At 50.3% G+C, this 288,358-nt stretch overlaps 1 protein-coding gene and 1 long non-coding RNA gene across 4 annotated transcripts; one reads left to right on the forward strand and one right to left on the reverse strand.

The window, feature by feature from the left end:
- Positions 1–8,965: 8,965 nt before the first annotated feature.
- Positions 8,966–24,796, forward strand: LOC103091774 (zinc finger protein ZIC 1). Its single transcript, XM_032971864.2, has 3 exons — positions 8,966–11,613; positions 20,391–20,554; positions 22,835–24,796. The coding sequence occupies exons 1-3, from the start codon at positions 10,485–10,487 to the stop codon at positions 23,153–23,155; spliced, it is 1,614 nt and encodes a 537-aa protein (XP_032827755.2). The 5' UTR covers positions 8,966–10,484; the 3' UTR covers positions 23,156–24,796.
- Positions 24,797–42,267: 17,471 nt separating this feature from the next.
- On the reverse strand, positions 42,268–240,171 carry LOC142931049 (uncharacterized). 3 transcript variants are annotated; one of them, XR_012947039.1, is made up of 5 exons: positions 155,053–155,533; positions 150,923–151,080; positions 149,168–149,347; positions 114,525–115,074; positions 42,268–43,354 (listed from the first exon to the last, which is right to left on the reverse strand). It is a non-coding gene; the product is annotated as an uncharacterized LOC142931049 (long non-coding RNA). The 3 variants fall into 3 exon arrangements; XR_012947040.1 differs by lacking the exons at positions 42,268–43,354; positions 114,525–115,074; positions 155,053–155,533 and adding exons at positions 140,395–140,895; positions 239,089–240,171; XR_012947038.1 differs by lacking the exons at positions 42,268–43,354; positions 114,525–115,074 and adding an exon at positions 140,395–140,895.
- Positions 240,172–288,358: the final 48,187 nt, after the last annotated feature.

A 288,358-nucleotide genomic window follows, 5' to 3' on the forward strand; every position in this document is an offset into this window, starting at 1 on the left:
AGGCTATATGGGGGATCTTTGTCTTTATGTGTATGCAGAGCGGAGTCGTGCAGTGGTTAGCGCTTCTGCGCTTCGAACCCGACACAACCGCGAATTCGATTCGCGCTCACAGCCAACATCAGTAGCGAATAAATCTTAGCCGGTCCCGGTGTTTCTCCATCCGCATCGACTCGACCTCTTATTAGCATCTGGTTCGTTGCGTAAATATCCGGGGGAGACAAAGGCGGTCGGGCGTCATTGTCGGCCGCGTCGGGCGCGGCACGTGCCCTTCCGGCCTTCAACGCCGCCGCTCGCTCGTCGCACTTTCCTCCGCAGCACGACGAAGGCTATACGGACGATCTTTGTCTTTGTTACGTACGCGTGCACGCGCGCGCGCGCGGAGCGGTGCACGCGCGTGGCCGCGCACAAAGACAAAGATCCCCCGTAGAGCCTTAGCGAGCTGTTTGGGAGGGGAGGGGGAAGTGCTGTTCGCGAGCACCTATGAAGGCACGGGGCAGCACACGAGGGGGTGGGTGGGTGGCCAGCACCCCACGCCCGGCCGCCTTTGTCTTCCTAGTGCCGATGTCTACACGTCGCGCTCGGTGTTCGTTTGAGGCTGAGTCGACCTAGGTGGAGGTCCAGGAACCAGTTCACATTTTCGCTGCTTGTATTGTGCGTGAGCGGGACTCGAACTGGAGTCGCCGGGTTCGTAGCGCGGCGCTCTAACAGCCACATTACCGCTCCCCATAAGCGCAGACAGACACACACAGACACACACAGATACACACAGGCACAAAGATCCCCCGTATAACCTCAACAGACTGTAGGGGCAAGTGCTGTTAGCGAGCAGATATGAAGGCCGGAACGGTACACGAGGGGGTGGGTGGCCAGCAACCACGCCCGACCGCCTTTGTCTCCCCAGTGACGATGTTTTTACACACCGCACCAGGTACTCATTTGAGGCTAAGTCAATCTAGGAGAGGCCCAGAACCGGTTCAGATAATCGTCACCGTTGTTGGTGGCCGTGAGCGGGAATCGAACTCGGGTTTCGCTGGGTTCGTAGCGCAGCGTAGCGATAGCCGCTACACTACCGCTCCCCACACACACAGACACACACACAGACACACACACACAGATGCACGCACATCAGAACACATAGGTGCACGCTGACACGCACCCAAACATACAGACACGCTGACACACACGCACACACACTGACACACACACGCAAACACACTGACACAAGCGAACAGGCACACACACAAACACACTGACACACACACTAACACAATGATACACACGCGAAAACCCGAACACACACACACTGACCCACACATACTGACACACACGCAAACACACTGACACACACACACAAACACACTGACACACAAACACACTGACACACACACACGCAAACACACTGACACACACACACATTCGCAAACACACTGACACACACACACAAACACACTGACACACACACACGCAAACACACTGACACACACACAAACACACTGACAGACACACACGCAAACACACACACACACACAAACACACTGACACACACACACACACTGACACACACACACGCAAACACACTGACACACACACACACAAACACACTGACACACACACACAAACACACTTACACACACACACACACGCAAACACACTGACACACACACACAAACACACTGACACACACACACAAACACACTGACACACACACACGCAAACACACTGACAGACACACGCAAACACACTGACATACACACAAACACACTGACACACACACACAAACACTCTGACACACACACAAACACACTGACACACACACACAAACACACTGACACACACACACACAAACACACTGACACACACACACAAACACACTGACACACACACAAACACACTGACACACACACACAGACACACTGACACACACACAAACACACTGACACACACACACCAACACACTGACAGACACACGCAAACACACTGACACACACGCACGCACGAACATCCCAACAGCACGAGGAACTTTTGGTGAGGACAGAGATCCCAAAATATCAAGTGAAGACGGCCAAGTCAGAAGGTAAAATCTGTACCCAGAAGGGGACTCTCTCGCGTCGCCTCGCTGCAGATTCGCGTTTTTATTTTTAGGTGCATTGGGTAATGGTACACCGCTATAGTACACGGCTCATTGTATACGACTTATAGTACACGGCTCATAGTACACGATTATAGTACACGGCTTATAGTACACGGCTCATAGTACACGGCTTATAGTATACGGCTTATAGTACACGGCTCATAGTACACAGCTCATAGTACACGACTTATAGTACACGACTATAGTACACGGCTCATAGTACACGACAGTACACGACTATGGCACACGGCTCATAGTATACGACTATAGTACACGGCTCATAGTACACGACTTATAGTACACGACTATAGTACACGGCTCATAGTACACGACTATGGCACAAGGCTTATAGTACACGACTATAGTACAGGACTACGGCACACGGCTCATAGTACACGGCCTATAGTACACGACTATAGTACACGCGCTACGGTACACGCGCTACCGTGCGCATCGGCGAGGCCACAGTGGTGTCAGCAAATGCGCGCGCGTGAAGGCTGTGGGGTCCTGTGGGGTCCGCACGCGGTGCCTCTGCGTGTAGGGGGTGATCGCCTTCTGCGACGGCCCACCATTGATTTCACCGCTACAGTTCAGCGATGTAACGACGACAGACGCCGCGTGGCTCGGCAATCCACGGGTCCGCCGAGATCGACAACAATCCCCCTCTCGCGACTCGTGCGATGTCGCGATTGATATATTCACAACAACAACAAAAAACCCCAACACAGATCCACCACCACAACCGCCCCCCCCCCCGCCCCTGTCAGACTGCGTGTGTGTGCGTGTGTGTGTGTTGTTTGTGAGCACATGTTAAAGTGAAGGTCGGCACGGCGCACGTGGTGGTGGCGGTGGTGGTGGTGATGCGAGAATCGAGCCCGATGTGGGGGACACAGCGCACGTCGAGGTGCAACATTTTTTTTTAAGGCTGAGTCGACCTAGTTGTGGGAAGCGCTGTTGTGGCCGGGCAATGAACTCGCGTCGTGCCGGTTCGGTAAGCGCCGTGCGCTAACCGCTGCGCCACCGCTCCCTACGATATATAGGCAAAAGTTCATACGTATAGCCTGTAACAGACTGTTGGGGCAAGTGCTGTTGGCGAGCGCCTATGAAGGCCGGAACGGCACACGAAGGGGGTGGGTGGCCAGCACCACGCCCGGCCGCCTTTGTCTCCCTCGTAGCGATGTTTACACACTGCTCCAGGTACTCAATTTGAGGCTGAGTCGATCTATGGGAGGCCCAGGACCGGTTCAGATAATCGTCACCGGTGTTGGTGGCCGTGAGTCGGAATCAAACTCGGGTGGCCGGGGTTCATAGCGCAGCGCGCTAACCGCTACACTACCGCTACACACACACACATATACACCGATATAAAACACACAATCGCACACAAGTATAAATTACACACATAAGCGGTTGTTGTATTTTACGACCGAGCTATAATTCTATATTACGACTCACATATCGCTATCGTGTGGAACTGTTACGGCCGTAATAGTGCGCAGTAAATAAATCGTGCGTCAAATCCGCGTTACTCGGGACCAGTTCACACACATATACATATACACGGCTCTATGGTACGCGTGCGTGGTATAGTGGTGTACACGCTAATGGTATATGCATCCGTGAACATTGCGATTCTGATTTAATACCTTTCTGCGCGCAAGACGCAACAAAGATCCCCCGTATAGCCCTAGCAGACTGTTGGGGCAAGTGCTGTTGGCGAGTACGCGCAGGCAACGCACTCACCCAAACGTGCACACGCACGCAAACTTACATGCGCGGATACGTACACGCACGAATGCACACAACAAGAAACACAATTGCAAAAAACCTACAGATAAAAAACATATACACATCAATACGTACACAAAGACAAAGCCTCCACCCCCCCTGTATAACCTTTAACAGATTGTTGTGGCAAGTGCTGTTAGCGAGCGCCTCTGAACGCTGGAACGGCACACGAAAGTGGATGGGGTGGTTGGTCAGCACCACGCCCGACCGCCTTTGTCTCCCCCAGTGGCGATGTTAACACACCGCACCGGCTACTCATTTGAGGCTGAGTCGACCTCGGGGTGGCCCAGGACCGGATTCATATAATTGTCACCTGTTAGTGGTAATTGAACCTGGGTAGCCGGCTTCGTAGCCCCGCGCGCTAATCACCGCGCCACCCACTCCCCACACTGCCTTGCATGCACCCACGGTGGTACACACAGCAAGGCAGCGATGCCATCCTCCCGTTGTGGCCCTGCAGAGACAGTCGGGTGGGGCGAGTGCTGTTAGCGAGCACCTATTAACAAGGCCTGCTCGGAGCACGAGGATGTGGTGTGGCCATAGGAACGAAGCCACCGGCCGTGTTTGTCTTCCTATTGTTGAGTCGAGTCGGGAAGCGTGCGTGCACAATATTCGTGCGTGCACACATTCATGGGCACAGACGTAAATACGACACGTACGTTCGTACGTACACGTGTGCATGCACACATACACACACATAGAAAACTAACGATACACGAACACCACATACATTCATACACACGTACGTATACGCGTACCCTATGTGTGTGTGTGCAATGCACGTGCAATGGAATAATGTATATGTACGTAGTATTAGTCACCGACATTACACACATGAAGACAAAGATCCCCCGTGTTGGGGCGAGTGTGTTAGCGAGCACCTATGAACACCGGCACGGCACACGAAGGGGAGGATGGCCAATACCGCGCCCGACCGCCTTTGTCTCCCCAATGCTGATGCTTACACATCGCAACAGGTATTCATTTGAGGCTGAGTCGACCTAGAGGGGGTGGGGTCCCAGGACCGGTTCAAAATATTCGTCACTGTTATTGCTCGTGAGCCGGGGTGGGGGAAATTCTAAAAAAAAAATGTGTTCGCGGGGTTCGTAGCGCAATGCGCTAACCACTGCGCCACCGCTCTCCACACATCTCTCACAGAGACACACGCACTCGCGTACGCGCGCACGTACACCCACCCGTGCTTACACGGGGCCGACGTTGCGCATTACTCAAAATGCATTAGACTTGTAATAGGTTACGCAAATGTGAATGTCACGACTTTAAGTGGAACGATAACTCACGGGGGGGGGGGGGAGGTTACCGGCGGCGTTTGACGCTAAGCGCGGCAAAGTCGCTGCGTGTTTAATCGCCGACACGGCGGCGATGTTCGCCGCCCCGACATAAATAAAAACACAACATCCCGCCGCTATCGCCTTCAGCATACTTTAGGGGGGCAAGTGCTGCTTTGCGAGCAAAGCCACCTTATGAAGGCCGGCACAGAACACGACTCTGTGGCTTGGCCGGCATCACGCCCGGGCCGCCTTTGTCTCCCCCGTGGCGATGTTTGCACGCCGCACCAGGTACTCGTTTCAAGGCCGAGTCGACTTAGAGAGAGGCCAACGAAACCCCGTTCGGATAATCGTTACTGGTGTGGGTGGCCGTGATCGGAAATCGAACTCCGGGTAGCCGGGTTCGTAGCGCAGCGTAGCGCTCACGCGAATACGCACCACCCAGTACACAGCACGTGGGTATGCACCGCTCGGCACATACCACTCTCCAGCTAGGTACACGTCCCGAACCATCGTGTACGCACCAACAACAGCCGCTCGCCACTGAGTGGAGGTGACGCCACCACAGTGATTGTGCCAGGCTAGGTGCACACGCAGCGTAGCTGTCAGCAGGTCACGGAACTGACCTAGGTGCTACGGGTTGGCTGACTTGAGAAGACTGGCAGATGCATCGCATACAAACCACGAAAACACTACACACCCCTACACCACACACATATCACAAAGACAAAGATCCCTTGTACATCCTTGACAGACTGTTGGGGCAAGTGCTGTTAGCGAGCACCAATTAAGGCCGGCACACACCACACACATAAAACGCACACATACACACCACACACATATCACATTCACCTTATTCCACATTGCAAGACGCCCACGCTCTAGGCACGTGCGAATATTTATGTATCCAGTGCCTGTCTCTCTATGTTTAGCATTTGCGGACAATTAGCATCCTATTTGTGGCTACTTTCGAGAAAATGTGCACGATGGAGTTTGTTTTTGTTGGGGTTTTTTTTATCGTATCTTTAGCATCACTGCGGAAAATACGAAAAATTCTACGAGAGCCGCACACATCGGGCAAAATGAGAAGATTTCGCCTCGGAGAGAACTGATTTTTTGACAGCGGGGGCTAATTCTAATTTCCAGTGTGCTTTTCTGAACGGCGCAACATTTGGTTCGTAGATGAATAACAAACGTCTGTAATTGAAATAAAAAAATTGCCAACCTCAGTGCTGCGTCCTCCCCACGTACTTTTTTTTTTACACACCGGGTAACCACCGGTATGTCTCTGTATTGTACACTGCATTATGGGTAGCGTGACATACACACGCACAACACAAAGACCCCCCCCCCGCCGTATAGCATTTACAGACTGTTGGGGCAAGTGCTGTTAGCGAGCACCTATGAAGGCCGGAACGGCACACGAGGGGGTGGGTGGCCAGCACCGTGCCCGGCCGCCTTTGTCTCCCACTGTTTACACACAGCACCACGTGGTCATTTGAGGCTCAGTCGACCTAAGGGGGCTGGCCCGGAACCGGTAGAGCGCAACTACGCGACCGCTCCCCCGCACACGCGCGCGCATTTATAACGACAAAACACAACACGAAACGCCGCTCTATAAATCTAACGTCACAATGCATTTCACGTTGCCCTCCACGCAACACACACACACACACATGTATATATGTATACATACATGCTCGCTTCGTAATGTGCGCACGTATGTTGCCGATTGTGTATACGGTATGCATGTACGCGTGTGTAAATACGCTGGGCCGTGTACCCGTCGCTGCTGATAAATTTACGGTCAACCCGAAGTGCAAGATCGCGAAGAGACGGGGAAGGTTTTGTTTGATGCGAGGAGTGGTGATGGGGGGAGGTGGGTGGGCGGGACACTTGGTCCAGCAGTGGATTCATCTTGGCTGATGATGCATTGATGATGATGGCGAACTGGAGCTACATTCATTACCCGTGGTGCCAGGCTAAGTGGTGGGAAGCCATCGAAGGTCGTCTTCGTACAGCACCGCGCCCGCACACGGACGCGGCTGTGTTTCGCTCTGCGTGCATCTCCAACCGACGCGACCGCGTTCAGCGAATTCACAACGACGGCGGAGAGCGGCAGCAGCTGCCACAGCAGCGACTCATCAGCGCCCTGCCCAACGCGCTAAACGAGCAAATCGACTTTGACCGTCTCCACGATAGGGGCATTTCTCGATAGGGACATTTCTCGATAGGGGCATTTCTCTATGGGGGCCTTTCGCGTCTCGAACGGGCGGGCGAGCGAGCGAGTGAACGAGCGAGCGGGACCGGCTTACTGCGTTAAGTGCATCATGAACAAAAAAAAAACCCAACATCATCATCACTTTCGAGATGTCTCCTTCCTACGAGCAACGGGCGATGCAAAATTTGTGTTGCCCGCGATGTTCCAAACCGTATCGCCGCAAAAGCCCGGGCGACTTCGCTACAAGGGAGTGAGGGAGGGCGAGGGGAGGGGGGGGGGCCAGCAGTAGAGCCGTGATGCAAACTTTCGTGCGTGCGGGCAACGTTCAAACCCGAACCAAACCTGCGCAGGGCAACCGGGTAACTTCGACTCGCAAGCCGTCGTTGCGTGCGTGTTATTTAATGGACTATTCACTATCATCATTATTATCATCATCAGATTGTAATTGAAAGACGGGGAATGTTTCAAAATCCTAACAAATTAAAAATATCCCCACGACAAATCCCGTATCGTTAACGGCGGCGATGTAAATGCACCACAAAATCATGTTCTGTGTACGTACGCGCGTGCACACACCCCGCGCGTGCGCACACACCGCGCGCGCGCACACAGACCACGCGCGCGCACACACACCACGCGTGCACACACCCCCGTGTGCACACACCCCGCGCGTGCACACACGCCACGCGCACACACACCACGCGTGCACACACCACGTGCACACACCCCGCGCGTGCACACACACCACGCGTGCACACACCACGTACACACACCCCGCGCGTGCACACACGCCACGCGCACACACACCACGCGTGCACACACCACGTGCACACACGCCACGCGCACACACCACGCGTGCACACACACCACGTGCACACACGCCACGCGCACACACACCACGCGTGCACACACCACGTGCACACACGCCACGCGCACACACACCACGCGTGCACACACCACGTGCACACACGCCACGCGCACACACCACGCGTGCACACACACCACGTGCACACACCCCGCGCGTGCACACACACCACGCGTGCACACACCCCGCGCGTGCACACCCGTGCGCTGGCTCGCTCCTCGAGCGCGCTCTAGACGGTGTATACCTGTCAGCGAGGGCCAATCAGAAGCGGCGACCAAACTGCATGTTGAAGCCCCCCCCTTAGTCCCCCCTCACCAACACCACCCACCGCTCTTCGAATCACCCCCCCCCCCACCTCTCTCTCCCCCATTCTCCTCCCAATCCCCTCATCCTCACGTCCCCCCCTCCTCCTCCCCTCGCTTCTGCTCCCTCCCTCAATGCACCCCCCCCCCCCCGCCAAAAAAAAACACAAAAAAGCTCCACAAACCCCAACGCCCACTTTCGCAGGCATCCAGCCCAAGCCCGCCTCACTCCCTCCTCACCCTGCCTCGCCTCTCCCTCCAACTCCCCCATCACCCGCTCGCTCCCTCCTCCTCCTCCTCCTCCCTCCTCTTTCTCTCCCACCACCACCAGCACACCCCCCCCCCCCCTTGCTCCACTCCTCCGCGTCCTCGTTTTTCTCTCTCTCTCTCTCCCCCTCTCTCTCGCCACGTTTTTTGGACGAAGTGCGCCAATGGGAGAGCGGGGAGCGAGTCACGTGTCGCGGCGGAAATCGCTTTGAAGTGGCATACATCAGCGGGAGGCGCCTATCTGTCGCGCGCATTTATCTGTTGGAAGCGTCAAAGGCGATCATCCCCGAGACGTCGAGCTAACCACGGCTCTGCATCTCCACCGCTCTCCTCTCTCACTACTCCTCCTTCTCCGCTCTCTCTTCTTCTTCTTCTTACTCTCTCCTCCTCCTCGTCGTGCAGTGTGCGCTCTCTCTCTCTCGTTCGCTCGCTCTTTCTCTCTCTCTCTCTGCACGAGGCTCCGCGCCCTCTCGCCGCTTCTCGCCACCGCATCATCGCAGAGACTTCTCGGCGTCTCTTCACCACTCCGCTCGTACTTAACGGGGCGAGCGCCGGACTCGGTTAACCCATCGACAAAAAAAAGGGGAGGGGGGGGGGGTGGGAATTATTAGATAGGCAGGACGAATATATTATTTTAAATTTTTGTTTACTTACTGTTATTTGGTTTGTTGCAACAACAAAAAAACTATTTTGCGAACGGAGGCTCCCTTTTTATTTCCGTTGTCCCGCTCTCTCCTCTCTCCTCCGCGCGCTCGTCGCGAATTCATAGCAGATCGTCGTTGTCGTTGTTGTTGTTGTTTACTATTCTCAAGTTATTCTATTTTTTTTTAGAATCGATCTTCATTTGTGGTTTTTTTGCGCGTTTCCGTACGAGAGAAGTTTTATTCGTATTTTTATTTAGATAGATAAAGAAGGTGGGTGGGTGGGGGGGGGGGGTGAAGCTTTAGAGATTGCGAGAACAACACCACAGCGGTGTAAAGTCGACGTAGTTTCGTTAATGAAGAAGCCGCCGCGAGAGGGAACTTACCGAAGCGCCGTCTTTAAAGTGACTGCGAGACGCCGCGGTCTCTCTCCATTCTCGCACCGCTCCGAAGGTAGCGGATAGCCTCAAAGCGAGAGCTCTCGTGTATCTCTCCCCCCCCCTCCCTCCACCCACCTCTCCCGTTCTCTCTCTCTCTCCACTCTCCTCTCCAGTCCGTTCGCATCGACGGAAGGTTCAAACAGAAGATATATATCGAGTGCGGGGCTCACGCCACGCAGCCAGCCAGCATCGGCAGCCAGAGAACGAAGCGCTACCATAAGATACATCCCCCCCTCCCCTTGTTGCCCCTTACGCACACTCTCACACCACACACACACACACGCGTTCTCTCGCCACACATCACACACACCCACAACGCAGCACACACACACACACTAACCCGGGCTGCTCTCTCGTCACACATCACACACACACACGGACAACGCAGCGCGCACGGCAGCGCACACACACACACGCGTTCTCTCGCCACACATCACACACACACACACACGGACAACGCAGCGCGCACGGCAGCGCACACACACTCACTCACTCGGGCTGCTCGCGAGCGGCGCCGATCGAGCGCCTCCACCGCACGCGATGCTTCTGGAGGCGGCGCCCCAGTACCCGTCCTTGGGTCTCGGCTTCGGGCCGGCGTCCGTGCGCCATTACGCGGCGGCGTCCGGCGAGTCGTGCGAGCGCGACTCGGCGGCGATGGACGGCTACGGCGACACCGCGGCGCTCAAGCTGGGCTCGGAGCTCGGCGCCGGGCAGCCGTCGGCGTTCGTGTCGCAAGCGTCGGCCGGCTACTCCGCGGCCATCGGCGCCCACGGACCCCACGCGCACCCGGCGCCCGTGGGCTCGTACGGGGCGGCTGCGGCGGCCGCCGCTGCGGGCTTCGGCGCCTCGGCCGCCAATCGCTCCGACTTTCTCTTTCGCAACTGCGGCTTCGGAGACGCGGCGGCGGCGGCGGCGGGCGGCCCCGCTCAGCACGGCGTCTTCGCCCCCACGGGCAGCTTCTCCGGGCAGCAGGCTCTGGACGCGGCGGCGGCCGCAGCGGGACACCTCCTCTTCCCGGGACTGCACGAGCAAGCGAGCGCGGCTCAGCATCCCCACCACCCGCACCACCACCCGCACCACCACCACCACCCGCACCACCACCCGCACCACCACGCGCACCACCACTCCTCCAACGCCCACTTGCTCGGCGGGCAACTGCGCCTGGGCCTCGCCAATGACTCCTACGGACGGGCCGATCGCTTCGGACAAGTGGCCGGCGGACGAGGAGACCCCTACGCGGCTGCGGCTGGGGCGCCGCTGCACGGCTACGTGAATATGGCCGCGCATCATCACCACCATCACCATCACCCGGCGGCCGGAGCGGGCGCCTTCTTCCGCTACCTGCGCCCTCAGCTCAAGCAGGAGCTCGTGTGCAAGTGGATAGAGCCGGAGCTGGTGAAGAAACAACCCTGCAACCGCGTGTTCAGCACCATGCACGAGCTGGTGACGCACCTGAGCGTGGAGCACGTGGGTGGGCCCGAGCAGGCCAACCACGTGTGCCACTGGGACGAGTGTCCCCGCGAGGGGAAGCCCTTCAAGGCCAAGTACAAGCTGGTGAACCACATCAGGGTGCACACGGGCGAGAAGCCCTTCCCGTGCCCCTTCCCCGCCTGCGGCAAGGTGTTCGCTCGCTCCGAGAACCTCAAGATACACAAGAGGACGCACACAGGTAAACGACACTCCGCTCGCGAGTGTATGTGTGTGTGTGTGTGTTTTTAGGTGTGAGTGTGTGCACACGTGTGGACACGTTCATGCGTACGTGTCCGTAAGCATGCGTTGCGTTTGAGTGCGAATGTTCTACGAGCCGTGTTTTGAGTGTTTACACGCGTGCACGCGCCTATGTGTGCGTGTTTTTTTTACGCGTGAGAACGCATGTGTTTGTGTGTGTGTCTTTACCAGTGTGTACGTACATTTACGTGCGCGTGTGTGTTTGTTTACAAGTGTGTGGGCGTGCGTGCAATGTATGTGTTTGCTCGCAGTTGCAACTAGTGTGTCTCTACATGTGCGTGATTGTTTACGGGATGTGCGTGTGTGCACTCGTCTCTGTTCGTGTGTACGTGCGCTCACGTCTGTGCATTTACGGGTGTGTGTGTACACGTGAGTGTGCGCGCACGTGCTCACGAGAAATGTGCAAAAGTACTTAGCGAGTACGAGCGGAATTGGCGTTGTGCGCACAGCTTTTAAGTCAATGTGTTAACATACACACATACAAACACGCACACATGCCCACACTACATACATACACACGTAAACAGGCACAAACAATCGTATGTACATACACACAAATATACGTACATACATGCACACAATCATACGTACGTACACACATACACAACAAAATTTAATGTAAACATACACATTCGTACTCATATACATAACATACACAAACACACAATTATACAAACCACACATGACACTCACAAATACATACATAGTGTTGTACATACATAGAAATTACGTTTTCACGTTTAAGCCAAACATTATTTTGTTGGCTTCAAATTATAAACAATTGTGATTTCAATTATAATTATTGAAATGCTATTCGCTGTTACGTTCGCCGTCCTGTTATCATCGTGCAGAAACCAAAACATTTTTTTGTACAATTATTTTAATTTCCTTATGCGCTGTGCTTGCAGCTCGTGCGCTGTCAAACTTTTGTTGTTGTTGTTTGTTGCTGTTTGTTGCTGTTTGTTTTTGGGGCGGGGGGGGTGGAGAAAGTCTCCGGCCGTGGTGGTGGTGGTGGCTGGGGTTGTTTTGCTGTGTTCTTGTTTACAAACAATCTGGAGACGCGCGTTTACGGCTCTATCAGTGGCGGCATCGTCTGCTGCTGCTGCTGCTGCTGGCCCGGCAATCTTTGCGACGTGAAGTTGTCGTCGATTTTTGCTCGCCCCATTGGTACAATCTCGCGTTTCACGATCCACCCACGGTCAGCAGGCACCACCGCGACACTCTCTACTGCTAGCCTATAGCCTGGACCCTCCCCCCTAGTTGTGTACACAGCGCGGATGTGTATCACACCCCCCGATTATAATGCAAATACGGACATCAAGCGTGTAACAGACTGTTGGGCCAAGTGCTGTTGGCGAACAGCACCTGTGTATATGTATGTGTCTCTCTCTCTCTGTGTGTGTATATTTATACACAGAGACACGAGTGTACACAACGTGGCGACGTGAGCACGCGTGGTCGAGTGTGAGCCGCCGCTGTCCTCAATGTGTCGCTTCGAGTTATTCGTCACCGCCGCAGATAAATCTCTTTTTTTGTAGTTGTTGTTGTTGTTGTTGATGAAGAAGAAAGAAAATCGCCTTCGCGCATTGCTTACAAACTAACTAACCGCGGGACGTAAATAAGCGAGTCGTCTGCGAGAACTTCCAACAATAACAACAACAAGAACGTGGGCCCGATCCGATGCGGTGCTGGGATTCCTTTTGCGCTCTTCAGGGCCATGTGCCACGGTTCGAGTTGGGGTCCCGGGTGACGGACACTCAGAGAGGCGTGCGAGGAGGGGAGTTTGTGTGTGTGTGTGTCGAGGAGGGGAGGGTGATGAGTTAGAGAAGAGATCTCGGCTGAGTTGCGTGCCTGTGTGTGCAGATGGATGTTGGATGCTTGTGGAGGAGGCGGGGATTCGAGTGGCTGGTATCTCGCGGCACGCTTCGTGAGCGTGCCGCGAGTTGCCGTTCTGGATGAATTTACGGCGTCAAAATGGAAAGCAGATGTGCGGCCGATAGGTTTTTTTGGGCGCATGGGTTTGGGTGGGAGAAAGGTAGAGAAGTGGAGGAAGTAGAGCGGTGGTGGTGGCATGTGAGAAGTCGTGGACAGCACACGCTGCGTCTTTTTTTTATCAGCACCGTCGAAGCCATAATGGCGACCCGCTCTAAGTCCAAGGCGTGCCTCGTGTCGACAACGAACCTTAACCGCGCACAAGTCGAGGGGGTCGAGACTTGTTATTGAGGGATGATTGGGGGGAGTCGGTGTGGAGGTGTCGGAGGTGGTGGGGGGGGGGGCAGAGCTGGGACCGGTGTTCAACTCAGGCTAGGCACGTAGCGAGTGAGCGCGGAGGCGAGACAATAACGGGGGGCGGGGGGGGGTGTGGAGGGCACGAGGCTGGCTCGATCGTGGTTCGCGATCCGCTAACCCCTGGCGCTAACGTAACACAGCGCAGGGCTGCGTCTCGAGACGTGCACTCGGAGCAGCCGTAATTGGGGGTAGCTGATGTCTTTATCTTTGGACTAACGAGGTGGCGAGGGGGTGGCAAGGGGGACGGGCGGTCTGGTCCGCTGTGGGTGCCAGGGCATCCGTGAGTGGACTCTATAAGCACGAGCCCCCCCCCCCCCCCTATTTGTGAATGACAATTGTTTTGTTGTGGAGGTCGGAGTGGTGGGGGGGGGGGCATTATTTAGCGAGAATGTAGTGATGAAATTGCAGCATGCTTTAATATATATATGTATATATTATCGAAGTGGTAACATTTATTTTGGGAATTATTTGTTTTCGTAATTAGAGGACCGTGTTGTATTTAAAGTTTATTTATATATTTTTTAAAATTGCAAATTGTACAAAATACAGATATATATTTTGCGTAATTGTGTATTTAGTTTGCACTGAAAGAAAAAAGAATTAGGCGTTATATTATTTATTGACACAATTAAATCGCTTGTATTTTTGTACCGTGAATTTCATGTATTTAGTATATAGCGGATATTTGAAGAATATTAACCCATGATAATTTCACAACTATTGCCAATGTAACATCGTATAATTTCTACAAATTAAAAACAAACGCAATATAAGGGCAATATACTAATTACGCATATGCACTGTGTACATACTACGACGACTACTCTGTACATGCAAGTACATGCGCAAATTAACCTAACACTTTGGTGTAATTGTAAACGGTACCTACGAAACGAGTAATTAAAACTGTTGTTATTTAATTTTAGTCCGTAACAAGGCATTCTCAAGGGCTGCGTTAGATATCGCGTTGGGCAAGACAGCCAACTTTGAAATCTGCAGTTTGACCGCTCGTGAGTAGCTGCTTTATCGCCCCGGTCGATGCTTGTGCTTTTGAATGTCAATATACTAATAATAATACCATGACGGACTGCCTTGTTTGACTTGTAACTTACAACATGTGTAATGATAATTGATTATCATAGTAATTATATGAATAATAATTATCCATTTGATAATTTATTGATAGCGCGCGTTGACACTAAGACCCCCCTTCCCCGTATAGCCTCAACAGACGTTTCGGGCAAGTGATGTAAGCGAATAGCAGCGATGAAGGCAGGGCGGGTGGCCAGAACCACGCCCGGCCGCCTTTGTCTCCCCTAGTGACGATGTTTACACGTCGCACGTTACACCATCGCAGCGCACAGATTGTTCGTCTTATTAATAATCATATTATCCTGTCCTCCGTAAGTGTGTGCATGATTTAAAAAAACACACACACATGGCAAGCGAGCTTTGCTTAAAGTTGGCGAGATGGGGGGCTGAAATGGCCGATAATTGAGATCCAATTAAGGGGGGCGTCGGTAATCGAAAGAGAAAACTCAATTAACGTGTTTCAACCGCAACAGTTTTAATGAGCGTAAATGTTTCATAGTTAAGAGACGTCACCGCGTCCAGATTCGTTGTATTATATAGCAGTAACAGTTTATGTCAAATTTATTATATTTATATACGGACAAAAGATCACCCGTATAGCCCTAACATACTTTTGGGGCAAGTGCTGTTAGCGAGGACCGGCCGCCTTTGTCTCCCCAGTGACGATGTTTACACACAGCACCAGGTACTCATTTGAGGCTAAGTCGACCTAGGGGAGGCACAGGACCGGTTTAGATATCCGTCACCGGTGTTGGCCGTGAGCTGGAATCGAACTGGGGTCGTACCGCTAACCGCTACACTATCGTTCCACACATATACATACAGTACACACACACATATACACATGGGGGTTTGTTTAACCATATTTCACCACGCTGGTCAACGAGCCAGAGTCGACCTGTACAGAAAATCGTCACGGGTATTGGTGACCGTGAGCGAGAATCCTCCATATAGCCCGTAACAGACTGTAGGGGCAAGTGCTGTTAGCGAGCACCTACGAAGGCCGGCACGGCACACGAGGGGGTGGGTAGCCAGCACCAAGCCCGGCCGCCTTTGTCTCCCCAGTGACGATTGTTTATACACCGAACCAGGTACTCATTTGAGGCTGAATCGACCTAGAGGAGGCCCAGAACCGATTCAGATAATCGCTGGTTTGGTGGCCGTGAGCGGGACTCGAACTCGGTTTGGCTGGTTCGTAGCGCAGCGTAGCGCTCGACCACTGCACAAACTCCCTCCAGGCTCGCACACGCATGTGCTCTGATGTACGCATGTGCGCCGATTCGCCAGCTACACGTACACAAACACACGCATTCTCAGAGACTCGCACGGATGCACGCACCCACACACTCACCACACACGCGCACTCATATACACACACACACAGCCGTGTAGAAGATACCGTGCACACACGCACATTCACAAACCTGTACACGCGCACAAAGACACAGATACACATACAATCGTTGCAATCACACTCGCGCGCACACTGAGTCACATTTAAAAAAAAACAATGCGTACTGGCCGATACACACACAAACGCACACAACATGCACACGCCCCAACTCATACATCATTGCGTACATACATGCACGCACACGTGGGCACACACAGACACACGTGGGCACACACAGACCACACATACATGCGCAAAGACAAAAAGACACCCACGCATCGCCTTTGAACGGACTGTTGGGGCAAGTGCTCTATGCGAGCATCGACAATTGAGACACGCCAATACACCCACGTTTAACCTGAGCCGACTGCTGGGACATCAATACACAAAGACAACGTACGCAGTGCGTAAACAACAACAAACAACGCCCGCACGTTCGCCACTAAGTGGCGGTGACGTCACCACGGCGCTCGTGACGGGATGGGGGGGGGCGCGATGGCTAGGAGATGTTAACTACCTCGCCTGATGTACAGGAGGTCGTGGGTTCCATCCCGACCCTGACGATGCCTGCTGCTGTATATTTGGGGTTTGCGCGTCTCTCTCAACACAATCACGGTGGCTAGGAGATGTTAACTACCTCGCCTGGTGTACAGGAGGTCGTGGGCTCCATCCCGACCCTGACGATGCCTGCTGCTGTATATTTGGGGTTTGCGCGTCTCTCTCAACACAATCACGGTGGCTAGGAGATGTTAACTACCTCGCCTGGTGTACAGGAGGTCGTGGGTTCCATCCCGACCCTGTCGATGCCTGCTGTATATTTGGGGTTTGCGCGTCTCTCTCAACACAATCACGGTGGCTAGGAGTTGTTAACTACCTCGCCTGGTGTACAGGAGGTCGTGGGTTCCATCCCGACCCTGTCGATGCCTGCTGCTGTATATTTGGGGTTTGCGTGTCTCTCTCAACACAATCACGGTGGCTAGGAGATGTTAACTACCTCGCCTGGTGTACAGGAGGTCGTGGGTTCCATCCCGACCCTGACGATGCCTGCTGCTGTATATTGGGGGTTTGCGCGTCTCTCTCAACACAATCACGGTGGCTAGGAGATGTTAACTACCTCGCCTGGTGTACAGGAGGTCGTGGGTTCCATCCCGACCCTGTCGATGCCTGCTGCTGTATATTTGGGGTTTGCGTGTCTCTCTCAACACAATCACGGTGGCTAGGAGATGTTAACTACCTCGCCTGGTATACAGGAGGTCGTGGGTTCTATCCCGACCCTGACTATGCCTGCTGCTGTATATTTGGACTTTGCGTGTCTCCCGCAGTGGTGGCGTGAAATGTTCTCCGGGTCCTCCGGGTTTAACCTCCGTATATGAAATCAAACATCACGCGTTCAGAGATTTTGGCTGCTATATACATTGCGTTTTCCACGTGATAAGCCACTTCGTTGAGCTATCATTTGTGGCCAGGTGGTTTCTAAACAAAAGCAATACATTTTTATTTAAAGCTTTCGTGACTGCAGTGATTCATATTTTATTTTTTTATTGTTTCCCTTCAACGTGACTTTACCGAAAGAACCAATAATATAAAAAAAGCCATACAGCTCAGTGGGGCATTACCTGATAAAATATTTAAGACAAATATATAGTTTAGCTTGAGGTTCGGTTTGAGGACGTCACGGTAAGCGTCGAAGGCTCGCTGATGTCAAGAGGTCACGGGGACAGACCCCAGGTGCCATGGATGAAGACGCATTATTGACCCTTCCCGTAGGAGAGAGAGAGATAGAACCCCAAGTAGGACTAAGTACTGACAGGTTGTGAACTCTCCACTCAAACCGCTTCTGTCGACTCTTGCCCGGCCTACCCGGAGCGCGCACAGAATACCGCTCATCGACACAGCAATGCGTACTGGGTTTGCTGATGAGTGGCAATAGCCGCGCAGTGGACCGCCGATTGTGGTTTGGTTCATCACGATTGATGGGGGGGGGGGGAGGAGGCTTTTATCTTGGGTCGGAAAGGCGACGTAATTTATGTTTTTATGTTTATCAACTAGTGTGTGTGTGCGCGCGTCGAATCAGCCCCAATTGAGTGCGCGTGTGCATTAAACATCGCCATTAGGGAGACAAAGGCGGCCGGGCGTAGTGCTGATATAAACCCACCCACTCGTGTGCCACAGTGCCAGCCCTCATAGGTGCTCGCTAATAACAGCTTTTGCCCCTATAGCCTGTTAAGGCTACACGTAGGGAGATTTGTCTTTGTGCGTGATTGGTTTCGCGATCTGTCAATCATACTATTTGTGTCTATTTATTTAGATTGAAATACAAGTTTCTGAACGTTATTTTAGCGAACTTTGAAGAATTAAAAAAATAGATCTAACTTAATCAACATCCCCTACACGTTTCTTAAATCTAAAAATATAATCGGTGCTTGAACAATTGTGTGTCTGTGTATATGTGTGCGTGCGTGTGAAGGGCGTGGTGCTGGCCACCCACCCCCTCGTGTGCCGTGCCGGCCTTCATAGGCGCTCGCTAACAGCACTTGCCCCCAACAGTACGTTAAGGCTATACGGGGGTCTTTTTTCTTTGTTGTAGAAGTGCTTGCTCACAGCACTTGCAGCAACAGTTTTAAAGTCTATACGGAGTAATGTTTGTATTTTGTATGTACGTGTACATGTGCGCATGCATGTATGCGCGTGTTTAAATAAGAGACGCTGTTGATTTGCGTATGCACGTCGTACGCACCTATGTTAGCGGATTTATTGTTATTGTATGTGAGTAATACTCATGTATGTACGTCTTTGTACGTGTCTATCGTGTACAGTACAGTAATTTACGTGTGCTCATCGGTATATGTGTACGAGTGTATATATGTGTGTGTAACGAGGAGAGTGGGGTAGTTGTTAGTGATGAGCGAAACTATGCCACGGACTCAGAAAACCTGAGTTCGATTCCCGCTCACAGTCAACATCAGTGGCGAATACCTGAACCACATTGATACGAGAGGCCGCAAAAAAAAACTGGCGCTCGATCGACTAGAACCGGTGCTGGGCCTCCCCCCTATGTCGACTCAGCCTGAAATGGGTATAGCTGACGCATTGCCGGCTGCACGTTCACCATCGTGCGCCGTGCCGATCTTCACAAGCGCGCTCGCGAACAGCACTTGCCGCTATGGTCTCGTGAAGCTGTGAAGGGCCGAACTTTGTCGCCTTGTGCAGATTTGCGCGAGCGGCAGTGTCGTGGTGAGTTTTTGAGAATTTGGGGCGCACCGATGCAACAGATTTCGGTCGTCCCGAGTTCGAGATCCCGCTCACGGCCAACGCCAGCAAACCGAGCTCGCTCAGAGCACTTGCCCGTCCGTAAATTGTTTTATTGTCCTGTATATGAATGTGTGCGTGTCTATGCATGTGTATACTGTGTATATATGTATATTTGCATGTGCGTGGCAAGCTGTGGTGTAGTGATTACCGCCTTATGCCACGAGCCTCGGCTATCCGAGTTCGATTCCCGCTCACGGCCAACACCAGCTGGCGATTATCCGAACCGATGCTGGGCCTCCCTTAGGTCGACTCAGCCTTAAATTAGTACCCGGTCCGACGTGTAAACATCGCCGCGAGGGATAAAAAGACGGCCGGGCGTGCTGCCGGCCACCCCACCCCCTCGTGTGCCGTTCCGGCATTCACAGGCGCTCGCTAACAGCACTTGCCCCAACAGTCTGAAGGCTATCCGACTGGAGTCTTTGTACGCGCATGTGTGTGTTTTGTGTTTGCGTGCGTGTGTAGTCTTTGTGTCTTTGCGGGTCTTCAATGGTTGCTGCTACTCCCAGCACTTGCCCCCCACCCCCGAAGGCCTGTTTAAGGCTACACGGGAGAGCCTTCATCTGGTTCGTAACTCGAGTATTGCACCGCAACCCCCTCCGCTGACGCCCTTCCCCCCCCCCCCACCGACGCAGGCGAGAAGCCGTTCAAGTGCGAGTTCGAGGGCTGCGACCGCCGCTTCGCCAACAGCAGCGACCGCAAGAAGCACATGCACGTGCACACGTCGGACAAGCCCTACTTCTGCAAAGTGTGCGACAAGTCGTACACGCACCCCAGCTCGCTGCGCAAGCACCTCAAGGTTATTTTACGCACGCGCGCTCTCGCTCGCGCACGTGCACACGTGTGTGTGTACACGTGTACGCAAGCACACAAACGTGTACACACGCACACGTGTGTACACACATACACACGTGTATGCACTCACACACACACACGTGTGTACACACATACACACGTGTATACACTCACACACACACGTGTGAACACACACATGTATGCAACGCGCACACGTGTGTGTGCATATGCACGTGTGTACACACACACATACACACGTGTACGCACGCACACACGTGTATGCACACGCACACGTACACACACGTGTCTGTACGCACACGCAACTGAACCGGCCCTGAGGTCCACTCAGCCTTCAACGAGTGCCTGACGCGGCGTGCAAGCACAAAGATAAAGATCTCCCGTATAGCCTTTAACAAACCTTGGGCAAGTGCTGTCAGCGAGCACCTATGAAGGCCGGCACGGTACACGAGTGGGTGGGTGGCCAGCACCACGCCCAGTCGCCTTTATCTCCCTAGATACTATTTTAAGACTGAGTCGACCTAGGGGAGGCCCAGGACCGGTTCAGATAATCGCCACACGGATACATAACACGCGTACAGATGCACGAACACCCACGCCACGTGTATAGTGTAGTGTAAACGCAGACGTCTGTACACACACACACACAAACCCACGCGTGTACACAAAGACCCCCAGCTCCCTGCGCTATTCAGGTATCCACACGCGTGTACACAAAGACAAATATCCCCCGTGTAGCCTACATTGGCTTTCCGGTCGAGTAATGCCGCGGTACACGAACACACAACCACGCGGATACACATGTTGTTGACACACACACGTGTACACATACATGTGTACACATGCACACACACGTGTGCATACAAAGACACAACTGGACCGATTCTGGGGCTCTTTGAGGTCGACTCAGGCCTTCGACGAGCACCTGGTGTGGTGTGTAAAACATGTACGCGTGCGTGGGTGTGCACGCACGTGTACACACACACGTGTGTGTACACACACGCACGAGAGCGAGGGGGCAGGCGAGGAAGCGAGGGAGGAGTGGGGGAGGTCTGAGACGCGGGGAACAGTCGGTGAGGTTGGGGAAGATGGAGGGGACGGGTGATTGGGATGGGAGTGAAGGGGAGTGGTGGTGGGGGTTGAGGGGTGGTGGGGGGGGTGGGGGGGTACCTCCCCCCCTCCTGCCCCCTCCTCACCCCCCGACACCCTAAAAGTTGCTGCTGTTGCTGATCGCGCAGCTTAGCAGCGTGGCCATTTTGCAATGGAAAGGATTCGCGTGTCGCCGCCGAGTATTCCACTGCGGTGCAGCACGCACGCACGCGCGCGCACGCACGCGCTCGCACGTACAAAGATCCCCCGTGTAGCCTGCGTAGACAAGGGCGCGCTAGTTCGCGAGCGCCTATTGATGAGACCGTCACGGAGCCTACACGAGGTTCGTGGGTGGGTGCGGCCGCTTTCAAACATTACACACACACACACAAAAACCCATCAGCCCTTGTGCTCGCCAATGCCGATGTCTACGCTCGTTTTTTGTTTAGGGCGGAGTCGACCTAGGGGAGGGAGGCCGAGGCACCGTTTCTGATATCCACGCGCCACTAACGTTGGGCCGTTGGCCCTGAACGGAAATCAGGTCGGGCGCGGGTTTCCAAGTCGCTTTGCCTTAGCCACTGCGCCCACCGATCCACGTATACACATATATGTAGGTGCACAGACAAAGGTCCCCCGTATAGTCCCGGACGGGATTTTGGGTGCAAGTGTTGTTTGCGAGAACCTATGAAGGCCGACACGACGGAGGTTGGGGGGTGGCCAGCAAACAACACTCGGCCGCCTTTGTCTCCCCTGTACTGATGTTCACACACCCACACCAGGTACTCAGCCTTAAATGAATACGAATTTATATTATGTATATGGTAAAGTACTCACAATTGTGTGTGTGTGGGGGGGTGATGGGGGAGCGGTAGTGTGGTTTGCGCGCTGCGCTACGAACCCGGCGACCCAAGTTCGAATCCAGCTCACGGCCACCGACAACCATTGACGATTATTTGAACCAGCCCTGGGCCTCCCCTAGGTCGACTCAGCCGTCAAATGAGTGCCTCGTGGTGTGTATAACCACATATAGGGGACGTTTCGGGCAACGGCCCCTCTTCAAGACTAGAGCCTTGAGACTCAAATGACAATTATCAGTATTTACCAAACCGTTAAGCGCCAATGGTGATAACAAGCATTAAAAAAAAACAACGAATATGGTCTCCCTGTTTCTTTCCAGGTTCACGAATCAACCCCGCAGGGCTCGCAACCTTCCCCAGCCACCAGCTCGGGCTACGAGTCATCCACGCCGCCGTCCCTCGTGTCCCCCGCGGGCGGCGAGGGGGCCGCCGCCGCCGCCGCCGCCGCCGCAAGCGCCGGCGTGCAGCAGCAACCTCCCGGGGGAGTCGTGGGGGGAGGAGCAGGAGGAGGAGGAGGGGGGGGTCCGCTCCCCTCGCACCAGTCGACTCAGCCCACCCAGGTCCCTGGCACCCACACGGGGGCACCCCCTTGTCCCGCCACCCCCTTCTTTTCGGCCAACTTTAGCGAGTGGTACGTCTGATGCCGCTGCCGAACGTGGGGGGTTGAGAGAGAGAGAGGAGAGACGCGGAGGCTCCCCGGCCACGCGGCATCGCTCGCCGTGGGGTTTGCCCCGAGACACCGCCGCGCTGTTCCCCCGTTCTGCTTCGCTCGGGCTTTCTTTCTCTCCTACATAACCATCACCCCCCCCCCATCACGCTCCCCCGCCATCCCCCCCCCCATACTCCGTTCTCCTTCCCTACCCCCGATATTTGCTTTAACAAGGGCTCTGGGAATTGGACTGGGAACGCGCACGTAATGATCATTTGCAAACATGCCCGGCGCTCTGCAATTACCGCTACTAAGGCTGCCTCCTGCCTGATTACGTTTGCAATGAGTCCTTCGCCGCAGTTGTTGCGATTACTATTATGATTTTTCATTTTACGAGCCAAGTGAGAGAGAGAGATATTGGGGAGAGAGAAAGAGAGACACGGTAGGAGGAGGAGGAGGAGAAAGGGGGAAGCTAACCACGCCGCCGGGCAGTGATGCGGTGCGCGATGGGGTTGTGGGCAAGGATGGTGGCACATTGGCGGTGATTAAACGAGGAAATTCAACTCTGCCACCCCATACCCCCCCACCTCTCTCCAATCTCATCCGCTCAACTTCATGAGCCCCCCACCCCTCCCTGCCCCCCGAATTCTCACCACCACCCCCACCACCTTTTTCCCTTCACACGGAACACTGGAACTTATTAATTTAATCGACTGGAGTATTTATTTTTTCGAGTGTACATAACTGTGCTGTATATTGTCCGCGATGGGCATAACGCCCTATATACTATTGCAGTGACACAATTTGTTTGTTGTACTAAGGAGTTTTCTTTTTATTTGGGCCGGGGGTGGGGGCGGGGCGGAGATGGTTTAATTTGACGTTTAGAGGGTGCAGAGTTTGATTTCAAACGTCGTTAATGTCGCTGTTGTGTGTTGCTGTTGATTGTTGATGTTGCTGTTGATGTTCACGTTGCTATAATAATTATTAATATTATTTTTACGTGCGGATGTGAATATTTGATGTGCTTTTTTGGGGAGGGGGGCGGTGGGGTGGGTGGGTGGGGGGCGGATGGGTATACTTTTCCCCCAGGAATGGATCTTGACATTTTATTGTACCTTGTTTTGTAAAAGATAACTATATAACTGTAATGTTAAAGGAAACAAAAAAAAACACAACACAAACAAATTTACATCGTGCCAAAGTCATTCTCAGTACCACATGTCAGAGTATATTGTAATGTATATATTTAGATGTTGGAAAAAAAAATATCTCCTTTCATTGTCTGGTAACATTTTTATATATATAGGCATAGTGATTGTCATGGAATAGCGGACATTATCGTAGGCGTCATTGTTCGTGAATAACTTTTAAATGTGAAGAAAAAAATACATTACACGGTTATCCTATTTATTGGAATGTAACTTATTAGCTGGTATTAGTCAACACAATAGGTCAGTCAATATTTATATGTTTTTAAGGGCGGTGTGTGTGTGCGGGGGGGGGTCGGCGTTTGGTGGGGGACTTGGGTTGTAAGAGAGCAACGTGTGCAGTATTACTTGTCTTCATCACAACAAGAGGTGCATTGTAATTGGTAGTCTTTAGTCTACATGTCAATAAACATCGTACGATAAAACGCACCGTCCTGGAAGCTGGTTTTGTAGTTTGCATTCGCTTTGCTCATTGTTTCCCGTGTACGATCACGCTTCCCTCCCCCTCCCTGCTATATAAACACAACGCTGACGGTCGCAAACAAACAAACAACAACAACAACAACATTTATAATACTTGTGTTGGCAGTGTGTGTCCTCCCCTCCTCCTCCTCCTCTCCAAACCTGGGGGAACACGTGAGCGCGCACCGACCGAATTTTCAATCCCAGGGCCTCGGCCGTTCACGCGAGACAGAGAGAGAGAGAGGAGGAGGGCTGGAAAAATGAATCAACAAACGACCGCCACCTCGCGCGCACGGAAACACGTGTTTACAATTACGTTAACTATGTACCGCTCGTATCGCCGCTTAATTCGGAAGCATTTACAAGAGGCAGCACATTAATTACCGCTGTAATGTATTGAGGGGGGGGAGGGAAACGGAATGGGTTGCGTTGAGTTGGCTTGAGAAGCGAAGTGGGGTGGGGGGGAGGTCTAGCTATGATTAATCGCCCTGCTAAGTACATTGTACCTCCAAGCAATTCCATATTGCAGTCGCCTAAATTGCCTGCCGTCTTTAGCCGGTCAATTACCTTGTGGCATTAATTCTTTACGAAAATTTATTCGTCGTCTTTATTTCGTGTTATTATAAACGCGAGTGTTGCGTGCGAATGGTCTCGGCCTAAAACATCGACCGAGTCGTATCAATTCCGTCGCAGCGACACCGCAGCCGTGCGTTGCATGGAGTGAGGGGGGGGGGCGGGATTGGAAGTTGGGGGGGGGGGGAGATTGTGGGTTGAGAATCCATCTGGGATTTGGTTAGCGTTGACATCGGCATTACCCTATTCACCCGTAATTTTTAATTCACTTGTCCCGCACTCAAAACCTTAAGGGCCCTATGCATCACCCGTGACATGATCGCGTTATTTCGCCAACCCCCCCCCCGCCGCCACCTTTGTCTTTACGAGATTTGTTGGTGTTGAGTTGTGGGGAGTGTCGGGCTGTAATGGGTTACCTATACACCATATATATTGTACTCTACAATACAAATATATGTGCGTGTGTGCCCCTCTAAAACGTATGGGGGGGGGGCGAGGGGGTGGAGCTGTTCGTGCAAAAGGTTAACGCGCTGCGCCCCGAACGCTGCGAGCCGAGTTCCAATGTTATCTGAATCGGTTCTGGGCCTCTCCTAGGTCGACTCAGCCTCAAATGAGTACCCTTGTGCCGCGTGTTAACATCGCCACTGAGGGGTAGACAAAGGCGACCGGCCGTGGTGCTGGCAACCCACCCCCTCGTGCTCTCCCAGCAAACGCGTAACGAGATTGAGGGATCGCGAGCACGCCATTCATTGCGTTATTGCGTTGAACCGGTGGCTCCCCGTAGTGTATATGGAGTGTTCTCACCAACAACCCGTGTTCATCCGGCGGCGTTTCTTTAAAGAGCCTGGTTCTACTGATGAGACCCAGAAGGTCGAAGCCGGTCCAGAGTGACCTTGCCTGATCAAATGCTGCTATTTGATCATATTGTGTCCAACGAAAACGAATAGGTCTAATGGACTGCATGTAATGCGACTCCTAGATCTCGCAAATATGAATGTGTCGTTAAACCCGCCACCACCCGACACGGCCCGTTATTAAGGTTTGTCGCGTGAACAAAACACGCCAATTTCGCTGCGTTGGAGAGTAAAACCCACAACATTCACAATTCGAGTAAATGTTAGATTTGTTTAATTTGTGTACGAATACAGAACGGGGTACAGAGTGCTGTTCTGCAATAGCTGGCCGTCGTGTTCAACAGCTGACTACAAAATCGCGCGCGTATGTACGTGGTGTGTGTATGTACAATGCTAACCGTGTAAGATGTACACATAGCCGTTTCATTGCAACAATATCACCGGTGGTACGTGTGCAGTGCTGTGTGCATGCTGTGTGTATATGCTGTGCTGTGTGCATGCTGTGTGTATATGCCATTATGCGTTGTGTAAACACTATGCATGATATATGCTTTGTATATGGTGTGTGCATATACTGATGCTATTTTCTGTACATAGGGTAGGTGTATGCTATGCTGTGTACATGTGTGTGTTTCACGACCCACGTCAGTGGCGAATATTTGAAAGAGTCATGGTCAACCGTAAGGTCGACTCAGTCTTAAACGAGAAACCTGGTGTGATATGTATAAAATATCAACACTGGGGAGACAAAGGCGGCCATGTGTGGTGTTGGCCACCCAACCCCTGGTGTGCCGTGCCGGACTTGATAGGTGCTTGCTAAGAGCACTTGCCCCCAACATTCTGTTAAAGGCTATTCGGGGACATTTGTCTTTGTGTGTATGTTCAGCTTTGTATATGGGATGTGTGTATGTGATGTTCTACATAGACAGTGTCTGTATGTGCTGTGCTATTTACACATAGTGCAAGTGTTGTGCTGTATACATTGTGGGTACTGTATCTGATATGTCGTGTATATGGCGTGTTTGTGTATATGCTGTATTGCGAACATGTTGTGTTTTTATGCACTGTGTTACACGCACATATCTTGTGCGTAACAATAATGCGCATTTCTGCATATGAGTTATACACATTAAGATTGTGGAACACAGAATCATATTTACGCTGTTGGTAAATAATGCTTTGTGTCCCCCTTCAATGTATATACATATGCCCTGGGGTACATTGTATGTACACGTATGCACACACATAAAGATTCCCCGCATAGCCTTCACCGACTTTTGGGACAAGTGCTGTTAGCGAGCCCCCTTACACACACACACATACACACACACACCTCAACACGCACGTACTAATTTAGTACACACACTACAGTCCACATATATACTGTGGGTGTTACCCACGTTGTATGCTACTACGCGACATATTTTAACACGCACGAGTCGTGAAGATTGTCACCCTACCCAGACCTCCCGAAATCCTTCCACCCCTAACCACCACACAGAGACAAAGACACTGGTACAGTATAATACAAAAATAATCAATCCCACTCATCATCGTAGTACAGTCGTAATGCTATTAATAAAACAAAGGCATTATACGCGGGGATTACAGCTGGCGTTTGGGTCCGCTGTTATGTATAACCTCCCCGTGCGATATTTATAAATCGATCGTTAGCTTACGGCCAGTGTGAGAACACACACACACACCACCGCCGCAACAATACATATATACACAGTGATATATTTTTTCAAATAAATGAACTCAACACAATCGTCAATAAAACCGTGCGGCCTTCAAAATGAAAAGAATGCGAAGAAAGGGCATCACTCGAAACGCCACCTATTAAATATACGGGATTTTTAGTTTTACACTTCTGTGACCACACACACACACAGACAGTCGTCGTTTTTGATAGCATCGTGGGGCCCTCGTTTGTTCTTTGCTCTCTCCACTGCTGGCGTAGGGGGGCCCTCCCTTCGAGGGAGCTCTCAAGAGCTCATGGAGGAAGTATGCCTGTGAGGGTCTCTATGTACGTCAGTGGGTCTCTGACGTGAGGCTGCGCGCGTCTGTGTCTGTGTCTGAGTATCAGTATGCCAACGTACGTTTGTGTGTTTCTCGTGCGGTTGGCTACATGCGGTGCGAAAGAAGTTCAACATACGTACGTGAATGTGTGTGTGTGTGTCTCTCCTTCGCTGTGAGTCAACGGGTCTCTGTGTGATATTGTAAGTGTATCTATGCGAGTCTGTGGGTCTGTATGCGAGTCTATGATGGGTCTGTATGTGAGTCTACGCGCCTCTATGCGAGTCTACAGCTCTCTATGTGAGTCTATCGGTCTGTATGTCAGTAGATGGGTCTGTATGTGAGTCTGTGGGTCTCTATGTGCGGGACAGCGGATGTGACGAGGCGTTGAACAGAATTGAAAGAATCCGAACCGCTACGTGGGTAATGGGACTTCTGTTCTGGAAGAATATGCACGTTTGTATCAGTTAGTCTAGCGGCAGGTCGCGTGAGATGGGGTAAAATGTGGGTACTCCCATCTATTACAACGTGGAAGAGTAGGCCAAAAACGAGTGTGTGGGGGAGGGGGGGGGGTCTCATCTAGATCTCCGTCAAGTAGAGAGGCCTTGAAGCCATTGCAGGGCTGCGCCTTTATCTCTGCGCATGTGTGCGCGTGTGTTTATGAATTTGAGAACAGTCGCAATGGAACGCAATGTTAGCGAAGTCGCCTCCAGGCGGTTTATCATCGCCGTGGTGGGGAGAGAGAGAGGGAGAGGCGCTAAGCACGAGGGGGAAGGCGATTACCCGAGACTCGAGTTGACAATGCCACAAGCACCGATGGAACGACGGTTCGGAGCGACCCCTGGGTTCCGATGAGAGGTGGACACGCGTCGTTCAATGCCCCAACGCGCATTGTTCCCCGCTCTCTCTCTCTCTCTGTGTGTCTGTGTTCCGTCTCGGAATTGATGAGAAACACCCCTCGAGATGAACGGAATCAGGCGTTAACCAACGAGCAGTGAGCGTATTGCAACTGTGGGTGGATTTGCATGCGTGGTGGTGAGTTGGATGGAAGGGAGCGGTGGTGCAGCGGTGAGCGCGCTTCCCCGACAAACCCGGCGGGCAGGGTTCGATTCCCGCTTCACGCTCACGGCCCAACCAACACCGGTTGTCGATTTTGATTATTCTAATGTAAACCTGTCCTGGGTTGTCTCGCCTGGGTTGACTGAGCCTCACACGAGTACCTGGCTCGGAATGTGAACAATCGCCATTTCGAGAGACGAAGGCGGTCGGGCGTGATGCAGGCCACCCACCCACTCGTGTGCCGTGCTCGCTAACAGTACTTGCCCCAACAGCCTGTGAACGCTGTACGGGGGACCTTTGTCTTTGTGTGATAGCGAGAGAGATTGTATGTGTGATACCGACGAAGACGCGGAGTGTGTGTGTGTGTGATGGCGAGATACACAATGTGTGTAATAGAGACTGTGTGTGTGATGATGAGACACAATGTGTGTGATAGAGACTGTGTGTGTGTGTGTGATGGTGACACTGTGTGTGATAGACTGTGTGTGTGATAGTGAGACACAATGTGTGTGATAGACTGTGTGTGTGTGTGTGATGGTGACACAATGTGTGTGATAGAGACTGTGTGTGTGTGATGATGAGACACAATGTGTGTGATAGAGACTGTGTGTGTGTGATGGTGAGAGACAGTGTGAGTGATAGACTGTGTGTGATGATGAGACACAATGTGTGTGATAGAGACTGTGTGTGATGATGAGACACAATGTGTGTGATAGAGACTGTGTGTGATGATGAGAGACACAATGTGTGTGATAGAGACTGTGTGTGTGATGGTGAGACACACTCTGTGTGATAGACTGTGTGTGGTGGTGAGACACAATGTGTGTGATAGAGACTGTGTGTGTGTGTGATGGTGAGACACAATGTGTGTAATAGAGACTGTGTGTGATTATGAGACACAATGTGTCTGATAGAGACTGTGTGTGTGTGATGAGACACAATGTGTGTGATAGAGACTGTGTGTGTGATGATGAGACACAATGTGTGTGATAGAGACTGTGTGTGTGATGATGAGACACAATGTGTGTGATAGAGACTGTGTGTGTGATGATGAGACACAATGTGTCTGATAGAGACTGTGTGTGTGTGATGGTGAGACACAATGTGTGTGATAGAGACTGTGTGTGTGTGATGACGAGATATACAATGTGTGTAATAGAGACTGTGTGTGTGTGTGATGGTGAGACACAATGTGTGTGATAGACTGTGTGTGATGATGAGAGACACAATGTGTGTAATAGAGACTGTGTGTGATGGTGAGAGACACAGTGTGTGTGATAGACTGTGTGTGATGGTGTGAGACACAGTGTGTGTGATAGACTGTGTGTGATTGTGAGAGACACAGTGTGTGTGATAGACTGTGTGTGATGGTGAGAGAATGTGTGTGATAGAGACTGTGTGTGTGTGATGGCGACACAATGTGTGTGATAGACTGTGTGTGATGGTGAGAGACACAGTGTGTGTGATAGACTGTGTGTGATGGTGAGAGAATGTGTGTGATAGAGACTGTGTGTGTGTGATGGCGACACAATGTGTGTGATAGACTGTGTGTGATGGTGAGAGAATGTGTGTGATAGAGACTGTGTGTGTGTGATGGCGACACAATGTGTGTGATAGACTGTGTGTGTGTGATGGTGAGAGACACCTTGTGTGTGATAGACTGTGTGTGTGTGATGGTGACACAATGTGTGTGATAAACTGTGTGTGTGTGATAGTGAGATACACAATGTGTGTGATAGACTGTGTGTGATGGTGAGACACAATGTGTGTAATAGACTGTGTGTGATAGTGAGATACACAATGTGTGTGATAAACTGTGTGTGTGATAGTGAGACACAATGTGTGTGATAGACTGTGTGTGTGTGATGATGAGACACAATGTGTGTGACAGACTGTGTGTGTGTGTGATGGTGAGACACAATGTGTGTGATAGACTGTGTGTGATGGTGAGAGACACTGTGTGTGATAGACTGTGTGTGTGTGTGATGGTGACGCACATTGTGTGTGATAGAGACTGTGTGTGTGTGTGATAGTGAGACACAATGTGTGTGATAGACTGTGTGTGATGATGATGACACACAATGTGTGTGATAGACTGTGTGTGATGTTGAGCGACACAATGTGTGTGATAGAGACTGTGTGTGTGTGATGGTGAGACACAATGTGTGTGATAGACTGTGTGTGTGATAGTTAGATACACAATGTGTGTGATAGAGCCTGTGTGTGTGTGATGGTGAGACACACTCTGTGTGATAGAGACAGAGTGTTGTGATGGTGAGACACAATGTGTCTGATAGACTGTGTGTGTGATAGTTAGATACACAATGTGTGTGATAGACTGTGTGTGTGTGTGATGGTGAGACCCAATGTGTGTGATAGACTGTGTGTGTGCGATGGTGACGCGCATTGTGTGTGATAGACTGTGTGTGTATGATGGTGAGAGATACAATGTGTGTGATAGAGACAGAGAGTGTGTGTGTGTGTGATGGCGATAGACACATTTTATGTGTGAGAGAGAGAGAGAGATGCGGGGGAAGAGAGAGGGAGTCTCTCACAGCGAGTAAACAAACGGAGTTCAAGGTTACGGGAGCAAGTACGGAGTGATTAGATAATGGGGCTTTGGGTGTGCCGTGTGGAAACATCTCCCATTGAGTGGCGACATCGCGTGCCGTGCTGATGATGATGAGGAGAGAGGAAGAGAGAGGGGAGAGGGGAGAGAGAAGCGGTGGGTGCGGGGTGACTCGTGCAACCACCGGGAGAAGTGGAGGAAGAGGAGTCGCCATCGTCCTCGTGACCTCTCCAACATTCGACGAATGCCGCGAGCGATGACGCGGGTTTTGCTTGGGTTTGCATAGGCAACCACAACAACTACCACCACCTCCTCGACGCATTCGTCAACATACGCTGCACCAATATGACGATTTGTTACATTTATTTATTTAGAGGTTAGGCCACCGTGTCAAAATATATATACACGTGTGTCGTAAATACTCCACCACCCGACACAGACAATTATAGGCCCAATGTATCGTTTCTTCAGCAGCGCCACCAGTGTCGTGTCTTTTGTCCGAGTAATGTCAACAACATTGACGATGTTTCGCTGGAGGTCACATCCAGAAATCATCAGGTTAACAGATCTCGAAATATAACAGGCGACGTTTCGGGCAAAGACCCTTCTTCCTACAGCAGAAGGATTGCAGAACGGCGACGCCAGGAAGATTTGCATTGGATTGTTAATTCAGCGAGCACGTGCACAATGCTTTGAGCTGAAACGTTTGACGTTTCGGTCCACGGGCCCTCGTCAAGACGTCCACGCAGGTCCGTTTGCAAGCGGCTCGTCCGTGGGAAAGCCTCCATCCAGCAGTGGATTGACAATGAGCTTATAATTTGCGATTTAAGTGTGCGTATAATTGTACATATCGTCGCGTCCAGCATCATCACCATCATTAATCATCACCCATGATCAATCCACTGCTGGATGATTGTTTCCCCAATCTGCCCACCACCTCTCATTCCTCCATCGCGCCGTCTCCGTCCGTCGGACGCGTGTACACGCCGTGGTGCGCACACCAACGTAGCGTGGAGTCGGCAGGAATCTGATGACTGCGAAGCGAGCGCTGATTTAGACAGGGGAACAGCAGGGAGAAGGGTGTTACCCCCAAAGCAGAGCGTAGATAATAGCACTTAATAAGCCGCGCGCACACACAGCTCCGCATGCGCGTGAACGCACAGTACACCGATGATGTGAACACTTAGAGTGTATCATCACGTTGGTAAATGAGAAAAATCGCTAAATTAATCCATATATACGTGTATTTTTTTTTAGGTGTTCGTCAAAGTACGTACGGCGTGCAGAGGCCGCTGTGTTTCCCGTGAATGTTTCTCGAGCGCCTCGTGCTAGGGAATTGGCTGCAGGAGCTGCAGAATCCTCAGACGCACTGATGCGCGATTTACAATTAGGCGGACAGAGCGAGCGAGCGAGAGCGCTGCAGGGAGATGGAGGAGCACGCGGGTTCAGAGAACGCACGGCGCAAACTTTAAAACGGACATCATCTCACCGCGTTAAGAAAACAAATTAAAAAAAAAAAACCCAAAACGTTCAAGCGAGGGCTTTGTGCGTGGGGACACCGCGTTCGGGGCTAATTGGGGGGAACGATCATGACGTCCCCCGGGGGAATCGGTCGAGACTAACCAGGGAGTCGCGGCCAACGGGAGTGAAACGAGCGGGCGTCGTGCGCGGAGACGGAGCGATGAATGCGTGGATTCATACATTTGCTAGGCGGCGGCAGCGGCGTGGGAAGGAGGCCTGCATCCAGCAGAGGACTGATCATCGCTGATGATGATATAATTGATCATATAGATTCCAGGGACTGTATAGACAAAGCTCCCCTTTATCAAGGCCGAATCGGCACACGAGGAGGTCGGTGGCCAACACCACGCCCGGCCGCTTTTGTCTCCCCAGTGGCGATGTTTACGCACCGCACCAGGGTACTCATTTGAGGCTGAGTCGACCTAGGGGAGGCCCAGGACCGGTTCAGGCAATCGTCACCGGTGTTGGGCGAGAATCGAACCCGGGTGGCCAGGTTCGTAGCGCAGCGCGCTAACCGCTACGCTACCGCTCCCCACTAACCGCTACACTACAGCCGGGTCGACACACACGCGCACACGTGGCTACACAGACAGTTGTGACTTACTGCTCTATAAGCCTGCTAATGTTCTGGAAGGGCTGTAGTCCAGCCTGTGCGCGTAACGAGAAACATCCGAAAGCAATGTTGTGGAAATATTATATCAGCATATGGAGATCAATTGGGTTTTATTCAGATCGGGTGAGGGTCGGGCCTAGACTTATGCGCCGGGAGCGCCAAACGCTTTGCAAATGCACGACCTCTTTTGTTAGTGAACCGAGTAATTCGCCACCCGCGGAGTGTGACGGTAAAGGCGATAAAAAGCGGCTGAAGTGAACTACCGGTTTACTGGCGCACACTAATTTACACCCACACGCGTATTTTTACTTGCGCTATATGAACCTTACGGCGGGGACCCCGGGGTCCCGAATAAACTGAAGTCAAAATCGTAATGAATTAATGCATTTTTTGGTGACTCCGTCTCACCGAGCACACGAATTTGCTGCGACCCACCCAGAGCGGATCGTTCTGTTGCCGTGTCGTGTCCAAACGCAGCAGCGAAGACGGACGCGCAGAAGAGCTGAACAAGCGAATGCACTCCATGCTCGGGTATGGGCAGGATTACGAGTCTTATCCAAAGCTGCTCAAACTGCCGACACGACTTAAGTCCTTTATTTGTCATAACGGTATACATAATGCAGTGAAACTGCTCTCTTAGCTTAATTATTTTTTGTGACCTGCCAATGTCTTGTAGCCAGGACCAATCGATGACAATCCTATTACCTGCAGATATGTAACAGATGAGATGCGTTGCACCGTTAATTCCTCTTCTCTTCTCCGTATGCATCTGTGCAGATAGGTTTTTTTTGCGGTTAAGCCATAGTCCCCACATACCGCTCGTATCAATGCGGATAAGAGGAGCGGCGACCCACTACTCTGTAGAGTAACATTGGTATTAAGGCTTGTTACAATATGAACAGCGCATTGAAAACGCGTACTATTTTATGTACTGTTTACAAAGTGTGTTCACAAATCCACAAGTGATAAACACGATGATTCACAGAGGCGTGTAAATTATTTTTTCGATAGTGTATTTAAATAGAGGTACTGCAGGTAAGTAGTTGTCAGTTTTAAAGGCATTAACAAGACAACACTTGCCACCATCCTTCAAACCCATTGGTGAAAAAGGAGTAAAGTTTTTGTTTGCATTATAATAGAATGTTTATGCGAGAGCCGGGGGCTTATGGGACCCCGGGGTCCCGCCATAAGGTTCATATGTAAACCATAACAACCCACACACATATAGCCCTACACACTGAGACAAAGACCCCCCGTATAGCCTTAACGGACTCTTAGGGCAAGTGCTGTCAGCGAGCATCTATGAAGGCCGGAACGGCACACGAGGTTAGCAACCACGCCGGGCCGCCTTTGTCTCCTCAGTATTGATGTTTACACACCGCACCAGGTACTCATTTAAGGCTGAGTCGACTTAAAGGAGGCCCACGACCGGTTTAGATATTCGTCACCGATGTTGGCTGTGAGCGGGATTCGAACGCGGATCGCCAGGTTCGGAGTGCAGAGTGCTAACCACCGCGCCACCACTCCCTATATAAAAAATATTATTTATATACCCACATACACACGCTACGCAGTTCATATTCACACACAAGCGTCTCCCTTATTATAACCTTCGTATACTGTTTGGGCAAGTGTCTTTAGTGAGCACGTACATACATACACACTACACAACATTTATAGACGTTCCCACTGCGTAACACACAAAAGACAAAGACCCCCCGTGTAGCCTTAACAGACTGTTGGGGCAAGTGTTGTTAAGCAACACACATCCACCTACACACACGAGCAGACACACACACAAAAGTGTCTTAACAATTTTCACGAAAAAAATATTTTAAAACATTGTAAATTTTAGCTGAGAGCATCTTGAAAGTCAACTCGCATCTTTGCTGACCGTACAATGAATAAAACACGTTGGTGCCGCTGTGTAGGCTGTGGTGCACACGCACATACAGCAAAACACCGCCCCAAAAAAATCTAAATTATATAACAGGCGACGTTTCGGGCAATGGCCCTTTTATCAGAGCACAATTAATCGCGTTGTTTGTTGAGCCTCTGTATCGCCGGTCTAATCACGTATTTTCCGGATTATAAGACGCACTGTATTTTAAAGTAAAGGATGGGGGGAGGGGGGTTTGCATATTATCATCGGGTAGGTATGTATGTGCGTACGTGTGTACGGGGGTTGTGCGCTTGGTCCTTGGCCTCTCCTAGATCGACTCAGCCTAAAATGAGTACCTGGCGCGATGTGTTAAAAAAAATACAAAACACCGCCACTGGGGAGACAAAGGCGGCCCGGGCGTGGTGCTGGCCACCCAGACCCCCCTCGTGTGCCACAGTGCCTGTGGCCTTCGTAGGTGCTGCTCCTCGCTACTAGAAACTTGCCCCCGGCAGTCTGTTACAGTCTCGGGGTGCGTCTTACAATGCGGAGAATCCGTTACTCAACTTGCACACATCTCACACGCGCGTCATTTGCAATCACAGCGCAAATCCGGATTAAATCAAAGATTGTCGTTATTAATGCGGATATTGTTCCTGGATAGGATTTTGGAGATTTTTCCCGTCGGGGAAAGGGGGGGGATGAGAAAAACGTGGTTCCGAATTTATCCGGAATCCCGGTGAGTGACGTCACTGAGTCGCCGCCTCCCACGTGGCAATCGTGTGACGTCACTTTAGTGAGCACAGATATTAAGGGATCCTGAATCGTTAATAAACAAAATACGACGGATTATGCTGTGTAACCAATTTTTATTAATTTATTTTTGTTCCTGGGTAGTAAGTGTTATTTCCTAATTGCTTATGCTTCAAAAGTACAGAAAATGGCTATTATTCCCCACAAACTTTGCTTTTGTGAGGAGGACAGTGACTTTTTTTTTAAATTGACCTATTTTCAATGAGAAAACTGGCGAATTTGTTTATTTTCGTTCACGTCAAGTTAGAAAAAAAACAACATATGAATCAAAATGAACATGTATTTATACTAAAGTAATGCAAAAAAAAAACTACAAAAGATTCAGACACCAAGGCGCAGTACCACAGGCGTGACTGCCCACAGCGGACCGAGTTCTCTGTGGGGAGGAACAATCTCGACAAACTTACTCGCTTCTAAATCTCTTGTATCACTTTGGTATAAATACATGTTCATTTTTATTCACATGTAGATTTTTGTTTTTTTACTTTATGTGAACGAAAAGACACAAATTCGCCCATTTTCACATTGAAAATAGGTCTATTTAAACAAAAAAAAATCATTGTCCTGGTCACAAAAGCAAAGTTTGTGGGGAATAAGAGACATTTTGCTATACTCTAAATGCATAAGCAATTACGAAATAACACTTACTACCGCTCTCCCAGTAATAGTCCAGAATATTGGGAGAGTGGCTGCCGAGTAATGAAACGCGGCTAAGAGAATAACAACACCTAGGCGGAAATGGAGCGATTCAATCAATGCAAGGGCATGGATGGATCCGTGCATCGCAGGATTGAGAGATAGAGAGGTGGTGACGGTTTGGGGAGTGCTTTTAACGAGCAGTGGATTGAGCATGGCTGCTGCTGATTATTCATACTTACATCATGAATTACATTTTGAATCATCATCGGCAGCCATGATCAATCCACTGCTGGATGATTGCTTCCCCAATCCGCCCACCACCTCTCACTAATCCCCGCCACGTCTGTTTACGATCCACCTTACAAGCCACCTGCACTGTGTGATCTCGAGTCATCGCTCCGTCTCCCTCGGCGGACGGGTGTACACGCTGTGGTGCATTCCCGTCGACGCCCGGAATACAATTGAATAGAAATTCACGAGGACGATGTCGTCATCGTCGTCATTGTCGCCGTCGGCGATGGGCACGCGGACAGTCGCGTCGGCTCGAGACGGCGAACCGAGACGTGAGTCGCCCAACGTAAACTTTACGTCAAGTGCACGTTCTCTCCTCCCCCCCCCTTCAAGTCCCAAGACGTATTGTTACCCACACCCCCCAAACACACACCGCCTCCTCCCCCCACCCCCCTCCTCTCCAAAGACAAAGATCCCCCGCATAGCCTTAACAGACTGTGTGGACAAGTGATGTTGGCGAGCAGCACCTATGAAGGCCGTGACGGCACGCGAGCGTAGGAGCAGCACCCCTCCCGGCCCCCTTTGTCTCCCCAGTGGCAATTCCCCACCCGCCCCCCACCTCCCGCCCCCCATCGCGCGCGCCGGCGCAGCGATGCCGATCTAAAAACGCGACGGCGTTTTTGTTGAGAAGACGCGAAGCGGACACTGTGGGCGTCGGGTAACCGGAGAGATATTCTCCACGGATGGAGTCAGTCAGCACCATGTGTCTCTGCGTGAGCGCCAATGTCGGTCAGTAAGTCAGTTATCTGGATTCCCTTTATGCCCTTCCGTGGGTCTCTCTTGAGCGAGCATGCGGGTATGCCCCCGACGGAGATCCCTCGAAGGAACACGCGCAGCGCCAACAGTGGATGTGTGCCGGTGCCTGCCAAGCGCTTAAGACGCGCCGTCTCAAGACGCCGAGCGGAAGCGAGTGGGCGCGTTCCTGCGCATCGCTCGGCGTCTTCCCAGTCGGTTCGTGACGAGTGGAAAGCGGCGGGGGTAGGTAGCGGGAGTCCGGGGCTCGAGGGTGGACGGGGAAGTCGAAGCCTCGGGTGCAAGGAAGGGATTTACACACCGTGTGGGGGGAGGGGGGGGGTGTCTGTGTGTGTGTTATGTGGAAGATAATACGGACAATTGTTGTTTAGGCCGGAATGCATGCAAAAAGACAAAGACCCCCCCCTCCCACCCCCGCCTCCCGCATAGATACACAAACTGGTGAGGGGAGTGTTGTTAGCGAGCACCTATTAAGGTGAAGACGACACACGTGGTTGGAGAGTGTGGCCAGAACGACGCCCAGACCCGCCTTGGTTTAAATACCGCAAACAGGGCGCGTTAATTTAAGGCTGAGTCGACCTAAGGGAGGTCCAGAACCAACCAGTATACAACACACAGACCGCTGCTGCTGCACAGACCCATCAAGAGCGCGCACACACGCCTTCGTTGCGGTGAGAGTGTGGTGAGAGTGTGGTGAGAGTGTGGTGACAGTGTGGTGAGTGTGTGGTGAGAGTGTGGTGAGAGTGTGGTGAGTGTGTGGTGAGTGTGTGGTGAGAGTGTGGTGAGAGTGTGGTGAGTGTGTGGTGAGTGTGTGGTGAGAGTGTGGTGAGTGTGTGGTGAGAGTGTGAGAGTGTGGTGAGAGTGTGGTGAGAGTGTGGTGAGAGTGTGGTGAGTGTGTGGTGAGAGTGTGGTGAGAGTGTGAGTGTGTGGTGAGTGTGTGGTGAGAGTGTGAGAGTGTGGTGAGTGTGTGGTGAGAGTGTGGTGAGAGTGTGGTGAGAGTGTGGTGAGTGTGTCAGAGTGTGGTGAGAGTGTGGTGAGTGTGTGAGTGTGTGTGAGTGTGTGGTAAGTGTGTGAGAGTGTGGTGAGTGTGTGGTGAGAGTGTGAGTGTGTGAGAGTGTGGTGAGAGTGTGGTGAGTGTGGTGAGAGTGTGGTGAGAGTGTGGTGAGAGTGTGGTGAGTGTGTGTGAGTGTGTGGTGAGAGTGTGGTTAGTGTGGTGAGAGTGTGGTGAGTGTGTGGTGAGAGTGTGGTGAGAGTGTGGGTGGGAGTGTGTGGTGAGAGTGTGGTGAGAGTGTGGTGAGTGTGTGGTGAGAGTGTGGTGAGTGTGTGGTGGGAGTGTGGTGAGAGTGTGGTGAGAGTGTGGTGAGAGTGTGGTGAGTGTGTGGTGAGAGTGTGGTGAGAGTGTGATGTGTGGTGAGAGTGTGGTGAGAGTGTGTGAGTGTGGTGAGTGTGTGTGGTGAGAGTGTGGTGAGAGTGTGGTGAGAGTGTGGTGAGTGTGGTGAGAGTGTGGTGAGAGTGTGTGAGTGTGTGAGTGTGTGGTGTGGAGAGTGTGTGAGAGTGTGGTGAGTGTGTGGTGAGAGTGTGATGTGTGAGGTGGTGAGTGTGTGTGAGAGTGTGGTGAGAGTGTGGTGAGAGTGTGTGAGTGTGTGGTGAGAGTGTGGTGAGAGTGTGGTGAGTGTGGTGAGAGTGTGTGAGTGTGGAAGTTGTGGTGAGAGTGTGGTGAGAGTGTGAGTGTGTGTGAGTGTGTGGTGAGAGTGTGGTGAGAGTGTGGTGAGAAGTGGTGAGTGTGTGAGAGTGTGGTGAGAGTGTGAGTGTGTGGTGGTGGTGTGTGTGGTGGTGTGTGAGTGTGTGGTGAGTGTGGTGAGAGTGTGGTGAGAGTGTGGTGAGAGTGTGGTGAGTGTGTGGGGAGGGTTGAGAGTGTGGTGAGAGTGTGGTGAGATGTGGTGAGTGTGTGGTGAGAGTGTGGTGAGAGTGTGAGAGTGTGTGTGAGAGTGTGGTGAGAGTGTGGTGAGAGTGTGGTGAGTGTGTGAGAGTGTGGTGAGAGTGTGGTGAGTGTGGTGAGAGTGTGTGGTGGTGTAGTGTGTGAGAGTGTGTGGAGTGTGTGGTGAGAGTGTGGTGAGAGTGGGTGGAGTGTGTGGTGGAGAGTGTGGTGAGAGTGTGGTGAGAGTGTGGTGAGGTGTGTGTGAGAGTGTGAAGAGTGTGGTGAGAGTGTGGGAGTGTGGTGAGTGAGGTGTGTGTGTGAGAGTGTGGTGTGTGTGGTGAGAGTGTGGGTGAGTGTGTGGTGAAGAGTGTGGTGAGTGTGTGGTGAGAGTGTGGTGGAGAGTGTGGTGAGTGTGTGGTGTGTGTGGTGTGAGTGTGGTGAGGTGTGGTGAGAGTGTGGTGAGAGTGTGGTGAGTGTGGTGAGTGTGTGTGTGTGGTGAGAGTGTGGTGAGATGTGGGTGTAGTGGTGAGAGTGTGGTGAGAGTGTGGTGGGTGGTGTGAGTGTGTGTGTGTGAGGTGTGTGGTGAGTGTGTGGTGAGTGTGTGTGTGAGAGTGTGGGTGTGTGGTGATGAGTGTGGTGAGTGTGTGGTGTGTGTGTGGGTGAGTGTGTGGTGAGAGAGTGTGTGGAGTGTGGAGAGAGTGTGGTGAGGTGTGGTGAGAGTGTGGTGAGTGTGTGAGTGTGGAGAGTGTGGTGAGTGTGTGGTGAGTGTGTGAGTGTGGTGTTGAGTGTGGTGAGAGTGTGGTGAGTGTGTGGTGAGAGTGTGGTGAGTGTGGTGAGTGTGTGGTGAGAGTGTGGTGAGAGTGTGGTGAGTGTGTGAGTGTGGGTGGGAGTGTGGTGAGTGTGTGGTGAGAGTGTGGTGAGAGTGCGGTGAGAGTATGGTGAGTGTGGGAGTGTGTGGTGAGAGTGTGAGTGTGTGGAGGGGTGTGGGTGTGGTGTGTGTGGTGGGTGAGAGTGTGGTGAGTGTGTGTGGTGAGAGTGTGGTGAGTGTGTGGTGAGAGTGTGGTGAGAGTGTGGTGAGAGTGTGGTGAGTGTGGTGGTGTGGTGAGAGTGTGGTGAGAGTGTGGTGAGTGTGGTGAGTGTGTGGTGAGAGTGTGGTGAGAGTGTGGTGAGTGTGTGGTGAGAGTGTGAGTGTGTGGTGAGTGTGGTGAGAGTGTGAGTGTGTGGTGAGAGTGTGGTGAGAGTGTGGTGAGTGTGTGAGAGTGTGGTGAGAGTGTGGTGAGAGTGTGGTGAGTGTGTGGCGAGTGTGTGGTGAGAGTGTGTTGAGTGTGGTGAGTGTGTGGTGAGAGTGTGGTGAGTGTGTGGTGAGTGTGAGTTTGTGAGTGTGTGGTGAGAGTGTGGTGAGTGTGTGGTGAGAGTGTGGTGAGGGTGTGGTGAGGGTGGTGAGAGTGTGGTGAGTGTGTGAGAGTGTGGTGAGTGTGTGGTGAGAGTGTGGTGAGAGTGTGGTGAGAGTGTGAGTGTGTGGTGAGAGTGTGGTGAGAGTGTGGTGAGTGTGTGGTGAGAGTGTGGTGAATGTGTGGTGAGAGTGTGGTGAGTGTGTGGTGAGGGTGGTGAGCGTGTGGTGAGTGTGTGGTGAGAGTGTGGTGAGAGTGTGGTGAGTGTGTGGTGAGAGTGTGGTGAGGGTGGTGAGAGTGTGGTGAGTGTGTGAGTGCGTAGTGAGAGTGTGGTGATTGTGTGGTGAGAGTGTGGTGAGTGTGTGGTGAGAGTGTGGTGAGTGTAGTGAGAGTGTGGTGAGAGTGTGGTGAGAGTGTCGTGAGTGTGTGGTCAGAGTGTGGTGAGAATGTGAGTGTGTGGTGAGATTGTGGTGAGAGTGTGGTGAGTGTGTGGTGAGAGTGTGGTGAGAGTGTGGTGAGTGTGTGGTGAGAGTGTGGTGTGTGGTGAGAGTGTGGTGAGAATGTGAGTGTGTGGTGAGATTGTGGTGAGAGTGTGAGTGTGTGGTGAGAGTGTGGTGAGAGTGTGGTGAGAGTGTGGTGAGTGTGTGGTGAGTGTGTGAGTGTGTGGTGAGAGTGTGGTGAGTGTGTGGTGAGAGTGTGGTGAGAGTGTGGTGAGAGTGTGAGTGTGTGGTAAGAGTGTGGTGAGTGTGTGGTGAGAGTGTGGTGCGTGTGTGGTGAGAGTGTGTGAGAGTGTGTGCGCGTGCGGGGAGTCGTGGCGCAGCGGTTAGCGCGCTGCGCTACAAAGCCCAGCGAGCCGAATTCAATTCCCGTTCACGTCGAACACGCAGCGACGATTATTTGAACCGATCCTGGGCCTCCACGAGCTCGACTCGCCTTCAAATGAGTGCACGGTGCGACGTGTTAAGCATCGCCACTCGGGAGACAAAGGCGGCCGGGCGTGGTGCTGACACACCAACCGGGCCGCCTCTCGACAAAGGTGCTCGCTAACAGCACTTGACCCAACAGTCTGTCGAGGCTATACATGGCAGGGGGGGGGGGGGGTTGTGGATCTTTGTCTTTGTTGTGACCACAGCGAGGAGATGATATTCCCCAGACGTGTCCCGCACGTGTTTCACGTTAAGACGCGGGCGGATCCGCCGCGGCTTTTGACTTTTTGTAGCCGAGAACTCCGCGATTGTCGCGCAGTCCACTCGCTCAACGCCACTGATCGGCGTGATGAAGTATGGTCAAACACACCCCCCCCGCCACCCCAACCAGCCCGCTCCACCGACGCGACCAACGCTGGGAGGTCTTCATCCGCCCAGAGCATTGACTGACAAAGCGATGTCCATTGCAGAACTATTGTATGAGTGCGTGCACACGTGGTGGTGGTGGTGGGGGGGGTGTGGCTTGGTTCGTACCCGCAGTTGCGCGGATACTTGAGTTCGATCCCCGACTGAGGTTAACGGCAGTAGCGAGTGAGCATCCCTCTTCGTACTGACACCAGCAGGGTGAAGTATGGACAAACATCTCCCCAGTAGGACCGCCGCGATGTGGGGAGGCTTTCATCCAGTGTCTAATGACAAAGAGCTACACACACACACACGAACATATATACAAACACAGACACACGTGTGTGTGTGTGTAAGCGTGGGGAGCGGTGGTGCAGTGGTTAGCGCACCACACAAACGATCCCGGAGACCCGAGTTCTGCTGGTAATGGATCCACTCAGCCCCACAAATAGTAGCGGGCGCGGTGTGTAACTTTCAGCCATCGGGAAGACAAAGGCGGTCGGGCGTGGTTCTCATCACACCAGAAGCTCGTGTGCGGTGTCGATCTTCGTAGCTGCACGCTAACATCACTTGCCTGCAGACAGCCTCGTGGAGGCTACCTGGGGAATCTTTGTCCTTAAACGCGTAAGCGTGGCTAGCGCCACGCGCGTCCCTGCATTACGCAATGCGTTATACGAGTGTAAATAAAAAAAAATCACTAAATATCCACTATTAATTATAGCGTAGCACATTTTACGACCGATAAATAGACATCACAGCTATAGGGCACTTAGGTGTTTACGCCTGTAATTAAATACGCGTAGCCGTGCATGGAGAATTCGACGAATATGTGTTGAGATCGCAGAGTGAAACCGGTTAAAAACGCAAACGCGAGACCGCGTGCAATGTGCATTGTTACGCACAAAAAAATCAGATCCCCCGTAATAGCCTGTAACAGACTGTAGGGAAAAGTGCTGTTAGCGAGTAGCACCTATAAAGGCCGGCACGGCACACGTGGTGGTGGGTGACCAACACCACGCCCGGGCCGCCTTTGTCTCCCCAGCGGTGATGTTTACACACCAGGCACTAATTTGAGGCTGAGTCGACCTAGGGGAGGCCCAGGACTGGTTCAGATAATAGTCACCGGTGTTGGCCGTGAGCGGCAATTGAACTGGGGTCACCGGGTTCGTAGCGCACATTAATATATACAGTACAGTAGAGACATACGTGCATTATAAAAGACAAAGGTCTCCCGTATAGCATTCACGTAGTGTTTGGGCAAGTGTACCTACAAAAGCTGGAACAGCAACACGCAGTGTATGCATGTTGAACTTCTTTCGCACTGTACGTAGCCATCCGTGCTAACCGGTAGGCCGTCGCATCATGGTCGTACCACACGATGGTGTGACGATGTTCACACTCATTCAAGACGGAGCCTACCTAGGGGGGGAGGCTCGGGATCGGTTCATAAGTTCGCCACTTTCCACGGGGTCGTGAGCGGCAACTCGAACTCGGTTCGGCCGGGTTCGTGGCGCAAACCGCTGCGCGATCGCTCCCCACATCCGTTCACGATACAGAGCACGTGCGTGCGGCGCGCACACACGCGCGCTCACTCGCAAAATGCACGTTCGCAGTGAGATCGCCACACGCGATTTCAAACGCACCTTCGAGGTCATGACGAGCGGGAGCGTTTATCGCAACGACGACGACGACGACGAACAAAACAAAGGCGGGAGCGGGGGGGGGGCGGGGGGGGGGGCTTCAACTCAATTGCGTCGCCGTTTGAGCGACGGTACATGGCCCAGAAGGGAAACTGGGGTCGCGATGACCCCGAGTGACCTCAGCTGCACGGAATCTGAGCGCGCGTTTGCGATGTGCGGCACGCGTTCACTGCTCGGTGACCCGTGTTCGTGCTGGGACACACACGTGTGTGTGTGTATGGGACACACACACACACAGGTGTGTGTGTGTGGGACACAAACACACACACACACGCGTGCGCGCGCGCGCCCATGTGGGGGGAGCGGTGGTTGCATTGGTGAGGGCCATTCGCGCTGCGAATCCGCGTTCGATTTCCGCTTCCCTCTGTAGGTCGTCTCGGCCTTGAATGAGCACCTGAAGGCGGGATCGACGAGGCAAGAGGCGACCGGGCGTGGTGCTCACCGCACACGCCACACGCGTGTATACGTGTGCACGCTCGTGTGAATTATTGCACACACATGCGCACACAGATAAACGCGCTCGCACGCACAGAAAAAACAACAACCATAATTGTGTCATGCGGGAAATTATTAATAAATTAATGCGGAGATGAAATTGCGTGTGAGAATGCACTGGGGTATCGTACGCAGTGTGTGAATTATACACAAGCTTGTTTGCATGCATAGAACAAATACAAAGATCCCCTCCCTCCCCATAGCCTTAACATACTTTTAAGGCAAGTGCTGTTATCGAGCACCTATGAAGGCCGGCACGGCGCACGAGGGGATGGGTGGCCAGCACCACACTCAGCCGCCTTTGTCTCCCCAGTGGTGATGTTTGCACACATCACAAGGGTACTCGGTTCAGGCTGAGTCGAACTAAAGGAGGCTCAGGACCGGTTCATATATTCGCCAGTGTGTACTGGTCGCGAGTGGGAACCGAACTCGGGTCGCCGGTTTTGGGACGTAGCGCGCTAATCACTGCACCACCGCTCCCCACACAATCACACATACACACGCAGAGCAATGCAATGTAATTAAAGCCGCGCACACACGTACACTCTCACGTACACACACACGATAACTCTCACGTACACACACGTACACTCTCACGTACACACACGTACACACACGTACACGCTCACGTACACTCTCACGTACACACACATACACTCTCACGTACACACAAACACACACACGTACGTATGCAGTACACAGATGCACATACGGGCACACAAATATTTATGCACATACAAACACACACATATATGTAATACATTGCCACGTACAATAGCACACACACATTCATACTCTCACACGTACGCACACAATAACATGCACACACACACACGTATACACACACACGCGTGGATAGGCACACGTATGTTTACACACACAATTTCGCACGCGCCCATGTACACGCATTAATTTACACAAATGTTTTACGCAAATGCATTTGAAAACACACGCGTTAACACGAACAAGAACGTTCACTCGCACACAGAATTACACATTGACACACACCCATTCACAGTAACATTGCGCACGTGTTCAAATACACAATTACACTAACACACAGACGTACGAAATTATACACACACACATAAATACACACGCGTACTTGCATATATACACACGAACACACATTTACACGAACAAGTACACACTCAGTGTACGTGACGGACAGATATGCATATATGATCTCGCCCCGTATGTAATAATCATACAACAAAGACAAAGATCCCCGTATAGCCTTAACAGACTGTGAGGGCAAGGGCTGTTAGCGAGCACCTATGAAGGCTGGCACACGAGGGGGTGCGTGGCCAGCATCACGCCAGGCCGCCTTTGTCTCCCCAGTGGCGATGTTTACACACCGCACCAGGTACTTATTTAAGGCTGAGTCGACCTAAGGGAGGCCCAGGACCGATTCAGATAATCGTCACTGGTGTTGGGTGTGAGCGGGGAATCGAATTCGGGTCGCCGAGTTCGTAGCGCACACAAAGACACACAGACACACTAACACAAACAAAGACACACTAACACAAACAAAGACACACAAACACACTAACACAAACAAAGACACACAAACACACTAACACAAACAAAGACACACAGACACACTAACACAAACAAAGACACACAAACACACTAACACAAACAAAGACACACAAACACACTAACACAAACAAAGACACACAAACACACTAACACAAACAAAGACACACAGACACACTAACACAAACAAACACACACAAACACACTAACACAAACAAAGACACACAAACACACTAACACAAACAAAGACACACAAACACACTAACACAACCAAAGACACACAGACACACTAACACAAAGACACACAGACACACTAACACAAACAAAGACACAGACACACTAACACAAACAAAGACACACTAACACAAACAAAGACACACAAACACACTAACACAAACAAAGACACACAGACACACTAACACAAACAAAGACACACAGACACACTAACACAAACAAAGACACACAAACACACTAACACAAACAAAGACACACAGACACGCGAACACAAAGACACACAGACACACTAACACAAACACAGACACACAGACACACTAACACAAACAAAGACACACAAATACACTAACACAAACAAAAACACACAAATACACTAACACAAACAAAGACACACAGACACACTAACACAAACAAAGACACACAGACACACTAACACAAACAAAGACACACAAACACAAACAAAGACACACAAACACACGAACACAAACAACGACACACAAACACACTAACACAAACAAAGACACACAGACACACTAACACAAACAAAAACACACAGACACACTAACACAAACAAGACACACAGACACACTAACACAAACAAAGACACACTAACACAAAACAAAGACACACAAACACACTAACACAAAGAAAGACACACGAACACACTAACACAAAACAAAGACACACGAACACACTAACACAAACAAAGACACACAAACACACTAACACAAAACAAAGACACACAGACACACTAACACAAAACAAAGACACACAAACACACTAACACAAAACAAAGACACATAAACACACTAACACAAAACAAAGACACACTGACACAAAACAAAGACACACAAACACACTAACACAAAACAAAGACACACTAACGCACTGACACAAACAAAGACACACGAACACACATGCGGCGGCAAGTGACATCCACAGACAGACGTAGAGAGACGTCTCTTCCCGCTCGCCGCATCACTCCGCCTATGCACGCGCGTGTAGCTGTCCGGCGTCGTGACCCCCCTCCCCCAATCCCCCCTTCCCCTTGCCCCCCCCCCCACCGTGCCCCCCCCCCCAAATGTCGCTTGAATTCTCGGAGATTTCTCCAGGATTTTTTTTTTTAAACCACGCAACGCAAAACGTCGAGCGACAAAATTTGTTGTAATTATTTTTTTTCATGTTTCAATAAATCTGCTCGAAGAGCTACTACTGTACACGCGTGGACTCTACTGTGCTGTCACATGAACACAGTGAACATCGCGAAGCCATGAGCGTTATGCAGTGCTGCTCAGGCGTTACCTACACACAGTGGAGGTGGAGAGCGGTGGCGCAGCGGTTAGCGCACACGCGCTATCGACCCGGCCACCTGAGTTCGATTCCCAGGCCACGGCCAACATCAGTGATGGGTTATATCTGAATCCACCCCACCTCCTCCTCCTTTGAGACCTTGGTGGTGAAGTATGGTGAAAACAAACCTTCATGGCCGACACGGCATGGCGAGGATTTCATCCAGCAGTGGATTTCATAATCATAAATTAATAATAATAATCAATCACTATCAATCTGCTGCTGAACCAAGGGCCTCCCTACGCCTCGAGCGGCCATGGCGGCTGTTTGACCATACTTCACCACGCTGGTCAGTGCCCGGGCGAGTCAAATGTGGAAAGGAATGATATTATTGGGCGTCGAAACAGACATCGCACGCGCGTACATACACACACATATATATACATCGCAAAATATGTAGACATGTGTTTTTGATTATTGAGGGGGTTCGTCTGTTACTCACTCGCTACTATTAGTGCAGCTATTCGTGCGCCTATTTAAAAACCGCGGTCGTAAAAAAAAACTTTTCTAAAAATATAATCCCATCAAGCCCCCTCCCTCCCTCCCTCCTCCTCCGACTCCCGCCCACACCGTCTCTTATCATCCACTCCGTCTCTCTTAATCTTAATTTGAAGCTTTCGTGGCTGCAGGAATCCATACTCTTTGGTTCTTTCGGTAAAGTCACGTGGGTAGAAAAAAATAATCCATCTCTCTTCTTTGGCATCTGTGTTTACAAGCGACGAATACACAGGGCCATTGCGCGAAACGTCGCTTATTAGATTAGCTTTCATTTGAAGACAAACAACAACTACTACAAAACAACCACTCGTGCAGCCTTAACGGGCTGTTGGGGCAAGTGCTGTTCGCGAGTGACACACGTGAAGGTCACGGTAACACGTGGGGGTAGTTGGCCAGCACCAGGCCGCCTTTGGCTCCCCAGTGGCGATGCTTCCACATCGCAGCAGGTAACAACCATTTGAGGATGAGTCGACCGAGGGGAGGCTCAGGACCGGTTGAGATAATCATCACCGGTGGTGTTGGCCGTGAGTGGGAATCGAACTCGGGTAGCCGCGTTGGTAGCTCAGGGCGCGTTCCTGGCTTAGGCTCCGTCCAGGCACCCGTGGGCAGTGTTCACGTCGAAGGTGTTGAGTTCATTTTCGTTGGCAATCCTTGTGCACCGCTGCCAATGCAGCGGCAGCAGCGGCGGCGGCAGTGCCATCACCACCACCACCGCCACTTAAAGATCAATCTGTTTAAATATAAACGCGACTATAAATTTAGGACAAATGCCTCGGAATACTACCGTGAAGGTTATTGCCGAATTCAGTTAAAAGCCATTAAATTGAACAAAGAGATCCGTCAAATGTAATTTCGCTCTGAATAAACAATTTAATGAGTTTTTTTCTTTTTAAATATATATATTGTTGTTGGTGTTGCCGCAGGTGTATAGTGGTGGTGGTATTTATGTATTTACATATTATTTATTATTTTTTGACATGCGTCAAGGCAGAGAGAGGGGCCCACTGTTACCGCAACTCACCTGGACGTGATTTAAATTCTTAATGATTCACGTGGGGCGCTTCTCATGCTGGCAATGGAGTTCCACCCCCCCCCCCCCCCACTCGTAATGATGTCACAATTCGCAGCGTAAATTAATTAATCGTTTTCTCACGCTACATTTTGCTGTCTTGCGAGAGGGAATATATAATATATACACACACACACATATAAAATATATTTTAAATTAATTAACTTTGTGTTATATGCTTGGTTCTTTCGGTAATGTCACGTAAAAGGGAAATAATAAAAATATAAAAATATTTATCAAACAATAATATAAAATAAAAATATTTATTTTATTGTTTCCCTTCTACGTGACTTTACCGAAAGAACCAAGAATATGAATCACTGCAGTCACGAAAGCTTTAAATAAAATGTTAACTTTGTGTAGTCTTACACAGCGTTGTGAGGCAGCTTTGAATGAACGAGGCTATGTAAAACAAAAACATTCTTACTTTGCGGCAATGAAAAAAAAAGCCAGCACCGCTCGCATGACTATCAAAATACGTAAGTTGAATTATGACCATCGTTCATTGCCTGATTATTTTGCTGTCTGTCGTTGTTGCGTTGTTTTTAAAGTGCACATCACGTGTGCCATGCCCATGCAACGATGCGACCCAAAACGTCAAACGACCGGCAACAAACATAACCATTGTTAAAGTCGTACTTTGCAGATGAGCATTGAGACTTTATTTTTTTTAAGCGAGCAAAGTTATCATTGTTATTATTAATTAGATAACGGTTGCAGGGGGCAGGGGAGATCAGGGATCCTTCGTTACGAGGGAGAATTCCGAATTAAATTGACAATGGGAGAGTAGTAAGCTGCAGTGGAGGTAATTTATTAAACGCACTGGGAATTTTACAAAATTAACATTCAGTATAATAACAATATTCGTGAATGAGCGATCGACATTACACACACACACACGTATATATATAAAACGATAATATTTACAGTTGTTTCTCAATTCGCTGCTGGATGTAAGGTACATCCTCTACACTTCACCTAAATAATTCATCAGCGCAGGCTGGTTGAGGGTGCTGAATGAGTGAGAGTTCGAAGCCAGGAGTGATTGTATATATCGCTCGCAATTTCGGGTCAGCCGTGACTGGTAATCGAACTCAATCGATCCGGGTTCGCAGTGCAGTCGTCCAGTACTAGGACTACGCCACCTCGCCACGCTCAAATAAGGCGTGTGCGATCGATCACACACTCCCCCCCCCCCCCTCCCGATAGACGCACACAAATATATACATACATCATAAATAATCCACTTTTAATGTGTATGCTGTGTGCGATGTTAGACTCGATACATCTGTACATCGTGCACCCGTCATTGATCCACAACACCCGCACGGACCAGCGTGGTGAAGTATGGCGAACCAGTTACAGCATTGGCAGGAAATCATTCAGCAGTGGGTTGATAAAAAGAGGATGCAAATTGCAATTGTACGATTATTCGTAATCTTGTATTGTTAATTCGTACATACGTGCGGTTGGAGCGGTGGCGCAGCGGTTAGCCCAGTGCGCTCCGAGCTAGAGTTCGATTTCCGGTCACGGCTAACGTCAGTGGTGAGTGATATCTGAACCAGTCCAAAGATATACGACGATGATGATGATCGGACAAGCATCTTTCGTTATGCATGTTCCTCCTAAAATTAAACGACTTTATCATTATTAATAATAGCATCATATTACATCGCATCACCCTGACACGATACCATATATCAGCTGCAATCGAGCGAGATTATACTTCAAAGTATATATTGTAATCAGTGTGAATGTGGTTAATCCTTAACACACCGTACTTAAACATGCGACCGATCTTCGAACAGACAATACAAAAAAAAACATTAACACGGACGTGTCAGTGATTGCACGATAAATAACAGCAGAATAATTATTCACAGCCCTTCATCAATCCACTGCTGGATGAAGGCCTGCCGACGCTCTGTCGGTTTTAGTGGGGGGGGGGGGGGTGATGGGGGGGGGGTGTTTAGACCATACTTCACCACGTTGGTCAGTGTAGGGATGGGGGGGAGGTTCGGTTCATATTCATCACCTGATTTGTAGCCGTGGCCGAGAATCTAACCGAGGCTGCGTGGGATAATATCACGGTGCGCTAACCGCTGCGCCACCGCTCCCTCCGCCCTCACCAGCGCGTCGTGTGCGGACTGCAGCACCTGTACTGCCTGGCCACATCAAACGGACCGCGCCGCGAGACGCCGTATACGGAGGAACACGATGACCAACACCTCACTGTGTACATGTTATTTCACCAGTTCAAGCCCACCGAGCTGACGGGCTCTCTTCCAGAGATCGTCGATCACAACACGTGGCAATATTTGAGAATCGCAGCCAAATAATCGAAACGCGTGTTGATGCTCAATGTGGAGGGGGGGGGGGCAACACCGGAGGAACGATTCACGCGACCGACACGAAAGAGAGATGGAGAACACGCGGACTCCAAATATACAACAGGCATCGCCTGGGTTCAGAGATCGAACCCATGAACCTTCCTGCGTGCCAGGCGATGGAGCTAACATCTCCTCGCTACCGCGGAGACAACAGTATACAATGTTGACTGCTGTTGAAGATGGTACACCCACAACTGTACCGTATACAACACTGCACCTCCACATATCACTGTAGGATATATAGCATACAGACCACATATATATACTACACACAAAGATAACCCGTCTAGCCTGCTACGTATTGCAGGGGCAAGCGCTGTACGCGAGCACCCGTTGAGGCTGTTACGGTGCCCTCAAGGGGTGGCGTGACGTGCACCAAGCCCCGGCCGCCTTTGTATCCCCATCGCTGATGGCTTTTACACATGCCAGCGGGCAAGTTGTGTTAGGCTGAGTCGAACTGGAGCAGGACAAGTTTAAAGCTCTAAAGCGCCACTGACGTTAGCCGTGAACGGGAATCTAACACCACGTGAGCAGATTCCGTAGGCGCAGTGCGCCAACCGTTGCACCACTGCTCCCTACAGTAAACATATATACACACACACATACACTCGCATAGTATATGCGATTATTTCATGTTTTTGATAGCACATGCTGGAATAATATACATTGTAATGACATCCACCGTTGTTATCTTACACTTTAATTACAAATCATACACTGACGTTTCGGGCGATGCCCCTTCTTCAGGACAGTCGTATCAATAATGTCATATACACAGTGTGATGTTCATCCTAGACATCCGTACCATATCACAAATCACGAGGTATAAAACGTAAAATTCCCGATTCAACCTCTACCCGAATCTACTCATCCATTATTTTGGGCCGTTTGTCCATCGATGTTATGTTTACAATGACCTGAGTTCGATTACGGACCAAGGCGAACAGCAGGGGCGAGTGATATATATACACACACATATATACAGTATATGAACCTATCCCGACCCTCATTTACCCTCCTTCACCGACCCCACATTTACTGACCTGCACTGACCCACGTGGTGAAGTATGGTCAATCAGACACACACACACACAAATATTCCACGACCGACATGGTTCATGGAGGGCCTTGAACCATCATCAGTAAATCAGAATCATAATGTATTTATACTGGAGGAATCCGAGGAGCTATGAAGCTCTTTTTCACAATTGTCCAGTGGATTAACACAGGTCAGTTAATAATTTGTATTCTTATTTATATGATTATTTAAAAGTATATTTTTGACAGGCCATGCAATGTTGATAAGACTCGGAAAGTCGAAGCCGGTTCTCTATTAAAAAAAAATTGCTGCTGGGGAAAGAGAGCGAGAGAGAGAGAGAGGAGATCAAAGTTGCGTGTGCAGGTGGATTACGTTATCATATTTAGGTTTTTCATTTGCAGTTGTTTGCCAAATGAAACGAACGCTTCTGCTCTTCGTTACCGCGGATTTACAGCGGCAATTTTATTTTTACAAACCGTCAAAAGTAAAATGCATCGTGCTTTATTAACGATCCCATCGTGAAGCAAAAAAGGAGAGCGAAGGGGCCTTTCGCGAGCGAATTGTAAATCATACACTGCGCGCTCACATACAACCCAGAACGCGCACACATAACACTCACACACAACAGCCGTGCCAAAACACACACCACACACAATCCATCTCTCACACAAGGACAATGTCAAAGCCCCCCACCCCCCCCCCCCCCCGTGTAGCCTTTAACAGACTGTAGGGGCAAGTGCCGTTTGCGAGCACCGACGAAGGCCGTCACGGCACACGAGGGGATGGGTGGCCAGCACCACGCCCGGCCGCCTTTGACTCACCGGTGACGATGTTCACACACCGCACCAGGGTACTCATTTGTGGTTCAGTCGACCTAGTGGAGACCCAGGACCGGTTCAGATAATCGTCACTGGCGTTGGCCGTGAGCGGGAATCGAACCCGGGTGTCGCCGGGTTCGTAGCGCAGCGCTCTAGCTTAATACACTACCGCTCACCAAATACACCAGATACACACACACAATATCCATGCATACACAAACACAGACATGCACGCACAACAACAAAGATACCCGCATGATTGCCTGAACAGACTGTCGAAGACCAGTTATGTAATGGACAGCACGTATGAAGGCCGGCACGGCACACGAGGGGGTTCCGGTTTGCCAGCACCACGCCCGGCCGCCTTTATCTTCCCCGTGGCGATATTTACACACCACACCAGTTACAGTAAGTCATTTGAAGCTAAGTCGACATAGGGGAGGCTCGGAACCGGTTCTCACGATCGTCAAAGGTGTTTAGCGTGAGCGGGAATCGAAACTCGGGTTCGCAGAGCGCTAACCACTGCACCACCGCTCCCCCCCCCCCCCCACACACAACCAAAAACACGCCGATGAATCTGTACACTCGTTATTTCTCTCTCCTGCAGACTTATGAAAAGTATATCGTTTTTTTTATATATACACACATGTATTATTTATCCAGTAGTTATACATGCCCATTAAAATAAGAAAAGTTCCTAAACAACAAACAAAAAAACAACCAACACTGTCCTGGACTCGCACCCGTCTCTACTGAATGACGACACGTCCGAGTGTCGTTGGCGAGTGGCACTCGTGATACACACACACATACACACACATACATACACACACATACACACATACATACACACATACATACATACACATACATACACACACATACACGTACATACACACACATACATACACATACATACACACACATACACGTACACACACATACATACACACATACACACACATACACGTACATACACACACAAGACACACACACACACAAGACAACAACAACAACCGCCATTCGCCACTAAGTGGCGGTGACGTCACCACGACGCTTGTGCCAGGCCATGTGCACCTTGAGGCCACGTGAAGTGTCGAACGCCCGTCGGCAGGAGGTCACGGGGCAGACCCAGGTGCCACGGGTCCACTGACTGAGATGATTGGCTGGTGCACCACCTGTGCCCCCTACTGTGCCAACCTGTGTGCTTTAGCCACCCGGCGCTCCGCTCGTTGTTGTGAGCGTCGCTCCTCCGCCCTCCGTTGTTGGAGGGCGACTGCCTCCAACTGCCCAATAGCGTCCTTCACGAGCCTCCTCCACAGAGGCCGATCTTGACACCGCTGGTACCAGTCATCGGCAAGTCCACTCAGCTCCACGTCTTCCTGTACCACATCACTCCATCTCTTCTCTAGCCCATGCCGCGCCCGCTTAGCCCCCTCGATCCGGCCGAACAAAAGCTGTTTCGGCATGGGGTGGCTGGGCATGCGGGCTGCATGACCCAGCCAACGCAGCCTTGCCTGCCGGAGGAACTCACCGATGGGACCTTGCCCAGATCTTTTAAGGATTTGTGAGCTCCTCACACAATCCAGCCTGGTTAAACCCAGGATGGATCATAGGCAGGCCAGCCTCAATGTTTCCAACCGACGAAGATGCTCCATTAAGGGGGTCCACGTTTCGCAAGCGTAGAGAAGGGAGGGAATGACCGTGGCCGAGAAGACCTGAAGCTTAGTGCGGAGCGACAGACCAGGTAGCTTCCACTCAGCGTTACGCAACCAATGAAAAGATATTGCCGCTCGACTGATTCGGAGTGAGACCTCTGCTGTTAAACTGGAGCCAGTCATAAGCACACTGCCCAGGTATGGGAAACTCTCCACTCTCTCCACAACTGCCCCATCACCGATTGGGAGTTGTGGGGGTGGAGTGTCTGATGGTACAAAATACCCAGGCAGGTGCTTAGTTTTGGTGGGGCTGATGGTAAGGCCCCATCTCTTAGTGGCACGCTCCAGTCTCAGTAGCAGCGTCTCCAACTCCTCCTCTGAATGAGCAGCTATTACCAAATAATCGGCATACATAACGTGGTTGAGCAATAGGGAGCCATCCTTTGACCGCACCCGGGCATCGATCAGCCTCCCATTATATCTGTACCAAATGGAGATTCCCCCGGTACAGCTATTGAAGGCTTCACGAACTACGTGATCAAAATAGATGTTAAATAATGTGGGAGCCAGAGGACATCCCTGTCGCACCCCAAGGTGTACAGGGAATTGCTCTGACTCCCGGCCACGTAGTTTTACCCGGGCCCGCTCACCATCATGAAGGTCCTTAATGATCGTGAGCAGAGGGTCAGGGACTCCAAAAGCACGAAGAACAACCCAGAGCCCAGGCCTACTGATGGTATCATAGGCCTTGACCAGGTCAATAAAGCAGAGATGTAGATCTTGTTGGAATTCCCTACACCTCTGCTGTAGCAGATGGACAGAAAATATGGCATCTGTGCAGGACTGCCCTTTCCTGAAACCGCATTGGGGCTCCGCAAGCCTCTCCTCAGCGTGCCTGGCAAGGCGATGTTGAATAATCCTTGCCAGGACCTTTCCCGACACACTGAGGAGTGAGATCCCCCTGTAGTTGTCACAGTCTGTGCGGTCCCCCTTCTTAAAGAGGGGGACCACCAGGGCATCCTTCCAATCCTGCGGAACCCGTCCAGTGGTCCAGACTGTTGTTATGATGTCATATAGGGCAGTTTGTGCACAAACGCCACCCTCCCTCAGCATTTCTCTTGGGAGATCATCTCTGCCCGGTGCCTTTCCTGGTCTCAGACTCCGGATCGCCTTCAGTACTTCCTCAAACAGATGGCACCTCAGCCAGCCACTCACAGGGGGAGACTTCTTCCAATATTTGAGGCACCGCAGCCTCAGCAGGGTCAAATACACACACACATACACACACACATACACACACATACATATACACACGCATACACGCACCCAAACACACATACACACACAAAAAAGGGCAATCGATGGAGCGCACGCTGGGGGTGCTTTACATCGCGGACCGATGCCCCCTCCACCCCCATCTGACGTCCACTGGGGGACTGCGCGCGGGTATCGATATCAGTGGACCCAATCGATTTCCACCAAAACTCCGAAACATTCTTGAAACAAACATTTTGTTGGTTTGTTTTAATATTTGAGGTTTTTACCCTGCAGCATTTTGCGTAACCGTTTTTGTTTTTTTTTGTCCTTACTTCATACGGGAGCGACTGCGTGTGTGGACTTGCGCGCCTATGTGAGTCTATGGGAAATTCCACGTTACTATGACAGGGGCGAGTCTGTCCAAAAAGACAACCAAGCGCCGGTGACGTTGTGATATCGCGTCGGCAATGTTGCACGCGCACAATATATTAATTAGTACGACGTTTCAGGCAAAGCCCTTCTCAGCACACAGATGGTAAACTAATCTCCCACAACGGCCATCTAGCCCAGTTTCTTTAACCCGTTGACGGGCCATCATTGCCTGCTGTGCGCATTGATTACGGCTGATGATGCTGATTGATGCTGTTATTGATTAATCATGATTGTGGTGATTTACGATTCATGATGCCGATTAGCGATTGATGATGAATGTTGATGATGGGATGGTATTTATTGCGTCGTGATAATGTTGATTAGTGATGATTATGATGATGGGATTGTATTGATTGCGTCGTGATAATGGTGATGAATGATGATGGCGATCGATGATCAGTGGCGACGCTGATAATTATGGGGATGGTGGCGATTGATCGATGCACGATAACTCGTGCTGACTCAACCGCGTCGGCTATACCCGAGCGAGTGCGTGGTGAGTACGTCGCGCAATTTGACCCGGGAGTGAATCCAGACGATGGGACAAGGAGGGGGGGGGGGGGTTGGGGGGGGTAACTGTTGCGGAGAGGGGACGATTGGAAAGGAACTGCGCGCACGGAGAGGGGGGGGGTAAGTCGAGGGGGGCAGACCCCGTTAATTGGGGGATAATGGGCGCGAACGCGACACGGAGACCCCCCGTCGTGTACGAGACCCTGGGAGAGCCCCCCACCCCCTAACCCCACCCACCCCCTAACCCCCCCCCCCACCCCCTAACCCCCCCTCTGTCCCCTAGAGTCGCACGTGTCTGCATCGTGGGGGGTGACCCGATCAGTGTCAATTAAAGTCAGAGTGACTTCCCTGCTCAAGTGAGCATTTGGGGCATTGGTGCTCATCTCAAATTCACAGCCCGGCGCGAGTGGTGGAAATTCCACATTCCTATGGCAGGCGGAGGGGGAATCTCTCCAAAGAATGACAAAACTGCCGATTTCCTCACAAACGTGGTACCAATGTTATCGACTCTCCCGCCCCCACGACTCTCCGGAGGGATGATGGGCTGAGTAGATGACAGGTCACATATTTAGGACTTGATTTCTCGCTCGATATATTCCGTAATGCCGCTATGATGGCTTGGACGAGACATCATCGACGTTAGGTGCCACCACTAGGCTACAATGTAGGTACGCCTACCCACAAAAAAAAACGTTAATTTGCAATGCGTGTTCTAAGATAGAATTGCAGAGAAAATCGCTTCCTAATGATTAACACGATGCATTGTCACAGACATATATATACTGCACTAATAAACTCGGCGCTTCTTATGGGGAGCGGTGGTGCAGTGGTTAGCGCACGGCGCGATGAACCCAGCGATCCGAGTTCTATTCCTGGGCACGGCTAATATCAGTGATATCCGAATCAGTGCTGGGCACTCACCGAGGTCGACTCGCCCTTGAAGAGCACGTGGTGCAGTGTGTAAGCGTCAGCGCTCGGGTGGCAAAGGCGGCTGGGCGAACCGGTGCAGGGCACCCCCTAGGTTGACTCGGGCTTGAGACGGGAACTTTCTATCGATAGTACCATTCAAGAGTGGTGTAACGATTAGCTAGTGGGCCAATTGACGATTCATAACGGATCAATAATACATGTTTTTTTCGTCTCCAGTGTGCCCTTTCGTTTGTATCATTTGCCCGTGTCGTTCATAGCACGTGGAAGAAGGGCCCTTGCACGAAACGTCGCCTATTATTGTTTTGTGCTCATGGTACATGTGCACCACCGCTTGCACATGCAGCAGCAGCGTCAACAAGTCACGTGTCTCACCGATACGATCTTTAGGATCCATATCGATGGACAACATCGGCGGATGACGCATCCTTACACCCCCAAAGTGCAACGTGGATTTCTCAAGCGATGTCGCAGTGCGGTCGCATCTCAAGACGTTCCACAGGACAGGTTTGGGCATCTTTAGCTTTGTACGGAGAGTGTATCACGTTAGTTGAGCCAGTTGGCACAGGATTGGGCAAAACTTAGCACCCACTTTTCTCCCAGTGGCAGTTGTTCGCAGGTGTCCATCTACGTGAGTCTGTGGGTCTCTACGTGAGTCTGTGGGTCTCTATGAGAGTCTTTGGGTCTCTACGTGAATCTATGGGTCTCTACGTGAGTCTATGGGTTTCTACGTGTGTCTATGGGCTTTATGTGAGTCTATGTGTCCCTAAGTGAGTCTTTGGGTCTCTACGTGAGTCTATGGGTCTCTATGTGAGTCTATGGGTCTCTATGTGAGTCTATGGGTCTCTATGTGAGTCTATGGGTCTCTGTGAGTCTATGGGTCTCTATGTGAGTCTTTGGGTCTCTACGTGAATCTATGGGTCACTATGTAAGTCTATGGGTCTATACGTGTGTCTATGGGTCTCTATGTGAATCTATGGGTCACTATGCAAGTCTATGGGTCTCTACGTGAGTCTATGGGTCTCTGTGTGAGTCTATGGGTTTCTACGTGAATCTATGGGTCTCTATGTGAGTCTATGGGTCACTATGTGAATCTATCGGTCTCTATGTGAGTCTATGGGTCTCTATGTGAGTCTATGGGTCACTATGTGAATCTATGGGTCACTATGTGAGTCTATGGGAGCGTTCACGTGAAAGCGCCGACCGCTTTCCGTGGGCTTTAGCGTCACACTCCGCGGGGAGGCGAATTACTCAGTTCGCGGACGTGCGAGGTCGTACGCGTCCCAAGTGGTTCAGACGCGAGACGTGGAGCTCGAGGCTGACCCTCGCCCCGAAAAGATTGACCCCAATTAACCCCCGTGGCCTCATTTGCAGAGACCGGATACCGATCTTGTCTTTTTTTTTCCTCCTCTCTCTCCCTCTCTCGTTAAGATTATCCGCGGTTTACCAAACCTCGTACCTCTTCACAACCTCCGACTCATCTTCCAGTGGGCATTGATTCTTAAGCGCATTCATTAGGGCATTTAGGCACTCGACCCCCACCCCTTCCCCCCACTACCTCCCTCCTACAGGGAAATCGGACCTTAGGAAGCCACCGACGTTGTAGAGTTTATGGAAATCGTTGATTGAAAGATGCGGGTTTAGACAGGTCTCCATTGCACCGTGATCCGTAATGTGCGGTTGTGCTGGAGTCAACCCACATCCGTATGTCCTCTGTGTTGTGTACCTGAAATGTCTTGTTAATAAATAAAAAAAACTTTTAGAGATCAAAACAAATATTTTCCGAGGTTACTAGCCCTTCAAATTCGTACTTAGACGCTTTAATTATACACATTTATGTTGGGGGACTCGCTAACCTTTTCTCAATTTTGCCCTCCTGTCGGTTTTTGCTTGTTTCTTTTTTATTGTTGTGGTAATTTACTGACCGGCCCCTAGTGGACACCTGTGAAAAAGAGCTTAATAGCTCATCGGATTCCTCCAGGATGAATACAGAATCTGATTGTAGAACGTCATTGTAAATGTGCACAGTGCCAACCAATCACCATCGTCTATAAGTGCATCGTCGTCATCAGCGGCAGCCATGATTTCTCCGCTGCTGAATGAACGCCGCCACGAAGCCGTCGCTGAATCGCACGATCCTGCGATTCAGCGGCAATCCGGGCGAACTCAATTGCATCGCTCCATCTCATCGAAACACATCCTCTAAAATCGCGTTCCATTCCTTGGCTCTAAATATATAGCTTGTATATTTGCGAATTTAAAGATTACTCACCCACAATGGCAGCTGTCTGGTGATAGCGATATGATTGGAAACGACTGGACTACACGGCTTCCCTTATCAAGATTATTTTTTTTTCAAAAGATAACAGCCCCCCCCCCCCCGTCTGCCTCTACACCTCACCCACAACCACCGTCAATACTCCTCGGCTCACGAGTGATCGTGATTGGCGTGCCACGGAAACCGTCATCACTTCTTCAGTGTTAGAGGCTGGGAGACGGTGTTAGAGATAGGAGTCAGTGATAGAGATATGAGTCAGTGTTAGAGATAGGAGACAGTGTTAGAGATAGGAGACAGTGTTAGAGATAGGAGACAGTGATAGAGATAGGAGTCAGTGACAGAGATAGGAGTCAGTGATAGAGATAGGAGTCAGTGTTAGATATAGGAGACAGTGATAGAGATAGGAGACAGTGTTAGAGATAGGAGACAGTGTTAGAGTTAGGAGTCAGTGATAGAGATATGAGCCCGTTTTAAAGCTTTCGTGACTGCAATGATTCATGTTCTTTGGTTCTTTCGGTAAAGTCACGTAGAATGAGAATAAAATAATAAATTGATAAAATAAAATAACGCAATAATATTCTCACGACGTTTCGGCCGCTTGAGTTGTGGCCGAAACGTCGTGAGAATATTACTGTGTTATTTTATTTAATCAATTTATTATTTTATTCTCATTCTACGTGACTTTACCGAAAGAACCAAAGAATATGAGTCAGTGTTAGAGATAGGAGACAGTGATAGAGATAGGAGACAGTGTTAGAGATAGGAGACAGTGATAGAGATAGGAGACAGTGTTAGAGATAGGAGACAGTGTTAGAGATAGGAGACAGTGATAGAGATATGAGTCAGTGTTAGAGATAGGAGACAGTGTTAGAGATAGGAGTCAGTGATAGAGATAGGAGACAGTGATAGAGATAGGAGTCAGTGACAGAGATAGGAGTCAGTGATAGAGATAGGAGTCAGTGTTAGATATAGGAGACAGTGATAGAGATAGGAGACAGTGTTAGAGATAGGAGACAGTGTTAGAGTTAGGAGTCAGTGATAGAGATATGAGCCCGTTTAAACGCTTTCGTGACTGCAATGATTCATGTTCTTTGGTTCTTTCGGTAAAGTCACGTAGAATGAGAATAAAATAATAAATTGATAAAATAAAATAACGCAATAATATTCTCACGACGTTTCGGCCGCTTGAGTTGTGGCCGAAACGTCGTGAGAATATTACTGTGTTATTTTATTTAATCAATTTATTATTTTATTCTCATTCTACGTGACTTTACCGAAAGAACCAAAGAATATGAGTCAGTGTTAGAGATAGGAGACAGTGATAGAGATAGGAGACAGTGTTAGAGATAGGAGACAGTGATAGAGATAGGAGACAGTGTTAGAGATAGGAGACAGTGTTAGAGATAGGAGACAGTGATAGCGATAGGAGTCAGTGTTAGAGATAGGAGACAGTGTTAGAGATAGGAGTCAGTGATAGAGATAGGAGACAGTGATAGAGATAGGAGTCAGTGTTAGAGATAGGAGTCAGTGTTAAATATAGGAGTCAGTGTTGGAGACAGGAGACCGTGATAGAGATAGCAGTAAGTGTTAAGGATAGGAGTTAGTGTTGGAGATAGGAGACAGTGTTAGAGATAGGAGTCAGTTTAGGAGAAAGGAGTCAATGTTAGAGATAGCAGTCATTGTTGGAGATAGAAGTCAGTGTTAGAGATAAGAGACAGTGATAGAGATAGGAGTCAGTGATAGAGATAGGAGACAGTGATAGTGAAAGGAGACAGTGTTAGAGATAGGAGACAGTGATACAGATGGGAGTCAGTGTTGGAGATAGGAGACAGTGTTAGAGATAGGAGTCAGTGTTGGAGATATGAGTCAGTATTAGAGATAGGAGTCTGTGTTAGAGATAGCAGACAGTGAAAGGAGACAGTGATAGAGATAGAAAACAGTGTTAGAGATGGGAGACAGTGTTAGAGATAGGAGACAGTGTTATATATAGGAGTCAGTGATATGAGACAGCGACAGAGATAGGAGACAGTGTTAGAGATAGGAGACACTGCTAGATATAAGAGTCAGTGTTTGAGATAGGAGACAGTGATAGAGATAGGAGTCAATGTTAGAGATAGGAGACAGTGATAGAGATAGGAGACAGTGATAGAGATAGGAGTCAGTGTTAGAGATAGGAGTCAGTGTTAAAGAAAGGAGACAGTGTTGGAAATAGAAGTCCGTGATAGAGATATGAGTCAGTGTTGGAGATAGGAGACAGGGATAGGGATAGGAGACAGTGATAGAGATAGGAGTCAGTGTTAGATATAGCAGTCAGTGTTGGAGATAGAAGTCAGTGTTAGAGATAAGAGACAGTGTTAGAAATAGGAGTCAGTGATAGAGATAGGAGACAGTCATAGAGAAAGTAGACAGTGTTAGAGATAGGATACAGTGAAACAGATGGCAGTCAGTGTTGGAGATAGGAGACAGTGTTAGAGATACGAGTCAGTGTTGGAGATATGAGTCAGTATTAGAGATAGGAGTCAGTGTTAGAGATAGGAGACAGTGAAAGGAGACAGTGATAGAGATAGGAAACAGTGTTAGAGATGGGAGACAGTGATAGAGATAGGGGACAGTGTTAGAGATAAGAGACAGTGCTAGAGATAGGAGTCAGTGTTAGAGATAGGAGTCAGTGATAGGAGACAGCGATAGAGATAGGAAACAGTGTTAGAGATGGGAGACAGTGATAGAGATAGGAGTCAGTGTTAGAGATAGCAGTCAGTGTTTGAGATAGGAGACAGTGATAGAGATAGGAGACAGTGATAGAGATAGGAGTCAGTGTTAAAGATAGGAGTCAGAGTTAGAGATAGGAGACAGTGATAGAGATAGGAGTCAGTGATAGAGATAGGAGTCAGTGATAGAGATAGGAGTCAGTGTTAGAGATAGGAGACAGTGATAGAGATAGGAGACAGCGTTAGAGATAGGAGACAGTGTTAGAGTTAGGAGTCAGTGATAGAGATATGAGTCAGTGTTAGAGATAGGAGACAGTGATAGAGATACGAGACAGTGTTCAAGATAGGAGACAGTGATAGAGATAGGAGACAGTGATAGAGATAGGAATTAGTGTTAGAGTTAGGAGTCAGTGATAGAGATATGAGTCAGTGTTAGAGATAGGAGACAGTGATAGAGATACAAGACAGTGTTCGAGATAGGAGACAGTGATAGAGATAGGAGACAGTGTTAGAGATAGGAGACAGTGATAGAGATAGGAGACAGTGATAGAGATGGGAGACAGTGTTAGAAATAGGAGGCAGTGTTAGAGATAGGAGTCAGTGAAAGGAGAAAGTGTTAGAGGTAGGACACAGTGTTAGAGATGGGAGATAGTGATAGAGATAGGAGACAGTGATAGAGATACGAGACAGTGATAGAGATAAGAGACAGTGTTAGAGATAGGAGACATTGTTAGAGATAGGAGACAGTGTTAGAGATAGGAGACAGTGATAGAGATACGAGACAGTGATAGAGATAAGAGACAGTGTTAGAGATAGGAGACAGTCTTAGAGATAAGAGTCAGGGATAGGAGACAGCGACAGAGATAGGAGACAGTGTTAGAGATAGGAGACACTGCTAGATATAAGAGTCAGTGTTAGAGATAGGAGACAGTGTTAGAGATAGGAGACGGTGTTAGAGAAAGGAGACAGTGATAGAGATAGGAGTCAGTGTTAGAGATAGCAGTCAGTGTTGGAGATAGGAGTCAGTGTTAGAGATAAGAGACAGTGTTAGAAATAGGAGTCAGTGATAGAGATAGGAGACAGTGATAGAGAAAGGAGACAGTGTTAGAGATAGGATACAGTGATACAGATGGCAGTCAGTGTTGGAGATAGGAGACAGTGTTAGAGATAGGAGTCAGTGTTGGAGATATGAGTCAGTATTATAGATAGGAGTCAGTGTTAGAGATAGCAGACAGTGAAAGGAGACAGTGATAGAGATAGGAAACAGTGTTAGAGATGGGAGACAGTGATAGAGATAGGAGACATTGTTAGAGATAGGAGACAGTGTTAGAGATAGGAGTCAGTGTTAGAGATAGGAGTCAGTGATAGGAGACAGTGATAGAGATAGGAGTCAGTGTTAGAGATAACAGTCAGTGTTCGAGATAGGAGTCCGTGTTAGAGATAAGAGACAGTGTTAGAGATAGGAGACAGTGTTTTAGATAGGAGTCAGTGTTAGAGATAGGAGACAGTGTTAGAGATAGGAGACAGTGTTAGAGATAAGTGACAGTGTTCGAGATAGGAGACAGTGATAGAGATAGGTGACAGTGTTAGAGATAGGGGACAGTGATAGAGATAGGAGTCAGTGTTGGAGATAGAAGACAGTGTTAGAGATAGGAGTCAGTGTTGGAGATGGGAGAGCGTGTTAGAGATAGGAGTCAGTGTTAGAGATAGGAGTCAGTGTTAGATATAGAAGTCAGTGATGGAGATAGGAGTCAGTCTTAGAGATAAGAGACAGAATTAGAGATAGGAGTCAGTGTTAGAGATAGGAGACAGTGTTAGAGATAGGAGTCAGTATTGGAGATAGGATTCAGTGTTAGAGATAGGAGACAGTGTTAGAGATAGGAGTCAGTGTTGGAGATAGGAGTCAGTGTTAGAGAAAGGAGACAGTGATAGAGATAGGAGTCAGTGTTAGAGATAGGAGTCAGTGTTGGAGATAGGAGACAGTGTTAGAGATAGGAGACAGTGATAGAGATTGGAGACAGTGTTAGAGATAGGATTCAGTGATAGACATAGGAGACAGTGTTAGAGATAGGAGACAGCGACAGAGATAGGAGACAGTGTTAGAGATAGGAGACACTGCTAGATATAAGAGTCAGTGTTAGAGATAGGAGACAGTGTTAGAGATAGGAGACGGTGTTAGAGAAAGGAGACAGTGATAGAGATAGGAGTCAGTGTTAGAGATAGCAGTCGGTGTTGGAGATAGGAGTCAGTATTAGAGATAAGAGACAGTGTTAGAAATAGGAGTCAGTGATAGAGATAGGAGACAGTGATAGAGAAAGGAGACAGTGTTAGAGATAGGATACAGTGATACAGATGGCAGTCAGTGTTGGAGATAGGAGACAGTGTTAGAGATAGGAGTCAGTGTTGGACATATGAGTCAGTATTATAGATAGGAGTCAGTGTTAGAGATAGCAGACAGTGAAAGGAGACAGTGATAGAGATAGGAAACAGTGTTAGAGATGGGAGACAGTGATAGAGATAGGAGACATTGTTAGAGATAGGAGACAGTGTTAGAGATAGGAGTCAGTGTTAGAGATAGGAGTCAGTGATAGGAGACAGTGATAGAGATAGGAGTCAGTGTTAGAGATAACAGTCAGTGTTCGAGATAGGAGTCCGTGTTAGAGATAAGAGACAGTGTTAGAGATAGGAGACAGTGTTTTAGATAGGAGTCAGTGTTAGAGATAGGAGACAGTGTTAGAGATAGGAGACAGTGTTAGAGATAAGTGACAGTGTTAGAGATAGGAGACAGTGATAGAGATAGGTGACAGTGTTAGAGATAGGGGACAGTGATAGAGATAGGAGTCAGTGTTGGAGATAGGAGACAGTGTTAGAGATAGGAGTCAGTGTTGGAGATGGGAGAGAGTGTTAGAGATAGGAGTCAGTGTTAGAGATAGGAGTCAGTGTTAGATATAGAAGTCAGTGATGGAGATAGGAGTCAGTCTTAGAGATAAGAGACAGAATTAGAGATAGGAGTCAGTGTTAGAGATAGGAGACAGTGTTAGAGATAGGAGTCAGTATTGGAGATAGGATTCAGTGTTAGAGATAGGAGACAGTGTTAGAGATAGGAGTCAGTGTTGGAGATAGGAGTCAGTGTTAGAGAAAGGAGACAGTGATAGAGATAGGAGTCAGTGTTAGAGATAGGAGTCAGTGTTGGAGATAGGAGACAGTGTTAGAGATAGGAGACAGTGATAGAGATTGGAGACAGTGTTAGAGATAGGATTCAGTGATAGACATAGGAGACAGTGTTAGAGATAGGAGACAGTATTGGAGATAGGAGTCAGTGTAAGAGATAGGAGACAGTGTTAAGGATAGGAGTCAGTGTTAGAGATAGGAGTCAGTGTAAGAGATAGAAGACAGTGTTAAGGATAGGAGTCAGGGTTAAAGAAAAGAGTCAGTGTTAAAGATACGAGTCAGTGTTAAAGATAGGAGTCAGTGTTGGAAATAGGAGACCGTGATAGAGATAGGAGTCAGTGTTGGAGATAGGAGTCAGTGTGAGAGATAGGAGACAGTGTTAAGGATAGGAGACAGTGTTGGAGATAGGAGACAGTGTTGGAGATAGGATAAAGTGTTAGAGATAGGAGTCAGTGTTAGAGATAGGAGACAATGTTAGAGATAGGAGTCAGTGTTAGAGATAGGAGTCAGTGTTAGAGATAGGAGACAATGGTAGAGATAGCAGAAGTGTTAGAGATAGGAGACAGTGTTAGAGATAGGAGTCAGTGTTTGAGATAGAAGTCAGTGTTAGAGATAGGAGACAGCGATAGGAGACAGTGATAGAGATAGGAGACAGTGATAGAGATAGGAGACTGTTAGAGATAGGAGACAGTGTTAGATATAGGAGTCAGTGTTTGAGATAGGAGTCAGTGTTAGAGATAGGAGACAGTGTTAGAGATAGGAGACTGTGTTAGAGATAGGAGACAGTGATAGAGATAGGAGTCAGTGTTAGAGATAGGAGAAAGTGATAGGAGACAGTGATAGAGATAGAAGACAGTGTTAGAGATAGGAGTCAGTGTTAGAGATAGGAGACAGTGATAGGAGACAGTGATAGAGATAGGAGACAGTGTTAGAGATGGGAGACAGTGTTAGAGATAGGAGACAGTGATAGAGATAGGAGACAGTGTTAGAGATAGGAGTCAGTGTTAGAGATAGGAGACAGTGATAGGAGACAGCGATAGAGATAGGAAACAGTGTTAGAGATGCGAGACAGTGATAGAGATAGGAGTCAGTGTTAGAGATAGCAGTCAGTGTTCGAGAGAGGAGTCAGTGTTAGAGAAAAGAGACAGTGTTAGAGATAGGAGACAGTGTTTGAGATAGGAGTCAGTGTTAGAGATAGGAGACAGTGTTAGAGATAGGAGACAATGTTAGAGATAGGTGACAGTGTTAGAGATAGGAGACAGTGATAGGAGACAGCGATAGAGATAGGAGACAGTGTTTGAGATAGGAGACAGTGTTAGAGATAGGAGTCAGTGTTGGAGATAGGAGTCAGTGTTAGAGAAAGGAGACATTGATAGAGATAGGAGTCAGTGTTAAAGATAGGAGTCAGTGTTGGAGATAGGAGACAGTGTTAGAGATAGGAGACAGTGATTGAGATAGGAGACAGTGTTAGAGATAGGAGTCAGTGATAGAGATAGGAGACAGTGTTAGAGATAGGAGACAGTATTGGAGATAGGAGTCAGTGTAAGAGATAGGAGACAGTGTTAAGGATAGGAGTCAGTGTTAGAGATAGGAGTCAGTGTAAGAGATAGGAGACAGTGTTAAGGATAGGAGTCAGTGTTAGAGATAGGAGTCAGTGTTAAAGATAGGAGTCAGTGTTAAAGGTAGGTGTCAGTGTTAAAGATAGGAGCCGGTGTTAAAGATAGGAGTCAGTGATAGAGATAGGAGTCAGTGTAAGAGATAGGAGACAGTGTTAAGGATAGGAGACAGTGTTGGAGATAGGAGACAGTGTTGGAGATAGGAGAAAGTGTTAGAGATAGGAGTCAGTGTTAGAGATAGGAGACAATGTTAGAGATAGGAGTCAGTGTTAGAGATAGGAGTCAGTGTTAGAGATAGGAGACAATGGTAGAGATAGCAGATGTGTTAGAGATAGGAGACAGTGTTAGAGATAGGAGTCAGTGTTTGAGATAGAAGTCAGTGTTAGAGATAGGAGACAGCGATAGGAGACAGTGATAGAGATAGGAGACAGTGATAGAGATAGGAGACTGTTAGAGATAGGAGACAGTGTTAGATATAGGAGTCAGTGTTTGAGATAGGAGTCAGTGTTAGAGATAGGAGACAGTGTTAGAGATAGGAGACTGTGTTAGAGATAGGAGACAGTGTTAGAGATAGGAGTCAGTATTGGAGATAGGATTCAGTGTTAGAGATAGGAGACAGTGTTAGAGATAGGAGTCAGTGTTGGAGATAGGCGTCAGTGTTAGAGAAAGGAGACATTGATAGAGATAGGAGTCAGTGTTAAAGATAGGAGTCAGTGTTGGAGATAGGAGACAGTGTTAGAGATAGGAGACAGTGATAGAGATAGGAGACAGTGTTAGAGATAGGAGACAATGTTAGAGATAGGTGACAGTGTTAGAGATAGGAGACAGTGATAGGAGACAGCGATAGAGATAGGAGACAGTGTTTGAGATAGGAGACAGTGTTAGAGATAGGAGTCAGTGTTGGAGATAGGAGTCAGTGTTAGAGAAAGGAGACATTGATAGAGATAGGAGTCAGTGTTAAAGATAGGAGTCAGTGTTGGAGATAGGAGACAGTGTTAGAGATAGGAGACAGTGATAGAGATAGGAGACAGTGTTAGAGATAGGAGTCAGTGATAGAGATAGGAGACAGTGTTAGAGATAGGAGACAGTATTGGAGATAGGAGTCAGTGTAAGAGATAGGAGACAGTGTTAAGGATAGGAGTCAGTGTTAGAGATAGGAGTCAGTGTAAGAGATAGGAGACAGTGTTAAGGATAGGAGTCAGTGTTAGAGATAGGAGTCAGTGTTAAAGATAGGAGTCAGTGTTAAAGGTAGGTGTCAGTGTTAAAGATAGGAGCCGGTGTTAAAGATAGGAGTCAGTGATAGAGATAGGAGTCAGTGTAAGAGATAGGAGACAGTGTTAAGGATAGGAGACAGTGTTGGAGATAGAAGACAATGTTGGAGATAGGAGAAAGTGTTAGAGATAGGAGTCAGTGTTAGAGATAGGAGACAATGTTAGAGATAGGAGTCAGTGTTAGAGATAGGAGTCAGTGTTAGAGATAGGAGACAATAGTAGAGATAGCAGATGTGTTAGAGATAGGAGACAGTGTTAGAGATAGGAGTCAGTGTTTGAGATAGAAGTCAGTGTTAGAGATAGGAGACAGCGATAGGAGACAGTGATAGAGATAGGAGACAGTGATAGAGATAGGAGACTGTTAGAGATAGGAGACAGTGTTAGATATAGGAGTCAGTGTTTGAGATAGGAGTCAGTGTTAGAGATAGGAGACAGTGTTAGAGATAGGAGACTGTGTTAGAGATAGGAGACAGTGATAGAGATAGGAGTCAGTGTTAGAGATAGGAGAAAGTGATAGGAGACAGTGATAGAGATAGAAGACAGTGTTAGAGATAGGAGTCAGTGTTAGAGATAGGAGACAGTGATAGGAGACAGTGATAGAGATAGGAGACAGTGTTAGAGATGGGAGACAGTGTTAGAGATAGGAGACAGTGATAGAGATAGGAGACAGTGTTAGAGATAGGAGTCAGTGTTAGAGATAGGAGACAGTGATAGGAGACAGCGATAGAGATAGGAAACAGTGTTAGAGATGCGAGACAGTGATAGAGATAGGAGTCAGTGTTAGAGATAGCAGTCAGTGTTCGAGAGAGGAGTCAGTGTTAGAGAAAAGAGACAGTGTTAGAGATAGGAGACAGTGTTTGAGATAGGAGTCAGTGTTAGAGATAGGAGACAGTGTTAGAGATAGGAGACAATGTTAGAGATAGGTGACAGTGTTAGAGATAGGAGACAGTGATAGGAGACAGCGATAGAGATAGGAGACAGTGTTTGAGATAGGAGACAGTGTTAGAGATAGGAGTCAGTGTTGGAGATAGGAGTCAGTGTTAGAGAAAGGAGACATTGATAGAGATAGGAGTCAGTGTTAAAGATAGGAGTCAGTGTTGGAGATAGGAGACAGTGTTAGAGATAGGAGACAGTGATTGAGATAGGAGACAGTGTTAGAGATAGGAGTCAGTGATAGAGATAGGAGACAGTGTTAGAGATAGGAGACAGTATTGGAGATAGGAGTCAGTGTAAGAGATAGGAGACAGTGTTAAGGATAGGAGTCAGTGTTAGAGATAGGAGTCAGTGTAAGAGATAGGAGACAGTGTTAAGGATAGGAGTCAGTGTTAGAGATAGGAGTCAGTGTTAAAGATAGGAGTCAGTGTTAAAGGTAGGTGTCAGTGTTAAAGATAGGAGCCGGTGTTAAAGATAGGAGTCAGTGATAGAGATAGGAGTCAGTGTAAGAGATAGGAGACAGTGTTAAGGATAGGAGACAGTGTTGGAGATAGGAGACAGTGTTGGAGATAGGAGAAAGTGTTAGAGATAGGAGTCAGTGTTAGAGATAGGAGACAATGTTAGAGATAGGAGTCAGTGTTAGAGATAGGAGTCAGTGTTAGAGATAGGAGACAATGGTAGAGATAGCAGATGTGTTAGAGATAGGAGACAGTGTTAGAGATAGGAGTCAGTGTTTGAGATAGAAGTCAGTGTTAGAGATAGGAGACAGCGATAGGAGACAGTGATAGAGATAGGAGACAGTGATAGAGATAGGAGACTGTTAGAGATAGGAGACAGTGTTAGATATAGGAGTCAGTGTTTGAGATAGGAGTCAGTGTTAGAGATAGGAGACAGTGTTAGAGATAGGAGACTGTGTTAGAGATAGGAGACAGTGTTAGAGATAGGAGTCAGTATTGGAGATAGGATTCAGTGTTAGAGATAGGAGACAGTGTTAGAGATAGGAGTCAGTGTTGGAGATAGGAGTCAGTGTTAGAGAAAGGAGACATTGATAGAGATAGGAGTCAGTGTTAAAGATAGGAGACAGTGTTGGAGATAGGAGACAGTGTTAGAGATAGGAGACAGTGATAGAGATAGGAGACAGTGTTAGAGATAGGAGACAATGTTAGAGATAGGTGACAGTGTTAGAGATAGGAGACAGTGATAGGAGACAGCGATAGAGATAGGAGACAGTGTTTGAGATAGGAGACAGTGTTAGAGATAGGAGTCAGTGTTGGAGATAGGAGTCAGTGTTAGAGAAAGGAGACATTGATAGAGATAGGAGTCAGTGTTAAAGATAGGAGTCAGTGTTGGAGATAGGAGACAGTGTTAGAGATAGGAGACAGTGATAGAGATAGGAGACAGTGTTAGAGATAAGAGTCAGTGATAGAGATAGGAGACAGTGTTAGAGATGCGAGACAGTGATAGAGATAGGAGTCAGTGTTAGAGATAGCAGTCAGTGTTCGAGAGAGGAGTCAGTGTTAGAGATAGGAGACAGTGTTAGAGATAGGAGACAGTGTTAGAGATAGGTGACAGTGTTAGAGATAGGAGACAGTGATAGGAGACAGCGATAGAGATAGGAGACAGTGTTTGAGATAGGAGACAGTGTTAGAAATAGGAGTCAGTATTGGAGATAGGATTCAGTGTTAGAGATAGGAGACAGTGTTAGAGATAGGAGTCAGTGTTGGAGATAGGCGTCAGTGTTAGAGAAAGGAGACATTGATAGAGATAGGAGTCAGTGTTAAAGATAGGAGTCAGTGTTGGAGATAGGAGACAGTGTTAGAGATAGGAGACAGTGATAGAGATAGGAGACAGTGTTAGAGATAGGAGACAATGTTAGAGATAGGTGACAGTGTTAGAGATAGGAGACAGTGATAGGAGACAGCGATAGAGATAGGAGACAGTGTTTGAGATAGGAGACAGTGTTAGAGATAGGAGTCAGTGTTGGAGATAGGAGTCAGTGTTAGAGAAAGGAGACATTGATAGAGATAGGAGTCAGTGTTAAAGATAGGAGTCAGTGTTGGAGATAGGAGACAGTGTTAGAGATAGGAGACAGTGATAGAGATAGGAGACAGTGTTAGAGATAGGAGTCAGTGATAGAGATAGGAGACAGTGTTAGAGATAGGAGACAGTATTGGAGATAGGAGTCAGTGTAAGAGATAGGAGACAGTGTTAAGGATAGGAGTCAGTGTTAGAGATAGGAGTCAGTGTAAGAGATAGGAGACAGTGTTAAGGATAGGAGTCAGTGTTAGAGATAGGAGTCAGTGTTAAAGATAGGAGTCAGTGTTAAAGGTAGGTGTCAGTGTTAAAGATAGGAGCCGGTGTTAAAGATAGGAGTCAGTGATAGAGATAGGAGTCAGTGTAAGAGATAGGAGACAGTGTTAAGGATAGGAGACAGTGTTGGAGATAGAAGACAATGTTGGAGATAGGAGAAAGTGTTAGAGATAGGAGTCAGTGTTAGAGATAGGAGACAATGTTAGAGATAGGAGTCAGTGTTAGAGATAGGAGTCAGTGTTAGAGATAGGAGACAATAGTAGAGATAGCAGATGTGTTAGAGATAGGAGACAGTGTTAGAGATAGGAGTCAGTGTTTGAGATAGAAGTCAGTGTTAGAGATAGGAGACAGCGATAGGAGACAGTGATAGAGATAGGAGACAGTGATAGAGATAGGAGACTGTTAGAGATAGGAGACAGTGTTAGATATAGGAGTCAGTGTTTGAGATAGGAGTCAGTGTTAGAGATAGGAGACAGTGTTAGAGATAGGAGACTGTGTTAGAGATAGAAGACAGTGATAGAGATAGGAGTCAGTGTTAGAGATAGGAGAAAGTGATAGGAGACAGTGATAGAGATAGGAGACAGTGTTAGAGATAGGAGTCAGTGTTAGAGATAGGAGACAGTGATAGGAGACAGTGATAGAGATAGGAGACAGTGTTAGAGATGGGAGACAGTGTTAGAGATAGGAGACAGTGATAGAGATAGGAGACAGTGTTAGAGATAGGAGTCAGTGTTAGAGATAGGAGACAGTGATAGGAGACAGCGATAGAGATAGGAAACAGTGTTAGAGATGCGAGACAGTGATAGAGATAGGAGTCAGTGTTAGAGATAGCAGTCAGTGTTCGAGAGAGGAGTCAGTGTTAGAGAAAAGAGACAGTGTTAGAGATAGGAGACAGTGTTTGAGATAGGAGTCAGTGTTAGAGATAGGAGACAGTGTTAGAGATAGGAGACAGTGTTAGAGATAGGCGACAGTGTTAGAGATAGGAGACAGTGATAGGAGACAGCGATAGAGATAGGAGACAGTGTTTGAGATAGGAGACAGTGTTAGAGATAGGAGTCAGTATTGGAGATAGGATTCAGTGTTAGAGATAGGAGACAGTGTTAGAGATAGGAGTCAGTGTTGGAGATAGGAGTCAGTGTTAGAGAAAGGAGACATTGATAGAGATAGGAGTCAGTATTAAAGATAGGAGTCAGTGTTGGAGATAGGAGACAGTGTTAGAGATAGGAGACAGTGATAGAGATAGGAGACAGTGTTAGAGATAGGAGTCAGTGATAGAGATAGGAGACAGTGTTAGAGATAGGAGACAGTATTGGAGATAGGAGTCAGTGTAAGAGATAGGAGACAGTGTTAAGGATAGGAGTCAGTGTTAGAGATAGGAGTCAGTGTAAGAGATAGGAGACAGTGTTAAGGTTAGGAGTCAGTGTTAGAGATAGGAGTCAGTGTTAAAGATAGGAGTCAGTGTTAAAGGTAGGTGTCAGTGTTAAAGATAGGAGCCGGTGTTAAAGATAGGAGTCAGTGATAGAGATAGGAGTCAGTGTAAGAGATAGGAGACAGTGTTAAGGATAGGAGACAGTGTTGGAGATAGGAGACAGTGTTGGAGATAGGAGAAAGTGTTAGAGATAGGAGTCAGTGTTAGAGATAGGAGACAATGTTAGAGATAGGAGTCAGTGTTAGAGATAGGAGTCAGTGTTAGAGATAGGAGACAATGGTAGAGATAGCAGATGTGTTAGAGATAGGAGACAGTGTTAGAGATAGGAGTCAGTGTTTGAGATAAAAGTCAGTGTTAGAGATAGGAGACAGCGATAGGAGACAGTGATAGAGATAGGAGACAGTGATAGAGATAGGAGACTGTTAGAGATAGGAGACAGTGTTAGATATAGGAGTCAGTGTTTGAGATAGGAGTCAGTGTTAGAGATAGGAGACAGTGTTAGAGATAGGAGACTGTGTTAGAGATAGGAGACAGTGATAGAGATAGGAGTCAGTGTTAGAGATAGGAGAAAGTGATAGGAGACAGTGATAGAGATAGAAGACAGTGTTAGAGATAGGAGTCAGTGTTAGAGATAGGAGACAGTGATAGGAGACAGTGATAGAGATAGGAGACAGTGTTAGAGATGGGAGACAGTGTTAGAGATAGGAGACAGTGATAGAGATAGGAGACAGTGTTAGAGATAGGAGTCAGTGTTAGAGATAGGAGACAGTGATAGGAGACAGCGATAGAGATAGGAAACAGTGTTAGAGATGCGAGACAGTGATAGAGATAGGAGTCAGTGTTAGAGATAGGAGACAGTGTTTGAGAAAGGAGTCAGTGTTAGAGATAGGAGACAGTGTTAGAGATAGGAGACAATGTTAGAGATAGGTGACAGTGTTAGAGATAGGAGACAGTGATAGGAGACAGCGATAGAGATAGGAGACAGTGTTTGAGATAGGAGACAGTGTTAGAGATAGGAGTCAGTGTTGGAGATAGGAGTCAGTGTTAGAGAAAGGAGACATTGATAGAGATAGGAGTCAGTGTTAAAGATAGGAGTCAGTGTTGGAGATAGGAGACAGTGTTAGAGATAGGAGACAGTGATAGAGATAGGAGACAGTGTTAGAGATAGGAGTCAGTGATAGAGATAGGAGACAGTGTTAGAGATAGGAGACAGTATTGGAGATAGGAGTCAGTGTTAGAGATAGCAGTCAGTGTTCGAGAGAGGAGTCAGTGTTAGAGAAAAGAGACAGTGTTAGAGATAGGAGACAGTGTTTGAGATAGGAGTCAGTGTTAGAGATAGGAGACAGTGTTAGAGATAGGAGACAGTGTTAGAGATAGGCGACAGTGTTAGAGATAGGAGACAGTGATAGGAGACAGCGATAGAGATAGGAGACAGTGTTTGAGATAGGAGACAGTGTTAGAGATAGGAGTCAGTATTGGAGATAGGATTCAGTGTTAGAGATAGGAGACAGTGTTAGAGATAGGAGTCAGTGTTGGAGATAGGAGTCAGTGTTAGAGAAAGGAGACATTGATAGAGATAGGAGTCAGTGTTAAAGATAGGAGTCAGTGTTGGAGATAGGAGACAGTGTTAGAGATAGGAGACAGTGATAGAGATAGGAGACAGTGTTAGAGATAGGAGTCAGTGATAGAGATAGGAGACAGTGTTAGAGATAGGAGACAGTATTGGAGATAGGAGTCAGTGTAAGAGATAGGAGACAGTGTTAAGGATAGGAGTCAGTGTTAGAGATAGGAGTCAGTGTAAGAGATAGGAGACAGTGTTAAGGTTAGGAGTCAGTGTTAGAGATAGGAGTCAGTGTTAAAGATAGGAGTCAGTGTTAAAGGTAGGTGTCAGTGTTAAAGATAGGAGCCGGTGTTAAAGATAGGAGTCAGTGATAGAGATAGGAGTCAGTGTAAGAGATAGGAGACAGTGTTAAGGATAGGAGACAGTGTTGGAGATAGGAGACAGTGTTGGAGATAGGAGAAAGTGTTAGAGATAGGAGTCAGTGTTAGAGATAGGAGACAATGTTAGAGATAGGAGTCAGTGTTAGAGATAGGAGTCAGTGTTAGAGATAGGAGACAATGGTAGAGATAGCAGATGTGTTAGAGATAGGAGACAGTGTTAGAGATAGGAGTCAGTGTTTGAGATAGAAGTCAGTGTTAGAGATAGGAGACAGCGATAGGAGACAGTGATAGAGATAGGAGACAGTGATAGAGATAGGAGACTGTTAGAGATAGGAGACAGTGTTAGATATAGGAGTCAGTGTTTGAGATAGGAGTCAGTATTAGAGATAGGAGACAGTGTTAGAGATAGGAGACTGTGTTAGAGATAGGAGACAGTGATAGAGATAGGAGTCAGTGTTAGAGATAGGAGAAAGTGATAGGAGACAGTGATAGAGATAGAAGACAGTGTTAGAGATTGGAGTCAGTGTTAGAGATAGGAGACAGTGATAGGAGACAGTGATAGAGATAGGAGACAGTGTTAGAGATGGGAGACAGTGTTAGAGATAGGAGATAGTGATAGAGATAGGAGACAGTGTTAGAGATAGGAGTCAGTGTTAGAGATAGGAGACAGTGATAGGAGACAGCGATAGAGATAGGAAACAGTGTTAGAGATGCGAGACAGTGATAGAGATAGGAGTCAGTGTTAGAGATAGGAGACAGTGTTTGAGAGAGGAGTCAGTGTTAGAGATAGGAGACAGTGTTAGAGATAGGAGACAATGTTAGAGATAGGTGACAGTGTTAGAGATAGGAGACAGTGATAGGAGACAGCGATAGAGATAGGAGACAGTGTTTGAGATAGGAGACAGTGTTAGAGATAGGAGTCAGTGTTGGAGATAGGAGTCAGTGTTAGAGAAAGGAGACATTGATAGAGATAGGAGTCAGTGTTAAAGATAGGAGTCAGTGTTGGAGATAGGAGACAGTGTTAGAGATAGGAGACAGTGATAGAGATAGGAGACAGTGTTAGAGATAGGAGACAGTGTTAGAGATAGGAGACAGTGATAGAGATAGGAGACAGTGTTAGAGATAGGAGTCAGTGATAGAGATAGGAGACAGTGTTAGAGATAGGAGACAGTATTGGAGATAGGAGTCAGTGTAACAGATAGGAGACAGTGTTAAGGATAGGAGTCAGTGTTAGAGATAGGAGTCAGTGTAAGAGATAGGAGACAGTGTTAAGGATAGGAGACAGTGATAGAGATAGGAGACAGTGTTAGAGATAGGAGTCAGTGATAGAGATAGGAGACAGTGGTAGAGATAGGAGACAGTATTGGAGATAGGAGTCAGTGTAACAGATAGGAGACAGTGTTAAGGATAGGAGTCAGTGTTAGAGATAGGAGTCAGTGTTAGAGATAGGAGACAGTGATAGGAGACAGTGATAGAGATAGGAGACAGTGTTAGAGATGGGAGACAGTGTTAGAGATAGGAGACAGTGATAGAGATAGGAGACAGTGTTAGAGATAGGAGTCAGTGTTATAGATAGGAGACAGTGATAGGAGACAGCGATAGAGATAGGAAACAGTGTTAGAGATGCGAGACAGTGATAGAGATAGGAGTCAGTGTTAGAGATAGGAGACAGTGTTTGAGATAGGAGTCAGTGTTAGAGATAGGAGACAGTGTTAGAGATAGGAGACAATGTTAGAGATAGGTGACAGTGTTAGAGATAGGAGACAGTGATAGGAGACAGCGATAGAGATAGGAGACAGTGTTTGAGATAGGAGACAGTGTTAGAGATAGGAGTCAGTGTTGGAGATAGGAGTCAGTGTTAGAGAAAGGAGACATTGATAGAGATAGGAGTCAGTGTTAAAGATAGGAGTCAGTGTTGGAGATAGGAGACAGTGTTAGAGATAGGAGACAGTGATAGAGATAGGAGACAGTGTTAGAGATAGGAGTCAGTGATAGAGATAGGAGACAGTGTTTGAGATAGGAGACAGTGTTAGAGATAGGAGTCAGTGTTGGAGATAGGAGTCAGTGTTAGAGAAAGGAGACATTGATAGAGATAGGAGTCAGTGTTAAAGATAGGAGTCAGTGTTGGAGATAGGAGACAGTGTTAGAGATAGGAGACAGTGATAGAGATAGGAGACAGTGATAGAGATAGGAGACAGTGTTAGAGATGGGAGACAGTGTTAGACATAGGAGACAGTGATAGAGATAGGAGACAGTGTTAGAGATAGGAGTCAGTGTTAGAGATAGGAGACAGTGATAGGAGACAGCGATAGAGATAGGAAACAGTGTTAGAGATGCGAGACAGTGATAGAGATAGGAGTCAGTGTTAGAGATAGGAGACAGTGTTTGAGAGAGGAGTCAGTGTTAGAGATAGGAGACAGTGTTAGAGATAGGAGACAATGTTAGAGATAGGTGACAGTGTTAGAGATAGGAGACAGTGATAGGAGACAGCGATAGAGATAGGAGACAGTGTTTGAGATAGGAGACAGTGTTAGAGATAGGAGTCAGTGTTGGAGATAGGAGTCAGTGTTAGAGAAAGGAGACATTGATAGAGATAGGAGTCAGTGTTAAAGATAGGAGTCAGTGTTGGAGATAGGAGACAGTGTTAGAGATAGGAGACAGTGATAGAGATAGGAGACAGTGTTAGAGATAGGAGTCAGTGATAGAGATAGGAGACAGTGTTAGAGATAGGAGACAGTATTGGAGATAGGAGTCAGTGTAACAGATAGGAGACAGTGTTAAGGATAGGAGTCAGTGTTAGAGATAGGAGTCAGTGTAAGAGATAGGAGACAGTGTTAAGGATAGGAGACAGTGATAGAGATAGGAGACAGTGTTAGAGATAGGAGTCAGTGATAGAGATAGGAGACAGTGGTAGAGATAGGAGACAGTATTGGAGATAGGAGTCAGTGTAACAGATAGGAGACAGTGTTAAGGATAGGAGTCAGTGTTAGAGATAGGAGTCAGTGTTAGAGATAGGAGACAGTGATAGGAGACAGTGATAGAGATAGGAGACAGTGTTAGAGATGGGAGACAGTGTTAGAGATAGGAGACAGTGATAGAGATAGGAGACAGTGTTAGAGATAGGAGTCAGTGTTAGAGATAGGAGACAGTGATAGGAGACAGCGATAGAGATAGGAAACAGTGTTAGAGATGCGAGACAGTGATAGAGATAGGAGTCAGTGTTAGAGATAGGAGACAGTGTTTGAGATAGGAGTCAGTGTTAGAGATAGGAGACAGTGTTAGAGATAGGAGACAATGTTAGAGATAGGTGACAGTGTTAGAGATAGGAGACAGTGATAGGAGACAGCGATAGAGATAGGAGACAGTGTTTGAGATAGAGAACAGTGTTAGAGATAGGAGTCAGTGTTGGAGATAGGAGTCAGTGTTAGAGAAAGGAGACATTGATAGAGATAGGAGTCAGTGTTAAAGATAGGAGTCAGTGTTGGAGATAGGAGACAGTGTTAGAGATAGGAGACAGTGATAGAGATAGGAGACAGTGTTAGAGATAGGAGTCAGTGATAGAGATAGGAGACAGTGTTAGAGATAGGAGACAGTATTGGAGATAGGAGTCAGTGTAAGAGATAGGAGACAGTGTTAAGGATAGGAGTCAGTGTTAGAGATAGGAGTCAGTGTAAGAGATAGGAGACAGTGTTAAGGATAGGAGTCAGTGTTAGAGATAGGAGTCAGTGTTAAAGATAGGAGTCAGTGTTAAAGGTAGGTGTCAGTGTTAAAGATAGGAGCCGGTGTTAAAGATAGGAGTCAGTGATAGAGATAGGAGTCAGTGTAAGAGATAGGAGACAGTGTTGAGGATAGGAGACAGTGTTGGAGATAGGAGACAGTGTTGGAGATAGGAGAAAGTGTTAGAGATAGGAGTCAGTGTTAGAGATAGGAGACAATGTTAGAGATAGGAGTCAGAGTTAGAGATAGGAGTCAGTGTTAGAGATAGGAGACAATGGTAGAGATAGCAGATGTGTTAGAGATAGGAGACAGTGTTAGAGATAGGAGTCAGTGTTTGAGATAGAAGTCAGTGTTAGAGATAGGAGACAGCGATAGGAGACAGTGATAGAGATAGGAGACAGTGATAGAGATAGGAGACTGTTAGAGATAGGAGACAGTGTTAGATATAGGAGTCAGTGTTTGAGATAGGAGTCAGTGTTAGAGATAGGAGACAGTGTTAGAGATAGGAGACTGTGTTAGAGATAGAAGACAGTGAGAGAGATAGGAGTCAGTGTTAGAGATAGGAGAAAGTGATAGGAGACAGTGATAGAGATAGGAGACAGTGTTAGAGATAGGAGTCAGTGTTAGAGATAGGAGACAGTGATAGGAGACAGTGATAGAGATAGGAGACAGTGTTAGAGATGGGAGACAGTGTTAGAGATAGGAGACAGTGATAGAGATAGGAGACAGTGTTAGAGATAGGAGTCAGTGTTAGAGATAGGAGACAGTGATAGGAGACAGCGATAGAGATAGGAAACAGTGTTAGAGATGCGAGACAGTGATAGAGATAGGAGTCAGTGTTAGAGATAGCAGTCAGTGTTCGAGAGAGGAGTCAGTGTTAGAGAAAAGAGACAGTGTTAGAGATAGGAGACAGTGTTTGAGATAGGAGTCAGTGTTAGAGATAGGAGACAGTGTTAGAGATAGGAGACAGTGTTAGAGATAGGTGACAGTGTTAGAGATAGGAGACAGTGATAGGAGACAGCGATAGAGATAGGAGACAGTGTTTGAGATAGGAGACAGTGTTAGAGATAGGAGTCAGTATTGGAGATAGGATTCAGTGTTAGAGATAGGAGACAGTGTTAGAGATAGGAGTCAGTGTTGGAGATAGGAGTCAGTGTTAGAGAAAGGAGACATTGATAGAGATAGGAGTCAGTGTTAAAGATAGGAGTCAGTGTTGGAGATAGGAGACAGTGTTAGAGATAGGAGACAGTGATAGAGATGGGAGACAGTGTTAGAGATAGGAGTCAGTGATAGAGATAGGAGACAGTGTTAGAGATAGGAGACAGTATTGGAGATAGGAGTCAGTGTAAGAGATAGGAGACAGTGTTAAGGATAGGAGTCAGTGTTAGAGATAGGAGTCAGTGCAAGAGATAGGAGACAGTGTTAAGGATAGGAGTCAGTGTTAGAGATAGGAGTCAGTGTTAAAGATAGGAGTCAGTGTTAAAGGTAGGTGTCAGTGTTAAAGATAGGAGCCGGTGTTAAAGATAGGAGTCAGTGATAGAGATAGGAGTCAGTGTAAGAGATAGGAGACAGTGTTAAGGATAGGAGACAGTGTTGGAGATAGGAGACAGTGTTGGAGATAGGAGAAAGAGTTAGAGATAGGAGTCAGTGTTAGAGATAGGAGACAATGTTAGAGATAGGAGTCAGTGTTAGAGATAGGAGTCAGTGTTAGAGATAGGAGACAATGGTAGAGATAGCAGATGTGTTAGAGATAGGAGACAGTGTTAGAGATAGGAGTCAGTGTTTGAGATAGAAGTCAGTGTTAGAGATAGGAGACAGCGATAGGAGACAGTGATAGAGATAGGAGACAGTGATAGAGATAGGAGGCTGTTAGAGATAGGAGACAGTGTTAGATATAGGAGTCAGTGTTTGAGATAGGAGTCAGTGTTAGAGATAGGAGACAGTGTTAGAGATAGGAGACTGTGTTAGAGATAGGAGACAGTGATAGAGATAGGAGTCAGTGTTAGAGATAGGAGAAAGTGATAGGAGACAGTGATAGAGATAGGAGACAGTGTTAGAGATAGGAGTCAGTGTTAGAGATAGGAGACAGTGATAGGAGACAGTGATAGAGATAGGAGACAGTGTTAGAGATGGGAGACAGTGTTAGAGATAGGAGACAGTGATAGAGATAGGAGACAGTGTTAGAGATAGGAGTCAGTGTTAGAGATAGGAGACAGCGATAGAGATAGGAAACAGTTTTAGAGATGCGAGACAGTGATAGAGATAGGAGTCAGTGTTAGAGATAGCAGTCAGTGTTCGAGAGAGGAGTCAGTGTTAGAGAAAAGAGACAGTGTTAGAGATAGGAGACAGTGTTTGAGATAGGAGTCAGTGTTAGAGATAGGAGACAGTGTTAGAGATAGGAGACAGTGTTAGAGATAGGTGACAGTGTTAGAGATAGGAGACAGTGATAGGAGACAGCGATAGAGATAGGAGACAGTGTTAGAGATAGGAGTCAGTGTTGGAGATAGGAGTCAGTGTTAGAGAAAGGAGACATTGATAGAGATAGGAGTCAGTGTTAAAGATAGGAGTCAGTGTTGGAGATAGGAGACAGTGTTAGAGATAGGAGACAGTGATAGAGATAGGAGACAGTGTTAGAGATAGGAGTCAGTGATAGAGATAGGAGACAGTGTTAGAGATAGGAGACAGTATTGGAGATAGGAGTCAGTGTAAGAGATAGGAGACAGTGTTAAGGATAGGAGTCAGTGTTAGAGATAGGAGTCAGTGTAAGAGATAGGAGACAGTGTTAAGGATAGGAGTCAGTGTTAGAGATAGAAGTCAGTGTTAAAGATAGGAGTCAGTGTTAAAGGTAGGTGTCAGTGTTAAAGATAGGAGCGGGTGTTAAAGATAGGAGTCAGTGATAGAGATAGGAGTCAGTGTAAGAGATAGGAGACAGTGTTAAGGATAGGAGACAGTGTTGGAGATAGGAGACAGTGTTGGAGATAGGAGAAAGTGTTAGAGATAGGAGTCAGTGTTAGAGATAGGAGACAATGTTAGAGATAGGAGTCAGTGTTAGAGATAGGAGTCAGTGTTAGAGATAGGAGACAATGGTAGAGATAGCAGTTGGTGTTAGAGATAGGAGACAGTGTTAGAGATAGGAGTCAGTGTTTGAGATAGAAGTCAGTGTTAGAGATAGGAGACAGCGATAGGAGACAGTGATAGAGATAGGAGACAGTGATAGAGATAGGAGACTGTTAGAGATAGGAGACAATGTTAGATATAGGAGTCAGTGTTTGAGATAGGAGTCAGTGTTAGAGATAGGAGACAGTGTTAGAGATAGGAGACTGTGTTAGAGATAGGAGAGAGTGATAGAGATAGGAGTCAGTGTTAGAGATAGGAGAAAGTGATAGGAGACAGTGATAGAGATAGGAGACAGTGTTAGAGATACGAGTCAGTCTTAGAGATAGGAGACAGTGATAGGAGACAGTGATAGAGATAGGAGACAGTGTTAGAGATGGGAGACAGTGTTAGAGAATAGGAGACAGTGATAGAGATAGGAGACAGTGTTAGAGATAGGAGTCAGTGTTAGAGATAGGAGACAGTGATAGGAGACAGTGATAGAGATAGGAGACAGTGAAAGAGATAAGAGACAATGTTAGAGATGGGAGACAGTGATAGAGATAGGAGACAGTGATAGAGATAGGAGACAGTGATAGAGATAGGAGTCAGTGTTAGAGATAGGAGAGAGTGTTAGAGATAGGAGACAGTGTTAGAGATAGGAGTCGGTATTGGAGATAGGTGACAGTGTTAGAGATAGGAGACATTGTTAGAGATAGGAGACAGTGTTGGAGATAGGAGTCAGTGTTAAAGATAGGAGACAGTGATAGGAGACAGTGTTAGAGATAGGAGTCAGTGTTGGAGATAGGAGTCAGTGTTAGAGATAGGAGACTGATAGAGATAGGAGTCAGTGTTAGAGATAGAAGTCAGTGTTTGAGATAGGAGACAGTGTTAGAGATAGGAGTCAGTGTTAGAGATAGGAGACAGTGTTAGAGATAGGCGACAGTGTTGGAGATAGGAGTCAGTGTTAGAGATAGTAGACAGTGATAGGAAACAGTGATAGAGATAGGAGACAGTGTTAGAGATGGGAGACAGTGATGGAGATAGGAGACAGTGATAGAGATAGGAGACAGTGATAGGAGACTGTTAGAGATACGAGACAGTGTTAGATATAGGAGTCAGTGTTTGATATAGGAGTCAGTGTTAGAGATAGGAGTCAGTGTTGGAGATAGGAGACAGTGTTAGAGATAGGAGACAGTGATAGAGATAGGAGACAGTGTTAGAGATAGGAGTCAGTGATAGAGATAGGAGACAGTGTTAGAGATAGGAGACAGTATTGGAGATAGGAGTCAGTGTAAGAGATAGGAGACAGTGTTAAGGATAGGAGTCAGTGTTAGAGATAGGAGTCAGTGTAAGAGATAGGAGACAGTGTTAAGGATAGGAGTCAGTGTTAGAGATAAGAGTCAGTGTTAAAGATAGGAGTCAGTGTTAAAGGTAGGTGTCAGTGTTAAAGATAGGAGCCGGTGTTAAAGATAGGAGTCAGTGATAGAGATAGGAGTCAGTGTAAGAGATAGGAGACAGTGTTAAGGATAGGAGACAGTGTTGGAGATAGGAGACAGTGTTGGAGATAGGAGAAAGTGTTAGAGATAGGAGTCAGTGTTAGAGATAGGAGACAATGTTAGAGATAGTAGTCAGTGTTAGAGATAGGAGTCAGTGTTAGAGATAGGAGACAATGGTAGAGATAGCAGATGTGTTAGAGATAGGAGACAGTGTTAGAGATAGGAGTCAGTGTTTGAGATAGAAGTCAGTGTTAGAGATAGGAGACAGCGATAGGAGACAGTGATAGAGATAGGAGACAGTGATAGAGATAGGAGACTGTTCGAGATAGGAGACAGTGTTAGATATAGGAGTCAGTGTTTGAGATAGGAGTCAGTGTTAGAGATAGGAGACAGTGTTAGAGATAGGAGACTGTGTTAGAGATAGGAGACAGTGATAGAGATAGGAGTCAGTGTTAGAGATAGGAGAAAGTGATAGGAGACAGTGATAGAGATAGGAGACAGTGTTAGAGATAGGAGTCAGTGTTAGAGATAGGAGACAGTGATTGGAGACAGTGATAGAGATAGGAGACAGTGTTAGAGATGGGAGACAGTGTTAGAGATAGGAGACAGTGATAGAGATAGGAGACAGTGTTAGAGATAGGAGTCAGTGTTAGAGATAGGAGACAGTGATAGGAGACAGCGATAGAGATAGGAAACAGTGTTAGAGATGCGAGACAGTGATAGAGATAGGAGTCAGTGTTAGAGATAGCAGTCAGTGTTCGAGAGAGGAGTCAGTGTTAGAGAAAAGAGACAGTGTTAGAGATAGGAGACAGTGTTTGAGATAGGAGTCAGTGTTAGAGATAGGAGACAGTGTTAGAGATAGGAGACAGTGTTAGAGATAGGTGACAGTGTTAGAGATAGGAGACAGTGATAGGAGACAGCGATAGAGATAGGAGACAGTGTTTGAGATAGGAGACAGTGTTAGAGATAGGAGTCAGTATTGGAGATAGGATTCAGTGTTAGAGATAGGAGACAGTGTTAGAGATAGGAGTCAGTGTTGGAGATAGGAGTCAGTGTTAGAGAAAGGAGACATTGATAGAGATAGGAGTCAGTGTTAAAGATAGGAGTCAGTGTTGGAGATAGGAGACAGTGTTAGAGATAGGAGACAGTGATAGAGATAGGAGACAGTGTTAGAGATAGGAGTCAGTGATAGAGATAGGAGACAGTGTTAGAGATAGGAGACAGTATTGGAGATAGGAGTCAGTGTAACAGATAGGAGACAGTGTTAAGGATAGGAGTCAGTGTTAGAGATAGGAGTCAGTGTAAGAGATAGGAGACAGAGTTAAGGATAGGAGTCAGTGTTAGAGATAGGAGTCAGTGTTAAAGATAGGAGTCAGTGTTAAAGGTAGGTGTCAGTGTTAAAGATAGGAGCCGGTGTTAAAGATAGGAGTCAGTGATAGAGATAGGCGTCAGTGTAAGAGATAGGAGACAGTGTTAAGGATAGGAGACAGTGTTGGAGATAGGAGACAGTGTTGGAGATAGGAGAAAGTGTTAGAGATAGGAGTCAGTGTTAGAGATAGGAGACAATTTTAGAGATAGGAGTCAGTGTTAGAGATAGGAGTCAGTGTTAGAGATAGGAGACAATGGTAGAGATAGCAGATGGTGTTAGAGATAGGAGACAGTGTTAGAGATAGGAGTCAGTGTTTGAGATAGAAGTCAGTGTTAGAGATAGGAGACAGCGATAGGAGACAGTGATAGAGATAGGAGACAGTGATAGAGATAGGAGACTGTTAGAGATAGGAGACAGTGTTAGATATAGGAGTCAGTGTTTGAGATAGGAGTCAGTGTTAGAGATAGGAGACAGTGTTAGAGATAGGAGACTGTGTTAGAGATAGGAGACAGTGATAGAGATAGGAGTCAGTGTTAGAGATAGGAGAAAGTGATAGGAGACAGTGATAGAGATAGGAGACAGTGTTAGAGATACGAGTCAGTGTTAGAGATAGGAGACAGTGATAGGAGACAGTGATAGAGATAGGAGACAGTGTTAGAGATGGGAGACAGTGTTAGAGATAGGAGACAGTGATAGAGATAGGAGACAGTGTTAGAGATAGGAGTCAGTGTTAGAGATAGGAGACAGTGATAGGAGACAGTGATAGAGATAGGAGACAGTGAAATAGATAAGAGACAGTGTTAAAGATGGGAGACAGTGATAGAGATAGGAGACAGTGATAGAGATAGGAGACAGTGATAGAGATAGGAGTCAGTGTTAGAGATAGGAGTCAGTGTTAGAGATAGAAGTCAGTGATGTAGATAGGAGTCAGTGTTAGAGATAAGAGACAGTGTTAGAGATAGGAGACAGTGTTAGAGATAGGAGTCAGTATTGGAGATAGGTGACAGTGTTAGAGATAGGAGACATTGTTAGAGATAGGAGACAGTGTTGGAGATAGCAGTCAGTGTTAGAGATAGGAGACAGTGATAGGAGACAGTGTTAGAGATAGGAGTCAGTGTTGGAGATAGGAGTCAGTGTTAGAGATAGGAGACTGTGATAGAGATAGGAGTCAGTGTTAGAGATAGGAGTCAGTGTTGGAGATAGGAGACAGTGTTAGAGATAGGAGTCAGTGTTAGAGATAGGAGACAGTGTTAGAAATAGGCGACAGTGTTGGAGATAGGAGTCAGTGTTAGAGATAGGAGACAGTGATAGGAAACAGTGATAGAGATAGGAGACAGTGTTAGAGATGGGAGACAGTGATAGAGATAGGAGACAGTGATAGAGATAGGAGACAGTGATAGGAGACTGTTAGAGATACGAGACAGTGTTAGATATAGGAGTCAGTGTTTGATATAGGAGTCAGTGTTAGAGATAGGAGACAGTGTTAGAGATAGGAGACGGTGTTAGAGAAAGGAGACAGTGATAGAGATAGGAGACAGTGTTAGAGATAGGAGTCAGTGTTAGAGATAGGAGACAGTGATAGCAGACAGTGTTAGAGATAGGAGACAGTGTTAGATATAGGAGTCAGTGTTAGAGATAGGAGACAGTGATAGGAGACAGTGTTAGAGATAGGAGACAGTGTTAGAGATAGGAGTCAGTGTTAGAGATAGGAGACAGTGATAGAGATAGGAGGCAGTGATAGGAGACAGTGATAGAGATTGGAGACAGTGTTAGAGATAGGAGTCAGTGTTAGAGATAGGAGACAGTGATAGGAGACAGTGTTAAAGATAGCATTCAGTGTTGGAGATAGGAGTCAGTGTTAGAGATAAGAGACAGTGTTAGAAATAGGAGTCAGTGATAGAGATAGGAGACAGTGATAGAGAAGGGAGACAGTGTTAGACATAGGATACAGTGATACAGATGGCAGTCAGTGTTGGAGAAAGGAGATAGTGTTAGAGATAGGAGTCAGTGTTGGAGATATGAGTCAGTATTAGAGATAGGAGTCAGTGTTAGAGATAGCAGACAGTGAAAGTAGACAGTGAAAGCGATAGTAGACAGTGTTAGAGATAGGAGTGAGTGTTAGAGATAGGAGTCAGTGATATGAGACAGCGATAAAGATAGGAAACAGTGTTAGAGATGCTAGACAGTGAGAGAGATAGGAGTCAGTGTTAGGGATAGCAGTCAGTTTTCGAGATAGGAGTCAGTGTTAGAGATAGGAGTCAGTGTTGGAGATAGGAGACAGTGTTAGAGATAGGAGACAATGTTGGAGATAGGAGTCAGTGTTAGAGATAGGAGACAGTGATAGGAGACAGTGATAGAGATAGGAGACAGTGTTAGAAATGTGAGACAGTGATAGAGATAGGAGACAATGATAGAGATGAGACAGTGATAGGAGACTGTTAGAGATACGAGACAGTGTGAGATATAGGAGTAAGTGTTAGAGATAGCAGACAGTGAAAAGAGACAGTGATAGAGATAGGAAACAGTGTTAGAGATGGGAGACAGTGATAGAGATAGGAGACAGTGTTAGAGATAGGAGTCAGTATTGGAGATAGGATTCAGTGTTAGAGATAGGAGACATTGTTAGAGATAAGAGTCAGTGTTGGAGATAGGAGTCAGTGTTAGAGAAAGGAGACAGTGATAGAGATAGGAGTCAGTGTTAGAGATAGGAGTCAGTATTGGAGATAGGTGACAGTGTTAGAGATAGGAGACATTGTTAGAGATAGGAGACAGTGTTGGAGATAGGAGTCAGTGTTAGAGATAGGAGACAGTGATAGGAGACAGTGTTAGAGATAGGAGTCAGTGTTGGAGATAGGAGTCAGTGTTAGAGATAGGAGACAGTGATAGAGATAGGAGTCAGTGTTAGAGAGAGGAGTCAGTGTTGGAGATAGGAGACAGTGTTAGAGATAGGAGTCAGTGTTAGAGATAGGAGACAGTGTTAGAGATAGGCGACAGTGTTGGAGATAGGAGTCAGTGTTAGAGATAGGAGACAGTGATAGGAAATAGTGATAGAGATAGGAGACAGTGTTAGAGATGGGAGACAGTCATAGACATAGGAGACAGTGATAGAGATAGGAGACAGTGATAGGAGACTGTTAGAGATACGAGACAGTGTTAGATATAGGAGTCAGTGTTTGATATAGGAGTCAGTGTTAGAGATAGCAGTCAGTGTTCGAGATAGGAGTCAGTGTTAGAGAAAAGAGACAGTGTTAGAGATAGGAGACAGTGTTTGAGATAGGAGTCAGTGTTAAAGATAGGAGACAGTGTTAGAGATAGGAGACATTGTTAGAGATAGGTGACAGTGTTAGAGATAGGAGACAGTGATAGGAGACAGCAATAGAGATAGGAAACAGTTTTAGAGATGGCAGACAATGATGGAGATAGCAGACAGTGTTAGAGATAAGAGACAGTGTTAGAGATAGGAGTCAGTGTTAGAGATATGAGAAAGTGATAGAGATAGGTGACAGTGTTAGAGATAGGGGACAGTGATAGAGATAGGAGTCAGTTTTGGAGATAGGAGACAGTGTTAGAGATAGGAGTCAGTGTTAGAGATAGGAGTTAGTGTTAGAGATAGGAGACAGTGATAGCAGACAGTGTTAGAGATAGGAGACAGTGTTAGATATAGGAGTCAGTGTTAGAGATAGGAGACAGTGATAGGAGACAGTGTTAGAGATAGGAGACAGTGTTAGAGATAGGAGTCAGTGTTAGAGATAGGAGACAGTGATAGAGATAGGAGGCAGTGATAGGAGACAGTGATAGAGATTGGAGACAGTGTTAGAGATAGGAGTCAGTGTTAGAGATAGGAGACAGTGATAGGAGACAGTGTTAAAGATAGCATTCAGTGTTGGAGATAGGAGTCAGTGTTAGAGATAAGAGACAGTGTTAGAAATAGGAGTCAGTGATAGAGATAGGAGACAGTGATAGAGAAGGGAGACAGTGTTAGACATAGGATACAGTGATACAGATGGCAGTCAGTGTTGGAGAAAGGAGATAGTGTTAGAGATAGGAGTCAGTGTTGGAGATATGAGTCAGTATTAGAGATAGGAGTCAGTGTTAGAGATAGCAGACAGTGAAAGTAGACAGTGATAGCGATAGTAGACAGTGTTAGAGATAGGAGTGAGTGTTAGAGATAGGAGTCAGTGATATGAGACAGCGATAAAGATAGGAAACAGTGTTAGAGATGCTAGACAGTGAGAGAGATAGGAGTCAGTGTTAGGGATAGCAGTCAGTGTTCGAGATAGGAGTCAGTGTTAGAGATAGGAGTCAGTGTTGGAGATAGGAGACAGTGTTAGAGATAGGAGACAATGTTGGAGATAGGAGTCAGTGTTAGAGATAGGAGACAGTGATAGGAGACAGTGATAGAGATAGGAGACAGTGTTAGAAATGTGAGACAGTGATAGAGATAGGAGACAATGATAGAGATGAGACAGTGATAGGAGACTGTTAGAGATACGAGACAGTGTGAGATATAGGAGTCAGTGTTAGAGATAGCAGACAGTGAAAAGAGACAGTGATAGAGATAGGAAACAGTGTTAGAGATGGGAGACAGTGATAGAGATAGGAGACAGTGTTAGAGATAGGAGTCAGTATTGGAGATAGGATTCAGTGTTAGAGATAGGAGACATTGTTAGAGATAAGAGTCAGTGTTGGAGATAGGAGTCAGTGTTAGAGAAAGGAGACAGTGATAGAGATAGGAGTCAGTGTTAGAGATAGGAGTCAGTATTGGAGATAGGTGACAGTGTTAGAGATAGGAGACATTGTTAGAGATAGGAGACAGTGTTGGAGATAGGAGTCAGTGTTAGAGATAGGAGACAGTGATAGGAGACAGTGTTAGAGATAGGAGTCAGTGTTGGAGATAGGAGTCAGTGTTAGAGATAGGAGACAGTGATAGAGATAGGAGTCAGTGTTAGAGAGAGGAGTCAGTGTTGGAGATAGGAGACAGTGTTAGAGATAGGAGTCAGTGTTAGAGATAGGAGACAGTGTTAGAGATAGGCGACAGTGTTGGAGATAGGAGTCAGTGTTAGAGATAGGAGACAGTGATAGGAAATAGTGATAGAGATAGGAGACAGTGTTAGAGATGGGAGACAGTCATAGACATAGGAGACAGTGATAGAGATAGGAGACAGTGATAGGAGACTGTTAGAGATACGAGACAGTGTTAGATATAGGAGTCAGTGTTAGAGATAGCAGTCAGTGTTCGAGATAGGAGTCAGTGTTAGAGAAAAGAGACAGTGTTAGAGATAGGAGACAGTGTTTGAGATAGGAGTCAGTGTTAAAGATAGGAGACAGTGTTAGAGATAGGAGACATTGTTAGAGATAGGTGACAGTGTTAGAGATAGGAGACAGTGATAGGAGACAGCAATAGAGATAGGAAACAGTTTTAGAGATGGCAGACAATGATGGAGATAGCAGACAGTGTTAGAGATAAGAGACAGTGTTAGAGATAGGAGTCAGTGTTAGAGATAGGAGAAAGTGATAGAGATAGGTGACATTGTTAGAGATAGGGGACAGTGATAGAGATAGGAGTCAGTTTTGGAGATAGGAGACAGTGTTAGAGATAGGAGTCAGTGTTAGAGATAGGAGTCAGTGTTAGAAATAGGAGACAGTGTTAAAGATAGGAGTCAGTATTGGAGATAGGAGTCAGTGTTAGAGATAGGAGACAGTGTTAGAGATAGGAGTCAGTGTTGGAGATAGGAGTCAGTGTTAGAGAAAGGAGACAGTGATAGAGATATGAGTCAGTGTTAGAGATAGGAGTCAGTGTTGGAGATAGGAGACAGTGTTAGAGATAGGAGACAGTGATAGAGATAGGAGACAGTGTTATAGATAGGAGTCAGTGATAGAGATAGGAGACAGTGTTAGAGATAGGAGACAGTATTGGAGATAGCAGTCAGTGATAGAGATCGGAGTCAGTGTTAGTGATAGGAGACAGTGTTAGAGATAGGAGTCAGTGTTAGAGATAGGAGACAGTTTTAGAGATAGGAGACAGTGTTGGAGATAGGAGTCAGTGATAGAGATAGGAGATCGTGTAAGAGATAGGAGACAGTTTTAAGTATAGGAGTCAGTGTTAGAGATAGGAGTCAGTGTTAAAGATAGGAGTCAGTGTTAAAGATAGGAGTCAGTGATAGAGATAGGAGACAGTGTAAGAGAAAGGAGACAGTGTTAAGGATAGGAGACAGTGTTAGAGATAGGAGACAGTGTTGGAGATAGGAGACAGTATTATAGATAGGAGTCAGTGTTAGAGATAGGAGACAATGTTAGAGATAGGAGTCAGTGTTAGAGATAGGAGACAGTGTTAGAGATAGGAGTCAGTATTAGAGATAGGAGTCAGTGTTAGAGATAGGAGACAGTGATAGGAGACAGTGATAGATATAGGAGACAGTGTTAGAGATGGGAGACAGTGATAGAGATAGGAGACAGTGATAGAGATAGGAGTCAGTGTAAGAGAAAGGAGACAGTGTTAAGGATAGGAGACAGTGTTAGAGATAGGAGACATTGATGGAGATAGGAGACAGTGTTAGAGATAGGAGTCAGTGTTAGAAATAGGAGACAATGTTAGAGATAGCAGACGGTGTTAGAGATCGGAGACAGTGTTAGAGATAGGAGTCAGTATTAGAGATAGGAGTCAGTGTTAGAGATAGGAGACAGTGATAGGAGACAGTGATAGATATAGGAGACAGTGTTAGAGATGGGAGACAGTGATAGAGATAGGAGACTGTGATAGAGATAGGAGTCAGTATTGGAGATAGGAGTCAGTGTTAGAGATAGGAGACAGTGTTAGAGATAGGAGTCAGTGTTTGAGATAGGAGTCAGTGTTAGAGAAAGGAGACAGTGATAGAGATAGGGGTCAGTGATAGAGATAGGAGTCAGTGTTGGAGATAGGAGTCAGTGTTAGAGAAAGGAGACAGTGATAGAGATAGGAGTCAGTGTTAGAGATAGGAGTCAGTGTTGGAGATAGGAGACAGTGTTAGAGATAGGAGACAGTGATAGAGATAGGAGACAGTGTTAGAGATGGGAGTCAGTGATAGAGATAGGAGACAGTGTTAGAGATAGGAGACAGTATTGGAGATAGGAGTCAGTGATAGAGATAGGATTCATTATTAGAGATAGGAGACAGTGTTAGAGATAGGAGTCAGTGTTAGAGATAGGAGTCAGTGTAAGAGATAGGAGACAGTGTTAAGGATAGAAGTCAGTGTTAAAGATAGGAGTCAGTGTTAAAGATAGGAGTCAGTGTTAAAGATAGGAGTCAGTGATAGAGATAGGAGTCAGTGTAAGAGAAAGGAGACAGTGTTAAGGATAGGAGACAGTGTTAGAAATAGGAGACAGTGTTGGAGATAGGAGACAGTGTTAGAGATAGGAGTCAGTGTTAGAGATAGGAGACAATGTTAGAGATAGGAGTCAGTGTTAGAGATAGGAGTCAGTGTTAGAAATAGGAGACAATGTTAGAGATAGCAGACGTAGTTAGAGATAGGAGACAGTGTTAGAGATAGGAGTCAGTATTAGAGATAGGAGTCAGTGTTAGAGATAGGAGACAGTGTTAAAGATAGGAGTCAGTATTGGAGATAGGAGTCAGTGTTAGAGATAGGAGACAGTGTTAGAGATAGGAGTCAGTGTTGGAGATAGGAGTCAGTGTTAGAGAAAGGAGACAGTGATAGAGATAGGAGTCAGTGTTAGAGATAGGAGTCAGTGTTGGAGATAGGAGACAGTGTTAGAGATAGGAGACAGTGATAGAGATAGGAGACAGTGTTATAGATAGGAGTCAGTGATAGAGATAGGAGACAGTGTTAGAGATAGGAGACAGTATTGGAGATAGCAGTCAGTGATAGAGATCGGAGTCAGTGTTAGTGATAGGAGACAGTGTTAGAGATAGGAGTCAGTGTTAGAGATAGGAGACAGTTTTAGAGATAGGAGACAGTGTTGGAGATAGGAGTCAGTGATAGAGATAGGAGATCGTGTAAGAGATAGGAGACAGTTTTAAGTATAGGAGTCAGTGTTAGAGATAGGAGTCAGTGTTAAAGATAGGAGTCAGTGTTAAAGATAGGAGTCAGTGATAGAGATAGGAGACAGTGTAAGAGAAAGGAGACAGTGTTAAGGATAGGAGACAGTGTTAGAGATAGGAGACAGTGTTGGAGATAGGAGACAGTATTATAGATAGGAGTCAGTGTTAGAGATAGGAGACAATGTTAGAGATAGGAGTCAGTGTTAGAGATAGGAGACAGTGTTAGAGATAGGAGTCAGTATTAGAGATAGGAGTCAGTGTTAGAGATAGGAGACAGTGATAGGAGACAGTGATAGATATAGGAGACAGTGTTAGAGATGGGAGACAGTGATAGAGATAGGAGACAGTGATAGAGATAGGAGTCAGTGTAAGAGAAAGGAGACAGTGTTAAGGATAGGAGACAGTGTTAGAGATAGGAGACATTGATGGAGATAGGAGACAGTGTTAGAGATAGGAGTCAGTGTTAGAAATAGGAGACAATGTTAGAGATAGCAGACGGTGTTAGAGATCGGAGACAGTGTTAGAGATAGGAGTCAGTATTAGAGATAGGAGTCAGTGTTAGAGATAGGAGACAGTGATAGGAGACAGTGATAGATATAGGAGACAGTGTTAGAGATGGGAGACAGTGATAGAGATAGGAGACTGTGATAGAGATAGGAGTCAGTATTGGAGATAGGAGTCAGTGTTAGAGATAGGAGACAGTGTTAGAGATAGGAGTCAGTGTTGGAGATAGGAGTCAGTGTTAGAGAAAGGAGACAGTGATAGAGATAGGGGTCAGTGATAGAGATAGGAGTCAGTGTTGGAGATAGGAGTCAGTGTTAGAGAAAGGAGACAGTGATAGAGATAGGAGTCAGTGTTAGAGATAGGAGTCAGTGTTGGAGATAGGAGACAGTGTTAGAGATAGGAGACAGTGATAGAGATAGGAGACAGTGTTAGAGATGGGAGTCAGTGATAGAGATAGGAGACAGTGTTAGAGATAGGAGACAGTATTGGAGATAGGAGTCAGTGATAGAGATAGGAGTCATTATTAGAGATAGGAGACAGTGTTAGAGATAGGAGTCAGTGTTAGAGATAGGAGTCAGTGTAAGAGATAGGAGACAGTGTTAAGGATAGGAGTCAGTGTTAAAGATAGGAGTCAGTGTTAAAGATAGGAGTCAGTGTTAAAGATAGGAGTCAGTGATAGAGATAGGAGTCAGTGTAAGAGAAAGGAGACAGTGTTAAGGATAGGAGACAGTGTTAGAGATAGGAGACAGTGTTGGAGATAGGAGACAGTGTTAGAGATAGGAGTCAGTGTTAGAGATAGGAGACAATGTTAGAGATAGGAGTCAGTGTTAGAGATAGGAGTCAGTGTTAGAAATAGGAGACAATGTTAGAGATAGCAGACGTAGTTAGAGATAGGAGACAGTGTTAGAGATAGGAGTCAGTATTAGAGATAGGAGTCAGTGTTAGAGATAGGAGACAGTGATAGGAGACAGTGATAGATATAGGAGACAGTGTTAGAGATGGGAGACAGTGATAGAGATAGGAGACAGTGATACAGATAGGAGACAGTGATAGAGATAGGAGACTGTTAGAGATAGGAGACAGTGTTAGATATAGGAGTCAGTGTTTGAGATAGGAGTCAGTGTTAGAGATAGGAGACAGTGTTAGAGATAGGAGACTGTGTTAGAGATAGGAGACAGTGATAGAAATAGGAGACAGTGTTAGAGATAGGAGTCAGTGTTAGAGATAGGAGACAGTGATAGGAGACAGTGATAGAGATAGGAGACAGTGTTAGAGATGGGAGACAGTGTTAGAGATGCGAGACAGTGAGAGAGATAGGAGTCAGTGTTAGGGATAGCAGTCATTGTTCGAGATAGGAGTCAGTGTTAGAGATAGGAGTCAGTGTTGGAGATAGGAGACAGTGTTAGAGATAGGAGTCAGTGTTAGAGATAGGAGACAGTGTTAGAGATAGGAGACAGTGTTGGAGATAGGAGTCAGTGTTAGAGATAGGAGGCAGTGATAGGAGACAGTGATAGAGATAGGAGACAGTGTTAGAAATGGGAGACAGTGATAGAGATAGGAGACAATGATAGAGATGAAACAGTGATAGGAGACTGTTAGAGATACGAGACAGTGTTAGATATAGGAGTCAGTGTTAGAGATAGCATACAGTGAAAGGAGTAGTGATAGAGATAGGAAACAGTGTTAGAGATGGGAGACGGTGATAGAGATAGGAGACAGTGTTAGAGATAGGAGACAGTGTTAGAGATAGGAGTCAGTGTTAGAGATAGGAGTCAGTGATAGGAGACAGCGATAGAGATAGGAAACAGTGTTAGAGATGCGAGGCAGTGTTAGAGATAGGAGTCAGTATTAGAGATAGGAGTCAGTGTTAGAGATAGGAGACAGTGATAGGAGACAGTGATAGATATAGGAGACAGTGTTAGAGATGGGAGACAGTGATAGAGATAGGAGACAGTGATACAGATAGGAGACAGTGATAGAGATAGGAGACTGTTAGAGATAGGAGACAGTGTTAGATATAGGAGTCAGTGTTTGAGATAGGAGTCAGTGTTAGAGATAGGAGACAGTGTTAGAGATAGGAGACTGTGTTAGAGATAGGAGACAGTGATAGAAATAGGAGACAGTGTTAGAGATAGGAGTCAGTGTTAGAGATAGGAGACAGTGATAGGAGACAGTGATAGAGATAGGAGACAGTGTTAGAGATGGGAGACAGTGTTAGAGATGCGAGACAGTGAGAGAGATAGGAGTCAGTGTTAGGGATAGCAGTCATTGTTCGAGATAGGAGTCAGTGTTAGAGATAGGAGTCAGTGTTGGAGATAGGAGACAGTGTTAGAGATAGGAGTCAGTGTTAGAGATAGGAGACAGTGTTAGAGATAGGAGACAGTGTTGGAGATAGGAGTCAGTGTTAGAGATAGGAGGCAGTGATAGGAGACAGTGATAGAGATAGGAGACAGTGTTAGAAATGGGAGACAGTGATAGAGATAGGAGACAATGATAGAGATGAAACAGTGATAGGAGACTGTTAGAGATACGAGACAGTGTTAGATATAGGAGTCAGTGTTAGAGATAGCATACAGTGAAAGGAGTAGTGATAGAGATAGGAAACAGTGTTAGAGATGGGAGACGGTGATAGAGATAGGAGACAGTGTTAGAGATAGGAGACAGTGTTAGAGATAGGAGTCAGTGTTAGAGATAGGAGTCAGTGATAGGAGACAGCGATAGAGATAGGAAACAGTGTTAGAGATGCGAGGCAGTGATAGAGATAGGAGTCAGTGTTAGAGATAGCAGTCAGTGTTCGAGATAGGAGTCAGTGTTAGAGAAAAGAGACAGTGTTAGAGATAGGAGACAGTGTTTGAGATAGGAGGCAGTGTTAGAGATAGGAGACAGTGTTAGAGATAGGAGACAGTGTTAGAGATAGGTGACAGTGTTAGAGATAGGAGACAGTGATAGGAGACAGCGATAGAGATAGGAAACAGTGTTAGAGATGGCAGACAGTGATGGAGATAGCAGACAGTGTTAGAGATAAGAGACAGTGTTAGAGATAGGAGTCAGTGTTAGAGATAGGAGAAAGTGATAGTGATAGGTGACAGTGTTAGAGATAGCGGACAGTGATAGAGATAGGAGTCAGTTTTGGAGATAGGAGACAGTGTTAGAGATAGGAGTCAGTGTGAGAGATGGGAGACAATGTTAGAGATAGGAGTCAGTGTTAGAGATAGGAGTCAGTGTTAGAGATAGGAGACAGTGTTAGAGATAGGAGTCACTATTGGAGATGGGAGTCAGTGTTAGAGATAGGAGACAGTGTTAGAGATAGGAGACTGTGTTAGAGATAGGAGACAGTGATAGAAATAGGAGACAGTGTTAGAGATAGGAGTCAGTGTTAGAGATAGGAGACAGTGATAGGAGACAGTGATAGAGATAGGAGACAGTGTTAGAGATGGGAGACAGTGTTAGAGATGCGAGACAGTGAGAGAGATAGGAGTCAGTGTTAGGGATAGCAGTCATTGTTCGAGATAGGAGTCAGTGTTAGAGATAGGAGTCATTGTTGGAGATAGGAGACAGTGTTAGAGATAGGAGTCAGTGTTAGAGATAGGAGACAGTGTTAGAGATAGGAGACAGTGTTGGAGTTTGGAGTCAGTGTTAGAGATAGGAGACAGTGATAGGAGACAGTGATAGAGATAGGAGACAGTGTTAGAAATGGGAGACAGTGATAGAGATAGGAGACAATGATAGAGATGAAACAGTGATAGGAGACTGTTAGAGATACGAGACAGTGTTAGATATAGGAGTCAGTGTTAGAGATAGCATACAGTGAAAGGAGTAGTGATAGAGATAGGAAACAGTGTTAGAGATGGGAGACAGTGATAGAGATAGGAGACAGTGTTAGAGATAGCAGTCAGTGTTCGAGATAGGAGTCAGTGTTAGAGAAAAGAGACAGTGTTAGAGATAGGAGACAGTGTTTGAGATAGGAGGCAGTGTTAGAGATAGGAGACAGTGTTAGAGATAGGAGACAGTGTTAGAGATAGGTGACAGTGTTAGAGATAGGAGACAGTGATAGGAGACAGCGATAGAGATAGGAAACAGTGTTAGAGATGCGAGGCAGTGATAGAGATAGGAGTCAGTGTTAGAGATAGCAGTCAGTGTTCGAGATAGGAGTCAGTGTTAGAGAAAAGAGACAGTGTTAGAGATAGGAGACAGTGTTTGAGATAGGAGGCAGTGTTAGAGATAGGAGACAGTGTTAGAGATAGGAGACAGTGTTAGAGATAGGTGACAGTGTTAGAGATAGGAGACAGTGATAGGAGACAGCGATAGAGATAGGAAACAGTGTTAGAGATGTCAGACAGTGATGGAGATAGCAGACAGTGTTAGAGATAAGAGACAGTGATAGAGATAGGAGACAGTGATAGAGATAGGAGACAGTGTTAGAGATAACAGACAGTGTTAGAGATAGGAGTCAGTGTTAGAGATAGGAGAAAGTGATAGAGATAGGTGACAGTGTTAGAGATAGCGGACAGTGATAGAGATAGGAGTCAGTTTTGGAGATAGGAGACAGTGTTAGAGATAGGAGTCAGTGTGAGAGATGGGAGACAATGTTAGAGATAGGAGTCAGTGTTAGAGATAGGAGTCAGTGTTAGAGATAGGAGACAGTGTTAGAGATAGGAGTCACTATTGGAGATGGGAGTCAGTGTTAGAGATAGGAGACAGTGTTAGAGATAGGAGACTGTGTTAGAGATAGGAGACAGTGATAGAAATAGGAGACAGTGTTAGAGATAGGAGTCAGTGTTAGAGATAGGAGACAGTGATAGGAGACAGTGATAGAGATAGGAGACAGTGTTAGAGATGGGAGACAGTGTTAGAGATGCGAGACAGTGAGAGAGATAGGAGTCAGTGTTAGGGATAGCAGTCATTGTTCGAGATAGGAGTCAGTGTTAGAGATAGGAGTCAGTGTTGGAGATAGGAGACAGTGTTAGAGATAGGAGTCAGTGTTAGAGATAGGAGACAGTGTTAGAGATAGGAGACAGTGTTGGAGATAGGAGTCAGTGTTAGATATAGGAGACAGTGATAGGAGACAGTGATAGAGATAGGAGACAGTGTTAGAAATGGGAGACAGTGATAGAGATAGGAGACAATGATAGAGATGAAACAGTGATAGGAGACTGTTAGAGATACGAGACAGTGTTCGATATAGGAGTCAGTGTTAGAGATAGCATACAGTGAAAGGAGTAGTGATAGAGATAGGAAACAGTGTTAGAGATGGGAGACAGTGATAGAGATAGGAGACAGTGTTAGAGATAGGAGACAGTGTTAGAGATAGGAGTGAGTGTTAGAGATAGGAGTCAGTGATAGGAGACAGCGATAGAGATAGGAAACAGTGTTAGAGATGCGAGGCAGTGATAGAGATAGGAGTCAGTGTTAGAGATAGCAGTCAGTGTTCGAGATAGGAGTCAGTGTTAGAGAAAAGAGACAGTGTTAGAGATAGGAGACAGTGTTTGAGATAGGAGGCAGTGTTAGAGATAGGAGACAGTGTTAGAGATAGGAGACAGTGTTAGAGATAGGTGACAGTGTTAGAGATAGGAGACAGTGATAGGAGACAGCGATAGAGATAGGAAACAGTGTTAGAGATGGCAGACAGTGATGGAGATAGCAGACAGTGTTAGAGATAAGAGACAGTGTTAGAGATAGGAGTCAGTGTTAGAGATAGGAGAAAGTGATAGAGATAGGTGACAGTGTTAGAGATAGCGGACAGTGATAGAGATAGGAGTCAGTTTTGGAGATAGGAGACAGTGTTAGAGATAGGAGTCAGTGTGAGAGATGGGAGACAATGTTAGAGATAGGAGTCAGTGTTAGAGATAGGAGTCAGTGTTAGAGATAGGAGACAGTGTTAGAGATAGGAGTCAGTATTGGAGATGGGAGTCAGTGTTAGAGAAAAGAGACAGTGTTAGAGATAGGAGTCAGTGTTGGAGATAGGAGTCAGTGTTAGAGAAAGGAGACAGTGATAGAGATAGGAGTCAGTGTTAGAGATAGGAGTCAGTGTTGGAGATAGGAGACAGTGTTAGAGATAGGAGACAGTATTGGAGAAAGGAGTCAGTGATAGAGATACGAGTCAGTGTTAGAGATAGGAGACAGTGTTAGAGATAGGAGTCAGTGTTAGAGATAGCAGACAGTTTTAGAGATAGGAGACAGTGTTGGAGATAGGAGTCAGTGATAGAGATAGGAGATCGTGTAAGAGATAGGAGACAGTGTTAAGGATAGGAGTCAGTGTTAGAGATAGAAGTAAGTGTTAAAGATATTAGTCAGTGTTAAAGATAGGAGTCAGTGATAGAGATAGGAGTCAGTGTAAGAGAAAGGAGACAGTGTTAAGGATATGAGGCAGTGTTAGAGATAGGAGACAGTGTTGGAGATAGGAGACAGTGTTAGAGAAAGGAGTCAGTGTTAGAGATAGGAGACAATGTTAGAGATAGGAGTCAGTGTTAGAGATAGGAGTCAGTGTTAGAGATAGGAGACAGTGATAGGAGACAGTGATAGATATAGGAGACAGTGTTAGAGATGGGAGACAGTGTTAGAGATAGGAGTCAGTGTTAAAAATAGGAGAAAATGTTAGAGATAGCAGACCGTGTTAGAGATCGGAGACAGTGTAAGAGATAGGAGTCAGTATTAGAGATAGGAGTCAGTGTTAGAGATAGGAGACAGTGATAGGAGACAGTGATAGATATAGGAGACAGTGTTAGAGATGGGAGACAGTAATAGAGATAGGAGACAGTGATAGAGATAGGAGTCAGTATTGGAGATAGGAGTCAGTGTTGGAGATAGGAGACAGTAGTAGAGATAGGAGACAGTGATAGAGATAGGAGACAGTGATAGAGATAGGAGACAGTGATAGAGATAGGAGTCAGTATTGGAGATAGGAGTCAGTGTTAGAAATAGGAGACAGTGTTAGAGATAGGAGTCAGTGTTGGAGATAGGAGTCAGTGTTAGAGAAAGGAGACAGTGATAGAGATAGGTGTCAGTGTTAGAGATAGGAGACAGTGATAGAGATAGGAGACAGTGTTAGAGATAGGAGACAGTATTGGAGATAGGAGTGAGTGATAGAGATAGGAGTCAGTGTTAGAGATAGGAGACAGTGTTAGAGATAGGAGTCAGTGTTAGAGATAGGAGACAGTTTTAGAGATAGGAGTCAGTGTTAGAGATAGGAGTCAGTGTTAGAGATAGGAGACAGTGATAGGAGACAGTGATAGATATAGGAGACAGTGTTAGAGATGGGAGACAGTGATAGAGATAGGAGACAGTGATAGAGATAGGAGTCAGTGTAAGAGAAAGGAGACAGTGTTAAGGATAGGAGACAGTGTTAGAGATAGGAGACAGTGTTGGAGATAGGAGACAGTGATAGAAATAGGAGACAGTGTTAGAGATAGGAGTCAGTGTTAGAGATAGGAGACAGTGATAGGAGACAGTGATAGAGATAGGAGACAGTGTTAGAGATGGGAGACAGTGTTAGAGATGCGAGACAGTGAGAGAGATAGGAGTCAGTGTTAGGGATAGCAGTCATTGTTCGAGATAGGAGTCAGTGTTAGAGATAAGAGTCAGTGTTGGAGATAGGAGACAGTGTTAGAGATAGGAGTCAGTGTTAGAGATAGGAGACAGTGTTAGAGATAGGAGACAGTGTTGGAGATAGGAGTCAGTGTTAGAGATAGGAGACAGTGATAGGAGACAGTGATAGAGATAGGAGACAGTGTTAGAAATGGGAGACAGTGATAGAGATAGGAGACAATGATAGAGATGAAACAGTGATAGGAGACTGTTAGAGATACGAGACAGTGTTAGATATAGGAGTCAGTGTTAGAGATAGCATACAGTGAAAGGAGTAGTGATAGAGATAGGAAACAGTGTTAGAGATGGGAGACGGTGATAGAGATAGGAGACAGTGTTAGAGATAGGAGACAGTGTTAGAGATAGGAGTCAGTGTTAGAGATAGGAGTCAGTGATAGGAGACAGCGATAGAGATAGGAAACAGTGTTAGAGATGCGAGGCAGTGATAGAGATAGGAGTCAGTGTTAGAGATAGCAGTCAGTGTTCGAGATAGGAGTCAGTGTTAGAGAAAAGAGACAGTGTTAGAGATAGGAGACAGTGTTTGAGATAGGAGGCAGTGTTAGAGATAGGAGACAGTGTTAGAGATAGGAGACAGTGTTAGAGATAGGTGACAGTGTTAGAGATAGGAGACAGTGATAGGAGACAGCGATAGAGATAGGAAACAGTGTTAGAGATGGCAGACAGTGATGGAGATAGCAGACAGTGTTAGAGATAAGAGACAGTGTTAGAGATAGGAGTCAGTGTTAGAGATAGGAGAAAGTGATAGAGATAGGTGACAGTGTTAGAGATAGCGGACAGTGATAGAGATAGGAGTCAGTTTTGGAGATAGGAGACAGTGTTAGAGATAGGAGTCAGTGTGAGAGATGGGAGACAATGTTAGAGATAGGAGTCAGTGTTAGAGATAGGAGTCAGTGTTAGAGATAGGAGACAGTGTTAGAGATAGGAGTCACTATTGGAGATGGGAGTCAGTGTTAGAGATAGGAGACAGTGTTAGAGATAGGAGACTGTGTTAGAGATAGGAGACAGTGATAGAAATAGGAGACAGTGTTAGAGATAGGAGTCAGTGTTAGAGATAGGAGACAGTGATAGGAGACAGTGATAGAGATAGGAGACAGTGTTAGAGATGGGAGACAGTGTTAGAGATGCGAGACAGTGAGAGAGATAGGAGTCAGTGTTAGGGATAGCAGTCATTGTTCGAGATAGGAGTCAGTGTTAGAGATAGGAGTCAGTGTTGGAGATAGGAGACAGTGTTAGAGATAGGAGTCAGTGTTAGAGATAGGAGACAGTGTTAGAGATAGGAGACAGTGTTGGAGATAGGAGTCAGTGTTAGAGATAGGAGACAGTGATAGGAGACAGTGATAGAGATAGGAGACAGTGTTAGAAATGGGAGACAGTGATAGAGATAGGAGACAATGATAGAGATGAAACAGTGATAGGAGACTGTTAGAGATACGAGACAGTGTTAGATATAGGAGTCAGTGTTAGAGATAGCATACAGTGAAAGGAGTAGTGATAGAGATAGGAAACAGTGTTAGAGATGGGAGACAGTGATAGAGATAGGATACAGTGTTAGAGATAGGAGACAGTGTTAGAGATAGGAGTCAGTGTTAGAGATAGGAGTCAGTGATAGGAGACAGCGATAGAGATAGGAAACAGTGTTAGAGATGCGAGGCAGTGATAGAGATAGGAGTCAGTGTTAGAGATAGCAGTCAGTGTTCGAGATAGGAGTCAGTGTTAGAGAAAAGAGACAGTGTTAGAGATAGGAGACAGTGTTTGAGATAGGAGGCAGTGTTAGAGATAGGAGACAGTGTTAGAGATAGGAGACAGTGTTAGAGATAGGTGACAGTGTTAGAGATAGGAGACAGTGATAGGAGACAGCGATAGAGATAGGAAACAGTGTTAGAGATGGCAGACAGTGATGGAGATAGCAGACAGTGTTAGAGATAAGAGACAGTGTTAGAGATAGGAGTCAGTGTTAGAGATAGGAGAAAGTGATAGAGATAGGTGACAGTGTTAGAGATAGCGGACAGTGATAGAGATAGGAGTCAGTTTTGGAGATAGGAGACAGTGTTAGAGATAGGAGTCAGTGTGAGAGATGGGAGACAATGTTAGAGATAGGAGTCAGTGTTAGAGATAGGAGTCAGTGTTAGAGATAGGAGACAGTGTTAGAGATAGGAGTCAGTATTGGAGATGGGAGTCAGTGTTAGAGATAGGAGACAGTGTTAGAGATAGGAGTCAGTGTTGGAGATAGGAGTCAGTGTTAGAGAAAGGAGACAGTGATAGAGATAGGAGTCAGTGTTAGAGATAGGAGTCAGTGTTGGAGATAGGAGACAATGTTAGAGATAGGAGACAGTATTAGAGAAAGGAGTCAGTGATAGAGATACGAGTCAGTGTTAGAGATAGGAGACAGTGTTAGAGATAGGAGTCAGTGTTAGAGATAGCAGACAGTTTTAGAGATAGGAGACAGTGTTGGAGATAGGAGTCAGTGATAGAGATAGGAGATCGTGTAAGAGATAGGAGACAGTGTTAAGGATAGGAGTCAGTGATAGAGATAGGAGTCAGTGTAAGAGAAAGGAGACAGTGTTAAGGATATGAGGCAGTGTTAGAGATAGGAGACAGTGTTGGAGATAGGAGACAGTGTTAGAGAAAGGAGTCAGTGTTAGAGATTGGAGACAATGTTAGAGATAGGAGTCAGTGTTAGAGATAGGAGTCAGTGTTAGAGATAGGAGACAGTGATAGGAGACAGTGATAGATATAGGAGACAGTGTTAGAGATGGGAGACAGTGTTAGAGATAGGAGTCAGTGTTAAAAATAGGAGAAAATGTTAGAGATAGCAGACGGTGTTAGAGATCGGAGACAGTGTAAGAGATAGGAGTCAGTATTAGAGATAGGAGTCAGTGTTAGAGATAGGAGACAGTGATAGGAGACAGTGATAGATATAGGAGACAGTGTTAGAGATGGGAGACAGTAATAGAGATAGGAGACAGTGATAGAGATAGGAGTCAGTATTGGAGATAGGAGTCAGTGTTAGAAATAGAAGACAGTGTTAGAGATAGGAGTCAGTGTTGGAGATAGGAGTCAGTGTTAGAGAAAGGAGACAGTGATAGAGATAGGAGTCAGTGTTAGAGATAGGAGTCAGTGTTGGAGATAGGAGACAGTATTAGAGATAGGAGACAGTGATAGAGATAGGAGACAGTGATATAGATAGGAGACAGTGATAGAGATAGGAGTCAGTATTGGAGATAGGAGTCAGTGTTAGAAATAGGAGACAGTGTTAGAGATAGGAGTCAGTGTTGGAGATAGGAGTCAGTGTTAGAGAAAGGAGACAGTGATAGAGATAGGTGTCAGTGTTAGAGATAGGAGTCAGTGTTGGAGATAGGAGACAGTGTTAGAGATAGGAGACAGTGATAGAGATAGGAGACAGTGTTAGAGATAGGAGACAGTATTGGAGATAGGAGTGAGTGATAGAGATAGGAGTCAGTGTTAGAGATAGGAGACAGTGTTAGAGATAGGAGTCAGTGTTAGAGATAGGAGACAGTTTTAGAGATAGGAGTCAGTGTTAGAGATAGGAGACAATGTTAGAGATAGGAGTCAGTGTTAGAGATAGGAGACAGTGTTAGAGATAGGAGTCAGTATTAGAGATAGGAGTCAGTGTTAGAGATAGGAGACAGTGATAGGAGACAGTGATAGATATAGGAGACAGTGTTAGAGATGGGAGACAGTGATAGAGATAGGAGACAGTGATAGAGATAGGAGTCAGTGTAAGAGAAAGGAGACAGTGTTAAGGATAGGAGACAGTGTTGGAGATAGGAGACAGTGTTAGAGATAGGAGTCAGTGTTAGAAATAGGAGACAATGTTAGAGATAGCAGACGGTGTTAGAGATCGGAGACAGTGTTAGAGATAGGAGTCAGTATTAGAGATAGGAGTCAGTGTTAGAGATAGGAGACAGTGATAGGAGACAGTGATAGATATAGGAGACAGTGTTAGAGATGGGAGACAGTGATAGAGATAGGAGACAGTGATAGAGATAGGAGTCAGTGTAAGAGAAAGGAGACAGTGTTAAGGATAGGAGACAGTGTTAGAGATAGGAGACAGTGTTTGAGATAGGAGACAGTGTTAGAGATAGGAGTCAGTGTTAGAAATAGGAGACAATGTTAGAGATAGCAGACGGTGTTAGAGATCGGAGACAGTGTTAGAGATAGGAGTCAGTATTAGAGATAGGAGTCAGTGTTAGAGATAGGAGACAGTGATAGGAGACAGTGATAGATATAGGAGACAGTGTTAGAGATGGGAGACAGTGATAGAGATAGGAGACAGTGATAGAGATAGGAGTCAGTATTGGAGATAGGAGTCAGTGTTAGAAATAGGAGACAGTGTTAGAGATAGGAGTCAGTGTTGGAGATAGGAGTCAGTGTTAGAGAAAGGAGACAGTGATAGAGATAGGAGTCAGTGTTAGAGATAGGAGTCAGTGTTGGAGATAGGAGACAGTGTTAGAGATAGGAGACAGTGAGAGATAGGAGACAGTGATAGAGATAGGAGTCAGTATTGGAGATAGGAGTCAGTGTTAGAAATAGGAGACAGTGTTAGAGATAGGAGTCAGTGTTGGAGATAGGAGTCAGTGTTAGAGAAAGGAGACAGTGATAGAGATAAGAGTCAGTGTTAGAGATAGGAGTCAGTGTTGGAGATAGGAGACAGTGTTAGAGATAGGAGACAGTGATAGAGATAGGAGACAGTGTTAGAGATAGGAGTCAGTGATAGAGATAGGAGACAGTGTTAGAGATAGGAGACAGTATTGGAGATAGGAGTCAGTGATAGAGATAGGAGTCAGTGTTAGAGATCGGAGACAGTGTTAGAGATAGGAGTCAGTGTTAGGGATAGGAGACAGTTTTAGAGATAGGAGTCAGTGTTAGAGATAGGAGACAATGTTAGAGATAGGAGTCAGTGTTAGAAATAGGAGACAGTGTTAGAGATAGGAGTCAGTATTAGAGATAGGAGTCAGTGTTAGAGATAGGAGACAGTGTTAGAGATAGGCGACAGTGTTCGAGATAGGAGTCAGGGTTAGAGATAGGAGTCAGTGTTAGAGATAGGAGACAATGTTAGAGATAGGAGTCAGCGTTAGAGATAGGAGACAGTGTTAGAGACAGGAGTCAGTATTAGAGATAGGAGTCAGTGTTAGAGATAGGAGACAGTGATAGGAGACAGTGATAGATATAGGAGACAGTGTTAGAGATGGGAGACAGTGATAGAGATAGGAGACAGTGATAGAGATAGGAGTCAGTGTAAGAGAAAGGAGACAGTGTTAAGGATAGGAGACAGTGTTAGAGATAGGAGACAGTGTTGGAGATAGGAGACAGTGTTAGAAATGGGAGACAGTGATAGAGATAGGAGACAGTGATAGAGATAGGAGTCAGTATTGGAGATAGGAGTCAGTGTTAGAAATAGGAGACAGTGTTAGAGATAGGAGTCAGTGTTGGAGATAGGAGTCAGTGTTAGAGAAAGGAGACAGTGATAGAGATAGGAGTCAGTGTTAGAGATAGGAGTCAGTGTTGGAGATAGGAGACAGTGTTAGAGATAGGAGACAGTGATAGAGATAGGAGACAGTGATAGAGATAGGAGACAGTGATAGAGATAGGAGTCAGTATTGGAGATAGGATTCAGTGTTAGAAATAGGAGACAGTGTTAGAGATAGGAGTCAGTGTTGGAGATAGGAGTCAGTGTTAGAGAAAGGAGACAGTGATAGAGATAGGAGTCAGTGTTAGAGATAGGCGTCAGTGTTGGTGATAGGAGACAGTGTTAGAGATAGGAGACAGTGATAGAGATAGGAGACAGTGTTAGAGATAGGAGTCAGTGATAGAGATAGGAGACAGTGTTAGAGATAGGAGACAGTATTGGAGATAGGAGTCAGTGATAGCGATAGGAGTCAGTGTTAGAGATAGGAGACAGTGTTAGAGATAGGAGACAGTTTTAGAGATAGGAGTCAGTGTTAGAGATAGGATACAATGTTAGAGATAGGAGTCAGTGTTAGAAATAGGAGACAGTGTTAGAGATAGGAGTCAGTATTAGAGATAGAAGTCAGTGTTAGAGATAGGAGACAGTGATAGGAGACAGTGATAGATATAGGAGACAGTGTTAGAGATGGGAGACAGTGATAGAGATAGGAGACAGTGATAGAGATAGGAGTCAGTGTAAGAGAAAGGAGACAGTGTTAAGGATAGGAGACAGTGTTAGAGATAGGAGACAGTGTTGGAGATAGTAGACAGTGTTAGAGATAGGAGTCAGTGTTAGAAATAGGAGACAATGTTAGAGATAGCAGACGGTGTTAGAGATCGGAGACAGTGTTAGAGATAGGAGTCAGTATTAGAGATAGGAGTCAGTGTTAGAGATAGGAGAAAGTGATAGGAGACAGTGATAGATATAGGAGACAGTGTTAAAGATGGGAGACAGTGATAGAGATAGGAGACAGTGATAGAGATAGGAGTCAGTATTGGAGATAAGAGACAGTGTTAGAGATAGGAGACAGTGATATAGATAGGAGACAGTGATAGAGATAGGAGTCAGTGTTGGAGATAGGAGTCAGTGTTAGAGAAAGGAGACAGTGATAGAGATAGGAGTCAGTGTTAGAGATAGGAGTCAGTGTTGGAGATAGGAGACAGTGTTAGAGATAGGAGACAGTGATAGAGATAGGAGACAGTGATAGAGAAAGGAGACAGTGATAGAGATAGGAGTCAGTATTGGAGATAGGAGTCAGTGTTAGAAATAGGAGACAGTGTTAGAGATAGGAGTCAGTGTTGGAGATAGGAGTCAGTGTTAGAGAAAGGAGACAGTGATAGAGATAGGAGTCAGTGTTAGAGATAGGAGTCAGTGTTGGAGATAGGAGTCAGTGTTAGAGAAAGGAGACAGTGATAGAGATAGGAGTCAGTGTTAGAGATAGGAGTCAGTGTTGGAGATAGGAGACAGTGTTAGAGATAGGAGACAGTGATAGAGATAGGAGACAGTGTTAGAGATAGGAGTCAGTGATAGAGATAGGAGACAGTGTTAGAGATAGGAGACAGTATTGGAGATAGGAGTTAGTGATAGAGATAGGAGTCAGTGTTAGAGATAGGAGACAGTGTTAGAGATAGGAGTCATTGTTAGAGATAGGAGACAGTTTTAGAGATAGGAGACAGTGTTTGAGATAGGAGTCAGTGTTAAGGATAAGAGTCAGTGTTAGAGATAGGAGTCAGTGTTAAAGATAGGAGTCAGTGTTAAAGATAGGAGTCAGTGATAGAGATAGGAGTCAGTGCAAGAGAAAGGAGACAGTGTTAAGGATAGGAGACAGTGTTAGAGATAGGAGACAGTGTTAGAGATAGGAATCAGTGTTAGAGATAAGAGACAGTGTTAGAGATAGGAGACAGTGTTAGAGATAGGAGTCAGTGTTAGAGATAGGAGACAGTGTTAGAGATAGAAGTCAGTGTTAGATATAGGAGTCAGTGCTAGACATAGGAGTCAGTGTTAGAGATAAGAGACAGTGTTAGAGATAGGAGTCAGTGTTAGAGATAGGAGACAGTGTTAGAGATAGAAGACAGTGTTAGAGAAAGGAGAGTGATAGAGATAGGAGATAGTGATAGAGATGGGAGTCAGTGATAGAGATAGGAGACGGTGTTAGAGATAGGAGTCAGTGTTAGAGATAGGAGTCAGCGTAGGAGATAGGAGTCAGTGTTAGAGATAAGAGACAGTGTTAGAGATATGAGTCACGGTTAGAGATAGGAGTCAGTGTTAGAGATAGGAGACAGTATTAGAGATAGTAGACGGTGTTAGAGATAGGAGTCAGTGTTAGAGATAGGAGACAGTGATAGGAGACAGTGTTAGAGATAGGAGTCAGTGTTAAAGATAGGAGTCAGTGTTAGAGATAGGAGACAGTGTTAGAGATAGGAGTTAGTATTGGAGATAGGAGTCAGTGTTCGAGATAGGAGACAGTGTTAGAGATAGGAGACAGTGTTAGAGATAGTAGTCAGTGTCAGAGATAGGACTCAGTGTTAGAGATAGGAGACAGTGATAGAGATAGGAAACAGTGTTAGAGATAGGAGACAGTGTTAGAGATAGGAGTCAGTGTTAGAGATAGGAGACAGTGTTAGAGATAGAAGACAGTGTTAGAGAAAGGAGAGTGATAGAGATAGGAGACAGTGATAGAGATGGGAGTCAGTGATAGAGATAGGAGACGGTGTTAGAGATAGGAGTCAGTGTTAGAGATAGGAGTCAGCGTGGGAGATAGGAGTCAGCGTTGGAGATAGGAGTCAGTGTTAGAGATAAGAGACAGTGTTAGAGATATGAGTCAGTGTTAGAGATAGGAGTCAGTGTTAGAGATAGGAGACAGTATTAGAGATAGGAGACAGTGTTAGAGATAGGAGTCAGTGTTAGAGATAGGAGACAGTGTTAGAGATAGGAGTCAGTGTTAAAGATAGGAGTCAGTGTTAGAGATAGGAGACAGTGTTAGAGATAGGAGTTAGTATTGGAGATAGGAGTCAGTGTTCGAGATAGGAGACAGTGTTAGAGATAGGAGACAGTGTTAGAGATAGGAGTCAGTGTCAGAGATAGGAGTCAGTGTTAAAGATAGGAGTCAGTGTTAGAGTTAGGAGACAGTGATAGAGATAGGAGACAGTGATAGAGATAGGAGACAGTGATATAAATAGGAGACAGTGTTAGACATAGTAGTCAGTGTTAGAGATAGGAGACAGTGTTAGAGATAGGAGTCCGTGTTAGAGATAGGATACACTGTTAGAGATAGGAGTCAGTGTTAAAGATAGGAGTCAGTGTTAGAGATAGGAGACAGTGATAGAGATAGGAGACAGTGATAGAGATAGGAGACAGTGATAGAAATAGGAGACAGTGTTAGAGATAGTAGTCAGTGTTAGAGATAGGAGACAGTGTTAGAGATAGGAGTCCGTGTTAGAGATAGGAGACAGTGTTAGAGATAGGAGTCAGTGTTAAAGATAGGAGTTAGTGTTAGAGATAGGAGACAGTGATAGAGATTGGAGACAGTGATAGAGATGGGAGTCAGTGTTGGAGATAGCAGTGAGTGATAGAGATAGGAGACAGTGCTAGACATAGGAGTCAACGTTGAGAATATAAAAGCCAGGAGTCCGTGTGAGAAAACGCTTTTCCACACAGCACCAGGTACTCATTCAAAGTTGATTTGACCTCGAGGAGGCACATGATCGGTTCAAATAGTCACCGCCGATGCAAGTCGCATTGAGTTACCGCTCTCGTACACATGTGCAAAGACAAAGATCCCCCGTGTAGCATATAGTAGACTGTTGAGTCAAGTGCTGTAAGCAAGCAGATATGAAGGCCAGGATGGCGCAATAGTGGTGTGGCTGTGGCGTGGTCAGCACCACGCCCGGCCGCCTTTGTCTCCCCAGCGCCGATGTTTACACCCCGCATCAGGTACTAATTTGAGGCTGGGTCAACCTAGGGTGAGGTCGCTGCACCACCGCACATGTAGACACAGACACACACTCTCATAAGTCTAGCGCGCTGGGCTACGAACCCGGCGACCCGAGTTCGAGTCCCGCTCACGGCCAACACCAGTGACGATTATCTCAACCGGTCCTGGGCCTCCTCTAGGTCGACTCAGCCTGAAATTAGTACCTGGTGTGGTGTGTGAACATCGCCACTGTGCAGACAAAGGCGGTCGCGTGTGGTGCAGGCCACCCACCCGCTCGTGTGCCGTGCCGGCCTTAATAGGTGCTCGCTAACAGTACCTGCCCCAACAGTTTGTTAAGACTATACGGTGGAACTTTGTCTTTGTACACATGCTGGTGGTATTCAAAGCGATAAACAGGCTTAGTGGGAAAGATTTTCCGGAGTTCAGCCCAAGACGGCACCGGCTAATTTTAAGCCCTGGGTATAGGTACACGATATACAAAACTGGTAAATATAGGTAGTGTACCCACAGGCAGATATGTATTTATGTACACACAGGTATAGGTGTCTGCACACAAAGGTAGTGATGAGTATCAATGCACGGGTGCATGCACATGTATGGATATATGCACAAACAGATTGCCGTCGGTACGTACCCACATAGGTGTATGCATGTGCATATACAGGTTCCGATATATCGTGTACACACAGGTAAAACAGGTGTATGCATACACAGGTGGTATAGGTAAGCACACAGGTGGGGTTAAGTGTCTGCACACATAGGCAGTATAAGTGTGTGTGCACCGAGGCGCATACACACACGTCAGTCTATGTGTACACGCACAGGTGGTATAGATACACAAAGATACGTGTTGGTGTACACCCAGGTAGGTATAGATGTACACACACACACACACACAGGTGGTATAGGTGTACACACACACAGGTGGTATAGGTGTACACACACAGGTAGGTATAGGTGTACACACACAAGTATGTATCAGTGTACACACACAGGTGGTATAGGTGTACACACACACAGGTAGGTATAGGTGTACACACACACACAGGTGGTATAGGTGTACACACAGGAGGAATAGGTGTACACACACACAGGTGGTATAGGTGTACACACAGGTGGTATAGGTGTACACACACACACACACACATGTAGGCATAGGTGTACACACACAGGTGGTATAGGTGTACACACACAGGTAGATATAGGTGTAAATACACAGGTAGGTATAGATGTACATACACAGGTGGTATAGATGTACACATACAGGTAGGTATAGATGTACACACACAGGTGGTATAGATGTACACACACAGGTGGTATAGGTGTACACACATACAGGTGGTATAGGTGTACACACACACAGGTAGGTATAGGTGTACACACACACAGGTAGGTATAGGTGTACACACACAGGTGGTATAGGTGTACACACATAGAGGTGCTATAGGTGTACACACACACAGGTAGGTATAGGTGTACACACACACAGGTGGTATAGGTGTACACACATAGAGGTGCTATAGGTGTACACACACAGGTAGGTATAGGTGTACACACACAGGTGGAATAGGTGTACACACACAGGTAGGTATAGATGTACACACAGGTATGTATAGGTGTACACACACAGGTGGTATAGGTGTACACACACAGGTGGTATAGGTGTACACACACAGGTAGGTATAGGTGTACACACACAGGTATGTATAGGTGTACACACACAGGTAGGTATAGGTGTACACACACAAGTATGTATCAGTGTACACACACAGGTGGTATAGGTGTACACACACACAGGTAGGTATAGGTGTACACACACACACAGGTGGTATAGGTGTACACACAGGAGGAATAGGTGTACACACACACAGGTGGTATAGGTGTACACACAGGTGGTATAGGTGTACACACACACAGGTGGTATAGGTGTACACACACAGGTGGTATAGGTGTACACACACAGGTGGTATAGGTGTACACACACAGGTGGTATAGGTGTACACACACACAGGTGGTATAGGTGTGTACACACACACACAGGTAGGTATAGGTGTACACACACAGGTAGGTATAGATGTACACACACAGGTTGTATAGGTGTACACACACACAGGTGGAATAGGTGTACACACAGGTGGTATAGATGTACACACACAGGTGGTATAGGTGTACACACAGGTGGTATGGATGTGCACACACACAGGTGGTATAGATGTACATACACAGGTGGTATAGGTGCACACACACACAGGTGGTATAGGTGTATACACAGGTGGTATAGATGTACACACACAGGTGGTATAGGTGTACACACACACAGATAGGTATCGAGGTAGGCGGGCCACTAAGCACGACCTCTCACTCAGCTGCTTGTTGCTGACCGCGTGGCGTTTTGGGCCCCATGTGCTCGGCAAACCGCGCGATTGAACAACAACAACAACAACAACCACAAGAAAAACAACAACAACAACAACAACGACGACAACGACTCGATTCGCGGGACAGCGGTGGGGTGGGGCAGGGAGTGGGGGAGGAGGGCCGTGGGGGGGTCTGTGGCTGTGTGGGGGTTGGGGGTGGCTGCAGAGACAAGAACAACAACAACGACGATCATCACCATCACCGCCGTCGTCACCAACGAATCAACAATTAGCGGGAGAGGACGCATTTACCCGAGGCTTGCGCGTGGCGTCCTCCCGGAGTCCCCGCGCACAACAATCATCATCATCGTCATCATCACATCTTCGCGGTTCCGCATTTTATCCGTGAGCAGAGTCCGCAGGGCCTCCGAGTTCAAGGTCAGCGCAGTTCAAGCGAGGGCGAGCTGAGAGGAGCTTCTTGATATTTAAATCCTGGCCGAACCCCCTCGTTGACACGCGCCAGTGTCTCGCCTTCAAAACCCCAAGAGCGACTCCGTTGTACTCCATTCGTTACAACTCCTTCTCGCGCCCTCCAACAACAACAAGGACAACTAACTCGCTGCAGTATTCTCTCCTCCTCCTCCTCCTCCCATGTCATCATGATCGTGCTTTTCCTGTTCAGCTGAGCTTCTTTCGCACCGTACGTAGCCAAGCGCGCTAATCGTAGGCACAGATCGGTCATCGTTCCTCTTCGCTCTCTCACTCGTCCTTCGCGTCCTTCGCGTCCTTCTCATCATTCTCATCCTCCTCCTTCTGTTCCGCCACCGTCGTCTTTATTAGGCTCAATCGCGCTGTGTTGCAGCTGTCGAACAAAAGATTAAAGTGCGCTTAGAGACTTGAGCCGTTTCCTTCTTCTGTAAAACGATTATTACATTCCTCCAGCTAAGCCCGGCCGTCGTGTTTGACACTTACCGCGAGAATAATTACGACTGTTCAAACACACACACACGCTCACAGACTCACTCAGTCACACACACACTCACTCAGTCACACACACACGCTCACACTCACTCAGTCACACACTCACTCACTCAGTCACACACTCACTCAGTCACACACACACACACGCTCACACACTCCCTCAGTCACACACACACTCAGTCAGTCACACACACACACTCACGCAATCACACACACACAAGCTCACACACTCCCTCAATCACACACTCACTCACTCAGTCACACACACTCAGTCACACTCACTCAGTCACACACTCACTCAGTCACACACGCACTGACTCAGTCACACACTCACTCACTCAGTCACACACTCACTCAGTCACACACACACACACGCTCACACACTCCCTCAGTCACACACACACTCAGTCAGTCACACACACACTCACGCAATCACACACACACAAGCTCACACACTCCCTCAATCACACACTCACTCAGTCACACACACTCAGTCACACTCACTCAGTCACACACTCACTCAGTCACACACGCACTCACTCAGTCACACACTCAGTCACATACTCACTCAATCAGTTACACACAAACTCATTCACTCACACTCGCTCAGTCACACACACTCACTCAGTCACACACATACTCACTCACACACTCACTCAGTAACACACTCACTCACACACACACTCACTCACACACTCAGTCACACACACACTCACTCAGTCACACACACAGTCACACACTCTCTCACACGCTCACTCATTTACACACTCACTCAATCACACACACTCACTCAGTCACACACACACACGCTCACACACTCCCTCAGGCACACACTCACTCACTCAGTCACACACACACACTCAGTCACACACACACACGCTCACACACTCACTCAGTCACACACTCATTCACTCAGTCACACACACTCACTCAGTCACACACACACACGCTCACACACACTCTCACACGCTCACTCACTCATTCACACACTCACTCAGTCACACACACACGCTCACACACTCACTCAGTCACACACTCAGTCACACACACACTCACTCAGTCACACACTGAGTCACACACTCTCTCACACGCTCACTCATTTACACACTCACTCAATCACACACACTCACTCAGTCACACACACACACGCTCACACACTCACTCAGGCACACACTCACTCACTCAGTCACACACACACACTCAGTCACACACACACACGCTCACACGCTCACACACTCACTCAGTCACACACTCATTCACTTAGTTACACACACACACTCACTCAGTCACACACACACACGCTCACACACTCCCTCAGTCACACACACACTCAGTCAGTCACACACACACTCACTCAGTCACACACACACACACGCTCACACACTCTCAGACGCTCACTCACTCATTCACACACTCACTCAGTCACACACACACGCTCACACGCTCACACACTCACTCAGTTACACACCCACTCACTCAGTTACACACTCAGTCACACACACTCACTCAGTCACACACACGCTAACACACTCACTCAGTCACACACACACACGCTCACACACTCACTCAGTCACACACGCACTCAGTCACACACGCACTCACTCAATCACACACTCACTCAGTCACACACTCACTCAATTAGTCACACACACTCATTCACTCACACTCGCTCAGTCACACACACACTCAGTCACACACACACTCACTCAGTCACACACTCACTCACACACTCACTCACACACTCAGTCACACACACACTCACTCAGTCACACACTCACTCACACACTCACTCACACACTCAGTCACACACACACTCACTCAGTCACACACTCACTCACACACTCACTCACACACTCAGTCACATACACACTCACTCAGTCACATACTCACTCAATCAGTCACACACACACTCATTCACTCACACTCGCTCAGTCACACACACACACACATTCAGTCACACACACTCACACACTCACTCAGTCACACACTCACTCACACACTCACTCACACACTCAGTCACACACACACTCACTCAGTCACACACACTCACTCACACAGTCAGTCACACAACACTCAGTCACACACTCAGTCGCACACATACTCAGTCACACACTCACTCAGTCACACACTCTCTCACACGCTCACTCATTCACACACTCACTCAATCACGCACACTGACTCAGTCACACACGCTCACTCGCAAACGCGCACGCACATTCACTCAGTCACACACACACACAGACTCGTTCACACACAAACACTCACACGCATACTCACTAAGTCACACACGCTGACTCACAGACGCGCGCACACACTCACTCACGCGCATTCAGGCGCATTCACATTCACTCAGTCACACACACACAGACTCACACGCGCACACTCACACACACTCGCTCACTCACATTCACTCAGTCACACACACACACACAAACTCACACGCGCGCACACACACACATACGCTCACTCACACACTCGCTCACTCACATTCACTCCGTCGCACACACACAAACTCACACGCACACACTTACACACACTCGTTCATTCACGCGCAATCACATTCACTCAGTCACACACACACACTCTGACTCACACTCACTCACTCACACACGCGCACACTCACTCGCGCACACTCTCGAGCACACATACACACTCACTCATACACACACACACACTGCCTTGCACGCGTAGACACACGGGCACAACACACAGACAAACCCGCATAGACTCGCATCATCCCAAAGCGTATAGACAGGCGTAGTCACACGCGCAAACGCAGTCCACACACACATTATAGCGATATACGCAGTCCCATGCAATAAACTGAAGCACCCACCCCCATGCCCGCCTCGGACTTTAAACGACACTTCTACGACGATGACGATGGCGGCAGTGAAGTCACCGGCGGCTGTAGCAACGAGTGGAGTGCATCACGGGACACTGGGAGAAACGTGGACGGTTGATCACAACGCACGCACGTGTGTGTGTGTGTGTGCGTGCCTGTGTGTGTGTGTGTGCAGACGGACACAGATCAGACTGAAAGCTGATATAGGTGCACTCACACCGCGTCAGCGGGGTGCTTGAGTGAGGGGGTCTAAGGCTCACTAAGGATTTGCAGATGGTATCCCCTTTGGTATCCCCTTAATGCCAGCGAGACCACCTCCTGTTTGTAGTTTTTTTTTTGTGTGTGTGCGTCTCTCCCCCCTTTCAACCCGCTCCCTTTCTCTCTCCAAGTCCCTTCCATCTCTCTTCTTCTCTCACTGCCCTTCGTGTCTGGCCCGAGTACAAAGACGCCCCCCCCCCCCCGGTGTGGCCCGCATAGACTGCTGGGCCAAGTGCTGTTAGCGAGCACCTGTCCAAGGCGGGCGCTGCGCACAAAGCGAGTGACTTTGTGGCCAGAACCACAGCCGCTCAATTTGACCACCCCCCCCCCCCCGACCAACGTAATCATTTAAGGCCGAGTCGATCCCGATAAGCACCAACACAGGATCATATATCGCCCACCACTGATGGTAGTTATCGCCGTATAATTATCCGACGGTCGTGGTGTGTGTGTGTATATGTAATGTGTAAAGTGTAAAAATAGGTGCTCGCTAGCAGCGCTTGCCCCCACAGGCTATGAAAGGCTATATGGGAGGAGAGGGTTTTTGGCTTCGTCGCGTGTTAAAGAAATAATCTTGGACTTGAACTTAGGATTCGGGTTTCTGGCACGTAGCAGTAAAATGAGTTAACCACTGCGCCACCGCTCCTCCGGCTGGGGCACACTCGTGCATAAGTCGTGGTCGGCTATGATCGCCACTGATGTCATCCGTGTGCAAGGATTCCACTCAGGTGGCCAGGTCCGCGGTGCAGGGCGCTATCCACTACATCACAGCTCCCCACGCATGCGTAAAACACACACACATACACACACAAAGACAAAGACCCCCCCCCCCCCCGTGTAGCCTTAACAGACTTTAGGGGCAAGTGCTGTCAGCGAGCACCTGTGAAGGCCGAGTGGAGATGTTGACACATCGCACCGGGTACTCAATTGTAGGCTGAGCCGATCTAGGGGAGGCCCAGGTGACTCGGAACCGGCCCAGAACCGCTTCAGAAGATCGTCACTGGGTGTTGGTGGCCGTGAGCGGGAATCGAACTCGGGTCCGCCCATTTCTTAGCGCAGCGCGCTGACCGTTACACCTCTTCCCCCCCCCGCCGCACACCCACACAAAGACCACCCGTATAGCCTTTATAGACTGTTGGGGCAAGTGCTGTCAGCGAGCACCTATGAAGGCAGGCGCACGAGGCGGTGGGTGGCCAGCCACCGCCTTTGTCTCCCCCAGCGGTGGCGATGTTTACGCACCGCATCCGGTGCTCATTTGAGGCCGAGTCGACCTAGGGGGGGACGCCCAGGACCGGTGCAGACAATCGTCACTTGGCGTTGTTCGCGAGCGGGAATCGAACCTCGTGTCCCCGTATCCCCGGGTTCGTAGCGCAGCGCGCGCGAACCCGCTCAGACACGAACGTCGCTCACCTCCACCCACACGCGCACACTGGCCCGGGCGGTGTGAGCACGGGTACAGTGGAACGTAATCTGCACGAAGCGAGCGGGGGGGGGGAGGGGGTAAGGGGGGGGGGGCAAGGATAAATGCGCGGCGTGCATCTCAATTGATGACGGGGCCGGGCTCCTCCGCGACTCGGCGAGCGCCTCTTCACGAGACGACGCGGGGGTTTTCGGTTTCGTGAGCCCGAGACCAAAGGGAACCGCTTCACAAAGGCGGCTTTCTCCACGGGCTCTGCCCTCCCCCTCGCCACGCCGATTACACGCACCCTCATCGCCTGTACTGTATACCTCCTCCAATACCTCCTCCATCACCTCCTCCATCACCTCCTTCCTCCGGCCCTTTCTCTGTTGTCCCTCGCGCGCGCGCGCTCGCTAACGCGCTCGCCCCCGTTCGCTCTCTCGCTCGCTCGCCGTCCAACCAAGTTGCCTCGTTCGCCCTCTGCTCTCTCCATATTTTCACTTTGTGCGCCCAGTCTCCAGGATACTGGGATTATGGCTTTGTGTGTGTAGTGGAGTGTGTGGGTGGGTGAAGGGGGGGGAGGGCAGCGTAAGCTAACAGCGCTTGCCCCAACAGTCTGTTAAGGCTATACGGATGGGGCGGGGACTTTTGGCTTTCGAGCGGTAGCGTAGCGGATAGCGCTGCGGCGCTACGCAACCGGTGTCCCGGGTTCGACTCCCGCTCACGACCAACACCAGTGACGATTGTCTGAGCCGGTCCTGGGTCTCGCCTAGGTCCACTCAGCCTCGAATTAATACTACCTGGTGCGATGTATGTGCATCGCTACTCGGGAGACAAAGGCGGTCGGGCGTGGCGCTGGCCACCCACGACCTCGTGTGCCGTGCCGGCCTTCATAGGTGCTCATTAACAGCACTAGTCCCAACAGTCTGTTAAAGGCTATGCGGGGGATCTCTGTCTTTATTTTTCGTAGCACGTGGTGTCGCGGAGTGGTGTAAATGTATTGTGTATGAGGGTGTGAGTTTGTGTGTCCGTGTGTATTATGAATTATGCAAGCGTGTTTTGAATGCGCGTACAGTTACGTATATTGTATATCTCTCTGTACACACGTATGCAAATACTTGTCGTCTGTGTATTTATAGTGCACTCATGAATTAGGTGTGGAAGAAGGCGTTGCGTGCGTATATGAGCACATTCAATGTGTATCTGTGCACGCATGGATATGCATACATGTGTATGCATTTATGAATGCGCTGTGTGTCAACGTATGTAGCATATTGTGTTATGAATGCATTGTGCGTAAATGTATTGCATTTAAATGATGTATGCATTGTGTATGAATGCATAGCGAATGCATGCACAGGGTGCACATTCATTATGTATGTATTCTGTACACATGCATTATGCATGTATGCATAGTGTACACGTGCATTGCAGATCAATGTATTATGTATCGTGTACGCATGCATTGTTGATGCATGTGTTGTGTAAGCGTGCATTATGTACAGAGTATACGCATCGTTCATGTATTCTGCGCATGTGTATTGCGTGGGTATGTATGTATTGTGTACCTATGTTTGTGCACGTATGCAACGCTGTGTATGCGTTGCCACTGAAGGCCGCGTGCGCGTATTCCGCACACTGCATTGTGTACACAATGCATTGGCCACCCACCCCCTCGTGCGCTGTGTACACACTGCATTGTGTACACACGCACGTGGCATGTCGATCCCGAGTGACTCCCACCGTCGTTCAAGCAACGTCACAAACACGGCCGCGCTCTATCCACTGCTGGCCTAATGCCGACCACGAGCCCATATCTCCTGGGCTCCGACGCGCCAGCTACTTTCGCGAGCTCCATCTAAGCAACGACCTCCCCCCCACCCCTCCCCCACCTTTTTTATTCTTTAAAAAACAAAATCAGCAAACGTCTTTCTCTCCCGCCAGCTATTTCTGTTGATATTCCGTCACCGCGACTTTGTCCCTCGGCCGTCATTCGCTCGCTGTTTCTTGTTTGTTTCCTGACGTGTCCGTGGCCACGTGGCCACGTTGCGTTCTCGGAAGACGTCATTGACGATGTCCGTAACTTTGGACAGTTATTGTCCGATCCCAATGTGTTGTGGGCAGGCATCGCCCCACGCTCACTTGGATCGAGCCTCCAGGTTTATACTCACGTCGATGATTTGAAACCTTCTGCGATGTCCACGTGAGAGGCAAAGGTGTTTATTCTCAAATAACTCTCACCTGATATCAAGGTGTTCGTAACCTAAAACAAAGATATATATGTCAAAATGACAACACATTCGTAGAGAGAATGCAAAAAGTATTAGTCGTAGAATATACCGATAATTTACAGCCATTTGTCAGCAAATGCATCCACCCGCCCATCCACCCTCTCACCCACCAACCAGGACCCATGCCGTGTCAGTCTTTGGCCAGCTGTAGAGGGGCAAAGGATGCACACGACCGCTTCGCCCGCCGCTGGCGGTCGGCCGTGACTGGAAATCAAAGTCACGTGTTCTAAGTTTCAGTGCAGTGCGCTAAGCACTGCGCCAGCCACCGCTCCCGCCGAGGAGAGAAGCACCAACTCGGCAGAGGGGTCTGGCAAGGGGGGGGGGGGGGTTATGACGCTCTTTGCCCGGGCGGTTCACAGCAGTGCAGAGCCAAATACATTAAAGCGACGGAGCGAATGATCCACGTCTCAGATGTTCCGAATGGCATGGTCATTACAATCAACCAAAATGGACAGATGAGCACACACAATGCATGGGCCCAGCGGAGAGAGCCAAAGGAGCAAGGTGGGAACGACAGAGAGGGAGATGGAGAGCGTGGGAGCGAGAGAAAGAAGTGCGTTGTAAATACGACGAGGCGACAGAGAGAGAGAGAGAGAAAGAGGTGATAAAGAGAGAGAAAGAGAGAGAAAGGAGAGATGCAGGCGAAGATAGGGTGATAGATATGGAGGGGAGCAGAAGAAGATCAATGAATGGAGACATGGGCAGAGAAGAGGGAAGGCGGGAGTCGGGATTCGTTTAAAGAGGGAGAGAGGCGAGACAGAATAAGAGAGAAAGACACATTCACGACCCCTGTCTCGAGGTTAAAGGTCAAAGTCACGTTCAAATTCAAGGCTCGAATTCGCTGGAGGGGGCATTGGGGAGGAGGTGAGGGGTGGGGGTGAGGGATGGGGTGAGGGGGGAGGTGTGAGAAGGGTGAAGGGGTGATGGGGGAGGGGTGATGGGGTAAGAGGACGCGGCTCTAAGAGCCATTCACGCTAAGTAAGAAAAATGATGCGAGTGAAACCACATGCACGGAGCCACTAACGCGAAGCAGTGCGGCACGAAGAGGAAAATATGTAGCGGAGAGAGGGAGGGAGGGAGACTCGGGGAGAGGGAGACTTGGGGAGAGGGAGACTCGGGGGGAGGGAGACTGGGGGAGAGGGAGACTGGGGGAGAGGGAGACACGGGGGGAAGGAGACACGGGGAGAGAGTTTGGGTGGGAAAGTGCTCGACCTTGCAGTCACATCCAGGCACGACTCCACGACGCTCGAGAGAAGATTCGCGAATTGTAAGTTTAGAAAAGCTTCCTCTACATTTTCTGGAAGCTTCTCCCAAATTCAATCAGGGCTGGAATAATGACCCGTCGGCATAAACTATAAACCATTTATTTTTATTTTACCAGGTGAAGTCCACTGAGCTAAAATATCTCCTTCTCAGAAGGGACCTGGCTGCCAAATATGATATAGCCCTTCGAAGTGACATCATCACGTGGAACATATTCTAGTAGCCAAATACTCTAAACGCGCGACGTCCTTTCTAAATGTGTAGGGGAACTACTGGGCACTAGACTCTAGGTACGGACAGAGAGGGCCCAATGCCCAGAAATGTCAAATAAAGGTTTCCTCTGCTTCCGGGCAGCCCTGTAAAGGTTGACTTGGGGGGGTTGGGGGTGGGGGACTACATTTGTCCGGAGCCTCATACAAAAGAGGGCCCCCACAGCAGCCCTGTGTGATGGCGAGATTTAAACTAAACTCAACTATTAAACTATTTTATTTCTTTTAGCAGGTGTGAGACCCACTGAGATATTTAAGCTCGACATTGCACAAGCGACCTGGCCATCACAAATGAGAACTCGACCGAAGTGGCTTATCATGGCGTGAAGATGTATTCGCAGCCAATGCCCATTAAACGCGTGATTGTCGATTATAAAAGTGGAGGAGGGAGAAACCCGGAGGACCCGGAGAAAAATCCACGCGACCGCGGTGGAGAGAGAAAGAGTCGCACAAACTCCAAATATACAGCAGGCGTCTGGGTCGAACCCACAAACCTCCTGCACACCAGGAGAGGTAGTCAACATCTCCTAGCCACCGCGGCGCCCCTATAAGCGGAGTGGGTGCCTGGGATTGCGACCCGGGCCTCCAGGCGCCTCTGGGTTGGGTCATGAGTTCACACAAACGCAGATGCATCGGCGAATTCGTGCCATCGCTCTTCTCACAGTGCACAGGAACCACGTGCAGCTGTCGCTGTCACTGCTGTCGGTGCTGTTCGGATCCAATGGGGGGAGCGGGAAGGGGGGAAGGTGGGGGGGGGATTCCCCCATCACCCACCCCCCCCCCCCCACACACACACACACTGGCCTGTCTCTGTGAGATCTCAAATTTGACATATCATTGGACAGTGTATACTCATTCAAAAAAACGGTACTTTGAATATGTTTTTTGTTTAAAATGTAAGGGGGCCCCACTTTAAAAAAGCTTAGATTTTCGGATCGCACTCCCCTCCCTCCCTCCTCGCCCCCACTCCCCCTCGCTCCTCTCCCCTCGCCCCCTTGGGAAGGTTTTCTCGATGCTCCCGTCTGCATGGGGGTGCTGCGATGAATTTGGAACGGTAAACGAGATGCATCAACACAGAAACAACAACGGCAGCAACAACAACAACAACGGGCAGTCTTAAAGCCGCCACCGCCACCACGTTGGGGGGACACCCCGGGCTGTGTTGAATGCGCGACACACCACAGGCGAGGGATACTAAACAAAAATGACGCACGAACGTAAAAAACACGCAGTGAGAATTATCGATAAAAAATAAAATAACAGCAGCAGCAGCGGCGACGGCGGCGGCGGCGGCGGCGGGGTTCACAAATATCACTGCAGACAGAGGCAAGGCAGCGCTTAGATTGGCAGGTCTGTCTAGTTGCCAAACGTTTGGAGCAGCAGCAGCAACAGCAGCAACAACAATAACAACAGACTAAATTATGTAAAACTATACTGTTTTTTGTATTTTACCAGGTGTGATGCCCACTGAGCTGGATACTGTAGCTCTTTTTTCCGAAGCGACCTCGCTATCACAAATTTAATTATATGCCAACGAAGTGGCTTTTCGTGCGGAAATATGTAGCAGCCAAATTCTCTAAACTAGGGCTGAATGTATATTCTTGGTTCTTTCGGTAAAGTCACGTAGAGGGGAAACAATCATTGGAAGGATTTGATGAACCATTTCGAGTCTTAATTGATTGATCACGCTTACGGTGGCTTTCAGACCGCATCCATTATTTTCGTCTCCCCCCTCCTCTTTTCCGAACATAGATGGACTCGTCCATCTGAACAAACTGTCAAATCGCTCTCCGTGGTGCTAACGTTAAAATAACCGCCACTTTTTTCATTTTCTTGCTGTGGGTTTCACACCTGATGATGATGGCTTGTGTTGCAGTCGAAACGTCGTGAGAATGTTATTGTTTTATATTTTTTTGTATTTTATTGTTTCCCTTCTACGTGAATTTACCGAAAGAACCAAGAATATGAATCCCTGCAGTCACGAAAGCTTTAAATCAAAATTTAGGGCTGAATTATTTTTCTGACAGATATTGCGATTTGATTTGCGATTAAATTTTTTAAATTCAAGCTTCAGTTCAATATTCACTGTGTAATAGTTTTAAAACATGTGATGGAGCATTACCACGCGATACCATCAACAATATGAACTGCTCTAAATATTCTAAAGCAAGGATGAGAACTTAAAAAAAATGAATCGCTTCCAACATGTATTTGTTAAAATGTTTTCATTGAAATAGAACAATCAAACAAAGAACAATTGTTAAGTAAAATAAAGTTATAATAATAAATATAACAATTCCAACAAAGTAATAGGACTTTTCAAATAGCAAATAATCGCAGCCTTTGCGATTTGCTAATCGAATTGTTTCAAATTGCGATTTCCATTTGAAATCGATTCATCGTTCAGCCCGACTCCAAACGCGTGTTGTTCATTCTACACGTGGAGGAGAGAAAAACCTGGAGGGCTAGGAGAAAAATCCACACAACCACGGGAAGAGAGAGACAGAGAGAGAGAGAGACACGCAAACTCCAAATATACAGCAGGCATCAGGGTCGGGATCGAACCCACGGGATCGAACCTACGAACCTCTTCCGCAGGCGAGGTTAAATTAACATCTCATAGCCACCGCGGCGCCCAATACCAAACCCAGCAAGTCACGTGGATGCGTGGAGTGCTGCTGCTGGGTTGGCGGTGGTGCACGAGCACGGACAACAGTGAAAGAAAGATAACTCTCCCGTACGTTCGTCAATAAGAACACACAGTGCATCTATAGGGGAGGAAGGAGGGGCCTTAAACATAATATATAATGCGTGACGTTTCGGGCAATGGGGCCCTTCTCCGAGGAAGGGCCCCCTTGCCCGAATACAATCACCGCCGGTGAAGAATTACCGTTTCAACAAGAGAGAAAAAAACGATAATTAGGAGACTAATTGGGACTTTTAACGCCGCCGCAGTAGTATCCGCTGTCAGTAGTATCCACAGGCGAGCGGGAAGGTAGCCCCAGCAGCAGCAGCAGCAGCAGCCACGTGACACAACGATTTCCCGAACTCTGCCGTCCTCTATGTATTAAGGTGTTATCGGCCAACTTAACGCTCCACATGCGAGGGGACAACACTTGATATCCCAGACGGACGGATCAGGCGAGTTTCACACTGTGCCGTCCCGCCTTCTCCTGGAAAGCCAGGGCACGGCTCCTCCTCGACGCCCACGGGGGGAAGGGAGAGTTTGGCAACATTCGTGCGGTGATCGACAAATCCCCTCGCCGCTGCTGTTGCATGTACGTTGAACTTCTTTCGCACCGTACGTAGCCTAATCGGAGGTGCTGTCTCCACAGTGCTGCATCACAGGCAGCAGCCACGTGCAGCGTACTGGATATCTGTGCAACTAGTTGACATCTATAAGATGTAGCTGCTCACCCCGAGCTATGAATGCTCTGATACGTGCAGTGTCCTTGTACTGTTCGCCTTTTTCGGTGATTCTGGTCTGACACTGGTGGTGAGACTAGGCCATGAAGAAGGCTGTCTCTGGTGGAGGCCAAGCAGTTTAAAAAACAATGCCATATACTATCCGAGCATGCTTGTTTGCATGTTCACGACAAGCATCGTGTGTGGTTAATGTAGTAACTTGTTGCCTTGCGAAAGTTATCCATTTGGTGTATGAACATCTGAACGCACCTGTTGCATTTCCAGGAAGGGTAAAACAAAAAACTATTGTTATTTTCTCAAACCGGACATCTGTAAAAAATAGAAAAAAGCGCTTCGTAGCTCATCGGATTCCTCCAGCATAAAACCACTTTCTAATGCTGAATCTGCGAAGTAACCGCTGCCATCATCACCACCTCCACCGCCGCCCGGCTGAATCATCGACGGATGGCAAGGCGAGCAAGATGAGTCGCCGCATGAACGTAAAGTATGATGGGGCCCAATGGCATTTGGCACGCTGTTTGGTCAGAATCAGCACCAACAGCAGAACAAATATTTGCCAATCTGGATGGCTGGTGGTGGGTCGGTGGGGGGTAGGAGATGTGGGGGGTCTTTGAAGGGGGGGGAACGGTGGGGGGGGGGGGGGTAGCAGGCCAACGTCGCTCGCACAAACAGCTTTAAAAAAAAAACAATTTGATCAGCAACAGGCGTAATCAAATACGTGGCGGTGATTGAATCAATTGCAGCGATCCCTCGTAAGATGATGAATGTGCGAGTCGTTAATTCTGTACAGCGGAGCGCCGGTGGCGCGCGGGGCGCAAAGTGGGACACCTAATCCCGTGGTCTCGGTGTGTTGCTGATTTATATTTAACAATTTATTATTATTTTAAAAAAAAAATCTTAACAGACACACGCATTGAACGTCACTTAATAAACATCATCACGCTAAACGAATTACGATGGTTATTTATTTACGCGCCAGAATAACGCATTCGTCATTACTGAAATGCCAGTAATAACTATTTAACTATTTATATTTTTACCAGGTAATGCCCCACTGAGCGACGTAGCTCTTTTTCAGAAGCGACCTTGCGATGACAAATGATAGCTGAACGAAGCGGCTTATCACGCGGGCATTTATTGCAGCCAAATAATCTAAAGGCGTGCTTCTAAATGTGTGAGAGAAAACTCGGAGGACCCGCAGAATATCCACGCGACCACGGAGATAGAGAGAGAGCACGCAAACTCCGGTTGTCCCACCTGATGACGGACGACGCTTGTGTTGCGCCCGAAACGTCGTGATTTAATTTATTTTATTTTATACATACGTGACTTTACCGAAAGAACCAAAGAGTCCGAATATACAGCAGGCGTCGGGATCGAACCCACGGCCTCCTCCATATCAGGAAAAGTAGTTAACGTCTCACCACCGTGGCGCACCAGAGTGCTTAGATTTGCATAATTATAACAACAATATAACCAAGAAGTGAAATAGCATCAACCCCACCCACCTCGCTACCCGTTAACACGCAAGACTTTGTAGCCGCTTGTTACGCCCAAATGTGATTCTGTACGGATCGGGCTGCGTGTTTAGAAACGCCGCAATGAGATTATTCAGATTAATCTAGGATTGAAGCTTTCGTGACTGCAGGAATTACTATACTCATTGGTTCTTTCGGTAAAGTCAACGTATGTAGAAATACAATACATTGTTTTTATTTTTTATCAGTTTTCCGTTCTTTGTGTGCTCTGTGTGTGATGTCCCTCTGCGTGTTCCCTCGCTGTGTGGTTTACGAGATTTTCACCTGAGGACGAGCGCTTGTGTTGCGTTCGAAACATCGTGATTTCTTTTAATTATATATTTTATATTATATTATTTTATTTTATTATTTTATTCTCATTCCACGTGACTTTACCGAAAGAACCAAAGAAGATGAATCCTTGCAGTCACGAAAGCTTTAAATCGAAATATATATTTTTATTTAATTTCTACAGACGTGACTTTACAGATAGAACCAATGGGTATTATTTAGGTTAGTTTGCTGAAATAAATGTCCAAGTAATAAGCCGCTTTGTTGAGCTGTCACTTGTGGCCGGGTTGCAACTGCAAAATAAGTTCATACCTCAGCTGGGCTTTACCTGGAAATAAACAACACAGTTTGAGACGAGGCTCAAAAGAAAGCTGTCTCTGGCGTGGACCAATCAGTTTCAAGGATAATGCATCATATTATCAGTGTGTCTTTTGTTTTCATTCTGACCACAAGCATTGTGGCTAATGCAGACATGATTCCTTGTAAAAAGGTTTCAGTTTGGTGTTTTAACATCTTAACACCTCTATGGTTATTTCGGTAAAGTCACGTAGAAAGAAAATAACGTGACTTTACCGAAAGCACCGTAGAGTAATTCCTGCAGTCACGAAAGCTTCAAATCTAATCTTAACACCTGTTTTGTTGCCAGAAAAAAGGAGGGAAAAACTATTATCATAATTTAGTTTTATTTGTATATTTGTAAATGATTTGTTCACTTGTATTTTTCTCTGCACTCCTATCGTGTTTGTTGTGGTAGCGTTCTGACCCGCTCCGACTGGACATGTGAAAAAGAGCTTTACAGCTCATCGGATTCCTCCAGAAAAAATACATATTCTGTTCAGTATTTTCTCCTCTCGAGAATTATTTTCATTCCGGATTCCTGGAGAGACCTTCACGAGTTGAGCAACAACGCTCTCCGTCTCTCGCTCTCCGTCTCCCCGTCTCTCAATCTCCGTCTCTCCATCTCCGTCTCCCCGTCTCTCCGTCTCTCCGTTTCTCCCTCTCCGTCTCCCCCTCTCTCCGTTTCTCCCTCTCTCCGTCTCTCTCTCCCTCTGCGTGCAGTGCTCCATGTCCTTCCTCACAGATGTTGGCGATCCATTGGCTCTGCGCATGATATTTACTCAAGATAATGCTCGTCTATGAGCAATGTGAGTCTACGGCCAATGGAAATCCAGAGGCAATGTTAATCTGTGGGCGATATTAGTCGAAGGGCGATATCAGTTTATGGGCAGCGTTAGTCTATGAGCAATGCAAATGTATGGATCTATAAATAATGTCAGTCAGTGGAAAATGTTAGTTCATGGGCAGTGTTAGTTTATAGCCAATGTGGGTCTATGGGCAGTATTAGTTTATGGCCAATGTTCGTCTGTGGGCAATATTAGTCTCGAGGCAATGCTAGTCTTTGAACAATGTTAGTCTATGGGCAATGTTAGTCTATGGGCAATGTTAGTTTATGGGCAGTATTAGTCGATGGGCAGTGTTAGTTTATGTGCAGTGTTAGTCTATGAGCAATGTAAATCTATAGGCAACGTTAGTCTGTGGGCAATGTTAGTTTATGGGCAGTATTAGTCTACGGGCAGTGTAAGTCTAGAGACAATGCTAGTCCCACGGTTGGCTACGCACGGTGCGAAAGAAGTTCAACGTACACACGCTGCTTAATAAAGCAACCCTCACGAATAAAATCGTCACAGAGCGCTTCGCATGCGAACATAACTTGACATCGTGAAAATGTAAGATACACAATGCTGTATAGCATAGTAAAAAAAAAGTACACACAGCTCTGTACCAAAATATTACTCAGGAATTAAGTAAATCCTCAACACCGGATCAAACCTGAAACCAAAAAAAGAACCTAAACACACTCGGATTATAATAGCCCTACGTATTTATTTTGTTATATATAAGTCAGTTGAGTCACAAGTGCCGCTTGACACTCCGCACCTTCGTTCTGAAAGTGAAACATTAAACTAAATAATCGTGATCTCACCCGTTCGACCAAAAAAGAACATAAGACAAACACCGGGATTTGAGATCAGAATCTTCATTTATACTGAATGAATCCAATGAGCTATAAAGCTCTTTTGTTTACAGATGGCCATTCGGTGCACGGGGTCAGAATGTCACAACAACAAACAATACGAAAATACGATCGGAGTCCAAAGTATAGGAAAGGTAAACAAATATTTTTTTAAAATATGTTTATTAAGCTCCGTGGGCTTTACCTGGTAATGTTAGTTCACGGGTAGTGTGGCTTTTACATTCTAGATTCGAAGCTTTCGTGACTGCAAGGATCCATACTCTTTGGTTCTATTCGGTAAAGTCACGTAGGTACAAAAATAAACAAAAATCACGACGTTTCGGCCACGACACATTGTAAAGTCAGAATGTCAACTTTAGATTTCATACAAATATTTTATTTTGCTACCGAGCTATATCAATTTCTTTTTCAGAAGCGACCTGGCCACAAATGACAGGGTTAAGGATGCAAAGCCGGCGTCCGATTTGATGTCAACACTCCACACACGGCGTTATAGCGTGAAGGGGGGGGGGGCTAAAGCGATTCACTCAGCCCGCTGTGTCGGAAGGAGGGCGACAAGGGATACCCCCCACCCTGACCCCCCGCCATCCCCCTTCTCGTCTTTTAGTCCGATCCGGACTTTTGTTGTTGTTGTTGTTTAAACCATCCTCCCATCGTCGCGGCGAGTTTGCGTTTTGGAGAATTGAGAGGCAAATTAAACATCGCGAGGGTTGTTGATGGCGAGCGAGCGAGGAGCAGGCGAGGAGCGGGCGAGCGGGCAAGGAGGGGGCGAGGAGCGGGCGAGCGAGTAGCGAGCGAGGAGCAGGCGAGGAGCAGGCGAGGAGCGAGCGAGGAGCGAGCGAGCGGGCGGGCGAGGAGCGAGCGAGGAGCGGGCGAGTAGCGAGCGAGAAAACGGCGCCGTCGCTTTGAGCAGCAGCGCGCCTACGGCTCGACGCGATCGATCCACGCGAGGAACTCGCCGCACTGATTGTCGAACAACACTGGGATGGTGGGTGGGTGGGGGGGCGCAGCCAAACACACACAACACGAGAATGATTATAAACGGCGTCTCGTTTCCTTGCTATCGGCCGATCGGGCGGGGCGATAGAGACGCTCAACATCGATAAATACGGTGACCCCTGCCACGCTTTGGGTTTTTAGAGCCCCCCCCCCCGACCCAGCCCCCTCTCCCCCCTCCAAGCGCAGTGGTAATTTTACTGGCCACTTCGGGCGCGTTTAAGTCGGTGTAAATGTAAAAAAAAATCTTTTATTATTTTTTTTGAACGGATGAAATGGAAAGGTGCTCTCTTTCCAAATTAGTTTCTGCCTCTCCCCCCCACCACTCCCCACCTCTGCCCAACGACGAAAACTAAGACGACGGTATCATTATTATTTTTATTATGAAAATCTAAAATAAAAACATCGTGGCGGATCAAATGCGTCTCTCCTGTAATGCAATTGTAATTCTCTCTAAGTGTGCACTTGCGAGTGCGGGGGGTTCCCCTCTCCCTCTCTCTCTCTCCTTCAATCGTAGATATTACACACGAGGAAAAATAGAAATAGGAGACTCTTTGGGAGTGCATTTCACAACCTGCCAGACACCTTCAAAGGGGGCTGTGATAATGTAATAAAGATCTTCTTAAGTGATAACCAAAAGCAAACGGCCTTGCCGTGGCTCCTTTTACGTTTTCGCCCCCTCCACCCCCAAGCCCCCCCCCCAACTGACCCCCACCACCCCGGTCCACCCTCCCCCCCCCCAAACACCACCATCCACCTCCACCCCCCCCCCCAAAAAAAAACTGGACCTGGAAATGCTTCCCATGTGCCAGGGGGGGGGGGGGGATGGTGGTGGTTGTTCTCCACCACTCCCCCCGCCCTCCGGTGACTCGCCACGGGTTCACGGGAGGTCACGGTGGTCGGCGGTGTCGCGTTAAATAGTCGCGATGTTTGATCGCCCCTCGATGGAGGGGGGGGGGGTGCATAGACCCCCGCCCCCCCCATCGTGGCTGGGCCGAGACGACGCCGAGGCCGCTGCTCCTCCGCCCCCTCTCCCGTGGAGTGGACAGCGCTAGGGGGTCGCGGTGGTGGCTGCTCGCTGAGGGTCAGTGCCGTGGCTGGATGGTTATTTGGTTAGGGGAAGTAGTGGCATGGTGAAGGGGTTTTTTTTTTGGGGGGGGTGGGGGGTTAGATCACGTAAATATATTTAAACGATCTGCTGTGAAAAATATTTGTCCCAAAAGCCTTTGTGTTAAACTGGTAGTACTAGTGACTGGTTGGTTAGGGCTAGTACTTGTGGATGGTTGGTTAGGATTATGGCTAGTACTAGTGTCTGATTGGTTATGATTATGGCTAGGACTAGTGTCTGGTTGGTTATGATTAGGGCTAGTACTAGTGTCTGATTGGTTATGATTATGGCTAGTACTAGTGTCTGATTGGTTATGATTATGGCTAGTACTAGTGTCTGATTGGTTATGATTATGGCTAGTACTAGTGTCTGATTGGTTATGATTATGGCTAGTACTAGTGTCTGATTGGTTATGATTAGGGCTAGTTACTAGTGTCTGATTGGTTATGATTATGGCTAGTACTAGTGTCTGATTGGTTATGATTATGGCTAGTACTAGTGTCTGATTGGTTATGATTATGGCTAGTACTAGTGTCTGATTGGTTATGATGAGGGCTAGTTACTTGTGTCTGATTGGTTATGATTAGGGCTAGTTACTAGTGTCTGATTGGTTATGATTAGGGCTAGTACTAGTGTCTGATTGGTTATGATTAGGGCTAGTTACTAGTGTCTGATTGGTTATGATTAGGACTAGTACTAGTGTCTGATTGGTTATGATTAGGGCTAGTTACTAGTGTCTGATTGGTTATGATTAGGGCTAGTTACTTGTGTCTGATTGGTTATGATTAGGGCTAGTTACTAGTGTCTGATTGGTTATGATTAGGGCTAGTACTAGTGTCTGATTGGTTATGATTAGGGCTAGTACTAGTGTCTGATTGGTTATGATTAGGGCTAGTACTCGTGTCTGATTGGTTATGATTAGGGCTAGTTACTCGTGTCTGATTGGTTATGCTTAGGGCTAGTACTAGTGGCTGGTTGATTAGTTGGTTAGACTGATGACTAAATATCTCTGAATGTTCACAATATTATCTGAATGCATAAGCTAAGCAAGTTTGAACCTGGTTAGTACTTGGTTGGGAGATTGCCATCATGGCAGACACGAAAAATTAATCAAATAACTGTAAATATGTTGGGCCCTGTATTAATCCACTGCTGGATGAAGGCCCCCCCAATGCCCTTGGCCGGGGGGAATTCTTTGACCATAGTTTAACACGTAGGCTTCCGTGACCAATATTATTCATAATAAATATTTTGGGTTAGATCGCGTTATTCATAAATGTGTCGCAACCCTCCACCATCCGACATGGCCAATCAGTAAAAAAAGTGTCACGTTGACAAAAGACAATTAGTTCACGACTTTAGCCCACCGGTGTGTTGAAGAGTGAATCGACAACATTTACATTATGGCAAATTGCCCGATGATGCTGGATGTAATTACCAGCGAAACGTCGTACTCAAAAATTATAAATGTTGTGGATTCACTCTTCAACACACCGGTGGGCTAAAGTAGTGAACTATTTGTCTTTTGTCAACGTGACACATTTTTTACTCATTGGCCGTGACGGGTGGTGGAGGGTTGCGACACGTTTATAAATAACGCGATCTTTGACCATACTTCACCGCACTGGTCAGTGCGGTTGGGCGATGGGGAGGTGGGGGCAGAACAAACTCGGGTGGTGCAGGGTCGACGGGTTCTTGGCGAAACGCGCCACCCACTGTGCCACCACTGAACCCCTCAAATCGACTGCACTGGCACGGTTCACCGCGGGTCACGTTTGTAAAACAGCAGACGGCTCAATGTTACGTCGCCGCGTAGACAAAATACGAGTCGATCAAACGACCCGAGAAGGTTACGCTGGATGTGGTTAAGCATTTGCAGGGGGCAGTGACACCGCCCAGCGGTAGGGCCTTCGCCGCTTCTTCTTGTTCCTGCTGCGGAGGTTCGCGGTTCGGTTCTAGCGGCCGCCCTGGTCAACACCGCGGGTGTAGTAACCGTACGAACACTGCGCGTCGAACCGCTCCGCGGCGGATTGTTCGAGGTCACGTGGCGCCATTCGCAAAAGTGGGGCCGCCGTGCGGCGGCGCCAAATGCGAAAAGGGACACTGCAAATTACTCGCTTGGGATGAAACCCACACACGTGGGGGGCGATCACCTCCACACACCCTGACTGCGGACACTTGGCAGGACCCTCCTCGAGTAGAGTCACGGGACTCGCAAGTGGGAAAACAAGCGGAATACTTATCGTGACAACAGCAACAACGGGGCGTGCGTGCGTGCACACGAGCGTGCGAGCGAGCGCGAGCGCGTGCCTGGAATGAGAGGGTTTCGTTAGAGGCGCGGGGATCGCGAGCGGTGACCCGAAGGTGATGCTATGCGCCGGGTCACGTTTGCAGGCGCGGTTAATCTGCACATTTCCTGGGTTTACGAGAAATTTATCCCTGGCTTTTTTGGGGTGGGATTTTTTTTTCTTCCCGAGTCTCCAAAATAAATGGCGAACGAGAACACTGGGGGCCTGCGAGCGGGTCACAACAACAACAACAACACGGAGAAGACGCACGTGCCGCTCCGGCGGAGGCGAGAGGGCACAAAGGAGCTTGACGCGTTCGTCAAAAAATTACACCACGGCCTTAAGAGGGAGCATAGCCGGTGACGTCTGGGGCTTGTGGCTCTTCTTCTTCGTCTTCTGCACAGCGCATTGACGCGTGTGTTCAGTTGTTGTGCTCGTGGAACCGCTGCCAATTTGGGCAGCAGCAACAACAACATCAGCATCGCCCAACAATAAATTGTTCATAAGAACAGGGTTTTACCCTTTCTGCCAATAAAACAGGAGGTGTTAAGATGTTCAAACACCAAACTGACACCTTTTGCAAGGAATCATGTCTGCGTTTACCACATATACTTGTGGTGAACATGCAAATAAAAAAAACATGTTCTGATAACATATGATGCATTGTCTTTGAAACTGGTTGTTCCACACCAGAGACAGCTTTCTTTAGAGCCTAGTCTCAAACAGTGCTAGACCAGAGGACGCCAAAAGGCGAATAGCACAATGTTATGTTTAAACTAAAACTAAACTTTGTTTTATTGCACCAGGTAAGGTCCCATTGACCTATACAGATGTTTTTCAGAAGCCATCTGGTTACCAAAAATGATTGCTGCTCAACGAAGTGTCTTATGATCACGTGCAAATTGATTGCGGCCAAATACTCTGAACGTGTGACGTCGATTCTAAATGTGGAGGGGAAAACCTTAGTAGGACCCGGAGAAAAATCCACGCGACCACGGGGAGAGAGAGAGACACGCAATCTCCAAATATACAGCAGCAGGCATCAGGGTCGGGATCGAGCCCACGATCTCCTGTATACCAGGCGAGCGAGTTAACTTCTCGCTACCCGTTTCATTATGATGACAAAGAGGAAATGCCATTTCGCTTTCCTCAATACGGCAGTATTATCGAGGATTGCGTTGAGTTATTTAGCACGTGGCAAGTCACCCACCCCCACCGCCACCCCCATCCCCTCCCCCCCCACCTCCATTCCCTGACCAGTGATTGGATTGTCACAAATCAGGTGTAAGTTCATCAATTTGAAGGATCGACTCTCTTTCGTTTCGTTTTCTTACAATCACCTCTTTATTGTTGTTACTTGAAAAAAGAAAGTTGTGCTCGCTCTGATATTGTCATCGCATTTGCATCATCGTCGTCATCAGCAACACCACTTGATCCACCCACTGATCTGTCCACAACGATCTGTCCACTGCTGGCCACCGCTAAAGCCATTGCAACAATTCGTCAAGGTCCAGGACAGACAGAGAGACAGAGGGGGTGTGCAGATGGAGAGATCGATGGTTCGACAGACAGACGCAACAGATGAATGGAAAGATTGACAGTTGAATGGAGGCACTAATGGATAGACAGACCGACATATAGAGAGACGGAATCAGACAGACAGAAAGATACACTGACCAGATAGATTGATAGATGGATGGAAAGATAGATAGACTGACAGAGAGACAGAGATGGAGACAAAGGCAATCGGACAGACAGAAATACACAATGACATATAGACAGATGCATGGGTGGAAAGATAGACAGACTGACAGATCGACAGACGGACGTACAGACAGAAATACATACTGACAGATAGACAGATAGACAGATGAACTGACGGGTGGACTGCGGCTTTGCGCTCCCTCTCTCTCTCTCTCCGTCCATCCACATCCGTTCTGAGCAAAACGCGACGGGGAAAGGGCAAAGGTGGCGGCAATTGTTTTGCAAAATTGAGTGGTGGGGAAGAAAATGACGTGGGCCGGGTTGGGAGCCGCCGAGAGCATCGGCAACATTCAGCGAAACGAGAATGGATTTGCTGCAAGGGTCCGCGGAGGTGATGTCACTTGCACCTCCCGGTACAAGATTTGCCAGGTCGGACCTCAATCTCACTGTGACCCCTCCTCCCTCCACCCCCCACCCCCGGCTCCCCACCTGGCCCCACCCCCATCCCCCCCCCCCCCGTCCACACATCCACTGGTGAGCGGTCACTGAATCACGCCGATCTCGAGGGACAAGTAGGGTTCTGACCGGTTCCAGTGTGGACGAGTTACCAGCGGTTGATCGTGGCTTCCTCCATCGCCTCGCCTACATGTGCTTTACATTATCCGTGTTGGTGTTTAATCTGGGCCACCTCTCCCGTACAGATATAGTAAAGAGTTGACTATTAGATAGGTAAGCCACGACAGCGACCATCACCACCACCCCCACCACTTCCAACACAAGCTACGCGATCATCACCATCGCCACCACGGCAAACAGCACCATGCGTCTACCACCATCGCGGTAACCGCCACCTCTGCCACCACCACCTCCACTACCACCACCATCACAACCACTGCTGCTACCACCACCACCACTTCCAACACAGCCTCCACGGCCACAACCATCACCGCCACCTCAACCACGTCCGACACCACCACGGACTCCACTACCACCACCATCACCACCATCACCATCTCCGCCACCACCACTCCCACCGCAGCCTGCACTGCCAAAGGCAAAGATCCCCCATGTAGCCTTAACAGACTGTTGTGGCAAGTGCTGTCAGCGAGCACCAATGAAGGCCGGCACGGCACACGAGGGGGTTGGGTGGCCAGCACAACGCCCCGGCCGCCTTTGTCTCCCTAGTGGCCGATGTTTATACACCGCACCAGGCACTCATTTGAGGCCGAGTCGACCTAGGGGAGGGCCCAGGACCGGCTCAGACGATCGTGAGACTGCCGTTGTCTGCGAGCGGGAGTCGAACCCGGCCCCCGCCGGCTTCGTCAGCGCAGCGCCCAGTGCGAAGTGACGAGCGGGCGCGCGTGAAGCGCGCCCGCACGCCCATCGCCGGGCACGCCGCCGCAAAGCGAGAAAGGGCCCCCCCCCCCCACCCCTCGCCTCGTCGGTCACGCCGCATCTGGGAAACCATCCCGGCATACCGATGCCCCCTCTGGCGCCCCCAACACCCACGGCCCCAACGAGGAGAAGAGGAATAAAAAAAAACAACCCCACCGCCCCAACCGCCGCTGCTGAGATCCTTCGGCGCACGGGGCCAGGAGGGACCGGCACAGCGCGCTCTGCGAGCACGGCCACCCCCCCCCCGCCCTCCCAAACCCCACTCACGATTTTTTGTTCGGGACGCCGCTTATAGGTGCCGGCTTTGGATGCAGAAAGGCGTAAGGCAACCGCCACTAGAATGGAAGGCACGTCCTAATCCATACCACGGTTTCAGGAATCGTTCAGACTCGTGGAGAAATCGGATGAGCTATGAAGCTATTTTTTGTTTGTCCACAGACGCCCAGTTGTGCACGTGGTACTGGAATGCGACATCGCGTGCTATGGGCATCGCGTGATGAGTTGGACGGGGAATCTGTTTGCAATTCTCGCAGTAGGAAGTGCATCACTCCGTGTTAGAGGACAGCGCAGGGAGAGTGATATTTACAGAACTAGCACCGAGTGACCTTCAAGGTGACCCGTCATTCACACGGGCGGCGCTGCATTTTACCCGCATGCCCTGCTGTTGATGCGTTCAGCTGTGTGACGGCCAAAATGATGCGTTTCATTCCCAGAGGCTGGAGATTTGCTGAAATTATCAAGAGAAAAATACTGATTTGATGGTTTTGTTTGTGCAGTTATTTGGTGAGCGGGCTGAGACCATCAGCCCACTGAACTGGAGAAAACTCGGTTCAACCACGGGGTTCTGAAACCACGATTAAATCCTAGGATCTCAGCAGTGCGGGTGAAGTGTCTCTGACACGGCCACTATGAGCCCCACAAGGCAGGGTTCGGCGGCATGCAGCTCTGGTGGTGCTTCGTGGCCGTTATCGATGAAGGAACCACCCTGTCTCGTGCTCACCACAGTGCATTGGCGGCTCTTGAAATATTGAGGGGTTTTTTTTGTTTAACCGAAATCTAAAAAAAAATATCTCTTCTTGTTACTTCGGTTTGCCGAACCCTTGACCCAAAGATAGAGCGAGACCCAGACCCAGGGCTTTAAACCCAGGAACTTAAGCAGCACTGGCTCAGTAACCACTGCCTGAACCCCTGAGCCTCCGAGCGACCTCTGATTATGACGACCTCTTGACCTTGACCTTTCCAAGAGAAGGGGGGGGGATCCCGAATTTGTATTGTTTAAATAACCCCCCACCCTAAATGAATAGAATACAAACACTCGTCATTTGTTTTCTCCGATAAATATCAAGCCACTTTTTTTTGGGGGGGGGGCGGGGGGGGGGCGATGGCACCCCCGCCCCCCCCCCCTGAATCCACCACCGACAGACGGACAGACCCGGAGAGGGACAGAGCCACGTACGGGCACGGGAGGCGAGGGGGGTCGGTTGGCGAGTCGCTGGCTCACAGAGGCAAGGGCGTTGCGCGCGAGCTCCGGGCGGCTCCGTGCGAGACGAGAGAGGGAACGGGGTTGGGGAGCCGAGGGGGAGCCGAGGGGGAGCCGAGGGGGAGCCGAGGGGGAGCCGAGAGGGAGCCTTGCTTGTCAGGTTCCAGGGGGGAGCTATTTGTCACCGCTGTAAAGCCGCGAGCGCCACGACTTCGTCAAGCAAATCAACGCGCGTGTTCCAGGGATTTCCTGCCTCACCAACTGCTGCCCCGACTTCGGAAGCGAGGATCGTCACGCGCGGCACCCCCCCCCCCGCCCCCGCACCCCCCCGCGCCCCGCCCCCTCCCCCCACGCCTCACCACCATGCCCCGCCCCCCGTCACGGCAAAATCAACGCAAGTCCTCGTTTAACGCGGTAGATGCGTTCCTGAAATAGTGATTTGTTGCTGAAGTCGATTGCTGGATTGCTTGCGTTGGGGTCCAGCGTGGATGATCCAACAAATCTCTTCTCGTCCGTCATGGACATGTCGAAGGCGGTCCAGATGTTTGCTCGTGTTGAACCATCGCTGCTGGTGAGATCCACCAACTCCTATAGAAGGTTGTGTAAGAAGAATATGTATTCATTTATTTTACCGGGTAATAAGCGACCTGGCCACAAGTGAAAGCTGAGCCAAGTGGCTTCTCGCGTGGAAATTAAGAGCAGCCAAACACTCCGGACGCACGTTTCTAAATGTGGAGGGGAAAACCCGAGGACCCGGGGAAAAATCCACGCGACCACAGGGAGAGAGACGCCAACTCCAAATATACGGTACAGCAGGTGTCAGGTACGGGATCGAACCCACGACCTCCTGTATACCAGGCGAGGTAGTTAACATCTCCTAGCCACCGAGACATATGGTAAAGAGGCGTTACTTGTTTGGGTGAATCAGATCAGATTGAGATTAGATGGGGCTCAGCTGTTTTTCAAGTTGCTACACTGGAATGTTTTTGGCCGGTTACAAAAAAATGAGAAGCTTGATTTCTTGCCGGATGACACCAGAGAATCCGCAGCAATCCCACCCACGTGTGCAGGGGTGAGATTACACAAAAGCTCCGCACAGATGGATCCAAGAATCCGTCGATGTACCGCCATCTCCCTCTGTAAGTGGAGCAATGGAATCACAAAGGGGAAAGGTATGAGTTCACATCGCAGTCGGGGTCAAACTTTCCCCACCACCATCATCATCATCATCGATCATTTCTCTTTGAGGGCGATAAAATAGGTACCACTTCGTGGTTTAGTGAGTGAGTGATTAGTTGAGCGAGTGAATGAGTGGCTGGAAATACTTGGCCCTACCCGCAGGATTGTGGAATCTCTGCCACTGGCATCGCTCACGGCCGGCAATGGAAACGAGACACTTGATGGTTAGTTTTATTATCACCCAAGCCTTGCGACACAGCTAAATCAACCACTGCCACAACCACGGCCACAACCGCCAACACCGCCGCTACAACCACCACCGCCACTGCAACCACCACAACCGCCACCCCTGCCACTCCTTACCACCACCGTAAACGCCATCACGGCTACCACCACTGCCATTACAAATTATGAAGGCGACCAGTACCAACACCACCACTCCAACCGCCACCACAAGCTCCAACCATTGCCGCCACCATTGTCAACCGCCACCAGCACCACCACTATCACAACAATGGTCATCACCACCAACCTGAACCATTACAACAACCACCACCACCGCCACCACCAACAACGCCACCACCTGTGGCACCACCAGCCGTGACCACCATCGTCATACCACTGCCACCGCCACCACCGCCGCCACCACCGCCACCACCGCCACCACCACCGCCGTCACCACCACCACCGCCACCGCCACCACCGCTCGGCGGCTCGAGCGGAGGGGCCGAGTGTTTTTTAGAGGGCCCGGTCGCGGGAGGAGGGCGATGTCGCCCCCCCCCCATCCCCCGGTTTGCGAGACGCGTGACCGTGAAAACAAAAGCCATCGCCCGGCACCGCACGCCTCCCGGGCTCCCCATATGGGAAGCAGCGAGCGGTAAATGTGCGGGGCGGATGAAAGGAGGTCCTCATAATCTATTTTGGGATGCGGGTGATTGGCGTGTTGAAGATACAGACCATTCATCAACCGCAGTCTAATGAGCGTGATTGGGCCCCCGCTAAATGGCGATTCCTGCTGTGTTATGCAAGTTGCGCACCTTCGCTCCGCTCCGCTCGCTCGCTCGCCCATTCACTCGGTCGTTCGCTTGTTTGCCGGCTCGCTCGCTCGCCAATGCGCCAACTTGTTCCCTCACTTGTGCATTCGTCCAAGCCTGACGTGGATGCACGTGACTTTACCGAAAAAAAAACAAAGATACTTTACCGGAAAAAAAAACAAAGAGTAGTGTGCAACAGCAGAGTGGTTGGTTAGCGCGCCGTGCTACGAAACCGGGCAAACCCAGTGACGATTATCTGAACTGGGCCTCACTTAGGTCGACTCAGCCTCAAAAGGGCACTTGGTGCTGTGTGTAGTAAACATCGCCACAGGGGAGAACAACGGCGGCCGGGCGTGGTGCTGGCCACCCACCCCCTCGTGTGCCGTGCCGGCCTTCATCGGTGCTCGCTCACAGCACTTGCCCCCTACAGTCTGATAATACTTTACGGGGGATCTTTTGTCTTTGGTGGCATTCCTCGATTCGATGCTGCTGCTGCTGCTCCTGGTGGTGCTTCTGCTCACGATGAGGAAGAGTCACACATTCCCCCCTCGCCTTTCCCCGTGACTCGGGGCCCACAATGGCTTTACAATGCTGGGTCGCCCTTTCCCCAGCGGCCACAAAAACTTCCACGCCCGACGAACCGCAGAGAGGGCCTCTACCCAGCGAACGCTCGTTCCGCGTTGACCCTCTTCCCCCGTTCGCCACTGCCCTGCGATCTAAACTAAACTATTTTAATTGTACCAGGTAAGGCCCACTGAGCTACGTGGATCTTTTGCAGAAGCGACCTGACCACAAATGATAGCTCAACCAAGTGGCTTTATCATCGTGTGGAAATCTACAGCGGCCAAAAGCTCTTAACGCATGGCGTTGATTCTAAATGTGGGGGGGGGGGGGGAAACCGGACCCAGAGGAAAATCCACGCGACCACGGGGATAGAGAGAAACGCGCACTCCAAATATACAGCAGCAGGCGTCAGAGAAGTGGTCGAACCCACAAGCTCCTGCGTACCAGGCGAGTGAGTTAACATCTCCTAGCCACCGTGGCAGGCCTCGGCCGCGTGCGTGCGCTCGACAAGGGACTGTTGATAAACAATAATAACGACAACAAAAACCATAATGACGGTGGTACGAACGGGAGAAACTCCCGACCGTGCGGAAGTCTAAACAGCGCCACGTGCGGCGAGCAACTTGGATGTGTAAACAATGTCCTCCACATGCCAGACGTGAAACGCGGTTGCACTTTTGGCGCGGGCCACATGGACGTGGAGATTTTGGGCGCCTTCGCCGACCCGCGGGGGAAAATCCGCCAGAGACGCACGTTGGCCGAGTCACGTCGGTCGTTTGCTCAGCTGCGTTCAATTCCTCCACGTACAAATTCGCGCGCACTCCGTACACTGGCTCGTCTGTCCATCCGTCTGTCTGCGTGACTGTCTATCATCAGTTTGTCCGTCTGCCTTTTCCACTTGATACATCTTATCTCTGATTTGTCCACATTAACCGTCCATCTATCTCTTCAGCCGAACTCTCTCACGTCCGTCCGTCCGCCTGCATACACGTCAGCCTTTTCATCCAAACCGTCTGCCCTTTCATCCGCCCGGCCGTATATATATATCCGTCTCCTCGTGGCACATTTATTTACTGGGTCACCCGATCACTCACTCACTCCATCACCCTCCCGCTCACTCCCTCACTCACTCACACACGCCCAGCATGTGCGGAGTGTGGGGGGGCGCGGGGCGGTGGGAGACACTTTTACAACCCGGCTTGCCGAGCGTTCCACTGCACCCAGGCACTTCCGCCAAATTACCCCACGCCCTTCCACCACGCCGTCACCGGGACCCCATGGTGTCGAGCCACGGCGAGCGTGGGGAGAACCTGCAGTGGTCTCTGCCAACCCTAGCCCAACGTTAACCTAACCCTAAACCTACCTTAATGCCTAATGCTACCCTACCCTAAAACAACCCTAACCCGAACTCAACCGTATTGCTACCCTAGCCCAACCTTAACCCAACTCTAACCCAACCCTAACCCTACCCTAACCCCTACCTAACCCTACCCTAACCCGACCCTAAACCAACCCAAACCCTAACCGAACCCTATCCCTATCCTAACCCAACCCTAACCCCTACCTAACCCTAACCCTGCCCTAACTCTACCCTAAACAACCCCAAACCCTAACCAAACCCTATCCTAACCCAACCCTAACCCAACCCTAACTCTACTCTAAACCAATCCTAACCCAACCCTAACCCAACCTTAATCCAACCCTAACCTTAGCCTAACCGCAACCTCTATGCCTGTGCCGCACAGACGCACACGGTCAGCAGACACCCTCTTGGAGGCGCTACCTCGTCCGCACGGACTACCGTCCAGGGTTTCGGTTCTTTTTTGTTATTAAGAAAACGGTCCACGGAAGGGGACATCACAGAGCTTACCGTCTGAGATCCGTTCAAATGACCTTCGGCCCACACATCAAGGTGGGGGCATCGCTTTCCGTTCTGCCGCTGCGAGTAACGTTTGTCGCGTGACAAAGCAATCGTTTTAAATCCATCGCCGCCGGAATTGAGCGCAGAGCAAGCTTTACGACGTGGGGCTCCAGGCAGGTGGGGCGATGACCGCACGGCGCCACAGTCTCCACGCGGCTGCATGGTAACCGTGCGGCACCACGGTAACCGTGCGGCGCCACGGTAACCGCGTGGCACCACGGTAACCGTGCGGCGTCACGGTAACCACGCGGCACCATGGTAACCGTGCGGCGCCACGGTAACCGCGCGGCGCCACGGTAACCATGCGGCGCCATGGTAACCGTGCGGCGTCATGGTAACCGCGTGGCGCCACGGTAACTGCGTGGCGCCACGGTAACCACGCGGCGCCACGGTTACCGTGCGGCGCCACGGTAACCGCGCGGCACCACGGTAACCACACGGCGCCACGGTTACCGTGCGGCGCCACGGTAACCGCACGGCGCCACGGTTACCGTGCGGCGCCACGGTAACCGCGCGGCGCCACGGTAACCGCGCGGCGCCACGGTTACCGTGCGGCGCCACGGTAACCATGCGGCGCCACGGTAACCGCGCGGCGCCACGGTTACCGTGCGGCGCCACGGTAACCGCGTGGCGCCACGGTAACCGCGCGACGAAGGCGAGCAACGGCCTCGTTTCACCCAGCGGGCCGCATTTCCGGTGAGCGTTTGTTTTTGCTTGCTTTTGCTCTGATTCCTGTTTGGTCTCTTTGGTTGGGGGAATAAGCATCCACTACCACCACCACCACCATTCCTCGCCTTCTGCCGATGGGGTGGAGCGGGCGGGGGGGGGGGGGGGCGAGCACACGGTAGCCCAGTGACTCGCAGCTTCCCACACCTCGCCACACCGCGCTCCCACGGCCCCCTTGCATTCTTTTGTTCAGCAACCGATGTAGGGCACCGCGCGGATCGGCAGAGGACCGAAATCCGGCGGCCGGTTCGGCGTGACGCGTCGGTGCTTTAGGCTCGTTTCGTTCCCCGAGAGCTCATCAGCCAATCGACGTCCGTCATGCTCGCACGCTCGCTCGCTTTCTATCACGGCGGGGGGACGGATTAATTCGACGGTGTCGCTGGGCCGTGGCCCGTTCCGGCCTCGCGCTCGGAGCCCCGACCAGAGAGAGGGATGGGGACGGCCGCCCCCGGGCGCCCGTCGGGGGAGGTTTTCGCCCGGTAGCGAGCGGGCTCACAAACGTCTCGGGCAAACGAGACGCGTCAGCGGCCGCCCTTGTAAACCGCTGCCCACGGCGGCACCGCTGAGAGGGCCGGGCGGAAGGTGGGGGAAGCGGTTTTAACGATCCAGCTGCAGCCACTTGCGCTGGGGGCCGGGCCGTGCGTTTTATTTGGGCCAGGTCGCGTTTACAACGTCTGGCTTTCGCACCGATCTGCCCCCAGTGTCCACTGCCGCATTGGTCCTCTCCTCCCTCCTCCTCCTCCTCCTCCTCCTCCCTCTGCTCCTCGTTCGTCTCTACCTCGTCAGTGCTACTCCCCCTCCCCCCCCCCGCCGCCGTGTCCCCGCGCCGCTATGACGAGCGCCGTTGCCGCTGCTATTGCCGCCGCCTCCGATGACACCGCCCCCTGGCCACCAGATACCACAAGCACGGTGACGCCACCGTCACCTGCATCACCGTGGCTACAGATAAATCCGCCGTTAGTAATGCCGACACTGCCGTGCCTAACCGCACCACGACTGCCATCAGCACCAACACTAAAAATCACCGCCGTAACTTCACCACCGCAACCACGTCTATGACTAACGCTCCAATGTCTCGTACCAGCCGCGTGACCACCAACACAATTTAAACTAAACTATTTTTTTCATTCATCGGGTAAGGCCCACTGAGCTGTGTAGCTCATTTTCAGAAATCGGCCTGGGCCACAAATGATAGCTCAGCGAAGTGGCTCCTCACGTGGACATTTACAGCAGCCCAAAAACTCTATACACAACACCAACACGCCACCAATGTATGCATGAATGTGTGTTGAACTTCTTTCGCACCGTACGTAGCCGAACGTGCTAATCGGAGGTGCGGGGAAGGACAACAAACTATACCCAAAAAGGAGCTCTCAATCTAGATTTAAATCACTCCACCACCATCACCACCAACTAACGGAATACCTAATAGCAACCGCATAACTACCAAAAACACCACTCACACCGCCAATAACTCCATCACCATAATCGCCACTGAAACTACCCCCTAACCTACCACCACCCGCACCACCGTTACCACCGACACCACTTCACCCACAACCATCTCCACCACCATCACAACCGCCACTGAAACTACCCCCAAAACCTACTACCACCACCACCCCCACCACCGTCCCCTCTATCGTCATTCCCCCCCTCAACACCCCCCCCCCCCCACCCCCCCCCCCCAATTCTTCACTTCAGTGCCGGGTGCACAACAAAGGAAGCGTTAATCCAAGTTCCGGGCACTTTGAGGAATTTCCCTTTTAAAAGTCGTAATTAATTTGACGAGAAGCGCGCGGGCGCTGGTCCCGTCCGATCGGGGAACGCGGTCATCGTGCAGAACGGGGTGGGGGGGGCAGGGCGGGGGGTTGTGGATGTGGGGGTGGTGGATGTGGGGGGGTGGTGGATGGCGGGGTGAGAGGGGAGAGGATGGGGAGTAGGGGGAGTGGGGGACTCTGAGAATGGGAGGCACCGATGCCTTCGGCAGAAGCAAGAGTCTAAAAAAATATATAAAGTGTCGATAAATGTAAACTTTCACCGCCTAAGCAACAGTAACCCGCGTGAAAAGAGTCAACGTCAAGATATGCTTATTTCTACGCGTGGAGTAAAGCGAGAGTGTCATTAACGGAAGGCGAACTGATTCCACCCGACCAGGTGGCTGCTTTGCTGCAGAGTGAGCAGTTTGGAATCGGGAGTTCAAACCCTGGTCAATAAAATTGGTACCGCTTCGTGACGAAGTCAACATCGGTTGTTCTATGGGTAAACTCGCCATGCAAACGTGGAGTTTCCCACCGCTGGCTCAGGGCTGTGACCAGGAGATGTTCGTTTGAGCAGTGAAGTCACTTTGAGTTTTAATTTTGCTTTTTATCACAGGCCCACGATTGCACGGGGGGGCCAGCGACAAGCAGCGCACGCATGTTTATTGAATCGAGCGAGGTTGTTACGAGAACTTTGGAAGCGAGACGATGGGAGCGAATGCCAAAACGGAGCAGTGCCGGATCTACGAAGCTGCGATGCATTTCTCTTCGGCACAATGAAGAACCCATCTCATCCATCGCCACTCCCATCTCAAGTGAACAACAACGGCAACAGCAGAAGCGGCAAACAACCGCCGTTCGCCACGAATGCGGCGGTGACGTCCACCACGGCGCTTGTGCCAAGCTAGGCGCACTTTGAGGCCTGCGCGAAAGCGTCGAAGGCTCGCGTGCCGGCAGGAGGCCACGGGTGGACCGCCCGAGAGATGGCCGGCGGGTCGCACCGCCCACGCTTCCCCGCTGCGCCAACTCGGCCGCTACCCGCCCGGCAGACGAAACCGTCACAAACCCACGGTCCATCCACTGCCGGACGAAGGCCTCCTCCACCCACTGGGCGGCGGGTGGAAGGCGCCGTCAAAAAAAAAACTCTCCGGCACGGCGATGGCGGCGGTATGGGGGGGGGGGTGGGTCTTGGGGCGGGGTCCCTGGCGACTCGGACCCCACGGTGCAGTCGCACCGCCTGCGTGCCACGAAGCTCGGGCCCCTCCGCCGCGGAGCGAGGCGCCGGCCTTCGCCGACGCGCGGGCCGCAAGTTCCACCGACCGGGCGAGGAGCGATGATGGGGACTTTGCTTACTTTACACAAAACGCTGACACTTTCGCCGTGCTTTTTGTATGTTTTTGCCTAACAAGTGCTTTGGGGAATCTTTTGATGTTTTTTTTATATATATATACGGGGGGGGGGGGGGGGGTAGGGGGTGGGGGGTGTGGGGAGGGGGCTTCAAGGCAGCCCATGGCTTTTTAACAAGCCTATAAAAAAAAACAGCTGGGCCCAAAAAAATCTCCGAAGCTGGGGGAGCAACAGAGACACTCATTAAATGGTTTATGTTCATGCATGCAATTGGGGTATTGTCAGAGGAGCGACAGAGTCACCGCTGATGCAACACCTTGTTACCGCGAGCAAAATGTCTATTCTTTCAATGGGGCCACTCTTTCAAGTGATCGTCAGTGACACAAATGACTACGGGCGTAGCGCACGTGACAAGTCGCATGCTGTATGAATGTGTTCGTCCGTGCGTGTGGGGAGCGGTAGCGCAGTGCAGGGGTCAGCGCTACGCTGCGCTACGAAGCCGGTGACCCAAGTTCGATTCCCGCTAACGGCCAACACCGGTGACGATCATCTGAACTGGTCCTGGGCCTCCCCTAGGTCGGTTCGGCCTCAAATTCATACCTGGTGTGATGTGTAAACATCGCCACTGGGGAGAAAAAAGCGGCCGGGCGTGGTGCAGGCCACCCATCCCCTCGTGTGCCGTGCCGGCCTTCATTGGTGCTCGCTGACAGTACTTGCCACAATAGCGTGTTACAGGCTATATGGGGGGATGTTTGCCTTTGTTTTTTTTGTGATTACATCATTATTATTATTATACATGTGGGGAGCGGTGGCGCATTGGCTTAGCGCGTTGCTCTACGAACTCGGCGACCCGAGTTCAATTTCCGCTTTACGATTACCTGAACTGGTGCTCGGCCTCCACCTCCGTCGACTCGGCCTTTCATTGAGCGCCTGGCGCGGCGTCCGAACGTCACAGCGCTCGGGAGACAAAGGTGGCCGATCGTGGCGCTAGCCGCACCGCAACCTCGTGCGCCGTGCCGGCCTTGATCGGCACTCGCGACCAACACTTTTCCGACGACCTGAAATATCAAACAACAGGGTATATGTGTTCGTATCATAATCATCATGATGATGAATAGCCTTGATCCATCAAATGCTAGATGAAGGCCTGAACCGTGTCATTGCCATGCCATATACTGCAATTCATTTTGCCCCAGCATATCAGCCGATCTCAGCACTCCCATCTTCCCCGGTGGACGGACTCGGAGGCAATCAATTCGTGGTAACGTGCAACGTTTATTTCCTGCAAGTATAAAAAAAAGATTATCTATAATTCGATTTTTTGCTAAAATTATTGTTGGCAGCCCCCCTTGAGCCAGTGGTGGGTTGACATTCCACATTCTCATGGCCGAGGCGAATCTCTCCATAGGACAACCACCAGTGACTTCTCTACAACGTGGTACTTTATTTTAAGCCACTCCGGAAGGATGATGGGATGAGTCATCCCCCTCCCCCCACCCCAAGGAGCATTTTAACTCACGACCTTCCAATTGCGAGCGGCCTCTCGCTCGACCGACCGCTGAGCCACCCGGGTGAGTCAACACTGAACGTTTGACCAACGTTGGTCCAACGTTTGACCAACGTTGGTCCAACGTTTGACCAAAAAGACAACATGCCAACGCCGTTGGCCCAGCGTCGGCGTGTTTTACGCGGCTGGCCCCATTGAGAAAGCGCGTACATCCCAGCGCTAACGCGAGCAAAAATCATCTCGTGGTTTTCCCGTCTGCTGCTCGCTTGCTGTTTGCAATTCAAAACCGATGGAGACGCGGCAGGGCAATTTGCACCAAAAAATAGACAAAGACCCCCCCCCCCCCCCGTATAGCCTTTACGGACTGTTGGGGCAAGTGCTGTCAGCGAGTACCTAAGAAGGCCGGAACGGCGCACGAGAGGGTTGGTGGGTGGCCTGCACCACGCCCGGCTGCACTTTGTCTCCCTAGTGGCGATGTTTACACACCGCTACACCAGGTACTCATTTGAGGCTGAGTCGACCAAGGGGAGGCCCATGATTGGTTCAGATAATCGTCACCGCGTTGATGGCCGTGAGCGGGAATCGAACTCGGGTCGCCGGGTTCGTAGCGCAGCGTAGCGCTTAACCGCTACACCGCCGCAATTGCCACCACCTCCCTCCCCACACCTGCAAACAATGTTGTTGTTGTTGCTGTTGCTGTTATTGTTGTGTTTTTTTTCCCCGCGGAATGCGTTTTGCAGCAGTTTAAGAAATAGGTGGCATTATTTAAACATTATTGTGCGGTCTGCAATCCGCGCAAACACGGCCCTCGCAATGAGGCCATGAGAAACGACGCGGCGCTTATGTTTATGTAAATAGAGATAAATAATTCGCGAGCGCTATCGCATGCAAGCACTCGTGTGTGTGTGCGTGTACGCGCGCGCGCACACACGCGCCAGCTCGCGCGCACGGAAGCGCACAAACACGCCGCCTACGTGACGCTTATTAATTGCGAGCCGCGTAACGTTCAATCAAGGCATCCATTCTCCACCGACCCCGACACCACCGCCGCCATCAGCGCAACCCACCCCTCCCCCACCCCCCCCCCCCCACCCCTTCGCTTTAACGCGTTTAGCTGAAAACTCGCCGGCGGAAGGAGCGGAGGGAAGGAGCGGGGAGCCGAGGACGAGACGGAGAAGGCGCCGGGGTGCATTCGAGGGCGCCCCTTGACCCGCCGATTGGCTCCGTTATTACGCTCGTCCATAACCTTCATCCATATGCGCCGCCGCCGCCACCGCTCCGCAGCTGGGGGGCAGGGAGGGAGGGGGGGGGGTTAGAGGCTGCAGCAGAGATGAGGGGAGGATGATTCAATTGGTACATTTACCCCACGCTGATATATACCCCCGCGGAGAGCCGAGAGACTTTCTGTCGCGCTCCTTCTCCTCCCGTTCACAATCGTGCCCCCCCCCCCCTCACCGCCAGCGAACAACCCTCAACCCCCTTCCCTGGCCTCCGCTGCCCCCCCCGCACCCTGCCTCCAATTTTCAGCCTCGCTCTTAACGCTCTCTGCAATCTTACATCGCTAAACCCACCCCCACCAACACCACCACCAACACCACCACCAACCACGCGCCAAACACAACCATCGCCACCACCAACACCACCACCAACCATGCACCAAACACAACCATCACCACCACCAACCATGCACCAAACACAACCACCACCACCAACCATGCACCAAACACAACTATCACCACCACCAACCATGCACCAAACACAACCATCACCACCAACCACGCGCCAAACACAACCATAACCACCACCAACCATGCACCAAACACAACCATCACCACCACCAACCATGCACCAAACACAACCACCACCACCAACCATGCACCAAACACAACCATCACGACCACCAAGCACGCTCCAAACACAACCATCACCACCACACAAACCAAACACAACAAATATAGGTGGAATCGCGGTCTCCAGATGCGAATCTTGGTCTAAAAGATCCTCCACAAATTCGTCCCTGCCTATCTCTCGCCTCTCATCTCACTCTACTCCCCTCCACGCACTCTCGTACCTCTCCCCTCTCATCTCACTCCACTCCCCTCCACGCACCCTCCTACCTGTCCCCTCTCATCTCACTCCACTCCCCTCCACGCACTCTCACACCTCTACCCTCTCATCTTACTATACTGCCCTCCACGAACTCTCCTGCCTCTCATATATCTGTGCATACAATATACAGACATATCAGAATGTGGCCTGAAGCTATTGCTAGACAAACCCAAAAAAACAAGTTATAGAATTTGGGCCCCCCGAAAAAAATCTTCTTTTAAGTTTGTTGTCCTTCCCCTGCACCTCTGGTTGGCCACGCACGGTACGGAAAAAGGTCAACGTACATACGCACGTACATCAATTAGGCTCGCTCACACGGCAAACTTCAAAATCATCGTAGCGCGTCAGATTGACTCAAGAAATGCGAGCCGTCTCGTGCAGTAGACGCGGCTCGAAGGAATGACGGCCGGCGGTCGAGGAGGGAGAGGCCTGGGAGGACGTCCGCCGTGGAGGTCGGGCGACGGGGTTAGATCAGATCGTGTGCAGGAGCGAAACTGAAAGATTTTATTTTCCCGGCTAAAACCAACCGAGCCGTGAGCTCTTTTTCAGAGGCGGCCTGGCCTGGCTGCACATGACGAAGTGGCTGATATCATCATCATCATCACGTGGGGATTCACAGTGGCGGCCGAATAATCGAAACGAGCGTTGATTCTAAATGTGGATGGAAGAGGACAAAACCGGTCGGCTTTGACGATAAGCATAGTCGGCTACGTCCGGTGCGAAAGAAGTTCAACGTGCGTGCGTACAACCGGAGGAACCCGGGAGAAGAATCCACGCGCCAACCACGGGGAGAGAGGGAGAGACCACGTGGAGTGCAAACATTCAAGCACAACTCCCAGCCCCCAGCGTTACCCTTCAGGCCACAACCCATGCACCACGTCCACCACCCTTCAGGCCACAACCCATGCACCACGTCCACCACCAACTCCCACCCGACGCACCCATGTGTTTCTCACCTCGTGGTCATAACATGAAACCCCATATAATTTATTCCGCCGACCCCCCCCCCCTTGTCCCCCGCCCTCCCACCCCACCCCCCCCCAGCCCCAACCTCTCGTTATTCTTCGTCATTATTAACATGAAGAGTGGCTGTAATATTTTCATAAAGGCATAAATATTTGATACGGCTCGGTGTATCTGCCGCACTTGCTGCCAGGGGCGTGGCCCACGTTGTGGGGGGCGTCCGTGGGGCGCCTGGCCAGGGACGTCCAACACAAGTCGCTGACTCCCACGGCATTTTTGCACAAGAAAAATGCGCGTGGGCCACGGTCAATTTCCGTGTTTTTTTTTTGTTTTGACCCGTCCATGGCCGACAGAGTGTGGAGTAGTCTTCGTCCAGCAGTGGATTTACAATGGGTTCCGTAAGTCAATTCGCGTACAATATAGATGCTTTTTTTTTAACTAAAAGACAGTCGTTATAGGTAGCGGGGAAGAGGAAGGTCTTGTGGACTGGACTTTAATAGGACACCACGGTGGCTATGAGATGTTAACTACCTCGCCTGGTATACAGGAGGTCGTGGGTTCGATCCCGACCCTGACGCCTGCTGCTGCTGCTGTATATTTGGAGCGGTCACGTGAATTTTTCTCCGGGTCCGCCGGCTTTTCCATCCACATTTAGAAACGTGCCCGCAGAGTGTTTGGCTGCTGTACATAACCGCACCACGATAAGCCACTTATGGTTGAGCTACCGTTTGTGATGGGCCAGTTCGCTTCTGGGAAAGAGCTGCACAACTCAGTAGGGCCTCGCCTGGTAAAGTAAAAAAAAACAAGTTGACTTTAACTTTGCGGGCCCATCTGTAATCCTCCTGTCAACCACCGGGACCCGATCACTAAGTAGGACCGCCTGCCCCCCCCCCCCCCCCACCCAACACGACAGCCCCCTGCACTTTGGAGGCCGCGACTGAATGAGCACAAAATGAACTGGGCCGGCCAACATCGACTGCTGCGTCGTCATCAGCCGTTATCTATCCACTGCTAGGTTAAGGGCCTCCCCTAAGTCGTGGGTGCCACATCTCACGATCCTGCGACGCAACAATCCATGTCGCTCCTAAACGCAGCACTGCATTTAATCTTCACCGCGACCATCATCGTCATCATCACCATCATCATTAACACCATCAACACCACCCTCATCATCACCATGACAACCACCATCATCACCACCACCATTATCATCAGCAGCAGCAGCAGCCGCGAGCACCGTCCGGTGAAGGCCTCTCTACGCCCTGCACTACATGGAGGTAGTTTGTCCATACTTCACCGCACTGGTCAGTGCAGGTTTGTGACAAGGGGTTGGGGGTGTGGGGAGCAGGGGGCGGTGGGGGGGGTGAGCCATGAGTGGCTCAAGATCTCCCTCCCACTGCCGGTGTTGGCCATAACCATAAATCGATCACGGCCCGCCGGGGTTCACACGAACGGCGGCACGCTCGCCACCGCCCCAACACCCCACGGGTCACGGGCGGTTAAACAGCGCTCGCAAACAAGGGGGCGGCGGGAGACGTGGGCTGGTGGGTGGCGGGGGTGGGGGGTGGCGTGGGGGGGGGACGGGCAGGAGGAATCAGGCGGCACCCACAGCCACCGCCCGGGCCCGGCGCGGAGAGGGCCATTGGTTATTGGCGCAGACACGGCGGAATCCACCGGGTGTCGTGTCTGTTTTTTTGTTTTTGTGAGACGCCGTGAGCGCCACCGCCCCCCCCCCCCTCTTCCCCCCGACGGGAAGGGGTTATGGATTTAATGAGCGTTCATCCCAGCTGGGGTAAACCAGCGCGGGACGCGGGCCGCAGGCTCGACGGTTGGGGGTTGGGGCGGCGCGTAGGGGCGGTCGGTTTTGGTTGTCGGACGGCACGCGGGGGCGAAGCGACGGGGAGCGGCAAAAAACGGCGGATGTTGGGAAGCGCCTGGCCCGCCCGTGACCGCCTGTCGTCTCGGGACGCGAGGCCATGAGGATGCGTCGTCGCGATCGCGGCTCGGGGGAGGTTGAGGTGTGGGGTTTTGCGATCGGAGGCGGATTCGGAGAGGCGTCTTCTCGTCCCGCGCGACGACGGAATCGCCCGAGCCGCCGCCGGGCGGGAGTAAAAGGCGATCGCATCGTAGGATGTGACCAGCCGCGGGGGTCAAGGGGAGGTTGATCGCTCGGAGACAACTTACGAAGAACGAATCTCAGTGCGGCCGCGTAACGGCGGGGCAGTGTCGGACGGCACTGGCCGCGGTGCAAAGGGATTGAAACGTGAGGCCACCTTCTCCGCCGTGCTTCGTAGCCCCGCGTCTGGGTCGCACCGTTTGACCCATGAGCTCCGGTGCTGTTGCACCGCCTGCACGCTCGAGAAAAAAAATAAACGGATTTTTGAGCACGTAGACGCGACAAAAAGTGTTCAGCCGCTGGGCGTTCGGACGGGGCGCTGGGTCAGGGGTCAAAACTACTAAACTATTTAAACAGTTTTTAATTTACCAGGTTAGGCCTCCTGAGGTGTATCATCATTTTTTGAGAAGCGACTTCGCCACAAATGATAGCTCAACGAAGTGGCTTGTCATCACGTGCAAATTTATAGCAGCCCAATGCTCTGAATGCGTGATGTTGAATCTAAACGTCGGGGGAAAAACCGGAGAACCCGGAGAACAATCCACGTGACCACGGGGAGAGAGAGACATGCAAACTCCAAATATACAGCAGGCATCATCAGGGTTGAGATCGAACCCACGACCTCCTGCATACTAGGCGAGGTAGTTAACATTTCGCCAACGTGATTGGGATTAGAAAGACACACAAAGTCCAAATATACAGCAGGCATCATCAGGGTCGAGATCGAACCCACGACCTCCTGCATACCAGGCAAGGTAGTTAACATTTCGACAACGTGATGGGGATTAGAAAGACACACAAAGTCCAAATATACAAGAGGCATTATCAGGGTCGAGATCGAACCCACGACCTCCTGCATACCAGGCGAGGGAGTTAACATCTCGACAACGTGATGGGGATTAGAAAGACACACAAAGTCCAAATATACAAGAGGCATTATCAGGGTCGAGATCGAACCCACGACCTCCTGCATACCAGGCGAGGTAATTAACATCTCGACAACGTGATGGGGGATTAGAAAGACACACAAAGTCCAAATATACAAGAGGCATTATCAGGGTCGAGATCGAACCCACGACCTCCTGCATACCAGGCGAGGCAGTTAACATCTCGACCACCCGTGGACGAGGCAACGAGACCCGACACGGTCCGGACCTGCGAGCGTAGCGAGCGCGACGCAGCATCTCGACCCACGATTTAAGAACTCGAGAGGAACCAAGCGCGGTGTTGTTGAGCGAGCCGGGGGGGGGGGGGGGTGAGAGACAAAGGCGGCGGGTAGAGGGCGACGGCCGTGCCGTGAGCGCGAGGAGGAGGAGGAGGAGCGGCGACGACGGTAAAGGATGCGACGTGGCGGCGCTGCTCCAGTCGTTCTTTGTCCGTGACCTCGCTGGCCCTTAACGAGGGGTAATTAGCCGTGCCCCCAGAGATGGTGGGGGGGCGGCTGATGGGGGTGGGTGGGTGGATGGGGGGGGGGGGCGTGGTAGAGGGGGCGGAACTGGGGGCCCGGGGGGGGGGGGGGAGGCGCGGAGTACAAATCGATGCGTGTACCCCGCGCGCGAGAGCGAGCGAGCGTCCAGACGCGCGGAGCCACCGTCGCCGTAGGGCCCCCGCCGCGTCGCGGCCACGGGCGACCGCCGAGGGCGCCACGGGCGTTTCGCGCGTCTTCGCGGATCGTGAAGCGACGATTCGTTGTCCCGAGGGTGGGGCGATGTTTGCGTGAACAAGGTGGTGGGCAGTGTTGTCGTCCGGCGGGTGGGCACGCAATTGCCAATTCGGAGGGTGCAAATGGATCCTGTTGGTGGAAATAATTGTACAGATCAATGGAACAACATTGTATGGTACGAAGGGTGGACAAAATCGTCTGCAGGGTGGAAAATGCAGTAGGGACATTGCAAATACAAGCCTGTGGCTTCAATGAAAGCTCCGAAGCTAGGAAAGATATATAGTAACATATCATCGCTTTGGTTTCTACTAAGTATGAAAAATAACAAATGTCAATTTTTAGCTTAGGAAATCCGCCACAGAAACGTGGGAATTCACACGGGTGGCTCAGGAATGACACCGGGAGATGAGCGGTCTGGCAGGGCAGGTGGAGGACCTCCGCTTCTGTCATTGTGCGCGCGAAGGATCGTGCTGCGAGCCGACATCTCAAACCGGTGGACCGCACGGCAATGCCAACCTTGCCCGCTAGACATGATCCGCTGGCAAAGTTTGAGATAATCAGCACGAGGCTGCTCCCCAAGATGTCCACTGGCTCACTCGCCAACCTCAGCATGAGCATGTGAAAATAAAAATAGTTCAGCCCATCGGCCTGCTGTTCCGCTATAATTGTAATAATAATAATGGACTTTGTTTATCCAGGAACGTACTCAATGAAGAGTATTTTTTTCCAGAGGTTTCCGTATTGGGATGCTTTTGGCCGATTCCAATTATGCATGAGAGTTTGGCACCGCGCGAGAGGAATCCGCAGAACCCCCGCACAAAAACCCCGCACCGCGACACTCGATACGCGAGGGAGACACTCAGAGCTACCATCCCGTGCCCGCCTCACCATGCCAAGTCGACAACACCTGGCGAGCCCTACTGGTGGCCACTTAAGTGATAAACTAACTATTTAAACAAAAGTGTTTTACCAGATATAAGGTCCACAGAGCTACTGAGCTCTCTTTCAGAAGCTAACGGGCCACACGTGATATAGCTTAACAAAGCGACTTATATTTTGATTTAAAGCTTTCGTGACTGCAGGGATTCATATTCTTGGTTCTTTCGGTAAAGTCACGTAGAAGGGAAACAGGAATGACACCGTCAATTTCATTGTTTATATATTTTTATTATTTTATTGTTTCCCTTCTAAGTGACTTTGCCGAAAGAACCAAGAATATAAAGTGGCTTATCATCGCGTGGACATTTCTAGCAGCCAAATCATCTTAATGTGAAGGGAAAAACCGGAGGACCCTGAGAAAAAATCCACAAGACCACGGGGAGAGAGACACACAAAGTTCAAATATACAACAGGCGTAAGGGTCGTGATCAAACTCCACGACCTACTGTATACCAGGTGAGGTAGTTAACATCTTGCCACCGTGATAGTGATAAAGGAGACACGCAAACTCCAAATATACAATAGGTGTCAGGGATGTGATCGAGCCCACGACCTCCTGTATACCAGGCGAGGTAGTTAACATCTCCTAGCCACCGTGGCGCCCCATCACCAGGCTTCAGGCTGCTTAACTTCCAAGATCCGGTGAGATCGCGGGCGCTTCGTGCTGATTCGGTTGTAGACTAAGGTACAAAAAAAACGTCCAAAATGGATCAGTCGATTAACTTCCACACACAGAGGCAAAAATCCCCCATGCAGTTTTTTGCAGACTGATGGGGCAAGTGCTATTAGCAAGCAACTATTAAGGCTGGCAGGGCACACGAGGGGATTGGTAATCAGCACCACGCCCGGCCGCCCTTTGTCTCCCCAGTGGCGATGTTTACGACACACCACACACCAGGTACTCACTTGAGCACTTGAGGCTGAATCGACCGAGGACCGATGAAGATTAACCGTCACCGACGTCGACCGTAAGCGGGAATCGATCTCGGTGGTTTGCCGGGCTCGCGGCTCAGTGCGCTCACCGCTGCGCCACTACTCCTATCCCCGCACCCCCACCCCCCCAACCAACCAACATACGCACCCATACAACGTACAACACAAACGCACGCAACGCAGGCACGCACGCCCATACAAAAACGCAGGCACGCGCGCACCCAAACCGCGACTCCGCGCTGACTGAGGGTCAAGGGTCGAGAGCTGCAATACGACACGGGCCCTGGGGGTTACGTTGTGCGGCGTTTACTGTAAAGTATTTTCTTTTCAAAGTCGGGGAAAGTGATAGCGTTCGAAAATGTGCGTGGCCTTCTGTCAATTTCATTTTCTTGACGGGGAACAAAAAAACAGTCGTGCGGGGAAGTTAAGTTCAGTTTTTTTTTTGCTCTGCCAAAAGTAAAACCATTGGGAGGTGGTGCGTCGCTCGGATTACTTTGGGGGGGGGGGGGGGGGTTCGACGGTACCCTCCCCCCCAACCCCCCACAGTGTGGATAGAGAAGTTCTGAGTTAAGTAGTGGCTGTGTGACATCACGCTGACACATGGAAATGTCTTCATCTCGAGACACAACTCCCGCGGGTACCACCAAAAATATAAAGTAACTCACGGCCCTTTTGCTGTCGACCCACTGCTAGATGAGAGGCGTCCCCACGGCCAACGCCACATCGGATGTTTCACCACTTCGCCATACTTCACCGCGCTGGTCAGTGCGTGGCTTGACGAAAGAGGACGGGGGAAAGCCCTCGTGACCGCTTCAGGATATCGCTCGCCGCTGATGATGTTAGCCGCGATGGGGGAATCGAACTCGGCGGGCGGGCGGGCGGGCGGGCTCGCGGGCTCGCCAGCGCAAGTGTGCGAGCAAGAGCGCCGACGGCCTACCTCCCCGACAACTGGAACGCATTTGAGAAAATATTTTTTCAGATGTTACAAAAATATATGTGTGTGTGTGTACGGGCTAGGCAATGCCAGTTCGGTAACACGAGCCGATGTCTCATGGGTTTCCTTACCAGAGCTCCGGACGGATAACCCCTTCATCTCTTGGCAACACGACGCCGGCAACACAAGTGTCGTGGTTTTTTTTGGTGGGGGGGGGGGGGGGGGAGGGAAGAAATATTTTTGTAATAAAGAAATCCGCGCGTAGTGAGGAGTGCGGAGAACGAAGCCTCGCTCCGCGTAGCAGCCTTGGGGAGGCCCTCGTCCAGCAGCGGATTGACAAAAAGGGCCCAGTGAGGAGTTGATGAAAATAAATAATGAGCTGCAGCGGCATTGCCTTTTGCTCCTTTCGCTTTTCCTTCCTTCCTGCGTCTCTGTCCGGCCCGTACGTCACAACAAGGCTCTCCGCCGCGCCATGAAGAAGGTCCGCTGCCCGAAACGTCGGCAATTACAATTTCCCTTCGAAGGCCACGCAGCGGCGTCGCCGACGGGTGTGTGCAGCTTAGCTCTGTTTTGTTGCGAGTGAGTTAATTGAACCGCCGTAGTTCCGTACCCACAGCGTTTTGCGCCGTCGAAAAGTTCCACGGCGGCAACATTCGATGAGCGTGAGCGACGCGAGTCCTCCTGCCGGCCCATCCCCCGGCACCCCCCCCCCACTCCCCCCGATAACGTTACCCAGCCAGGCCGGCATCACGACATCAAACAGCGCAATGGCGTGCCCTCTCAGAGGGGGGGGGGGGGGGGATAGGGGGGAGAGGGCTCCTTTGCCCCCGAAGGCCTCAATGTCTCGCAGCTTTGCCGCTTATATCTTGTTACAGCCGATACGTCTTCAGCCAGACGGCAGCGCGGTGCGAAACTATCCTTACAATATCATCAACCCCGTCTGTACCGTCTCGTCTGTACCATTCGTACCGTCTCATCCGTACCGTCCGCCCCGTTCGTAACGAACGTGCACAGCTTTGGTACTGCTCGACCCGATACATTGACGCTTTGATATGTGCATCGTCTTTGTGATGTTCCTATTTAAGGGAAGGCCCTCTCTTGTGCATGCCAATCAGTTTCAAGGACAAGGCGTACATTATCATCAAAGCATACTTTGCATGTTTTACCACAAGCATGATGTGTGGCGAATGCAGACTTGACGATGCCTTGCGATGGGTGTGTCTGTTCGGCGTTTGCATATTTTTTTGCCGGAAGGGGTTGAAAAGCGTTTTCCTTTTTTTCATCATCACCTTGATACTGGCAACAACAACAACAACAGGGTCCCGTAGACATCACATTGACCCTGGACAAAAGTGAGCGCGATTTGCGTGCGGACGCGTCGTGACTCGAATGAGGTGAGGCGGCCCTCGGTCAGAACCAACGAGGGAGTGACGGCCGAACCAGAGAGCACGTCCGCCCTCGAGACGGAGCGATGGGATCGACTCGTGCGCGGGAGCTCGGTGGATGTTGACGCCGAAGGGGTGGCGGGGGCCTTCAACCGAGCGGCGGAATGATCGTGGCCGAAGACGACGACGACGACGACGACGATGTTGGATGCAAAACAACACCGCGTCGCTCTCGTAACGGAAAGAGCTCCCCGTCGGGATGACGGGGCAGAGTTTGTTGAATGGGGCTGACTCTGCTGTTGAGACTCAAAAGGTCGCAGCCAGTCAAAGCTGCAGAACTGTATCATGGGAAGGGGCTGGCCTCCATCGGGAGGAGAAGAATGCGACTTTTAATCCACTTGTCATCTCAAACATCGCTCCTACCCATTGTCATGGCTCAGCATAACAATGGGTGGAGCGGTGCTTTGTTCATCTCCATTGTTTATCGAGGAAAGCCTCGACCGCGTCTCAAGTCTCTTTTTTTTTTGCCACGAGGGTCTCGCTCGGGTTAGTTGATCCAATTCCTGAGAGAGGGATTCTGTGTGCAGAGGAAGAAAAAAAAACTCGAATTCTCGGGAAACAGAAAATCCGCCCCCCCCCCCCCCCCGCACACAAAGCGGACACTTTATTTAATCAGCTGATGGATCAGCACCAACCTACTTTCTGCACTGCCACACAAGGGTCACCCGCTTCCCCCCCCCCCTACCCCCTCAATCCCAAAACACAACATCCACGCCACGCACAGGGCTTCAATTGTCGGCGGATATTTTCCGGGTCGCTGGTTGGAGTACGGCGACGCGTCGTTAGCAGCAGCCTGCGGCCATCGCGAGGAGGGAATACTCGATGTGGTGTGCCCGTTTGTAGAAACAGATCCCGGCTGAAACCTAAACCCTGAACCGTGCGTGAGGGCACGAGGTCTCGCCGTCGCACGCGCGCACAGACAAAGACCCCCCCCCCCCTGTGTAGCCATGAACAGACTGTCGGGGCAAGTGCTGTTAGCAAGGAGTGCAATGAGCTCCAGCACGACGCACACACACGAGGTGGTGGTGTGGCCAGCGCCACGCCCGTCCGCCTTTGTCTCCCCAGTGGTGACGTTTACACGCCGCACCGGTGACTCATCCGAGGCCGAGTCTACGCACGCACGCGTGGCGAGTTCCATTTGCAGAACACTGAGCCCAAACGAGCGAGCGGGAGTAGCTTGAGTGGGTGTGGGTTGCTGGGGGGTAGGGCAGAGAAGAGAAAGCGGGGGGGGGGTGATGTGGTGGTAGTGGTGGGGGGGGGGCAGGGTTGGTGGGAGGGGGGGGGGGCCTCCGGGACAAGGAGCCGGGGTTAAGGGAGGGTTAACGGCGCCGCCCTGCGCGCCGCAACTCATAAGTCAGTGCCGTGCGCAAGGGGCCTGGGGTCCCCCCCGTGCCGCGAGGGGGGGGGGGGGCGGGGGTGTAGTGGTGCCCACCCTGCCGCCACCGCTTGATGGATTCACTCCGAGCGCCACTGCTCACGCATTCCTCACATAGAGGAGGGGCGGGAAGGCGGGGGGGGGGGGGGGGCAGTGGCGATGGTGGTGGCGGCGGTGGCGGCCGCAGGGATGGAGGAGGTAGCGTCCGCCCGTGGTGACGGTGGTGGTGGTGGCGGTGGCGGCCGTGGTGACGACGGGCGGTGATGGTTGTGGTTGGCGATAGTGGGCGAATTCGCTCGTGCAATAAATCCGACATTGTCCGGTGTAACGGCTGAAGGGGTGGCCTGGGGACGATGTTAAAACATTGACAAAAGCGAGGATCGTCGCGCGGGCTCGGAGTTACGGAGGCTGCGCTGCGCACGCACCGTTCACATACGGACAACGGGCGATGGAGACGTGGAACACTCCGTCTGGTCGCACCGCATCTCAAAGCATCGTTCGCGGGGTCGCTAGAACACCGGGACGCCAGCCCTCCACGCGCGAGGAGCGGCCGCTGATATCAGCCACGTGGATAGTTGATAGATAGCTGTACGACATCCGTGCGAAAGTGCGTGCGTGTCGAGCTGTCCGCGTGGCAAGCCTGGCGTGTCGGCCGACATGAACCAACAAGACGGACGGACGGACAGATGGACGGACGGAGCGGAGGGAGAGAGATAGAGAGAGAGAGCATTTCGCCAGTGGACAAGCCTTAATTAACGGGACAAACACTCATTTTCTTTCTGGGTCCTCAGGGGCACCAGCCAGGCAAGGACATGCTCCGAGAGTGGCCACAGAGGAGACATGCGAGTGGATACATTTCTAAATTTCACCCAAACTGGGAGCGATACTCACCCCAGCATCCCTAACCGCCCCCCCCTCTGCTCCCCTCCGCTCCCCCCACACCCAGCTCACTCACTCTGTCATTCTTGGTCTCAGATTGCCGGCCACTTAAAATGCATCTGCGACAGCAGCCAGATCGGCAAAGAATATCACACTAAAACATAAGGTTATATTTTTTACATTTTGCTTGGGGTAGGCCCTTCATCCAGCAGTGGATTCATCCTGGCTTATGATGATGACGATGCCACGGTTGTTCTGTTCCTATGTATCTCGAGCCCAACTCCGTACACTTATAGATTACGTTTTGCTCTCAAAATCCTGCAGTCCGATTGTTCCCGCCGGCCGTAGTAGTAGTAATAATAATCACCACGGCGCCATCTGCAAACCCTGGGACGGGTGAATGTCCACCAATTCGGGAGCACAGATTGCTGGAAACGCGTGCGTTTATTTCAAGATACATCATGTGTGTTTCTATACACAGTGAGCCGTGTGTGCAATCTGTACATGGAACACGGTTGGGTTAATCTTCGGAAAATACGAAAATCTGGCCGATGTGATAAACTTCGGAACGATCCGTGGCCCTGCCAAAGGCGGCGGCGGCGGCACGTGGTGCCGTGGCGACGTCGCTTTCGTTACCTCGGAAAGGGTTCCAGAAATTTGTCGTTACAAAAAAAACACGCAAAAAAATCAAAATCCTAAAACCCATCCCTCACCGTCAAAGCCGAGTCACTCCACGACAGCTCCACACCTTTCTTAGTTTTTAATTGGGGGGGGGGGGGGGGCAGGGGACGACGACGGGAGGGAGGAAAGCGGCGATGTTTGTAATTTCCACTTTCGCGCCGACGCTGCTCGCTTATTAGATGGGCCGTGGTCTGCCTCCGTTAATCCCTGGACGCGGGGCCGGCGCTGATAAGACGGCCTAATTGGGCTCATTTCGCCCGTCAGGTCGTCCGCCCTTCCCCACGCGTCGCACCTCTTCCGCGAGCCGCCGCCGTCGAGCTCGTGACCGTTTCACGCCACCGTCGCCCGAGCAAAAGGTGGTGGGGGGCTTGAGCGAGGTGTGTTATTATCGCCGCGGACATCCGCAGACGCGGTGACCGCTTCGCGATTCGCAAGTCTTCCTCGCTCCCTCCCAAATTTGATTCCCGGAAGCACCTGGATATGCATTTGCTCACACTGGAGGAATCTGATGAGCCGTAAAGCTCTTTTTTTCACGGATGTCCCGAGGGGTGGAGGGGGGGGGGGGTTCAGAACGTTGCAACAACACAAAAACACACGATAGGAGTGCCAGGTATAGGGAAGGTAAACAAAATCACTCGAGAGAAGCGACCTGGCCACAAACGACAGATCGACGAAGTGGCTTCTCACGTGGAAATTTACAGCAGCAAAATAATCCAAAGGCGTCGTGAGGTGGGCTAACGGGTGAATGCGCAGCCCTGCAATTGCTAGCTCGCTCCACTGTTTGCAGAATGGGGCATCCATCCGGGGGGGGGGGGGGGGAGCTCTAGAGATCACCACTACGGGGCAGTTTGGCCTACTCTTCCACGCTAGCCACGTATAGAGGTGGGAGGGCCCACACATTTGGCAGAGGTGGTCTGTTGCAAGACACATCTAATCGCACTTGCCTTACCACAAAATTACAGAGTAGTAAAACTGTTTATTGACTTATTATGATTTATTTGATCTGCACAGTAGACTCTCGATTATCCGCACTGATGACGAGGAGGACAGGCGCGGATAATGCAAAAATATCCATTTCCCGCGAACCTCTGTGACAACAACAAAAACACTAATATTGCTGTAAATTATGATGAAGTTAAGAAAATTGAGTCGACGAATAGCGATCGCCGATTGGTGAGTGTGCTCAGTGATGACACTTTCCTGCTCCCACGCAGAAGCCTCTGCCCACGAAGTGGATGACAGCAGAGCCACTCCCGGCCACCGTAGGGGCAATCACGTGGATTTCAGATTAGCACGGAGCACATGTTTGTCCGGTTTAAGCACGTGACTTGTAATAAAGATTTCCAAGAATAACAATGTTTAACCGTTTTTTTGATGATTCATTTTGGGCTTAAGGGAAAATCCATGAGCTATTTAATCTATGTCAAAACCGCGCACAAAATAATCGAGACTCTACTCCGCGCTTATGCCTCTCGTCGCTGCACGGCTGCGCTTAATTTTTGCAATTTACTCTGCTCGGTCGGTGTTAGCCGCCGAGGGCGTGCGACGAGTTTCTGTTTTCATTCCCGTTGCTGTACGCCCCCGGTACCGCTCCCGTTCCGCTGTAACGTTGCACCGGTTGCACTACTTTATTGGCGGGCTGATATTGGGCACGTGAAAGTAAATGATGACTGATTGATGATTGATTGACGGAGGTGGGGAGTGACCACACTTTTTTACTCACCGCACGCTAACTGCGGCGTTATCCGCTCGCCCCCCCGCCGGGTTGGACGCGGGCGAAGGGGGCGAAGTAACTTTGGCGCCGTCGATTAAAGCAAGGCCGTAATTATAATATATATTGGGGGGGACACACATCCCCCTCCCCCCAATATTAAAAAATGCTCAAAATGTCCCCCCCCCCCAATATATTGCTATAACAAATTGCTATGCTATGTAAATAAAAACAAACATTTGCTATACCTTGGCCACAATATCTGGACTTGTCTTCATATAAATCAATGCATAGATTTCTGTTTATATGATTGTGGTTATGATTGTACTGTATTAATCCCAAATCTCTGCCATTACATACAATGAAACAAGAAATGGTAAAAAAAAAGTAAAAACAAAGCAATGTAATACAATACACTGTTAGACATTATTGTAAAAAAACAAAAAGTCCATCCCATGTGTTAGTGAATTTTTTTTTATATTTTAGGCAGGAAATGAGTTTTCAAATTTAGATATTTTTCTGAGTTGGGACCCCCCAGACACCCTGGAATATTTGGTCCCCCCCAATGTTGACTCCATGGCTACGGCCTTGGTTTAAAATGACCACGCGGGAGATGGAATCGAACCCGGTCAGACCTGTGGATTGCAAGAACCGGCGTGCGCTGACTGTTTACAGTCAGACGGCAGCGTCCATATGGAACAAGACGAATTACATTTCCGTTTCGGAACTCGTTGCGTCGAGCAGCGCACGCACGCACGCACGCAATGGCCCTGTGGCAGAAAACGGTCGTGGAAGATGACGTCGCAGAACTACTCCTGAGGTCACTTCAACGGGGCCTCCCTCTCGAACAAGAGGCACGCAACCTGATGTGTGACCAACAATGAGTGATCGTTTCGTGTCAAGAAAGCCTCAATTTCTCAAGAGGTGAAACCTGGGATTTAGCAAAATTAGGTGAACATTACATTTTAATGTCTGTTTGTTTTTGTGCAGTCATTGGGCACTGTGATGAATTTGAGTTAAAAATCCAGGTTTCATTAACCATCTGCGATAGAACCGGGTGCTCAAATGTAGTGAGCTGATGGTCTCAGCCGGATCAGCAATGGCTTGCACAGAAAGCCACTGACTTAACGCAGATGCCTGTAGGCTCCGGCAGAGAATCAGTCTCGCACAGATCGAATCACGCAGTTGTAGTGGCTCGATCGCAGCCTGGTGGCGATGACGGTGGTCGTGATGTCGACGAAAGGGGTTCCGGGCGGAGAGGGGGCAGAGCTGAAATGTCACGGGGGGTGTGGGAATAGCACTTGAGAGGCTTGCCACCACAGCGGGCTCTCACAGACGTCCGCAACTTCATACCCTATTGACTGGAAAAATTGCTATTCATTTTTATTTTATATACAGTAAGGTCTCAAGAGTACTCGGCACTTACGTTGGGGTTCGCTTATACGAGTGTAGATATACAATGTAAGAGTGTATATATATACACTACTATATACGACATTGTTATACGCTACTATATACTACTGTACACTACACTAAACACTATTATATACTACTTTACACTACATTATACACTACTATATACTACGATACACGACTATATACTACTGTACACGATACTATACACTACTATATACTACAATTCACTACTGTACACTACACTATACACTACAGTAAGGTCTCAGTACGCGGGGAGTGGTTCGGTTCCGTGTACCCCCAGCGTAAGTTCAAATTCGCACAGGTTGTGGGTGTTCGCCTATACCAGTGTAGATATATATAATGTAAGAGTGTGTATAAAATGTATGTAAATGTATAATAAAGTACATCGCTGTACAGTAAATGATTCACCCATCCATTTTTATCGTATGATAGGTACGAAAGATCTGAGCCGGGTGGAACTCGTCTCTTGCGACGGATGGGGCTGGGAATCTTCGTTCGCGTGAGGGTACGAGGTGTGATCTCCCTCCTCGGCTTCGTGCGACTCGTAGCGAGGGTCCGAGTCACGCAAAGTGTCGCGTGTGAGAAGTTCCGCGTGCTCTTGAGCGCGCGTACTCCGCTTTTGAAGCACTGTCCACCTCGGCCGGTGTACAATTTCTCGCAGACGGTGCGACGTCTGGGATTCGAAAGAACGCGCGTACGGGAGGCACGCGGCCGCTCAAAGGTCATGGGTGAGCCGGCGGTGGAAATTCCTCGTTTCTATGGCACGGCGGGGGGGGGGGGAGGGGGGTGAGTCTATCGCTAGTTCTGCCATTTCACAACCCCCAACGAACTTTTTTTTTTGTTAACAAAACATGTTGAGTCAGCAACCAGGGTCCTGCAGCTCACCGTCGTAATGTGCAACACAACGGTGACCAGATTCCAGATCTCGGTTACAAATCAATTCCTGCTGCCACCCGAACACAGGTGCCCCCAGATCCTCTCCTCTTTCGTACACCCGCCGATGCAGACGCAGAGAGCAACAACAACAACAAAAACTGTCACATTCAGGCGGTCAAGCACAGATAACCGCGTCAGGAGGCAGCGGAGCAGTAGTGTACCATCGCCGTGGTGATGTCCCCTTTGTCGTATTTGTTCTGGATGACCGCTATAGTCGCACGCTGCTGGGAAATGTTTACGTTTGCATTTGTGCATCGGGTATCGGCGTCTACTGCCACGCTTTGTGCGGTGGATGATGCGGCTTAGGGTGGACCACGGATGCCGATTGCCGGACTGCACCGCGTCAAACCTGAGCACCACGCGGGTAAGTGCCGGTTGGTGAAGAGGTGGAGGTGGGGTGCGTGAACTCTACCTCTGGGTGCCCCTGTCGATGATGACGACGGCGTCCGGAGAATGCACGTGCACAGAGGGGAAACACCAGCAGCAGGCCAAACTTACAGAAGCCTAAGAGCATCGCGCTGTTACTGGAGTTGAACTCAAGCTTGGAGATCGAACCCAAGACTAGAGACCGAACCCAGGATTGGAGTCCAACCTAAGTCTAGAGTCGAACTCAATACTGAAGGTCGATCCCAACAGTGGAGTCCAGCCCAAGCCTGGAGTCGAACTCAATACTGAAGGTCGAACCCAACAGTGGAGTCGAACCCAAGCATGGAGTCGAACTCAATACTGAAGGTCGAAACCAAGACTGGGGTCGAACCCAAGTCTGGAGTCGAACCAAAGCCTGGAGTCGAACCCAAGCCTGGAGTCGAACCCAAGCCTGGAGTCGAACCCAAGCCTGGAGTCGAACCCAAGCCTGGAGTCGAACCCAAGCCTGGAGTCGACCCAAGCCTGGAGTCGAACCCAAGACTGCAGTGGAACCCAAGTGTAGAGTCGAACTTAAGCTCACTCGACACAAAATCACATTTTAGCTAACCCATGACCCCCCCCCCCCCTCCCAGACCTAACCCCCCCCTATCCCCCCCCCCTCCCCAGTAAAAAAAAAAAATCCCCGACGTTTAATTGCTCATCAGTGTCGCAGAATGAGTTCCGTAGCATCAGGTAAAAGTGGCCGGGCGCTGTTTAACGAGGCCCGGGGACACGGTGGGGGCGGTGCTGGGGTGGGAGGTCAGGCCGAGGCGGCTTAATCCACTCATTCTTTGCCGATCTCAATGGCCCTTCCTGTGCATTGTGTAGCCTCTGTGTCAAGTGTGAATGGCCCATCTCGAGGCGTCCGGCATTGTCAATCACCCATCTGGCGGCGGTTCCCGAGAGAGGAGAGGGAGGGAGACGGGGCGGGGGGGGGGGCAGAGCGCGAGAGGCAGGGAGAGAGCGAGGGGGGAGAGGCGGCACGACTGACTTCCTTCATTAACTCCCTCCGTTGTCGCATGAATGTTCGGTCCTTCTGTGGCAGCCGGCGCTAATCACGTTGCGCGGGCTGAAGACTCAATCAGTAAATATGTCCCCGTGTTTTTTTTCTCTTGCCTCAAACCTCCCTCGAACAGCGCAACGGATCCTTCATTTTTTTCTTGGTGCGCGCGTGCGCGCGTGTGTCTGGAGCGGTGGCGAAGCGGTCTAGCGCACTGCGCTTACGAACGCGGCAGTGCCCGAGTTCGATTCCCACCGTCGGCATCGGTGACGGACATCCGAACGGGACCAGCTCGACGCAGCCTCAAATGAGTACCTGGTGCAATAAGTAAAGCATCGCCACTCGGCAGACAAAGGCTGCCGGGCGTGATGCTGGCCACCTAACCCCCTCGTGTGCCGTGCCGGCCTTCATAGGTGCTCGCTAACAGCACTTGTCCCAGCAGTCTGATATGGCTATATGGGGGATCTTCGTCTTCTGTGTAGTGTGACAATATTTGGACGTTGTCATTAGCGCTGGGCACAAGTTTGGGGTGAGTCGCACTTTCCAGAGCGTCGCATTTTACGGATAGTCCGATATCCGTGAGGTGTCTGAGAGTGTGGCCCTGTGACATGTATAAATACCCGCGAATTGCCTGAAAACATCGAAATATATAGAGGACTGCAGAGCTTGGGCAATTGTTGGGAGCGCCGGCCCACAACCTGGCTGCTGCCAATGATGCTGCTGACATAAATGTAAAGCATTATTATTCGTTATTCTATTACTACGATCAGTCAGCTAAGTCCTTGCGAGCACAAAGGCACTTTGGAAAACGTTAACAGAATCCCTGCGCGTGCATAGTTTTTCTTCCTTGTGCTGTTATTGTTTTTGCCTACGTACGGTACAAAATAAGTTCAACGTACACATTTTGAATCTAGATTGAAAACTCATTTCTTTAAAACAGTTTTTTTGTGTTTAGCTTGTTATCCTGCGCCCAGCACCTGCGGTTGGCGCGGTTGGCTACGTACGGTGCAAAAGAAGTTCAACATAAACACGTACGTTGCCCTGTGCAAAATGTGCCCCAAAATGTGTATTTATTAAGTAACATAAGGCGACGCAAGAAGGCCCACTTTGTATTTCCAAAAGTGCCCGAAAATGATGGAGTGCACGCTGGACATCACACCGCGAGATGTAAAGAGGAACACGTGGGTCAGAGGACACAGCCACAGGTTGACGACATCTCAGCGACGCCTTGGGCAGGACGCGTAACGGCTCGGATGTGACGGTGGCGGGCGGGCGGGCGGGCAGGCGGGCGGCTCCAAGACCAACGTGAGAGCGGCGGCTAAAAAGGGGCGATTTGCGCCCGAGGAAAACGGCCTCGCTGCGGAGACGGAGCGATGAAATCGTTCTCGCGTGCGAGGGCTCGACGGACCGCCGCTCCGCGAGGCCGCGAGAGAAGGGCGGTGGCTTTGGGGGGAGGCATTCACGCGGCAGTGGGTGGGAGCACGGCTGACGACAACCACAGTTAGAGAGGAGTGAATGAACTTCAAAATGCCTCTCCAGAAATGCGTTTCCGTTCAGGCCGCAGGCAAATCCAGTGCTCTTGAGTCGCAAACGCATTCAACCCTTTTCCCGTTCCGATGACGTGCGTGTACGTCGTCAGTTTATCTTCCGATTCCGTTCCGATGACGAGCAATAAAGTGACTTTGTCGGTACCCAGGCTCCCACAAGGCCACGCGGGAGGGCGTGCGGCACAGTGTGGCGCAAGCTGTCGTAGAGTGCGGCGGTCGTGTCGCTACAGTTCCCTGCGGTGAGTGCGGCGTCTTTAAAAACAACGGAGCTGCTACGCCTCTCCAAATAAAATAAACGCCGAGCCGGCTTGCTCGTTCCGAGATTCAGAGGTGAACAGGACCTCGCACCCCGCAACTTGTCAGACGTCTCGGAACGGGGAAAGGGGTGAAATGCATCGCAAATGACAATCACCGTCCATTTGTCCTTCACTGCGATTCCTGTTTCACGACAGCGTTCAAATCAAACGCGAACATCGTCACAAGCCTGGGGGAAATGTCAGCGGCGGCATGACCATGGCTGACCGTGCATAAATGTAGACACGAGTTTTTGGGATTAAAAGATGTAATCTTTTTAAGGAAAATTTCATATTTTTTTTGTTTAAAGATACGATATCTAAAAATAGGGTTTTTCCCCTTTTTTCTGGCTAAAAAAATGAAACCTTTTTACAAGGATTCATGTCTGCATTAACCACAATACCTGCAGTCAAAATGCAAAGAAAAAACATACTACAGACGGCTTTCTTTTGAGCCTCGACCCAATTGGTGCTCGACCAGATGACGCCAAAAAGGGGAAAAACTCTATTATTACATTTTGGTACTGGCAAAGGAGGTCTAATGATGACGATACGATATCGTCTATTTATGGGCCTTCGGGCTCACAACAGTGATGTCACTCGACGTCTATGGTGGACGTGACTTGGTATCAGCAGCGTCGTTTCCTTTTCGGATTTCAATCCGAAGCAACAACAAAAAACACAGACTCACCCGAATCATAAAATGTATTTATACTGCAGGAGGAATCTGATGAGCTATAAAGCTCTTTATCACAGATGACCGGTAGGTGCGGATCAGAACGGTACGACGACAAACAATACAAAAACACGATCGGAGTGCACAGTACAGGAGGGGTAAACAAATCAAGAAAAAATATATACACAAACAAAACTAAACAATTTAGTGTTCTTACCAGGTGTAAGGCCCACTGAGCAAATAATGTATTTTTCAGAAGCGCTCTGGCCACAAATGGCAGCACAGCAGGGTGGCTTATCGCGTGGAAATTTATAGCAGCAAAATAATAAAAATTATGTAAATAATGACGACAAATTTAGCATCCGAAATTTCTCGTCTAGGGCCCCGATTTATAGGACGAAACGTAAAATCACAGAGCCACATCGCGAACGCTGACATGCGTGTGCGTGTGCGTGCTCACTAACCCGAGTTCGATTCCCGCTCATGGCCAACACCAGCTGACGAATATCTGAACTCATACTGGGCCACAAATGAGTACCTGGGTGCGGTGTGTAAACATCGCCACCGGGGAAATGAAGGCAACCGGGCGTTGTGCTGGCCAACCACCCCCTCGTGTGCCGTGCCGACCTTCATAGGTGTTGCTCGCTAACAGCACTCGCCCCAACAGTCTGTTCAGCCTTTGCGCGTGCATTAAGACGGGCAGTGGCCAGTCCGCACACATTTCAGCGGTGGCGGCAACAGCTGTTTGCATCACAGCGGGGCGGGAAATGCTCGCCGTGTTTACACACAATGGGCAGGAAGAGGGCGAAAGATTGGAGCTTCTGGTAGATTACACAACGCCAGAGCGGTCAGCGCACACAAGTCTCAGCCGAGTCCCTCCGGACGGAGCACGTTACATCTCCGGTGAATCGGCCAGAGGAATGTGGAATTTCCACCAAATGGCTCGGGGGGTGACGCTGGGGATGTCCGCCGTGGTACTGCGGAGTTCAGGATGAGAATCTTTATTTATTCCGGAGAAATCCGACAAGCTGGCAAGCTCTTCTCCGGAGATGTCCAGTCGGGGCACGGGGGTCGGCAAGTTACGGAGATATGAGCATGGCGCAAAGTGGCGCGGGGAGTGGCAGCGTTAACAGAACCATCATCATGTACGAACGTCGAACTTTTTTCGCACCGTACGTAGCCAACCGTGCTTATCGGAGGTGCGGGGGAAAAGATAAGATACCAACGCACAAAAAGCAGCTCTGAAGAAAAGAGTTCTCAAGCTAGATGATTTAAAAGCGCATCGCTCCAGTGGCTTCCGAATATCGGATGGAAGAGCGTTCCAGACGGTCGCAGAAGCGCGTCTGAAAGCGCCGTGCGATGCAGTGACCGCCTTTATACGATGGCCATCCAAAAGCCGCTGCGAGGGTGACCGGAGTTTGCGTGATGGCTCATGGCCCCCTTGACGAGATGAGCGAGGTATTGCGGTAAGGACTTTGCGTGTCATGAGTGCGACCTCACAACGTCTTCGTTCGGCAAACCGGAAGCCAATGCAGCTCGGCGAGCACGGGGCAGACACGGCCTGATCTTGCCGTACCCGTCACGACACGGGCCCGAGAATATTGGACACGCCGGAGCTTGGCAAATGTTTTTTTTTTTTTTGCCAGACGTCCCGTAGAGTAGCGAGTTGCAAAAAAAAAAATCGAGCCTTGTCGATACTGTGCTGCACGCCACCGTGTTGGCTATGTTGCCACCACTCGATCGTGGCCAAATGTGTCGAATGTGTTGTCACCATCGTCGTCGACACCGTCGTCACCGCCGTCACCACCATCACCACCGTCGTCGTCATTGTCACCACCGCCGTCGTCATCGTCGTAATTGTCACCACCATCACCACCGTCGTCGTCATCGTCACCACCGTCGTCGTCGTCACCACAGTCACCAACGTCATCACCACCGTGTTGTCACCGTCGTCACCGCCATCGTCATCACCGTCGTCGTCGTCATCGTCGTCGTCACCACAGTCACCAACGTCATCACCACCGTCGTCACCACCATCGTCACCACCGTCGTCACCGCCATCGTCACCACCGTCGTCGCTATCATCACCACCGTCGTCGTCATCCTCACCACCGTCACCACCGTCGTCGCCATCGTCACCACCGTCACCACCACCGTCGCCGTCACCACCGTCGTCACCGCCATCGTCATCACCGTCGTCGCCATCGTCACCACCGTCGTCACCGCCATCGTCACCACCACCGTCGTCATCATCGTCACCACCGTCACCACCACCGTCGCCGTCACCACCGCCGTCCGGCATCGTGGCCGTCGTCCGCGCTCGCCAAAGCCACGCGAGAAGCCGTCCGAGGAAGCGCCTGTGATCTCATCAAATCCCGGGCGAATTGGCTCTGCCTAATCGACATTGTTGTTTTTTATTGTCATGTAAGCAAACAAACTGCACACAAGGACCCCTTTGTGGCGTGGTGACTGGTACCCCCTGAATGGGGGGGGGAGGGGAATGAACAAAAAAACTCCTTTGCCTTCCCCGAGACCACAACACCCCCCATCACCACCACCCCCTCCCCGCCCCCCTTTCTTCTTTCCCTTCCACCCTCCTTTCTGTTCCCCCCCCACCCCCCACACATTTCTCCTCCCTCTCTCGAACCCGTCCGCCAATGAATTATCCATCGGTGAATAGGCAGGACCTCATTTCTCTCTCTCCCCTTCCTTTGTGGCCCCTCCCCCGCCCCCCGCCCCCAGCCCCCCGCCCCCCCCCAAAAAAGAAATTTCTCTTCGAGAATAAACCACACCTCCCGCAACGTCGCGGCCGAATGGATTTCACCCATTTGACTACTTTTAACATGCTAATTTATCTTCCTAAGATGCACAGTACAAAGGTGTTCTTTCCGAGCACCCCCCCCCCCCTCCTCTACAACGTTTGGATAAAACTATATTTATTTATTATCCGGCACCACCACTACCACCCCCCCCCCCCAGCCGCCTGCTCTCATGAGATTATGCAAACCGCGAGAACAAAAAAGTGTCCGTCAATGAAGCAAATCCCGCGGAACAAAAAAACTTTATGTCCACGGAGGAAATGTGTTCTCTTCCGGCTTAACGGGATTCCGGCTTCCCGTTTAATGAAGTCACTGGCACACAAGGGTTCCACGTGGACCTCCACGCATCTCTGTCGGCGTTCCGCTCCGTGTACGCGCGTTGCACGCGTGCGCACGCACACATATACATAAACACGCTCGTGCGTCTCTACATGTACACTGGAAGTCAATAAGTTTTCGGGATTTTTGGGGGGGGGCGCATTTTGTCTCCCTCGTGCGGTGTCTATCCACCCACACGGGGGACTCCTTTGAGGCTGAGGCGACGTAGGGGTGGCCCAGCACCGGAGCAGATAATTTCATCACTGGTGCTAGCCGTGAGCGGGAATGAAACTCGGGTGCTCTGCATTCGTAGGGCAGCGCGGTAACTGCTACACTAGCGCATATAAAGCCAAAAATCCCCCTTATAGCCTTGACAGACTTTTGGGACAAGTGCTGTTAGCGAGCACCTATGAAGGCCGGTATGGCACGCAACAATAACCTTTCTCATTTCAAGAAACGCGTTAATAACTCTGATCTGTTACAACTTTAATCGTGCTGATTGTTACTGAACATTTGCCGCTTTGGGCCTTTAGGCCTCTGAGCCATTGCTTGACAACTGTAATAAATTCAAATGTAGGTTTCTCTCACCAATGCAATTATCCATATGAAACTTAGACTATGTATGGATGTGTGTTGAACTTCTTACGCACCGTACAGTGCCGGTGGAAGGACAACAAACTAAACACAAAAAGCAGTTGTAAAGAAACGAGTTTGTCAACGACGATGATTTAAAAGTGCACAGATCCAGTGGCTTCCCAATATCGGAAGGAAGAGCGTTCCAGACGGCCGCAGAAGGGCATCTGAATGCGCCACACGATGCGGTGACCGTCTTTGTTCAATGGGCAGCTAATAGCCACTGCCACGAGCGTGAGCCGAGTTCACGTGATGATGGCTGATGCTCCTTGACGAGGACTACTGGGCCAAACCCAAAAAACAAATACGGATCACTTTTTTCCAGACATATAGCCACCCAGTCTGTCACAGTGACAATGACACCAAACAGAGATCAAGAAGTCGCCACGGGCAAAGCCATCGATGCCACCGGTTCAACAACGGTGGATAATTAACGGGGTTGGTTTCGATTCGTCACACAGCAAGGACAAAGAAAATACTCCGTTGAAGAATAAACAAAAAACCCAACATCTGTAAAAAAAAATCAAGATTTGAAGCTTTCGTGACCGCAAGAATTCATACTCTTTGGGGTTTTTTTCGGTAAAGTCACGTAGGTAAAATAAAAATAAAAGAAAACAATTAATTGTATCTATAAAAAAACTAATAAATAAAGCTTGAGTCAAATCAGCTGTGCAGGAATAACGACCGGAGAAATGAAAAAGGAGGCATCCGTGGCGTGACCCAGTCAGATTCTAATGGTCGGCACAAACATTGGGTAATAGCTGGAAAAGAGAGAGAGTGGGAGAGGAAAGACAAGCATTGTACCTCCCTGTTGGACATTTTGGCCCCGCTTACCTGGAGGCCATTGTGACACCACCACCGCCACCACCACCAAGACCACCAACACCATCACCGCCACCACCACCGCCATCACCGCCACTGGGGAGACAAAGGCGGCCGGGCGTGGTGCTGGCAACCCACCCCCTCGTGTGCCGCACTAGCTTTCAAAGGTTCTCGTTAACAGGGCTTGCCTAAAACGCATGTTAAGGCTATATGGGGGATCTTTGTCTTGAGCAGAGTCTTGGTGAGCATAGTCTATCGGTGCGTAAACCACACTCGCCACTCATCACACTTAAGCTGTCGATTCTCTGTGCTAATTTCGAATCTATCCTTGCCTGTTTACACAGTGGGACAATAGTCACCCCTCAATCTGTTTAACGAGTCTGGAGCGAAGTCTTGTAATTGTGCTGAGATCAGTCACAACATTAAAAACTATTAAACGATTTTTTTTATTTAACCAGGTAAGGCCCACTTAGCTAAAAAAAACATTTTTTCAGACCTGGCCACGAATGATAGCGCAGAAAAGTGGCTTGCTTATAATGTGGAAATTTATAGCAGCCAAATACTAGAAAAGGCGTGACGTTGATTCTAAATGTGTGTGGGGGGGGGGGGGACCGGAGGACGCGGAGAAAAATCTACACGACCACGGTGCGAGAGAGAGACACGCACAAACTTCAAATATACAGCAGGCGTTAGGGTCGGGATCGAACCCACAATCTCCTGCATATCAGGCGAGGTCATCAACATCTCCTAGCCACTATTGTGGTAATGAGAGATAGAGACACGCAAACTCCAAATATACAGCAGGCGTCAGGGTCAGGATAGAACCGACGACCTCCTTATACCAGAAGAGCGTCCCTTAAATAACAGTGTAAAACATTTATTTTTTGTTCCTGGGTAGTAAGTGTTATTTTCCAATTGCTTATGCCTCAAAAGTACAGAAAATGTCTATTATTCTCCACAAACTTTGCTTTTGTGACCAGGACATTGATATTTTGAAATGTACCTATTTTCAATGAGAAAACGTGGTGCATTTGTGTCATTCCTTCACTTAAAGTCCTGGTCACAAAAGCAAAGTTTGTGGGGAATAATAATAATAATAGCCATTTTCTATACTTTTGAGGCATAAGCAATTAGAAAATAACACTTACTACCCAGGAACAAAAAATCGTCTTGCATAATGTAATCATAAAACATAATCTGCCCAAGCCGACTCACGAAACGGGGAATTTATTCTTGAAAGATTGATTCATCTTTCGTGCAATGCTTTTAGCACTATTGGTTTCGCTTTCGTCATTTCGGTGGCCCAGGGTCGCTCTGGCCTTTGAGACCCGTGACCTGGTCTCTTGAGGTGTCTCTCTCAACCGATCGAAAAAAATCAACTTGAAAAGTGAACTTGAAGCCACGACGGAGTGTGGGGGGTGAATAGCTGGAAATGAACACACTCTCTTAGTCAATGGCCGATGGCTCAATAAGGTTCTGGTAAGCCTACTACAGCATTACCTATTATATACAATGCACAAAACATTACTTATCTCCATATATATAAAAGGCAAAGTTGTGAATATGTGTGTCTGTTCAAAATGTTTAGCGCACTTCCAGACATGCAACAAACTGCAAATTTGCCATGTGGGTACTTTCCAGACTGTACACCATGCAACAATTATAAAAATACCCTTTTTTGGGGGGCGGGGGGGGGGCTCAATAATGCATATATTTTTTGCACGGCAAGTGAGCTGTGACGTCAAATCTGTCACGTGACCCGCGCATGTGGAAGCGTAACGCATTGTAGTGGTTAGCGCGCCGCGCTACACACCCGGCGACCCGAGTTAGATTCCCGCTCACGGCCACCACCGGTGGGGCCTCCCCAAGGATGACTCACCCTCAAACGAGTAACTGGTCTGCTGTGTGAACATCGTCACTGGGGAGACAAAGGCGGCCGGGTGTGGTGAATCCAAGTCCCGGGCGAAGCCGGGTAGTACAGCTAGTTATATATGAAGTGCATCCAGTCGAACATCTAGCTATGGCTGCAGATACCGCTAGTCACGTGCCACCTACCCCATTCCACCAACGATCCACTGGGCCTTACATTAGTTGATGAGATGAAAATAGTTTAGTTTCATTTGTATATGTTTTAAGAGATTTGTTTACCTTCCCTAAACTTTGCACTGCTATTGTGTTTTTGTATTGTTTGTTGCTGTTGTAACGTTCTGACCCTGTGCATCTCCTGGACACCCTTGAAAAAAGAACTTTACGGCTCATCGGATTTGTCCAGTATGAATAAAGATTCAAAATCGCACTGCATTCAGAACCCGGCACACCACATCCGGTAGAACCTGGCGCTTCTGGCGGCTTACCACTCGTCTGGGTGCCACCTTGGTTAACTCCATTCTACCAGCGAACCGGAGAAAAGTAATTCAGCGATAAATTGAACTGCTCCTTGGAAGCAGAGATGGGGGGGGGGGGGGGGCGGATGGTGGCTGGCAGAGCGGGGAAGCTTCGCGAGCGGGCCCGAGTGGTGCGGAGGGCGGCCGTGGTGGCCGCGTGATCGATGGCGCCGCAGCCTCACAGCTGAGGACCGCCACCTCCTGATTCATCGCGCAGCCTTGGATCGCGTGCCCGTGCACGCAAGGATTGTGGGAAGGGAGTTGATGAAATGTGCTGTCGTGCGGCTGTCACTGTCAACCCCGAAACTGATTTCTCTTCCCAATCCCGACCCCCCCCACTCCCCCCCACCCCCCCGTTCCCCCCATACAGGAGCGCAACTTTCTTTTGGAGTAATGAGTTCCGAAGAAAGTTTCACTTGTCGATGAATTGTGTTTGTCCAAGACGACGCATCACGCATTTTGAAACGTCACGTTTATAGGCGAGTGCCGTTAAATGGGCAGGGGACAGCTTTGAATGTCACCGTGCCGGTGGAAAGTTAACGGTGGCAAGTTCACTGTCCGTATGTGATCCTTGAGTTCGCCGTGGCGAAGGTCGCCGTGGCAAGTTAGCCATGGCAGGTTTGCTCTGGCAAGTTCGCCGTGGCTGGTTCGCCCTGGCAAGTTCGCTATGGTAGGTTCGCCCTGGCAAGTTCACCGTGGCAAGTTCGCCTTGGTAGGTTCACGGTGGCAGGTTCGCCCTGTCAAGTTCACCATGGCAGGTTGGCCGTGGCAAGTTCGCCGTGGCAGGTTCTCCGTGCCAAGTTTGCCGTGGCAGGTTCGCCCTGGCAAGTTCACCGTGGAAAGTTTGCCATGGCTAGCTAACCGTGGTAAGTTCGCCGTGGCAAGTTCGACTCGGCAAAGTTTGCTGAATTGTCAGCCATGACTTGTCAGCCATGGCAAGTGTACCGTGGCAGGTTGGCCGCGGCAAGTTTGGTAACGGGCCGGACGAGCGTTGACGTGGACGTGGCGCTTGTGTGAGGGCTTCGCCCAAAGGTGTTTGTGGTGTCGCTTTGACGCCTGAGGCCCGCGGTGTGATCAGCGACACTGCACGCTCACTCTGCTCACTTGCAGGATTCCAATTTCTAGACACCCCCCCCCCCCCAGCTCGCTCCGACACATCTCGGTTCGAGCACGAGAGGCCGACCCAGGACCCTCCAGGGTTCCCGACAGCAAAACCACAAACAAACGAAAGAATAAATAAAACCCCGGTGAAGATGAGAAAGAGAGTGAGGGGGTGGGTGGGGGGGCGGGGGGATCGAGGCAGGGGGGGCAGCGGTTTAAGGGATTATCCCATTAGTGTCGGCAGCTCCTCCCTCTAATGACCTCCTCCGTCACGTTTGATGGACAGGCAAATGACGCGGGTTAACTAGGGTCAAGAGCGCCCACGGCACATCGCTCCGGAGTCAATGAATTTCGGCGCCGGCTCGGGGATGATTTTCTTTTTTTTTTCGTGGCGAAGAGGGGGGGGGGGCGAGCGGCGTTGTTTGGGTGGCGGGCGGGATCTGACGAGGCCCCCATTGATGCCCGACCGGCCGCGCCGTGAACGACGGGGCGGGCGGACAACGGAGGACGGAGTTTGTGCGTCCGAGCGCTTCCACCGCGGCTCGGTTGGTCGGACTTGCCGAGAGGGCCGCGCGGATCGCCGGGCGGCCCTCTTTTAGGCTTCGGGGTCTTCGCGTCGGCGTGCTGTGGGCCCCACCGGCGCCCGCCGCTCATTTCCAATCGGTCCCCCGCAGGTTACCGCGGCCGCCGGCGGAGGAGAAAGAAGGAGAAGCTTGAGCCGTTTGCGCAATCTGGTCGGCTGCCTCCGCGTGTCCTCGCGCAGGTGTGGACACGGCGACGGAGGGAGAGCCGCTGCGGGCGTGTCAACCTCGCCTCCTTCCCCTGCGATGGATTTGAGATTTCCGATTGTATTATTCACATCAGCAGGAATGGGCCCAACGAGCTGGGAGGCCTCTATTTCGTGAGCGCCGTGAATTGTAAAGCTACAAGGCGGATCAAATTCCATCCCCCATGAGCCCCCGCCCCACCCCCCACCCCCATTTCACCAACAAGACGAGCGACCCTCGCTCTTGGGAGCCAACCAGCGCCCCGAGCAGGAGGAGCGAAGGGGCCGTTACGTAATGACACCGCCGGAACACCCCATCCCCGGACGAATGCCTCCGTGTTGTGTCTGGTGCCAACCGCCAAATAATCTCATTTTTACCGACGTTATTCCATCCGCCTAGGTGGCGAGATGTTCACGACCTCGTTTGGTATGCAGGAGGGCGTGGGTTCGCTCTCAACCCTGACGCCCGTATATTTGCAGTTTGCATGTCTCTCTCCTTGTCATTGCGTGGATTTTTTTCCGAGTTTTCTCTTCACATTTAGAATAAACGTTTGTTCAGAATATGTGGCTGCTATAAATTTACACGTGGTAAGCCACTTCGTTGGTCCATCATTTGTGGCCAGGTCGCTTCTGAAAGACAGCTACAGGGCTCAGTGGGCCTTAGCTACTGTCGCCTATCAAATGGTGGCAAACCAGTCAAAGCCGCAGAACTGTATCATGGGAAAGGGGCTGACCTCCATCGAGAGCAGAGGAATGCGACTGTTTAATCCTCTTGTCATCCAAAGCGTCGCTCCTACCCATTGTCATGGCTCAGCATAACAATGGGTAGAGCGATGCTTTGTTATGCCCCCCGTTTATCCAGGACAATATTTTGTCCGTTCCCACCGCTCGTGTTCGTGGTTCTAACGCCCGGGGCCTGACTCCACCCGCGCCGCTCCAGGCTGATGGTTTGCATTGTAATTTTTTTCACGATGCAAATGTTCACAATCTGGCGATAGTCGCAATACCAAATTTTGTTTGCCGGAAATCCACTAAAAGTGTTTTTGTTCATCTATAGTTCAATTCCAAAAAAGTGTCCACTTAATAATCACGGCTAATTCACAATCTGTAAAGCGTATAATGCTGATGTCAGTTAGAGAAGAAAAAATATGCTAGTTATAATTACTAGCGAACCGAATTGTAAATGGTGTGGGTTTCGTCTCCAACACACCGGTGTGCTGTACTAGTAACGAATTGGCATGTTCTGTTTACGTGACAAACCTTACTAATTGGCTGTGTCGGGTGGTGGCGGGTTTAACGACACATTTATACCTACGCGATCTAACCTAAAAACCTCTATTGTGAAGGAAAAAAGTTGTTCATTTAATGAACGACCAAAATTTAACTCGGACTTTACTTCATCTGGTAAGGCCCATTGAGCGTAACAGCTCTTGGACACCTCTCACCCCAAGACCGTGAGCGGTGATGTAACTGCGATACATATTACGAAGCATTAACTAAACTAAACAATTTTTTATTTTACCAGGCCAGGCCCTGTGCGCTATGTAGCTCTTTTTCGGAAAGGACCTGGCCACAAATTATTTTCCAACGAAGTGGCTCATCGCCGTTGTGGAAATTTATAGCGGCACAAACACTCTGAACGCAAACACTAAAAAAAAAACATTTTGGTGATCCTCGGTTTGCGGTGGCTGTGCACGACGAGCACCCAGCCGCAGTGGAAGTGCTCGGACGCACAAATTCTGTCCTCCTGTTCGCCCAGCGCGTCATTCACGGCCGGGCGGTCGGGCATTGATGGAGGCCTCGTCAGATCCCGCCCGCCACCCAAACAACGCCGCTCGCCTCCTCACGCCTGCCCGCCCCTCCCCTCCGCCACCGTGTGTGGGCCTGAAAAAATATAAAATAAACGTATATATCATTGGCGATGTTTCGGGCAATGGGCCCTCCTTCACAGCACACAAAGCGTTGGCCTCGCTTTGTGCGCACGCCCGCGCAAGCGACGAAGCGAATCCGCGACGGGGACAAGGGGCGCGCTCCTCGGCGCGTTGTTCAATGACAACGGAGACGGATTCGAAGGCCAGAAACATTTTTCGCCCTCGGCTTTAGCCGACGTCTGGAGCTCGGTGCGCCGAGGGGTTCGGGGGGTGGGGGGTGGGGGTGTCGTGACGGAGCCGCGACGTCTCCCCGCGCACGGAGTGACAAACGGCGCAGAGGCACGGGCCGTCCTATGATACAAGACTCCATTATCGGTGCGTTAATATTTGATCGTGGAGTCCCCACTGGGGAAGGAAGCTGGCGCTCGCTCCTCTCTCCTCGATCTTTTCTCGGGCGATGCGATGCGGCAAAGCCACCCTCCCCCACCCCCCCCCACCCCGTGCGTGCCAGGCACACGGATGCCCGCACGCACGCACGAGATAAAGATGCCCGGTGTGGCCTACGGAGCCCGTCGGGGCAAGTGCTGTTGGCGAGGGCCTGCAAAAGGCCGGCACGGCGCACAAACGGGTGGTGTGGCCAGCATCCCCTTTGCCGGCGGCCATCTTCATCTCCCCGCTGGTGTTTACGCTCCACAACACGCACTCATTTGAGGCCCTGAACCGGTTTAGATCATTGTTGCTGGTGTTGGCTTTGAGCGGGAATCGAACTCCGGTGGCCGGGTTTGTACCGCAGCGTGCTAACCACCACACTCCCGCTCCCCGCATGCTTAGTAGACGCACGTATACTCAGAGACACATTTACACATGGATGCCATGAGCTGCAAAGTGGCCTTTGCACCACCACATCGACTGCACCAGGCTTGGTGCACTTTTAGGCTACGTCAAGTGGCAAAGGCGTGCAGGAAAGACGTTACATCCGCGAGGGGAAATATCATGGGGTTAACATACCGGGTGTCTCACAGATGCAATCACTGACACAACAAATACAAAGATACCCAAAATAATTTTCACATACTGTACTTTCAATCCAAGTGCTGTTTGCGAGCACCTATCAAGGCACACGAGGTGGTGGGTGGCCAGCAAAACGCCCGGCCGCCTTTGTCTCCCCAGTGGCGTTGTTTACGCCCCGCACCAGGTGCTCATTTGAACCTAGGTCAGGCCCCGGACCGGTTCGGGTGACCGTCACTGGTGTTGGCCGTGAGCGGAACTCGAACCCGGGTCGCTGGGTTCATCGCGCATCCACGTCCCACATCTACTGACACACACACACACACACAGTAGCCAACCGAAGTTACTCGTGAAATGAGACGGCGATGTGGACGGCGTCGTCGGACGTTCGGGTTATTCCACAGCAGTCCGAGGTGAATCTCGCCGACGCGTGGGTTCCGTGACATTTCGCAACCCCGCACCCGGTCCTCGGAAGCGTGACCCAAACAACCGGCAAGCGCCGTTGGGCAGGAGGGCCTCACGGCCGGCAGGTGATGACGCCCGATGGCCGAGACGAACGACGGAGCGGCAGCCAAGGAATGGGAAGTCAGTCCCCGAGTGGACGTCCACCGGGGATGGAGACGGAGCGACGACATTTGGCTCGAGCGCGTGGGTGCTCGGACGGATCGGCGCGCCCAGGGATCGTGCGAGGGTAGCAGAGGCTCGGGGGAGGCCTTCATCCAGCAGTGGAATGGACTGACAACACGCTCGATAAAAAAAAAACTCTGCAACTTTAAACAATTTTTGTATTTTACCAGGTAAGGCCCACTGAGCTATGTAACTCTTTTTCAGAATCGACGTCGCCACAAATGATAGCTCAACAAAAGTGACTTATCACGTGGACATTTTCAAAGCAAACCAAATATACTTGAACTGCACGTCGATTGTAAATGTGGTGGGAAAAAGCAGAACGACCCGGAGAAAAATCCACACGACCACGGGGAGAGAGAGAGAGAGAGACACGAAAACTCCAAATGTACAGCAGCAGCAGACGTCAGAGTCGGGATCGAACCCACGACCTCCTGCATACCAGGCGAGGGAGTTAACATCTCACCAACCGTCTCTGCCGCGTCACTCCGAAGGATGGCTGTCCGGCCTGTCGGGCTGCCGGGAGGGCAGAAAGTCGGAACGGCTCATGCCAGCCCGAGAGCGGCTTTCGGAATATAAACAACAACAACAAAAAAGCGGGAAGGTTCACGGGCCAAAATTTGACACGTTCGAAACACGAGCCGCGAGTTGCTCAATTGGGTTTGCCCGCGCCAACAGCCGCGATCATCGCCCACACCGCCGGCGCGCCCGATGCCCGCTCGCCCGCTCGTGCACACCGTGCGCCCGGTCACCTCGCGCCAACCGCTGCCAATGGCTTCGAGACGGCGGGCGCCGAATTGGTTCGCCGTCACACGCAACGACGACTGTCAACCGCGACCACCGCTGCGCTATTGTTGTTATCGTCGTCGTCGTCGTCGTTGTTGTTGTGCGTGCGCGTCCGCAGAGGAGCCGCGACGCGTGGCGACGGTTCGTGTGGCGCGCACGGCCGGGCTGGCGAAGCCGCAAGCGGTGCATCATTAAACACAACGGTGTTCATTTTGGTTTTGGTGTGGGGTTTTGTTTTATTTTTTTGGCCACAGGTAAAAGCTGGGCCGTCCATAGGGTAGGGGGAGGAGGGGGGCATTGCGGGGCCCGGGGAAAACCACACCGCATGGACCCCCCCCCCCCCCCACAAAGCCTTCAAACTAAACCGGGGAAGTATGATATCCGACACCGTGACATCGGAGCACTTGTCCTCCCTCAAATCGTGGGGCCCGGGCCAGTCGCCCCGATTCGCCGTGTACCCTAGGGAAGGCTACGTGTACAGGGACCTGGTTATATGTACGTTGAACTTCTTTACGCACCGTACATAGCTGGCCGTGTTAATCTGAGGTGCGGGGGAAGGACAACAATCTGAACACATAAAATAAGTTATAGACAAATGAGTTTCAATCTAGATTTAAAAGTGTGCAGCCTCAGTGGCTTACACAATGGAAACCTGTCAATAACACCACTGTGAGGCCTTAAAATGAGACTACACGTCATATATTAGAGCCAGCAATGGCCCTTACTCCTGAAAGTAAGACGTGTCCCCAAAATGTGTGCCCAGTGTCAATAAAGTCGTACAAATTTGGTGGCACGCACACGCAAGCACAAAGATGTTGGGGCAAGTGCTGTTAGCGAGTAGCACCTATGAAGGCCGGCACGGCACACGAGGGGGTGGGTGGCCAACACCACTCTCAGCCTCCTTTGTCTCCCCAGTGGCGATGTTGACACACCGCACCAGGCACTCATTTGAGGCTGCGTCGACCTAGGGATAGCCCCAGGACCGGTAAAGACAATCGTCACTGGTGTTGGCCGTAGAGCGGGAATCGAACCCGGGGTCTTCTGGTTCGCAGCGCAGCAGCGCTGACCACTCTTCGCACACACACGCAGCTACCAAATTACAATATGCATCCCCACACTATTTGCTTTCAAGAACGGTGGGGGAAGAGTGCGCCTTATAATACGGAGAACAACGGTAATTATCGCCGGCGATGGTTGCCACATCAGTTCAGTTTTCTCTCTTTAAATGGGTACAGCTAAGGTTGCCACCTGTGCGGGTTTGACGCGGTACAAATCGGGGTATAGGCATCCGTGCTCGGGTGACAGCAGGAATTTATTGGTAACCCGAGTAGCCGGGGATCTGGTACCGTTCTTGCCGTGTCGGACTTTATTGCACAACACTCCACAGTTCTGACAGATGGCGGTCGGCTGAGAACTAAGTCCAGGTTTACTTTGCAGTGGTAAAGGTGGCAAACCCCAAATACCACCGGACCTCTATGAAAAAGAGCTTCATTGCTCTTCGGATTCCTCCGGTACAAATAACTTCTGATAAAGCGGTAGCTGGGGTTGCCACTGCACAATTCAGACCCCTGCGCCCCCTGGCGGGCAACTCGAACTGCAACATCCAATCAGATTGCAGAAAGGGGGTCACATGGCAACCCGAGGCGGTGGGACTCTGTGGACCAATCACTTTTTTTTTTTTTTACCAAATGCCCCGCGTTCATTGGCCAAGCGGAAAGTTCATCAATCGTTGCCATCGCCATGCCAACGTTGCCCGAACGTCGCCCCGCCAGGCGTACGACGACGTTCCCGGAGGGATGGCAGAGGCAGGGCGGGGGGCGGGGCGGGGCGGGGGGGGGGCGAGCGGTTGCGAAAGTGACGGGGGAAGAGTTTCACTTTTGTCAAAATATTAATGGGAATGCGAGCAGCGTGTGTTTGGTTTGGTGGGGGGGGGGGGGGCTGCAAGGTACAGTGGGGAACACGGGGAGCCTGTTGGGGAAAAACAAAAAATAAACACTGGAAGCACTCGACCCGCTCGGAGCGCTTCGCAAACACGACCCGGTCTCCGAGGGACGCTCACGCTCTATAAAGTAGCGGCGGTATTTTTACTCAAAATGTTTTCGCTGGAAAGCGGTTGAGAGAATATTTTTGTTTCTTTTCTTTTTAGGTTATTTGTTTTAGAGAAAAGGGGGGGGGGGGGAGGAAAATCCCATCTCTCTTTCTCTCATCTTTTTTTTTGTAAAGAACCCCAAAAAAAATCAACGACTTCCAATAATGTCCCCGCGATCGGCTGTCAAAGAGTGAGGAAATGTTGTTTTCGTCCTGGCAGCAAGGCCGCGTCCACAATTCTAGCAACCGCGCTCGTTCACTTCTGTCACGGCAAGAGGCCCTTTGCAAGCGGCAGAAGAAAATGAGGCGTGCGTGTGCTGCCTCGGAACGGGAGCGGTGGAACGGGGGCGGTGGACTACAGGTGGTGGAATGGAGGAGGTGGAACGGGGGTGGTGGAACAGGAACGGTGGAACGTGAGCGGTGGAACGGGGGCAGTGGAACGGGGGCGGTGGACCAGAGGTGGAGGAATAGAGGTGGAACGGGGGTGGTGAAACAGGAACAGTGGAACGGGGGCGGTGGAACAGGAATGGTGGAACGGGAGCGGTGGAACGGCGGCGGTGGAACGGGAGCGGTGGAATGGGGGCGGTGGAACAGGAATGGTGGAACGGGAGCGGTGGAATGGGGGCGGTGGAACGGGAGCGGTGGAACGGCGGCAGTGGAACGGGAGCGGTGGAACAGGAACGGTGGAACGGGAGTGGTGGAATGGGGGCGGTGGAACGGGAGCGGTGGAATGGGGGCGGTGGAACGGGAGCGGTGGAACAGGAACAGTGGAACGGGAGCGGTGGAATGGGGGCGGTGGAACGGGAGCGGTGGAATGGGGGTGGTGGAACGGGAGCGGTGGAATGGGGGTGGTGGAACGGGAGCGGTGGAACAGGAACGGTGGAACGGGAGCGGTGGAATGGGGGCGGTGGAACGGGAGCGGTGGAATGGGGGTGGTGGAACGGGAGCGGTGGAATGGGGGTGGTGGAACGGGAGCGGTGGAACAGGAACGGTGGAACGGGAGCGGTGGAATGGGGGCGGTGGAACGGGAGCGGTGGAATGGGGGTGGTGGAACGGGAGCGGTGGAATGGGGGTGGTGGAACGGGAGCGGTGGAACAGGAACGGTGGAACGGGAGCGGTGGAATGGGGGCGGTGGAACGGGAGCGGTGGAATGGGGGTGGTGGAACGGGGGCGGTGGAACGGGTGGGGGGGGGGGGCTTTGGAACGGGCGTTGTAAACCCGTGCGGCGTGGCGCTGCCAACGCAGACGCGCCCAGCGCTGGCAGCATCAAGCGACAGAGACGGATGAGGCATGGAGGCGATTCTGAGCGCATTGTACATCACGGCCAAGCCACTGGCCTTGACAGGGACTCATGGATATCAGCCTCTAATCACCAGTATATTTATTTTATTTTTTTATGTAACGCAAACAAAAAAACGTAAATATTGACGGCGGCATATCTGCAAATTCGCCAACTCTCAGGCAAAGCTAATGAACGGCTAAGATCACGTACAGCTACGGCTCTACGGATTGCTCTTCACTGGCCGTGCGAAGAAAATGTATAGAAACAGACAGAGATCCAGGTGACCAAGCATCGCTGGGGAGAACGAGCAACACGACAAATGTGGAGACGATCGTCCTCTTCCCTGCGCGTGTTTCTCGACGTAACATTTTAAACAAAAGTGATTTAACACATCCCATCAGCCTCCTGGGAGGGCGTGTACACATGTTCAGCAGCATCGGTTTTAATACAAAAAAAAAAACTAAGGACCAGTTTTTGACATTCAGTGTCTAATCAGCCAAGTAGTTTCGCGTCGAACTGGGACACATCTAACAGAAAGAGTCCTTGCCTGTGAACATTGGGCAGTTCACCGGCGTTGGTTAAAGCAACCCTGAAACTTTTTTGATTTAAAGCTTTCGTGACTGCAGGGATTCATATTCTTGGTTCTTTCGGTAAAGTCACGAAGGGAAACAATGAAATAATAAAAATATAAAACAATAAAATTCTCACGACATACATTTAAATTATTGCTGTGGTTTTCACACCTGATGATGATTGCTTGTGTTGCAGTCGAAACGTCGTGATAATTTTATTGTTTTATATTGTTATTATTTTATTGTTTCCCTTCTACGTGACTTTACTGAAGGAACCAAGAATATGAATCCCTGACACTGCTGATGAGGCAATGAATGTCGAAACTGGTCCAGAGTGTGCTTCGTATTAAACGCGATGCTGCCTTCGCAGCACTGGACTGCAGGCCACATCCAGCATCATCGGGCGATTTGCCAGAATAGTGAAGCCCATCCACCTGTTTCGGATTTTAAATAGAGCTATGTAGCAGCGTAGCTTTAGAAAGGTTAACCACGGACAAGATGCAACAAAAACAAAGGATTTATTTTCTCGGAGCAATGGTGGCGCGCGAGTATGTTGTCCAGGTGTCCGTGCGTACGAAGCGATTGATGGGCAATGATGAGCGAGTGTGAGCGACGATGAGTGATGGAGAGGGAACGATTGAGGATGGGAGAATGACGGACGAGCGATGCTGCGATGAGTGATGAGCGACGACAGGTGATGGCAAATTAGGGGAGTGTGAGCGATGGGTTGATCATCATCACAATCAGCTGTGATCTATCAACTGGTGGATGAAGGCCTCCTGATTCTTAATTGAATGTCCACTTTAAAGTTAGTTCATGGTTATTGTCTGTATGTGTTGGCCGATCCAACGAGGAATGGCTATTTAGGGCCTTGTTTAAAAAGATTGAGATTTTTGGACCGCCCCACATCACCTCGGGAAGGTTCTAGACTCGCCTCTGCCAGTGCGACGTTGAAGTCCAGCTTTGTTATTCAGTTTGGCAGGACACCCCGCGGGGCCAAGTGAATTAACGCCCCCACGTCAACCGTAACGGGTCGCTCCACGTACACCGCCGGTGAAATAGAAGTTTGGCTGCAAACTACTTCCCGCCTTCGGCTGCCACTCCGTCGTTAGCCTTGACCACCGACCACCTGTGAGCGCCAAGGTGGGGAGATGTTATCTCCCTTGCCTGGAATACAGGAGGTCGTGGGTTCAATCCCAACCCTGACGCTTGTGTATTTGGAGTATGCATGTCTCTCTCTCTCTCTCTATCTCCCCGTGGTCGCGTGGATTTTTCTCCGGGTCCTTCCCTCCACATTTAGAATCCACGTGCGTTCAGAATATTTCGCTGCTATAAATTTCCACCGACAACGATAAGCCACTTCGTTGAGCTATATCATCACATGTGGCCAGCTCAGTGGGCTTTACCCCGGTAAAATTACAAATAGTTTAGATTATTTCTAAGATAATAACACTCAATTCTAGATTTAAAGCTTTCGTGACTGCTAGGATCCATACTCTTTGGTTCTATTATTTTATTTTCACCTACGTGACTTTACCCAATAGAACCAAAGAGTATAATAACACTTATCGATTCATCGGCGGAATGAATCCGAGGGGACAACGTACGCTCTGTCTCGTGCGGCACCCCAGGCTATGGAATTGGCGTCCCCTTGCCGCTCGCTCCACTGACTTCACTCTCGCCGCATTCAAAATTCGCGCCTTAAAAGACGCAACTTTTCGTTCAAGAGATCTTTCTAGTTCTTTGATTATTTGTTTGGTGTGAGCCTGCAATGTAGTTTTTTTTACCTCTCTCTGTATGGTGCCTTGTGACCTCCGGATGAAAGGCGCTTTAGAAGTGTAAATTATTATTATATTTACGCTCCCTTCCAAAGTGGTGGGTTTCCTCCAGGTTTTCCGGTTTAATTCCCCCCAAGAAAGTCAAAACTCTCATGAATGGAAATGATCACTCATCCCGACGCTAGGGCCCTCTTGACAAAAGAGCCTTGGTGCTCATTAAGGATTCCCTAGTTAAAAGGCATTATCATAACAATTATAATAATACATGAGACTCTTACTGTCCTGAACAGTTCATATGGAGGGTGGAGTGGTGGCGAAGCAGTTAGCGTACTTTGCAATGAACCCAGCGACCTGAGTTTAATTCACGTCCACGGTAAACATCAGTGGCGAGTGACACCTGAGCAGAGCCTGCGTGACCCTCCACCCCACCACCACCCTCCATCAATCCAGAATAAAAAAAATACTTATTTATAACTGCAGGAGGAATCCGATGAGCTGTAAAGCTCTTTGTTACAGATGTCCAGTATGGGGCAGGTCAGAACGCTACAACAGCAATCCACACTGACCACGTTAGTGAAGTATGGTCAAACCCACACTACCAACAGAGCATGGGGAGGAGGGACGCCTTGGATTGACATTATTATAGCTATATGAGTGTATATGTGTGTGTGTGTATAGATAGTGGGGGGCGGTAGTGTAGCGGTGAGCGCGCTGCGCTACGAACCTGGCGACCCGAGTTCGATTCCCGCTCAAGGTCAACACCAGTGACGATTACCTGAACCTGGTGCGGTGTGTAAATATCGCCACTAGGGAGACAAAGGCGGTCGGGCGTGGTGCTGGCCACCCACCCCCTCGTGTACCGTTCCGGCCTTCATAGGTGCTCGCTAACAGCACTTGCCTCGACAGTCTGTTAAGGCTACATGGGGGATCTTTGTATAGATAGTGGGGGGCGGTATTGTAGCGGTGAGCGCGCTGCGCTACGAACCTGGCGACCCGAGTTCGATTCCCGCTCATGGCCACCAACGCCGGTGACGATTATCTTTACTGGTCCTGGGGCTCCCCTAGGTCGACTCAGCCTCAAATGAGTGATGTGTAAACATCGCCACTGAAATGCGTACCGTTCCGGCCTTCATAGGTGCTCGCTAACAGCACTTGCCCCAACAGTCTGCTGAAGGCTATAAGGGGGATATTTGTCTTTACGTGTATAGACGTGATTCGCAGTGATCCGTGAGTTCTCACTCCCCAACTCTCACGTCCCCCCCCATCACCCCGTGTGCGTTTTTAATCATAGCTAAGCCCCTGAGTTGTACCGATTATGACTGTTCCTGCACCAGCAATTAGCACGACGCTGCTTGTGCGCAAGTGTGTGTGTGTGAACATCGCGTGGCCACGCATTGCCTCCCCCCCGCCCGCCCCTCCCTACACCCCCCACGGCCCGACCGCTCCGAACCCCCTGGTCAGGGCGGGATTAAGTTTGATGGGGGCCCGAGGCTGTTTTTGGGAGCCGCCCCCCCAGTCACCTCCCCCACCTCCCCCCCCCCCCCCCCCTTTGTCCGATTTCTTCCCTGGACCGTTTTACCACCGCCGCCGCCACCACCACCGCCACCACCAACACTACCGCCGCCACCACCACCGCTACCGCCACCACCTCCACTGCTACCACCGCCATCACCACCACCGCCATCACCACCACCGCCACCACCGCCATCACCACCGCCACCACCACCGCCACCACCACCGCCACCACCACTGCCACCACCGCCACCACCACCGCCACCACCGCCACCACCACTGCCACCGCCACCACCGCCACAACCACCGCCACCGCCACCACCGCCACAACCACCGCCAGCCCCCGCGCCCCACCGCGTAACGCTCCCCTGGCCCCTTCACCTTGGCGACTCCAGTAATGGATTTGTCTTGACGTTTTGTTGTTTGTTTGACTGACTGTAATGTGCGAACTATGAAGCCTGAATCAAAGTCAAAAGGAACAAAGCCGATTTAATTTCGGCGCATTACCGGCAGCGACACACGCAGTGACGCTCTGGCTTTAATGAACGAGTCACTATATTATTATTATTATTATTTTTGTGTTACAATTACTGCCACGGCAGAACGGTTCGAACACCGGACTTGCAAGCCAGGGGCCACCGCAGCTTCGATGCCATATTTGTTGTGATCACTTTTTTTTTTAGCTGTTTGTGCTTTTTCCGTTTTGGTGCCATTTCTTGATTTGTTAATAATTCTCTTTCCTTTGCTTGGTAGTAGGGTTTTCACTATCTCGGTATGTGTGCGTGTGTGTGTGTGTGTTGGGCTTCTTTTGCGCCGTACGTAGCCAACCGCATATATGGGATTTGGTCTATATATATATGAAAATAATGTACAGCGTTGTGGGACGCTGCTGGCGCGAATGATGTTGACAAAATGAAAGTATTATTATTATTATTATTATCGGATGGCACGGCAGGAGAAACAATGGGGCAAAGTTTCTTAAATCGCCACACGCCCGCCCTCCTCTGTGCCCTCCTCTGTCCAGCCAGCGGCGTGAACGAGCCCACCTGGTTTGGTCGATTAGCAGTTCCGCGTGTGGTGGGCCAAAGTGTGGGTAACTCCCACTACCTCCGAGCCGTCCGTCCACCGTGGAAGAGCAGGCCCAAGACTACACAGGAGAGAGGGATGGCTCTCGCGAGCTCCCTGTCTGTGCTAGTGGTAGCGCGAGAGGGCAATTGTAGGGCTGCGCCTTTATCTTTTTTTTTTATATAGGATGCCTCGGGCTTCAGCCCGCCTTGTGCATTAATCCGGCCCTGGTGGGGGGTGGAGTTTGAGTGAGAAGGTGGGGGGGGGGGGGTGATGGGGGTTGGAACTCCAAAGCAGGCGTTAAACATTCAAACACTTTCTGTAAATGATGGAAACCTCATCAGACAGAGCACCCTCGGGGCAGGGCTGAGCCGTTCCCACCGTGGCCTGGGAGGCCTTGTCCACACGGAGCCCCACGGCCGCACCAACCACCGATGCCTCTACCGTCCAGATGATTCTTTAACGAGGAATCATCTTTACGTGTCGTAACGGGTACTGCCAGGTCCGACTGTGTCCGTCTAGATGCTCACCGAGCTGCATTGGCTTCCGGTTGCCGAAGGAACACATTGTGAGGCCGCGCTCATTACACACAGAGTGCTTGCCACAAATGAATCACAATACCTTGCTGATCTCGTCAAGAAGCGTAAGCCGTCACGTGAACTCTGGTCATCCTCGCTGTGGCCTTTGGCTAACCATGGAACAAAGACGGTCACTGCATTGCGCGCTTTCAGATGCGCTTCTGTAGCCATCTGGAACGTTCTTCCAATATCAGGAATCCACTGGAGGTATGCACTTTTGAAACTAGATTGAAAACTCTTTTCTTTACAAATGCTTGTTGTGGTTAGTTTGCTGTCCTTCCCCCGCACCTTCGATGAGCACGGTTGGCTAGGTACGGTGCGAAAGAAGTTCAACATACAGATGATTCCGAATAAGGGCGAAACAACTATGCAGTTGCCTCATTGTCCTGCCGCTGCCCTGCCCATAATTTTGAACCTTGAGGTCTCAAGCAAGGGGGCCTGCATCATCCCCTAAAATGCCACGTGCGTATTAATACGTGAAATAGTCATTAATTAATATTCACCGGAAAAAAATACACTGAATGTTTAATTTTTTTTTTTTAATTCTGCTAAAATAAGCTTGATAATTTGGGGCCGCCCGCCTCTCCGTCGTCGTCGTAGTTGAAAGTATAAATTCCTTCTAATATTGAAGCAACGCCGGCGGGTTCGCGTTGGCCGCTCGCCGAGCGGCGCGGTCTGATTTGTGCGTGGCCCAGCGACGACGGTTTCCTCCGCTACGAGCCGGGGACACGGCTCCATCCGCTCGTCCCCGCGCACGATGCCGGTGACCACGCGACGCGCGGCTCGGGGGAAGCCGGCGCTGCCTCTTCGCTACCCCCACCTCAGTTCAACGCGTGCAGGCTCTCGCGACCAATATTCGAGTACTCGAATTGTAAATGCCGCGGGGCTTACGCTCCAAGCACACAACCCGTGTGCTGCACTAGTAACGGATCGGCAACGTTTTGTTTTCCGTGACACACCTTACCAATTGGCCGTGTCGGGTGGTGGCGGGTTTAACGACACATTTATATATTTACGCGATCTAACCTCCAAAAACATCTACTATGCTACCTACTCCCCTCCGCGGTGGGGATGATAAACGTCGCCGCTATTTCAATGTCGAGAATTTCGCCACCGGCTTTTCTCCTCCTCCAGCTGGAAAGTTTCAGGCTGGACACCCCCCCCCCCCCACACCTTCTGCCAACTACGATGCATCCACGGTGGCGAGATGTTAATTACCTCGCCTGGTATACAGGCGTCGAGGTCGATATCAACCATGAGGCCTGTACATTTGAAGTTTGCATGATCTCCCTGTGGTCGTGTGAATTTTTCTCCAGGTCCTCCGATCCCCCCCCCCCCCCCCCACATATATAAACATGCATTTAGAGTATTTGGCTGCTATAAATGTACATATGATAAGCCACTTTGTTGAGCTATCATTTGTGCCAGGTTGCTTCTGAAAAAGAGATTATAGCTCAGTGGCTCTCACCTGCTAAAAAAGAGCAAAAAAGAAGTTTAGTTTAGTTGTATCCTGGCTTTAACTGAGCTGACTGCAGTGTGAGAGTTCATAGGTCCTTGGAAGACTGGAGACGGTCCTATCATCTGTGAGCTATTCTTAGAGGTTAGGCTGCTTTGGCTGTCTCATGTAGCCACCGCATGGCCAAGCAGGTTCTGTTTGACCAGACAGAGGGGGCTAAACGGGCGCGACACGGGCTGGAGAAGCGATGGAGCTGATGTGGTACAGAAGAATTTGGAGCTGAGTGGAACTGCTGATGACTGGTACCGGTGCTGTCAAGGCTGTCGTCTGTGGAGCATGTTCATGGAGGATGCTATTGGGAGTTGGAGGCAGTTACGCTCCAACAACAATGGATGGATGGTGGAGGAGCAAACCCTCACAACAATGAATGCAGCGCTGGGCGGCTAAAAAGCGCCACTGGGCATCACAGGTGGTGCATCTCAACTCATTCAATCATCTCAACTCATTCAATCAACCCATGGCACCTGGATCTGTCCCCGTGACCTCCTTGCCAGCGAGCCTTCCACACTATACGCCATGCCCTCAAAGTGCACCTAGCCTGGCACAAGCACTAAAACACACGCACACGTACACCGCGCGTCTTTTCGCCGCGCCGTTAATTCTATTTGCGCGTGCGACTTTAGTGACCCCCTTCCCCCCTGACCCCCGCCTGCACGGGAGCCATCACGGAGCAGAAACGAAAACCCGAGAGGGGGGGTTGGGGGTTTAAAAAAAAAGCACGAGCGATGCCCTCGTCCTCTCTCCTCCTCTCTCCTCCTCGTCGTCGTCCGCCGGCGGAAACTCCGCGGGGAACCCGCGTGCCGTCGAGGCATCATAGTCGCCGTGGCGGCAAACGCTCCTCGCCGCGCCGTCTTCCGCGAACGGCAGCGGCGGCGAGACGACGCTCCTCCCCGCACGCGCGCACGGGAGGAAGGATCGGCGAGTCGCTTAATCCGGGGAAATCCCGGGAGGACGAGCGGTGGGGGTGGGAGGATGAAGATGGAGAGATCCATCACGCGCTTCCACCCCCGCGGATTCACCCCCACCCTCCGCCGTCCCCCTCCCAGCCCCCCCCCCCTTCCCCCCCACCCCCCCGTCTTGTTTTTTAGCAACAAGACCCTTGAAACCCGGAGGTCGAGCGCGCGCGCACGGCACTCGAACGCGGCGATCGAAGCGAGCGTCAAGAGTAACAGGGCAGCCCTGACCTCTTATTGAATTTCGCGAGGCTCGCCGTGGTAACGATGTCCCAACAACTACCGAGGAATCGGGGGTGGGGGGGGGGGGAGAAAAATGTGAGACGCTGCCAATAACTAACCTTCAAGTCAAACATAATCCATTTGATTTATTGTGTGTGTGCGTGTGTGCATGTATGCGTTATATGAGTGTTTGGAATAACTTCTGTGGTCAATCGTTATGAACGATTTCTTTTCGTTTCCTTCCCGGGTCGAAAATTCTAATTTGTTGTTGTTTCTACGCGTTAATGATAGCAACATCAGAGGTAACGTTCGTCTAGTTAGCGTTTGACTCGCGCAATCTCACCGTCAATGTGCGTGTCAACCGTGCGGATAAAAACGCTACGCGGAGACACAACTGAATGGCAAAGAATCACAAGACGAATCGAGAAACACGCGCCGGGCACATTGAGCAGTGGGCGAGGGTCACGATCCATCTCACCTACCCCACCCCCCCCCCCCCCCCCCGCAGACGACGGAGCTATTCCTGTCTCATGCAAACGAATATTTTCAGTGAGATCTAAACTTTAACTGGAAGCATTTTTGCAAAGCATATTTGTTTTTTTTTGTTTTCACATGTAAGTATTCATTTTTTGTATTGCGTGAGCAACTTTGTCGTCAAATAATTGAAAGTTGACATTGACAATTTTTTGGTACATATTAACGAGTCTTGGAAGGTTCATGTTTTTCAAAAACTACATCTTTTGCCAAGTGTGAGATTAATAATCGGCGTGAACAGGTGGCAAGCCTTATGTGTTTCCCTCCCACAGACCCCCAAACCCCAGCCACCACACTGCCACAATAAACATTCATAAGGCAATAATAAAAGACTCTAGAACCTGCCGGAGGAGGGGAGAGAAAAAAAACATATTTAACAAACAAAAAATCATAATTCTCAAACGCAACCGCGTTTATATTATGCATTAATTCTGCTGGCTCAGAGACGTCTCCGAGTGCATCGTGGGGGTATTTCCTCTGCCGCGCTACGTTCTTAAGTCCAATCAATTATTCAGCGGCGTCGTTTATATTTCATGGCGTGACGTGTTATTAGAAGACGGGACGCGTAAAAAAAAAAATTAGCCGCTTTATTTTTTAATCTCCCGCTTGTTTTTAGTGGCTTGTTAACCCGTTAAAGCCACAAATCACCGCGGAATTGAAAAATAATGCACGCCCTAGCGAATGCGCGAGCGGCGATCTTTACAGACGTGGAAGCGTTTAAACCGCAAAGGTAGTTCTGCGCGGCAGAGCTCGGCTGCCAGCACCCGAAAAGTGTTCGAAAGTACGCAAAAGGCGCGTATAAATGTACCTCTTGCCGAGGAAATTTATCGGCATCATTTGCTCCGCCAAATCAAAACTATTACGGGTCGTGCATCTATGTACAGTTTACGGATTCCAATAGAATGCACCGAGGCAGATGAGGAGGCCACGTATTTATGGAAAGAGAACAAAAAAAATAAAATCACCTGTCAGCCAGGGGGAACAGATTGGACAGCACACGCTAAGGGCACGTGTGTGGCATGCCTCAAAAGCGGTGCACTTTAGTGGTAGTGTAGCGGTTAGCGTACTGCGCTACGAACCTGGCGACCCGGGTTCGATTCCCGCTCATGGCAAATGCCAGTGACGATAATCTGACCTGGTCCTGGGCTTCCCCTAGGTCGACTCAGCCTCAAATAAGTACCTGGTGCGATGTGTAAACATCGCCACTGGGGAGACAAAGGCGGCCGGGCGTGGTGTTGGCCACTCACCCCCCCCCGTGTGCCGTGCCAGCCTTTATAGGTGCTTGCTAACACCACTTGCCCCTACAGCCTGTTAAGGCTATACGGGGGATCTTTGTCTTTGTGTTGTAGTAGTAAATCCATGGTATAATTTGACGCTGAATATTTTCTTGGTTCGCACCGTTGCTATGTGACTTAGCAGGCCAGAGCCATATATAATCCTGGACGTGGTGTGCCTGGCGTGGAGATGTTTGTAATGTCGCGGACCTGGATCAGACCCGGATGAAATGAAAGTCCTACTCAGGCTCTGGCATGTCCTGGTATGTGTGACTGGTGCGTTTTGTACGTTGAGCCGTGTACAACATGATCTCAAGTTTTGTAAAGATGCAGATTCAGATTGTTAATCTGTAGGTCAGCTATATATATAGAGAATACATACCTGTCAACCCATACGGTTAAACCGAATTCTTGTACAGGGAAATTGGGCTTTAAGTCCACACGGCGTACAGCCGTGTCAATACGGGCACGGAAAAAAAAAGTATATTTGTTTGTGTTTCTCCCTTGTTATGGGAATTTGTAGGATGAACGTTGAGATTTATAAGGGGCACGGGGTGACCAATAAGGTCTGAATTGGTCCGCAATAAGGTAGGGCACTGATAAGAGGTTGACAGATGTAAGTTTGGGGAATTTCAGATTGAAGTCTACGATCCCCTTGACCTCCTCCCTCCTTGCCGTCGTAATGGAACAATTGGTAAACACAACTCTCACGTCCACTTGTCGTCGTGAGTGCACCATTTATGCCTGTGCGCAATTCAAAAATATATATATACATTTTAGTCGTCGGACATTCGACAAGCAGCATGGCGTGCAGTCTGCCACGTGAATCGTTCTTGTTTTGAAACGTGCAATTCGTGATGTGTTGATGTTATTATTAACTCTTCCACCACATCAAGCGATTCCATAATTTGGTGCGATTCAAAGCCACGATTTTTATTCAAGAATCACATTTTTTTTTGTCGTATTCTTTACCGTCACATATGTATTAAATTTATGATCTTATTCTTCCGATCCGGTTTGTATATCTTTCGTGAAACGCTTGAGCCCAAATGCGACGTGACATATTTTACCCGGTAAAAGTGCACAACGTTGGGCCAACGTGTGCAGGTGGTTTTAACCGCTGGCCCAACGTATGCGTGAGATTCAGGAATTGGCATTAAACGATTAATCAAAGCACTGACACACGCCCTGATTCTACGCCAGTTACAATGACCGTCACCCAAGCAATCGCGGGCAATATTCTGATGCACATCTTGAACCTAATGCGATCAGATTCACATCATAAGTCATTGATCATATTGAGGCACAATACCCTAAGGGTCTGATTGATACACATCATAATGTATTGATCGTATTGATCACACATTACAACTTGTTGATCCACGCCATAGCATGATTTTATGAATCCACACTGTAAGTTACCGATCTTATTGATCCACACCATAAATTGTCTTATTTATCCGCATGATAGCGTATTGATCTCCACCGATCTGCATCACAACTTATTGATCCACACCATACCTTACTCATATTATTGATCGAAATGTATTATTGAGCCACACCGTAACGTATCGATCTCCTTGATCGATACGCAACAACGGCAATGTGCAACTGCGGCAACGACAAACCCTCGCCAAAAAAAAAAAAAACCAGAATCGGACAAAGAGGGCCTTTTGCCAGCGCGTGGATTTGGGCCAATTGTCAAAGCCGGCGGGTAAGTTAAAAAAAAACAAAAACCCGCAAACGGCCAATTTAATTTGTCCATTGATGTGTTTATTCGTTTAGGAGCTCATTTATTTATTTGCCTAATTATTTGTTTACTTCGCGGGCACGCGGCATGTGGGCGATTGGCAGAGTCCGGGGACGAACCCGCGGAACACTCGACAAACCCCGGCACGCGCGGGGATATTAGGGATCCAGCGCACGCACATAAACGGGGGTGGGGGGGGCTACAATTGCTGGGGATATCATCACCGAGAGGAACAGCAGCCAACAGACTGAGCCCCCCCCGCCCCCCCCCCCCCCCAGTGCCCCGCCCCCTCGCCCCCCCCCCCCCCCCCCCACTGTCAGCAGAGCCCGTGCCTTGTGACCACGGGGGGTGCTCTATGTCTAAGCTGAGTTGCTGAACAATGCAGGGGCCCTATTAATAGACAATTCGTTTATACCAATTTCTAATTTATGAGAGATGCTGAGTCGGCCACAATTTGGACCTCACATTGCAGTGCGACTTGCACCTCCGGGGAAGGAAAAAACACGTGCTGGGTGGGGCCTTAGGGGACTCGTGATGGCCGTGTCGGATTTATTTTCTCTTCTTTCTTTCGTCATCGGTGATTAAAACTACGCGCCGAGTTCATGGTCTCAGCTAAGGCGCCAATTGCTGCACGAAAAACATCCCATCATCTTACTCGTGGCTGTGCGACTTCATTCATTTGTCCGGTCACGCCAATGAACATTCGTGGCTTGATATGCGACGTGGACGCAACACTCAGGGTTCAAATCAACAACGTCAAATCTCGCCTTGATGTAGGGATTCGTTGTGCGTGATCGCGGCCACGCAACCCAAACTATGGACCGCAAGTAAACCCACTGCGGTCTGTGCTCCTTCAACGGAGGAGAAGAGCAATAGGACACCGACTCTCTCTCCCTCCTGAAGCCCTCTCGTCGTGGCGAGCAGTAGGCCTCGACATTGGATAATGATTCATCTCCTGAGTGCGCCGTATTGCCGTACGCAAGAAGCAGAAAGATGCTCAGAGATGCATAGAGACCCACAGAGATGCATAGAGACCCACAAGAGATGCATAGAGACCCACAGAGATGCATAGAGACCCACAGAGATACATAAAGACCCACAGAGATACATCGAGACCCACAGAGATGCATAGAGACCCACAGAGATACATCGAGACCCATAGAGATACATAGAAACACACAGAGATGCATAGAGACCCACAGAGATGCATAGAGACCCACAGAGATGCATAGAGACCCACAGAGATGCATAGAGGACCCACAGAGATGCATAGAGATCCACAGAGATGCATAGAGACCCACAGAGATGCATAGAGACCCACAGAGATACATAGAGACCCACAGAAATACATCGAGACCCACAGAGATACATAGAGACCCACAGAGATGCATAGAGACCCACAGAGATACATAGAGACCCACAGAGATACATCGAGACCCACAGAGATACATAGAGACACATAGAGATACATAGAGACCCACAGAGATGCATAGAGACCCACAGAGATACATCGAGACCCACAGAGATACATAGAGACACATAGAGATACATAGAGACCCACAGAGATGCATAGAGACCCACAGAGATACATAGAGACCCCACAGAGATACATCGAGACCCACAGAGATACATAGAGACCCACAGAGATGCATAGAGACCCACAGAGATGCATAGAGACCCACAGAGATGCATAGAGACCCACAGAGATGCCTTGCTACTCACAGAAATACATTGAAGACAAAACCACAGTAAGGCGATTGTGGCCATGCAAACCCTCATTATTAGTATTATTAAGAACTGGAAGAAAAACTCGAAGAGAGAGAGAGAGAGAGGAAGACTCAGAGGCGCCATGAGAAGGAGGAGGAATCACAGGCGAGCGGAAAAGGTGGCAGTAGTCACGCGGTGGGGAGGCGGAGCTACCACCACTTTCCCGAGCTCTGCGTGTCCTCTACATGTTAAGGCGTACGTCTGGCGCACGCCTGTAACGCAGCACTGCGGGAAGCAGCAGCGAGGGGTTGGTGGGTCATGCGCAAAAGTGGGCGTCGAGGAGGCTGGTGTGCCCTGGCTCGCCGGGAAAAGACGGTGCGGCGAGTTTCCATCTGCACGGGGAATCGAGTGTTTCCCCCTCGCACGCGTGGGTTTTCCCCGGCTGCTCCGGTTTCCTTCCGCCTAATTAATAATAATAAACACAACTCATCGCTCGAAACATATTAAAACAAAAACCCAATGTGGCAGCAGTAGCAGCGGTACCTATCATAAAGAAAAGACTCAGTGTGGCTCCTCCAGCATGAATACGTCTTTAAAATAAAAAAAACCTAATTTCTTTAAATTGAACATTTCGTTTCTTTGGAACTGCTTCTTGTGTTCAGTTTGCTGTCCTTCTCCCACACCTCCGATTAGCGCGGATGGCTACGTACGGTGCGGAAGAGGTTCAACATACACACGTACAAGTTAAACGTAATTAAATCGTCATCACCACGATCAGTAGCCATGGTCAATCTGCTGTTGGATGAACGCCTGCCTCCTCAAGCGACAGCCATCCTGTGCACGGCCCACGCTGGAATTGTTCGGGGAATCACAGCCGGCTGCTGTTTCAGCAACGCAACAGCCCAACAATGCAATTCCCCCGCCTGACAGGGACACGACAGACGGCCGTGCTAGGGTTAAAGGGTACTGCCTGGCGACAGTTCACGCAACTCGCTGCCTTAATCACGACGACGACGATAACGGCACCCGTGGAATGACTCGGGCGCCCGTGGCGATTCCGCCAATTGCGACCGCGCGGTCTTTCCTCCTCGCTGTCAAGCGTCGCCACGTTGGTTTGCACGTACGTCCGTCCGTCGAACTCCCTTCGCACCGTACCAGGCCAACGTTGTTCATCGGAGTTGCAGCGACGCCACCCGGAAAAAAAAATGAGAGAAAATGAGGGAGACAGCAGGATCTTCTTTTTTTTTTTTTGCCTGGACATTTCTAATATACGGTATCAATAACGTTTTACAACTTGAACAGTAAAAGGCATCAATGTTTTATGTTACACACGTATAATTCCGCCGCGCGTTTTACGCGCTCGCTTTAAAACGTTTCCGACAATTTCCTCTTTTTGCCAAGAGTTACTTTTTCCTACACCCCCCCACCCCCGCCCACCGCCTTGTTGCGCACGTACAAGGCGACGTGACAAGGCCGCTTCAAGAGCGAAAGGCGAGGTGATGCACAAGGAGAGGCGACTAGAACGAAGCGGGACGCCGGGGAATGAATCTGGCACACCGAGTCGTGGGTGGTTGGATGGATTTCGAGAGAGCGAGGGGGCAGGCAATGAGACTGCAAACCGGAGACCGTGAACGGGAGGGCTACGGACTATTTCGGCGACGACGTCAGCTCCTCTTCAGGTGCTAAAGTGGGTCGACTGCACACAGCGTCGGGAGAGGCGGCGACGGCAGGGCCCTTCATCCAGCGGTGGACCGACGATAGGCGACGAGGACGACCGAGAGCGACGACGACGGGCGCCGTGGCGCGTACGTGCGGGCAGGGCGGTACCTCATGACGACGATGGCGGTGGTCATGGCTGCTGCTGGTGTCAGACAATGCTTCATTCTGGAAGGGAGATGATGGGGGTGCAGGTGTTTCCCGATCCTTAAAGTCTGCGTACATTCAACCCCTAGCGGGTCTCGGGCGGGCGGGCGGGCGGGGCGGGCGGGGCGGCGACTGGCGACTTAACGTACCGCAACACAAAACGGGGGGCCGCGCAACGCACAGCCCGCCGGGAAACGTGCCGCGGTCACCGAGGCAGATTTCAGGAATTCGAAATCGCGGCGCGACGGCGGTGGCGGCGACGGCGGCGGCAGTGGGGAAAGGGAGACGGGGAGGGGGGGGGGGGGTGAGAGGTGGTGGTGGGTGGTGGGTGGGGGGGCAACCGGGAGAACGTGGAGAGAGAGAGAGAGGGGGGGGGGCGGAAATTCCTGGGAGAGAAAATGAGAAAGGGGGTGGGGGGAAGGAAGGGGGGGGGGCGAGGATGTTAAAGGTGTGCTGGGTCAGTGTGCACCGCCTCTCCGAATGGTTAAGCGCAATCTCTTAGCAATGCGGCGTGCGTAATGAGCTCACCCTGCTGTGCCCGAATTAAAAAGCAACAGGGGGTCCGGCAACATTCAATCCTGCCAGCACAACTCAATAGAGCGCCCGCGATACTTAATTGTTAATGGGTAGAATTTAGACGGGGAAAAATTTCTCGGATTCCTTTGTGCGGCGACGGCGGTGCCCGAAAATGACCGATTTCCCCCTCCCCCCTCCCCTCCCCTCGTCGGAGGGCTGAACCCCACGGGAGACCTGCCCTCTGAAACTTTTCCGACAATAAAAAAAAACCCGCAGCTCACTTATTAACGGCCGATATTAGATTTGCCGGGCGAATGAAAAATAGCTAAGTGTATTAAAACGGGAACGGCAGCTTGCGGGAAATTCTGCTGAATTATTAAACGCGGGCAACTAGCGGTAATTTTCGACACAAGCGTCGGCTTAGGAGCGCGCGCGCGTGGGTAACGGATGTTCCCAACGCATTAAAAATCGTAACGGATTTTTTTTGAGCACGTGTAAAAAATATAATAATAAATAAGGAAATCTGGAGGGGGGGGGGGAGGAGAGAGGATGGGGAAGGTTGGGAATTGATTTAACAAATTTGGGTGCAATTTTCTCTAAGTTTACATAAACCGGCGGCGCGCGATTAGATTTTTTCGAGCAAAGACCGACCGATGGAGCGATCGAGCGAGCGAGTGGGATAAAAAAAAACAAAGACGCTCTCGCGAACAAGCCTGGGGGAAGAGTGACGAGCAATTTAAGTGCCGCGGTTTCCTGGACAAAACACGCGGGATTGAGATAAATAAGAGTTACGGAGGTCAGCAATAGAGTGTCCCGGCTAATACATCACGGGTCAAGAGGCATCTGCTGCCATTGTGTTGCATTAACTGGCTTCACAAAAGGGGCCCTTCTCCACCCGCCCCTTTTACAAATTAAAAAAAGCTTAATCGGCCACACAATGGCCTACTTGTCGATAGAGCGCCCCTCGGGGGCACCGTTTCTCAACCGATCAAAGGCGGCGGGGTCGCGGCGGCAGCCGAGGGGAGGAGGAGGATGAGGACGAACGTCGGGATAAGTTCCGGGAAGCGGCCGACAGTCACGCAGACGGAGGAGGCCGGGATAATTTCCCCGCGCAGCAACGCGGCCTAACCCAGTGACTTTGTCCTCATTGCGGTTGCCGCTACTGAGATTTTTTAAATATTTTTTTTTACGCGGGAATAATGACGAGAATTAGAATGTCTCACGATACCGGCAGGCGCTCTGTCTCGAGTGGTTCGTGGCAAAGCAAAAAAAAAAGCAAAGCAAAAGTAAAAAAGGGGTCTTTTAACGTCGCGAGAAGACTCACATGTTTCCCAGGGCAGCGTCTGCGTCAACAATGGGGCACTCTGGGAAAACCAGGACAGGTGGTAGCTCTGGGTCCCTCGGAAGGCCCATGTCCAGCCTTCTCCTGGGGTTGCAAAAGCGCCGCTAAAACACCGAAATTCGCTCATCGAAAGATTACGGGGCTTTTAATCCCAGTTAGCAGTCGACTCAGCCCGCCATCACGTCACGGTCGATTAAAATTCGTGCGCTTTGTTGGAAGTAAATGGTGAGTGCCCTCTGGAGGTACTGGCCTCCACCATAGGAATGTGGAATTTTTTTTTAAGCTGGCTCAAGGCCGCTAATGAACGTGAGCACTGTTCAACGGTACAGCGACACTTAACTGCAGTGGAAAAAGTTTGCTGAGGAAAAAACAAAATAATACCAACTAAGCGCGTTCGTATTTTATTTTGTGAAGCAAATAATTATCCACGCTACTGGCAGTGCGGGGAACTATAATTTCTCAATCGTTTTAAAACAAATAAGGGGAGACTTTAAAAGGTGAGCAAAACTCACTCGGCATTAGGGTTGGTTTGCCAAAACAATGACACAAGTGTAATGCTTTTTTTCTTCCTTTGTTCGAGCTAAATTAATTTATTATTTCTGTCAGCCACCATTAAAAACATCATGATAATACATTTAAAAAAAATTAAACCTCAAAAGGCGAAATAATGAACAAAGATTGCAATAATTCCAACTGCGTATAAAGTGGCAGGCTCTGAAATCCGTTCAATTAAAATCAGGTTGAAAACTTAAAGAACACAAAATAAAAGCAGCATTACTGTATTTAACAGGGGCGGGTGGCAGGGGGGTGGGGGGGCAGTTAAAGAAAGGAAATATTCACAAAAGTAATGATCACCTATCATTGCAATAACTAGGCTGCCAAACTGAGTAATTTAACGGTGTACTTTGCTGCATCTATATATTTGTTCATTTAAAATTACCCTTCACGTGAAAACAAATCGCGTGGGGCCTCTCGGGGCTGGGTAATACGTGAACCCGACGGCTGAAGACAGACGCCTCTTGGGCGGGTGTCACACACAAACCAATCGCTGCCAAAATAAATTTTAAAAACGTGGCCCAGAGAAGTCATTTTTATCTCAGAGTACGACATCACTCAATAAAATAGTCATTCGCAGCGTAATAAACCCCATTTGTAATATGCAGGTTTCCGCCCGAAAAATGTTTGTTTTAAAATCTTTTGCGCCACTCTGCAAGGATACCGCTTTGCTTTTTTTGTAATTTAAGGGTTGAAAAAATATATATATATAAAAACCGGCGCACGGAACAATTCGTAGCGTGACGCCCGGTCGCGTAACATGTTTCGTAATTAATTGTATTCCACGGCGTGTGCCTTTTTCATCGTTTGCCCACGCCGCTCCCGCCAATGTTCTACAAAGTCGGGGGGGTGGGGGGGTGGGGTAGCGAAATAACAAATAGTGGAGTGCCACCTCGTAGCGGCGTGGCCGCCTTTTTAGCGCGCCGGAGAGAAGCAAATGAAAACGGCCGAACAAATGAATACCCCCAACACTTCTCTTGCCACGCAAGCCGCCTTTGAGAAACTATCCCAGGTCGAGAAATCCGTTACCACGGTGTGCCGCAGACCGCTGTTGCCGCTGCGGCTACGCGCTAAAGAGAGGCCTGGAGGCAGCCACGCGGACTGCGCGGCCTAATGGCCTAATCACTTATCGTCAAGTCAAGCCAGAGTAACCCCCTCCAATGTGGAAACTGTGCCGCGCGAGGCCACAAGGGCTATTGCAAAAACTTTATGGGTTTCAGGCCCCGATGATAGGCCGGTGGTGAGATTACTTTGCTGTCGCTGTTGTTATTGTCGTTGCCTGAGCGGTGATTTTATCGCAACGGTTTTCGTGTCCACGTGCATTTGCTTTGCTACGTTCGCGGCGGTCAACGTTTTATTCGAACTGAGAAAGCGCGCGCAGCAAAGGAGCAGTTCCGATGTTTTCCGAATGTAGACATGGCCAAAAAAAATGACCCAAAAAACGTATCCGGTGGGGGGGAAAATTCACGGGCGGCAAAACCGACGCGGCCGTCGTGGCAGCAGGACGAACGCGAGAACTTTTTTTTATTTTTCTCGCCGTCGCGTCTCTCTGCCGTGTCTTTTGGCCCCGTGTCGTTCGGCACGGTGCGTCCCGCCGGACAGCATGCGCGCCGCACGGCGTGGCAACGGCCCGGATAAGCGGCGGGCTCAACAACACGCCGAGACGCGCGTTGTCATCGCGATGGGCTTTCTACCCATCATCTACAGAATTGAATGAAAACCCGAAACAAACCAAAAACACCACAACAGACAGCCAGAACAGCCCGAACTGCTGAAATGAACAAAATCTGAAAATGCGCGAGGGCCACAAAAGCGTCGTTGCCCACTCGGCGTACGACGAGAAACCGGGCGGCACACGCCGGGTCAGAGGGAGGTCAAGCGTGGTCACGGATGGCGGAAGAGGTTTTCTCTTCCCCCTTTCTTTGCCGGTCACGAGCGCACGACGCGCAGCGTAGCGAGCGGCGCGCGACGCTCCGGGGTTAAGCTGTCGCGCGGAGGAGTGATGCAGTCACCGGCCGAACCCATCTGTTTCCCTGCAAGCTTAAGCAGGTAAAGCCCGGTCGAGGAGAAAGTTACGCTGCATCAACTTATTAGCTGCTCAAGTTTCATTTTTTTTTCAACTGCCTGGAGAGATCGCGGCATTTACAAATGGGTGCTCGCGATATATATATAAATTGTCTCCGCCCAAACACCTTTCTCCAGCCTCTCGGTGTGCCTTAATGACGCACGCCGAGGCGTTTATTCAGTCAACGGTCGAGACGTCGAGAGGCGAGCGCGCTGCCGTACTAAACCCTCAATTGATGCAAGCGTCCAAATGCGACCCGCGTCTTAAGGTCACCGTTAGACCCTTCAGAGGATAGCCCATCCAGGCCATTTGAAGATGAGGGCTGTTATTAGAGAGAGAGAGAGAGAAACAAAATCCTGTAAACTAAACGTGGACGTGCTATTGTGTAAAAGTAATATAGTGAAATTTCGATTTAAAGCTTTCGTGACTGCAGGCATTCATATTATTGGTTCTTTCGGTAAAAGTCACGTAGAAGGGAAATAGTAAAATAATACAAATAAGTAATGCTTAGCACAACTGCTGCACTATGAACCAGGAGACCTAAGGGCGATTTCCAGATAAGACTCACGCTTCGTGGCAAGCGACATCTGAACTTGTCCAGAGTGCCCCCTTCATCAATCCACACAAAGCAGCATGGTGAAATATGGTCAAATAGCCCCCCCCCCCCTGCCCGCCACGCCCTCCCGTGACTGACACGGCCTTCGTTAGCATAAGTCTATCATTATTACTATGAACATACTCTGGTCGAGCCTAAACGACCTCCACCGCGGAGATGTAGCGATTTAATCAGCTCGCGGACATGAGCTAGGCAGATTGCTGCATTTCAAGACCATGTGAGGTGGTGAAAGCTTTTGGAGATTAATCCAGCAGTGGATAGACCACGGCTACGGATGATGAAGGCCGATACACATGCCCGAACACACACAAGCATGTACGCCTGCTTGTACAGATGATTCCTGCACAAAGACAAATATCACCCGCCGTATAGCTTTTAGCAGACTGTTGGGGCAAGTGCTGTTCGAGAGCACCTATGAAGGCCAGAATGGTACCACAGCGGGGTGGGGGGCCAGCACCACTCCCTGCCGTATTTATCTCCCCAGTGGCGATGTTTACACACCGCACCAGGTATTCATTTGAGGCCGAGTCGACCTAAGGGAGGGACAAGGCCCTGTTCAGATAATCGTCACTGGTGCTGGGTGCGAGCGGGAATCAAACTCGGGTCGCCGGGTTCGTAGCGGAGCGTGCGTTAAAAGCTGCTCCACCGCACACACACACATGCACGCACGTGCATGTGTGTGTGTGCATGTGTGTGTGTGTGCGCGCGATGGCTGGCTCGCTCGCTGGCTGGCCACACCTTTTCCCGTTAACACGAATCGGCGCGTCTCACCGAGCACGACTCCGGGAGCTCCCGGAGGCAGAACGGCATCTGCGGGTTAAAATACCGGCAGATGCACGGCTAACGCGCGGGTACAATCTGCGCCAGCGTGCGCCACGCAGCGCGGCCCTATATCTCAACCCGGATGCCCGCCCGCCCGCCCGCCCAGCCGCCTGCCACTAATCTGACCAAGGCCTAATTTCTTCTTGGTCTCCGTGTCGCCATGCCCTCTGTGTCCTCATGCTCTCTGTTTGTGACTTTTTTTATATAACAAAACGCACAATACATTCGCCAATAACAGTGGATTATATAAAACACGTGATGTTTTGGGCAGTGGTCCTCCCCGATTCCACGTGCCATGAAGAAGGGCCATCGCCCCAACCGTTGCCTATTTTACATTGTTTTTCTTTTAAACGCTCACGGCGCGCAACTGCGTCGCAACATAGAAGCAACGGCGTTGCCAACATTTGGTTGCACTGAGCAGTTTTCTCTCGGTGGACACCGCGTATCGAGCAAAACGTTTAGAAAGTCGATTTTTTTTTACAAATATTAATCTACAACTGAATCATGGGAAAAAAAAAACATGAAAGCCTGGCGCGGTGCCCACTGACATTCAGATTAAGTAGATTTTTGTTTGTTGTAACTGAGCACAGGCCCGAATGTCCCAAAAAATGGCAGGCGTCCAGTAACAAACAGCACGATTAAAGTTGTAAAATATATTTGTGCGATTGAGCGGGTGAGTGGATGGATGAGTGAGTGGTTGAATGAGTGGGTGGGTGAGTGTGTTTGTGTACGAGTGACCCTTGTCTTTGTGAGTGAGTGGGTAGGTTAGTGAGTGCTGTGACTCGCAGTGTGGTTGGTGGTGGATGGACACAGTGTGGGTAAAAACAAAGAGTCCTCAACAGAGGCAGAGGAATCATCAGGGTCTGCTTCCTCATCTGACCCGATTACGTACATCTGCATACCATTTAATGCTTGCTTACTCATTTCGGGGGGTTATTCGTGGTTGTTTTATTTGCCAGGATCAGAGGGATTTCCACTCGGGATTGTCCACGGAGTGTGGGCAGCAGCGGAGCGTGTTTGGCACGGGCCCCCGGTGCAATGAATACAATTAGACCCCCTGTCCAATATCCACCACCCCCCCCCCCTCTTCATAGCCCAGCGCCTGGGCCCCTCCTGCTCATGGCACTCGGTGCAGGTGCACCGCCTGCACACGAATAAACATGTCACTGGGTTTGGGGGATGGGATGGAGGCCTGTGTGGTAGGGGGTAAAGGGGGAGAGGGGTCATTGAACCGATGCTTACGAACAATTCCGCACCGTCGATGTTACAAGCGTTATGCACCGAGGTGCATAACGCTCTTTGCGGTCGTCGCTAAGAATTTGCAACGGGCGGCACCGGAGTGGCCGGCTACGATAAATCTCCCAAGTGAACGCGTCTCTTTGCGCCGCGAAATTCGATCGAATATAACGCGAGGGGTTTTGGTCGCCGTCGGTTGTGGGGGGTTTTTGTTGTTGTTGTTGTTGCGCTTTGCACGCGCCAATAATAGCGCAGCGGCAACGGTGGAATCCAGGCCGAGGCCTCTTGGCGCACTCACAACATCGCCCGCCACCTGCTCCGGACGACAACGGTGACATTTTGACCTTCTGGCCGCGGCGACACAAGACACGAGTCGCCGACGACGACGACGACAACAACAACAAGAGCGAAACAAGTAAGAAGCTGAAGCCTGGGCAAGGCACGAGCGAGGGGAAGGGGCGGGAGGGAACACTTCTTCTTAAGTGCAGCGGAGCGCGGGCGGTGCCCCTGGTTGGCGGCACAATTAGCCGCGCCCGCGAGTGTGGCTGGTAGGGGGGGTTGGGGGGGGTTGGGGGGGGGGGGGTGGCCCCAACGGTTTAACCGAGAAAAGCGACGGCAAAAACTCGGTCAGCAGCGCGGTGGAGCCGTGCTGAGTAGGAGAGGCTGTTCCCAGGCCCCTACCCCCTCGGCCCACTCCGGCACAGAGAGAGGCAGACTCAAGCAATCTCAGCCTCTATTGACACGTAAATGGCGTGAAGCCGACCTGGGGCAAAAGAAAACCTGCAAAATTAAATGTCAAAGCAACCCTCACTCATCCCGTATAGGCCATTTATATTAAACAGCTTAGCAGATTTAGAATTTTCTTCATTTTTTTTCTTTTGCCCACGGTTTTTTTTTTTTTGGGGGGGGGGGACTTTTCTTTTAAGGCTTCGTCGTAACGGAGGCGACGAGAAAAAAAAATTAAAAAATAAACCACTTGCCGCCCGTTTTTCTTTTTCGTTTGTTGGGTTGCGTAGCAACAAATTTGCTTCTGAAATTTTAAATTACTCACTGTCAGTTTTTAGTGTTATGGAAAAAGAGTAAATGAGATCTGCTTCATGCAGCACAGTGGCCCTAACAAAGTGAACAAAGCCAGGCCCGTGTACCGCGTAGGCCCACATTAATGCGCACGGCGCCCTTAGATTTCCGTAGAAACTCGAAACATTCGTCAATAACCCTAACCTCAAAGGAAAATATATATATAATGGGCGACGTACCGGAGAGATGAAGAAGGATCATTGCCTGAAACGTCGCCCATTGTTTTATTATTCTCATGGCCGCAGTGTTTTTGACAAATTGTCTTGAGCATTTTGTATTTTTTTTTGCACTTAAGCACTGCTGCCAACGCAACGTCGTAAAAAAGATGGTTCAGATTTCCGTCGGCCACTTTGAAAACGCGACACTACTGTAGACATTTCTATCTCCGCATAACCAGCATTAAGAGCACAATAGAATACATTAAAGTCACTACAAATATACCAAACGGATTTAAAATCTCGCGCGACATTTGCAACTGTTACAGCTGGAGTACATTCTACATGAAGCGGCGGTGTGATCCATTTCATGATCTACATTCCTATTTGTGGATTTGACTCGGTTGTGATATTCACTGCACAAATGTGTACTTTATAATTTTTTGATGATAAAATGTTTTGTAACCGCGCGTCGCTCAACAGCCCTCGACAACCCCTATGCAAGCGAGGCGATCCGCCTGGAGGGATTGTCCAGGTGAAATATCGTATTGAAACTAAAATGTTTAAAATTGCATTAAAGATTTTTTTTTTAAACAGTAACGTCTTATTTTATCCAGACACAGGCAAAGAGTTCAGATTTTTTTTCTGCGTGTGCAAGATCCACAAATAAAGCGTCGGTATTCTTTCGTGCTTGATCGTGTTACGTTCCTCGCATTGTTGTCGTCCTCGCAATTAAAATCACCGAAAACGAGCGAGCCTGACTCTGCCGATGAGACACTGAAAGTGGAAATCGGTCCCGGGCGTGATTGCATTAAAGCAATGCTGCTGAATAAAATTGCTCTCCCCCTGAAGGGCAATGTGGTTGACTGATGGGATGTGTAAAAAAATACTCACATTTGTATATTTACGTTGATAAGACAGATATGGAAAGGAGGCATGTGTCAACTTATTCAGGGGCAATAACATGATCAGAGGAAGGCTGTAAAAACAAAAGTGAACCAATGGGAGGGTGAGATCTCACCTTTGTAGAGAGGTTTGTGGGGCAATTTCCTCACATTAACAGCCAAAGGATTAAAAACACAACAACAACTCAATGAAGGAGCAGGTTAAACAAAAACACACACAAAGGCTGAGTGTGAATGGGGACGTTAGGCAATGAGGAGGAGGGGGGGGGGGGTACTGCTTGTGAGACACAGGTACCCTGTAATTAAAGGCGGCTTGGGAGGGGGGGGGGGACGGTGATTTTCAAGGCTTTGTTCCACTCATTGGTCTCTTTACGTGCCTTTTCAGCTGCATTCAGGTGTTACATTCAACCTGGACCCGCCTGGAGGTTATAGTTCTTTTTTTTATATATATATATGGCTCACCCGCCCGCCCGCTCTGTCACACGTGGCTGTTTTGTTCGGGGGGGGGGGGGGGGAGGGAGAAAAAAAAACGGAGCCTTCCCTGGGGCTGATCACAGATGGAGCTGTGAGCTCTCGAGCATGACCTCCTCCTCCACCTTCACTTCGCGTAAACTTGGACCCCCCCCCCCCGCCGCCCCCCCCCCCCCCCCGTTCAATCAACAATTGACTCCACATCAGTGGCGTTGCGACGGTCCTGGCGTGGCTCCCCCGCCGCCGCCCCCCCCCCCCCCCCAGCGCACAAGGACCGTGCAGACCGTTGTGCACGGCGAAGATCAGGCACGTGGGTGAAGGGGGGGGGCAAACCGGAGTGGACGTCAACAAAAATTCCCCCACGGCGTCATTCGCAAGGGTTAGTAGGACATCGCGTGCTGCCGTTCGGGTCCACGTTTGGTTTTTTTGTTGTTGCCAAAATTCGAGAAATGTCGCCTGCAAAATTTGCACACGACAGCGACTGTCGCCCCCTCCCGGCAGACCGATGCTCCAGGTCACCCTTGCAAATGAGACTCGTGGGCACAACAAAATGAGCGCAGTATTACATTATGCTAATGCAGCATGAAAACCCTAATTGAATCTTTGAAGAAAAACTTCGGCGTTAATTTATTCAGGGATGTTAAATTGCCGAAGAGCACAACCCACGGAAACATTGGTTTTAAAAAAAAAGAAATATTTCCAGCGTCGATAAATGCTTTACTTCACATTAAAATATTAAAACCTTTCATGACTACAAACAGATTTGTAATGTCGGCTTCAGAGAAGGAATTTCAATCAACCGTTATTTTCTTTCGACAATTTTTTTTTGCCGTAGATTTGCTTTCATTTTGGGTCCGTAATGCTTTGATTCCAGAATCCAAATGAATATTTAAATCCAGACTTAAAAGTCGACCAATTCAAAGACACTACTTTGCATAATAATTGCGAGTTAGTGTATTTGGCGGGGTGGATGTCTTCAACACGCCGACTCTTAAATTCACTTTCGGAGGACAATCAGAAAATTGGGTTGCCATGGTGGCTAGGCGATGTTCACTACCTCGCCTGGTATGCAGGAGATCGTTGGTTCGATCCCGACCCTGATGCCTGTATATCAGTGACGTCACTAGGGTTGGTGTCACCCAGTGCGGTAACTCATGGTGTCAACCCTCATGGACCTCCGCCCGTACCAGACCATACAGAATCCTTAGTAATGTTTCTGTACTAATGTTGCTCATGCATCGTAATGCCCGTATAACACTGACTATAATGGCAATAGTAGTGACATAAACAACTAGCAAAATGATAGTTACACCTTTTAATTACAAATATTTCCTTTAATTACGACTTCATTCTCAAAAAAGTTATTGTTATAGGTAATTACCACGATATTGTAGCTAAAACACCAGAAAATTTGACAAAAATCAGCGACTATAAAAACACGAGCAGCAACGAAAGCAACAGCGCGTGCTCGAAGCGCGTGCAGACGAAACCACGTGACTCGAAGCGTCACTGCAATTGGGTAATGACGACGGCTCTGACCGGAGCGCATTAGAAGGCTCAAAAAGTAAATTAGCATAGAGTTTTATCCCTTGTAGATTATAGTGATACAGTACATGTAAGCTGGGCTTACGAAAAATTACCTTGTTGTTATAACTAACTACGGGAATATTTTTATTTAAAAAAATTTTTAACATTTCTGCTGAACCACTGCACAAAAAAGTTACCGACAGTCATTTTGGTGTCACCCCCTCTGATGGTGTCACCACCCGGTGCGGTCCGCACCCCCAGCAGCCCCCTAATGACGCCACTGCTGTATATTTGGAGTTTGCATGTTCTCCCCGTGGTCACGAAGGTTTTTCTCCGGGTTCTCTGGTTTTTCGCCTCCACATTTAGAAATATGCTTTTAAGAGTATTTGGCTGTTCTAAATTTGCACCTGATAAGCCACTTCGTTATATTTCAGTGGGCCTTACCTGGTAAAATAAAAATAAAAAATTCGTTTAATACAGGTACAGGTAGCGATGGCCAGATGGCTTCACGGTCAGAGTGCTGAGCTGGCACGACTGAGATCATGGGTTTGAATCTAGGGCAGCCACCCTGCATTAAACCGATTTCTCAAGTTGAGTGAGTTTCACGATCTCGGATGACTGCACACAAAATAACCCATCATGTTCAATTTGTTTCCGAACTTAATTTGGCTGAATGCCATCTCTGGGAATAAATAAATAAAAATACGGGTCTGACTGCCATGTGGCTAACGCAACTCTCTGCCGTGTGGAAGAGGCCACTTGAAGAGCTCTCAGAGGTAGCTCTGCGGTGTCCGCTTCCGCGGGCCGTTGTCGAACACGGAGGGTTGCTTTGCTCTGCGAGATTTCCGAATGAATGTAGCCTCCGTCTCATTACATCACGCCGATTGCGCCATCGGGATAAGATCGTGGGCGGGGGGGGGGAAAGACGAAATAAAACAGCTTATTAAAAAGACACGAACAAGTGCTAAGGAGTCATCCCTTGGGGCTCGGGAGGCTGCTATCAGGTTGGATTGTTGAGCCGGGACTGCTGAGGTCCTGGCTTTAAATCGGGAAGCCGCCCCATGACTCATGCACTGGTGTTGGCCTCAGCCCTGTTCATCGATAACGGCACCAAACGCGACGCGGACCGCACGTCATGTTTTGAAATTTGCTCGCCGTGAGCATCCAGAGCTGTTCGCAAGGCGTTCCGGGTCACCGCGTGGGTGAAGACGGCACCCCTCCCCCCCACCTTCACCTCTCAGGACCCGGCTCAGGACAAGGGCCGGTTGGTTGCACCCGCACGCTCGCACGCCATCCGGAGGGAGACGCAAGTGTGACGTCTTTCCGACCGCACAACCCCTGTGCCCTTTTGGAGCGCGCGCGTAGCTTTAGATAATACGCAATGGCACTGCCCAGTACCGCAGAGTGACGGACCCAGCGAAACATTTCGTTTTGCGAGAGGTGGGGGCTGGGGAGGTAGATGGGGTGGGGGGGGGGCAGTTTCTGAAATATTTTCGGAGGTGAAATAAAATTGGCTGCAATTTAAGTTTTAATGTAATAATATTACTCCACTAATCCACGCTAGTCAGCGTGGTTATAATTATGATCAAATAACGCCCATGGTTGCATTGACCAAAGGGCTGTACGTTGACATTTACTTTCAGTTACTTTACAATTTTAAATCTTGACTTAAATTTAACTTTGTGTGAAAAATCAAACGGTGGCCTATGACATAAAAGGTCAGTCCACAATAATGTGGGGAGGGGGGAAGGAGGTAGAGAGGGGGGGGCAAATCCCCCCCCCCCTTCTCACCACTCCCTACCCCTCCACACACGTCCTTAGTGCCACGAGGCTGACCTTAACTTGACCTCAAGGCAGCCCTGGAACACAGGGAGCCGATGGGAGTTTATTAGGAGTCAAATGACAGCCTCGGTCATTCATTTGAAGCCATTTATAACATCCAGGAAAGCCTCAGTGAGCTCACAAACTCTTTTGAAAATTATTTTTTTTCCGGAAGATATCTGCGTTGGCAATTTTGAGGCCGTGCCCCTTTATATGCAGGGGGGTGCTCCATCGAGTGTGGGATGGAAAAGGGGATTACTCAGAGTAGTCAGAGTAGTTCCCGGAGTACTCAGAGTACTCAGAGTACCGAGAGTACTCAGAGTGCCAGGATTACTCAGAGTACCCGGAGTAGCTGGAGAACACAGAGTACTCAGAGTACCTGGAGTCCCCAGAGTGCCCGGAGGTCCCAGGAGTACTCACAGTTGCCGGAGTGCCCAGAGTATCCGGAGAACCAGGAGAACCAGGAGTACCCAGAGGGCCCAGAGTACCCAGAGGGCCCAGAGTACCCGGAGTGCCCGGAGGTCCCAGGAGTACTCACAGTTGCCGGAGTGCCCAGAGTATCCGGAGAACCAGGAGTACCCAGAGGGCCCAGAGTACCCAGAGTGCCCGGAGTGCCCGGAGTGCCCGGAGGTCCCAGAAGTACTCACAGTTGCCGGAGTGCCCAGAGTAGCCGGAGAACCAGGAGAACCAGGAGTACCCAGAGGGCCCAGAGTACCTGGAGTCCCCAGAGTACCCGGAGTGCCCGGAGTGCCCAGAGGGCCCAGAGGACCCGGAGTAGCCGGAGTGCCTAAGAGTACCCAGAGGAGTACCCGCATACCGAGAGTACCCGGAGTACCCGGAGTACCAAGGGTGCCGATGCTGGCGCAGCAGTGGTGGCGGCAGTGTGCGAGTGTTTTCACGACGAATTTCTGCAGTTTGTAAACTTTGCTACGTTTTCTTCCGAAACTGCCTAGGGGCAAGCGTTTACATTCTTACAGATTTTGCCGCACATCGATTGGGCTCGAATTTGTTTCAGTTTTTTTTCGTCAGAAAGCCCAGCATGGTTTTGTTTCCCATTTTGCGGAACTGACTTTACCGCTGCATTTTCACTCGAGAGCACGATCAACCCCTCCCCCCAACCTTACCCCCCCCCCCCCCCCCATTGCGTGGATTGACGAAAGGCCTCCACGTTTACATTTTATTTTATATAATAATAATATAAACATATCCAAAGCATAGCGTACGTCGATAATTATTCGTCGGTTACTTTAAAATGTTACTGTCCCCTGGACGTGCCAGCCCAACATCGCTAATTCCCCGGGTCTCTCTCTCTCGCTCGCTTGTTTGCTAGCTCACCCACTTGCTCACTCACCCACTCATTCGCTCGCTTACACCTGTTGACTATCTCGCTCACTAGCCCGCTCGCCTGCTCCCTTACCCGCTTACTGTCTCACTTTACTAGCTCACTCACTCACTCACCCCTTCGCCTGCTCACGATCTCACTCACTAGCCCACTCACTTGGCTCACTCACCAGCCCGCCCACTCGCCATCTCACACTCACTACCCCACTCGCTCGCTCACTCGCCGACTCACTATCTCACTAGCCCACTCACTTGTCTCACTCACCAGCCCGCCCACTCGCCATCTCGCACTCACTACCCCAGTCGCTCGCTCACTCGCCGGCTCACTATCTCACTAGCCCACTCACTTGTCTCACTCACCACCCCGCCTACTCGCCATCTCGCACTCACTACCCCAGTCGCTCGCTCACTCGCCGGCTCGCTATCTCACTAGCACCACTCACTTGTCTCACTCACCAGCCCGCCCACTCGCCATCTCACACTCACTACCCCAGTCGCTCGCTCACTCGCCCGGCCTCTCGCTCGTTCGGTGGCGGCAGCGGCGGCTCCCTCCACAGCCGGGGCTCACGGCCAAAGCCCAGCTGACCCTAGCCCCCGCGATTAACGCAATCGCTCACGTAAAGTGCGGGCAATTAGGCCGCCGATAACGCGCGATAATGGCCCTCTCCGCCGCCGCGCCTCACTCACCTGTTGGCAGCAACGCGAACCGCGAAGCAAAATTACCGCCCGCTCTCTCGTCCGCCTGATCAATTTTTTTGTTTCCCCCCCCTTCCCTTTTTTTTCCCCGGCCGTTTTTTTTAATATTTTTTCATGTAATTGCCACGGGTCACTAATTAGCCCGCCGTGCAGAAACCTCTAAGTGGTTCGTGCGATCTTCGGCGGCTGCTGCCTCGCAGGGAAATATCAGCAGCGCGGCCACTGCCGCCGCCCCCCAGCCGCGGATCTTTATTGCGAGGGCCCAGTGCTGCCGCGCCGGCACACGCGGGGATTTCGCTTTCACCGTGGTTTTGAGCGACTTCCTTGGCGTGCGACGGTGGAGGGCCTCTCGGGCGCGGCAGCGCCCAGCGTTGGTCGCGTCAGGCTCGAATCGCGACGGCGTCTGGAGGTTGCGGTCGCATTTATTTCAAATGAATATAAATTTGTCCTTGCGCCAACGGCTCCTCCGTAAAGGACAAATAAAGCGTATCACGGGGTCACCCTTTCAGCACAAGCCCCTTTGTCTGAGTAATTGCGGGAATTGCGTCGTACGGGCGGTGGCGCAGCAGTTGACGCGCGCTGCGCCGGGAACCCAGCGGGCTGATTTTCACTCCCGGCCACGGCTAACATCAGTGGAGGGCGTGTGCCTGAACCGGTCCCGGGCATCTCCGTCAACGAAACCCGCACTAACCAGCGTGGCGAAGTACGGTCAAATAAACCCCTGTGACTGATGCAGTGTGGCGAGCCTGCATCTAACAGTGGATTGAGCATGCTGCGATTATTATTAGTGTGTGAGTATGTGGAAAATGTATATTTAACATCATAGCATATGTATTAATAAGTTCATAGTATAGGCAATGTATTATTTATTTAGCAACAGAAAGTGGTTTATGATCTTGTTCCTCCAATTCACATCATTTTATAAACAAAGACACCACATATACAGCAACATCTTCATTATCATTGCCTTAATATATAATAAATAACTGCAGGCGGAGGGCAGTGTTTCTAACAACTGATGCCCTCTTTTGTTTTTACGGCTTTGACCTCAGTTTCGAATTATAATTTCGTAAACTATACTTTATTATAATTCTACGAATTATATTGTCATTGTGACAAATTCATGCAGGAGAGTCATACTGAGTAATGTGCCTCTTTTTGCCAGGAGGATCCTGCTGCTGCTGCTGCGGCTGCATTGGGCTTTTACTTCAAGATGTTTGAAGCCCCAATTAATGATGAGTTGTGTTTATTATACAAGTGGAGAGAGAACCGGTGCGCCCGGAGAACACACAGTGACACCATCCCACCCATCATAGCACACGCTTACATATTTAACCTTCCACATCCTCTCTCCGGAGAGTAAGACACACCACAGACCAGACGTGTGGCCCGGCGTCACTAAAGTGATACAGATCTGGTCACACGCACACGTATGCACGCATGTACGGACACACAAATACAAGGATCCCCCCCTTGTTGCCTTGAACAGACTGTAGGGGCAAGTGCTGTTAGCGAGCACCTATGAAGGCCGGAACGGTACACGAGGGGGTGGTTGGCCAGCACCACGCCCGGCCGCCTTTGCCTCCCTCGTGGCGATGTTTACACACCGCACCAGGTACTAATTTGAGGCTGAGTCGACCTAGGGGAGGCCCAGGACCGGTTCAGATAATCGTCAATGGTGTTGGCTGTGAGCGGGAATCGAACCCGGGTTACACGGGTCACCGGGTTCGTAGTGCAGCGCGCTAACCGCGACAATGCCGCTCCCCACAATGCACACGCACACACAAACACGCACGTACGCACGCACACACACACACACAGCTACTGGATTATAATACACACCTCCTAACCTTTGCTTTAAAGTACAGGGCAAGAGTGCGTCTTATGGTCTGGAGAAAACGTTCCCTCTCTTTATGAAGCTATCGTCTGTACAAGGAGGCTCCTATTTGCATGTTCACCAAACTAAGAGCGTCGATCCTCTCTCTGCCCTGTAGCTCTCTGCTTGCGCGACTCCATCATCTCATAAATAACAAAATAAAAAGTCCTCCCTATGCAAGCGTCCCGCTGTTCGAACAGCGTTTGGAAGATGCGGTCACGGTTTATACGTTTTACAAATGCAAGCTGTGCGTTGTGGTGTTGCAAAGTAATTGTTCACAACCACGTATGAAGAAAATAGCTCCCCGTGAAATATAATACATCCAGCCTGCGCGCGATGGACCTGTCGCAAATGAGTGTTCTCATCGCTTACGGAAAGCGTTGGGATCCGAATGCAACGCAAACTATCTATTTTAAAAATCGCAAAACAAACCAAAACGAACCACGTTGTTTCGGCACCGTGCGTTTGTCGGGAAGACATTAATTCGACAACCACGACGCCACCGCCGTCGCGGCGATCGGCACGTCCGCTGCGACCACCCGCTCGCTCCGTCCGCATTTAAGACTTCACAGAGAGCGCCGCGCTCGTCGGCGCGGGGGTCGGGGATGCGGGGACGTGCACGGGAGCTATCGGCGGAAAGACGGGGGGAAATGAAAAAAAAAGAGCTTCATAGCTCATCGGATTCCTCCGGTATGAATAAAGACCTCTGATTCTGAATCGATCGATGCCGCGGCCCCCAGAGGGAGGCCCGCGGATGAAGACGGGATCGATCGATGCGAGGTGGCCTTGAGGTGGCCTTGTGGCGGCCTTGAGGTGGCCTTGCACGGACAGCAACGTGCGTGCGACGTTGCGTAACCCCTGCGAGGGGCGGCATTCGTCAGAATTATCGCCGCCGGAGTCGACGTGGACATCTTTCCGCTGGAAACGAAACGAAATTTTCTTCGGCGCCGTTCGCGGCTTCGCAACCTCGGGCCGCGTACAAAAAAGAGTGGGGGGGGGGGAGTGCTTCCCTCCCCCCCCCCCCCAGACACAGAGAGTGGAAGGTGGGGGGGGGGGGGGGCTCTCGATCTCTGCCCCGTGTCACCACGCACATGGTGAAACCCTGCACGCCCTGCCGGCCGGGTCGGGCCGGGCCTGGCCGCCCAATAATTTTTTTCCCCCTCTCGACGCCGCTACCAATGCCGCCGCCGCCGCCGCTGCCGCCAGTGCTGCTGCCGCCGCAAACCTGTGTAAACACGGCGCTCCGGAGTGCCGGCCGGCGTGCCGCCCGCTGCGGGCTGCCCCCACGCTGGGACGAGCAGAGGGATTGACGCACCCCGTCATCTCTTCAAGCGCTCGCGACCCCCCAACATCTGGCTTTTTTACCTCGGGGGAGGAGGGGGCGAGCGGTTTTTTTTTTTTTGAAGCTCCTCTTGATCCAGCGTGACCCCGCTGAGAAGGGCTCCGGAGTGGGGGGGGGGGGGCACGCGCCACGAGACGGCCGCTTTCCGGCCGCTTCGGCCGTCTCGTTGGGAGTGGGGGGCGGCGGGGGGGGCGGGGGGGGTCGGGCCTCCGACGCTTCCACCCCGACGCCGCAAAGTCAAGAAAGAGAGAAGAGGAAAAAAGAGGGCAGCCGAGGTTTCCGTTCGTTGCCGACGAGGTGAAATCCGGCAACGCGGCCCCCGGCGGTCGCCCGCGCCGTCAAAGGCCGCGGAAGAAGTCGCAGGCACGGGCCAATCTCGCTCGCGCCCGTTGCCATTACGTTTGGGGGTTTTTTTTTGTCTTCCTCACCTTGGGCGCTCTTATTCGGCCGCGCAGCGGCGAGTTTGCGAGAAGGCTTCGCCGCACCGCCGCGCCCCTCCGTCGGAGGCCGCCGAGAGAAGTTTCCGGACGCAACATTCGCCAAAGTCGCTCGTTTCTGCCCGGGCCATATTATTTATTTATTTTTACATTTGCTATTGTCGCTTATCTCCAAGCATGCGGGGGCGACTCTAGGAGACGGGCCCGATTCAATTTCGTTTCATTAACTTTCTTTCAAATCCAAAATAAAAGGTCACCGCGTTTTTTGTTTTTTTTTCCCTCCCTCCGACACCGGCACGGAAAGATTAAGCCGCTTCCCAGCGATCGCGCGCTGCCCGACGTAATCACAGCGATCGTCGGCTGTGATGTGGGCAGCGATGGGGGCGGGGGAGGGGGGGGGGAGAAGAGCAAGGTAAGAAGAGATATACAGAGGGACGAAGAAGGAAACGCGCAACGGGGACACAGGAGGATCAACGCAGGAGGAGACGGGCTCCAAAGATATCCCGAAACCGGCGGGCCGTCATGCGGAATCGGTTTGCCACGGCATCAGTTGTCCTCTCCCTGTCGCCTCGCGTCCACGCGACGGAAGCGGCGACGGCCGGAGGAGTTTGAACGCGGAGCTAAACGGATTCGGCAAACCCCGTCGGCCGCCACCACCCGACTTCTGAACCCAGTTTGCATTTTGTCTGTTTGAACACACACACACGCACGCAGACAGACGCGCGCAGACAGACACGCGCGCACGCGCACACAAAATGTAAACTGCAATATTATGTTCCCACTGTTTTCTGCAACAACAACAACAAAAAGATGGGGGGCTGGGTGGTGGCGGCGGGCGGGGGCGGGCGGGGGGGGGGGTGGTGCTGGCGCGCGCGCAAACAAAGCGACTATAAATCCAGCGCATGCGTTAACGTTTTGATTTACTTGATCTCCTCCAGATTCCACAATGCCACCCATGTCTAAAGGCCCTTTCAGCGGCGCACAAAAAGCAGTATTGCTCTTTGGAGTTTGTTAAACACACAAACGCGAATGGGGGGGGAGGAGGAGGAGGGAGGGAGTGGGGGGCCCGGCGGCGTTGGGGGTGGGGTGGGGGCAACGGTTAAGGAGTTCCTTTGTCTTGGCTGGCGGGCGCGGAGGAGCCGTGAAAGACGCCGTGGTCGTTGTTTCAGGAGGCCCCGCCCCCCCCGAGGCCACGACGCGACACGGCGCGCATTGTTCCCTCCCCACAGCGGCCGCCACAGAAGGCCTCGATGATGGGGTTCGACCAACAGGAAGATGCTGCCCTTTGTGACGACAGCAACACCCCCCCACCCACTTTGTTGCAACGTTGCTGCTGTTGATGATGATGATGATTATTATTGTGACGTTTCTGGATTTATACTCGTTGGTTTTTTCGGTAAAGTCACGTAGGTAAAATAACATTTTTAAGAAAGCAACTAAATTAAATCACGACGTTTCGGAGGCAACACAAGCTTCCGTCTTCAGGTGGAACAGTCACAGCAAGATGCAGTCGTGATTTAATTTAGTTGTTTTCTTTTCATTTTCAATTTTATTTTACCTACGTGACTTTACCGAAAAAAACAAAGAGTATGAATCCTTGCAGTCACGAAAGCTTCAAATCTAGAGTTTCTGGATTTGTTTTGCCATCCCACCGAGACTTAAGCTAACAAGAACCTAAAAAAAGACACGGCCAAGCCGCCGGCGGCGAAGTCGTCGTTCTTAGCGCACGCGGGATAACCGAGATGATCAAGGTCGGCGTTTCAGGTGACGGTCCTTGTTCAGAGCAACGCTGGAGCAGGAATTAAAACAAAAAAGTTCGCTTGTACCGTTAGGCAATGTAGTTATTTTTTTTTACGGGAATGTAGTTTTTACGAGTTCTGGCTGTAGTTCCCGTTTAAATGTTTCTGTTCATGGTTCAGCAGCGGTGATTCGCACAGGAATCTGGGTATCGTTTTATTCTTTGCAAGCGCATGCAGAGGCGGTTTTTAAAAATTATATTTATTGAGCTTTAGTTTGACTGATAAGTAACATAAAAAAAATTGTCAATGTTTTTTTTTTTACGCATATTTATTACGTAACACGAAATATACTGACAAAACGTATTCCTGCAAATAATTTACAAACGTATTTTATTTTTCGTAAATGTAAACATGCCCGTGAAACGTCACTTAAAATTGGCGTGCTCAAAAAATATACCATTATCGTATATTTTCCACGCGGGACCATGCTTTAAGTTGATATACTCCAAACACGAAACACTTTAAAGTATCGACTCTAAACATGTCTGTTTGTATATTCAGTCAAACACGACTGCCATTGTCATAGGAACTAACCAGGCAGAGTGCTAATGGACACGAAACATGTGTACGGACATAAGGCCCCCATTATTTTAGCGGCCCCCCATTATTTTATGGATTCACCCCCCCCCCCCCACTCCCGCACCTCGCTAAAATCGCATCCGTGTCTGTCTGTTCATGCGCACGTCTCTCCCCCCCCCTCCCCCCGTCTCTGTGGCAGGGTCTCTGTTCTGTGCCTGTCCCTCTGCGTATTTAGACGCGACCTACATCGGTGTCCGTCTGGGCCTACTTGGGGCATGCCTCTCTCTCTCTCTCTCACTGCGTCTCTCCGTTCATTTAGGACATTTGAAAATGTTGACGGCTTGTGTCGCGGTTGTGTCCTCCTCATTGTGTGGCTCGAGTTGGATTCGTGTCGGCAAATCCCCCAGACCTCCTCCCTCCTGCCGTGCGCTCTCACCCGCGCCGACACTCTGCTGCTCGGACGTCAACAAGGGTTGAGCACGCCCTCCAATAACAACCGCGTGGCCCTAAAGGAGAAAGCAACGTTTCGGGCAACGGTCCTTCTGCGCGACAAGAGATGCGGAGAGGCCAAGTGAGATCGAGTGAATACGGAGACTGTTCCAAACACCATTGGGACATTGTGCAACTGTTACACGCCAAGCGTGCATTCTATACGAACTGGTGGTGTGAGCCGTATAATGATTTCCATATGTACTATGCTTTTTACTGGATGCGTTATTTTCCGCTTAAATGCAAACTGTGCAAACGCTGCAATCGATGCAACTGCAATATGCGTGTGCTCGTGGCACGTGTGCCTGTAGTACGTGTGCTCGTGTCACGTGTGCCTGTAGCACGTGTACTCGTGTCACGTGTGCCCGTGTCACGTGTGCTACGCGTCTTCACGTGACACGACACGCGTAGCAGGCGCTTGACGTGTGACACGCGGGACGCCCTTGCAAATGAGATGGTCCACCTCGAGGGACAATCCTAGGGAAATGTTTTATTTTTTACTCTATGTTTGTATCTGTTTGCCTCTCTGTATGCCGCTCGCTCTCTCTCTCTCTCCATGTCTCTCTAGCTCCCTGTCTCTGTAAGTCGCTCACTCCCTCTCACTTTCTCTCTCCATGTCTCTTCCCTTCCCTGCCTCTGTCTCTGTAGGATCACTAACTATTGCTCCCCCTTCCCCCCGATCTTGCACAGAGATCCCCCCACCGAGCACCAAAACAGCTCCGTGTCAGACACAGGCACAGCCACAGACACGGACACAGACAAAGGGACAGACACAGGCGCGGACACGGACAGAGACACAGCTACGGACACAGACACGGACAAAGACACGGACACAGACACAAACACAGACACGGACACAGACACAGAGACAGACACAGACACAAACAAAGAGACAGACACGGACAGAGACTGAGACACAGCTACGGACACAGACACGGACACAGATACAAACACAGACACGGACACAGACACAGAGACAGCCACAGGCACAGACAAAGAGACAGACACGGACAGAGACACAGCTACGGACACAGACACGGACACAGATACAAACACAGACACGGACAGAGACACAGAGACAGCCACAGCCACAGACAAAGAGACAGACACGGACAGAGACTGAGACACAGACACGGACACAGACACAAACACAAACACAGGCACGGACACAGACAAAGACACGGACACGGCCACGGACGCGTTGGTTTGCGTGACGGCGAGCTGGGCCCATCTCTCCCCGGCCGGCATGGAGCCCGGCAAATACAAAGATCCCCCGTGTAGCCTTCAGCAGGCTGCGTTGGGGCAAGTGCTGTGTTTGCGAGCAGTGCCTTTGAAGGCTGGCACTGTGGCACACAAGGGGGGTGGGTGAGCAACGCCACGTCCGGCCGCCTTTGTCTCCCCAGCGGCGACACAAAGACAAAGATCTCCCGTGTAGCCTTAACAGACTGTTGGGGCAAGTGATGTTAGCGAGCACCTATGAAGGCCGGCACGGCACACGAGGAGGCGGGTGACCAACACCACGCCCGGCCGCCTTTGTCTCCCCCAGTGGCGATGTTTACTACACACCGCACCAGGGTCTCATTTGAGTCGACCTAGGGGAGGCCCAGGACCGCTGGCGCTGGCCATGAGCGGGACTCGAACTTGGGTCGCTGGGTTCGCCTCTCTCACTGTGGCACACGAGGAGGTGGGTGGCCCAACGCCACGTCCGGCTCGCCTTCGTCTCCCCAGAGGTCACAAACGCACACGTAGACACACAGACACACACACACACACGTGCACAAACACGCGCTTATGTGCCAACACGTGCGCGCGAGCCTATGCACGCGCACGTGCACACACACGCATGGACGCACCGCCATTTACCAGCGCTGCCCTCGCCGTGACCGCCAGGCCATTTACACTTCATGCGGCACATCACGGCTCGAGCCTCAGAGGCTCGCAGGTGCCGGACACCTCTCCACTCCTCCCGCCACCGTAACCACCATCAACCACCAAGTACAAACATTTATTTTCACTTTCACCGATTATTACCACTATTATTATTATTAATCGGTTTGTTATTTCCCGAACTTCCGATTAGCACGGTTGGCTTCGTAGGGTGCAAAAGAAGTTCAACATACATACATACAAAGACGACTCCCACAGAGACCCATAGTTTGCTGTCTTTCCCCCGCACCTCCAATTAGCATGTTTGGCTACATACGGCGCGAAAGAAGTTCAACATACATACGTAAATTTGGGCAGCACACGTCATTGCTCGAAGCGACAATGGACGATGGTCGAGACTAACAACGGAGTGGCAGCCCAGAAATGGAACGCGTCCGATGAGGGGGCGTCCGCCGTGGAGGAGATGCAGTTGAAGGAAGCCTTTATGCAGCAGTGGGTTGACCACGGCTGATGGTGAGTCTCAAGACTCCTTTTCAGGAGGGTCCTGCTACGTTGGGATGTTTTGCCAATTCTATGGAGGTGTTGACTTGGTTTGCACATTTTTTTAAAAAGTAAAACTAATGAAAGTTGAATATTACATATTTTTTTACCTAAAGTCCTCTTCAAAGTTAATTCATCAAAAGATATGTTTTCATCCAATATTGTTATGGAACAAATGGCCAAAAACTGGAATTTGAATGTCATTTAACAATGTGTAACCACCACCACGCGCGCCCCTTAGAACCCGGCCATGGATAAACCCGGCCCATCATGCCTGCACGGCGGATAAATCAAGTACCGCCTGCGTGCAACGTCACTCAAGGAAGAGGCCGCCCTCCGCAAAATGAGTGGTGGCCTCGCGACCATCGCCGCTCGTTCTGCTTGTGGGAAATATTCCCGTCTCCCGAAAACTACTAAATGTATTCACGAGAAAGCAAATCTCGACTCGTGTTAGACGTCGTGTTAAACAAACAAGTCATATATAACAGCTTATTGTCGAGTTAAAGCTTTCGTGACTGCAGGGATTCATATGCTTGGTTCTTTCGGTAAAGTCACGAAGAAGGGAAAACAATAAAACAATAAAAATATAAAACAATAAAATTCTCACGACGTTTCGACAATCATCATGAGGTGTGAAAACCACACCTGATGATGATTGCTTGTGTTGCAGTCGAAACGTCGTGAGAATTGTATTGTTTTATATTTGTATTATTTTATTGTTTCCCTTCTACGTGGTGACTTTACCGAAAGAACCAAGAATACAGATTATAGTCGGTCAAAACGAGCGCGTTCATTCGTATCGATTGACGGTACGTCCATCAATTGCGGAGCACATTCGGTCGTTTGTTTACTCCTCACGTGCCTGACGGACAGGTGCATTGAAAACATTACAAATATAAAGTACGTTTAAAGAATACGAATATACGCCGGTTGCAATGATTAGAAGACGCGTGGCGGGCTTACGCTGAGCAAAGTGCAGTCGAAGACCCCCTTCGGTGAATGTCTTATCGCACCGGAGGTACATTCCAGCAGGACACAACGAACAATTCGATACAAATGCAAAACACAATTCGCGAACTCGTGGCGAAAACAAATACTGATGATAATCGCCGAATCTCGGAAGTGGATCATTATCGTGACCGTGAAACGAAAGGTGACATCGCTGGACGGTTCAGGCCCAGTGAGCGCACCACACTCATGCCTCCTCTATTTGAGGGCCGAAGCAGGGGAGGGGATTTCTCCACAACGCGATGCTTGCTGCATGACGAGGCCGGCGGAACATCGGCGGCCACTCAAATTGCAAACGCTGCTCTGGCTTTTGCGTCTCCAACACACAACGGGCGAGTGCTGAACCCCCGTCGCGAACAGGGCACGTTGTCGTTCACGTGACAAACCCCCTCGCTTATCGGCTGTGCCGGGTGGTGGCGGGTTTAACGACGCATTTATCATTACGCTATCTAACCCGGAAGAAAAAAAAAACTCGATTGCGGGTGATCAAAACTCTTGTGCTTGTTAACTGCCGGTGGCAATTAATGGCAGATCAACGGCAGCGAGGGGGTGGAGTCAAACCTACACTTTATTTAAACCGGGGACCACTCATCCGATGCACCCCATACCCCTGGTAACAAAACGCATTCGCTTCTCTCTCTCGAAATACCATTAATACGAAATGATTATTCATCTTGTCGGAACATGAACACTTATTTTTCATGCCGCTGTAAGGTTTTTATTTTATGGGGGGGGAGGCGGGGGGCATTTAGATCTCAAGATTTAGGGTAGTATAATCAGGGAAGTTTGCGTAACTTAATTTTTATTGTATTAAACATCATGAATAAAATATAAATTAACGTCCCAAGCAAAACCTACAATAAACGTCGTGAGATCAAGCTGCGTTTACATCACAGCAACCACGGACCCACCTGGAGGACCGTCGCAGACCACGAACCCACCAGTGGTCACCAAGGACCACACTTTGAGAACCACCGCTCTAGACTCGAGAGCAGTGGTCTAGAGTCTATAGCGGTGGTTCTCAAAGTGCGTTACTGGGGACCACACTTTGAGAACCACCACTTTAGACTCTAGACCACTGCTCTAGAGTCTAGAGTGGTGGTTCTCAAAGTGCGTTACCGGGGACCACACTTTGAGTACCACCACTATAGACTCTAGACCACTACTCTAGAGTCTAGAGCGGTGGTTCTCAAAGTGCGTTACCGGGGACCACACTTTGAGTACCACCGCTCTAGAGTAAAAAAAAAATACTTCCTGCCTAGAGGTTGTTTGGTTGGTTCTCATCTTCTGACTGCAGCCCTGATCCAGTGATAGAAATTCCACATTCTCATGGCGGGGCGAGTCTATCCATAGGATAACCGCCGTTGACTTGCTCACAAAGCGGTGTTCATTTTATCGACCCTCGGAGAGATGATGGGTTGAGTCAACGCCCCCACCACGAATTGAACTGGCAAGCTCCGGGTTGCGAGGCGTTCGCTCTACCGCTGAAGCCACCACTGAGCCATCATTGAGCCACCGCTGAGCCACTGCTGAGCCACCGCTGAGTCACCACTGAGCAACCTCTGAGCCACCTCTGACCCACCGCTGAGCCACCTCTGAGCCACCTTTGACCCACCTCTGAGCCACCGCTGAGTCACCACTGAGCCACCTCTGAGCCACCTCTGACCAACCGCTGAGCCACCTCTGAGCCACCACTGAGCCACCTCTGAGCCACCACTGATCCACCTCTGAGCCACCTCTGACTCACCACTGAGCCACCTTTGAGCCACCACTGAGCCACCTCTGAGCCACCACTGATCCACCTCTGAGCCACCTCTGACTCACCTCTGATCCACCTCTGAGCCACCACTGATCCACCTCTGAGCCACCTCTGACTCACCACTGAGCCACCTTTGAGCCACCACTGAGCCACCTCTGAGCCACCACTGATCCACCTCTGAGCCACCTCTGACTCACCTCTGATCCACCTCTGAGCCACCACTGATCCACCTCTGAGCCACCTCTGACTCACCACTGAGCCACCTTTGATCCACCACTGAGCCACCTCTGAGCCACCTCTGAACCACCTCTGACTCACCACTGAGCTACCTTTGAGCCACCACTGATCCACCTCTGAGCCACCTCTGATCCACCACTGAGCCACCTCTGAGCCACCTCTGACCCACCACTGAGCCACCGCTGAGCCACCACTGAGCCACCGCTGAGCCACCTCTGAGCCACCACTCACTAAGCCACCTCTGAGCCAACACTGAGCCACCTCTGAGTAACCTCTGAGCCACCACTGAGCCACCGCTGAGCCACCTCTGAGCCAACACTGAGCCACCTCTGAGTCACCTCTGAGCCACCACTGATCCACCTCTGAGCCACCTCTGACTCACCACTGAGCCACCTCTGAGCCACCTCTGAGCCACCTCTGAGCCACCTGAGCCACCTCTGAGCCACCACTGAGCCACTTCTGAGCCACCACTGAGCCACCTCTGAGTCACCACTGAGCCACCTCTGAACCACCTCTGAGCCACCGCTGAGCCACCTCTGAGCCACCTCTGAGCCACCGCTGAGCCACCGCTGAGCCACCGCTGAGCCATGCGAAACTTTGGACCGGTTTCGGCATTCAGTGCCTCATCACCATCGACAGAGGCTTGCTTGAGACCACTGCTGAACTTCCTGACGTTCATGGCAAGGAGCCTCTCTGAGGAGGTTGCGAAGAGGCAGGGAGGACAGGGAGGGAGGGGAGGGGGGGTGAAACTTGCCTCCTCGCATCGCAAAGTCCATCCGGCGGGGAGCGGCGGACACGGACGGACGGAGGAGCCCGCGCCCCGACCAGGGAGAGGCGGCGTCGCGACACTCCTCGCACCCAGGGGCGACAGCGCGGCATGCGGACAGGCCCGCCGCCTCCGTTATTAACCGCTCGCCCGCAGACAGTGCTACATCAGCGCAACCACCGCCGCCACCGCCGCAGCGGCCGCAGCGGCTGCAGCGGCCGCCGATCCCGGCTGCTCGTGAATACTTAATGCCCGCCGCGCGGCTCGGAGCGGCGATATCCCGCGAGGCCGTGGCCCACACTCGGCTAAATCTGGCTTTTTCCCCGCAGACAATACTTCTTTTTATGAATATCTTCTCCCGCTCTCCCTCTCTCTCTCTCTCGTTCTCTCTCTCTCTCTCACGCACTCAACGCTCCCTGTTGTCAGTGTTTTATTTGTATTTCCGCGTAAAGGCAGCGGTTGCCACAAGGCGGGGTGGCAGGGGGTGGGTTAAGGTAACGCGACCGCCGCGGCCTTTGAGTTGCGAGCGACTCGAAAACCCAAAGGCCACGGCGACTTTGGACGAAGTCCGGGCAGGTGAACTTCCGGGAGCGTTCCGGCGTAAAAACGCCGGTTTTCGTATCGGCGTTGAAGGCCCGTGCGGTGCGGGCGGGGGGGGGTGTACGTAGCCTACCGCGCTAATCGGAGGTGTGGGATTTCTGTCCCGGTGTGACGGTTGTCCGCGCCGAGTGGCGGGCCCGGAGACCCGTGTAACCCGCGGAGCCGAGACTAAACGAAACCATTTTTATTTTACCAGGTGATAGCTCAACTAAGTGGCTTATCGCGTGGAAAGGTATAGCGGCCTAATACTCTAAACGCGCGTCATTTCTAAAATCCACGCGATCACGGGGCGGAAAACGCAAAATCTAAACATACCGATGTCAGGGTCGGGATCGAATCACGACCTCCTGTACACCGGGCGAGGTGGTTAACATCTCGCCACCGTGACAGTTGCAGCAGACGAGACACTGTAGTCTGCCTTGCCGTGGCTGAGCAGAGAGCGGAGTTTCATCTTTGTTCGTGGGGCAAATAAATACGAAACTCCGCTTACCGAGAGCCAGGGGATACTGCTGCTGCTGCCACGGCGATGTGACGATCAACACGTGATGATCGGCCACTTTGTTGAGCTGTCACTTTGTGGCCGGGTGGCTTCTGATCATTAAGTTAATACCTCAGTGGGCTTTACCCGGTAAGGCACAAAAAAAGTTAGTTTAGTTTTGTATGCAGATTATTATTTTTTTGAAAGTAGGATTCGTTTACCTCTATTCAGTACTTTGCACTCCTATCGCGTTTGCGAATTTGTTTTGTTGCTGCAACGTTCTGACCCCGACGCCCCTACCGGACATGTGTGAAGAAGAGCTTCACGGCTCATCGGATTCCTCCTCCGGCAACAATAAACATTCTCATTCTGCAAGCCGGCGTTCGCCTCCATCTCCCCACGAGTTCGTTTGATCCACCGCCGCCTCCGCCGAGCCAGCCGTTGCGAAGGGGTGCACAGCGCTTGGCAGGCTGCGTGCGGCAGGGTAAAGTGTGGGTGCTTTCCCCTCTCCCCACACTTTTTGAACACATCTGGCCGGCGTGGTAGAGGAGGCCAAATGTGCTCTAGAGGGGGACGGGGGGGGGACTCTCTACGAAGCGTCCTTTAGTGGGGGGGGGGGGGGGGGGAACCTTCGGCCAACAGCGGCGTTAGCAAAGCACTTGCGTTGGCTGCACCTTTACCCGTTCGACCTGAGAGATGTGTCACATGGGTGGTGAAGGGGCCGAGCTCCTGGTCAAAATTCCACATTCCTATGACAGCGATAAGTCTATTCTGTCGGACAACTGCTGCGAACATAGCGCAAAGTGTGCTTGTTTTATCGACCGTGGATAGATGGATGATGATGATGATGGAGCAACAACAAAAAATGGCCGCATCTTTCACACTCCCTTTAAGAGAACATACATGGCAGGCCGATATTTTAGGCAATGGCCTTCCTTCAGAGCAGAGATAGGGCACAGAGGTTGTAGGTGGAGGTAGTATTGTACACGATGGTGCACTGAGAAAAAGGTGGCAATAGGTTTTTTGTGCTGTTCGCCTGTTGACGTCCTCTGGTCTAACACTGTTCGAGACAAGGCTCAAAAGAAAGCTGTTTCTGGTGTGGACCAATCAGTTTCAAAGACAATGCATCGTATGCTATCAGAGCATGTTTTTTTGTTTGCATGGTCATCACAAGTACGTGTGGTTAAGTGCAGACACGATTCCTTGAAAAAAGTTTCTGTTTGGTGTTTTAGCATCTAAACACCTCCTGTTTAATTGCCAGAAAGGGTAACACCTATTGTTATAAAAGGTGGCAATTTGAAGTTGACAGACGAACAACGGTTTGGAATGTACACGTCGGCAGTTTTCCACTGAGCATCAAATAAGCCGTTCACAAGTCAAAGACACGGACGCGCACGTTGATTTACACGAAACGCAAAATTGGCAAACGCTAAAATTGCCGACCTGCATTTTGGGAGAGAAAAAAAAAACTGATGTCCGGCACAGTGCTCATTGCCATTTAGATTGATTGGTTATATCATTTTTTTGTTCAATGATATTATTTTATAGATGTTATTTTATTATCGCACTTGCCGGGTACAGGCCCGAGGGCCCACAATGCCACGTGGCCAGAAACGGAGAGCAATAGTGAAGGTGCAAGAGACACGAGTCGGCACGTTCCTTGAAGTGTGAGCATTATTGTTTATTGTAAAAAAAAAACTCGGGAAGAAGACAGCACGGCAGGGAATTCCAAAGTGGAGCAGAAGAAGGGAAGAAGCAGAAGGCGAAGTGGTGTGCCCTGCAGTGTGGTGAGTGGGTGAGTGTGTGAGTGGGTAGGTGAGTGAGTGTGTGAGTAGGTATGTGGGTGGGTAAGTGAGTGATTAAATGAGTGAGTGGGTGAATGAGTGGTTGAGAGCGTGAGTCGGAGAGTGGGTGAATGTGTGAGTGGGTAGGTGAGTGAGTGTGGGAGTAGGTAGGTGGGTGGGTAAGTGAGTGAGTGATTAAATGAGTGAGTGGGTGAATGAGTGGTGGAGAGCGTGAGTCGGCGAGTGGGTGAATGTGTGAGTGAGTGGGCGAGTGTTATGACCTCCAGTGTGGTGGCTTGACACAATGTGGAAGAGACAATGGGCTGAGCGCAGTGGTTCGTGCTGTGATCATACTGACTCGAGTTCGATTCCCGGCCACTGCTAACGTGGGTGCCTCATGATCCCACATCACCAACCTGCCTGACGAGCATGACACGGTGTGGGGGAGGCCTTCATCCAGCAGTGGATTTTAAAAAAAAGTCAAAATGATCCCCAGTTCAAGTTAGCATTGAGCCACTGCTCATTCCTCAATTAGGGCCCTGAACCAGCGGTGGAAATTCCACATCCCTTCGGCAGGGGCGAGTATCTTCATAACAGCACCACAGGGTTGTGAATGATAATAATCATTATCGCTCTGAATGGGATGAGCAAACCCTTGGCTCAAGTTGCCAGTCCGCTCTGCAAACAGCCGAGCGAGCGAGCGGGAGGGATTAGCGCCAAACAAACACCGGCGACAAACGATCAGAAGGGCGCGCGGGTGGGGGGTGGGGATGGGGCGACGGCTTCGTCGCAGCCGTCGAAGCCGGCTCAGTCCGCGAGCGCCTGCCCGTGGCGTCGGGGGAACGCAAAAAAAAACCTCGGGCTGCCATGGCGCCGCGAAGGGCCCCCGCTGGAACGCGTGCATGCATCTCCCCCTCACGTCCGTGGCAAGAACAGCAACGTGAAGCGAGAGACGCGCGTGCGTGCGTGCGTGCGAGCGTGCGAGCGAGCGGTCACACGTGCGTGGTGCGCGTGATCCGCCGCACGACGCCGACGAGCCGCCATCTCGTGGGCGAGCCGCTGCGCATTCGCGCGGAAAAATATCATAATCTCACGGTGGTTTGGAATGGTCCCCCCCCACTCCCCACCCCCCCGTGTGGTGTCCGGCCCACACCGCGTGACAACAAAGTGACAGATAACTCCGGGTTTTTGGGTGAGGTCGTGTAAAAAAAGAAAATGTGTCGTGAAACCTCCTCCACCCTACGGGAAAGCCTATCTAGAAAAATATATTGAGAGTTAGATGTTTTTTTTTTATGAAGAAGGGCCCGTTGCCAGAAACGTCGCCTCTCATATAAAAAATATATATCTTTTAAAGCCAGACACACACACACACTGTTGGTACTGACGGACACGTTGCGATGCTTTTTTGCCGCATGATGTTTTCACATCGACGGCTAAACACAGGCCCAATAAACTAACGCAAGTCATTATTTGTCCACCAGACACAGCGATGGTTCTCTCGCGGCCCCATTGCCACCACCGGCGCTGCGGCCGCATGCGTGGGCCTTCGGGCAAGGGCGACGTCGCGCCTCGAAGGGACGACGGCCCAGCCGGGAGGTGGCGGACGAGGCGGACCAACGACGGAGTCGAGCGCGCGGCACGTGCCGCGTTGATCGTTACGCGCGGCAGGGTCGCGAGAGGTGGCATCCAACAGTGGATAGTACGTGCCTGAAGATGATGGTGCTGATGATGATGATGATGGCTGGACTCGTATAAATCAAACCACGATCTCCGGTGTCCTCAGTTTCCAGCTTGGTGAGATTCGCTTTGAACTGACGGTGGCCGCACGCACACTTTGGTGAAAGGTTCACGGACGGAGCGATCAACCGCTGTGACGTCACCCTCACCCCACGACGTCAAGACTGGCCACGAGGCGATGGAGCCACAATCGCACCTCCCAGGTGATCGTTAGCGCCGCCGGCCCGCCTGATGCTGCTGCCCAATATCTGGCACCACGACTGCTCCTGCTGCTCCGTCTCTGCTATCCGAGCGGTCGAGTGTTATCATTTTTTTTCACTATTTTTTTCCACCGTTCAGTTAATTATTTTTCAAATTGCGCCACCCGTGTCATCATGTCAAGAGATGTAGAAACATCCGTCTGGAAATCGCAGAGCGATCACCGTGTTGGAGATTGAGCCCGGAAGATGGCTTCACAGAACTACATCTGAGGTCACTTCAATTAGGCCTTTTTTTTAATCCACACGAGGGGCACACCTTGTTTCATGCCGGCATTTCAAAATAATATATTACATTCTCAAAACATGTAATTCATCCCTTAATTAAGTGAAAAACTCAAATTCATGTCGTGGTGGCCAGGCTGGAAACACTCAACTCCACTTGACAACCAATCACAGGCCAGCGAAACCAGGATTCAAACTCAGGTGTCTCAGGGGTGGCGGCTCAGTGGCTCCGACACCTGAGCCACCGGGACACACTCCTGAGTTCGTGCTTGGCCTGGCGTCGAAAAAGTCCGCTCAGCTCAACTAACGAGCCGAGAAATCGACGGTTCGACTCCCCCCCCCCCACCACCCCCCAACAACCAGGATACACTTGTGCTGGAAATTTACCGAGGCTCGCTGTCCGCTCTCAAAGTGGGCGCTAAAGAGCCTGTGACATTGTTCTCAAGATTGAGCCCAGATGGGAGCGTCCTTTTCGCCGGTCGTGGCTTTGGTTTTTTTTTTTTGCTTTGGCTTTCATCTCGCCCGGAGTAAAGAAAATAATGAGTGGCTCCGCTTGTCTGACGTTGGTGCCATTCATGGACGGAACGGAGGAGCGCCGGCTTTTGAGCCCCCTGACAAGATCGGCCCTTCAAGACAGCGCGGCTGTTAAGCCCACAAAAGGAGCGCACGGGGGGAAAGCTTGAAAACATTTCTCAACGGCGGAACGCGGTCGTCAAAGCCAGCAGCCAACACGGGTCAAGAGCTCTGAATGCAAATCGCAGGTCACGATCAAACATAACATTACAGATGGGGGCTTCAAGGACCACCAGGGGACTTTTGCTCAAATCCCCATGGGCGCCCCCCCCCCCCGACACCCTCCCCCTCCGCCTCCCACCCCCCTCCCCCACGTCTTAATTACCACGACGGCAGCTATTGTTCTGCCGTTCCTCAGACGGAGGGCACCTTCTTTGTGTCGCTATGCATAAATACCCAGGAAGGCCTGATGGGTAGAACGCCGGCTTTCCGGCCAAATTATTATTATATATATTTGTAATAACACAGTTTGTCGCATGATTGGCATTTTGTGCATTGTTGCCACACTGGCATTGTGCGGGTACCGAGGCGATTCGGAGCGGGAGGCTCCGCTCGTTTCGTTTTAATTTGGCAGGACGGTGGCCGGCCAGCCGGCCGGCGGTCCACCGTAATTGGCACGACGGTTCGACCGGCCCTACCCACACCGCACCTGCAGCCAGACCCCCCCTTCGGAGGAAAACAGCATTCAGCATTTTTAAGCGTGGGGCTTTTCCAGAAAGCCAGGCTGGAACGATCTGAGCGTGGGCGGCTTTGGCGATTGAAAACCCCACGATCGGAGGGGGCGCGGCGCCCGGCTGAGTCAAAGTTTTCGAGCCGCACCTTGAGCGAGACCTCTGCCCCTCTCTCCCCCATCGTCGTCACCGTCGTCGGTGAAACGCGGGGCGAGCGAGCGATGCAGAGCGAGCCTAACACGGGGGTATGCGGGGCGATGCAGAGGGTGAGCGAGCGACGTCGAGCGAGCCGTGGAGGTGCGCCGATTTGTATGGCCGCGCTTGGGCTCCCAGCCGCGTGCAATTTTTGCGCTGCAGCCCATCCTAAATTTCTCCGGCTGAGCTGTCAAGCTGTCAAACGGGGAGACATGTAAATCAAGGGGGTGGGCGTTTAATGCCCAACCCGTGGGATTGTGGGAACGTGGCCGAACAAGCTGTTGACGGTCTCAGCGCAGCGTGGTGTCGCCATGGTGATTAATGAGTGAATCTCTAACCGAGCCTCCTCTGAAGGCGTCAATTCTCCACACTTCCCCCTCCTCCCGGCCTCGCCTTCCCCCCCCCCTGCCCCCACGCCCCCCCCCCCCCCCCACTCTGTTCTCTCCTCTCTCGTTCCCCGCTTTCCCCCTCCCTCCCCATCCGTCCCGTCTCTCCTCCCCGTTCCACTCTGCTCCGTGCTCCTTCGCACACCCACCCGTCCAACCCGAGCCCTCTCACCCACCTCCGTCTGCCCGCCGCCACCATCCCCCACGCCTCCTCCCTGTCGCTCCCCGCTCAAGCAAGCCGAATCGCACCGAAATACGCACGCACGCACGCACGCGCACCGTATGTGCGCAACATCTCAATTACGGAGAACCGGATGGAACTGGCGTGGACGCTCGTGGCTGTGAAACGTGCAAACGATGGGATGTGACGCAGCAAACCTTTTTTGGCGTCTCCGCCGCAAGAACAGCGCCGCATCACGGCGTGCCTGCCGACGGTGGCAGCAGCAAAACATTTTTATCTCCGATTTCCAACGAAACGCGCTCGACAAACCTCCCGTCAATTGCAGACGTGCCTCGAGATCCCTGCGTTGCGCGCCAGCGGCGAGCGGCACCACGTTTGGCGATCAGTTCCTCTTAACAGCGTTGCGCGTGTGCAGCATTTTCTAAAAAGAAAATCAATGATTCCCTCCCGTGTCACGCGATGAGCGTCACTCCCGTACGGCGGGGGCGATCGGGAACGCGCTGCCCTCCGCCGTGTGGACTCGAGGTCACCTGAAGCAGAAGGTCTTGGAAGTAGCCCTGTGATGTCCGCTTCCGTTGGGCCGTCATGCAAAGCACAGCGACGCATTTCCCTGGAAGGGAGCAGAACGGATTTGTTTCGTCTCAATCCCCGATGACGACGATAAAGACTGGACGAAAAATTTGTGGGAAAATTACGCGAAAAAAATCCTTCCCATTGGTTTTATGAAGTTAAGTTAATCGCTGTTATGAATGCATTTGCTGTGAAGCAATACCTGTTCAACTTTGTAGGAATTAAGCGTGAAATCTAACGAGTCACGGTGACCTCTCCGCTGAAATGGGCACTGCAGCATTGGTGCTCATGTCCCGTTTACAGCCTTGAGCCAGTGGTGGAAATTCCTCATTCTTATGGCAGGCGCGAGTCTCTCCACAGGGCAACCGCCCTTGCCTTGCTCGCAGAGCAGCATTCGTTTTATCGACCCCGAAGGGATGTTGGGTTGAGCCAACACCCGGACCACGACTTTAACTCGCAAGCTTCCGGATTCCGAGGCCGTTTGCGTGTTTCTCGCGTGAGCTTGGTACCGCGGGTCTCGCTTGACTGAGAGACATTTGGGCCCTAGCCAGCTTGCAAAAGCCTCGCTCAAGCGCTGCGTTGAGGAGACCGCGCGTATGGATTCGCCCCTTCTTTTATCGCAACGTACAAAAGTGACAGGCAAAGTTTACGTCACCTTGTGGGGAAACCTCGACAAGGCGGCTATGGAACGTGTGCGTTGATTTAAACGAACCAACAAAAAAAACGCAACCTTGTACGTTTCAGGCCTGGAGTTCCTTGCGCCGACTCGTAACGACGAGGTCTGCCGGGCCCCCGAGTTCGCGGGATTCGTGCACAGCAACGCGCGGGCGCGGAACCGACGCCGCGTCGCCGAAACTCTGGGGCCCGCACGCACGGCCGGGCCCCGCGCTGAGACCCCATCGCGCCGCCGTCGCCCGGGAGGCCTGGCCGGCGTGCGGGGGAGGAACCCGACAACCGCCTCCCCCACCCTTCGCACCACCGACCCCTCGCTACACCGAATCGCCGCATCCCCTCCCCTACCTTCCCCTCCACTGTTCTTCCTTCACCAGCTCTCTCCTCCTCCTCCTCAACCCCCCCTCTCCTCCCTCCTCTCCCCTCTCCGCTCTCCTCCACTCCTCCCGCCTCACCTCTCCCCTCCCCTCCACTGATCTCCCCCCCCCCCAACTCCTCAGCTCTCCCCTCCCCTGGTCTACCCATCCCCCCCCCCTCCCCCGCTGCCCTCCCCGCTCCTCCGCTTCGAAAGGAAACTTCACACGGTTGCAAATTTTTCCGGCCGGATCCCCGCGCGGTGCCGGACTCACCCCCCCCCCCCGCGTCCCCCGCCCCCTCCCCCAAACGGCGCCGGAACGAAGAAAGAGTCACCGCGGCCTGCGTGCACCCTCGCGGGGGGAAGGGGGTGGGGGGGGCGAGGTGGGGGAAGTGGTGTGGGGGAGGTGGAGAGGGAGGTCCGTGCTCAGCCACTCATTGCTCCGGGTCTCGTTAATGCCCCGACTCGTTTAGAGATGCGCAAAAAGAGATTTTGTATTTTTCACAACCCATGTCCCCACCCCCTTAACCCCCGCCACCCCCCCCCACACCCACCCGCCCACCCCAATCTCCGAAGTTAAATTAGCCTTAAACAAGCATACGCGGGGCGATGAGACACGGGCTGGGGACGCTGCGAGCGAGGCCGCGGTGCACTTAAATAGCGTAATAGGGACATATTTTGTTTTTTTATGTTTTTTGACGGCGCCGGGCACATCCGTCACAATTGCAGCTGCTTACATTACACCCCGATGCATGGCTCCCTCCCTCCCTTCCTCCCCGTCCGCACCGCGACATAAATAAAGAAGCAAAAATCACACAATTGGTTTCAGGTGACCCCGGGTTCCGCCGCCAATAAATTTAGCCAATTCTACGCATTCCTCGTTGTATTTCTGTGAATATATATTTTTTAAACACGTTCTCGACGGGTGTTTTCTTGCCTTCTCTCTCAGCCGGACAATTACCCCCGGGTCATCCATCGTCCTCGCATTCTGCCCTTCTGCGCACGGATCGCCCCGTGGATAAATATTGCACGCTCGTGCGGCGTGCGTCCGGCACCAGCCCGCTCTCCGCGCACGTGTGTGTGTGTGTGTCTCGCGTGAACGCCCACTGCGAATAATTTACATGTATAGCACACGCGTGTTATGTGTGTGCGCGCGGCCCTGAGGCAGGGCGAGTCAGGGAGCGGCTCGCAATCGGAAGGTCGCGAGTTTAAAATCCTGCTTTGGGGGTTGACTCGGTCCATCACCATCATCCCCCTGGGGTGAGTAACGTGAGTACCATTACATGGAGAGGCGTAGCAGTGGGTGATCTTATGGAGGGACGCGCGGCTGCCGCAGAATTGTGGAATTTCCTCCGATGGTTCTGGGCTGTATGAAAAGAGATGGAACACTGCTTCAATGCCCATTTCAGTAGCACACATATCTTTAAATGTATATTTGCTTTTACGCATGCAATACCAGCTTTTATATAAATACAGATCATTTAACAATAAATACATTGCATATTATCAAGGCATGAAACGCGCATACAAAAGTAAGTCCACTTGAACTGTGTGCGAGAGAGCTTATTGAGAAGACTCTGGATGCGGTGTGTGATGAATGTGTGCGCGTGTGCGCGCCCACGCATTTGTGCCCGTACCGCCGCTGGTAATTACTCTCCTCTCCGACTCGCTTAGCACCAACGGCCAACCGCGTGCGGCTGCGAGCCACTCCGGAATTCCTTTTAATTAAGTAACTTTAAGGCGTGCTCCATTATTTTAATTACGCTGCCATCTTCAAGGTAGTTTTTAAAAATCATCCCGGTCATACCCCCTGCCACCCCCGGCCCCCCATCCCCGCACACCAAACAAATGGATTCCGGATCGCACGCAGGTTTCACACGAAATGCCCAACCGCAAAAAAAACCGCGCAGCACGGCCGCCGCGATGTAAACGTTCCGACAATATTTATTTTATTCGCCGCCAACCCCACCGCCCCCGCCCCCCCCCCCACCCCCCAGATCCGAAGCGTGTGTAGGAAATGTGCATTTAAGAGGCAGCGTTTTCCCACTTCATCTCGCTCTCCGTCTGCAGCTCGGCGAGCTCCGCGAGGAGGCAGCGGCGCGGCTGGGAAAGCCCCGCGGGAGAAGTGCGCGCGCTCGCCCACCGCTCGCAGAGATGGCCTGTCGCTCTCTGTGCACGCACACGCTGACCCCCGCGCTAGCCGATCGCGAATGGCAAAGGTTTGAGACCGCCGCCGCTCCCTCTCCCCCTTCTCTCTGCAAAACATAAAATGACTTCGCGGTTTGAACGCGCCAGAAGGGATGCACGTTCGTTCGGCGGACGACGGTGTTCAAGTTCGAGGTTCGTGCCGCTAAACGTTGCGCGGTGCCAGCCAAGGGGGTGGAATTCGTCCGAAGGGGCAAGTCCTCTGCCGCGGAAATGAGCTTCCGTGGAGGTGCTGGGTACTATTGGCGGTGGCTTTGGGAGGCCGCCTTTATCCAGAAGTGGATTGATCATGACTGATGATGATCATGATGATAATGATGTTACTTTGCAGCGAAGCCGACGCAACAAGCGGCCACTGTTATTCGTGCAGCGCCGACGCAGGAACACCCCCCCTCAGCTCCCTCCCACAGTGACGGGACCTCACTTCCCCGAGTGCTGAACGATGGCGCAGGCCTACTCGAGCTGTGGGCACCTACCTATACCCGCTCGTACGGCAAACGACCAGCAATGAGGGGCCCCAAATCCGCCTGGCGTGGGCCCTGAGTGAACTTCCGCAGGCCCTGAGCGAGCCTCCACGGGCCCCCCTGAGCGAGCTTCCGAGGGGTCCCCGAGCGAGCCTCCGAGGGGTCTCCGAGGGAGCCTCCGAGGGGTCCCTGAGCGAGCCTCGAAGGGGTCCCCTAGCGAGCCTCCACAGGCCCCCCTAAGTGAGTCTCCGTGGGGTCCCCTAGCAAGTCTCCGAGGGGTCCCCGAGCGAGTCTCCGAGGGGTCCCCGAGCGAGTCTCCGAGGGGTCCCCTAGCGAGCCTCCACGGGCCCCCCTGAGCGAGTCTCCGAGGGGTCCCCGAGCGAGTCTCCGAGGGGTCCCCTAGCGAGCCTCCACGGGCCCCCCTGAGCGAATCTCCGAGGGGTCCCCGAGCGAGCCTCCGAGGGGTCCCCGAGCGAACCTCCGCGGGCCCAATGCCAACCCCCTTCCCTGCGATCGCAACCCCCAACGCTCGCACTCCCTTCTGACAGCCAAGGGGTCAAAGTTCAAATGACTAGAACACCAAATCGCACGCGGAGACTGTGTCGGGGGCAAACGCGCGTGAACACGCACACACGCGCTCGCGAACACAAGCACGCACGCGCGGGCATTTGGCTTTGGGCGCGCGCGTGCCACTCACAGCGCTACCCGCCCGCGCATATTTATTTAATTCCCTCCGTTATTTTATTTCCCTGCCAGTGTGTTTCCACTGTTAGTGCGGAGCGCGCTCCATCTATACAGCTGGTCTATGGCTCACTAGGGCGGCATTCGTGAGTGAGCGTTAGGCCTGCCGCTGCGCTGGCCTTCCCCAAACATACCTTGCGAGTTATTAGTCCGCATGAGTGCGAAAATAACTCACTGTTGTGCTTGCTAATGGCCCGGAATTAACCCCTTCACCTGCGATTTCCCCCGTAAGCGGTGGTGAGATTTGAACGAAGGTGCCGGCAGTTTTTTTTTTGCCTTTCTTTCGCGACACGGCGCGCGGGAAAGAGAAATCGACGGGCGCCGCGACGGGACGCGGGGAGGGAGAGAGAGAGAGGGGGGGGGGACGATCTCCTGGAAGAGCGCGGAGGCCCGGGAGTGCGAAGTTTCACCGGCCTGGGTTCCCCCCCCCGCGCCCGTCAACGTGCAGCCGGCGGGCGTCCCCCATCGGAAAGCGTTAAATTGCATGAATAGCGAGAGAGAGAGACAAAAAACCTGATTAAGCCCGTAATGGCACGAAAAATACGTTTGCTATTTTCTTTTAATGGCCGTGGAATGGGTTTCCGAATAACAGCGCGCGTGCGAGCGGTTCCTCCTTTTTTTTGCGCGCATCTCCGCCGGAGCGCGTGCACGCGCTCGCGTGTGTCGGCTCGTGTTTTTAAAAAAGAAGACGCTCAACCCTAATAGGTATCCCCTGTCGTGTCATTAGAGTAAACCTGCAATTTCTGCGGTGGGAGGAAACTAACATTACGATGAATTGACCTAATTGAAATGGAGGGGTTTTTTTTTTGTTTTACGCGTGGGCATGACGCTATTCCCAGCACACAGGCAGAGCGCCGTGCTATAGATGGCACTGTGATACCGCGGATGACCCACGTCACGGGAGACACCGCGGCCGACACCCAGCGGCACAGACAGCCGCAACAAAAAAAAACGCAACGGGGTGTGTTAAAAAATGTTTCTTCGCCGTCCAGGGCCCAGCAAAGTTTCACGCGCATCCTGCCGCTCGGCAAGCGATGAGTCAGCCGCGTATTCGCGGGAACCGCCGCCGCCACCGTCCGGGCCCAGTAGATCAGCGCAATGCGCGGGCGGCTCGCAGCCGGAAGGTTCCGCAAGTTCAAACCCTGTTTGGGAGATGACTCATCTAGCCGTCGTCCCTCTGGTGTTGATAAAAAATGAGTTGCCGCTTTGTTGCGGGAAGTCAACGGCGCGTGTCCCGTGGATAGACTCGCCCCGCGTTCGAGCAGATGAGGAAATTCCAACCGGTGGCTCAGAGCTGTGAACGGGAGACGAGCACATCGACGCGACGCTAGTCAAGGGCATTTTTGTCGCCGACCAAAGCCATTGCACAGGTTGGGAAGGTGAGAACGCACGCTGGTGGGTTGGTGGCACCTTTCGAACTGGGAAGGGAAAAATTAGCCGGGTTTGGGCAGGGTACGTCGTGGCTAGAAGAAATGATGGTCGATGGTCAGGGATGATGGTCGATGGTCAGGGATGAGAGTCCATGGTCAGGGATGAGAGTCCATGGTCAGGGATGAGAGTCCATGGTCAGGGATGATGGTGCACGGTCAGGGATGAGAGTCCATGGTCAGGAATGAGAGTCCATGGTCAGGGATGAGTAAATGGAGTGGCAGCCAAGACAATGGAACGTGTCCGAGGGCGCGGCCCACCGGGGAGACGGCACGATGGAATCCGGGCAAAGATTGCTACATTTAAGGATCACGAGAGGCGGCAATGGCTTGGGAAGGCCTTCATCTAGCAGAGGAATGACTACGGCAGGTGATGATGATGATGATGTGGAGAAATAGTTATTTGGAAGTGGCCGGATGGCTCAGGGGTCAAAAGGCAACAAGAGAGCACCGTTGAGACCCTGGGTTCGGGTCCGGGTTACGGCCGCCTGTGATGTATCCAGATTCTCAAGCAGACCAAGATGATGGTCTCAGCCCAGTCACAATGAATTTCCATACATAAATATATACGGTCATATTAACTTTGGGTTTTCACTTAGTTTGCCAGCTCAGAGAATTAACTTGGGTCAGTTAAACTGACGGGTGATAAATGATCCCTGCATGGCACGCAAGAACTAAGTGACGAACAAACACATTAAGTAACATGCTAATTGATATGTTAACTCTGCCCACACACCTTTAAAAAGGCGCGGTCTTTGCTTGGCAGCGTTCACTCAAGCGCTGTCTTCTGGACAGACCTGTTTCTTCACCTGAAGAAGGCTACTTGTGTTGTGGCCGAAATGTCGTGAGAATTTTATTTTATTACGTTTTATTTTTATAATTTTATTTTCATTCTATGTGACTTTACCGCAAGAACCAAGAAGATGAATCCCTGCAGTCATGAAAGCTTTAAATCGAAATTTAAACACATTAAGGTTGAACTATCGATACACGGTTGTTAAGGATCAAATTTACAAACCACATTTGCGAACGCGATTGCAGCCAACACCAATCTTCGCCACTGACGTATGCGGCCCCATGCCCGTTTTAAGCACGGGCAGGGCGCACAAAGTGTCGCTTCACCAGAAGAGCACCACTCGCCTATTCCAAAGCCGCACGTCAGAGATGTTCTGCAACGAAGTGAACCAAATAGACCACATCCCTTTGCACGTACGTGCCCGTGTGAAAGAGAACTTTGAAGCTCATCGGATTCCTCCGGTATGAATACGTACGCATGACGAGCTTCTTTTGCACCGTACGTAGCCGACCGTGCTAATTGGAAGTGCGGGCAAAGGACAACAAACTGCACACAAAATGATTCTGATTTTATGAGCAGCTAAACGTGGAGGGTCCTGGTTACTATTCAGATGACTGCCTGGGAATACCAAGTGCTCTGGAGTACCGGGCATTGTAGGCTTTGGCTGCGAAGTGGCCAGGAAACGGCAGCACTGCGAATTAATTTCTTGAGTCCATCTGTGCGGAGATTTGAGTGTCGCCAGGCGCGCGTCGAAGGAATTGATTCCTTATGCTGACGATGCACGCGCTGACTAGTGCGAGGGTGTGACTATTTATAAACGTTGCAAACGATATGCAAATGACATTGTAATGCTACATTGAGGCTAGTGGAGTGAACTAAACACGCCAAACGAAAACAGACGAAAGAAAATCAAATACAAACGAGGCAGCGAAAGCAAAGAGCACCACGGCGGTGAGATATTAACAACATCGCCGGGTATACAGGAGGTCGTGGGTTCGACGCCTGCTGCATATTTGTAGTTTGCATGCTCTCCCCGTGGTTGCGTGGATTTTTTTTCCGGTTTTTCCCTCCACATTTAGAAACACGCATTTAGAGTATTTGGCTGCTAAAAATGCCCACGTGATAAGCCACTTTGTTGAACTATCATTTGTGGCCAGGTCGCTTCTGAAAAAGAGCCATACAGCTCAGTGAGCCTCTTCCTGGTTAAATATTGCACTCTCCGTGTCTCATCTACGTCTACGAATCGAAATGTCTCGGAGCGCAGATCGCCCCCCCCCCTTATTGGCAGCTGCCCCTGCGTGGCACAAAGGTCACTCGACGCCTGACCCGGCCGAGGGATTCAGGCCCCGCTGGCAAACGCCAGTCCTCCTCCCAAAAACGCGAAGCCGAAACTTTCGCTCGTGGGAATTGGCCAGACTTCCCAACGTAGCGAGGCACCTGCCGAACGTGGGCGTTGCGATCAAGCGAAGCTTATCCCGGATAAATGAATGGCTTTACTATCATTATTATTGCCGTTGTTATTAGCCGTGTGAGCCGCTCACCAACAGTGCGCGAGCTCAGCGAGAACATCTTTGGTGATGTCTTCATCTCGCAGCTACACCCAGCAGTGGCATCTCTACAGGCGCAATTGTAATTAAAAATGCTTTAAAAGGCCGATGCGGAGACGCAATCTGCAAAAATGCGAAATGCAAATTGACGCCGTATATTAAAAGGCTCCGCCGCAGAATTTATTGAATTACTTCATTTCATAATTTTTAATCCTCGAGTGGTAATCATGGCACCTTCGCGCGACGGAACATCGAGCCAATGAAACTCGGCGCGCCGCGTAAATGGCGGCGCGCCGAGCGGCACGCGTCGATTAGCGGGATCTGGTGGAGCGTCGCGACGGCGCGGCGGATGGACACCGCCAGGGCCGCGTGGCACCGCGGCGGCGAGGATGCGGCGGCGACGACGCCATGACGACGGCGATGATGACGCGACTGCGATGTGTCGTATCGCTCCCGCACTCACGCTGCGTAACAATGGATGGGGTCGAACAGGTGGCCGAGGTTGCCACGGAAGGACAACTTTGAGCAGGCCCTGCCGCGATTCCCCAGGCTTGAGACGTGGGAGTTGAGTCGGTCTCCCGAGCCCGCAGTCCGCTCGACCGTGGCATTCCCTCCCATCGTCTACCGTTCCCACCCAAAGTTAATCGTGGCCATGTACGGTGCGAAATGAAGTTCAACGTTCATACACGCATGAAAATCCTGCTTCGCTCGAGAAATGTGTGTTATCTCTGCAAACTATTATCCATTATAATCACGTTGATGGCGCTGTTTGTTGCTGGCCACTTGGCATTTTGGGCCTTTGGTTACTGTGCTTAGCAACCGCGGTAAGTAAATAAAAAACGGGATCTCAGGTGAAGCGAGCTGGTGCTGCCACCGCTGCGCCGGCTGTGACGGTTGTGTCGCTGTTGCGTGGGGCTGTCACGGTTGTGTCGCTGTTGTGCCGGCTGTCTCGGTTGTGCCGCCGCACGAATCCCCAGAGTGAAACGTCGGATTGAATGCCAAACAACGCGCGGAAACCGGCGAGTGAGCGGTTTCGTTGCAGACCGGGTCAGCAATGACGGCGCACGAAAGAGAACCCACGTTATATTTGTGCTTTCACTTGATTCGTTTGTATTTCGAAACATATTTGTTTCTGACCGAGAATATCTTCGGAGTAGGGCGCGTGCGCCCTCTAGCGTGGATCAAAGAGATTGTTTTTGACATGATCTCAGAAGTAGTTCTGTAATACCTCCAGCCACAGGCCGTTTTCTTTACAACGCACGGGCGTGATGCTCCTACTCTGGTCTGCTCCCCGAGAGTCGCACCTCCAGTTAGCACGGTTGGCTATGTACGGTGCGAAAGAAGTTCAAGATACACGCATACATACAGACGCGGTGTCTCATTCGAATAAAACTGAAAGGACACAAAACATTTATAATGCACGACTATAACCTGGTCCAAAGCTGCTTGCGTGCTGGTGTGCACGCTTGCACAAACGGTGCTTTGCTAATATCGGTCTGGAAACCCTAAAACACACACCTATTATATTGGTCTGGAAACCCTAAAACACACACTTATTATGTCATGCATAGACTTTCAGGATCATGATTCAAAACAGGTTTATTTTGCGTTCGACCACGTGGGTATATTGTAAAAAAAAAAAATTATCCCCCACTTTAGTAAAAAATATATTGCTGTGGTTCTAGATTTAAAGCTTTCGTGACTGCAAGGATCCATACTCTTTGGCTCTATTCGGTAAAGTCACGTAAAAAACAACAAAAAATAAAAAAAATTCACGTTTCGTCAATTTTTGCTGTGGTTGTCACACCTGACGATGATTGCTTGTGTTGCAGTCGAACACGTCGTGATTTAATTTATTTTTTCACCTACGTGACTTTACCGAAAGAACTCAAGAATATATTATTAAACCTCCTTTGCCAGTACCAAAATGTAATAATAGGGTTTTTCCCCTTTTTTCTGGCAACAAAACTGAAACCGTTTTTTACAAGGATTCATGTCTGCATTAACCACAATACCTGCAGTCAAAATGCAAACAAAAAACATACTATGGTAATATATGCATTGTCCTTGAGATTGGTCCACACCAAGGGATGGCTTTCTTTTGAGCCTCGACCCAATTGGTGCTGGACCAGATGACGCCAAAAAGGGGAAAAACCCTATTATTACATTTTGGTACTGGCAAAGGAGGTCTAATGATGACGATACGATATCGTCTATTTATGGGCCTTCGGGCTGACAACAGTGATGTCACTCGACGTCTATGGTGGACGTGACTTGGTATCAGCAGCGTCGTTTCATTTTCGGATTTAAATCCGAAGCAACAACAAAAAACACAGACTCACCCGAATCATAAAATGTATTTATACTGCAGGAGGAATCAGATGAGCTATAAAAAAAGGTTTCAGCTTTGTTGCCAGAAAAAAGGGGATAAACCCTATTATTAACTAAAGAATGTTTGTGTTATTGTTAATGTTGCTAATATTGTTGTTGTTAGCGTTGTTGGAAATGTTGTTGTCGGTGCTAATGTTGTTGTTGGTGTTATTGTTCATGTTGTTAATGTTGTTGTTAATGCTGTTGGTGTTGCTAATGTTGTTGTTGGTGTTATTGTTCATGTTGTTAATGTTGTTCTTAATGCTGTTGGTGTTGCTCGTGTTGTTGTTGGTGTTATTATTATTGTTGATGTTGGTGTTGTTAATATTCTTGGTGTCCTTATCGTTATTGCTGTTGCGGCGCTCGGCTTAGAAGCGGCGGAAAGTTTTATAGCGACATGCAAAAAGTAGAATGACTTATCAATTATCATCAAAGCGTAATTGCTGTGCACGCAACGCAGCAGAAGGAATGCGTTCAGCGCGTGCAACGTGCCCAGCAACGACACTCGGCATGGCTATAAACTCATTGACCACCAATCAATGGTGAGCAGCGCACTTGACAAACGTTGCTGGTGCGCGTTTTTTTCTCTCTCTGGGTTTTGTTGCGCTCTCTCCTCTCTCTCTCTCCACCGGTGACATTCAGGGTCCCGATCGCCTGCTGTGGCTACGTGTCCGCTTACATTTCGCAATCCCGTTTGATGTGTGGCTTTCAATGTCTGGCTGGTCAGCTCCACTTTTGGGCCTCACTTATCCGAACCGACATGCCCGGAAGGGCCCTTGAACAGCCCTATTACAGTGAGACATAAACTCATATTAAATAATTGCTTTGTCTGGCCTCTGCCTTTTTGTGTTTTCCCGCATGCTGTGTAATTTGGATGTAAAAATGCCACAATTTTTTTTCATTTTTTAAATGCTTTTTTTTTGCACGGGGGGCGTATTTCCGCGGTGCAATTCTGCGACCGCCGCTACGACGGCGCCGGTGCGAGGGAGGCGAGCGACGGTTTGCCGCGGTTGTCGCGTTTGCCGGGTCAACTCGGTGGTGTCGCGGAAGAGCTTCTGCTGCTGCTGCCGCCGCCACTGCTGCCGCTGCTGGTTCGCGATGCTAAATAAGCGTAAACGAGACAGGATAAGACGACGACTGGGTATGAAAAATAAAAATTCAAGCGGAGTGGCGCCACTCCCGCGGTAAGGCCGTCGTTCGCTTGCCACGATAGACGGCTGATGATCGGCTTGCAATCCCCCCGCTGCCCTTGCTTTGCCTTGCCCGCACGTTCACCTTCGAGCAAGCTTGTTGCCTTGGTGTTCGCTAATAGCAGGAGCATGTCAGCTCTCCTCCGTATAACGTTTTGGTTCACTCTCCAGGTCAGGTCACGCGCGCACTCACCAAAAAGTTTAGTTTTTTGTCACGTTTTGTCCATCGCGTCTTTCGGTTGTCAATTAGAAATCGGATTGACGGGCGCACTACTTGAAAAAGATCAACAGCAGTATGATGATGATGATGATGAGGAACGCCAAAATAACCAGCCAGAAAATAGCCACAAGTTAAAAAATGTCTTCATGACCAAATACGCATGGCAGCCCTCGGGCTGTGGTGTAAAGTCCACGTCCCTATGGCAAAGTCCAGGCCATGCAGAGTTAAACCACTGCTGGGAAGTGAATAAGCGATACACACCAGCGATGTGGTCCGGGATTTCGGATGAATCCCAAAAGAAATCCAACAAATGGCCTGAAGATATTAAATTTCGAATTTGTACGGATGTATTTATTTCGCGTGGATATTCCCTTCGGATGGAACGTCTCATTGACGCAGATATCGTGGGTCCATCCCAAGGTGTGACGTCTCAGAAAATGACGTCACAAACATTATATAACCTCCATGTAATTGCCACCAAAGGTGGCGTCACGTTGCACCCTTGATGACATCACTTTTGTTCGCACCAAGTACACGCTGAATCGAGGAACGCACTGACATCTCTGAAAACATGTAACCGTTACCGCAAGCATCTTAGTCGTACTAATTGGGTACCAGAGGGGTCTGTGTTAGATCTGAAAAGGCTGCGTTTATTGTTTTAGCTCTGTCACTGGAAGTGACTGAGTGAGTCTGTGTGTACGTACACGTGTGTGGAACTTGTTTCGCACCATATGTAGCCGACCGTGCTAATCGGAGGTGCGGGGGATGGACAAAGAACTAAACACAAAACGCAGTTCTAAAGAAATTAGTTTTCAATCTAGATGGTTTATCAAGTGCATAGCTCCTTGAAAGTCATTTAGGGCCACGTGGCTCAGGGGTACAGTGAGCGGATCGCAATCGGAAGGCTGCGAGTTAAAATACTGATTGGGGTGATGACTCAACCGGTCAATACAGCACCTCCCTCCGGGGTCAGTAAAATGAGTACTACCTTGTGAGGAGGTCAAGAGCAGTTGTCCTATGCAGGAAAATCGCGCGCGCCCGCCACAGAAATGTGGAACTTCCACCACCGACTTCAGGGCTGCAAACAGCAGGTGAGCATCGCCTCAATGCAGCCTTCAGTCGGGAAAAAGTGCCACGCTCATGACGTACGTCAAGCTGAACTATTTTTTATTTTACCAGGTAAGGCCCACTGAGATATAACAGCTCTTTTTCAGAAGCCACCTGGCCCAAAGTGACAGCTCGAGAAAGCGGCGTGGAAATGTATAGCAGCAGCCAAAATAAGTAACATTAAAACAAAGTTTTTTTTAAACGCTTTTAAGAAATGTACTAGTAATGGCAGAACTCCACGACTCCAGGAAGTAGCCCCGAAGCTTGCCACAACGTAAAGGGACCGTGGCCAATGACAGCCAACGTCAGTTGACCGTGGACATATAGACCCAAGCCGAAACATAACGTATGCAAAAATAAATTTCATTTAAAGCTTTCGTGACTGCAGGGATTCATATAAAATAATAAAAATATTATTTTATTGTTTCCCTTCGACGTGACTTTACCGAAAGAACCAATAATATAAAAAATAATGTTTAAAAAAATATATTTTTTATGACAGAATATAGTATTGTCATCGGTATGACATAAGTATACCAAGTTTGCAGTCTATACCACATTGGGAAGTGGGTTAAAATTGAGTTACAAGATTGGAGGATACAACAACAGAGTGAGTAAAAAGAAAGCGTGTAAAAAAATGAAAACTCGAGAAACGAGCGCCGTTCATATTCTGAATGTGAGACGCGCGTGACTGGAACACAACGGGCCGATTCGTCCTCCGCGTGGGGGTTTTCTCGGCGATGGAAAAATCGACGAGTCACCACCAGTGCCGGATTATCGTAGTAGCAGCACAAGTAGCTACTACTACACGTGTAGTAGATACGGGCCCCGCACTTTCAAGGGCCCCGCGCTAAACGCTTTCAAGCAATCAATTCCGGTTCAGTGATTCTGCACTTGCTCTATTACCGATAGTACAATACCGCCTTCAACTTTTACGAACGAGCGGTCGTTTAAGGTTAGCGATTTGTCGTATCATCTGGCTGTATAGCAAATGAAAAAATGCAATTGCTTTACTATGCAAGTTAAACATGTACGTGTTTTAATGGTTTTTTTTATTTAGCGCCCCTTTATAACAACACTAGCTTTACTACCCGGCTTCGCCCGGGACTTGGATATTGTCTTGGATTAACACACGGCCAACCCGGAGGGTTAGGGGAGGGGGTGCGTGACGTCAGTAGGCACACTGCGTGACGCTCCCGCATGCGGGTGACGTCACAGATGCGACGTCACCGCTCAGTTGCCGTGCAAAATATATCCATTATTGCGCCCCCCCCCCGCCCCCCCCCCAAAATACAAAAGTATACTTTTATACTTTTTGCATTGTGTACAGTCTGGAAGCTACCCACATGCAAAATTCCAAGTTTTTTTGCATTTTGGGAAGTATGCTAAACATTTCGAACAGACACACACATTCACAAATTTCCCTTTTAGAAATATCGATATGCTACTGAGCCCGGCACGAGCTTAATGCGTCACTGGCCACCACCACCATTGGACGGACACGCAGAGTCACCCGCAAACCTGGCGGTGTAGGGGGGGTGGGGGAGAGGTCGGAAAACCCGAAACGGATCTCGGAGGCCAAGCGAACGGGGAGCAGCTTGCCCGTCACGACCTGCTGAGGTTGCTCTCAGTCACATTGTCGTCATTTCACTGCCATCGGTACTTAAACATTCCACCAGTCTCAGCGCCGCCGCCGCCGTAAAAAAACACTCGCACAAGCACACACACCAAAAAAAAACACTAGCGCACCCCCCCATCAAGTTTGTTCGAGAACATTAAGCATGTGAATTGTGAAACTGCTGTAGCGCGCACGCAATCCCGGGTCCAATCTACGCCGCCTTCCCCAGGACAGCTCGATCACCATCACGACCCACGCGTCACACTACACCACCTCGAATGTGCGGATTTCGAGGGGCTGAGTGCGGCGCTTTGCGGTCGAGGTCGGTGACACGAGAGAGTTGGGGAGGGGGGCAGAGCAGAGCAGAGAGACGTGTGTGTGTGTGTGTGGGGGGGTGGGGAGGGCTCCATCGTGCAAGCAAAGCGACGATCGATGTACGTACGCACGTGAGTCCAGCCGCGCTAATCGAAGGTGCCGGTGGGCTCGGGATCACCACGTGGTTGTCACGTGCTCGAGGCACGGTTTTTTTTTAAATATTCGTGTCCGATTGAGACGACCCTTGGCAACGCTCCGAAACGCCTTCGTCCTAGCTCAAGAGGGCTTTAGAATGCCACCGTAGTGGGTCGGCGGAGGAGGTCTAAAGGAGAGGGGGGGGATGATCGACGCACCTTGCTCCGTGCGAGATGGCGATAGCTTGGGGGGTGGCCTTCATCCAGCAGTGGATTGATCACGGCTGACGACGAGGCTGTCAATGTACCCCCTGTCCAAACTCGCATTTTTAAAATATATATAACGTGAGACTTGTTTACTGAAAAAAAAATGTTGCCCAATGAATGTTGGAAGACTGTAATGATGACCACGGCAGTCGCTACGTACAGGGTGGACCAGATGTCTTGTGCCCCCCCCCCCCACCAATTAATTTTACCTCTTACACCCCTCCCCCTTTGCATATGAATTTCTGTTTTAAATACACCTTACTTTAAAAATAATATTCAACTTTCGAGAACTAAATGGCGGGGGGGGGGGGGGTCACAAGACATCTGGGACAACCCTGTACAGTAAGCGTGACCGCCACGTGGCCCATGATGGACGAGTAAGTGTACAGTGGCCAGCGGTACTGACTGCGCCTATGAAGCTGGCGACCCGAGTTCGATGCCTGATCACGGCTGTACGCCAGTGGCGAGCGGCATACTAACGAGGGGAGGGGGGGGGGGTGAATCCGCAATGACACCGGCGTGGTGAAGTATGGTCAAAGAAGAAACCCTCTCCCCGTGGCACACAGCGGGCATGGGTGAGTCCCCCTCCATCCAGCAGTGGATTTGCAGCGGGTGCTCTAAATGCGCATCTGGCGTTAAGAGATTCTCGCGCAGCCGAAATGGCAAAAGATGCACGGAGAGAAAAATATATATATATACATTTCTTAAAAAGCAAATTAAATAAGTATGTTCGCAAAAAATACTGCACTCCCCCACAAATATAAGGTACAGAGCCGCCGTGTCGGAGAGGAGATGGGGAAATGCAAAAGCCCCGTGTGTAGCCCCGGCTACAACAATGTCGAGTGCAGCTAATGAAGCAAACACGCAGAGCCCAAATTAAAAGGCAGCGGGGGGTGAGAAACGGGCATTCAATTCTCGAAAAAAAATAAGAAAAAAACTGGATGAGATAACACAGCCATTACTACAACAATAACAACCCCCACACCAACTAAAAGTTGCTTCAGTTGCGGGTGGGTTGGTTGGTTGTTGGTGGTGGCAGAATTAAATATTAAAAAATTATATAAACCCGCTGTCACATCGGGTGAAGGAGGGGAGGTCGTGCGCTCGCGTGGAGATAATCCGTGATTAAATTTCATCGCGGGCTTTTCATTAGGGTTCGAGCGTGGGATTTACGGGCGAAACACGGAGGGATGACACATTTGCGATTGGAAGTTAGGCGTGCCGTGGCCCAAATAAGATTTACCCCGGGCGTAAGGGGTGCCTGGAACAGGAACCGATGGAAATCTAAGTGTCGTGCTCAAACCCGCGTGTATAGATCTCATGCTCCAACTCGGATTGCAAACCGAGATGTCACTTCCCTCGCCTGGTGTACCGGAAGTCGTGGGCTCGATCCCGACCCTGACACCTGCTGTATATTCGAAGTCTTCTTCCATGGTTCTCCCCCGTGGTCACGAAGATTTTTCTCCACGGGGGGGGGGGGGGGGGAGGGGGGGGTGTCCCCCTAAGCAATTCAGAATCAATGCGCGGTTTCGAAAAAAAAATTTGGTTGTCTGCGATCAATATTTCACGTGACGAGCCACGTGGTTGAGCTGCCATTTTTGTGTGGCCAGGTCGCTCCTGGAAATTAAAGAGCTAAGCAGCTCAGTGGGGCCTTACCTGGTAAAATAAAATATAAAAAATAGCATTTTTTTTTTGGGCCACACAGGGCACGCAAGAAGTGGCCCGAAGAACTGGTGCAGAGATACCAACGATTTCCTTTCACGAAACGGCGTGCTCCTTGCTGCCCATTGCAACAGATATTTTAATATATTCACGACTCATCAACGCAGCTGGCTATTGACTGAATAAAAATGCAAGCTAAGCGTTTTTATGGCTTTTTAATGAACATTTTACGGCGCATTCAGACTCGTTTTAATTTTGAAAAAACGCGTTGGTCGTTTGCGAAACGCACGTCAAGGGTTTTGACTGTGCTTGGGGGGATCAAGAGAGGCTGGGAACTACTACCCAGCAGAGTTCTACGTCCTGACCTGCCCCTACTGGACATCTGTGATAAAAAAAAGCTTTATAGCTCATCAGATTCCGCCAGTATAAATAAATATCCTGATTCTGATTCATTCTTCCACATGTCTACTGGATCAGGGATGCAGTTTTAAATGATTCCTCTATAAACTCACAGCTTAATGGATGGGGGGGAGTAGTGGTTGTTACGTGTGCGGTGGTGGTGTGCGCGATGGTGTACACTTTGGTGGTAAGAGGTAACGCAGTGATTAGCGCGTTGCCCTACGAACCCGGCAAACCCAAGTTCGAATCCCGCTCACGGCCACCACCAGTGACGATTATCTGAACCGGTCGTGGACCTCGCCTAGGTCGACTCAGCCTCCAATGAGTACCTTTGCGGTGTGTAAAAATCACCTCTTGGGAGGCAAAAGGCAGTCAGACATAGTGCTGGCCACCCACCACATCGTGTTCCATGCCGGCCTTCATAGGTACTCGCTTACAGCACTTACCCCAACAGTCTGTTGAAGGCTACACGGGGAATCTTTGTCTTTGTATTCGTCAAGAGGCAAGAGAAGTCGAGTGGCTCACAGTAGTACGTCACGGTAGTATGTCACGGTAGTACGTCACGGTTGTGCGTCACAGTAGTACGTCACGGTAGTACGTCACAGTAGTACGTCACCGTAGTACGTCACGGTAGAACGTCACGGTAGTACGTCACGGTAGTACGTCACGGTAGTACGTCACAGTAGTACGTCACGGTAGTACGTCACGGTAGAACGTCACGGTAGTACGTCACGGTCGACACGGCGGTCAATTTCAAACGCATGTGAAGAGTTTTGAGCCGACGTTTTAAAAGTTTGCACGTAACGTATGAACGGCGCACAGGGTCACCAGATTTCGAGGACAGGACTGGCATTGATCTTCCCCGCCCTTAAGATTATATTTTTAACAAAGAGGAGCCAATTGCTAGGACGTCGAATTTCACGTGGCACGTGTGACGATGTCAGCGTTCCAGAACGAACAACAAAAATGTGAGAAATGAAGCCCCGATCATAACCATCCACTCGCTGCTTTCGAAGGGTTTGTATCGAAGATAATGCAATCAGGCTCAGAGGGGAATCGAAGAAGCTTCGTTTTCTTTGCCACGCCAAAGCCTTTTTGACTCGGAGGAATTATCACTGCTGCTGTACAAAAGGATAATTTCGACCAAAGTTTGAATCCTTGTTGCTGTTAGAACTGGGGGGGGGGGGGGGTCACTTGCTCACCGGCGGCGGTCCGACGCCTCCTCGTCCCTCTTCCATCACTGCGACTACCACCACGGTAACGGAACTTCTCCTGTGAGTTCTTCCACCCGTGCAGTGGACTCGGTCCACCAGACTCGACTGCTCCATCTTGTCCCACACTGCGTTCACAACCACCACACTGAAGGTCACACGACACATTTTCATTCGACAGTCTTTCCCAGCGCCGTGCCACTTTTGGAATTTCCTCCCGCGGTCTTATGTCACAGGTTCCCACAGAAACCTTGCTCAAGCCAAGAAACGTACTAACGCTTGTCTATTTCAACTTCAGGAGTGCTGTTTGTTGCTGGCCGCTTAAGCGTTTCGGGCCCCTGCTCAGCAACCATGAAACAAAACAAATCCAAATGATATTCTTCGTCGAGTGTGTGACCGTGCGTGCGGAGCGGTGGCATAGTGGGCAGTGCAGTGAGCAGCACACTGAGCTACAAACCTAGCGACACGAGTTTGATTTCCGCTCATGAGCAATTGTTTGAACCGGTCCAGGGCCTTCCCTAGGTCCACTCAGCCTTAAACGAGTACCTGCTGCCAGGGGCGGAGCCAGGATTTCAGGCCGGGGTGACATTCAACAAATTTTAATTTCAAGAATGATTTAGAGAGTCAGGCTGTTGAACTAGACGCCATCGGTTGGCGACACACTCTGACAATGCAGTTGCACGGAGTCCACCAGGCCGAGTGTCGTACACTTATACGCAAAATGTCACCCCCCCCCCGGCTCCGCCCCTGCCTGCTGCTGCTGTGTAAAAACATTAGAACTACGGAGACAAAGGCAGCCACGCGGGTTGATGGTCACCCTCGCGTGCCATGCCAGCCTCCACGCTAACAACATTTGCCCCGACAGACTGCTAAAGGCTACAGAGGGGGATCTTTGTGAGCGTGTGAATGGGTGCGTGTGGGGACAAGGAGCCATCCTGGGCGTGCGATTCACTCACGAGAGAGGCGGCGAACCCTGAGCACAGCAGGGATCGCGGCTGTCCCCTTCGCCGCCTGCCCGGAGAATCGATGGGCGAGTCACTGCACCAGTCGTCATTTCACGATACCTGTTTTGAGATTTGATTTTTTTTTGTTTCTTTCTCTCCGCTGATTCTCCACCCGCCTGCACCGCATTAACCGAGCGACCCCTGCGTCCGCTTTGCGCCGAAGTTCAGCTAAGTGAAGCGCACCGATAACCGCGCTTTGACCCCTGTGACATCCAGTGCCAACCACAACGGGCTTACTGGCATGCGGGCATGATGCCCGCTTTTCGACCAAACCTCTTGGTTTCATTGTTCTTGAATAAAGTCTACTTCTTCTTCGTAGTACGGCTGACGTTTGACATCGCTCACTAACTTATATTCGAATTGTAAATGTTGTGGGTTAACTCTCCAGTGCACCGGTGGTGCTGAAGTAGTAACTAATTTGCACGTTTTGTTGACGTGGCAAACCTTGCCAATTGGCCTTGTCGGGTGGTGGTGGTGGTGGTGGTTAAACCACACGTTTATGCTACGCGATCTAACCCAAAAAAATACGTTATGACCTGCAATCTCACATCGACGTGTTTGAGCCAGGTAACAGTGTCGAAATACCCTTCACGAATCATCAGTGATCGACACAAAAGCTTCCCTTTGCACAATATCTTCTCACCGTTCCGAGTCCGCGGCTGACGGAGTTTTTTTTTTATTATCATATCGATCCGGCTCTGGTGTGCCCAGGGTGCGGCTTTCACCCCCTTGGCACGGCGAGCTTCCCCCCCCCCCCCCCCCCCCGGTGGGCCGCAATCGGTGGCGTCGGGGCTCGCTCACTCGCTCGCTTGCGGCCGTGGGAACTGCGGCCGGGCAGCCGCGCGTGGCTCTAGCGGCGGCTCGCTCGCTCGCGCGCGCGTGCCGGGAGAGAGAGAGAGAGAGCGGAGCGAACGTTGACAAACGGAGGGCCGTCCCCCCACGGAGGGGAAGGAATAAGCAAGGAACTGCAGGAGATGCGTGTTCCATTTGAAACGGCCGCGCTGTAAGCGTTTATTACCAACGCTGCGTAACCCGGCGCCTTCATTCCCAAAGTTCATTACATGGAGAAACAGCACGCGGCGAAGGTATAAATTACGGCAGCCGGAGCATTAAGGGAGAAACGGATGGCGGGGGAAGGCAAGGGGGAAAAAAAACTACTATGCGGGAATTGCGCGCGGGGAAAAAAAAATATAATAAAAAGCAACGCCACTTTGTATCGCACTTTGCTTGTTTTTGCACATTTCTCCGCGCAATCGAGCTGTGGGGCCTTACAATTTGGCGTCTGTGCGATCCCAGGACGTGGCGACACGGCGCGCCAGCGCGTCCCCGCGCTTTACAACACTGAGTCCCTTTAGTGTCTGACGGCGGTGATTTTATTTTCTTCGGATTTTTTTCTGCCCCCCCCCCCCCCCACACACACACACAAGTTCCCACGGAACGTAACAGATGTTTTTGCGTATGAAAATATTTTCGCAGGTTGTCATCGGCAACGGCGGTAATTTCCGTCGAATGATGGGGCTCTTGATGCAGACGCCTAAACGAACGCGCTCGCGCGCTCAACCAGGACCAAGCTGACTACTAAAAAAAAAAACCCAAAAAATCAACGCGTCGATTGGAATTGTTTTGGCATTTTTGTAAATGTTGTGGCTTGGCTCTCCAACACACCGGTGGTGTGCTGTGACGAATTGGCCACTTTCTGCTTACGTGACAACCCTTACTAGTTGGCTGTGTCGGGTGGTGGCAGATTTTAACGACACATTTATATATTTACGCGATCTAACCCAAAAACCCTCTATTATGGATGATATTGATCGCGAAAGCATACGTGTTAAACTGGAATTGTTCTACCTTTAATTCCCACCGAGATGGCTCCATCTTCAAGGGAGGGAGGGGCCCTGAGGAGCGGTGCCGTTCCACCCTCTGCCTCCCAAGATGCACCAGTGCAGTTCCACGAATTAGGCGCTTTTTTACGGAGTAATAATACAAATGTAGTGCTGGACCATTGTAGTGCAAGTCTATCACGAAGGAACGATGTGCCACAGACGAGCATAGTCCGTTAGGAGGGGACGTGATTTTGCTATTATAGCATTAGCCAATTTAGTAATTTCTGAATATTTTGTAAATAATTATTTGCACCATGACACCGGCACACGTGGCCTGCTATTTTTCGAATAATGTCACGACTGGGATCTCGAACGTCCACTATGATGCGGACAATGCAGAATACGTCACGGTTCATGAGACACACACCTGCCACCGTTGGGCGCCAAGGTGGCTAGGAGATGTTAACGACCTCGCCTGGTATACAGGAGGTCTTGGGTTCGTTCCCGACCCTGACGCCTGTTGCTGCTGTATATTTGGAGTTTGCGTGTCTCTCTCCATCATCATCATCACGGTGGCTAGGAGATGTTAACTACCTCGCCTGGATACAGGCGGTCGTGAGTTCGTTCCCGACCCTGACGTCTGCTGCTGCTGTATATTTGGCGTTTGCGTCTCTCTCCCCGTGGTCGCGTGTTTTTTTTCCTCCGGCTCCTCCGGTTTTCCTCCTCGACATTTAAAAACACGCGTTTAGAGTATTCGGCTGCTACACATTTCCACAAAATAAGCCACTTCGTTGAGCTATCATTTGTGGCCAGGTCACTTCTGAAAAATAGCTCAGTAGCTCAGTGGGGACCTTACCTGGTAAAAAAAAGTTTATATTTTAGTTTAGTATTGACCAGGGTGGCTGCTGGGTTGGAACCAACAAATCTTTCCACAGGGACCGGCAAAAACCACAGCACAGCTGGGCCAAGTCGCCGCACGTACGAGACGAGTTTCTACGTGATAACACGTGATGGTGATAAATCGAATCTCTGAATGACGAATGAAGACCCCCCACCGTTGTAAGAGAATACAGACAGGCGCAGGCTGGGAATAAAAACACGTTTGTAACGACACCACGCAACAACATAAACAGCGGAAATGTGCATTTTAAAAAAAACTCAGCCCTCTGTGCATTATGCAAACAACAACGCAAACCATCAGCAGTTCCTGAAGAACTGCTGATGGTCCTCTTCAGGGGCGGAGCCAGGGGGGGTGACAGGGGTGACATTCTGCGTGTAAGTGTACGACACTCGGTCTAGCGGAATTCGTGCAACTGCATTGTCAGAGTGTGTCGCCAACCGATGGCGTCTGGTTCAACAGCCTGAATCTCTAAATCATTCTTGAAATTAAAATTTGTTGAATGTCACCCCGGCCTGAAAATCCTGGCTCTGCCCCTGATCCTCTTAGGACTTTGAAATTTGAGCAAATGTGAGCGACTGACAGCAGCAGCAGTGATGCAGTTATAGACAATTAGCTTGGCTCATGGACCTCATGGTGTGGATGTAGGAACCCCACATAATACTGCCTTAAATATATATAATGGGCGACGTTTCAGGCAATGGCCCTGTTAATCAGAAATTTTATTTTAAGTCTTCTCAAGCCCTTCCATGGGTATATGAAGTACCATCTAAAGATCTCTCTGGGGCTTTTCTTTACGTGTTATGAAGGAGGGCAACTGCCCAAAACGCTGCCTATTATATACGTTTCGGTTTTTTTTTGTCTAAGGCCGCACTGCGTTGTTGACGAGCGTGTTGAGTTGTCAAGGCTCACGACGCTGTTGTGACTGGTTCATTTAGCTCTCGCGTTTTTAATTAAAGTTACCGAGTAGGTCTCAGTGCCAGCGGATGATAGTGACGAAGACAAAAGAACCCCCCCCCCCCACGTAGAGCCTGTTACAGACTGTTGGTGCAAGCGCTGTTAGCGAGTAGCACGTATGAAAGGCCGACACGGCGCACAAGCGGGTGGGTTGCCAGCACCATGTCCGGGCCACCTTTGTCTCCGCGGTGGCGATGTTCACACATCGCACCCGGGTACTCATTTGAGGTTGAGTCGACCAAGGGGTTGACCAGCACTTTGTTCAGATAATCGCCACCGGTTGTTGGTGGCCATGAGAGGGAATCGAACGCCGGTTTCGTACCGCAGCGGCGCTAACCACCGCACGCACACAGAGAGGTTATAACTGTATATATATAAACACCAATCTAAAATGCCAACACCCCGCGTCATGAAAGCTGCCTTAATGACTTAAGATATTAATGTGTTGTTTATATGAAATACGGTACTGTTTGAGGCAATGGTCCCTTCTATTGGAGTGGAGAGAGAGAGAGAGAGGACGGAAACATTTATGTATCACGAGAGATTGTGTCGGTATTGGGCTTGACAAAAAAAGGTGCAACAAGCCACACGGTCAGTGACAAACAGCACTCTTGAAGAGTGCGATACGACAAAGGGTTAAAGGCAGGGGTCTTGAATTAAGATGACGAGGCAAGACCTCGCTTAGCGCTCGAGACGCGTTCCCGGAGAAGTGAGCGGTAGTCGAATGAGCGATGAAAACGAGGTCTTGTTTACGGCATTATTGTATCGAGTGTATGGGGATGTGTTCCTGACGGCGTTATTTCTTTCGTGTGAGCAATATGTGATCGCTTCGTTGGGATATCGGTAATAGCGCGAATAATAATAATACAGATGGTAAACAGTTTCAATGAATTAAAGAAACATGAATTTGTGATAACATCGTATTATGTGCGTATTGTACTCGCGAATGCTTTTTAATGTACTCCTCCTGCAAGGCAGCGGTGGGAGACGAGGTCTGGGGGAGACGAGGTCGGGTGAGATGACAGGGGGAGACGAGGTCGTAGGGAGACGAGGTGGGGGGGAGACGAGGTCGGGGGGGAGGCGAGGTCGTGATCGTAGTGATGATGATGCCTTCAGTCTCAGTGTCTCTGGTGAGGTTTCATTTAACCGGTCTGGTGAGAGCTGGTGGTGACGCTGGTGTTGGTGGTGGTGATAGTGATGCTGGTGGTGGCAGTGCTGGTGATAGTGGTGCTGGTGCTGGTGGTGCTGATGTTGGTGATAGTGGTGGTGCTGCTGGGGGTTGGGGTTGATAGTGGTGATATTGGTGCTGGTGGTGGTGGCGGGGCTGGTGGTTGTGGTGTTGATAGTGGTGACCTCCTGTCACAGGTGCTAGCTAAAGTGGCCCCTCGGGATAGAGTCATCTTGTTGGGTGACTTCAATGCCCGAGTTGGTCATGATGCTGGCACCTGGTCTTGTGTGATTGGATGTCATGGGCCAGATCATCTCAATAACAACGGTAGGAGGCTGCTAGGTTTTAGTGTAGCCCATGGGCCTGTAATGACCAACATGCTGTTCCGGCATCGGCGCATCCACACAACATCATGGATGCATGCCGGGTCCAAGCAAGAACATCTGCTGGACTACATAGTGACGGAACAGCGGATGCGGGTCCATGTCCTTGAAAACCAGGACCTACCATGCAGCGTATCTGCCCGCTGACCATCGACTTGTCATCTGTATGATGCGCCTGCCATTCTTCCACTCCAGTGATGGGTGTACACCAATGACCCCATTCAAACCCTTAGTGGCATGGTCTCTAACTGATGAAAGTTGCAAGCGAGAATTTCATCATCGCTTGTGGCTGGGGTTGGCATCAACCCCCACTCCTCCTAATGTCGAGGGGAAGTGGGCGAGGTTTAGAACTGTGGCTCATGCAGCTGCAATGGCTGCTTTGAGTACACGGACCAGACCTCCCCAGAGACCCTGGCTGACAGAGGAGGTGTTCAAGCTGGCTGAGAAAAAGCGACAGGCCCACTCTCATCGGCTCCAGCATCCCTCGTCGGAGAATGAGAAGGCTTACCTCAGCCTTCGCTCGGAGGTTCGGAGAGCCGTGAGGTGCTGCAAGGATGGGTGGTGGTCGTGGGTAGCTGAGGAGATGGAGTCTGCCGCAATGGCCTGCAATCACAAATTGCTCTTTAATTCCATCAAAAAAGTAACCTGCAGCGCCACACCTATTACCATCAATCTCCGACCCCCAAGAACAGGTTTGCAGATTTGCTGAGTATTTCTGTGAGGCCCTGGGGAAGGGGAAATCCCTCCGCCTGGAAAGCAACGTGGGACAAAGTGGGGATGACCCTGCCGAGGCTGTGGTGCCTCAAATATTGGAAGAAAAAGTCACCACCTGTGAGTGGTTGGCTGAGGTGCCATCTGTTGAGGAAGTACTGAAGGAAATCCAGAGTTTGAGACCGGGAAAGTCACCGGGCAGAGATGATCTCCCAAGCGAAATGTTGAGGGAGGGTGGCGTTTGTGCACAGACTGCCCTACATGACATCATAACAACAGTCTGGACCACTGGATGGGTTCCGCAGGATTGGAAAGATGCCTTTTAAGAAGGGGGACCGCACAGACTGTAACAACTACAGGGGCATCTCACTCCTCAGTGTGCCGGGAAAGGTCCTGGCAAGGGTTATTCAACATCGCCTTGCTAGGCACGCTGAGGAGAGGCTTGCGGAGCCCCAATGCGGTTTCAGGAAAGGGCGGTCCTGCACAGATGCCATATTTTCTGTCTGTCTGCTACAGCAGAGATATAGGGAATTCACACAAGACCTACATCTCTGCTTTATTGACCTGGTCAAGGCCTATGATACCATCAGTAAGCCTGGGTTCTGGGTTGTTCTTCGTGCTTTCGGAGTCCCTGACCCTCTGCTCACGATCATTAAGGACCTTCATGATGGTGAGCGGGCCCGGGTAAAACTACGTGGCCAGGAGTCGGAGCCGTTCCCTGTACACCTTGGGGTGCGACAGGAATGTCCTCTGGCTCCCACATTATTTAACATGTATTTCAACCACGTAGTTCGTGAAGCCTTCAATAGCTGTACCAGAGGAATTTCCATCTGCTACAGATACAATGGGAGGCTGATCAATGCCCAGGTGCGGTCAAGGGATGGCTCCCTATTGCTCAACCATGTTATGTATGCCATTGATCTGGTAATTGCTGCTCACTCAGAGAAGAAGTTGGTGGCGCTGTTGCTGAACTTGGAGCTGGCCACTAAGAGGTGGGGCCTTACCATCAGCCCCACCAAAACTAAGCACCTGCCTGTGTATTTTGTACCATCGGACACTCCAACCCCACAACTCCCAATTGGTGATAGGACAGTTGTGGAGAGTTTCCCATACCTGGGCAGTGTGCTCATGACCGGCTCCGATTTAACAGTGGAGGTCTCACTCCGAATCAGTCAAGCTGCATTATAATTTCATCGGTTGCATAACGCTGTGTGGAATCTATATGGTCTGTCGCTCCACACGAAGCTTCAGATCTTCTCGGTCATGGTCATTCCCTCCCTTCTCTATACTTGCGAAACGTGGACCCCCCTAATGGAATATCTTTGCCGGTTGTAAACATTTAGGCTGCCTGCCTATGATCCATCCTGGGTTTAACCAGGCTGGATTGTGTGAGAAGCTCACAAATCCTTGAAAGATCTGGACAAGGTCGCATCAGTGAGCTCCTCCTGCAGGCAAGGCTGCGTTGGCTGGGTCATGTAGCCCGCATGCCCAGCCACCGCATGCCTAAACACCTTTTGTTCGGCCGGATCGTGGGGGCTAATCGGGCGCAGCACGGGCTAGAGAAGAGATGGAGTGACGTGGTACATGAGGATGTGGAGCTGAGTGGACTTGCCGATGACTGGTACCAGCGGTGTCAAGATCGGCCTCTGTGGAGGAGGCTCGTGAAGGATGCTACTGGGCAGTTGGAGGCAGTCGCCCTCCAACAACAACGGAGGGTGGAGGAGTGACACTCACAACAACGAGCGGAGCGCCGGGTGGCTAAAGCACAGCAAGTTGGCACAGTAGGGGGCACAGGTGGTGCATCAGCCAGTCATGTCAGTCAGTCGACCTGTGGCATCTGGATCTGCCCCGTGACCTCCTGCCAGCGAGCGTTCGACACTTCAAGTGGCCTCAAAGTGCACATAGCCTGGCACAAGCGTCGTGGTGATGTCACCACCACTTACTGGCGAATGGCGGTTGTTGTTGATAGTGCTGCTGGTGGTGGTGGCGGTGCTGGTGGTGGTGTTGATAGTGGTTCTGGTGGTGGTGGCGGTGCTGGTGGTGGTGATAGTGGTGCTGGTGGTGGTGGTGGTGATGGTGGTACTGGTGGTGGTGGCGGTGCTGGTGGTGGTGATAGTGGTGCTAGTGGTGGTGGCGGTGCTGGTGGTGCTGGTGGTGGTGGCGGTGCTGGTGGTGCTGGTGGTAGTGGCGGTGCTAGTGGTGGTGGTGATAGTGGTACTGTTGGTGGTGGCGGTGCTGGTGGTGCTGGTGGTGGTGGCGGTGCTAGTGGTGGTGGTGATAGTGGTACTGGTGGTGGTAGGCGGTGCTGGTGGTGGTGCTGGAGGTGGTGGTGCTGGAGGTGGCGGTGCTGGAGGTGGCGGTGCTGGTGCCACCTTGTCCAGGTTTGATGGAGACAGTCCGGTCATTGGCATCCGTGGCAATAATCGATTCCGACTGAGAGATCTCGCACAGGCATTGTTGTTGCGCAATTTCACAGGACAGGGTGTTTGAAAATTATAACGACGCATCGTTTACATCCATTTGCAAGGCTTTCATTTGACAGTGACAACGGGCTGTAAATGACTCACGATTAATTGTCGGTACATTCATACTGTGCATGATAATTATTTACAGACGCAAAGGGCGTTGTCGTTGATTGAACAACAATCCGAATTTTTATCGGTGTATTATATAGAATGTATGGGAGGGGTTGATCAAAATATCCAGGCTATTAAACTAGTATTTGTTTTCGCTTGACGTGTGCAGCAAAAAAATGTACGATAAATTACAACAACAGTAACACGGAGGGCTCAAAATAAACAACGATTTAGAAGCACTTTGACAGCGCATGACTTAAATAAATTAACGAAAGTAATTACAAATATATATACCAATCGAGTTGTTAGCGTGACGACAGAAGTTAGCAATAAATAATGGCACGTAATAACAACGTTGTGATGACAGAAACACTAATTCTTGGGCCGTGGCCTGAAGCAGACACCGAGAAAAGCAACAAATTACGTTTTCTGCGCATACGCAAATAATTAGTGAGATGTTTCACCTCATTTGTTATCCCAGGGGAAACTCAGCTGAGATGAGATAAATAAATAATAATCATCATAAACACAATTTGCAAACGAGCAAATATTTCGCTAAATCGGACGCGGCGTTCGATGGGGAACTCGCACACCAACCTGGACAGGTGAGAGCCTGGACAGATGAGGGTTGGCCAGATACAAGTCTGGACAGGTGAGAGCCTGAATGGGTTAGAGCCTGGACAGGTGAGAGCCCGAATGGGTGAGAGCCCGAATGGGTGAGAGTCTGGACAGATGAGAGCCGGAATGGGTTAGAGCCATAATGGGTGAGAGCCTGGACAGGTGAGAGCCTGGACAGGTGAGGGCCTGGACAAGTGAGGGCCATAATGGGTGAGAGCCTGGACAGGTGAGAGCCTGGACAGGTGAGGGCCTGGACAGGTAAGAGCACGAAAGGGTGAGAGCCTGGACAGGTGAGGGCCAGAATGGGTGAGAATCTGGACAGGTGAGGGCCAGAATGGGTGAGAAACTGGACAGGTGAGAGCTTGGACAGGTGAGAGCCCGAATGGGTAAGAGCCTGGGCAAGTGAGAGCTGGACATTTGGACGGCCTGGACAGGTGAAAGCCTGGATAAGTAAGCCTCAAGCGGTTTCTTGAAGGTGATTGATGGTGCAGTGGGAAGAGATTTAAAAAAAATAATGTACCCACGATGAACTCCCAATAACTCCAGCCGATTAAATGTATTAATTTATTATGCACGTGGTTGCATAGACACCAAACACCGATCCATCAAAACGAAAAATGAACCACAGATGAGTGCGAAGGCAGCAGCGACCAAGCGGTGAGCTGGCACCAAATTCCATCCCGCTACCGCAAACTCTGCCGTCCTGTACATAGTAAGGTGTTTTTTGGACAAAATATTTTTTTTACGTGGGACAAAACCGAAGGAACCTGGAGGGAGCAACACTGTATCCCAAACAGATGGGGCAGATGGAGATTAGTCCACACTTTGAGTTTTCCCACCTTCTCGTGGCCAGCCAGCGAGGAAGTGTCACAAGATTTTGTGTGGTTTATGAACTATCCCCCCCTCCCCTTCCATTTGACCCGCACTCACCAGCGTGGTGAAGTATGGTCAGATAATCCGACGCGGTGTGGGAGGAGGCCTTCATCCAGCCGTCAATTGGCAGAGCCCTGTGAAGTATTATCATTGGACCCAGCTTTACAATAAAAAACATACTTTCAAGGGGCCAAAACTATATATCATATCCATCACAAGCTTTGTGTTGAATGTTATTGGACACGAGGGCTGACTGGGGTGAGGGCTGGTCACTGGTGACTGCCTTAAGCGTCGAGATGTCGTCGCAGCTGAGATAAAATTCAACAATTAAAAGCGGTGTTCCTCGACGCTCGTTACGGCCCTGTAAATGAAGAAGAGGGGGAAAAAAAAGTTCCTCAATGCTCATTACGGCCCTGTCAATTAAAAAAAAGGCAATTAAGCCGCAAACGTGAGGCAGATTAAGTCAAAGCCGTAACTCGGCAGCTTAAGCTTGATTGCGAATGAGCAACACGATAAATGGCAATTAGCTCGTTGTGTGCCAACTCTGCATCACAGACACCGCAGGCAAAGATCGTCCGTATAGCCTCAACGGGCTCTCGGGGGCAAGTGCTGTTAGCGAGCACCTATGGAGGCCGGAACGGCACACGAGGGGATGGGTGGCCAACACCACGCCCGGCCGCCTTTGTCTCCCCAGTGGCGATGTTTACACATCGCACCGGGTACTCATTTGAGGCTTAGTCGACCTAGGGGAGGCCCAGGACCGGTTTAGATAATCGTCACCAATAGTTGGCCGTGAGCGGGAATCGAACCCGGGTCGTCAGGTTCCTCCCAACAACCACCACCCCCACCACCCCCACCACCACACACCATCTCCCCCTCCGTTTAACACGGAGTCGTAGTATAGCAGAAGGTTTTCGCGATCAATGTGATTAATCGTAAAGGTCTTTCGGGGTCAGATCGCGTAAACGTAAATTATATCGTCAGCCCCGCCACCGCCCGACCCGGCCAATGAGTGTTGGGTTCGTCACGTCAACACAAAACGTGCCAATTAGTTGGGAGAGTTCAAAACCCACGGCATTTACAATTCGCTGGTGACTGCAAACAGCTTCATCAGGCGATTTTCCAGAATTGCGTCGGGTGGTGGTGGTGGTGTGTTAACGACACTTTTATATTTACGCGATCTAACTCCGAACAAAAAACACCTTCAGTGTGGATCACTCCCCTCGCTGCTAGGTCACGGTGCCGGCCCTGAAATTCTCCGTCTCATGCCACCGTTTTTTAGAAGCACTTTGTGAACTATTGTAGAATACTCTTACACGCTGGCCATGATGCCTCGAGATAGGTGGGAGTACCCATATTTTAGCCCACCATAAGCGTGGCGAGCTGTTAACTACCTCGCCCGGTATACAGGATGTCGTGGGTTAGATCCAGACCCTGATGCCTGCTGTATATTTGGAGTTTGCGTGTCTCTCTCTCTCTCTCTCTTCCAGTGGTCGGGTGGATTTTTCTTCGGGTCCTCCGGGTTTTCACTCCATATTGAGAATGAGCATTGCGCGTTTCGAGGATTTGCCCGCTGTAAATGTCCCACGCGATAAGCGTCCGGTCGCTTCTGAAAAAGAGCTACTTAGCTCAGTGGGCCTTACCTGGTAAAATAAAATGTAAAAAATAGTTGACAATGCTCTAAAAGAAGAAAAAATTCGTAAAGCTGCCGATTGGAGTAGAAAAATATATGGTCTCTCGCGCCGGCAGATGGGATCGAACCAGAGCCCTCTGGATTGCAAACCAAGGGGGGCACAACTGTGGGAACTTCCACCGAGAACGTTATTCGTCATCATCATCATCATTATTTCAGTAATATAATGATATTACTCAAAATTGTTAGAGTATAGTTTGAGCAATATTATAAGCACATATTATATGACTGAAACTATTGTGTCATTATATAATGATAATATTACCGAAACAATTTTGATATATTAATACTCAAACTATGACTTTTTTCAATAATAAAGATCATGCTCGGTGGGAGCTGCCATATTATTATAAGTAATAATAATATTACTCAAAACTATCATCGCTACTTTTGTGTTCAATTCCCTCGGGGGGCTATTTCCGCACAGATTTAAGGCTGGCGGAGCGAGGCGCTGGAGGAGGAGGGAGCAGTGATGGATGCTGTAGTCGGGAGAGGCGACTCGACTCGACCCTGCAAAACGAGGCTCGCTCAACCTCGCGATTCGCTTGACTTCTTACCTCTGGGCAAACGAAATGCGCTCGACACGAAGGCATTCGCGGCCGATATTTTTCACGGTCAGGTTGTATTCTGGGGCGTTATAGATGGCGCGTGAATGTCAACCCACCAGCCACTCGACGTAGCCACCTGGTGAGGTTTGTCACCTGGACAGAACGTGACAACGTGTTGCTGCTTATAATTAAGCACATCACTCTGTGGGCTTCTTCTCTGAAACACCAAAATACACGTACCCTCTACGAGCTTGAGTGGATGCTCTTCCGCCAGCAGTGACGAGAGGGGGAAATTGCAGGGCTGAGTCTTTGCCACGTAGCGCCGCGTGCAACGATGGGTTTCCTGAAGTCACACTCACTGATTTGCTTTGTCCCTTGGAGATGATCATACCAGAGGGAGCTTTTTAAAGCATCGCGCAGCCCGTGTCGCTTAATTAATGAATCAATCCCACAAATGCACGAGACAATTTGAGTGACTGCCAAGATGTGGCGTGTGGGCGGCGGTGGCGTCATGATTTGTGTGTGTCTGGTCGTGATGACGCGGTGATTTTTGATGGATTAATGCACGGATTGCGGCCGCGATGCGGTGGTGCGTGTTGTTGTGCCGTGGTGTGTGCGGTGGTGACGTCTGTGTGTGATATTTGTGGTGTACGTGTGTGGTGATGACGTGTTGCGTGTGTGTGTGGTTGTGACGTGGTGTGTGCGGTGTTGATGTCTGTGTGCGGTGTGTGGACGTGTGGTATTTGTGGTGTGTGGTGATGACGTGTTGCGTGTGTGTGTGTGATTGTGATGCGTGTGGGGAGCGGTGGTGTAGCGGGTAGCGCGCTGCACTACGAAGCCGGCCACCTGAGTTCGATTCCCGCTCACGGCCAATACCGGTGACGATTATCTGAACTGGTCCTGGGGCTCCCCTTGGCCGACTCAGCCTCAAATGAGTACCTGGTGCGGTGTGTGGTAATCATCGCCACTGGGGAGACAAAGGCGACCGGGCATGGTGCTGGCCACCCACCGCCTCGTGTGCCGTATAGGTACTCGCTAACAGCACTTACCCCAACAGTATGTTAAGACTATACGGGGCATCTTTGTCTTTGTTTACCTGGTGTGTGCAGTGGTAATGTGTGTGGTGGTGACGTGATGCGTTGTGCGCGTGGTGGTGACGTGTGTGGTGGTGGTGGTGGTGATGATGATGTGATGATGATGTGATGATGATGTGATGATGATGTGATGATGATGTGATGATGATGTGATGATGATGTGATGATGATGTGATGATGATGTGATGAATATGTGCGGTTGTGATGTGGTAATGTGTGGTGGTGACATGGCATATCGTGGTGCGTAGCTTCCATACGTTATCCATGTGTAGTGTAGTGTAATAGCACCGGCTGCTGGACAGCAGCAGCAGCAACTGTGGTGGACAGAGTGCACAGGCCGGTGAGCGTGTTCACGGTTGTGTGTTGGCAGGGTGGGAGGAACTGGGGCAAGGGTCACGGAGGACCCCATCTGGAAGCCCCTGGAACCCGCTAGTGGGTTCGAGAAGGGAGGTGCGGCCAGGGCGGAGTTAGGCCGCGCTGGGAGGATAAAAGGAGCTGAGAGCGGGAGCTCGAGGCTGCAGGTTCTGGGATCGGACTTGTCTCGTTGTTTCTGTCGCTACGAGCAAGCTGTTGGCTGTCTCAGTCAGCGCTGTGGGTGTTAGACGGCGAGCGTTGTGTATAGGCCAGGCTCACCTCCTGTGGAGAGTGTGTGGACGAGACCGTGGAAGTTGTCAATAAAGAAGGTGCCTCCTATAAACTCTGTCTCTGAATCGTTGACACTACGCGTGTAAGGCTCGCTGAATCTCAACACTCTTTAATGTTTGGCAACATTCCGTGAACGAGAGTTTGGCGCTTTTTTTTGAATTCGGTAGGAAATGGGCGAGAGAGGAAAACAAAAACATATTACAAGGGAATTAAACAACAGAGCTCCGCACCGGATGGATTCAAGAATCCTTTGCCGGCACAGCCATCTCCGGGAAACTTCACAGCCCCAGCCTCACAACACGATGGTGTGCGCAGATAATCGGCAAAACACATGACTGTTCATGTCTACAGAAGGGGTGTCAAAGTTATCTCAGTGGCCAGGCAGGGCAAGTGTCACCGACACGTCCGATTGTAGACAGACGGTCGGACGTGGCGTTGACGTTTCTGTTGGCCCGGGTGACATGGGGGGGGTGGGGGGTGGGAGAGAACGCAATACAGAATGCAGACACGTGCACGGCTTTCTTCGGTAATCGGTGACGGTTGTGTTCGATCATCGTCAGGGGGGTCGTCAACGTGAGGTTTGGTTTTATTTATTACCACCGAATTCAAAGGAAATGGCCCTTCTTGTTATTTCGGCTGCCAACCCCTGGGTTAGGTCATCGTTCAGGTACATATATAAATGCCAGTTTTTCAAGCATAACCCTCCACCACCAGACAGAGACGATCAAATCAAGTTGTCACGTCATGGGCAATCCAAATGACTTTTGGTTTATCAGCAACACCGGAGGAGGAGGAATGTTGGCAAGTAGGCTCATTGTTCACGATTGATTTGTTTTAATGCGACGATTCCATAGCTGTCAACCACTTATCAGTGCCCTACCCTATTGCAAACCAACTCAAACCTTATTGGTCAGCACGTGCCCCTTATAAATCTCAACGTTCATCCAACAAAGTCCCATCACAAGGAATAAACACAAAGAGACGCAAACATTCCCGTATTGAAACGGCTGTACCGCAGTATGGACCTGCAAAACTCAATTTCCCTATACAAGAATACGGGGTAAACCGCATGGGTTGACACGGTATGGGATTCGTGGGAGATTACAATCAGCATCGTCAGGGCGTTCGCAGCAGCTCGACTCTCGCCAGAATGAGATTTCGCGTCCGGGTCATTGTTCAGCGGAATCGCGCTCGCGCGCACGTGATTCGGTTTAAAAGCCATGAGTTGATTGTTGGTTGATTTTTGGTTGCGATTGGCAGGTTAGATTATTTATACCGTGGGTGAAAATAGTGCTGCCCATAATTGCGTTAAGGTGCATTGTGTCCATAATGAAGCTGGCGTTAATTGGTGTGTCGGGTGTAGTGAATATTATGGGGATTAGCGCTTTGAGGTGTTCGCGATACAGGCTGATTGAATAGACTGTCGGCATTTCATTGTTATAATAAATGTTCAATTAATTATGAGTTTAAATCCCATCCATTTGGAGTGGGGGGGGGGAGGGGGATTGGTGACACTGAGCCAGCGATGTCATCTCTGCCACTGCAACGATAATTCTATTTTACTGAATCTTTCAAACGAGCATTGAAAGATGTCGCGCGTCAGCCCCAGTGCCGTCCGTCTGTAACGTGGCGGGTGAGAGGGAGGGCGGGGGGGAGGGGGGTCACTTTGAAGACCATCGATTGCGAAACAACATCTTGCTGTCCCAGTCGCGATTTATGTGCGGGACTTTTCCGGTGGCCAGGGAATTTAAAAAAAACGTCTCAAAAAAGAGTTGCGTTGAGGTGTCTTCACGTCCGTCGAAGCGTCGTTGCCCTCCGGAGCTATCGCGCGCGAGCGCCCAGCCGCCTGCGTCCGCCGATCGAATCCCTCCCTCGGGAGCAGGCGAGCTTCGGGAAACGCGTGACGGAATCCATGCGCGCGCCCCATTTTTCTTCCTCGTGTTCATAAATGTGCAGGAAGCTGCACACGATTTTGGCTGATCTGCCACTCCAGAACCGAGCTCACTCCCCCGCCCCCCCCCACGTGCCCCCCCCCCACTTGCCCCCCCCCCCCCCACAATCCCCGTTACACACAGCGGCAGCACCTGTTTATCCCGTCCCCCCCCCCCCGCGACTTGACGTGGTGGGGGCCTGGCAGCTGGTGTGATTTACGTGATGCCTCTTCACAATTTCTCACTTTTTAATTGCATTACCGACGCCGGCACATTAGAGCGCGCGCAGTAATAGATTCAGGAAAATCTGCAGCACTTTACTCGCTGTCGGAGAATGCAAAATTACTTTGCACACCGCATTAAAACGCCATTTGTCAGCCACTGACAGTTCCCCTATTTTACTTAATGCCGTATAATAAAGGCGTTAATTGGCAGTGTATAATAGACTGCAGTTATAAATACCGCTTGCTCTTACAATTGTTGGTCCTCTGGGTGCTGTTGAGGCTAATGGTATGTTCCTTCTGGTTACAATCTGAGGACGGGCTCTGCTAACACGCCGATAGGACAATGCACAACAGATGCCACGCAATGCTTTCCCAGAGCCATTATGACAACAAGCGAGGTCTCCACCAGGGGGATGGAGATGGGTAGGGCCTGGGGGTGTGGCACAGGCCGGGCGGGGGGGGTGGTGGCGGCTGTCTCTGTCGTGTCCGCAAAAGACTGAATCCTGGGTTTTAAGAAAGGAAAAAAAATTAAACAGCCGTAGTCGTGTCGAGCGGTTTAATTAGATTTTTCTCTCTTTCTCTCTGAACCTTTGTGTTGTAAGTGCGACTCGTTTCCTTTATAGGGTCTCGCTAACTGCGTGGTGGCAGTGGCGGTGATGGTGGTTGTGGTGAAGGTGGTGGTAGGGGAGCGGTGGTGTAGCGGTTAGCGCCACGCTGTGCTACGAATCTGGCAACCCGAGTTCGATTCCCGCTCACAGCCAACACCGGTGACGATTATCTGAACCGGTCATGGGCCTCCCCTAGGTCAACTCAGCCTCAAATGAGTACCTGGTGCGGTGTGTAAACATCGCCACTGGCGAGACAAAGGCGGCCGGGCGTGGTGTTGGCCACCCCCTCGTGTTGCCGTGCCGGCCTTCATAGGTGCTGCTCGCTTACAGCACTTGCCCCAACAGTCTGTTCAGGCTATCCGGGGGAATCGTTGTCTTTTTGGTGGTGGCGGGACACGCGGGAAATTGACAGCCGTCGTGGGAAGGGAGAGCGCGCATCTCTCCTCCGACCGCCGGCACTCCGACGGCTCTCTCGCTCTTTGCCGAGAGAACCATCTTCCCCCTTTGCAAACGACGCTGCTGCCTGGCGGCCCGCACATTTTGGTTGTCTTTTTTTTTCTGCCACGGGTTTTCGTTGCAGAAGAAGCAGAAATGCGTTCGACACACGCGTGCGCACGGTGCGCGCTGGCCGCGCGTAATTCCCCCGTTCGGAATGTGGAGTGTGGCACGTGTGGGTTGCATGTTGTGTGTGCGCGTACGCACGAGTGAAAGGCAAGGGCACATCGGTTTTTTTCCGGTGACCCTGATACGTTTCCTGTGGGCTGTACATGTGTTTTTTTTTGGTCACCAGTTGGTGCCGTGGCTTGGCTCCGTTACCCACTTTGCTCGTTCAGGGCCAGGTGGTAAAGGGCTCAGCGATCGGTCGGTCACGCTCGCACTCGTGGCTTGGCATCGGTGCATCACGAGTCCCACGCTGTTTGCTAACGTGCCACACTGAAGTACAACAACGATCGCATTAAAGATGTTCGACGTTTCGTCGCGTGATGTGCATGTTATTTTAAGCCACCCTCCGTGGCATCTAAGATGTGTAAAAAAAAGATGCGTAATGTGCCACTTGAACCGCTATTCAATTGCAGGCGATAGTTCATCGAGGTGCAACGCGACCGCCTACACGGGGGGTGGTAGGCAACCTGGGGCTCTGGAGTTCGCATGCGACTCCTCCGTGACAGCTCTTTATAGAGTGCAGTCTCGTACTTACCACAGTGGATTGCGGCTCTTGCATATATTGAGTTGGGGTTGTTGTTGTTGTTGTACCCTTCTTCGATTAAAACGACTCTTCTTGTTGTTTTGGAACCTGAGCCCTGGGCCTATCCGCAATGCGTGCTGGGAAGTAAACGCAGAGGCTGCTCAGTTCAGTGCAACAAGTGAGCCTCGCAACATTCATTTAAAAATCATGAAACATTTTGGAGGAAGATGGCACTAGCAAGTATAAATCCTGGGATAGTCTATTTCCATATATTTTAAAAAAAAATGTGTTTTATTTGCCTAGCGAGTGGAATTGTAAGCCACAAATGCAGCCTGTTAAATACAATTAAAAAATACGTTTGCAATTTAATCGTAATTTTTTTTTTACTGAAACTATAAAGTTCTATTTTTTTCTTTAATGCGCGAGGGAAATCTGGAGACAAGTTTACGACAAATTCCCAGAGCGTTGCTCGGAAGACCAAACGAGCAATCTGGACATCGTCCGTTGCAGAGCCGAGAGCAGATCGCACCTTTGTTTCATTCTGGGCGTGATATCAACAAGGGGGTGTGGGGAAGGGGGCCTGGAGGGGGGGGGGGGGGCGCCTGGAGGGGGGGGGGTCATCATGAGAACTCTCCACTTGCGTAACTGCCCCATCTGCTTCATCGATGATACAATGACGGGACACTGCGACGCACCTGGCTGGATTACGACAAGCCCTTGCCGCCACGGCGAATGAAAGGCCGATGACAACGCCGGAGTGAATGTACACATTCTCGGGTCTTCGGCCTTGGTTTAGTGCTTGGATGGGTGACCACACGCCAGAGCCGTCCGCCCTAGGGGTAGACGGCGAATCGGGGCCGACTGCCCCAGGCCTCGCGCTATAGTGACGGGGGGGGGGGGGGCGCGGCGGGCTTCGATGTCGTCACGGTGTCCGACGTCGTACTAGCCCGGTTTAGCTTGAAGGAGACGGGAGGGTGCAGGAGGGGGCAGCTTTATGGAGGGCCGTGGGGTCCACCACGAAGCAGGGCTTGCCATGCGGTGTGGACACGGGGCCGCCACGACGTCTGGCTCAAGGACTGTAGGTGGTACAAGTCGAGCGTCCACCCCCCCCAACACCCCCCTCGTGCATGCTGGGCTCTCGCTCGCTCTCTCTCTCTCTTTGGCGTCCTTCCACTGGACGTCTGTGAAACGACTGGGCATCTGTGCAAAAAAAAGAGCTTTATAGCTCATCGGATTCCTCCAGTATGAATACGTATTCTGATGCCGAGGTCAAACAAACGGTCATTAATGGAATCGGCCAAACCAACTTGATGTAGCAGGAGGATATTTATATACTTTACCAAAAAAAGGCTTTCTGCTCGATAACTTTTGGACGCTGTTGTCATTATAATTAACCACATGTCACCACCATGTCACGATCGTTAATAATCGGAACCGATGACATTTCACTGGACATCTCGGTGAACAATAAAGGTTTTAATTTAAAGCTTGTCTAGAATTTATATGTATTTTCAAATAACGCAGCTTGTTTTAATTACGAAAACCCGCATAAAATGAATGCTAAACGGGTTGCCTGAAGCACGCCATCGCGGGAGTTTAAGTTCCGTCACTGGGCCAGAGTGGGAAAGTTCCAGAATATTTGACATTTTGGTCTTCCGCTGTTCGTTTCCAATGCATGGCTCACGCCACCTAGCGTGCAGAATATTTTAAGACGACCGCTGTGAAATCCGATTTCCCTGATAAATCTATAATCTTCACCCTCTCACCACCACCACCACCAAAGCAGATGATTCGCTTTGCGTCAGGACTTTCAAAGGACAGGATTACTGTGCCGGCTACTTTGAGGGGCCAAAAGTAGACCAAGACCAGGGATCCCCTCGTGTCGCCTTGACGGACTGTTGGGGCGAGTGCCGTAAGCCGAGCGCCGACGAAGGCCGGAACGGCACACGGGCGGGTGGTCACACCCGGGCCGCCTTTGTCTCCCCGCTGCTAATGTTGACATTCAAGGCTGCGTCGACATCGGGCGACGCTGTTTCCCCGGACGCGCACGACGAGCGGTGCCGCGGATAATGAACGGAGCCGCGACATGATGACGGTGAGCGTTTAAATCTGCGTGGCCATGTACTCGTTAAAAAAAAAAGTGCATATTTTCGCGCAGCATAATTTTTTGACAGAGTGCTGAGGTGATGGACCGGCGCGATGGAGGAGACTTCGCGTGAACGCGATCAAGCGATCGTTTCTAAATCGGCGTGATCGACTCCGGCGTGTTCCGTCGCCGACTTTTAGAAATCGGCGAGGCGTGGCTCAGGCGTTTGATCGGCGAGGCGTGGTGGGTGGAGGGGGGGGCGTGAAGTGTACGGCGCATTTGGGTCGACTCCGGATGGTCCGACACGCATCGTGTGCTGCGGGAGGCCGGTCCCATAAACACACGCGAGTCTCGATCTTGATTTGAAGCTTTCGTGACTGCAAGGAATCCACACTCTTTGGGTTCTTTCGGTGAAGTCACGTAGGTAGAAAAATCATAGATCGCGACGTTTCGATCGCAACACGAGCGATCGTCATCAGGTGGGGGCAACCGGAGCAAGAAAATAAAAAAAAAACTGCTGAAGTCTCCTCCTGGATTCCTTGTGTCCTAGCGCGGAGAGCAAGAAGGTCACGGCGCAGAAATGTCGGTTTTTATTTTGTTAATTATTGTTGACCACCCCCACTGTGCCCTCGAGGACGATGACGGCCAGGAAGAACCGAGGCGCAGTGGGAGAGCGGGTCACACGTGGAACGGTGTCACCTGCGGGGTGAGCGGCAAGATCGCCTGCTCCCTGAATGTCCATGCGCTCCTCTCACACCTGCACTACAGCCCCTGTCACCCTGCACTACAGCCCCTGTCCACCTGCACCACAGCTCCTGTCACCCTTTACTACAGCTCCTGTCACCCTGCACTACAGCTCCTGTCACCCTGCACCACAGCTCCTGTCACCCTGCACTACAACCCCTGTCACCCTGCACTACAACCCCTGTCACCCTGCACCACAGCTCCTGTCACTCTGCACTACAGCGCCTGTCACCCTGTACTACAACCCCTGTCACCCTGCACTACAGCCCCTGTCACCCTGCACTACAGCCCCTGTCACCCTGCACTACAGCCCCTGTCACCCTGCACTACAGCCCCTGTCACCCTGCACTACAGCCCCTGTCACCCTGCACTACAGTTCCTGTCACCCTGCACTACAGCTCTTGTCTCCCTGCACTACAGCTCCTGTCACCCTGCACTACAGCTCCTGTCACCCTGCACTACAGCCCCTGTCACCCTGCACTACAGCTCCTGTCACCCTGCACTACAGCTCCTGTCACCCTGCACTACAGCTCCTGTCACCCTGCACTACAGCTCCTGTCCTCCTGCACTACAACCTCTGTCACCCTGCACTACAGCTCCTGTCACCCTGCACTACAACCCCTGCACTACAGCTCCTGTCACCCTGCACTGCAGCTCCTGTCACCCTGCACTATAGCTCCTGTCACCTTACACTACAGCCCCTGTCACCCTGCACCACAGCTCCTGTCACCCTGCACTGCAGCTCCTGTCACCCTGCACTACAGTTCCTGTCACCCTGCACTACAGCCCCTGTCACCCTGCACTACAACCCCTGTCACCCTGCACTTCAACCCCTGTCTTCCTGCACTACAGCCCCTGCACTACAGCCCCTTTCCACATGCACTACAGCTGCTGTCACCCTGCACTACAGCTCCTGTCACCCTGCACTACAGCCCCTGTCACCCTACACCACAGCCCCTGTCCACCTGCACTACAGCTCCTGTCACCCTGCACTACAGCTCCTGTCACCCTGCACCACAGCTCCTGTCACCCTGCACCACAGCCCCTGTCTCCCTGCACTACAGCTCCTGTCACCCTGCACTACAGCTCCTGTCACCCTGCACTACAGCCCCTGTCACCCTGCACTACAGCTCACGGTAGAACTCTCTACAGCATTGCCACTCACAGCCTCCTCCTCCGCCTCTTCCTCCTCCTCTCTATACAAAGGGACCAGGGCGACTGTCACTGCCGCCCTCTTTTCTCCGTGGCAGAAACCGTGCCGTCATTATCGTCTCGCTACATTGAAGGCTCCCACCTCTTTCTTGAAGTCTCCCACCTCTTTCTTGAAGTCTGCCACCTCTTTCTTGAAAGCTCCCACCTCTTTCTTGAAGGCTCCAACCTCTTTCTTGAAAGCTCCCACCTCTTTCAAGAAAGCTCCCACCGCTTTCTTGAAGGGCTCCCACCTCTTTCTTGAAGGGCTCCCACCTCTTTCTTGAAGGCTCCCACCTCCTTCTTAAAGGGCTCCTACCTCGTTCTTGAAGGGCTCCCACCTCTTTTTGAAGGCTCCAACCTCTTTCTTGAAGGGCTCCCACCTCTTTCTTGAAGGCTCCAACCTCTTTCTTGAAGGCTCCAACCTCTTTCTTGAAGGGCACCAACCTCTTTCTTAAAGGCTCCCACCTCCTTCTTGAAGGGCTCCAACCTCTTTCTTGAAGGCTCCAACCTCTTTCTTGAAGGCTCCAACCTCTTTCCTGAAGGGCTCCCACCTCTTTCTTGAAGGCTCCAACCTCTTTCTTGAAGGCTCCAACCTCTTTCTTGAATGGCTCCAACCTCTTTTTAAAGGCTCCCACCTCTTTCTTGAAGGGCTCCAACCTCTTTCTTGAAGGCTCCAACCTTTTTCTTGAAGGCTCCAACCTCTTTCTTGAAGGGCTCCAACCTCTTTCTTAAAGGCTCCCACCTCTTTCTTGAAGGGCTCCAACCTCTTTCTTGAAGGCTCCAACCTCCTTCTTGAAGGCTCCAACCTCTTTCTTGAAGGGCTCCAACCTCTTTCTTGAAGGGCTCCCACCTCTTTCTTGAAGGGCTCCAACCTCTTTCTTGAAGGGCTCCAACCTCTTTCTTGAAGGGCTCCCACCTCTTTCTTGAAGGGCTCCAACCTCTTTCTTAAAGGCTCCCACCTCTTTCTTGAAGGGCTCCAACCTCTTTCTTAAAGGCTCCCACCTCTTCCTTGAAGGGCTCCAACCTCTTTCTTAAAGGCTCCCACCTCTTTCTTAAAGGCTCCCACCTCTTTCTTAAAGGCTCCCACCTCTTTCGCCCGGCTTTTGAGTGACAGACACTGAGCTCGGTTCCACGCTTTCGAGTCGCGGTCATTTACGTGATTTTTGTCCGTAAAATATCGTGCGCTTTATACATTGCATTATCATTGTTAAATTTAAGGGATTGTGATTTTGCACTCGTAACACACAAAGTGCTTGCCACAAATGAACCACCAATACCTCGCTGATCTCGTCAAGGGGCATAAACCATAATCACGCGAACTCCGCTCATCCTCGCAGCAGAGGATTTTGGCGAGCCATCGAACTTTCAGATGCGTTTCTGCGGCCGTCTGGAACGCCCTCGCCTTCTGACATTAGGAATCCACTGCAGCTATGCACTTTTAAATCATCTAGAACGCAAACTTATGTTTTTTAGAACTCCTTTTTTGCGTGTTTAGTTCGTTGTCCTTCCCCCCTGCACCTTCGATTAGCACGGTTGGCTACGTACGGTGCGAAAGAAGTTCAAGGTACAGACACACATTCGCACCAATCAGGGATACGCCACTGTCCAATGGCTGAGATAGATACGGCGACCTTACCACGTGTCACAATTCTAACTCGGCCGTCAAACGCGGGACTGCTTTAAATTATTGCGCGCTCTTTTGTTCCAGCCGAGAATTATTATTTTTTTTCAAAATTGAAGAAGATAAAAAAATCAGTTAACACATGCCACGCGGTGCTTAAATACAATAAAAAAAAGTTACAAACTTGATTCTCAGGAGCTGGCAGCTGCCAAGTAGGTGTAGGCGCAGAGATGTCACCATCTCGACGGGGATCAGCACCGAGCAAATTGCGCGGGGGGGGGGGGGGGATTCTAGAGCGGCGAGGTCGGAGGCAATTTTACACCCGTGGCCTCTCCCGTCGGGGGGATTAATCGCGATTGTCGAATACCGGACGTCAGCGTCGTCGTCGTCTTCGTCGTCACCGCTGTTATCGTGACCATTGCAGCCATCGACGACGGGTACCGGTCCGTGGCCTGTTAGGAACCGGGCCGCACGGCAGCAGGATGTGAGAGCGGTGAGTCCGCGCGTGGCCCGGCCCCATTGTTTTATTATTCACCACTTCCGTCCGCAACCTCTTTCCCGCACTGCGCAACTTGTCTCTGTCACGTGGTGTTGGTAAGCCCACGAGCTCTAACCCCTAGTAGCCACAATGAGTAAGCCCACAAGCTCTAACCCCTAGTAGCCACAATGAGTAAGCCCACAAGCTCTAACGCCCTAGTAGCCACAAGGAGTAAGCCCACACGCTCTAACCCCCTAGTAGCCACAATGAGTAAGCCCACAAGCTCTAACCCCCTAGTAGCCACAATGAGTAAGCCCCACAAGCTCTAACCCCTAGTAGCCACAATGAGTAAGCCCACAAGCTCTAACCCCCTAGTAGCCACAATGAGTAACCCCACAAGCTCTAACCCCCTAGTAGCCACAATGAGTTAAAAAAATAAACGTCGCTGGAGAGCTTCTTTGAAAAGGGGGAAAGACCCAATGATGAACCTCTCCCTCCCGCCCCGGTCCGTGAAATAAATAGTCTTCCACGAAACCGGTCCTTGGTGCCAAAAAGGTTGGGGACGGCTGGTCTAAGAGATACGTCCACGTCGAGGCCGAGGCGCGAGACCAGCGGTCAACTTCATCACCTAATCACCTTCACGTGTAGATCACTTGTGGACGGGCACTCGGCGGCAGCGTCATCACCAGGAGGTGTCACGCGGACAAATGCTGATAGTGTCCCTTTCGCTGTCTTTGTATCATCAGTGGTGGGGGGTTATGGGGGTGGTGGTGGGGGGGGGGAAGTGGAGGGGGGAGGGGAGGCACAGGGGACATCAGGGGGACACGAGGGACGGACGCGCGCAGTGTAACCACCGGGCCCCGTGTTATGGTGGCTCAGCGTGCGGGAGGCTGGGTGGTGGTGGGGTGGTGATTTTAATACAATTAACGAGACGGATGGATGCGGCCTCATCTCAGCTGGGGAGGGATACCCCCCCCCATCCACCTCTTACTCCCCCCCCCCCCCCCGGTGAGGCATCCTCTGCTCAGCAGCTCACTCTCCCCTCTCCTGCAACACAAACTTTCTGAGCTTTCGTCGTAAATCACAGCACCGTATTATGGGGAGGAGAGGGCGGTGGGGGGGGGTGTGGATGTTTGGAGGATTCATCCAATATCACCCGAGGTGCTAAGATCCGTTCCCGTATTGATCTCGCTCACTCGACGTCATACTTCAGGATCGATCATTACGATCGTCGTCGTCATCGTCGACAATTAAGACCCGGCAGCTATAAACTATATGCTGCTGGATGGAAGGCCTCCGCAAGCTGCCCCCCGCGATGCACAACGAAGCATCGACTGGAACATCCGCGAAACTCCCCGGAAGTCCGTGGACAAACAGTTGCATCAGCTCGTCGAATTCATCCAAGTCGACATAAATATTCTGATGCAAAACCCGGGTGGGTCCGTCCTGAATTGGTTAGTAAAAGCACGCTCCGTCCGTCCGTCCGTCAATCTTTTTTGCTTAGGTGGCAGTGGGAGGCCGGTTAGACGGGGGGTTGCCACGTCTCGTAATATACATTGATAACTCTCCTGAATATAGACTTGAACACGTGTTGAGACACCCCGTGAAGATCCCGCTCGCATCACGCCAAGGGTAGCATCGCAATGGACACGGGGCGCTCGATAGACGACACTGCGATAGTGCACAGATTCATCACGTTGAACGGAGCAGAAGAGTTACCTTAAAAAAAGAAGTTAATTGTACGTGACATCAAATGTTACAGACACGTAAGACAGGGGTTTTTTTCGGTTAGATCGCGTAAATATATAAATGTGTCGTTAAGCACGCCACCAGCCGACACAGCCAACTAGTAAGGATTGTCACGTAAACAGAACGTGGCCAATTCGTTACTAGTACAGCACTCGTGTATAATGTAGTGTATAGTAGTGTGTAGTGTATAGTGAAGTGTATAGTAGTGTTTATTCGTGTGTAGTGTATAGTGACGTGTATAGTAGTGTATAGTGTAGTGTATAGTGGTGTAGTGTATAGTAGTATAGTGTAGTGTATAGTAGTATAGTGTATAGTAGTGTAGTGTATAGTAGTGTAGTGTATAGTGTAGTGTATAGTGTAGTATACAAGTACAGCACACCGGTGTGTTGGTGAGCCAAGCCACAACATTTACCATCTGAGTACGACGTTTCGCCAGTAATTACAACTAGCATCATCTGCCTGTCGCCAGCATCATCTGGCTGTCGCCTGATGAAGCTAGTTGTAATTACTGGCGAAACGTCGTACTCAGATTGTAAATGTTGTGGCTTGGCTCTTCAACACACCGGTTAGTGCCGTACTAGTATACTACACTATACACTACACTATACACTACACTACTATACACTACTATACACTACACTATACACTACACACTACTATACACTACTATACACTACATTATACACTAGTGCTGCACTAGTGACGAATTGGCCACGTTCTGTTTACGTGACAACCCTTACTAGTTGGCTGTGTCGGGTGGTGGCGGGTTTAACGACGCATTTATATATTTACACGATCTAACCCCAAAAAGCTCTATTATGGATGATATTGGTCGCGAAAGCCTGCTTCGTGTTAAACTATTACAAACACGTTGAGCGGAAAGGGTTTAAACAGATTTAAAATGTGACACCCGTGTGCTGTCGCAAACCAGTGTCATCATCCATAATTTACATATTTATTGCTCTCCGCTTCCGTCTGGAACGCTCTTCCTTCCGATATTCGGAAACCACGGAGGCTATGCACTTATAAATCATCATCTAGATTGCAAAAAAACTAATTTCTTTAGAACTGCCTTTTTGTGTTTCGTTTGTTGTGCTTCCCCCCCGCCCCGTGCCTCCGATTAGCACGGTGCGAAAGAAGTTCAACTATGAAACACAACGATTATATAATTATTTCTTCACGGCTCGATGAGGCAACGCTGCAACCCGGCCCATTCATCACGAAGAACGTTCCGAAATGAAACCCCATGAAAAAAAAAAGGTGATGGAAAAAAATTCCCATCTCTGCGCGCCGTTCCCGACCCTAATAAATTGCCCCACATAAGCAGCTTGTGCGTTTAATTTGCGTCATTCCAGAAGCCGACAGCATCAACCCTTTGCCTCCAACGCAACCGCAAGTAATTAAAGGTGTTTTACATTGCACATGAATATGCAGATGTCAAATGATTAATTACGTTTAAAAAAAAATGTTAATTATAAATGCAAATGCAGTGTCCTTAGTCCATGTTTTCATGATAAAAAACAGCGCATTTAGCTACAAACCACATATCATTTAGCTGCCTGTCATGCTGCACGGCTTCTTAATGAGACCGCCGCTGACAAAGATGTTAATTTGTGTGTGTGTGTCGGAGGTGGAGGGGGGGTGTGTGTAGGTGGTGGGGGATGATTAAAACAAAATTCTGTCAATTTTTCTCAGTGCAGCCCGGACCATGTGCGGTTGTGCTCTCTGTGCACTTGGGTGGTGAGCGGGCTACGTAACACGCAAAGCGTGTTTGCGTTTGCGAGTTGTAAAAACGTTGCCCTCCTCGCTCCGTCGCAATCGACGGCGCTTGGCATCGCCGTCGCCACCGAGTGTCGCCGTTTATCGCCCACGAGGACGCAACGGGCTGAGCGGACATCGAACGAGGGCGATGTCCCCGCGCCTCTCAAAAATTGGCATCGGGGCCCAGGCATTGTGTCACCTCGTCTCCTGCTCACGGCCCTGGAGAGAAGAGTGGCGGAAGTTCCACGTTCCCATGGCATGGCGCGGACGAGTCTCTGCATATGGCAACGGCTGCTGACTTCACTGCAAAGTGGTAGCTATTTTATCGACGCCCGCCTACCCCCGCGGGGATGATGGGCTGCGTCAAGGCCCCAATCAGGATTTGAACTCGTGTTTTTCTGATTGCGAGCCCCTAGCTGAGCCACCTGGCCGGATACTTTAATTATCCTGAGTAGCGTTGACACTCTGGGGTCAGAGGGATGATGCTAATCGATTATTATAATGATGATGACGATGATAACGACAGTGACGATTGGAAACAAGATGGCAATGATGACTATGATATTGGTGGTGATGATGATGATGATAATAACAACACAGCAGTTGGTTACAATTTGACGATGCTGATTATGAAGATGTGGCAACGATGATTGATTTTAAATGCAAATTGAAAAAAAAGTAAACCATCCAAAAAGTGAGACTCTCCATTAAACTGGAGTCTTGAGACTGCAAAAATATATATATAACAACACCGACAACAACCATAATAATTCATCCCCTGCCGGCTTTTATATCCACGTGACAAATGACACGTATTTCACTCCTCGTGAGCTTTGAAATACAATTTTTTTGGCGGGGGGGGGGGGGGGCGGCAGGGGTGGGGGCTCGAGGTCGGGGGAGGAGAGGACCCGGTATCTCTTTGTATATTTGTTTTGTACTTTCTTTTTTTTCCCCGACCAACACGAGCAGACGTCCACGCTGATTGAGCCGTTATCCCGAGGAGGCCGCTGCGCTGAGTTCAACTGTCCCCGCGCGCGTCAAGGTGACATCAGTTGCTCCGATCACCGCTCTGCTGTGGACACAACCCCGCTGGGTCCACCCCCACCACCACCACTCCCCTATCCCCCGCCCACCTCCGGCCCATCACACGCCTCGCCGCCAAAGGCTGGATGAAGACAAAAGCAAACCCTGTCAGGCCACTGACACAAACTTCAAAACCGTGCCGGAGACTTCTCCGTCCAAGGCGGAGACAGAATTGGGTGCTCAAGGGACACCAAGTTGAAAATCTCTGACATCATCTGCTCGCTGCTGCTCGCTGCTGTTGCTGCTGCTGCTGCTGCACCCGATCGTCGGGCCAAATGAGACGCGTTTAACTCAGGCGAGAAGGAGATGATGATATCGTGCGGGGCCCCTGGTGAGGAGGGCGGGCGGGGGGAACGGTCCAGGTTCGCCACAGGATCGGGGCAGTGGAAGGGCGAGACACGTTGGGGGAATGCGTCGCCACCCTGTGTCGGTGCGGTGAGGATGCTCATCAAAGTGGCACGAACCTCCTACGCAAGACCGATGAACGCGGAGCAATGACTCACGAACTCCAAACCCCCCACACCCTACCACCGCATCTGAACCCACACCTCCACCCGAACCTGCCTTTAGATTTGTTTTAAACACTTTCTTTTTTTTGCTCAGAGATTCCCGGGTGGCTCAGAGGTCAGAGCGCTGAGCCAACACCGCTGGGATCCTGGGTTTGAATCGAAGCAGCCAACTGGCATCAAACCGGGCTCTCAATCAATTGTAGCGAATTCACGGTCACGGTTCGGTCAACGATGACACACAAATGACCAGTGCCGGATCATCCTAATAGCAAAAGTAGCTACATATGTAGTAGCTGCGGGCCCGGCACTTTCAAGTACCTCCCGCGCTAGACGCTTTCAAGATATCAATTCCGGTTCAGTGATTCTGC

This window comes from Petromyzon marinus, chromosome 47 (genome assembly GCF_048934315.1).
Source record: "Petromyzon marinus isolate PM22_M1 ecotype Great Lakes invasive population chromosome 47, UKy_Petmar_22M1.pri1.0, whole genome shotgun sequence".
NCBI classification, from domain to species: domain Eukaryota; kingdom Metazoa; phylum Chordata; class Hyperoartia; order Petromyzontiformes; family Petromyzontidae; genus Petromyzon; species Petromyzon marinus.

Bases quoted from the DNA above. Each gene is read 5' to 3' on its own strand.
- LOC103091774 (XM_032971864.2), top strand. From the start codon at position 10,485: ATGCTTCTGGAGGCGGCGCCCCAGTACCCGTCCTTGGGTCTCGGCTTC. The intron at 11,614-20,390 runs GTAAACGACACT...CCACCGACGCAG, and splicing joins ACACAAGAGGACGCACACAG to GCGAGAAGCCGTTCAAGTGC. The intron at 20,555-22,834 runs GTTATTTTACGC...GTTTCTTTCCAG, and splicing joins CGCTGCGCAAGCACCTCAAG to GTTCACGAATCAACCCCGCA.